Here is a 288358-nt window from a genome sequence, read left to right as displayed (position 1 = left end):
CTGTGGCCCTGGACAGGATTATGCCTTAGAGGATACATGATATAAAACAGGAAGGTGGGAGCATTTTTAACTCTTTACATATTTTATATTTTGGGGTGAATTTAAGGAGCATGATACTGAAGTGAAGATAAACCCTAATATAGATCCCAAATATGGGGATTCTTTTTTAATTTAAAGCTTTTTTATGAATAAAAATCAAGGATTTTGAAAAAAACTTATATATACTCTACCATTCAAAAAGTTTGAGGAAAAAAACAAGAAATACTTAACTTTCCGCACTATTTTAACTTTAGGTCACTAATCAAATAAGCACATTTGTAACATTGAACATTTCTTTCATTAAACCACACAAGTTTTTTTGGAACAAAACATTCTGAAAATTCCTGTTAATAACTTATATACTGATATTATTATCATTAATATATTAATTGTAACTAAACATGTAAAACATTTTAACTAAATATACAGACTATAGAAGAGGACAGTTTGTTTGAGTGAATATTTTACATGAAGTGACTCAATATATTTTTCTTCAAATGATTGTGGGATATTTGGATAAGCTATACAACCATGATCAGAACCAGAAATACGACTGTTTATATGTTCCCAAACCTTTAGATTGACTTTTAATAAACAGTATGGAAAGTATTCAGACCCCCTTAGATTTTTCAATCTGTTATATTGCAGCCATTTGCTAAAATCGTTTAAGTAAATTTTCTCATTAATGTGCACACAGCACCCCATATTGACAGAAAAACACAGAATTGTTTACATATTTGCAGATTTATTAAAAAAGAAAAACTGAAATATTACATGGTCCTAAGTTATCGGGGGAGAAGAGCCTTGGTGAGAGAGGTAAAGAAGAACACAAAGTTCCCTTTCAGTCGGTCACGTTCGACGTACGTCAGAACTGAACCGACGAATGGGATCTTACTTTAGAGACCAATCCTACTTCGAGCATCTAACAACGAGCCAATGAAATTTGGCATGCGATCACGCATTCCACGCTCCGCCCCGCAGCGCGGGTATAAAACAGGAAGTGGAATGATAGATCAGCGCTTTCTACTTCGGAGCCGAGCAGTGCTTACTGTTTCCTACGAAGAGTGTCTGACTACGAGTCAAAGAGTGTTGAGTGAGAGAGTCTGCCAGTGCGGGTGATATGGCGCGTCAGTGAGAGACCATCTGATCAGTGATCAAGCGATCTAAAGGAGCTTGTTGGTTCGCTGAGCGTTTTCCATACAAACTGTTGGTTCGCTGAGCGTTTCCCATACAAACTGTTGGTTCGCTGGGCGTTACACACACACAAATACACATCACTGAGAGCTCACACAGGCTTGCAGAACGAACTGTGTGGAGCCGCGGTCATCTCCCTGAGTGCTTCAGCACACTAAAAGAGCAGCTTTCCATTCACAAAAGAGCAACACGGTTTGACCCTGCGTCTTTTTCAAGATGTCATTCAAACCGTGTATTCCTGGTATGCAACTGTTTCCTGTCCTCTTTGACGGCCACGAGCGCATGTGAGATTGCGATCGTGGGTGATTCATGTTCTGGTAAAAGAACATGGTCACGTCGGCGCGTTGTTCGTCTCCCCCTTCTCATAAAGGGCTCGAGTGTTCAGCGCGCCGTGTGCCGTCGAGCGGCCGGCTGACAGCGGTGGTTGTCACAACAACCGGCGCGCGTCAGTCGGCGCTCTAGATGCGCGGTCGAGACTATGAAACCTCAGATGGGGTCGAGTCCCTTCGCCTATCCCCCGATCTAGTTCATTTCTAGTGTTACTGGAAAAGGGCTACTTTGGCTGATAAGCGCTGGTGGCCTGAGGATTACAGTGGGGATTCCCCGCCGGGTAAATCCCCTCGGGCCCCCACTCCTCTATCGCATCAAAAGCATGCTGAGACTCTGTTCGTGGGTGGTACGGATTCTCTCATGAGAACACGACCACGTCAGGGCATTGTTCGCCTTGCCTTCTTCATAGAGGCTTGAGCGCTCAGTGCGCTGTGTGCCGTTCTGACGGCCACGTTCACTGTCTCGCATGCCTGCTGGTAGTTGAAGGTGGAATCGCTGATCCTAAAGAGAAAAGGGCTTAGCGTTTCATTTTTGGCTCTGGCAGAGGACAGATGTCAATTGCTGCATCGGAGAGAGGGAAATATGGAGGGTCAAAAGGGCCAAAAATGAGACAAAAAAAAAAAAAAAAAAGTATCATTGTTTTCCCTCTCTCACTGCCCTCTGCCCTGCACGCACGAGGGTAGTCCCAGCCCAGGGGTTGTGCAGGAACTGCGTGCGGTGTTGGACCTCGCCCTATGGGCGACGGAAATCACTGCACGCTCCCTGGGTCAGGCGATGTCCACACTAGTGGTCCAGGAATAGGGGGCTAACCTGGCAGATATGCACAAGAAAAGCCTGTCTGATGGGCTGGCCTCCTCGGCGGCACCATCGAGAACTTTGCCCAGCAGTTCTTGGTGGCCCAAGAGCAGACGGAGGCGTTGCACCAGGGTGCCGACGACCAGCTGCTCGGTCGTCGGTCGCAGCGCCTCTGCCGGCTCGTCGCCGAGGGCATCCCCTCCTGCGTCCGCCTCCACCCTGCTAGAGCCGAGCAGCAGCCTCCTCTGGAGGAGCAGGGTGCCGGACGCGAGGGACGCCCAACCCGTCCAGGGCCCGCTAACCGGCAGGCAAGCGCAAGGGGACGCGGCCCTGAGACGGGCCGGCTAGGGAGAACAGGAGCTGCTCGGGGGAGACGATGTTCGCATCCCTCCCCCACCCCCCCGGTGGAGGACCGGGGGGCCCTGACTGGTTTCGGTTCTGCCACTGGCTCTCCGGAGTCCAGCGGTACCCACATTTTAAGAGCAGTTTCCTCTCTCTCTGGGCCCCAAGAGGGTCAGGTTGGCAGTGTGCGACGCCCACGGGCCTTGTCACTCCTTTCCTACCCTCCCGTCGCCAGGGGGCAGTTGTGTGGGCCTCGAGGACGCCCCCGGGCCTTCTCACCCACACACTTCCTCTCTCGTGAGCACTCAGTCAACACTCCGGGCCGCCCACGGGCCTCCCGGGTCGGGGCTGAGTACTTCACTTTCCTGCCTCCGGGCAGTGGGCAGCAGAGTGGGCTCCGAGGACGCCTCCGGGCCTTCTCACCCACTCTCTGTCCAAACCAGGAGTGCTCAGGCAACACTTCGGGCCGCCTCCGGGCCTCCCGAGTCGGGCCAGAGTACTCCGCTTCGCTGCCCCACCCCGGGCACGTCTGTGGTGCGGTTGGTCCCGCTTGCACGGTCTCTGGGGGCCTGGCTAGGTCTCCCCGGGCCGTCTTGCTGGCTCATCCGTACCATCAGACTCGGCTACGCGATTCAGTTCGCGCGCCGGCCGCCCAAGTACAGGGGCATCCTCTTCACCTCCGTGCGAAGCAGCGATGCTCAGGTCTTGAGGTCAGAGATCGAGGTCCTACTGGCGAAGGACGCGATCGAGCCGGTTCCTCCAGCCGATATGAAGACGGGGTTCTACAGCCCCTACTTCATTGTGCCCAAGAAGGGGGTGGGTTACGACCAGTCCTGGACCTGCGAGTTCTGAATCGGGCCCTGCACAAGCTCCCGTTCAGGATGTTGACGCAGAAACGCATTTTCCAATGCATCCGTCCCCAGGATTGGTTTGCAGCGATCGACCTGAAGGATGCGTACTTCCGTGTGTCTTTCTCCCTCAACACAGACCGTTCCTACGGTTGGCGTTCGAGGGGAAAGCATATCAGTACAAGGTCCTGCCCTTCGGGCTGTCCCTGTCGCCCCGCGTCTTTACGAAGGTCGCGGAGGCAGCCATTGTTCCGTTCTGAGAACGCGGCGTTCGGATTCTCAACTACCTCGACGATTGGCTGATCCTAGCCCAGTCGAAGGACCAGTTGTGCGAACACAGGGACTTGGTGCTCAGTCACCTCAGCCAGTTGGGCCTTCGGGTCAACCGAGAGAAGAGCAAACTCTGTCCTACACAGAGGATCTCTTATCTCGGTATGGAGCTGGACTCGGTCAACCGGACTGCGCGCCTCTCCGAGGAGCAAGTCCAGTCGGTGTTGAACTGCTTGAATATGTTCAAGAGCAGGACAGCGGTCCCACTGAAATTCTTTCAGAGGCTCCTGGGGCATATGGCATCTGCAGCCGCGGTCACGCCGCTCGGATTGCTTCATATGAGACCGCTTCAACGCTGGCTCAATGGCCGAGTCCCGAGGTGGGCGTGGCAGAGCGGTCAGTACCGGGTCCCAGTGACTCCTTACTGCCGCCAAACCTTCAGCCCGTGGTCCAGCACTTCGGTTCTCCGGGCCGGGGTGCCCCTAGAACAAGTGTCCAGGCATGCTGTGCTATTCACGGATGCCTCCACCACGGGCTGGGGGGCCACGTACAACGGGCATGCAGTTGCTGGTCTGTGGACGGGGCCGCAATTGCATTGGCATATCAATTGCCTCGAGTTACTGGCAGTACATCTGGCACTCCGCCGCCTCAAGGGGCCGCTGCGTGGCAAGCATGTACTGGTCCGTACGGACAGCACCACGGCCGTTGCGTACATCAACCGTCAGGGTGGTCTACGCTCCCGTCGTCTGCTCCAACTCGCCCGCCACCTCCTCCTGTGGAGTCAGAAGCAGCTGAGGTCGCTTCGGGCCATTCATGTCCCTGGTGTGCTGAACCAGACAGCCGACGAGCTCTCTCGTCAGCCGACACCTCCGGGAGAGTGGCGACTCCACCCCCAGGCGGTCCAGCTGATATGGGACCAGTTCGGAGCCGCACAGGTCGACCTGTTTGCCTCTCCGGACTCGACCCATTGCCAGTGGTACTATTCCCTGACCGGGGGTACCCTCGGCACAGATGCACTGGCGCACAGCTGGCCCCGGGACCTACGCAAGTATGCGTTTCTCCCAGTGAGCCTTCTTGCACAGAATCTGTGCAAGGTCAGGGAGGACGAGGAGCAGGTCTTGTTAGTTGCGCCGTATTGGCCCAACCGGACCTGGTTCCCAGAACTCACACTCCTCGCGACAGCCCCTCCTTGGCCGATTCCCCTGAGGAAGGACCTTCTTTCTCAGGGACGGGGCACACTATGGCACCCGCGTCCAGACCTCTGGAATCTTCATGTCTGGTCCCTGGACGGGACGCGGAGGTTCTAGATGGACTACCACAAGCTGTCGTAGATACCATCGCTTCAGCTAGAGCCCCCTCTACGAGGCGCCTCTATGCTCTGAAGTGGAACCTGTTCGTTGAGTGGTGCGCTTCCCGCCGGGAAGACCCCCGAAGGTGTTCGATCAGTGTCGTGCTTTCCTTCCTGCAAGATGGGTTGGAGAGAAGGCTGTCTCCCTCCACCCTCAAGGTATATGCTGCAGCAATAGCAGCGTACCATGATGTAGTAGAAGGTAAGTCCGTGGGGAAGCACGACCTAATCGTCAGGTTCCTCAGAGGTGCGAGGAGACTAAATCCTCCTCGTCCATCCTCGATACCCTCTTGGGACTTAGCTCTAGTGCTCCGAGCACTTCAGAGCCCTCCCTTCGAGCCTTTGGCGTCTTGTGAGCTGAAAATCTTGTCAATGAAGACAGTGCTCCTGACGGCATTGGCCTCGATCAAGAGGGTAGGGGACCTGCATGCACTTTCGGTCAACGAATCGTGCCTAGAGTTCGGGCCAGGTAACTCTCACGTTGTCCTGAGACCCCGGCCCGGATATGTGCCCAAGGTTCCTACCACTCCCTTCCGGGATCAGGTGGTGAACCTGCAAGCGCTGCCTTCGGAGGAGGCAGACCCAGCCCTGGCTTTGCTGTGTCCGGTCCACGCTCTTCGCGCTTACGTTGACCGGACCCAAAGCCTTCGGACCTCAGAGCAACTCTTCGTCTGTTACGGAGGCCAGCAGAAGGGAAAGGCTGTCTCCAATCAGAGGTTAGCCCACTGGATAGTGGATGCTATAGTCTTGGCTACCAGTCCCAAGACGTGCCTTGCCCGTTCGGTGTAAGAGCTCACTCCACTCGGAGTGTTGCTTCTTCCTGGGCGCTGGCTCAAGGCGCCTCGCTGACAGACATATGTAGAGCTGCGGGCTGGGCGACACCTAACACGTTTGCTAGATTCTATAGCTTACGTGTAGAGCCGGTATCTTCCCGCATCCTCGCCCCCAGTGGCCAGGAGCGCTAAGTGCCCGTTCTAAGTGTCGGCTTGCGAAACGCCACTCCCGCCCTCTGGGCCGGATATGTGCGTCCATTGTCTCCAGTTGTGTTCCCCGGGAAACCGGCTAACCCTGTCGAGCTCCTCCGTCACCCCTCCGGTGTCAGACGTTGCGGACCGTCTGACGCCAGGCCTGCACCCGTATGCTTGTGAAACGTGGCTGTAGGCTGGGTTCCATATGTAGCGGTTCCCTCACGGCAACCCCATATGTGTATTCTTCCACGGTATCAGCTACCCTTCGGGCTAGCCCCGTGTCTTTCCCTCGACAGAGCCCGCTCTGTCGTCTCTGGGCGTGTTCTTTCCCCCCTTCAATCAGGCTGGAACCACCCCAGAGACTGCCATATGTTGCACTACCCTGCCAGGTTAGTCCTTATGTGTATTCTGCCACCTCTCCTTCCCTGAAGGACGTGGCCCCGCAGCGTGCCCTCTCTCTCAGAACGAGGTAGGCACGCTTTCCCAGCGTTATCCAATAGTCATTCTGAGTGGGTCTTGCAGAAACAGCAGTGACTGTACTCCCTGCTTGGAGCCCTGACTTCCGTACCATACTAGACGGTGCAGTGCGCTCAAGCAGGACGCTGGAAGGGCCAGCATCCTGGCGTTTTCCATAGGGATCCCATTCGTCGGTTCAGTTCTGACGTACGTCGAACGTGACCGACTGAAAGGGAACGTCTCGGTTACGTATGTAACTCTCGTTCCCTGAAGGAGGGAACGGAGACGTACGTCCCGTCGCCAGATGCTGTGCTTCCGCTGGGAGTCCGGTCACCTCTCGGCTCCTCAGCAGGAAAAGCGCTGATCTATCATTCCACTTCCTGTTTTATACCCGCGCTGCGGGGCGGAGCGTGGAATGCGTGATCGCATGCCAAATTTCATTGGCTCGTTGTTAGATGCTCGAAGTAGGATTGGTCTCTAAAGTAAGATCCCATTCGTCGGTTCAGTTCTGACGTACGTCTCCGTTCCCTCCTTCAGGGAACGAGGGTTACATACGTAACCGAGACGATTACTGTGGCTGAGCTCCAGAGATGCAGTCAGGAGATGGGAGAAAGTTGTAGAAAGTCAACCATTACTGCAGCCCTCCACTAGTTGGGGCTTTATGGCTGAGTGGCCCGACGAAGCCTCTCCTCAGTGCAAACAACATGCAAGTTTGCTAAAAAAAAACACCTGAAGGACTCCAAGATGGTGAAAAATAAGATTCTCTGGTCTGATGAGACCAATAGAGTCCCAGCAGTGAAGCATGGTGGTGGCAGTATCATGCTGTGGGGTGTTTTTCAGCTGCAGGGACAAGACGACTGGTTGCAATCGAGGGAATGATGAATGCGGCCAAGTACAGGGATATCATGGACGAAAACATTCTCCAGAGTGCTCAAGACCTCAGACTGGGCTGAAGGTTCACCTTCCAACAAGACAATGACCCTAAGCACACAGCTAAAATAATAAATCAGTGGCTTTACAACAACTCAGTGAATGTTCTTGAATGGACCAGTTAGAGCCCTGACTTAAACCCAATTGAGCATCTCTGGAGAGACCTGAAAATGGCTGTCCACCAACATTTACCATCCAACCTGACACAACTGGAGAGGATCTGCAAGGAAGAATGGCAGAGGATCCCCAAATCCAGGTGTCAAAAACTTGTTGCATCTTTCCCAAAAACACTCATGGCTGTATTAGATCAAAAGGGTGCTTCTACTAAATACTGAGCAAAGGGTCTGAATACTTAGAACCATGTGATTTTTCAGGTTTTCTTTTTTAATACATTTTTTCTGTCAATATGGGGTGCTGTGTGTAAATTAATATAACAAAAAATAACTTAAATGATTTTAGCAAATGGCTTCAATATAACAAAGAGTGAAAAATTTAAGGGGGTCTGAATACTTTCCGTACCCACTGTATATAATATACAGTTTTCCATCCATCTGATGTCAAGGACTACATTGCCCATTTTCCATGGGTATACACTGAATGATAACGGTAGTGCTGAACAACAACAAAAAAAGGGTTTTGGTGAGGTACAAAAAAGGATGCTTATGACAATAAAGGTGGAAGCGGTGACATAAAATGTGACAGTGCTGGACACTGTGAGCCTGAACAAATAATACCATTAGCAAGTATAAAAAAATAACAATAAATAAGACACCAAAAAAAAGAAAAAAAGAAAAAGAGGCCATACTGTCACAGATGTGCAGTGCATTGCACAAGCGCAACTTAAAAGAGTGAGCCGATTCATCAAAGGTTTCCATGTAAAATCTCACAAAAAAGGTCGAAATACGGCATATGATCTCACATGCCCAGAAGAGAGACAGCTGTGCTAGAAACCAGCTCTTTCATCTTGAGATATGTGAACACTTTGAGTAACCAAACTGCTGTATTATGGGAACCAATTAGTCATTACATGAATTTTCTCATTCATCAGACATTCATGCCATGTAACAGAAATCTGGTCTTGTTTGTTTCTGCGGAACACAAAACAAACAGCTAATATGAATGTTTGGAGATAGCACTTCAAAGCTGACGGACCCCTTTGAAGAAGTGATGCAGTGCATGTAAAGCTGGGACACAGACCTTGGTGTGACACGAGGTCCATAGCTGTGCTGGGTGGTGCTGCTGACAGCCAGCCAATTCTGATTTCAATTATCACCATCATTAGGTCCGAATGAAACCCAGAAGCTCAAGGTGTGTGTCTGCAGCGATCAGATGAAAGTCAAATGTATGATAATGGGAGAAGACAGGGTAAAGTCCAGACATGCTGATTAAAGTCCAGGAATCCTTCCCACAGGGGAAGACAAATCAGAAGAGATCTCTTTAATATCGTAGAGGTTTCGCTTATAGCAGTGAGATGAAAATCAAGTCGAGACTTGCTTTTTCTTTTGATCAAGAGACCCTTGTAATCTCAAGTCTCCACAAGAGATATCAACAAGGTCACAAGCAGATTTACCAGAAGTGTCATTAGCTATGTTTCCATCCATCTATTCTTATGTGAATTTTGGGATATTGCATTAAAATATGTGGGCATACATTCTTAAAATTCACATAAAAAATATATGTACTCAATTGAGGAGGATTTTTTTTTTATCCGATTAGAAGACTTGAGCAAGAAGTACAATAGAAACACATTTACCAAATTAATCCCTTGATGTGCATCAAACGTGACCTTGCCTCAAAAGAGGATGTGATTGGAAAACTGGACTAAAACTTATGATGTTAAGAAAAAAGCCACAGTGTCTTCCCCGTTTGCAGCAATCTCCAGTGCCAATTTTCCATAACATTACATTCTCTTGAACACATGGGAAGACGACGGTGCTTTATTGGCTTATGTTTATGTAATGTTCCAATTTTGTGCACAAGTTAAATTTGTATCTTTGTATGGAAACATAGCTACTGACAAGTAAGAGTGGCCAAGATAAGGAAAAGGAAAACCGTGTTTTTGTTTCTTAGAAATGTAATTATGTTGGTTTCATATGGTTTTGAAAAATGTGGAGTAATCATCAAATTAAAAAGTAATAAAAGATTTCCTTACAACTTGAATTCATGCAAGTGTAAACATCTTATTTTTTATTTTTAAATATTTGTGACGTAAAACATTTTTTTGGACAAACATGAATAATTGAATTCATAAATATTGGTGGTTTTGAGGGGAGACACATCACATAAGATTTTACAACCTGAACTAACCTTACCTTGTCATAAGTCCAATTACCTTATATTTAAGGAGACTTTTTGACTTTGACACAAAGTCATGAGGGTCTGCAGGAGTCCTCTTAATGACATCATTTCCTGTTTTATTTCTGTATCTTGGTCGCACCACATGACTTTAATTTGTCAGAAAAGGTTGAACAGATTCACTGTACCAAACTGGTTTTAATTTTAAAAAATGTTTTTCATTTATATTATTATATTTTATTTTCATGTACAGTACTTCTTTTTTAACTTAACTAAAATATCAGGGTGGTCCTGATATCAATGACATCACTGACCCAAACACCAAAATCAGCATTCAGCTCAATATAAAATGGAAAATAAAACGTAACAATTCTCCCATGTCCATTTATTTATAAGCTATATACTTGCACTGTAGTTCATCACTCGTTGGTGTCGTTTGTGTCTACTTTTATAGTTCTCATTTCAAAGCCCACTCAGAAGAGTGTATAGACTGCCAGCTATTATACAGTTTTCGAAATTACAGTGCATGACAACAACAAAAACTCAATCTCATTGTGTGTATAAACATCCTTTTTTGCATATATCTGTCCTTTTTTCAAGAATTTGTTTGTCTATAAATGTGAGTGTAATCATATCACGTAAACAAAAATCTCTCAAGTATATGTGTGTATAGGCCTATACAGTGTGTGTGTGTGTGTATTCAAATATGCATAATACAGTGCATGCGGAAAGTATTCACAGCGCCTAATTTTTTCCACTTTTTATGCTATACCCTTATTCCAAAATGGTTTAAAATCATTATTTTTCCCTCAATTGTACAAACAATACCCCATAATGACAACGTGAAAGAAGTTTGATTTAAATCTTTGCAAATGTATTAAAAATAAGTATTCACAGCCTTTGCTCTGCACTTTGTTTAAGCAGCTTTGGCACCAATTACAGCCTCAAATCTTTTTGCTAGCTTGGGACACCTATTTTTGGAAAGTTACTCCCATTCTTCTTTGCAGGACCTCTTAAGCTCCATCAGGTTGGATGGGGAGCATCGGTTCACAGCCATTTTCAGATCTATCCAAAAATCAATCAGGTTCAAGTCTGGGCTCTGGCTGGGCTACTCAAGGACATTCACAGAGTTGTCCAGAAGCCACTCTTTTGTTATATTGGCTGTGTGCTTAGGGTTGTTGTCCTTTTGGACAATTAATCTCCACCCCAGTCTGAGTTCCAGAGCACTTTGGAGCAGGTTTTCATCAAGGATGTCTCTGTACATTGCTGCATTCATCTTTCCCTTGATCCTGACTAGTCTCCCAGTTCCTGCCGCTGAAAAACATCCCCACAGCATGATGCTGCCACCACCATGCTTCACTGTAGAGATGGTATTGGTCAGGTGATAAACGGTGTCTAATTTCGTCTATACATGATGCTTGCCATTCAGGCCAAAAAGTTCAATCTTGTTTCATCCGACCAGAGAATTTTGTTTCTCCATGTCTGAGAGTCCTTCAGGTGCCTTTCATTGTGGAGTGGGTTCCGTCTGGCCACTCTACCATACAGGCCTGGTTGGTGGAGTGCTGTAGAAATAGTTGTTCTTCTGGAAGTTTCTCCTCTCGCCACATAGAAAAACCTCCCTGATAAAGGCCCTTCTTCCCTAATCATGATCAGTGGAAACAGGATGAACCTGAGCTCAATTTTGAGTGTCATGGAAAAGGCTGTGAATACTTATGTGCATGCGGTTTTTATCGTTTTTTAGCTAAATTTGCAAAGATTTCAAACAAACTTCTTTCACATATTCAGTATGGGGCATTGTTTGTAGAATTGAGGGGGAAAAAATACATAGCAAAATGTGGGAAAAGTGAAGCGCTGTGAATACTTTCTGAATGCACTGTAATTATCCACAGTACACACACGTTAACATGTAAATATAATGTAAACACAAGCTTTTATTTTGTATGCAATTAATCTCTTACAGCCCTAATATATATATACACATACACACATTCATATATGTGTGTGTGTGTTTGTGTGAGTTCTGTGCACGTATAATGTTTAAAAGTCAGTGTTGTACAACAACCCAGTCTCAGTGTGAAAGAGCTAGTTTCCTTTCCCAGCATACTCCTGAAACCTCACCAACCTTCCCAATACACTGAACAATGGCGAGCGATCGTAAAACGGGTCCTCAGCCTTGATGGAGCTTCTGCAGAGCTCTCCCTCATCATCATCATCATCATCCTCCCCCTCCTCCTCAAAATCCGAGCATGGGTCATCCAATAAGAAATCATCGTCCAAGTCATCCAACTCTGTCCCCACCTTCTTGTCCACCCATGACAGGACCAGCTCAGTGAGTTCAGAGATTGATGTGGGCTCAGAGGGGGTGGGGGAGGAGTTAGGGTCGCTCGCTTGCTCACTAAGGCATGTGGAGAAAAGGGAGTTTCTGGTGTAGCCAAAGACACGGGAGCCCAGTTAGTATCAGGGGCCACCTGTCTATTTAATTGTTTCTGCTCGTAAGTGGGTAAGTAAAGACTTTTAATAGGCCAGCTTCACTTAGTAGCTGGGTAATGGACATATAAGACATAGAGAACCTAAAAAACATGTGAACAGCAGCCTCTGTAACAGGATTCTGTTAAGAATGTCCATTATTACACTACCTTTCAAAAGTTTGGGGTCAGTAAGATTTTTTTGTTTAAAGAAATTATTACTTTTTACTCTGCAAATTGATCAGAAGTGATAGTAAAGACATTGATAATGTTACAAAAAGATTTCTATTTCTAATACTGTTCTTATGAACTTTCTATTCATCAAAAAAATTATCACAATTTCCAAAAAATATTAAGCAGCATAACTGTTTTTAACATTGTTAATCATTCAAAATGTTTCTTGAGTCCCACATCAGCATATTACAATGATTTCTGAAGGATCATGTGACACTGAAGACTGGAATAATTGCTACTGAAAATTCAGCTTTGACGTCACAGAAATAAACTGCATTTTAGAATAGAAAATATGTATTTTACATTGTGAGAATATTTTACGATATTACTGTTTTTAATTATTGCCTTGGTGAGTATAAGAGACTTATTTCAAAAACATTTAAAAATAAAATCGTACCAACCCCAAACATTTGAATGCTAATGTACATTTTATAAACAAAGTTCACTCAAACATTTAAATTCTGTCATAACATAGTCATCATCATGTAGTTCCAAACCGGAAACACATTTTATTTTTGAAAAATATCAGATGGGGACTACTAATGACAAAAAGAACCATAGATTCCAAGTCTTCTGAGGTACAGTACAGTAGCAAAACCTCAACCAATACAGTTGTTACTTATTGTAATTGTGTGGAAAAGAGCTACCAGTATACAGTATATACATTTTAAAATCTCTCCTTCCATGTTCCACAGAAGAAAGAAGCTAAGATGGGTTTGGAACAACATAAGAATTAGTAAATGATGACATCATTTTGATTTTAGTGTGATCTTTTAAGATATAGTAAAGGCAAGATTAAGAGTAAGTCATACCGCTCAAAAGTAGACAGGGCAAGGGGAAGCGTGTGACCTAAATTGGAAGTGCTTTGAAAATCGATTTCATGCTCTTCTGAATAAAGCAGCATCAAAAACCTTGCACTCTTAAAAAGTGTGTGGGAAATAACTCTGGACTTATTCCTCAGAGGAATAAGCAATATTACATATATCCTGTTGAGATCAGCTTTTAACCACAGTTTTTATTACATTGTTTTGCCCTGCAATATACTCTACTATTACTATTTCCCTGTTCTGCATTACAGAAAAGAATTCACTTTCAATGGGCCATTCATATACTAGTGTAGTTTGATGAGAATAATTTGATAGGAATGTTGTTGATAATGTGGCCTTAAACTGATGGTAGTCAGAGAGAACAGAGGCATTCTGTACTAAACACTAGCAGATCTGTCAAGCCATACTCTGAGGTAACCATAAAACTCACCTGCCGACCAGACGGAACCAGGGAAAGCGGTCGTAGAATGGATCGCCTCCAGTCAGCACACTGTCACAGTCTTCAAGAGCATTGCTGGGCACCTCAGCAGCACGATCATACATCTCCCTCATCAGATCCAACCTCTGCCTGCAGGAGGCGACATTATACGTCATTTGTAATCCTGTAAAGGTGACTCAGTATAGTATAGGTTTCTTGCCTTTTATTGAAATTAACAGATTTTCTTTTTGTTGTTCTGAAACAACCTGCCTTTATTTATTTTTGCTACTTTTCAAATACTTTTTATCATCAGTGACTATTATGTACCATTCGCCTCAGCTCTAGATGACCCCACTCTGTGACTTTACGTGGTCTCCATGAAGGCTGCTGTTCCTAAAAATTTCCACTTTCCAATAATGTCTTATTGTTGACTGTGGAATATCTAGCAGGGATGAAACACTGAGCTCTTCAGAAGGACACTTTTTTTCCCCTTTTCACAAAAATGTTTGTAATGCAGACTGCATGGCTAGGTGCTTGATTTTATACCCTGTGGCAATAGATGAAAAAATTAAATTGAAAACAATCTGAAAAAATCTGAATTCAATAATTAAGAGATTTGTGCCAATACTTTGTCCATATAGTGTGATAATAACAGAAATTTGAGATGTTGTGGAAATTACCACTGTATGTCCACTGTTGGATATTGACAATACAAATTAAAGGGGGGGTGAAATGCTGTTTCATGCATACTGAGCTTTTTACACTGTTAAAGACTTGGATTCCCATCCTAAACATAGACAAAGTTTCAAAAACTAATGTTGGATGTTTGATGGAGTGTTTCTGTGTCAAAAATACTTCCGGTTTCTCACAAGTTTCGGAGAGTTTTTTTCGAGTATGGCTCGGCTTGACGTTAATAAGAGCGGAAGGTCCTTGTATGGGCCATACGGGCTCTTCTCCCGTTAGGGTGCGCGCGCGCGCGACTAGAGCGAGAGAGGAAATGCATGCCCATAAACCCTCCGCGCCGCGCTCCACTTTATTCCTATGGATGACATCAAGCGACTTCAACGCTTCAGCACAGCATTCCGGGAAGGCAGCGCTGCATTTGAACCGGTTTGAACGCAGAAATGACGGGAAGCTTCACAACATCGCTTCAGTCCCGGCGCAAAGTGGATTGCCACGGCCACTGCTGTCACAGGACTTCACCAAATCATACCAAAGAAGTGTGTTTTTGACAGAGCGGTCCCAGCGATAAAGGTTCGGTCCTGCTTTGGAAGCAGCCGTTGAGTAAAACTGCTTCAAATGTCTGTGCTGTCGGCTACCGTCGCATGAGTAAACATCAGTAAACGACACGATCGCGTGCTTCGTCATTCAAATGCGCTAACGGTTACTCCATTGTTGTTCTATGTATAACGTTACACTAGTCTGACGTGCAAAACCGTTTTGCTTGCTACTGCTAAGGTTTAGTCGCATACAATAGTCCATAAACCGAATCATGTCCTCATAAACTGCGAGTAAAGACACACAAATGTTGACAGGACACTAAATACAGTACATACCACAGAGACGGACGTCCTGCTGTTGCTGTTTCTCCTGTTCAATTTATTTCAGCCTCCGAATTTGATTCTGGATCATATATCTATTAGCTGAGATCGATAGCCATGGGGTTCCTCATCGCTTGAGGACGTCACCGCTTTGTGCGCACTCGTCATTCTTTAGCTCCGCCCACACAATACGCCTCCAGGCGCTCAGTTTTTTCCCGAAAGACTCAGTACAGCCCATATTTATTTTATAAATATAATAAAACTACAGGCTTTTCAGAGATATGAAAGATGCAATACTACTCTATAGGTACTCAAGATTGACATGAGATTGACTGAAACTGAGTGCCCCCCCCCCCCCCCCCCCCTTTAAACAAATTAGTGAGAGAGTGAAAAGTCTGCTTTAACCCTTAAGCATCCTTATGGATATTTTTGTCTTTTTTTTTAATGTTTTTTTGTTTATCATTTAGCCTGTAATGCTAACTACATACATTTTGGCAAGTGTGTATTTTTATTGGAATTGTAATATGTCACCCCCATTTCCTTTAAAAAATAAGATTTGCACTAGGTACACAAAATGCTTCCTCTCAGCACTTTTTGGACAAAAATGTCACCATAGAAACTCATTAAAGCCGCAATTTTTATTTCAAGGGCCATTTAACTATAAAATTATGCAATCTTTTTTAATAGGCTTTTGTTCTGCTGGCAAGGCTTCAGAATTTTTATTTTTATTTTACCAGATGGTGCTATTTTTTCAGGTTTGGCCTATAAATCAAATACTCACTTTATTCCTGTTTTCTGTTTATGCATATTATAAAACCAATTTGATAAATTATGCAGCTATATATGTGTGGGTGTGTTAGTATGGATGTCAGAGTGTGGTTTGTATATGTGTAATAAAAAAAAACCTACCTTAAGTCTGTGCTCCCAATATACATTTTTTATGACATGGACATTTTTGTCCTCTATGGTCCTATGTGTAACTTTTTTAAATTGCACAAGGGTTAAATGAGCTTATTCTCATAGGGCCATTTCCATTGTTGAAACAATATGCAAAAATTACCTAAGTTTCTCCAGGGTCCAGTAATGTGTGGCTCCATTTTTCTGATCTTGGACTTCTACGGCCACAATGGTGCGAGGGAACGGGCTCTTCTCCCTGTCTTTAGCTGCCTCAGGGGGTAACAGATCAGGCGGAAGTGGGGAGTAAAGTGTGTCCGTCAATAACACGAACTGAAACTGAACCTGTAAGCGACATGAGGCCTAATCAGTTATGATGTTGTCAGATTTTATAGGGTTAGCAGAGGGAATGCAGTTCATTCTGGGAGTGTATTTCCAAAGCTTTCACCTTCTTCTTTAGCTCGACACTAATGGCATTGGCCTCCTTGAGGAAGATGGCATTGCCCCAAAGCATGTCTCTAAGAGATGTGAACTGATAACATCTCCATTTACGGAAAGCCCACAATGCCAGTTCTGTCTCCCTCTCTGTCCATTGCACTATGGGTAAAAGAGATTGAATATAAGATAAGAATATATTTAAATTGGGTAATTTTGATTAGTTCAATCTGTTAAAAAAAAACAAGATAAACACTTTTCCCATCACAATCTAGTCACCTTCCTCCTCAGGTTCTTCATCTTCCTCTGCTACATCAGGGTAACAACGATCTACCTGTTTCTGCAGTGCTTCCAGCCTGCTCTCATAGTCCTGTAAAAGACATACAATGAAATATTTGAGTAAAGGAAACAAGCTGTAAAGCTCTTTATGTCACTTACTAATCTCTGTTGCTCTAATAGATTGTTGGCCTCTTCTCTCTCCTTGCGATACTGATCCTCAAGTTCCTGCAGTCTATACAAACAAAGAGCAGATGAGTCTAACAACACAAATGTCACATCTTGGAACTTTTTCTTGAATTTCCTCCACATTACTTTTACCTCTGGTCCATTTCCTGTTTCATATCAATGCCCTGTTTGTCCAGGAGTTCTCTCTGGGCAAAGGCCCAGTCTACAGGCTCCACTGGGGTCTCAGAGCAAGGGGTCCGCTCACGCTCCTGACGAGCCTGCTCGGGATGGTTGAAGCGGAACACATGGCTCTTGCCCAAAATGATTCGGTTCCCTACAAAAGTTCAATGAGATAGTAAATACAAAGAAATGTTAAAAAATGCATCCACACAGACAGGTTTAGATGTGCATAAAACAGGTGAGGAGAAAAAAAAGTCAAAACAAACCTGATTTGAGAACAGTGGGCTCTGTAACTCTCTTCCCATTAAGATATATTTCTGCTCCCTCACAGGGCTCGAGAATGACAGCTGTAAACAACAGGAGGAACGCCATCAGGACTTTGGCATATACATGTACAAGTACGTGTGTTTGTAGTTGCATCATTAACAAACCTTCTCCCATAGGTCCAGTGGTGCTGGTGAAAGTGCAGTGTTCATCTTTGATGAAGTGACCACTCAAAACAATGTCCTGTCTACTGTTGGCATCTTCTCTCCCCACCCTGAGCAAAGCAACACATCAAGATACCATCATTCCAATTCTACTGAATAGAAGAAAAGGAGAAGCTTGGATTGTCACTAACCTGGTAATTCCATCTTTGATGTAATATAGGAGACATTCAGACATCAAGGGATCTTCATTCAGGTTCACCAGGTGGGGTGTCTGAAATGAGGACCCAGACATACCTAAAATCAACTTTATAGGCTCAACTATATTTGAATTTCCAGAGGGAAAAGCCAGTGCTTGCAAGGCAGCGAATGACTAATCTTAAATTTTCAGGTAAATTTAGATTCTTGGCTTTGGTTCTGTGTGTAAATCCCACATCATAGTCGCTTCACTGCTGTCATTTTATCGAGAAGACGTCTTATTTTCTGTCAGCTGTGTACAAGAATTAATACATTTACTGTACAGTGTAAAATGTGGCATAAACTTTATTTCCCTATTGTGACATATCTGAGTCTTGTTTGTCTGACAAAGCAACGACCCATCGCTTCTCTATCTGTCATCGTGTTAAACCTGCCAATAGCTTGCCAGGTGGATAAGCCAGTCTGTGATTGGTTCCCGCTAAAAAGTAACAGAAGCAGTAGAAAAGAATACACAGGTTTCCAGACTGAGTTGCCAGGCGAAATTAAATTGCCAGCAGATCAGGCTGGATTTACCAAGTCTAGAGTCTTGTGACAGTTTGCTGGAGAGGACTGATCATTGTCCCACCCACAAATAATGATGTGCAAAGACAAATGATTTATAATAAACATTATAATATTTCATAAAGTATAGAAATAAAGGAAGAGTCCATTTTGATTTCATATTATATATATATATATATATATATATATATATATATATATATATATATATATATATATATATATGAAAAAAGATCACAATTAGTCAGATCACAATTTGTATCCAAGCATACGTAAGAAAAAAGACGAATTGCAATTCAGGAGACATATGTTTTTTTTCTTCAAATGCTGAATATGAAAAATGCTGAGTCAATGGGAGATTTTCAAACTTTGTAAAAAACTTAAAGTATGACTACTTTTAAGTATTAAAGTATGGCCTAAGAGAAGTACAAAAGGCTGAAATCATCTAAACAAAAAGTGCAAATGCAGTCATCTGCACTTAGTTTAACACAAATGATTTAATGCATAGTTTATTAATTGGAATCAATGGTTTAAACCCAAGTCAAAGTGCTGCGCAACGTAGCACTGCCTTGCAAGCACTTTCAAAATGTATTTATACAACCTTGGAAAGAGGAAAATAAGATTTCAATTTCGATATCCATCAAAATGCATGCAATTCGATTTAGATATCACAAAGGTGTAAGACTCCAGACATGAAAGCCTTTAAAAGCATCATAGGCCATGATGCTAGAGATCTGAAGTCTGATGTACATTCATACAGCAGTTGCTTTAAAGTTCACTATAAAGACTAGAAGGAATTGCAGCACATCGGCATTCATATCAGATATTAATGAGCAACAGATCCCTAAATAAAGATCACAGATGCGTTTAAAAGAGCTCTGAGGGGGAAAGAACACACAGAGTCTCACACACAGTCTGAGAGGATCGAGATGCAACCACACAGTATCCATGGCAACCAACCTCATTGGGAGAGAACAGCCCAACAGTGTCTATAAACACGGGCTGAGGTTTTCTCTGCGAGGGCTTCCAGAAGAAAAACGTGAAGACATTCACAGGCTTATTTAGTTATTTTGAACACAACATGTTAGCCTTATCATGTGGTCCACCTCCACCTGCATACAGTTAATAATCAGCCTTAATAATCACTTTACCTTCTTTGGTGAAAAGACTCCAAGCGTTCCTCCATCCTCACGCATGGCCACACCCATCTCGGCCAGAAGTGCTTCTCTGGGAAAACCAATTCAAACGTATTGTGTGCGTTTGCGACAATAGCATAACCTATACATGAATGTAAAATTGCTTATCAATCACATACAGCTTCATATCACAAACCTGTCCATTCTGATGGCTTCTGTACGGCGAAGCTTCTCTTCCCACGTTTCATTGAGCTCAGCAATGATTTTCTCTGTTTCCTAGTTGGCATTGCATACAAATTCAAGTTAAAATATTCAACTAAGTTTAGAATAGTTTTATAGATTTATTAATGTGAGATGTACATCAGCAAAGCATTTAGCTTTAGTTAATGAGGTGTAAAATATTTAGTTTTAAAAGTTTCATATCAGGGAAATTTTCTAATATACCGTATAACTTTAAGACCTCACAACTCCCTCCCCGGTCCAAAAAGACTATAGCTTAGTTTTATTTATGGATAAATAGCCTTACAAAAAGCTCATTCCTGCTAACTAAAACATTTAATCGTGATTAATCACATGATGAGTTAACTTGCGATTAATCGCAATTTAATCTTACATTTTATCAGTTGTAAATGTATCTTAAATTAAGTTTGAATTAAGTTTTAATACTCTAATCAACATGGGTATGGATAAATATGCATGCTTTATTATTAGTGAAACCATACTTATTCAATAATAATCAATAATACAGCATGAAGACTAGATACATATCAAAAGTCATAGATGTTTATTAAAGAACTTGTTCATGTCTCTTCAGGCTAGACTTAAAATTTAGAATAAGCAGTAATTTCTCTCATTTTAAGAATATAAATAAAGGGAGTTTTTACACTGGCAGTTTAGTTTTAGAACAGGGCACAGTTCGTATGAAAAACTGGTAATATGAAAGCTGTCATGCGGACCTGGGAGCACACCACACCATACCTGGTTATTAACGCGTTAACTGTGACAGCCCTACTGCTAACTATAGGCTACATAAATATTGCCATTGTTCGGAATCTGTCAATGTAGTGTCAGTTAGCCATGTTATGCCCTTTTACAAAGTCTTGATTTTGGGGTCTAGTAGAATAGGTTTTCATGCTTGAATGTAAAAAAAAAACATTCTTTATTCTTCATTCATGCTTTTTTACATTTTTACCACACCTCTTCCCAGCTTAAAATCAAACATACCTATACTTGTTTTAGTTCCCCTGTGAAAAATAAATAAATCCTAAGTCAATGTGTGCATGCCCTCGGTACCCTGTTAAAATATTCATGTATTGTCTTGTAGGAGGCAACAGCAAAACTGACAGTGGTGCAGAGAAGTGCCCTTGACAAGGACCAAAATGTATTTTCGATGCTTCAAGAGATTCTAATTAACTAACTGATGTCACAAATGGACTACTTTGATGATGTTTTTATTCCCTTTCTGGACATGGACAGTATAGTGTGCATACACTTCCATAATCTCTCTGACTAATTATAAAATATCTTAAACTGTGTTCTGAAGATGAACGGAGGTCTTATAGGTGTGGAACGACATTAGGGTGATTCATTAATGACATCAATTTCATTTTTGGGTGAATTAACCCTTTAAATAATATTACGATTTTAATTCATTTAAGCGTTATTTCAATTAACTAAAACTATTTTAATATATTTTGTTGGGGATTGGGGTGCTGAACAAAAACAATTATGAACTGATCCCTTTAATCTGGAGGTGATCCCTTAATATCTGGAGGCAGATTTTTGTCAAATTTAGATTTGGAGGATTTCCGGCAGTATTGTCAGGGTTTTATACTTTATGGCAGTCACCTTGAGTCTCTCGATGGCTTCCTCGCTCCCTGGGCTGAACATGATGCGGTCGTGCAGGCTGCTGATGGAACCAGCCCGGCTGGACAGGGCGGAGAGAGATGGAGAGGGGCTCATCCCCGTCATAGCATTGGTCACTGTGGAGAGATCACCTCTTTGATTGACAGCTTGGCCACTATTGTTATTGTTCTTGTGATCGGATATGTCTGTCGGGGAAGGGGGAGAGAGGTGCGGGGGGTGTTGGGACAGGCAGGGGTGACAGATACAGAGTTCAGAGAGAAGCAGACAGAAAAGGATGAGCAGAAGGAAGGAAAGGTAGAGAAAAGAAGAAGACAGAGAAAGACATGTAGCTTGAAATAAATTTGAATTCAGAAATCTGGAAATTTCACATGTGAGGAGAAACGCTCGAGATTCAAAGAAAGAACAGACGGTCACAGCCCAGTAAAGGAGACAAGCGGAAATAAAATAGGAGCTCTAGCGCAGGCACCCGGCAGCACAGAGACAGCCATATCAAGCGCAATGTAACACTGCGGGCTTCAGCTACAGCGTTACACGTCTACCATCCAATAAGAGCAACCTGAGAGCCACGTCTGAAATATTCAACAGGCATGCATCCATTGATCTGGGCTGATATTTGACACCCGTTTCTTATATTTGTTAGTGTACATTGAGCAAAAATAATGCTGTTAGTCCATTCAAGCAACTAAATGTCAATTCTTTCTTGGTCTTAAAAGATATCCCTGTTAAAAAAAAACAGTATATGCTGGTTAAGTATGTTTTGAAGCATGACAGCTGGTTTGAGCTGGGATAGCTCAGCTAAAAATGAAAATTCTGTTATTATTTACTCCGCAGTAAACTATAAGTATTTTATACAACAAGCCTTGGATTTAAACTTCATCAAATGATGACATAAACCTCAAAACGTATAGGTTCTTGCATATCATGAGACAAATATATCATGTTGAGATATATATATATATATATATATATTTATATGACAGCAAAAAAAGGCTTTAATCATGCAAGTGATCATGCCACCTCAAAACGATGTGAGCATGAGTAAATGGATAACAGAATTTTCATTTCTTGGTGAACTGGGGTTGCGTGGCTTTTATTTGCATAGATGTGAGGTTTTCTGTATGCTAATGAAGTCTAAAAAATTAAAACATTTTTCTTCCAGGAAAACGTACTTAGTTTGCACTACACATATTTTTGTCCAATTAAATGCTGTCTAGAAGAATTGCCCCCCCCCCCCCCCCCCCCCATTCAACCATTAAGTAAATCATGTTTCGTGGCTGCAATGCTCCATACTAATTAGCATTCACTTTATGCAAGCAAATATTGACTGTAGTACATCTGAACATTAGCAATGAGCTCATATTTCTACTAAAAGCCTGTGACTGTCGTTACTGTCATCAGCTGGCCAGAATGATCGTCATCGCTGACCACAGTAAAACCTCCATTACCAGTTCTATTATACTCTCATAAAATCCATTTGTCAATGAAATAACGTACAGCCTACTTCTCAGTTACAAAACAACATTAACAACTCACAGCCAGGAAATATCCTCCCACGCTGCTCTTACTTAGAGACACGGTCAGCATTTCACATGATAGCCACCTATCCAACCACTAAAAATCATATATTTCTAGCTGAAGAATTATGCTAATATCATGAAATGGTACACGGTATATAAGTGGCTAAATAAATGTATATTCTATAGAGAGTTTGTCTTTGTAATGTCTCTGTAACCTTCGGCACAATAACATCTCTCAGCTCTGACAGTGCTGCTATGGCAACAGAGTGCTTACTCGGTGCTACTACACTCCTAAGAGAGCTACGAGGCAAGTATCTTGGGTAAAACGTGAGAAGACGTGGCCCCTGGTGACAGATGACTAAACACCAAACTAAGATGGAGATGTGCTCTTCTACGCATAAAGCAGCTGATATAAGAGGATTGCATAATGCATATTGAAGAAAGGCACTTCAGCTAATAATAATTTCTGCTCAAAGCAGCGCTGTGTAACAATACGAGCAACCTTCCTTCATTGAGATTAACAAAGCCCTTTTCCCCGTCTCTACATCCATCCCAGTTTGAATGATGGCTGCATCACAAATGCGTTCAAATATGCACTAAAAGTATTTTTCATGATAAGCCAGTGCCAGATCTGAAAGCGCAAATAGCCATGTATTAATTATGGACAATTTATTCATAGTACAAAGAGAATATTATTTCAGTTCGCTCTTTGTTTGAACAGTGTCTATATCACTATTGGTACACTATTATGGATTAGATCAGGCAGAAAAGCAAAAATAGATACTCGATGTAACAATTGCAGGTTTTTCAGCGACATGTTTAGATGTAATCTATATCTTCTACAATTATCGCTTTAAAGTTAATATTAAGAAGCATGTTGTTAGGCCAATAATAAAGCTGCAGCTAGCAACAGGCAGCCATTGCATAAAGAGAACACAAGCTGTCACTCAAACACACATCTGCTGTAAACCCCCCCCCCCCCCCCCCCCCACTGCAAAATACAGGCAGATATCAATCCTTTGAATTTTAGTACATGTTAAACTAAACCTACCTTTTTTTTATGCATCTCTGCTTTTAAATTTATGGTGTGGTTTTGCATACTATGTCTCAAAAAGTATTCAGATGGAAGTCATAAAATTTTTAATTTCCTCATTAGCTTACAAAATATATTTACACCATTTATTTTAAAGAATAGTAGTATATATTCACCCAAAAATGAAATTGATGTCATTAATGACTCTCCCTAATTTCGTTTTACACCTGTAAGACCTCCGTTCATCTTTGGAACACAGTTTAAGATATTTTATATTTAGTCTGAGAATGTATGCAAGTGTATGCACACTATACTGTCCATGTCCAGAAAGGAAATAAAAACATAATCAAAGTAGTCCATATGTGACATCAGTTAGTTAGTTAGGATCTCTTGAAGCATCGAAAAAAACATTTTGGTCCAAAAATAACAAAAACTACGACTTTATTCAGCATTGTCTTCTTTTCCCTGTTTGTTTTTAATAAAGACCCAAACGGTTATGAATCATTGGATTGATTCATGATTGATTCAATACGCTGATTCATAACTGTTTTAATCTTTTTTTGAAGATTGAAAACAAACAGGGAAGAGAAGAAAATGCTGAATAAAGTCCTAGTTTTTGTTATTTTTGGACCAAAAAGTTTTTTCGATGCTTCAAGAGATTCTAATTAACTAACTGATGTCACATATGGACTACTTTGATTATGTTTTTTATTCCCTTTCTGGACATGGACAGTATAGTGTGCATACACTTCCATAATCTCTCAGACTAAATATAAAATATCTTAAACTGTGTTTCAAAGATGAACGGAGGTCTTACAGGTGTGGAATGACATTAGGGTCATTAATGACATAAATTTCATTTTTGGGTGAACTAACCCTTTAAGACACAATTCTTATGCATCTTTTTGTTCTTATTAAAAAAAAAGCATAGGAAATGTAGATAGTCTGAGGGCAGCTGAAGAACATTAACTAGTATGACAGATGAGTGGCTGAGTGAGATCAATTAGCTCATAAGTGTGACATAACATTTATCCCGCTCTGCAATGCAAGCCAAAAGAGAACGATAATAAAAAAGAGAGAGAGTGAGAAAGAGAGAGAGAGAGAGGTAGAGCACACAGCCCTGCAGCACCAGACTAGATAAAGCAGCTTTCAGCTCAAAAACCACACCAGCAACCAGGGTTGGAAAAAAAGCAACTGCCAAACGAATCCCAATATATCACCAAAATGCCATTTCAAAAATCATTTAGATTATTAGAAGACTACATTATGTTTGTCTATTACAAATGCAACTTATCCTAACTTTCCTAATCTATATTATTTATACACTGTAAAAAAACACAGTACACATTTATACACTGTTTTTTTGTTTTTGTTGTTAAAGTAACAAAAAAGTAAGTAACCTGCCTTAAAATTTAGAGTTTTTTTTAAATAAAAAATTTGAGTTGATACAATGAAGGAAATTTGTTTAATAAATAGAAACTCGAAATATTATTGTATCTGAACCAGATAAAAAATTTGATAAATCATGAAAATAGCACTATTTCACTGCGTCATCAGAAATAAAACACACACAATTACCCAATATGCTTACAAAATCTTTTAATAATATTTTAATAAAGGTTGTCGAATCTCAAAAAATGTTCATTGTATTTACTCAAAATTTTAATTTCAATGAACTCAAAATTGAAGGCAACCAAGTAACTTTTGTTCTAAATAATTTTTTACAGTGTAGGTATTAATATATTAGATACTAAATAAATAGCAAATATAGTAATGTCTTGCATTTATATAATAGTATTTCATAAATCAACAATTATAAAAGCTGGTTAAAATATTTACAACTAAACCTAAACAGAAATAGTTTGATAACTTAACAGACAAACATGTTTGGCTCTGATAAGATTTTGGTATGTTGAGAGACTATGAATTGTCTCTCAAACTCTGATGCTGCAGAGATCTGCTTTATCTATAAAAACTGCAAAAGCGTAGAAAAGAGAGTGAGATAGTGCCGAAGAAACACACATTTCAAACCAGCAAAATCTTCAACTGGCCCCCGAAATGCTGAGAGAATGACAAAGAAGAAACAAGAGTAAGAGGACTAATATAGAATATAGAACTAATTATATACAGAATAATACAGAGAAAAAGAGAGAGGAAAGTGAGACTCATTGTTTGACATAAAAAGACTTTAAGAGCTTATAGGAAATTCTGAGTCTAAACTAGACTTTTGAAAGTCACTTGACACTGAATTGTACCAAACCCAGAGGGCTGGACTCCAGGTCGTCTGTTCTAAGGCATTTCCCCGCTGGGATCACCATCAAGAGACGATAGGATGAGAAAAGAAACGAGTGATTAGAAGAAACAGAAATAGAGTTAGGAGTGCACAGGGAAGAATAGAGGACCCAGTGTGTGTGTATCTGTGTGTGGTCCTGGTATGCCCTACGTATCCCCCAAAAGGACAGTAATACCAGTATATTTTGACCTTGTGGGGAAAATGTTTTGGTCCCGTGAGGAAACAAGCTTATAAAGCATACAAAATGATATGTTTTTGAAAATCTAACGCTGGTTTCACACTGCACGCGCAAGCAGTGCGGTGGCAGTGCAGAAGCTGTGCGTAGAGAGCAGGAGCAGCTGAATCGCGGCGTATGTAGTGCAAATACAGACAAATATCGTCCATTCTTTCACCTTTTTCTGGTGTTCTCCTCCGACCTCTGTCTGTCTCATTTAATTTATGATGGTCAGCATAGGCTATCTGCTGCAAATGCGACCGTGTTGCCCTCTGTCCTAAACACATATGCATATAACATGCTGTATATAGGTAGTTTGCATGATGAAAGTAAATCCCGGAGCGATCATATATATATATATATATATATATATATATATATATATATATATATATATATATATATATATATATATTCCTCATTAGTGCCTGCGTGGATCGGTCGAATGAGGCCTCTTTGTGAATATATCTATGACCGCGCCGGGATTTTGACCTCCTTCGATGGAAGTAATGGGATTTTAATCATTTAGATGGGCCTTTGAAGGTTGGGCAAAAACTTTGGGCAGTTACGTGTTTTTTATGTATTTTATTTATTTTTTCACAGCGCTCAATGTCATATGGTGATTGTGAAACACACAGAACACTTCACTACATGATTCCATGGTGAAATGTGTTATTTTCAAGTAAATCAGGTCAATATTGATCAAGAACAGTGCACTCTGGCTTTAATTTAGCATGAGCAGCGCAGCAAAAAAAAAAGAATCGGCACCGAGGCAATCGCGGCCCTGCCGCTTCTGCTCTGCCGTGCCGCCTGTGTGCGTTGTGTAAATGTTCTAATCTTTTAACATGGGCGCCTAAAAAAATATGAGCTGCTTAAGCTCTGCTAACGCATGTAGTGTGAAACCGGCCTAAAATAGCAGAAAGTTTTCTGTGATGGGTAGGTTTACGGGTAGGGGGATAGAATATACAGTATACACAGTTTAAACACCATTACGTCTATGGAGAGTCCCCGTAAAACATGTTGGAAAGCCAATGTGTGTGTGTGTTTATTTTAATCATCCGTGTCTTATAAAGACATAAGCTCTGTTCCAAAACCTAGCAAGCTGCCTTCAGAACATCATGGAATCTCAAAATGTACAAATTTTGAACACTATCAAACATTTGAAATATGCCTAATTCCATACTATATAGTGGTTGAAAAACAATCACAGTATGACTGAATTAAGTGTTTGTATTAAATAGTAGGTGAAAAGTACCCGGATGACTTACTACTTCTGATGAGATTCTGAAGTGTGCATCTGATGGACACTTTACAATGAGGCCATAGGAGAGAATTTGTGAATGACAGTAAAGCGACTTAACTGTAGGTCAAATGATGTAGTACATCCAAATTTTGTACATACCGCATACATTCATACTATATAGAACTTACTTTTTTAATGGTGGTAAAGTAAGTTTAAAACCTTAAGTAGTACCTAATGTATTATTATATAGCAAGCGATTTCAGAAGCAGCTTATGTTGAGAGCATCTTAATAGAGGCGCACTGCACTCAAATGAAAAAAATCTTAGAAAACAGTCTACTTAAGTTATCTCTACAGCCTTTGCCATCTGTGGTGCCTTAAAATGCTGTTTTGCAAGCAGCTTACTAGGATTTGGAACAGAACCATACAAAATTTGCAGCAATACATGTTTCAGTACCAGAAGAAAAAAATAGTGGCCAATGTGTCCCTTTAATTGTTTGATGAAATACTTATAATGAAAAGAAGGTGACGTTAGAGCAGATAAAAACCAAATGGTCTTACTCTCAATGATGTCACCCAGGCCCTGGGCATAAAGGAGGTCCTTCAGACGTCCCACCTCTTCTTTCAGTTCACGCACTAGGCGGTTATTAGGATCTTCATTGATCACAGCGTTACAACGGATCTGTTTCGCCCTGTCTGCATACCTGCATAACACACAAAACTGTTAGTGAGTGACTGCACTTTAAATGGTAAAGAAGAATAAACAAGTGGTAATATAAACATGCATACTTTAACAATGCTGCTTTTCTACAAACCTTTCTACACTATATATATATATATATATATATATACACACACACACACACACACACACATACACATAAATACATACATACAGTATAATGAAAATAATAAATCAATGTTAAAGAGACATTCTACTCTATTGCACACGCACACACACATGTTGTGTTTTTGTGAATTGTGGGGACTTTCCATAGGCGTTATGGATTTTACACAGTACAAACTGTACATTCTATCCCCCAACACTGCCCCTACCCCTAAACATAGCCATTACAGGAAACATGCTGCATTTTTACATTTCATATGTTTATGAATCCATTTACTTTGTGGGGACCGCTGGCTGGTCCCCACAATGTAGGTGATCTCAGGTTTATATTACATGGCTGGGACATTTGGTCCTCACCATGTAATCATGTAATATAAACAAGTACACACACACACACACACACACACACACACACACACACACACACACACACACACGCACACGCACACGCACACGCACACACACACACACACATTTCAGGTAGGTGCCCAATTACTCTGTTCAGCAGTATTACTGCACAGCAGCATCTTTAAAGGGCGTTTCAAGTGGGATGCAGGAGTGTGGAGAGGGAACATTCTCATTATGTAACACACTGCTATACCTCTCAGCTCATTACCAACCTCAGACAAAGAGAAGAAATGATAAACCTGGTGTTTTACTGAGGCAGAATACCTGAGAGTGCTGAGGGTTTCATCGTAGTTGATGTCGGCTGGACTCAGAGCGGCCACCATTGCAGTGCGAGAGTTGCCACCTGTACGAGGTCAAAAGGTCAAGTGTTTCAAGAGTGAAAATACATTATCATCCTGTTATATGCGCCAAAACACCTTCGATACATACCAAGGTTCTCTCTCAGAAGCCAGGTCAGTACAGAATCCCTGTAAGGAATAAAACTTTCCACTTTCTTCTTCTTTTTGTTCTGTGTAGATAAGAAAAACAGATGTATCATATCATATTATAATTTAAAGTTTGTGGTTGGTAAGATTTATTTGTTAATTTTATTATTTATTTATTTTAATAACCAAGGATACATTTATTTGATCAATATAATGTAATATACAAACAATAATATTGTGGAATGTTATTACAATTTTAAATAACTTTTTTTTTGTTTATTATATATTCAAATAGAATTTATTCCTGTGATGGCAAAGCAAAATTTTCATTACTTCAGTACTTTCATTACTGCATTCTTGCATGGATATATAAATTATTCTAATATGCTGATCTGGTGCTGAAGAAACATTTATCATTAATGTTGAAAACGGTCATGCTGCTTAATATTTTTTCTAAAATTTGATTTTTTTTTTCAGCATTCTTTAAAAATAGAAAGTTCTAATGAACAGAAATATGTTATAACATAGTAAAATGACTTTTCTGTCACTTTTGTTCAATTAATTGTGCATCCTGAATAAAAGAATAAAAGATATAAAAGTCTTACTGACCCAAACTTTTAAATAGTAGTGTATATTAAATGACTGACAGACAGACAGAAATAGAGATGGAATTTGAACATGTGTTATACCTTGTTTAAGCCAGAATCCTGCAAAAAGAAGTGATAAAATAAATTGCTGGTGATTAAATTGAAACACATTGAACTTTTTATGTAGAAAATAATAAATCAAAAATCCTCAAGGCTCAAAGCAAAACAAAACACTTACCACCTCAGCCAGAGCTGAAATTACTTTTCCCAGGGTAGTGAGGGATTTATTGATGTTTGCCCCTTCCTGGGACGCAAAGAGGAAAGTAGAAAAAAGAATTATGAATGTGAGGAGAATTAAACGCACAAGGGCTTTTCACACTGTCATCCTTAACTCTGCTTTTAACCCCAGGGTAAAGGAACATTTCAAGGTTGTAATTTAGAAGTGGGGTTAGTCTGCTTTTTACCCAGGGTTATGAAACACTGATCTGGAGAATGGTTAGCACCTCTTTTGCTGTGTTAACCCAGCATTGCGGTGTCAAACTTGTACAGTCCAAAGCGAAGCAGTGTTTAATGATAAGGGCTTGACGCTTAGCAACCAACAGCCAATCGTTTGCCTCAAATTCACATGCTTTTGACATTTCGGCATTTGATGGTAAAAGTCAAATGGTGACCAAAATACATGTCAATTGGAGATACGTAGAATGCTTGTAGAAGTAGAAGTCCCGGGGCTAATATGTTTTCCAGTCGAGCTACCAAAATGTACCTTTTTAAAATATTTATTGCAAAATAAAAGTTATATAAATTGACAAACCAAGATGTATCTAGCGCACTTCCCATAATGTTTACGCATTAGGTCAGGAGGCAGTGATTAGGCGGTCTTTTGTGGCTGTTTGAATGCAGATGCGCGTCGACACTATGAAAGCAAACCGAATGCGTTTTTGACTACCCCTGGAAATGGTCGAAAGTGGACAAGCTCAAAACGTTTTAGGCCCTGTTTACACCTGCTTTAGCATCGTCCACTTGTGATCTGACATTTCCAGGAATAAACAGGGCCACAGAGATACTGAGAGAGTTAGATAGAGGGCATGAAAGAACAAAAGATAACAGGGCATGGAAAGTGAATTTGGACAGCAAAACAAAAACAAAAAAGCACTCACCTTGAGCCGTGTGCCTTTGGCTCCAGTGGAGTCTGCTCTTTCACTACCGGCTAAATCCACCAGACTGATTTTGCTGACCTATACCAGAGAGGTTTAGAAGAGGTCAATAATGAACAAGAAATGGACATATCACCTTTCACATCATCCATAGAGAAAAAAAACCTCTCAATGTCAAAAGTCATCCAATCCAGCCCTGGTGTGCAAAGATGGGAAACAAGCGGGCCAGCCTCACGCTCTAAATTGAGCCGTTTATTATGACTGACAGGGTCTGTGACATGCAAGGGCAGCACGTACCTTTTCTGAAGTGTTGTCTGTCTCCGAGTCATGCCGCTTCTGGGTGAAGATGATGTTGAAGACAGCGTGGGAACGGCTGCTGGTCTCATTCATGTTAGTGGCAGCTACTGTCCTGGATGACAGAATTTCACCATTCAGAAACTTCATTCAGTGCTCAGACTATAATTCATGTGAAGTATTACCTAGGATTTAGATTCCTCACAAGTCTACATATCATAATATCAAAGCAATTGCAGTAACTGCAGCCTTTCGGAATCATCTGGTCCTGAACTGAAATTTAATGTATTCAGATCCATTCTCTAATGTACAGTACGAACAAAAGTTTGTTGTCAGATTTAGATTGTTTTTTAAAACAAATGTATACTTATATTATGTATGAATGCATTTAATTGATCAAAACTGTCAGTAAAGACTACTGTCAAATACTACTGAAGAAATTACAATTTCCAAAAAAATATTAAACAGAACAATAGTTTTTTTACATTGATGATAACAATTAGAAATGGTTCTTGAGAACCAAATTAGAATATTTATTTCTGAAGTATCATGAGACACTGACATCAAGACTGCTGAAAATTCAGCTTTGCCTTTACAGGAATGAAATGCTTTTTGAAATATATAACAACAAAAATTTGTTATATTAAATTGTAATTTCACAATACTATATTTTTGACTCTATTTACTGTACTGCAGTTATTACTGTACTCTATTTAATGCATTTATTTCAACATTTAAAAATCTTACAGACACCTAACTTTTGAAATGGTAGTGCTTATTCATCAGCCAAAATTCAATTCTATTCAATTCTAGATCTCAGATGATGCAGCAACTTAAAATGTCGCACTGAAAAAGCCTCCTAGACCCGCTAATTATGTATTCCACTCAATTAGCTCCTGTCTGTTGTGCCAAACCATCAACTTACATAACAGGCTAAATGTATCACGTAGGAGGAAGGTGCAATGTATTGGCAGAGGTGTATCTCAACACCTTGATATTAGAGAACTGCTGAGTGACACTAAGCTCAGTAAACAGGAATGTACAAACATAATGCCTCCTGGAATTAAATGACACATTTGGTTCCATGGCATTATGATGATAAGAATGAATAATAAGCAAATATTTGTTTTCCTCTCAATATTTGTGGGCATGAAGACCTTGAAAAACAAATGTGACCAGGATTGTACTCAATAGTGAGATTGGACTGTACAGCAAAGAATATCACAGGTTATTTCTGGAAATGAATCGAATCGAATCGAGTAGAGTAGAGTAGAGTAGAGTAGAGTAGAGTAGAGTAGAGTAGAGTAGAGTAGAGTAGAGTAGAGTAGAGTAGAATAGAGTAGAGTAGAGTAGAGTAGAGTAGAGTAGAGTAGAATAGAATAGAATAGAATAGAATAGAATAGAATAGAATAGAATAGAATAGAATAGAATAGAATAGAATAGAATAGAATAGAGTACAGTAGAGTAGAGTAGAGTAGAGTAGAGTAGAATAGAATAGAATAGAATAGAATAGAATAGAATAGAATAGAATAGAATAGAATAGAATAGAATAGAATAGAATAGAATAGAATAGAATAGAATAGAATAGCTTTCACATTGTGTTAAAATGACTGTCATTATAAGAATCTGCGTTTCTACTTTGAGTTTTTCCATGTCCACAGACTCTGGAATTATTTGTTTCTATGGCAACACTCAAAATCCAAAAGCATGAACGGCTTTGTTTTAGATGACAGCAAATAATTTACTGACTACATTAATTCACTCTTGCAAAATGTTTAAAAACTTTAAAAAAAAAATGCTTCAGGCAACACTGTCTTTAATAAAATGGCTTCAAACTTAGAAATATGAGTTCAGGTTCCTGATTATCTTTAGTTACTAGTTTTTCATATTTTATTATTATTATTATTATTATTATTATTATTATTATTATTATTATTATTATTATTATTATTATTATTATTATTATTATTTAGTTTCATAATTATAATTCAGTGTTCGATAAATACAATACTATTCAAAAGTTTGAGGTCCGTAAGTTTTTTTAAATGTTTTTGAAAGATGTTGATATGCTGTTTTCTTTGGCGGTTTTCTATATATTTTTATTTTTTAATAATTTCAAATGTAATGTATTCCTGTGATGGCAAAGCTGGATTTTCAGCAGCTATTACTCCAGTCTTCAGTATATATATATTTTTTCAGGAATCTTTGAATTCAAAACAATATAATTTGTAACATTATAATAGTTTTGATCCATTTAAAGAATTACTACAGTTTTGAAAGTTTTACTAGTTGCAAAATTGTAATTACAGCAATACAGACACTCCAGAATGGAATGGAATGGAATAGAATAGAATAGAATAGAATAGAATAGAATAGAATAGAATAGAATAGAATAGAATAGAATAGAATAGAATAGAATAGAATAGAATAGAATAGAATAGAATAGAATACCTCGCCTTATTCCCTGAGTCCATCAGGTCTTGAATGTCATTATATGATGTGACAGCAAGTTTGGACAGATCTTCTACATATGGGCCCAGTAACGGGTGCTCTCGTACACGCAGATTTCCTTTGTTTTTGGGGTTTAGAAGATCTCGTACCCTCTCACAGTAAATCTCCATATAACTAACCTGGAAAGACAAAAATAAAAGCCTGTTTAAAAGCGCAAACACCATATAATTGAGAATTGAAACAAAAATCCAAACAGAACTTACAATAAAAAGGCTACAATAGGGATAGTTACATTCACTCATCATTTACTCATTCTAAAGTTGTTTCAAACCTGTATGAGTTTCTTTTTTTCTAATGAACACAAAAGAAGATATTTTAAAGAATGTTGGTAATCAAACAGTTGACGGGAGCCATTGACTTTCAGAGTATCTTTTTCTTATATTGTATATGAAAGACAATGTCTACTGCCAGCTGCTTGATTATCAACATTCTTTAAAATATCTTCTTTTTTGTTCATTAGAAGAAAAAAACTCATACAGGTTTGAAACAACTTGAGGGTTTGTAAGTGATAATTTTATAATTAATTTTAGAGTGAACGATCCCTTTAATGAGATGGCAAAGATTTGGAACCAAGCTGAAAAATAGAAACAGGGCATGACCAAATCTTACCTCCACAGAATAGGACATGTTGTTATCAGTATTTTTGCCATTAATCTTGGTGAAAAGGTCCTCACACAGCTGATGGTTAGGATGAAAGAGAAAAGGGGAAAGAGACAGACATAATAAATAGAGATTAGTTAGTGAATAATCATTTTCTTAGTATGTGTACTGGTCAGCTTGGTGTTTAACTTGTCGTTTAATTCTGTTTGAATTGATCTTGTTCACAATGCCCCTGAATGCATTATCATTCCCTGTTTATACAGCAGTGCCAGAGAGACAATATGTGCTTTAGATACACAAAAAGGCCACTCAAGTAACTAATAATTGTTTAAAGGTGCTGAAACTAATATTTGGAAATGATTCCTCTTTATATTTCCTTGTACATGCATCATTTTTTACCAGTGGAATGATCCCCTGCTGGTCCTTCTCCTGTCTGCCCATCATGGTATAAGATTTACCGGCACCGGTCTGGCCATATGCAAAAATACAGACATTGTAGCCCTCAAAGGCATGAAGTAACATCTCCTCTCCAATATCTCTGTACACCTGCTGCTGGGAGGCATAGTTGATATCTTCTGGCTGTGGATAGATGAAGAGAAATATACATGGTCTTTGACCTTCTGAACACTGACTTTAAAAGCATTTAATTGTACATTTCACTGCAATTAATACAACGTTTTTAACTAGTTCTGACTCACCGAGGTATGTGACCAGTAGGAGTAATCAAAATTGAAGCTTTTGTTTTCTTTGGGTGCTTTGGGGTTGATGATAGCTGAAAGACAAGGAAAAGATGGCAGAGAATAAGTAAGGTTAATAAAACATGCTAGAGATCCTGAGTGGACACCCAATACTCTGCTGTCAGCGACTAAATGGCCGCCACACAGAAGCAGTAAGTGCTGAGTCACTGTAGTTTTGCCTAAACGAGTCCACCCGGATGTGCCCTAAAACCCTGCTGCTCCCACCAGCAGTAACTGAAAATTACCACAAGTAGGCAAGAATCACAAATGAGTAATTATGTTCATTTAAGTATGGTAATGGATTTAAATAAAAACGACCTAAGTAGGCATCATCAAGTGAAAATTTGAGTCATTTGAACTTAAATAGTCAAAGTAAATGCTATGTAGGTGCATAAAGCACACACACTAAGAAGTCTCTTAAAATTACAGAGGGCCTTATCATACACCCGGTGCAATGAAATGCCATGCGTGACGCAAGTGTTTCTATTTTTTGTGTTATTAAAAGGGCGCGTTAGTAATACAGGGATGTGCAGAAATACTCAAACATTTTTAAATATTAAAAATATAAAGGATTCCTCTCTGGAGAAGCGTTCTGTGTTTCCGCTCGCAAGTTCCGCCATGTAAATAGTGAATCCGCCATGGCACGAGCGCAATTGGCATTTAAAGGGAATGGGAGATGAGTGAACTCTGATTGGTTTATTGCACATAATGCCCAAAATGCACCCATGACACATTAAGAGACTAGGTACAACCCTTTTGGAACATGCACCTGGTTCAATGACTGTTTTTTCCATCGTTAAACTAGCAAAAGTGGATTTGGACACGCCCTAAGTGCCATGCACTCTAAACCATGTGCTCAGATCACTAAAATATGGCCCAGAGGCTGCATTCATTTAATCAAAAATACGGCAAAAATAGTGCAGTAAAAAGGCCTTTTCACACCGAGTGTGATGCGACAATGTGAAGCGAATTGCAGTCGAACAGTGCTTTCACACCGAATACGAAATTATTTATTGCATTCTGCTAATTCACGCCTGTGCGATAGGTGCACAACAAAAGGGTGCACAACAAAAAACAGTAAATTAAGAAAAAATTTGGTACTACACCAAAAACACAATATATAATGCTCATAAATTTAACAAGATAAATATAAAAAATTTAATTACAACTTAAAATAACTTTTCTATTTTAAAGTTTTAGATCACCCAAAAATGAAATTGATGTCATTAATGACTCACCCTAATGTCGTTCCTCACCCGTAAAACCTCCGTTCATCATCGGAACACAGTTTAAGATATTTTATATCTTAGTCCCAGAGCATAATGCAGTCAATGCACACTTTACTGTCCATGTCCAGAAAGCTAATAAAAACATCGTCAAAGTAGTCCATATGTGACATCAGTTAGTTAGTTAGAATCTCTTGAAGCATCGAAAATACATTTTGGTCCAAAAATAACAAAAACTACGACTTTATTCAGGATTGTCTTCTCTTCTGCGTTTGTTTTCAAACCTCAAATAAAGATTCAAATGGTCATGAATCAGCTTATTGATTCATGATTCGGATCGCGTGTCAAACTGCCAAACTGCTGAAATCACGTGACATTGGCGATCCAAATCATGAATCAATATGCTGATTCATGACCGCTTGAATCTTTTTTTACGGTTTGAAAACAAACGCGGAAGAGAAGACAATGCTGATTAAAGTCATAGCTTTTGCTATTTTTGGACCAAAATGTATTTTCGATGCTTCAAGAGATCCTAACTAACTAACTGATGTCACATATGGACTACTTTGATGATGTTTTTATTCCCTTTCTGGACATGGACAGTATAGTGTGCATACACTTAGAAAGGCTGTCGAACTAAATATAAAATATCTTAAACTGTGTTCCGAAGATGAACAGAGGTCTTAAGGGTGAGGAACAACATTAGGGTGAGTCATTAATAACATCAATTTCATTTTTGGGTGAACTAACCCTCAATATATTTCTGTGATGGCAAATCTGAATTCAAGTTATAATTCCAGTCTTCAGTGTCACATGATCCATCAGAAGTTTCAGGCGCCCAAAACGCTTTTGTCATGTACTAAATGAAGGACCGAAACGCATCAAACAGCCCCTAATATGCTGCTCTAATATATACCACTAACATGCTTGGTGCTCAATAAACATTTATTATTTATTATTTATTATTATGAATATTGAAAAAACTTTTACTGCTTAATATTTTAGGTCAAAACCATGTTACTTAAAAAAATGATGAATAGAAATTTTATAAATGTTTATAAACAAAACATTATAAATGTATTTACTGTCACTTTTAATTTAAGTAAAATTGAAGTAAAATTAATAATAGATATTTAAGAAGATTACATGGTCTTGTTCAAATCAGAGCACAAATCGTGCTGGACAACATGATAATAACAAACTTCTGAAGCTCAAGTGCCACTGACTTTGGAAAAATAGGAAATAAAACTAATAATGCCTTAAAATTATATACAATTTAAATTCCACCATATATGGACTGATGTATGAACAGTTTGTGTGTAAGAAAGAGTGAAAGATCAAGAGAAAAACTTCTACAAAGTGTCTACAACCTAAAGTCATAAAGAGCTTACTGTGTTACCCAGCCATGAAAAAAGCATCCCGACTTCCTATTTCATATAATCCTTGAGTGAAACACAAGTAAAAACATGTTTAGTTTGCTGTCCTTAAAAGAGGTCTCAAGTTTAAGACTCAACTCAGGCTCTAATATTCCTCTGGACAACTCCATCAATAATGAATAGCACATTAAAGTGAATAAAATAAAGGTTGAGATGGGGTGGAGGACAAGAACGGCGAGAAGAGGCGAGCAACCCTTTAAATTTTTAAATACATGTTGTGATCGACAGGATTAAATGAACTTGCTGAACTCTCCTCCTGAACTCTCCTTCCGAAGCCCCTTTTGCCTAAAGAGAGGTGTCTTTACACAATACTTTCCAAAAAGTATAAGCATATGTAATAAACACAGATAAAATAAAGCCTTGCACTTGAGAAAAATAGCACTAAAGTTCCCACAAAAAATGTGTATAAAATGAATGCACAACCATATTACAAGAGAAGAGCATTGCCAGTGTGTATCTGCTTGTGTGGCAACATAAAGGATAACTGCAATTGCAATCACTTACAGAGCAAAATATAACTATCACTGAAATCATGTCCCTGCATTTAAACTGTCGTAGTAATCACTTCCTGCACGCTTATAAGTACCGCAGAACATCATCAACGGGACAGTTTTCCGTCAGTCTTACTCACAGCCCACACGTCATCACAGGCGATACAGTCAGGAGTCTGACAGGCAGCATGAGCAGAACATACTGTCTCTGTTCTAAAATACATCTCAGCTGCCATATGGTGCGATGTGCAAGACCAAAAGCAAAAACCGCATACAAACAGCCTTTTAAGTAAAATGTATTAAATATACTTAATCATCCATGAATCAATAACCATGAAAAGGCCATTTCAAGTACACATATTTTTAGTACATGGTTGAGCAACCATTACTGGACTGAGAAATTGAATTTAGTCAGTGATGAGGAAAGCTTTTCTGAACACACACATACACACACACACACACACACATGTACGTTTGTTTTTGTGAAATGTGGGGACATTCCATATGCGTAATGGTTTTTATGCTGTACAAACCTACACAAACCAATACCTGTGTCATACCCACTAATTACACATTTGTGTCCTGATATTTCACAAAAACAAGCACACTCACACACTCAGTGTTATTTTCTCATGCACAAAACTAACATAGTCAACAAAAAAGCAACAAGATAAATGTGATGAATTTAAGTTTCCATCAATCCTCACAATGTGTTCTGACCTCAAAAAAATGCGATTCAAGAATGACCTTCAGAGAGTCAATAGGTTTCTCTGCATTAAGCAAACTCTTATCTTGGTTCTCCAGGGATGCTGGAGAGATAACAAATAGGACGCATTTGAATACATTCTCTAGTTCATCATTGAAATGTAATGTTATTTTCTACACAATACAATATGACCAAGATAGGGACATTGTTTAAAGGGAACATAATTAAACTTCACAGGCCTCGTTTATAAAATGTTGCTTAGATTAGAAACCATCCTACATTTGATTTTACGATAATTTTTCAAAAGTGTGATTAAAAAAAAATCGCAAATCATCTTGCAATTTTGCACAGCTGAATGGTTACAGATCTCCACCTTGTAAACGCCCACTAATTAAAGGTGCACTATGCAACTTTCCATCCACTGGAGGGCGCCTATTCAAAACAAATACGTAGTTTGATGACGCAAAGTGTGAGCGCAGCATCTTGGGAGATGTGGTCTTCTCATCACAGCCGGTGGAAAATAGGACTCAGGCAGAAATCACGTTCATGTATGCGGTTGTTAACATTACTGTAGTCTAAAGCAGAGCAGGACCGAGTGTTATGGACCTGAGCACAGCTGCTGGAGCGATTGTTAAACAAATACCCGCCTCGCAAATACCGGGACTTTTATTATGAAGGGGCGGGAGACAGTCGCCGGGCGCCTGCACTGATCCGCTCTTCCGGTTATGATTTTGAGGTAATGGAGCTCTGTTTATCATATTAGATACATTTAAGTGTGTTTAAAACGATGTCATGACGTTACTCCGTGCGTTCACTTGATCACACTGCTAAGAGTAAAGCGCTCCTGCCAAATAAAAGCCGAAACCGAGGGTAGCGCAGATATTCGGTATGTCTTAGACCCAGACGTGGCGCTTAGCACTTTTCCACATCAAACACCGTTTTTATAGATTTGAAGAATGTTGGCATGGATTGTCATTTACCTACCCTTATGTCATTACAAAATAAAACACAATGCTGGGTAGATTACTTACAAATTGTAACTGGGTACTTAATCCAAATTACAAGACAAAAATGTTTTAGTTAGTAACATAACCCATTACATTACATATTTAAGGTAATATTACTACTTTTGGATTATTTTTAGATTACTATTAACCTAAATTGTTTATCACATTGATTTGAGTAGAATACTATTGTACCATATTGATACAAAAAAAAAAATACAAAGAGAAAGAAAATGTATTCCTTTCTTTGTTATCAACAACATAAAGTGCATTAACTATTATATTATGTCAGGGTTTCCCAGACTGGTGTTTGTGATGGAAATTAAAATGAAAACTGAAAATATAAAAATAAAAAGCAAACTGAAACCTTTAGTGAATAGTATAAAATAAATACAATTAAATGGGGTCTGGATTTTTCAAGCTCCATCATATCATATAAACCATAAACTGCCCGGCTGCAATGTGCTTTATTCCCAATTTGTAAATGAAAAGTTATTTTGAGAATGAACAGTTTCATCAAGCTCACAAATCCTGTCTAAATGATTCCTTCATGAATTGATCTGATCCGGTCACGGATCGAGACGCAGAATGGCCGAGGGGCATGATATATGTTCACAACAGAAGACAGCACAAGATTGGTGAAGCAGGACCACAGTCCAAGCTATAAGGTAGGGCACACAACAGAAGAACAGGCTGGTTGGGGATGAGGCATGCAAGGCAACTCCAAAAACTACCGCAAAGATGGAGACAAGGCAATGGCTCAAAGAACCAAAGGCCTAGCACTGGGAAATGTAACAGCTGAAGCACCAGACTGGCTGTCCGGTCAGGAGAGTCAGCGACCAGGGAGGAACAGGAAGCAGGACAGGGCAGAGACCAACACGACACACACACCAGCAGCGGCGCAAGGGGGGTCTTGGGGGGTCTCAAGACCCACCTAAAAAATGCCTTGACCCCCCACCCACCCTTTTCCTAATGGAAAAAAATTGGCTATATATATCCGGGATAAAGATTTAAAAATGTTTCTCTTCAAACTATGCAGAACAATAATAATTTAATATTTATTCAACATAAATGCGCGATTAAGACAGCGTGCATTTTCTTGTTCACACACACACACACACACACACACACACACATACACACACACGCACACACACACACACACACACACACACACACACAAGATAAGACTCGAGACAACAAGAGCTAAATAAAAACTGACAAGAACTATGACTAAAGAAAACAAAATAAAGGGACTAAAATATAGCTGGAGCTTCCAAAGATAAAGAAATGTAAATAAATAACTGGAACTGCAAACAAAGGAAATAAAAACAAGAATGCAACCTTGCAGGGAACTAGAAAAAAAAAATCTAGATGGCAACAAAATCAAAATCAAGAGAGAAAACAAAAAAAATAAGGCTTGGTAGAACTAGAGCAAAAAAATAAAGACTGGAACCTGACTTGAGTAAAAACACATGAACACAGAAAAACTAGAATTATCAAAAGGAAATAAATATAAGACTTTACCGGCAGGACAGAATGGAGTGGTGCCTAACAAGACTCATTGACACAGGAAAGCTAACATACACACAAGCAAAGTACACACTTAATGCATGCAACAAACCAGCAAAGACATGTGAGTAAATTTCAATATTTGAAAGCAATAAGCTCGTAATCATGACTTTATCAAATTTCCGATAGCACGTGAAGGCCGCACTAATTAATACATTTAATAATCAATTAAAAAAGAATTTGCCTGTATCAAATTAGGCTATAGCCACATTGGACCAGCGGTTTGGAAAATGGATGGAGGATTCAGCAGTGGGCGCCATCTTCTGGCAAGACATGGGAATTCATTTGACACAACCCTCACAGTGCATTATGGGAATTCTTTAGCCTTTGCGTGTACATCGGTTGTACACTCATTACTGCAGGGCATTATGAGATTGAATGGGTGCGAGCAATAACGTCCACTATGGTTTGGGACACCACTATAAATAGCTGTCCCCTCAAATAGTGCCCTGTTTATGGGTATAGGGGGCAATTTCGGGCACAACCAAGAACTAAACAAGGAGGTGTGGTAACAGGAAACGAGGAGACAAGAAGAGAACATGGCCAACACAAACACAGAAACAAAGCCATGTGCTCAAGCACAAGACAAACAAAGAAACATTAAACAAAGACAAAACAGACAATACTGTCAGAGGGGAGTCAATGCCAGTGACAGAAAACAAATATATATTGATTTATCATTAAAACAAATGGATTTATTGGCTCAAAAGTCAGCCAAGGTTGCAGAATATCATGTTGAGAAAAATGTGGTCAGTGCACTTTATCACTTTAATACTGACTCTTACAGCCAATCGGCCAGAAATAGCACAAGAAAACATTTCTGGACCTCATAGATGCAGCATCACAATTTCAGATACAACATAAAACATATTTATGACTTATTCTCTCTCTCTCTCTCTCTCTCTCTCTCTCTCTCTCTCTCTCTCTCTCTCTCTCTCTCTCTCTCTCTCTCTCTCTCACACACACACACACACACACACACACACACACACACACACACACACACACACACACACAGCTGCCAAGTAACAGAAGGACATGTCATTGCATAATCCCTCCTGTAAATCCCTGTTCTAGTTTTCAACTATATCACTCAAGCAAAGCTAATGCCTGAAAACAAATCAATTCCTCTTCTAACTAAAACACCCATTGGACAACTGAGCTCCAAAAAATTAGCAAATCTAATTCATACCCAAGAAAATATCCTCAAAAAAAAAAAAAAAACTGAAATATCCTAATTATACGGTTTTAGGTCCATATCATGAGCTTGTGAATCAACCTTGAACATCATTAAGCAACATCCCGCAGCCACGTTATTCAACACAGGAAGCTGTTTTTTAAAATGGCCGACCACACTTAAGGAGTTGGAGTGAAATAATTCATTCACTTGTGTCGGTAAAAGGGACAGACCCAGTCTATACATCTGTCTAACTGTCTCTAGGGAAGTGCAGTACCAGCTGTACAAGAGTATATGAGTTATAATAATAGCACCACATAGCCCAGGGGACATCATGCGTCATCTGTATAGAAGCACTGCCATGGTACATCTACTCCTGTATCCAGTATTCCAGTTGCAAAAATGTTTTTGCATGTGAGTGCCAAACAGTCAGGCAGCTGAAGGAGGGATGCTTTAAAAGGGGAATAAAATATTTATCTGCAGCTGTTTCATCTCAAAACAAATTATTTCATAATTATATAATTTTACCATTTTCAAGAAGTACCATTTTCTATAAATAATTTTTGTACTTCAATACATATGTATATGTAGACTTTTAAATGAGCCATGCATGAGACTTCCTACTTTTAATTTATTTGTTTAATTTAATTTATTTACATTATGAATGGTTGCCGATTTTAGCAATCAAAAAATAATAAATATATCAGTATATATATTATAATATATTCAGTTTCAGATGTGGACTATGAAATTAACTATGCACAACAATTTCTAAATTATTATAATTTTGTTTTTTATATTCCAGAAAAGTTTAAAGCTGCACTTTGTAACCTTTCCGTCTGCTAGAGGGCGCTATTCAAAATAAAGGCGTAGTTTGATGACGGCAAGTTTGCGTGCAAACTTGGGATGTGGTTTTCACCTCACAGCCGGTGGAAAAGAATCGGGATAGGACTCGGGTAGAAATCATGTTCATGGATGAGGTTATACGTTACTGTAGTATTAAGCAGAGCAGGACCGAGTGTTGTAGAGCTGAGCAAGGTGACTGGAGCGACTGTTACGAAATATACTGCTCGCGAACAGCGGGACTTTTATTATGACGGGACAGTCGCCGGCACCATTTACGCTTTTCCGGTCATGAGTATGAGGTAACGCAGCTCTGTTTATCATATAAGACACATTTAGGTGTGTTTAAAATGATGTTATGACATTATTCTGTACGTTCGCTCGGCGGCTGCTATGACACTTATTCACACTGCTAAGGGTAAAGCGTTTCTGCAAAATAAAACCGAGGGTAACACAGATATGACGCAATTGACAGAAAATTGACTCTTCAGACGTCACGGCTCCTTGGTTAAAATAGCAATTTTTGGACAATTTACAAATAGTTGGAAACATTTGGGATATCGTAAGAACTCAACTGAACAAAATATATAACACTGGCCTAGTGGTTTTTGGTTATTTTACTGCAAAAATCCTACACAGTGCACCTTTAACAGACATGAAGCTAAATAAATGGCTATTGGCTAAGAGAAGTCACAATGGTACCGCTGATTGTAAGTGTTCTGCTAACACATGCCTGTTGCTAGGAGGCAAGAAGGTCACCTTTTGGAAACTGTGCTGGGTTTGGAACCAATCAGTGCTAATGATACTAACCTTGAGATCCCACTGCTTGAATTATTCATAGCAGTCATGGAGTCTGATGTCATGCTCCTGATCTGTTGTATTCCAGCATGAAGTAGGTTGTTAAAACACTTACTATATAAAGAGGAAAATTGTCAATAATGGTCTTGTACTATGAATATCAAACCTCTTTCCTTTTTACTCTCATCATCTCTCCTTTGCTCTGCTCTCATTAATGACAATGATTCATGTCCACCCTTTTCGGTAGCTGTTACATCACAGTCATACTGACGCGCTAAATGCACAAGCCTAATAAGGAAGATGATTTTTAATCACTTTTATTACCCAGAAGAGGACGAGGAAACTGCTGACGTTTGTGTGTGTGCAGTGAGATGGACAATTTGGGTTCCAAGTTTCATTGAGTGGGAACATGTGTACACCTATTAAAGATCAAACAAAAGGTCACTGTGAATAGTAACCTTATAATAAACACCTTTTCCATTATAGCTAGTTGACTATATATAATTTTCCATTACACTGAGTTAAATATATATGATTTTTCATTATAGCCAGATGACTACGCTTCATTTTTCCATTTCAGGAAGGTTAAAACTACTTTACAGAGATTAACTAAAATATCGTTGTGAAAGGTATGGTCTGGTATCTACCACAATGTTGTTTAAGCAAGGTTCAGTTTTCAGGGATCTTAAAATTTCTTAAAATATTTCTCTTTTTGTAGGAAACTAAAATTCTTCATCAATTAGGCCACATTTACACTGCAGGTCTTAATGCACAATTCAGATTTGGTGACTATATCCAATTTTTTTGACGAACTGCTTACATCATTTTTTAAAAGCGACCCGTTTCCGATATTTGCATTTACACTGTGCACTGGTGGAACAGGCCAAGACTTTCTGACCCAGTAAAGGTAGTAAAACGGAGCAATATGCAATGGATGCAGACCAAATGACTATTCAATGATCTTTAAAGGGTCATGAAACCCCCTGCTGCAGCGGTGTTTTTTCACACCTTCGATTTGAAAAAGCTTGTTAAAAGGGGTCGACTGTGAAAAGGTGGGATGGTATTGTGTGGAAAGAGGGAATGTTTGCATAAATAGGGGAGTGTCAGTAGGTGCATTAAGATTAGCGATACCAACAGCAGCAGTTACAGCGGTTCTGAGACATGTTCTTGGTTCACGTTGGCATTGTTTACCACAGTGAGATTAAATGAGGGATGAGTACAGCGAATGAGAGAGCTATGAGTGGCGTGCAGCAGAGATCGCAAATCATTCAGCTCTTCAAAGTTCAAACCAGCATAATTCAGTGAGAAATGAAAATAAAGGTTATTCTGCATGACGAAATATTTTGCAAACGTGATAAAACTATATTTGTCCAAATATGCACGCTGTTTGGCAAGATGAACAACGCGCCGACGTGATAAGAGAACGTGAACCACCCAACATGCGATGTGACAGAGATGTGTAATTCTAGATCGGGGTAAAAGCGAAGGTGTTTGAGGCTAGTCTCGACCGCGCATCTGAAGCAGAGCGACCTGCGCTGGGTTGCCGTGACGATCCGCGCTGTCTATCACTCGGCAGCTAAATCTATATTTGTCCAAATATGCACACTGTTTCACTAAGAGCCCGAACACATGCGGTTTAGTGCATGGCTGTGACGACAAATAAAACGGAGAGGACGTGGCTTTTGTTCATTAGCCTACAGATTACAGATTGGTTATTTTGCACTCCTGACATAGATAGTCAACGCTTGGAGGTTCGGCGTGCGATTCCTCAGGTGAATTTTACTTTACCGAGCCTTTGTAGCAAAGGCTTCCACAGACGGCGCCGGTTACAGCTCGCTCGGCGCCCTTTACGTTACTTCGTATCAGCACAACGCCAAGCTTTCCTCCGTGACTTTTCCACACGCTGCTTCCAAAACTTCCCCACCATATCTCTACAATAATGATATAAGACGAGCCTGACAGAAGTACGTGACTGTCTCATGCATATTAACTAAATTATCTTGTATGCATACTACAGCGCAGGGATTGGACTGAATGAGCTTTATGTCATGAATATATATCGAGAATCGCTCGGAGCGGTCGACGTCAGCATGTGCCCAGCAGCCCATACTTGGGCCGAAAAGGCCGTGCCGACGTCAGCATTTGTGACGTTGCTCCGACTAAGCTTTTCAAACCGGAAGACAGAAATCGCTCTGAAAAATGCAAAAATAACTATTTTCACATATGGATACCATTAATGAGTACCCTTAGTGTTTTCAATGATGTGCAGCCTATACATATCTGTTTACATCTCAAAAAAAGTTTTGGGGTTTCATGATACTCTACTGCTTTTTCATATTAAACTATGTTATTCCCTTAACTAAGACGAGTTGATACATACCTCTCTCGTCTCACATCTCCCCCTCCCTCTCTCATTTCTGTCGATAGGGGGAGATGTGAGGGAGGATTTTTCAGGCGTGACTTTTTAGTGCTATTCCGCCATACATTTTAGTTATTCTTTTAAACCCGCTTAGAAAAGCGTCACGTTTTATTTTGTGTCACCATACTTGATCGTTCAACTATTCATGTAACTGTATTTAAGCTATCACCAGACCAAGCTCAATTTTAGTAGATCATAACAATAAACCTAAGCCTCTGATGGAGATCTGGCACTGTCCTAAATGTTACAGTCGTGCTGTGCGACTGCTCATGTGCAGTCAACGGAATGGGACCAATGCCTTGCCTGATTTGTGTATTGTAAAGTCAAAAATAAAAGATCACTGATGTCCCAAAGTGTACTACTATGGCTTTTACCCAAGAGCTCACTGGGGTATAATATCGCAAGAAACAACTGTAAAGGACCGTAAATATGGCATGGATTAATCAAAGTCATGGATTCTATGAAAGGCTGAAGACTCCATTGCCAAGCATATCATTCTCAATCAATAAAAGGGAAGGGAATTCTGGGAGTGATGTGATCAGGGGAGCATCATTTAGTGCTTTGATCAACATGGCAACAAAATGCTCTCAGCTAGGCCATTTCCATAATCATGATTTCATCAAATTCAAAATTCAGTATCTTTTCTCAATGGATTTCTACCATATATATACCACTGTATCACTGAGAACATCACACAGAATTTACAGCTGAGATCAATGAAATGTTTTTGCTGTTAGAAACCATTAGGCTGAATCTTACATTCGTTTTCTCACAGGGAACAGAGCTCAAATCTTCTGTGGTTCAGTAATGAGACAATTTCCTACGAAAAGGAAACCCCTTTATAAGAACTTAAAGGCCTGTGTGAGCGGCCCAATGGTGTCTCAGTGATAGCAGGGTGGCTTAATCCAGTCAGAGCTGTCAATCATTCAGCTCTCCACTATTCTACAGCTTTGTGGGAACTCGGCTATTGACCCATCTCAAGCTGGCAGCAGTGACAAAGCAGCCAGCACGGAGCACAAAAGACACTCTCTGGGCTCAGACTCCCACTAACAACCAGTTATTTACACCCTCAGATTGAGACTGGGACTGGCCGCTCTCCAAATTACTGCTGACTAGAAAGGCTCTTTCATGACATCATCGACCCTCTTACCGTACACTGACTATTCACTCGTGTTTGCGTGTGCTTTTATGCATATCTGAACTTTTTTTTAGGTTCTGCTTTTAAGGTGCCCTTAACCTACATAATGAATTGACAAAGACACATACAGATTTTGAATAGATCTCTTCCATTATGCCACTCTGTTGGACCTTTATACGTATTGGTTGAAGCAGCTTGACAATTGTGTTGAAGGCTTTGAAAGGATGCATCTGAGTGGACTCTGAATAGACACAGGCAAACCACATAGGATGTCTGTCTGTCTGAGCAGGTTATCTAGCATTACAAGTTAACGTTATGCTGTGTCATGGTTTACAACATTGCTGTCCTGAGACAAGAAGAGGCTGAGATGAGATTAAATGGCTGGTTTTATTGACAATCCAATTTTAAAAGCTAAGATTTTAATTGTGATTATTAGAAGAAGAAGATAAAAAACACTATGGAATTAACAACTTGAAGCAGATACTAAAGAATGATCCTCGCTTTTCTAAGGTTGGAAATGCACATGACATCCTCTGGCAAACTAGAATGTATACTCATTAAATAGTAGAACGTTATCAAGATCCTAATATTACACAAGATTTCTTATGTAATAATCAAAATAATCAGCCACTAGCAGCTGTGCATTTGAAAGCATCTCAAATGTTCAAAATAGCAATTTGTCAAGAAGATGTGCTAATGTTTTCAAGTACGTCAGTTTCTTTCTGACACTGATAAGTGCACTTAATGTCCTCAAATCAATAAAATGTTTGATAGACCAGCCTGGAATCATTATTATTGATAGATTTAATGGATATTTATGTTTACACACATATTTTGTATGTTTGGATATGCACTGAACAATGTGTGTGTGTGTGTGTATGTGTATATATAAATATATATAAATATACACATTCAGTGACAATAATTTTAAGTACAATATACTGTTATATAGATATTTTTCCATTACCGCTTGAATTGATGGCAGATGTGATTTTAAAATTATTGTCAGAGCAGTCATGTTCATCTCTAAATATTAGAAATATAACAGAAGGTTGACTACCACAATCCATTTACAATGACAGTAATTGTTTCTGCTGTTTGTGATGGCTCATTTCTCTTTTGTTCAAGTTTCACAGTCTACTCTGAGTCTGCATCCATTAAAAAAAAATAACTGGAGGCTGTTGCATTAGGCTTTTATCCTCACTCTTATCAATGTCACATTTACATTATGCCCCACTAGCTCAGCTCCCAAAAAACGCATAACAACGACAATAACTTCTGCAACATGGCTTACAGATTCGCCAGACCCAATGCACATCCTTCGTAAAAACCCTTGACCTGAGCTGTACAACAATACTGTGGTGTAATATTACATCCTCTATCATTAAGACCCCTTTGCATGTGTACAGTGTTTTTACAAATAGACAAAAGGAATAACAAATGGGTTGTGGCTTTTTACTGCAATTCTAATGTAAACATCAACATTATATCAAGAACTAACCACCTCAGGTGAGGCGATGATGGTGGACACATTGTTTTTCTCAAGCAACACAAGGTGGAAGGGAGGAAGCTAAATTAGGCCAAACCTTAAATATTTCACTAGCTCTCATCCATTATTGACCAATGGCTTCGCCCAACTGGCAGATTAGAAATCAAATCTCTCTCCAGTCGACGAACAGTTCCCTCAAATCCTCAGAGCACATTCAAACACTTAGAATCAAGAAATTCTGCTTTATGATGACATTATTGTAAAAATGTGTGATGTAAAAGTTTCAATTTACAAAAGAGTACAACAATATTCTAATCCCGATTTAAAATAATATTCATAATATATTTAACAGAATTCTATAACATTCTACAGCACAGAATAAAAAGACAAAAAAGGTAACACTTTAGAATGCGTACTGCCATTAATGCATAACTACACATAATCAAATGAGTAATGAAATATTAACATTCTAGTATCCACTATTAACAAGAAACTCTGATTAATAATAGCGTAATAGCGCTCAGTAATAGTGCTCAGTTGAATATGGTTAGCTAATCAATAACTACTATTTTTTCATACCTGCCAGAGAATTACTAAGAACTACTATATACAGGTTCATAACAAATGTGAATAATGCATAATGTATAATTACATTTTAAAGTAAAGATCATGTTAACCCACTAGTAATGACTCAAGTATCACCAAATCCTTCAGAATTACTAATTATTTTGGATCAGTATTCTAAAGTGAACATCTTAACCCACTAGTAATGACTCGAGTGTTACTACTTCTTTGTAAAGAAATGATTCATTATTTGGATCAGTATTCCAAAGCAAAGATCATGGTAACCCACTAGTAATGACTCGAGTGTTACCATTACCATGAATATCCATAACTTCAGTCATCAAATAGTTAGTATTTCCTTCTGAATTTTGAATTTGGTAATACAGTCATTGCTAGTGGGTTACCTTACCATGTTTGTCACTTTAAAAATGAATTATACATTATGCATTATTCACATTAATTATGAATCTGTATAGTAGTTCTTAGCAGTCCTCTGGGAACTATGAAAAAAACACTAGTTATTGATTAGCTAATAGTGAACTACCATATTGAACTGAGCACTATTACTTACTTATTCCTTAATTCGTTTTTACCACTAATTTTTCAGTTTGTGTCTTAAGTAAATCCTGACAGTAGTTTTTTAATGCCAAAAGAGGTTTGCGCTGGCACAAGCTGATAGTAAATCTGGCGCCAGGACTAATTTATCATCACTTTTTTCTTACAATGTTTCTTCAATTCTCTTTTCAGGGTGCATTTAATTTTTGTACCTTAAACTATTTGTAACAAAAAAGAAACGATTCCCACTGTTTTTGCCCGCCTTTTGCCAAACGCCACACATACACTATCGTTAAAAAATAGGGGTCAGTAAGATTTAGTTGATTTATACTTTAATTCAGCAAGGATGCGTTCAGTTGATAAATGGCTGATGTAAATTCAGCCTTGTCATTACAGGAGTATTACTAGGTGAGCATAAAAAAAGCCTATATTACAAATCCCAAACTAGAAACCTGCCACTGAGCAATTATCGAAATTAAACTCAACATCCAAAGATTGTTTTATGACTTAAAATGTAAAATTAATGGGACAACTTGCCCCAACCTGACAATTGCGAAAACAAAATCCTTTTTCCTGAATGAATGCATGATTTATTGTTTCTCACTTGTTTACTCAACAGCAAAATTTGGTCCCCTTGTGACCATACTTAATATGTTTAACTTGAGATCACACAAGCACACACAAATGTATCTTCTTCCTCATCTAAACCATTTAAGTTGTCTTGATTATGTGTTCCTTTGCTCCTCAATGACTTAGAAAATGACGTCTCCTCATTATTACTTTGAAAATGACCACTCTACAAGCTAAACAGGTGGTTGCTAAATGCATAAAAACTGTCAAAAACAGTAAACCAAAATCAATCACTAATAAATAAAGCTACAGAGGTCATTGCTGCTTGTAAGTTGTGATAGGTTCATACATCCCTTTATTTTTTTTCTCCAGTTTAATAACTCTCAGTTTCTGTAGCCACATTAGATTAATGGCCGACTATGAAATTAAATTCGGATCAGATTTACTGGAGAGTTTATTCGCCCCTGGTTCGCTGATCAGTTAGCTACTGTCCCACATCATCTCAAAATGGCTGCCCTTATGAAATCCTGCAGATGAGGTCAAACACCCAGAAACTCAGGCCCATAAACACACGACGCACGCAAGCGAAATCAACATTTAGAGACACAATTAAAGTGATGCTCTATAAATTTGAGTGTTTTGAGTATTCTTAGCGATTTAACTGCTGGATGTTCTACGTGGAAGCACTGGGGCTCAGATGCAGTTGGGTACTTACTGGTTGTGTTTCCTGACATCTGGATGATGCACTTGGACTCTTTACCGATTTCACGAGAGTTGAAGGGGCGAACTCTCACCGCCACCTTCACCGAGGCCCCTGCCATGGTGCCTCTGTGTGTGTGCTGAGAGCACTCCTTTTAAAGTACAGGTCAGTGCTCACACCTGCCAAGACAGAGTAATAGAGCATTGATGGAACACTGATGTCAACAAACAAAACTGGAAGATCTATTACCATATATATATATATATATATATATATATATATATATATATATATATGGTATATATATTGGGCAATATATTTTTATAGCATTTTAGCTTTGTAAATGCCAGTTAAAAATGTTCATGTTAGCTCACAGCGCATTAACTAATATTAACAGATACACATTTTACATTAGTAAATGTTGAGATTAACATTAACTAAGATGAATACATTCTGCAAATATAGGATCGGATGGGAGGTATGGATGGATGGATGTAATATATAGTGTAGTTCTAATGTATATATTTAGTATTATGATTAAATATACATTTAATAATTGAACCTGAATAGACTTACTAATTGATTGAGACATTTTGATTAATGCACAAAAAATAAGATGAGGTAAATGTACAGTAAAATCCATGTTTCTGCGCGTATGTGTATCATTTCTCAAAATAAAGGAAGGATATAACTCATTCTGTAGTTCCATTACTATATAGCAGAAGAGAAATATTGATTTAGACTCTTCTCCATTGGAAATTGAATTACCCATAGTTTCGGGAAAGGCTGTTAAACTGCCTATCACCATAGCAACTATGAGTATAATTTCTGTTGTATCTATAAAAATAATGGCATGAAGGGACGAAAAGCAAACGCATGATTTCAGTTGTGACTTACAGCAAGGTTACACAATAAATATATATATTTTTTCAATATTTCAATGTTCAGACAAAACAGGAAGGCCGTGTTTATATGACCACAGCTTAAAAGGATCATGCACTGTCAGCTACAGAGCTACAGAGATACTCGGCCCAGTAGCAACAAAAGAAGTGCCTGGCTGGCCAAATGTCAGTACGCGTCCTAGGATTACAATGGCCCAATAACAGAGCTGGATGCCACCAACTCCGAGTCCAGCTCAGCCTCTTAGTCGGACCAAAATGAAGGTGGAGTTAATGTGTCTGGGGAGATTTATGGTCTTCAAGCCTCAATCTTCTTTTCAGAGACTTATATTTCTGTTTATATATGTGTTTGCTTCAGTAACTAGGAGGTTTATTTGAATGCATTTAATTGAGCTCATACGGAGATGTCATGCAAGCAAAATTTGGACAGTTTCAATGAAATCACATCATGCTGAGTCACATTCTGGTGTGTCAGGGTGTGTTTAGAGTCTTGACTCATTGTCATGAACCTCAAAGAGAGCATTTCACTTTACAAAGGTGTTTAAAAGCGATGTTTTTAGCGTTATTTAGTTGAAAAAGGAGTGACATTGACTATGTATTACATGTATCGTGACCGGCATGTTGATTAATTAACCTATTCACATCCATTCTAAACAATCTGTGATTAACATAATTAGTAAAAAAAAAGAGAATTTAGGACCACAAAGGTAAAAGATTCAGCCATTTTGTTAGTCAAATATTCTAAAAATAAAGGTCATGTATTTTGTACATACAGTGCATCACAATTAAAACGGAATGTATGTTGCACTTCATCCACTGATGCACGTCCTCATTAAAGATAAGCAGAAAGATCAATTATACTGCAATTGTTTGTCATGTAACCTAATAAAATATGACAATTTCTTAATTAACTGATCTTATTCAAGTCAAAACTATTATTTAAGAAGCCTTACGACATTGTTACACCAATTAAAGAAATTTTAAAGGTCAGATCAAGTAGAAATGGTGCCTTAAGGTAATATTTTGCAGTGTAGATCATAAATGTATAAATTAATGTATCGTCTAACATTGTGTGCCTCAAGAAATCTACATGCATCATTATTTGTGCTGGACATCATTTGTATAGTGCTGCTAAAACACATTAGGACTCGCATACAATTCCATAAGCGTGATGGCAGAAGTCATAATATTTTACTAGTGCTGTTGCTGTTAAATTATTACATAGGGGAGGGAGAAAACAAGAAATGATTATCCTGTAAAAAAAAAAAAAAAGTATAAATGAGTATTTGTTTCTTTGTAAATTCTCAAATCGTGATTCATTAGCTCTATCCTGAAGACATTTCTGTGTGTCTGCCAGCTTGAGACAATGAATGACAGTGCATTTATCCTTCCCGCACTTAGAAATATGTACACAAGGACAGAGGGCCATTTATGACGTACAACATCTGTTCCAACACTCAATGAAAAAAAGCACTTCTCTGTCATAATAATAATGTCTGGATTTGTTGACAGCTCTGAACGGCCGCACCCCACAGCAGTCCCACCCTGGTGACCCAACACCAAATAAACAGACAGAGCCTCATTAATACTGCATTGTCCTCTAGAATACACCAACAATGGAAAAACTCTTACCTTTACAATGCCGATCCTCTGATGCTCTCGGATAGTGGCTCTAAAGATCAGCTCCCACTACTGTCTTTTGCGCTGGCTTCTCGAATTCTTTTTCTTGAGCTCTTCCTCCGATATGCCAAAAACGATCTGCTTTTCACTCTGTTTAACAAAGGGTCCCTTATTTGTTCCAGAGAGGTTTGTGTAGCTGGATGCCCAGTGAGGCCTGCTTGTAAGTAGGAAGGAGCAATCTTTGAGTGCCCTGTAATGTAGAAGCCAAAATGGCTCTGCTGGCTGCCTAGAGCTGTGATGCTGAGACTGACTGAACCAGTGACATCATCAGTGAGGAAGGCAGAAGCATCAATGCAGTAGAGAGGGAGAGAGGGGGGGGGGGGTGAGGGGGAGGAGAGAGGAGGGGGTGAGGGGATGGAGATTAGATTCCCCGCGGAGTACGGTATGCGCACACGCACACACACACACACAAACATGGCTCTTCATAACATGAGATTCAGTGGCTAGTGCTGGGCTGCATGTGTGTGATAGATCAAAAGAAACCAAGTAGGTAGTTTGATACCCAACTATGCAATATGATTTAAGACAAAATGATATTTCATATTTACATGAATTCAACTCTAATTCAATCTCTGTATTTGAATTAAAGAATAAAAGCAAAAGGACACCACTTATTACCATAATGAGATTGCTTTACTGATGTTATTATTGTATCTTTATAAAATGTGCATTAATTTTATTTGTAATTAGTTTCATTTACCAGCTACAGATTCTTAAATAATGAAGATAAAAATCTAAATTATTAAAAACAGCTGTCATTTTAATTTTTATGAAATTGGGTAATTGAAAGAAAATTGTATATAACAACAACAACAATAATAATAATAATAATAATAATAATAATAATAATAATAATAATAATAAAAAATATTAATTCATTTAAATTCAAATTAATTGTTTATCATTTCTATTAACATAAATTATTATTATAATAAATAATAAATGATAAAATAATAAATAATAAATTATAATAAAAATAAAAATAATAATAAAAATGTATTATTATTTTATTTTATTTTTTTACTTTGATGTTCAATGGTTATGCTAAAAACATATTTAGTTAATTCTCTGTATTTATACATTTTATTAAGAGTCAAAAATGTATATAAATACAAATTAATAAAAATAGATAAAATAAATTAAATGTAAAAATTATTCAAATCAAAAATGCTATAAATACAATTTTCAGAGATTATGGTTCAACAGTATTGCTTATTTAAAACATTCCACCTTTTCATTTAAAAAAAATTGAATTGCAAAGAAGTGTAAATAATATTTGGCCTCAATTTGGCCTTTCCTGTGAGCTATCTGTCAAGAAAAATCAGCTTTCTGGTGGGATTACTCGTTCACAAACTATTACAGCAAATTGGACTGTGCTCTCCCCACAAATCCAGTAAACCCATGTAAAGGAAGCTTTTCCCACTGACATTAATCCGCCTCTATTATTCTGACTCAACCCCTCTTTGCATTTTCTGAATTAGAGAGACTAAAAGGAAATGATACCAATAAAGAATTACATCTCATAATGGAATCAAGATTAAGTAATGCCATTACCATATATTTTGCATTTCTAAACAAAACAAGACTTATGTTGGGCTTCTAATAATTAAATAATTATTTAAGAGTATATTTAAACAATTAAAGTAACATTAGTGGAGTAATATATAAATATTGAAGAGTGAAATAGCTATATTTATGCAAAAGGGGGGGAAGGCATTGATAGCCATCTTTTAAAGAAAACAGAGGTTATTATGCGATTCAAAGTCAGAATGCTTTTTATTTAGCCTCTATGTGACTCTGCATATGTCACAAAGAAAAACAGGCCAGCACATCAGTCGCACTGAATGCTGTAATGATGATTCAGTGTTTATGAGCAGGTCAAAGCTATTGTTTGGCCGGTCCATGTACAATAGAGGGAAGAGGCACAGACCACCCATGGCACATCCAGAACATGGCAGTTGCCCTTTTGGTTTCACCCAAATCAGATTCAAATTAATTCAGTTGTTATGTTGAGCAAATAAACAAGTAATTTACTTTATCTGGGACTTATTTTCTTATTGTCTTTGTCTTCCTTTTCATTCTATTATCTTTTGCATGTTTTACTCTTCCTACCACCTCTTTATCTCACCCTATTTTGTTAACATGCCCCTTCCTCAAAAGTTTGACCATTTACGCAGAGAGATCATTCTTGATCACTCATAAATATCCAAGTCATTCATGACAATATGTGTGTGAGTTACAAAGATTTAGAAACATACATATATAACATCACCAATGCTGCACAGTAAAGAAATGTTTAACTGCAAATACACCAATCAGGCATGACATTATGACATGATTATTTCTTTATCACAGCACCTGTTACTGTTACTATTAGGCAGCAAGTTAACACTATGACCTCAAAGTTGATGTGTTAGAAGCAGGAAAAATGGGCAAGCATAAGGATTTAAGCGAGTTTGACAAGGGCCAAACTGTGATGGCTAGACGACTGGGTCAGAGCATCTCCAAAACTGCAGGTCTTGTGGGGTGTTTCCGGTCTGCAGTCGTCAGTATCTATCAAAAGTGGTCTAAAGGAAGGAACAGCGGTGAACTGGCGACAGGGTCATGGCTTATTGATGCAAGTGGGGAGTGAAGGCTGGCCCATGTGATGCGATCAAACAGACGAGCTACTGTAGCTCAAATTGCTCAAGAAGTTAATTCTGGTTCTGATCGAAAGGTGTCAGAATACACAGTGCATCGAAGTTTGTTGCGGAAGTGGCTGCGTAGCCACAGACCAGTCAAGGTGCCAATGCTGACCCCTGTCCACTGCCAAAAGTGCCAACACTGGGCACGTGAGCATCAGAACTGGACCACGGAGCAATGGAAGAAGCAGGCCTGGTCTGATTCTGCGTTTTCTTTTATATCACGTGGATGGCCAGGTACGTGTGCTCCGCTTACCTGGGGAACACATGGCACCAGGATTCACTATGGGAAGAAGGTAAGCCGGTGGAGGCAGTGTGATGCTTTTGGCCATCCATAAGCATCGTTGCAGACCATGTTCACCCTTTGATGGAAACAGTATTCCCTGGTGGCTGTGGCCTCTTTCAGCAGGATAATGTGTCCTGCCACAAAGCAAAAATTGTTCAGGAATGGTTTGAGGAGCACAACGAGTTTGAGATGTTGACTTGGCCTCCAAATTCCTCCAAGATCTCAATCCAATCGAGCATCTGTGGGATGTGCTGATCAAACAAGTCTGATCCATAGAGGAACACCTCGCAACTTGCAGGACTTAAAGGATCTGCTGCTAACATTTTGGTACCAGATACCACAGCACACCTTCAGGGGTCTAGTGGAGTCCACGCCTCGACGGGTCAGGGCTTTTGGCAACACAATATTGGATAATAATGTTATGCCTGATCGGTGTATATTTATTTATATTATAAATATTATACTGTAGTGGATATTATAGTTTATGCTGATTGAATTCTATTTGAAAAGAGTACTCAGACTGAATGATGTACATTATTGCATTTGTTATATTTTTGTTCTCTCTCTCTCTCTCTCTCTCTCTCTCTCTCTCTCTCTCTCTTTTTCTCTTCTTTTTTTTATTACTTGAATTAAAATGGGACATTTCTTTGATTTGCCCTGGGATATGGCCCAGGCAGGAAGACACATCAAGCACAGAGCAACCACAGCATTCAGTTAGACACAATGCCAGTCTGAGCAGTCCCTGGTGGCTGCTTTTCTCTTCTTGTGACTCTCTCTCCTTCCCAACCCTTCCTGTTCCTCTGTCTCAGCTCAGTAGAGCAATACCCTGAATAATTTATCCAGCTAAAGAAGCTCTGGTGTGGGCCTGACGCCTGATACAGTCTTAAAGAGACAAGCTTTTAGAAAGAATACTGCTAATAGAAACACAATGATACAGGATAGTACAACCTTAGGAGTCCACACCTGTCACACAAAAACCAACCTATTGCTACTACCACACAATTTGACTTCATTAACAATCTACTGAATATTTCAGCCTGGCTCGCCCTCCTATGTACTTCTGCTCAATTTTATTTTTTCTTCAGTACTACGTCTGTATGGAGGACTAACCCTGCACAAATAAAAAAATAATTAATTAATTAATTAATAAGTAAATAAATTAATAAATAAATAAATATACACGCATGGAAATTAATAAACACATAAATAGATAAATGTGATAATAGGAAAATAAATAACAGAATAAACGACTTGATAAAATAAATGATTCATTTTTAATCAAATAAAATATTGTATTATCTTTCCTTTATTATTTTCTGCTTTTATAAAAATATATTTTTTTAACTTTATTGATTTGTTAATTCATTTTAACATTTATTTTTATATTATTTAAGTTGTTTCTTCTGTTATTTATTTTCCTATTATCACATTTATTTATCTATTTGTGTGTTTATTAATTTACATGTGTGTATATGTATTTATTTATTCATTTATTTACTTATTCATTCATTCATTCATTCATTTATTTATTTTTAATTTGTGCAGGGTTGGTCCTTCATACGTCTGGGACTGCGGTGTATTCTTAGGTTTTCTAGGTAAATATACATTAATGAGCACATATATTTTCGAAAGAACTAAATGTTTTTACCTAAGAGTAAACTAAAAAAGTTACAGGGCCCTATTTTAACAATCTGAAACGCATGTGTCAAAGCGCGGAGCGCAAGTAACTTTGTGGGCGGGTCTCGGCGCTGTTGCTATTTTCCCGGCGGGATAAATGGCTCTTGCGCCCGGCGCAAATCTAAAATGGGTTGGTCTGAAGTAGCTTCATTATTCATAGGTGTGGTTTGGGCGTAACGGGAATAAACCAATCAGAGCGGCATCCAACATTCCCTTTAAAAGCAGGTGCGCAAGTTCCCTTATGGATTGCTATCATTATGGCATATTTACCAGGCGCACGCCAGGAGCGGTTCACAGCCGAGGAGACTGATGTTCTTGTAAGAGCAGCCCTTACGAAACAAAAATATATTGCAGTATATTGGAAAATTTCATGCAATACATTAGGAAATATATTAACATATATGGGAATTAATATTTATATCTTTCAATATATTGCAATATATTGAAAGCGGCAATCATTTGTATATTTTGCAATATATTACATGAATATATAATATATTTTATAATACCATCAATATATTATTCCATATATTTACAATATTTTAAAATATATTTCAACTAATATATTGGTAAATATATTTTCCTTCCGTAAGGGAGTGAAAGACAGAAGTTGTGTTGTATGGGGATGGGAGAAACCCACCGGAAATAGCATCGGTTAAACAGTTTTTTTATTTTTTCAGTCGATTTTTTTTTCCTGGTTCTGACGGACAAACCAATTTGTCAGATGTCCTTATATATATATATATATATATATATATATATATATATATATATATATATATATATATATATATATATATATATATATATATATATGTCTTGCCACTATTGGGCAAACAGGTCTGATCCTTAATTACTACAATAAGCCTGAATAATTTGTAAGCTAGACTTATGCCTATTTTTTCACATCTTCGTGGCACACCACAATATTGTTAATATTTTTTTTTTTAGTGTAACAATTTATGATTTGCAAAAATAACTGTTGCATCTGTGTAGATTACATGAGCAAAGTGTATGCGTGTTGTGCACGCTATACATTATGGTCAAGCATGCGCCCTTAAAATAGCATAATGAACAACGCGCCACGCGCCACTGACTTTAGACTAGGTTTTTTCTGGTCAGTGGCGCAAACTGTTTAATGGAACAGCAAAATAGCACCAGGGATTGTTTGCACCGGAACACGCCTCCTTTTTTGCGCTGAACCGCCCAGGGAGCGCAAGTTCATTCACTAGTTTAGCGATGTGCTTCTGTGGAGGGAAAAGCGCGCTTTGCGCAGGTGCAAAATAGGAATGACACATGCGTCGGTGTACAAAGTCAATTGTGCTGGGTGCAAGATAGGGCCCACACAGTGTAGTTTAAAGGTGGAGATCCACTTGTCCGTGCAATATTTCTGTTGTGCTGCGCTCCACTTTATTCCCATGGGTAATGTCCACAGACCGTAAAAAAAATATGGACAACTCCACATCATCCGTTTCCGCTTGCCAGATTTGAAGCTTTCAGGCGGCCTGCACGGCGCTAATATCTTGGGACCGAGTCTGCGCAGTAGAGATTTCGGGACCGGAGTTGCACAGTAGAGAGCAGGAAGAAGAGCAGGAAGTACAGTCACGATATCAAAAGCCCGCCCACACTCTCTTTGCCCCCTAACTTTGGGGCAAAAATTTTTGAAGTGTAATTTTATTGTTTAGTTTGCCTTGCGTCCATTAGAAAACACAGAGGGGAGGCTAAACTGGGACCGTTCACCAGGGGGGCGATTGAGGCCCAAAAGCTTCAGTATCTGAGAGGGATACTGCTAGCTTGGTGACGTCAAGCGACTTTAACACGCCCGCATAGCATTCCGAGAAGGCAGCGCTGCATTTTAACCGATTTAAACGCACAAATGGCAGGAAGCGTCACAACATCACGCTTCAGTCGTGTCGCAAAAGTGGATCTCGACAGTTAAAATGACATCGGCAATGACCGACAGCCAATGAGAGAGTGAGATACAGGGCAGAGGGAGGTTTAGGGAGGAGTTATAGACCAGAATATTATCAGTAGGGTGAGTATCAGTATTTTTTATAGATATATTTACAATACTATCAAACAGAAACAAAGCCCAAACAGTTGCACATCCAGCTGCAGCAGCAGTACATTGCAAAATTATTTATTTACCACAAACTCTCTTTGTAGAACACAATCCTTGTTCACTCTGTCTCTCCAACAATTTCCTCCACCATAATTTTTTTTCTTTTTCTCCACAAATCAGCGCACAGACAATTTGGAGCAAACTTTGTGCAGTTTATTATTTTTAATAACAATTCCAAGTGTCGCGTGACAACTCCGGTCTGACGCACGTGTGATCTCGTGTTGTTTACTTGTCACATCGCACGTGTAGTTGGGAAACTACGGGTGCATCTCAATCTCACCTCCCTAGTTCAGTAGTCAGGGCACTGATGAGTGAGCCCATTGACGTCCTGATCAGTGCCCTCACTAGAGGACTAGGGAGATGATTGAGACGAACCCGTAGTTTGCACCCTGTGAGAGAGTTGTCGGCGATTGTTCCTCTTGTACAGTCATGCAGTGTGAACCCCTCTGTCGCTGATCCATCGTGCAGTGTGAACACAGTGGTGACTGAATGCTACACCAGATAGTCATACAGTGTGAAAAGAGCAGTGACCCGACGAGTTTGAAAATCGTGCAGTCTTAAAGCTACACTGTGTAACTATTTAGTTTATTCTTAGCTAAAAACACTTAATTCTTACAAAAATATATGTGCTCATTAATGTATATTTACTTCTTTCAAGTAATAAAGTATTCTCGTAAGTTTATAATACGCCATTGAAAATACATACGGGTGAGGGGTTCGAATGCTGGTCGCCATGTTGCCCCTCCATCTTGAAAGTACATTAGCCAATGAGGGACATACCCATAAATTCAAGCTTCGCCTTTCGCGTTTTAACACTCGATGGCACTCATGGACGAGGTCGAACTGGAAGCCATGTTAATCTTGGACTAAATCGGCTACTGTGGGAGTTAATACGAAATTGAAATTGAGAGGATCAGAAACTAATATTCACTGGATGGTCATATACCTTTACACCGCTAGATGGGGGAAAATATCACACAGTGTAGCTTTACAACCAGGCTAGTAGGAACCAACACAGGTCAAAGAACTTTTATCTTTCTGCTGACATCCACATGAAGATCAATGAGGAAGGTACATTGACCCTAAAGTTAAAGTTTTTGTGAAAACTGAAAGCTGCCAAAACAGTGTAACACACTCATATAGGCTACATAAGATATTGCAGACATGGAACCAGGATCAACTGTCAGTGCTGTGCGGAGCCAGAGGGTTTTGTGTGGAGAAGAAATTCGGCCTGCAGTCATCTTAATAAAGGAAGGAAAGATTCATAGCATTCTGCCTGATTCAGAAGCTTCAGCGCACACAACTGGAAAGGTGAGCTGAAATATGAGAAAGAGTGTGACATACGCCACCTGCTGGACACTACAGGTGATGCAGTCTTCAGGTTTAACCCATAAGGACGTAAGATTCTGCATATTGGTTTCAAACACTTTGTCTAAAAACTTCTTAATTTACAATATATTTTATTTACACTTGAACAAGCTAATCTAAATATTTTTGATAGGTTTAAAAAAAGAAAGAACACAATAAAACTAATGACAGTAAGGTGAGGGAAGGTCAACTATAAAAGTTTATTTTAACCAAAGGTTGAACTATGTTCTAATAATAAGGATATTTTTTATAAAATGTGTCAGTTTGGGACACATTAAATGCATTATTTAAAAAAAAAAAATATATATATATATATAGAGTTTGGTCAGTACAATGGTTTATCATATTTATATATGTAACTTTTTACCTTTTTGCTGGTTAATGACTTTGTTTCAAAATTAAGTTAAAAGGTCATTGTATGCAGGTTATATTGCCCTAAATTTTGTACAAGTTAATGAATGAATGTGGCATTTATATAGCGCCTTCATATGTACTACTGTACACCAAAAGCGCTTTACACTCATGACAGGGGTCTCTCCTCAATCACTACCAGTGTGCAGCATCCACTTGGATGATAAATAATTCATAATAATTAGTTACATTTATATAGCACTTTTCTGGGTACTCAAAGTGCTTTACATATAGAAGGGGGAATCTCCTCAACCACCACCAATGTGCAACATGGACCTGGATGATGCGACGGCAGCCATATTGCACCAGAACGCCCTCAACACTCCAGCTTATGTTGGAGAGGAGACCAAGTGACTAAGCCAATCAGGAACAGGGGATGATTAGGATGCCATGATGGACAGCGTCCAATGGGCAAATTTGGCCAGGATGCCGGGGTTACACCCCTACTCTTTTTCGAAGGACATCCTGGGATTTTTAATGACCACAAAGAGTCAGGACCTTTCATCGGACGAGTGTGATGGCATCCACAGTACAACGGCTTCAGTGCGCTCACCACACACCAGCAATAAGTGGAGGAGAGAGGGTGATAGAGCCAATTCAGTGGATGACAAATTACTATAAATGTCCTAGTTTGTTCAGTGAATGGTATTTTCAACTCGGTATGCCTTATTTGGATATATTTACATCTCTACTATAAATGTCCTAGTTTGTTCAGTGAATGGTATTTTCAACTCGGTATGCCTTATTTGGATATATTTACATCTCTAACAAAACACCTAAACCTTAAATGTTTTTCAATTCCTGTACTAACTAGACATCCTCTTCATAACAGGTGTTGGATGTGGGGAACAGTCTAGTAATGCCAGGTATAGTGGACTGTCATGTTCACGTTAATGAGCCAGGCCGTTCCACCTGGGAAGGGTACTGGACCGCCACACGGGCAGCTGCTGCTGGAGGGGTGACCACTATTGTAGACATGCCCCTGTGAGTATAGACTTTTAAAATAAAAATTCAGTGAATGAACTGTCATTACTATTATAATGGATGGTAGATTTGGAAATCAAAAAAAAAAAAAGTCTCCCTCACTCCCTCCTAATGATTAAAATCATATAGCTGAACTCGTATAGAAAGCTGATAAAAGTTCCTTTTTAGGGGGTTGATAAACAACATAAACCTGACCAGTGTTGCCAGTAACTTAGTTACTTAGTAACACGTTACTCTAATCTAAACTTTTTTCCAGTAATGAGTAATCTAACGCATTACTATTTCCAAACCAGTAATCAGATTAAAGTAATTTATCCAAGTCACTGTAAGTTACTATTCTAGTCATTTTCCTTAGTAAAAAAAAATAAAAAATATATTATGGCAGGAATTTTTTCAGGAAATATTTTTTAATTTCAACTTAAAATGTCAGGAGATACATTGTTGACGTTACTGTTAAAAATGCACTTCCAATAAAGTGAGTGTTGGCAAAAACGGTTGTCATTTCTATGTTAAGACGGCAGGGGTGTTGTCAACAACAGCTGAATGTAACTTATAAAGTAACTTGTAATCTTACTTAGTTACTTTTAAAATCAAGTAATCTGTAAAGTTACTTTTTAAAGGAGTAATCAGTAATCATTTCTTTTTTAAAGTAACTGTGGCAACACTGAACCTGACCTAAATTATTCATTTTATGGTACATAGAAACAGCATTCCACCAACTACAACTCTTGGAAACTTTCATGAGAAGCTGCGTGCTGCAACAGGACAGTGTTTTGTAGACACAGCATTTTGGGGAGGAGTCATCCCTGACAACCAGGTGCATTATGGTTTTATATAATCTTGTAATATTTAAATATTATTATTCACGTAAAAGTGTCAACACAAAATTTAGTTTACCCTGTTATTTATGTCAATCTTCCAACAACAATACAATTTAGACACAAATTGCAAGAATAATTTTGAATTTACAGTACTGGAACAGTTCAACAAATAAGTAACTTACATTTTACACACAATACTGTCAGTTAGTTTGTGTATTGTTCATCCATCAAAGCAGAATCAGCTGCTGCATTTTTTAATGAACTGGTTGAGTAAATGATTCAACGATTCAATCTGCATGTTTCACACTTCATGCATACAAATCCATACTACACACATTCATACTATACAGAGACAGTTAACCCAAAAAATATCCCATAATTTACTCAACCTCAAGCCATCCTAGACATTCTTTTTAAAAATTCATATTAAAAATATCCTATCCTATAAAATACTTTTTTTTTTTTATCGCTTCACTTTAGAAGGCCTTTATTAACCCCCTGGAGCCATGTGGGGCATTTTTTATAATGGGTGGATGCACTTTTTTGGGCTTCAAATTTTGGGCTGCCTTTTGCCCATTATAAAGCTTGGATTAGCTAGAAATTGTATTTAAATAACTCTGATTGTATCCATCAATAAGAAGAATGTCATATGCACATATGATGGCTTGAGGGTGAGTAATACATGGGCTAATTAAACATTTTGGGTGAACTATCCCTTTAAAATTCGCAAAGTAAGTTTTTTTTTTTCTTCAAATTAATTACCTACTCAGAAATTATATGATTTTTGACTCCATCCACACAAAAGTTTAATGATATACTCCAAAAGATTTGACTGCATCCAAATATGCATACTTCACACTTCAGTCGTACTATTTCATTTGTGCACTTTCATATTATAGCACAAACCTTTTAACAGACGCAAAGTACATTCTTATTCAAAAGAAGAACCTATTCAGAGATGCTATTTTTGACTCAGCCATTAATTTTTATTTTTTAACGAGTCAGTTGATTAAATGATTCTCCCTAAAGGACTTTGCCTAGCCTGACAAGCCAGACCCACATCAAGATGTTTGGTCTGGAAACACACCATTGACAGGGCTTAATCCGATTGGATAGCGCTGCAACCAACCAGATTAACGAAGATGAAGCGGAGATAGTTGACAGATTAAACTTTGCAGTATCTGGTCAACAAAAGTCCGAACACATCTTCCCTTTTTAAGAATGACTTCAGTGCCGTTCTTTGTTCTTTTCTCAGAGAAAAGCTTAAAGTGTTAGTTCACCCAAAAATGAAAATTATTTCATTAATGACTCACTCTCATGTCATTGGACACCCGTAAGACCTTAGTTCATCTTCAGAACACAAATGAAGATATTTTTGTTGAAAGCTGATGGCTGAGAAAGGCTTCAGATAGGCCTCCATTGGCATTCAGTACATTCCCACTCACAAGACCCATAAAGGCATTAAACACATCGATACAAAGTCCATCTCACTACAGTGGCTGTACAATAATTTTACATTGCGACGAAAATAGTTATTGTTTGCGCAAAAATCTAAATAACGACTTTATCCGCCAAGTTATTGACGTGAACTCGAGGCATGCGCGAGAATATGACGTAGATCCGCCGTTCAGATACATGACCCAGAAGAGGAGGTGGGGCGCCGCTATCGCGTGAGTTCACGTCAGAGACCTACATGGAAGACAATAACTTGGCGGATAAAGTCATTATTTAGATTTTTTTTGGGCACAAAAACTATTCTTGTCACTTTGTAAAATTATTGTACAGCCACTTTAGTGAAATGGACTTTGTATCAATGTTTTTAATGCCTTTATGGGTCTTGTGAGTGGGAATGTACTGAATGCCAATGGAGGCCTATCTGAAGCCTTTCTCAGCCATCAGCTTTCAACAAAAATATCTTCATTTGTGTTCTGAAGATGAACTAAGTTCTTACGGGTCTCCAACAACATGAGGGTGAGTAATTAATGAAATAATTTTCATTTTTGGGTGAACTAACCCTTTAACTCCAAGTCTTCCAGAGTCGCAGTCAAAGCTGATTCAAAAGACTGCCGTTCACCAGCTTCTGTGTTTACTAGTAGCACAAGCGCGACTTGGCCGTCAATATGTTAAACCCCATCCACCGACTCTATACACGATGTGATTGGCCCAACCAGAGTTTGGTTTTCACAGCTCAGAAATGTATTGAGAGTGGCTAGACAATACTCACGGCAGATTAGATTTGCTGTCTCTAGGGTGCGTCTAGAGTTCTAGGCTAGACTTTGCTTGCATCCAAATATGCATACTAATTCATACACACATTCATACTATATGGAGTCGTATTTAAAAGAAGTACCTATGCGATTTCGAACACTTATTGGCCATACACTGGAGTAGTTCCTGAATAAATCAGCAATTTTTAACGAATCAGTTAAGTAAACTAGTCATTGATTCATTTATAAAGACAATCACTTGTCTCCATCTATTGGCATAACAATGTGTTGCCAGTATTACAATAAAGAAAAAAAATGTCTTTGTCTTTGTCTTTGTTTGTCTGCCTGCCCACCCATCTGTTTATCCATCTCAGCTAGAGCTAAGGTCGATGGTCCAGGCTGGTGTGGCTGGATTTAAGTGCTTTCTGATTCATAGTGGAGTGGATGAGTTTCCTCATGTGAGTGACGCTGATCTGCACGCAGCTATGAAACAGCTCTCGGGCACAGACAGTGTTTTGCTGGTGAGCCATCTCCTATTCTGCCTGCCCCAGTCATTTCAACCTGATATCGGATTTCATTAAACATTTCAGCCATGATGAGCTTCACATAATCACTGTGCCTATGGCAAAAGGGTGCAACATATTAAGTCACAACTGTTCAGATATAATTTAGTATGCAGCAGCAAATCTGAATTATGAAAAAAATTATGTTGCGTATGGAACTTAAAATTAGTTCTACAGTAATGATGCACCTATTTGGTATAGTTTCATGCAGAGCGAGATGTGCAGCATCCAGCGGCTGAGAAAGGGGGTATGAACTTGATCATTTAATGTTAATTAAATTAAAATCAAAACTACTGAAAATCACAAACGTATAATTTTTTTAATGGAAATTCCCGCTTTTCTCTTGTTCCTCAGATCCGCATGAATATTCCACCTTCCTGAGGTCTAGACCTGATATCATGGAGCTTGAGGCCATCCGTACCGTCACTCAGCTCTGCTTACAGTATCAGTATGTTATGATGAGACCTATGAGGAGGATAAAGTCCTCAACTTTTGATTATCTAATGACAGTTCTTCAGACTAGAGTAGCCAGTCAAGAAATGACAGGTCAGCTGTTCTGTTCTTATTATCAGAGTCCGATGCCACATTGTGCATCTGTCATCAGCCCAGCCTCTAGAGCTCATTAGAGCTGCAAGAAAGGCTGGAGCTCCGCTGACTGTGGAGACCACCCATCACTACCTCAACCTGACAGCAGAGAACATCCCAGCACGGGCCACTCAGTTCAAATGCTGCCCGCCAATACGAGACACAGCCAACCAGGTATCAGAAAAACGCATTTAAGCCAATGAAACATGTTGATCCAAAAAAAGTTGGTCAAGACATTTTACAGATTCTGTAAAATTCATATGACAACTTGTTAAAGTAATAGTTTACCTAAAAATGTATTATTAAACTGAAATTTTGAAGAATGCACAGTAACTTCCCCATGCAATTACAACTAATGAACACCAAAAAGGATGCAAATACTGCACCATAAAAAAATTCATGCACTATATTTCAAGTCTTCTGAAATCAAACAATAGCTTTGTTAGAGGAACAGACTGAAATTTGCATTGTGAACAACTGATAATCTTCCCCTCCACTGGGCTGTCACTCAAGAATAGGGATGGGTATCGTTAAGGTTTTAACGGTATTACTACTCTTACCGATACTGCTTATCGGTCCGGTACTTTAACGGTATTCTTATCGGTACTTTTTGAGATTTTATATATATATATATATATATATATATATATATATATATATATATATATATATATATATATATATATATATATATATATATACATACACATACACATACACATACACATACACATACACATACACACACACACACACAATTAACAAAAATACACAGCCTACACATGCAGTGCTTTCATTTCAGGAAGAATTCTACTAATCAAATGTAAAATAACACTGTTCATCATAAATAGCCAAATTAATGCTTATTAAAGCTTAAGTTATTCATGCAAGAGCTGTGAGGGATTTTCTCTTTGCATTTGGTTGTTTAATTCGCAGTAATTCGTCAGCTTGTTTATTTACACTGCTGCCTCTTTAAGACAGATGTGCAGCTCTATAGGCGACTGATAATAGGCAGATGCACTACACTTTCTCCCGACTATATCCATAATAACTACGTCCATTTTAGACACAAACTGTGTTGTGTTTAAGAGACTCTCCAAGCCGGTCATTTTGACATAGATATTTGAGTACATTTGATCGTTTAGACGCGAGTGTGAAACCGAAAGTGTAATGTGCTCGTCTCGTTGCGGCTGTTTCAGAGCGCGCGCGTCGACTTGGGAACAATCTCTTGCGCACATTTTTGTGCATTTAATCGCTCTTTTTATTATAAAACGCGTCCCACAATTTACCAACAGTAGCTAGACTGTATTTTACAACAATCCCTGATCGTGCTGATTCTGTCATTACGTTTTAGTTTTATGGAGAAATGACAGCGTACGTAGGCTACTGCTGCAAAGGGAATCAAGTTGGGCTAGACATAAATATTATTATTATAATATTTGGAAGACAAAATCTAAAATAAAAGCAGACTATCACAGATCTAAAGTGTAACCAGGCTATGTTTGAATGTTTGGTTCTGTCCTCGGCTGTCGTTTGCGGAGCTCTCTCTCTCTCTCTCTCTCTCTCTCTCTCTCTCTCTCTCTCTCTCTCTCTCTCTCTCGTCACGTGTATTTTCAAAAGTACCGACAGCAGAACCGATAACGTCAAAGCTTATCGATACAACGGTCTTTCAAAATTCAGCCCCGGGGCCCGTTTAATACCGGTTTTCGGTACCCATCCCTACTCAAGAACCAGATCAGTCCCATGCAAATTCGACAGGGTTTGAGAATTGAATCAAATGTTTCATTAAATAGAAAGCCAAAAATAAATTCCCACAAAGTTATCATGTTTTTAGAATACCTGTAATAAAGAGTACAAGCCACATGGACTTCATTTATTTAACACATTTACTATGGTACTTTTGCATCAGTTTCGAAGCTTGAAAGCTCCAGTCCCCATTACTTGAAATTGCATCGGAAATTGCATCGTTCTTCAAAATGTATGTTTTTGTTCCACAAAAGAAAGTCATACAGGTTTGGAACAACATGAGATTGACTAAATAATGAACTATTCCTGAACTATTTTCTGATAGTCCCATGAATTTCTACAAACCGTGATTAGTGGTGCATTATAACTACCCAGCAAGCAATAGCCTCTCGGTTAACTAGACCCGATTATAGTCCAGCTATGAGTAACCCACTTCTAACCAAAATAACCTTGAATTTAGTTATATGTTGTTCTTGCCTAAATAATTTGAGAGATGTATGATATTCCATCATGTAAGCAAAGTCAGCAGTGATTGCAAGGTGTTTGGTTTCATTTATTTGACATATTCCTCTTCTTGATGACTAGTCTGTTCTTTGGTTATGGTTAGATGTGTATTCAATTTTCACTGACAGCCCAAATTTTGCCTTGTTTTAGCCTAGACGTCAGGGTTGTTTGGATGGCTATTAGACATAATTCAAAATTGCTTGCTGGGTATAATCTGTTAGTAATGAATCTGTTTCTTTGCCAGGAGCTCTTGTGGTCTGCACTTAAAGCTGGTGAGATTGATATGGTCGTGTCAGATCATTCACCGTGCACACCTGACCTGAAGTGTTTGGACAGAGGCGATTTCATGCAGGCGTGGGGAGGGATCTCTTCTCTGCAGTTTGGTAGGCTGTCATTGTACCCAAAACGTTCATACACACACGCTGTATGTCTTATGATGGCCAAAGTCCTGTGTGAGGTAAACAGTGGTCCACCAACAGTTTACCAATCAGACTAATGATTAACTCTTAAGAAACTGACGTTCAGGAATCTAGCCCCGGATTTGATCCAACCTCCAAAAATCTACAGTCACAGGAATAAAGTATGGGATTAGTGCCGATTTTAGCATTAACTGGGAATTAAGTAATCAGATATTTATCATATCACAGCAATTGGCAATCAAGTCTGCAGAAACAAAACACAAACGTGGGTATTCCACAGTGATACTGACCAAATTTACTGGACACATGAAACCGAAGCTGTTTGCAAAAGACTGGAATAAGACAATAATAGGAAAGCAACACTGCAAGGCACACCAACATCAAAACCTCATCCCCAACATTGTTTGGAGCTGCTTTGCAGTTTTGATGTCCTGGACTGCTAGGAAAGCTCAAGCCCAAGTTTATAAGGACATTTTGTAGAGAAATTTGTCTTCCAATTGAAGTGCAAAATAAAGTTTTTGTGAGGGAAAGTGCAATGGGACAACGACTCAAAGACCAGTAGTAAATTAATGTCAGAAGTTCAGCAGAAGACAATATGCCTTCTGGAGTGACCCGGTCAGAGTCCTGACCTCCAACGCATAATTCTGAATTTATAATTCAATGTCTGATCTGCAATTACAGTTTGCTTTAGTAGGTTACTGCCAAAAAAGGGTCAAACAGTTACCCAGCTAACAAACAAAAAGTACTAATAACTTTTTACTAATGTTCATAATAAGTTATGAAAATGCTATTGCTGAGAATACAGTTTTTTAAATGTTGAAATTTTATTTTTGTTGGTTATGCGAACATTAAGGAAACGTTCCATTTAATCACTTAACAAACATTATTGAAATGTTACTATTGAATGTTCTCTTAAAGGGTTATTTCACTGAAAAATGAAAACTCTGTCATTAATTATGTACCCTCATGTTGTTCGAAACTCGTAAGTTCAACCTTTGTTCATCTCCGGAACACAAATGTAGATATTTTTGTTAAAATTCGATGGCTCAGAAAGGCCTTCATTGACATCAATGTCATTTCCTCTCTGAAGACCCATAAAATGCACTAAAGACGTCGTTACAAAGACCATCTCACTACAGTGGCTCTAAAATCATTTTATAAAGTGACGAAATGGTATTTGTAACGACATCTTTAGTGCCTTATATGGGTCTTGAGAGAGGAAATGACATTGGTGTCAATGGAGTCCTTTCTGAGCCATCAGATTTCAACAAAAATATCTTAATTTTGCGTTCCAAAGGTCTTACGGGTGTCGAACAACATGAGGGTGGGTAATTAATGACAGAATTTTCTTTTTTGGGTGAACTAACCCTTTAAGTAACATTTACATAAATGTTAGACGAATATACACTAAATGTTCCCTGATAGCTGGGTATCAACTTACTGGGTTCAGTTATTTTTTTTCCAGCTTGAACTATGAATTTTTGTCTGTTATTACAACTGGGATCAAATGTACTATCAATTTAATTTATGGAGAAATGTATAGTTTTGTAAGCTAAATAATCAAATGCAAAAGTGTTTCATAATACTACAAGTCAGCCAACACGCCCATTTCTTTCCAATTTCCATTCCTCTTGCTGTTTACCAACAGGTCTATCTTTGTTCTGGACATCAGCTTCTAAAAGAGGATTTTCGATTTCTGATGCAGTGAGACTCTTGTGTAAAGAACCTGCTCAACTCTGTCGCCTTGACAACCAAAAAGGGAGTCTCATTCCAGGTCACGATGCAGACTTAGTCATTTGGGATCCAGAAAAAGAGTTTACGGTGAGAAAGAGTGGGATTCACTCAAGGGGGTTGAGCTGAAATGCTCCAAATGACTGGCAGCAAGATAGAGCATGCTTGCTGCAATAATTCTGTGTTCATCTGTAAATACACTCAAAGCTTTTTGGAGCCTGCAAGTGAATGTGTTTCATGTAATTTCTTAGGTGAAAGAAAACAAGATACATCACAAAAACAAGGTAGGTCAAATACTACATAAACCAATATGATTTTTAATATAATTGTAGAATTGTTACCTTTTTAATTTTTCTCTCTTTTCAGTTGACTCCTTACCTTGGCCTTGCTCTGCGAGGGAAGGTGAAAGGCACTATAGTCCGAGGGAGGGTGGTTTACAGTCATGGCTCTTTCAGCTCTCAGCCTCTAGGGAAGCTTCTCTTTATTCAGCACAAGACACCGGCACCACTGTAAACAAAGCACATAAAGCACATTCAATACATATCTCGCTCGTTAGATCTTATGAAGCCCCGCCCATTTTCTGCGCTCTCTTCCTGTCTGTATTAATTATAGAGTAAATATTTTTTTAATTGACCATTCATTTGAACTGATTATTGTGATTGGTTGTTGTATATTCCAAAATGCTCTGGGTAACACTTCACACAAACATTGCAAACAAACATTATTTCATCCTTTATCATTTCATCATTCATCATTTCATCGTAAAGAGATAGTTCCCCGAAAAATTGCAATTCTGTCATTATTTACTCCCCCTCATGTTGTTCCAGCTCGACTTATGCTTCATCTGTGGAACATAAAATAAAATATTTTGAAGAATATTGGTAACCGAAAAGTTTCAATTCTCATTAAAAAAATTTTATACAATGAAAGTCAATGAAAGTTTTGCTTTCATTGAAAGTTTTGAACATTTGTCAAAATATCTTTTTAAGAAACATTTTTTACCGAATTTTAGAGCAGGTTATTAAGCCAAAATTTTGTTTAAAATTAAAACAAAATGTGAAAAAATAAACAGATTATTTTATAAATATTTTAAATCATTTTCTGTGTAAAGCACTTTGAATTACAAATGAGTATAAAATGTGCCAAATAAATAAACTTGACTTGCCTGACATAAATGTTAAATATATTTTTGATTTATTAAAATATATGCGTGGTCTCTTAGACCAGTGGTTCTTAATCCTGAGTACTTGAAATATGAATATGGTGATTTTTCTTCTTTTTTGTTGTTGTTAATTAATAATGAATATTGTTAATGTGCAAGGTTGTTAAAGCTCTATTTTTTGTTTCTTCAGGAAATGTAAATACATTTGATTACATCACCCCAAAGATAAGTAACTAATGTTTAACCCAGCTTCAGAGAAAAACTGGAACTTTTAAAGCTTGCTTTAGTGGTTTACATGTAAAAATACACTAATAAAGAATTTTGAACAAATATGTATCTGTGATATTAAACTGATATTTTGTGGCTAGTTGTTATTTTTTATGAGCAGACATTCTCAAGAGTATTTTACACACTGAATGTCCAACTACATTTGAAAGATGCAAGAATAAAAAAATCATTATTTTGCCCTGTTTTATTTTACAAATTTGCCTTTGTATTCAATTAATTTGTGTTTTAAATTAAAAATGATCATCTAAAACACGATTTAAGGTTTTAGGATTTCCGGGTAAGTGGTCTTAGATAACGTTTAAATAGAATCTAAAGTGAATGAAATGTCAATTAAACAGCTGCTGTCACTGCTCAGCTTCACTCTTATATGGCTGTACATATGTCAGGGCTCATAGTGAGACGATTGGCCAACAGGTGAAAGGTTTGCCCACAGTTTACATGAGTTAACCATTGCCTCAGACTGTCAGTGTACCGGCAGCATTATGTCCTCTCTGTCTGTTCTTCCACCGGAATGTCTGTCCCAGCCTTTCCATGTCCCCAAACGGCTTATGCTCGGACCAGGACCGTCCAATGTACCCGCACGGATCTCAGCAGCCGGAGCACAGCCCATGCTGGGCCACCTGCATGCAGAAACCATTGAGGTAATACAGTAAGTGTGCTCATTAAATGCATATAGGGACCATTTAGGCATTCACTTACACAATAAATGATGATTTATCATTTTTAATCATAGGGATATTTCACCAAAAATCGTCATAATCCTCATGTTGTTCAAAACCTGTATGACTTCTATTCTTCAGTGGAACCTACAGTAAAAGTCGTATATGATCGAAACAGTTTGGTTACCAACATTCTTCAAAATATCTTCCTTTCTGTTCCACTGAAGAAAGAAAGTAATATAAATTTGGTATGACATGAGGATGAATAAATGATGACACTGTTCATTTTTGAGTGAACTATATCCATTTAAACAACATAAGCAAGTAAAATGACTGGGATGTGGTTAGTAACATTGTACCTGTTGGAAAAAATAAATGGTAAAGTAGCTTGTTTATAAGAGATTTTTATATATATCCTCCTCTTATAATTATTAGCTATGAATGAAAATCAAATTCATTCAGTGTTTGCATTATCTTTCAGATAATGAATCAGATCAAGAGTGGCATTCAGTATGCGTTTCAGACCCAAAACCGGGTGACTCTGGCTGTGAGTGGGCCGGGACATGCTGCTATGGAGTGTGCCATCTTTAACTCACTGGAGCCCGGAGAGAGTGTCCTCATGGCTGTCAATGGCATATGGGGAGAAAGGGCTGCAGAGATTGCTGAAAGGATAGGTACTGATTCAGCTTTTAGTAGAAAGCCTGGAACTGAGGGTTATAAAATTGATTAAGAACATCCTCAATTCATATATCGAACACTCTTCAACAGGTGCCAAGGTGAACAAAGTCGTAACCACAGCTGGTGGGTACTTTACAAACGAGGAAATTGAGCAGGTAAAAATTGTTTTATTAACCACTTATGTATTAACTATATATGGTTATCAACGTTTGTTCTGTTTTGAAGGCGTTAGACAAATACAGGCCAGTGGTGTTCTTCCTCACACATGGAGAATCCTCCACAGGAGTGGTCCACCCCATAGATGGCATAGGTGACCTTTGCCACAAGTGAGACATCTCATCCTGAATAGAGCTTTGCTTTCTCAATATGCTTCAGATTAAGACTGAAATCATAATGAGTGTTTTTGGCTTTAGCATATTTTACTAACTTTGATGTCATCTTAAAATTAACCTTTAGCAGATGCAAAAAACTTTATTGAAAAATGATTGATGACCCGTTGCTCTACACAGATTTTTATCCAATTAAATGCTGTCTTGAATGAGAACAGGCACTTTTTTTATCAAAATCATGGTTGGTTGCTATGAAGTAGCTTTAAAAAAGTAAAAACTAAATAAAATAAAAAAGTTTCAAAAGGAAATATATAATTGGATGGATGGATGGTGACTGATGTGTTTGAATGGGATGGACGAAAGGAGGGATGAGGTGTTTGGATGAGATGGATATGGGTGTGTATGTGTGTGTATGTGTGTGTGTGTGTGTGTGTGTGTGTGTGTGTGTGTGTGTGTGTGTGTGTGTGTGTGTGTGTGTGTGTGTGTGTGTGTGTGTGTGTGTGTGTGTGTGTGTGTTAAACTTAGGTTTACTCGATTATCCATAGATTCTTTGTTTTTGGAAAATTAATGTTAAAATGTAAGAATCGATATGATACAATGGCCATCTGAGGAAAATGTATTTATGCTTCTTTATCACTCACACGGTGGCTCACAGCAAGAAGGTCCCCGGCTGAGCCAGGAGGCCTTTTTGTGTGGAGTTTGCATGTTCTCCCTGTATCAGTGTAGGTTTCCTTCGGGTGCTATGGTTTACCCCCACAGTCCACAGAAATGCAGGTTAGGTGGAATAGACATGCCAATTTGGCCATTGGTGTGAATGTGTGTGTGTGTGTGTGTGTGTGTGTGTGTGTGTGTGTGTGTGTGTGTGTGTGTGTGTGTGTGTGTGTGTGTGTGTGTGTGTGTGTGTGTGTGTGTGTGTGCGTGTGTTTCTTGTATGGCAATAATTGTGAGGGCACAAATGTTCTCACTTATATAGTAAAATATGAAAACAACTCACTAGTGAGGACATTTGACTGGTCCTCACTAGCTAAAAAGGCTTAATATAAATCAGCCAAAACGAGTTTTTATTTAAATCTATTGTTTTGCACATTTCTGTGATGGGTAGGTTTAGGGATAGGGGTTGGGTTACGGGATAGAAAGTAGCATTCATCTGATATAAAATCAATGGAAGTCTATTTAATGTCCTCACTAATATAGTGAAACAAAGCGTGTGTGTGTGTGTGTGTGTGTGTGTGTGTGTGTGTGTGTGTGTGTGTGTGTACAGATTATGTGTCAGAGGCTTTCAGATTGCTGGACTGAGTAAAAAAGCTCTAAGCAAATAGCCAGACATTGTTCTGTGTCAGCAGTCATAGGCAGTCTGCATGTTTGGAGAAGACGATGTCACCTTTATCCATGGCCTGTTGATTTCTGTGGTTGTGACTGTTTGCATTGTCTGTATTGTCAGGGTAAACACGAAAAGCTCTTTGTGAATAATTGGATGCTGTGTTGTTTTAATCAGTATTTGTCATTCTAAATAAAATAATTAAATGTGTTCAGGATTTCAACCTGAATGCACACTGACTCATGGGGACTCTTGTCACTGTGGGGACCTAAATTGAGGTACCCATGAGGAAACAAGCTTATAAATCATACAGATTTTTTTTTTTCTGTGATGGGTAGGTTTAGGGGTAGGGGTAGTGTAAGGGGATATAATATAAAGTTATAAAGATATAATGAAAAGTATAAAAACCATTATGTCTACGGGGAGTCCCCACAAAGATAGTGCATTCTGTTTTTTCTGTTAAGTAAATTTTGTTCTATCACTCAGGTACAACTGTTTATTTCTGGTTGATTCAGTAGCGGCATTGGGTGGTACTCCTATCTGCATGGATAAACAAGGTATCCCCACGTTACATGTTCTAGCACCACAATCACTGCCTGGGGTCCATGATTTAATATGTATATTTTGTATTTCTAGGTATTGACATAATGTATACTGGCTCGCAGAAGGTCTTGAATGCCCCTCCAGGAACTGCACCAATCTCCTTCAGTGAGAGAGCATGGTGAGACAAAACAGCTCAAAGCTATTTTTTTTTTACATTATTCTGTGGGGGAAACAAATCACTAAAATGATTCTCTTTTTTTGTCAAAACAGCCAGAAAATATTTAACAGAAGAACAAAACCAATCTCTTACTTCTTGGACATGAGCTGGTTGGCAAATTATTGGGGTTGTGATGGCAAGGCTGTACGCGCGTAAGGACCATTAAACATTAGATCATTAAACAGAGGCTGAAAATGTTATGATAAAACAGAGCAGTCTAAAACAATAATCAATATAGAAAGATGAAGTAAATTCTCTGTCAATAAACAATGAAAGAATATTGCGCATATTTGATAAAGTTGCTGTGACTATTGTTTTTGCAGTTATCACCACACTGGACCTATAACTTCTTTCTACGGTCTGCGAGAAAGCCTAGCCATCCTTGCAGAGACTGTAAGATCATATTCTGCCTTGCACTCACATTTTCATTTTTTCCTGACGTTAATATATTTTCATCTGAACGGAAGCGCAAACAACCAAAAACATGAATTTGTAAATCTGAGAAACATAAGTAATGCATACTATTAAGCTGTCAAAACCAAAAAACCTCTTTCTAATGTAAATGAACTTAGAGTAGTAATATTGTTAGGGGTTAACAGCTTATGACCCAGGACCAGTAGTGAAGAAATGAAGACAGAGTCAGGATTGCAATTAAATAAAAGAAAAAATTACTTAAGAATAGTTTGCAGTTTCAAAAGCAGAAGCCAGCTTCAAGTCTCACAAGGAGTTCGTAGGCCGCGCTCCCTCTCTCACCGTCTCGTTGCCTCGCCCTATCGTACATACAATTGTCCCAACAGTTATACCATTTTCAAGGTCTTATCCACGTCATTACTGCAATGTGGATGGTTCTGATTGGCTCAGAGACAATGCACAGTCATGATAATTTCCACTCGAGTCAGTTAATCTGATGCACGTTTCCACTGACGTGTCACTTGTTGATGCTCTCACCCAGAATTAGGCCTGTAGTGACCTTCCAGATCTGGAGCAGGCGCCAGCTTGCCCAGAACAACAAGTCCACCCATCTCTTAGGGTGCCCATTGTACACCATTCTGATCTGGAGCATAGAATATTTCGCACATACACAGACACACAGTCTCTCCAAGGTTGGAGCTGATTAAGCTCCAGTTCTAACCAGTTCTTACCAAAACATACTGATAACATGTGCTTTCCTTTAGTGAGAGGGACACACAATAGTGCAGGCAATATTCATCTTGAGTCTTTAGTGTTGCAGTAAAAGGAAATATAAAAGGAATAAAACATAATAAATTAAATGAAAGACAAATCCATATTTCATCTCTGGAAGCCGGGCTAAGTGAGCAAACGCTGTTACTGCACTCCTGACATGTTAGGGGTGTGTGATACCTCAAATCCAAACACACGACCTTGTTGCCAGTGTTTAGTGACACATCACACATCTCTAGGCCAGACCCTCAGTCACTCCTCAGAGACCAAATACACACTTTAGAAAACAAGAAACTAAAACAAAATCATAACTGGATAGAATCATTATAATAATATAGGATAAATATTGATTAAAGTTTTGATTATGAAGTTAATTAGGATATAAATATATACAGGTATATTGAAGCGGCAGTGGATTTCAAAATCCCCCCTTCATATATATATATATATATATATATATATATATATATATATATATATATATATATATATATATATATATATATATATATATATATATATATATAAAATTTGCACCGTATACTCAAATATGTTTGTGTTATGAATAAAATGTTATTTTATATTTCTCTGCTGAACACAAAAAATAACATATTTTGAAGAATATGGAAAAAGGTATGACGATGATTTTGATTTGTTTCCCACATACTTTTTATAGGGTCTTGAAAACTCATGGAAACGACACAAAGAGGTTGCAGAGTACTTCCATAAAGGCTTAGAAGAAATGGGCCTAAAATTGTTTGTGCAGGATAAGGTTGGTAGAAGAAAAGTAGCCAAAAAAAAGCACAAAAAAAAACACTCACATAGCATACATATCAAATTGGTGTAACTATAGTATTGCCTGTTCTAAAATGAACTTCTTGTGTCTTAAAGAAAGCAAGACTCCCAACAGTGACCACAATAGTAGCTCCCCCAGGATACGACTGGCGGGAAATCACAGGATACATTATGAAGACCTATAACATTGAAATCTCTGGGGGTCTGGGACCATCTGCCGGCATGGTGAGAAGCTATTGGATACGATTATACATAACTGACAGATGCCAGGACAACAAACCATTCCCAGTACATAGATGCAGGCCTGGTTTCACAGACAGGGCTTATATTAAGCCAGGAATAGGGCTTAGTTCAATTAGGACATTTAAGACGCTTTTATAAACGTGCTTTAGAAGAAAAAATCCTTTCTGCCTGGTGTGCATGTTGAGACAAAACAATGACACTGACATATTTTAGGTAAGATGTCAATGCAAGTTGTTTGAAATGGTTCAAGCATGCATTTTAGTCTGGGACTAGCTTAAATCTTGTCTGTGTGAAACTGGGGGATGGTGTGTTAAAGAGACGCATGGGTCACTAATTGTAAATGTACTGTAAATGTTTTGTCTCTCATGTTATTTTACAGGTTTTGCGTGTGGGACTGATGGGATGTAACAGCAGCAAGGCCAATGTGGACATGGTGTTGGAGGCCTTGGCTGATGCTCTTAAACACTGCCACAAGAGCAGAGTCTGACAGCTTGACTGCTCATCAATAAGTCCGGCTTTTTAACAGTATATCAGTGGGATTCAATCGTTTTTAGTGACAACACCCTCCTTAAAATAACTTGCATATTACTTTAGCTTATTACTGTACCTAAAAATGAGGAAAAACTAGCAAGGCCTACAATATTAGTAGTTATGTTTTGTTTGAAGAATTTAAGAACTGCTATAATACAACATCATCTTGTTATATTTTTCATCATTAAGGTTTTATTTTTCTGATGAATAAATGAAAGAACTGAACTCAGAAGCCATTGTTCTGTTATTTTCTGTGTATTTTCTTTTGTTTTGCAAAAACATCATTTAAATTTTATAATGTGGTTCTTGCCATATGCCATATAAAAAATACTACAGTGTATGCAATATGAAAGGAATAATTCAGCCAAAATAAAAGTATTTTCATTTACTCACCTCATGTGGCTCCAAACCTGTCTTGAAATTGTTCAGGTAGTTTTGCAAGATTTTGGGCTGTGCTGAACTCCTGAGGCTCATCAGCGAAAACTATTGCAACAAAACATGTTTTTCCTGGTAATGCAAATAAAACCAGCTAAACAAATGTTAGTTGAAATGTATATTTGACAGAGTGAAGAAACAAGCCATAGTTTTCTACAGACTCCATGTTCACAATCCAAGGCCTGGCTGCATCACGCACAGACTTCTCCCTTTGCCTTTTACAGTTCCACAACATTGGCTAAATATGGCCAACTTTTTTTCTTTTTTTTCCCCCATGGACTTTTTGTCTTCTAAATTAGTAAACCATTTTAAATAAAAATATATAATTAATCTAGTCCTAATATAGTAATGTTATTTGGAAGCACCCACTGATCTAAAGCTGAAACTTGCCCAGACGTGACGTGACACGCACGGGCAGATGAAATAGTATGCAAAATCTCACGAAAACAAATTTTTGTATATTTATAAAAGTGTATTTAGGTATGTTTGGAAGACACAATTTTGTTAATATGTAAAATTTTCATCAAACTAAGTTGCCTAAGAAATATTGGAACATACATTTCGTAAGCAAATGAATATATATAATATGTTGTTATATTATTATACTTGCTCATATCTTGTCCTCACTGACAACCGCTGACTGGGAGCCTATGCTTGGGAGCAGTGCTTGCGAGTTCCGCGATTCGTAATGAATCGCATTTGTCCCTTCAATGGCACTGTAGAACTGGGAGGACGATACTACTGTTTAGGGGGTGGTTTATTTATATTTTCAGAAAAGTACCGCGTAAAAAGAGATCACGGCCTAGGATTGATTTGCTAACCATTGTTAGTATTTCCTCCTTGCTGTTCGTGGTTCACCTTTTCACTTGTTTTCAAGAGCCATGTCTTGCAGAAGAGGAGCTTTGATTGTTCTGGAAGGAGTTGACAGAGCCGGGAAAACCACGCAATGCCAAAAACTTGTGCAGGCGCTACAGCAGAGCGGACGAGCGGCAGAAATTATGCGGTTTCCTGGTGAAAACCTATGTGGCTCTTTATCTAGAAAGATTCTGTAATAATAACGTGATAGTCAAGCATTCCCGCAATATTTGCGGCTCGTATATGTTTATTAAACGTGTGCAACGCTTGTGATATAAATAAACGCGTCTCAAAAACCCAGTCAGGGAGCTGCCTACCTAGACAACATAAGAAAATAAATTCACGTTAACGTTATAAAAAACAGCAGAAAACATAATTTACCTTTAACTAACTTAACGCATGGCAGCTCATAAGGGTTTGAGACCGCCTTATAAATGTTCAATTCTGTATTTCTTCTACTGATCAACTGTTTTCTATACAGACAGGTCCACTAAGATTGGGCAGCTCATCAGTTCGTATCTGGAGAAAAAGAGTAATCTGGAGGATCACACTGTTCACCTGCTGTTTTCTGCAAACCGATGGGAAATGGTGTATGTTAACCCGCAAGAGTTTTATTATTAATCCAGCGAAGTGCATGCACAGGAATGTTTAATCGATTTATCATCCATTGAGTAAATATATTGTCAACCAATACATTTCTGTTTTCTGACTTCAGGCCTCTGATGAAACGGAAGTTGGAAGAAGGTATTAATCTAGTGGTGGACCGTTATGCGTTTTCAGGAGTGGCTTTTACTAGTGCCAAGCCTGTAAGTGTTACGTTTTAATGTCCATAACTGCAGTCCGTAACTTTTGGTGCTCTAGCGCAGTTAATAAATAGAACTGCATGCGTCTTGCGGAAGAACATTGCAGCTGGAGCTCCTTCTCTCTGTTTACTGTGCTCCTCCGCAGCAGTTCCTGCCAAACCGGCATGAAATAGTCCCAATATAAATACTTATAAGTGTGCTATGATGATTCAGAGGAAGACAAAAACACGGTTTGGAAAATGGATTAATGTTGTACATTCTCATTATATATTTTTTGTAACTCTTGAACACAAAAAAAGCTACGAAGTCGAACAGCAGCTTTAACAAATACAGGGAGAATATTTTTTTTCTTTATTAATGTATAAATAATTTTATTAATGTACAAGTATGTTCATAATGTATCATACTGACCCCAAACGTTTGAATGGTACTGTATAATATATCACAATGTTTTACTGGATTTTAAAAAACATTAGTAACACTTTACTATATGGTTTCATTAGTTAACATGAATTAAGAATGAATACTTCTACATCATGTATTAATCTAAATTAATGTTAATTTACACATTTACTAATACATTATTAAAATCAAGCGTTTACACTGAACTAACATGAACAAACAATGAATTGCTGGATTTATATTAACTAACATTAAAAAAGATGAATACAAATGTTTTAATAGTTCATGTTAGTTAATACATCAACTAATGTAACCTTATTGTAAGTGTTAACAAAACATTTTTACAAACCCCAAACTTTTTATATATTTTTGAAATGGTGCATATTCTGAAAATGATTATTTTTAGTTTTTACAGTTAACATGATCTAAATCTGTGCATATGTAGAGACATTTAATTTAATTGATGTATATGTTCAGGGCTTCTCTCTGGAGTGGTGCATGAATCCAGATGTGGGCCTTCCGAAACCAGACATGGTGATGTTTCTGCAGCTTAATCCTAGTATGGCAGAAAACCGTGGCGAATATGGAATTGAACGGTATGAGACGAGCGCTTTCCAGCGCGCAGTTCAGCAAAGGTTTGAAGAGCTCATGCAAGATTCCTCAGTCAACTGGAAGGTGATTTATTTAGTGTTATCCTAATTATTGTACATTTACAGTAGGTAACTAGCTTTAAATTAGTTTATCTTTTGTCTTTCTTCATCTAGGTGATTGATGCTGCAAGGACCATAGAAGAGGTGCATAAAGATATTAAGCTTCTGAGTGAGGACATCATAAGTTTAGTCGAGAATCAACCAGTTGGAGAGCTGTGGAGGTGAACGGATCTCCACCTGCTCTGAAATGTTTTTTTTTTTTTTTTTAACTTTTTTTGTTTGTTTTCCTGTCACAGTTGAATAGTGGAAAAACCTAAGAAAATTTGTATCATAGAATTTTAATATTTTAATGATTAAATAAATATTCATAAAATAAACTTGTGTACAGAGATTTTAAACATGAAGACAAAATCATTCTCAAGCAATCCTACCCAGTCTGCAAATGTCCAACCTCCCTTGGTTGTCATTTACAATTTGATACAGGTCCAAAATTTCACTGACTTTCATTGGTTGAGAGTAAATGCTAAATCAAATCGATTTGCAGGTCTCCTAACCGAAACTATAAAATGTGTCATGGCAAACCTGTGTTAAAGTTAAGGGAGTAAAAAGGCACCATATCACTTAAAAATTAATCTATAGCGTTAAGACTCAATATGGATACACAAATGCAACAAAGTACATATACTGATGGTCCTGAGTGCCTGTGACCATGAAACCTGACCTCGGCTCACTCAGGGTGACAGAGAGCAGTCAGTATAGCTGTTTAAGAAGAAAGCTGTGTGTTTGACGCAGGTGACTATTCCACAGTGGCCATGGACGTCAATGGTACTCTTCTCTTTCCTCTGAGGAGGCTTTACCACAGAACTCCACAGAACAAAGTCTGTCAAATGCAATTGTTCTTCACAAAGACAGGATTTCAAATTCTTCATCCTCAGAATCAAAGAAGCGCTCGAGCCGGTCTGAATCCGAAAAGTCTGTAGAGGAAAAAGAACATATAGTGTGTATTTATAAACATAAATCTTAGAATTCTGAATCTATGAGCAAGCAGTATAAGAGATTACCTGGAGTAAGATTAAGTACATCGGTGCAAATTAGATGAGAAGGCTGACTGTCTACTAATTCAAACATCGGAAGACCTCTACAGTTGGAAACCTGTGCAAGGGGAAAACAAAAGTGAACCAGAGGAACAAACATGAACAAATGAATACAAAAATAATATATATATTAGTGCCTTGAGTACCTTACGAATCTGTGCACACCAGTCATCAAAATCATCCTCTGTTTGACAGAAGAAGCCCTGACGGACAAAATTGGACATTTTGTTATTCAAAGGAAATTAATTATTTGTTGGTACCTAAAAACAACTTTTATTTAGCAATTTAGTCCCAAAGTTTTCCAAGCTTAGTGAGCATGTGTTTTACTCTTAGTAAAACACTGAGTAAAATGGAATGATAACACAAGAATAAATACATATTTCTCTTTGGCCTAGTTTCACAGTCAGGCCTTAGATTAAACCAGGATTAGGTCCTAGTTTAATTAGGATATTTAAAGGTTCAGTGTGTAATATCTGAGGATCTATTCAATCAATCAACTTTATTTATATAGCGCTTTTACAATCACGATTGTGTCAAAGCAGATTCACAGTGTCAAACAGGATAATATTGCAACAAAATTAGATTTGACTGTACATTCGTTCTGGAGAAAACAGTGATGTTATCAGCTTATTTTAATTTATCATAGCGACAATGTTGGCAGATCAGTATTTTTAGTTTATAGAATTAAATAAAACCCCACCAATTTTTAATTGTTTAAGCAATGAACAAATAAAGGCTTTTTAACTTTCTCAATACACCCATCGAGTGCCTTGGACTACTTTTGCTTTTAAATAAAACCTAATTCATAAATTTTATTTGTATAATTAGTTGAATAACTTTGATCATAATTGATTGACAGAAATGCTATATATATATATATATATATATATATATATATATATATGTGTGTGTTTTTATTGGTGTATAAAGACCTTACATAATAAATTATGTTTTTATTACCTTAGAATGAGCCATTTCTATCTACATACAATGTGGGTCCCCTTACATTGAACTCGCCATTTGGCACCGTCATGTTTCTACAATAACTCTAAACAGACAAACTGCTCCATAGAGAGCTAGCTACTCTACTATCTCAGACTACGACATCTCTGTCCTGTGCCAGACACTGTAGCTTCTCTGTGTGCTTCAAAAGGGAGGGGTGGGTGGTGGACAGTTGCAATTCACAATGTACCTTTAAGTAGGTTTTATAAACGTGACAGAAAAAAAACATTACTGTTGTGCATCTTGAAATAAAACAACAGCACTTACAATAGTGACATTTTAAGATATTTCAGTGTAAATTGCTTTCAGTTAAAACAGCTTAAACATGCATTGTAGTCTAGGACTAGGCTTAAACCCTTGTCTGTGAAACCTGGGGTTAATTTAATAAATGTTACTTTAACAATACTACTACATATACATATACATCTGTATAATGGGATTACAGCCATTATTCTAATCTTTAATATCACATGATCCTTCAGAAATCATTCTAATATGCTGATTTGGTGCTCAAAATGAAATGGGTGTCAATCAGTTGAGTATAACTGGGTGGATGTACCCTGGATGCCAGCCGAACTTAGCTCTGCACACACATTTTTTAGGTCGGGCAGTTCGGTCTGGCCTTGCTCCATAGAGGAGTAATTATCTCCGAACAGAAACTGTTTGTTGGGACCAATGAAATCATCAGGGAGGGCTTTAGACGATGACGGACAGATGATCAACAGTAACGTAATCATGCACGTCATCAAAGGGGCTTGGATTATATTTGTTTGAATCCTAAACGAAGAGCTTGCTTGTGTATGCATTCACCATCACAATTTTTCTCTAAAATGATGATCATGTTGGGTAAGAACTCTGTGTATCATTACATTCTTTTATTTTTTTACAACACCGGCAAAGATCGTTTATTCCAGCCTGATACCAGCGCACGTGACAGGGTTGCCAAGTTTTTACAACAAAACCCGCCAACTACTAGCCCCGAACAATAGCTTCTCGGGGGGTTCTCCGGGGAAAAAATGGTGTATGGGGGGTAAAATGTGTTATTTTGGCAAGGTTGCCTGCTAAAATCGCACTCATGGGTCTATACAGGGGCGTGGGACTGGGGGGATAAAGGGTACTGAGTAACCAGGGCCCAAGGCAGGGAAGTCCGTTTTCTATACATACACATACATGGTACGGGGGCCCAGCAAGATGGTTTGTACCCAGGGCCCAAAATTTGGTGCTACGCCTCTGGGTCTATATATCCCATAATAATCGCTTCAACCCGCGGACATAGAAAACAATCCGAGGGAAAAAAACGCGGACTTGGCAACACAGTGCAGTTGAGCTCTGTTGACGTCGCTTTGTTGCTCTGATTGGTTGTAGGTTTATCCAATCGAGGTCTATCCTGGTTCGGTTGAAGCGCGCCCCATAATCACAGCCCAATGGAGCAGTTTCAGACTAGACTATATATTCTGACTAGAATTGAGTATGACCACATCAGGCTAGGGTGGATGTACTGAAATTAATAATTGGTTTCTTCTGCATCGAGCTCTACTTACAACAGCAATGGAGGGGTCAAGCTCACAGATGTGCATTCGGCAGGGAGGGTGCTGGCAGTGGTAGGAGTCATCTGGGAACTGAGAGCCTTCACTTGGGTCCACAGCCAGCTGAGTTGTATGGGGGTCTAGATAAATGAGCTCATCACCTGCAGGGCGCCATCAATAAGAAAAGATAATGATGCCATTTGAGACACAATATGCTGCCATTTGTTATTTAACAATTACATAATCTATAGTATACAGATAAACCTCCCAGAGTCCCAAACAGTAGTGCTTGCGTAATTTTAAACAAAAAAGTCATTAAAATAAAAGTATAAAAAAAGTATTCAAAGCATTAAGCACATTGTGATTGACAAACCATATTTAAATTAATGCATTCTGGGTTGTACATTCACACAGAGTAAGGCTTAGGTTTTAAAAATTTAGGACTACTACTAGCTAGCAAATAAGCCAGATGAAATAGTGGCAAAATGCTGTAGATATTGATTCGCACACAATTTCGTTCTGCCAATAACAAAGGGTAGGGGAAACATTTATTCATTGCTTTCCAAACTACTATAAATGATTAGTTGCTTCTTATTGTTTTTCCCTTTCATCTTAGATTCTTATCAGAAAGACTGGTAACCCATTTTGGGTCATCATGATCCACCAGTTGAGAACATACTTTTTATAAGTTTAACTTGAAGAACTTTGCTTACCTACAAAGCCAATGAAGTAGTGAGCGCTGTTGGGCTTTCCACCTATTACTCCTAAAGACTGAGGCATCATGAAGCATTGCTGTGGATAAGACATGAAAATAAAGGCCAACACTTAGCAAACCTGAATTTGCTAATAGTGCAGCTATATTAAATGAAAACTCTAGGTCTAATCAGACCTCGTTGTTGTAGATTTACCTTGAGTGGTTCAATATAAGCTTCATTGATATCACTGAGGCCCAGTCTTAGAGGAATCAGCAGAACAAGGGGTTTCCACAGAGCAGTATCCTCTACTGCCAGAGCACAAGCCCCCTCCAGATCACCATTCATCTCCCGAGGTTCTTCAGAAACCGCACATGCACCCCTGTCGAAGTCCAGCCACGGCATACACAGCCTCTCTACGGACAGCCAGTACAAACAACCATTATCAAATACCTTAGTCATTTATCGGCTAATTAGGGCATTTGTGAAATCAGACTTCTCAAGAATTAGTCAATATCCTCCTGATACACACATAATGGCACAGTCTTGTAAAAAGGTACAGTAGTACAACCTTGATAACAAAATACCACTTTTGCAATTTCGCAATTGTCCAAATTTCAAATATCTAAGACACTTTGACCAAGTTACAAAAGTCATCATTAGGTATGTTTACGTTTGCATTTTTGCAGCAAGTTATCTATGATATCTATGAACAAGAGTTCTATGGGACAACCATCTTCAAGCTATTGCACAAAAAGGAACTTTTGAGTAAACTGATAAAGAAGAAGCTGTTGTCTGTAAAAATGAAAGACATTAAATTAAGCCTTGTGGTTTTTGGTTAAAAATGTTGGTTCAAACACAAAGTTGTTTGTGTGGCGTACAATCCAACAACTCACACCAGGCAGGTAACACCATGCCCACAGTGAAATGTGCTGATGGTAGTGTTAATGTTATATTTCTGAGGTGCTGTTCAGCAGCAGACACTGGCAGTCTTTTTCAGATTGATGAATGCTGCAATACAAAATCCAAAAGATTTTGGATAAAAACTTACTCTCTTTTACCAGAAAGTATAATAAGGAAGTTTCAGTAGGGCAGCAACCCAAAGCACACAGCCAGAGTAACACTGACTGAAGAAAAAAAAAGAAAAAAGATGCCCTTGAGTTGCTTACTCAGTCTTACTTCAATCTCATCAAACATCTCTGAAAGAATGAACTGCTGCCCACTGCAAATCCTAAACTGACCTGGTACAGTTTGAGTGGTTTTGCGAAGAGGAATGAACTAATATTTGGCCAATAAAATCTTTTAGAGATTCTTAAGCATGTCTTAGTGAATCCTAAATAAAAAAAAGCCCAAGGGATGGAATGACCTAATTCTAGCACCTCTGCTCTCTGTGCTTTAGGTAATACCAACTGAAGATCTCCCTGCTTAGTCTGCTTATACAGAAGTTCATGTTTACAATGTATCCACTACATTGTATACAATTAAGAGGGACGTAAGGCTAAAGGCTAATTTCTCTGAAGCGGGTTTTACCAAGTGCTACAAGAAGGGAACAAATATTTATTATCTGACTAATTAACATTCAGTTTTTTAATTGACAATAATTATATTTATTTGTGGGTTGCAAAGTTGGAGAGGCAAGTGATTTACAAATAATAATAACATCTTTGGTTGTGGAAATCATTTGTGTTAAGAAGGGCATTGTATAGCAGACAAATTAATAAATTCAGCACCTAGAAAATACTACAGCTATTTATGAACTTGATGGAAACATGTTCTAGTGGGTCTGCTGTATACTAACCCTAATTAGCAATCAAAAACAAACAAACACACACAATCCACTAATCAGGCATCACAACTGCCAGAAGAGGGATGTCAAATTGTTACATATTATACATATTACATATTGTATATGTTACATTTTACATATTGTTACATATTACCTATTATATAATATACATGTATATATTGACTCAAAAATGCAAATTCTGTCATCTCTAGCTCTTTATTATTTTATGTTAGCCAGGACATACAGTCAAACAGGTTTAATACAACATTAGGTGAGTAAATAATGGCAGAATTTTCATTTTTGGGTGAACTAACCCTTTAAATACACTGGCTATTTATGTCATGCTTTCAGGTACTACTAAGAGTAAAGTATAGTCAGCTCAAATCTAATTGCCTTCAAAATTACTGCAAAAAAACAGCAGATTCCATTTGGGCACTATGAAAGAGAACTCACTGATTTCCTCTATGACCACAGTATTGTCCATAGCTACATGAACTGCCAGTCGGCTCCAGGAGTCAAAAACTGCCAGTTTCCTAGATGGGCATAAATGTTTAAATGAATACAGCAAAGCACAATATTTCATTTGAAGATTACTTAGCTTCAATAGTCTTTTTACAGTTACATTTCATATGACTAAAAATCATTAAAAAAAATAACTTGGCAACTTACTTGAGTACCTGGGCCACTGTATTTGGGCCATACCACTGGCCTATAGACTTGCCCTCACCTACACCCATCTGAGCTGAAAAAAGAACAAGCCATGTCATCTACAGTTATTTACCATCTAAAAGTTTAACTTTAACATAGGGCTGTCGCGCTGAAGGAATTTTCCTTGTGGAATATCGCCATTAAAAAAAAATGAAATGATATATTTATTTATTTATTTGCTATATGAATAAGTGTTACAATGTGGTCAAAGACGAAGGAGATTTAAAAACAAAACAGGCTTTATTAATAATCCAAACACTCTGAATGAACAAGAAGGAGAATAATGCAAACCACACAAAGCATAAATGAGAACTGACCAAAAACAACTGAAACGCTATATAAACATGGGTAGAACAAAGGAAAGTAAACTAGACATGTGAAACTAATACATAATTATTGAAACAAACAAGAACATAACCATTAACCAATGAAACCGAAACTAAAGGAAACAGAACAGAAAGTCAAAATAAGGGTCCACATAACAGAACATAAACCTGACAATAACCTCGATGGGGTATAACAGTTGTTTCCTATCCCCGAATCTGACTGGAGAGGCTTGCTCTGCTATTTCACCAATATCATGACTGTTCGTCTGAGTCGTCTCTGAGACAGGCTGTCAGTCAATGCATTTACATTGTTATGCCACTTGAGCCCCTTTCACACTGCACGTCGGACCCGCAATATTCCCGGAACATTGCCGGGTCGCCTTCTGTGTGAAAGCAACCACGTCCCGGGATTGATTACCGAATTCGATCCGGGTCGGGGACCTAGTAATATTGCGGTATTCGACCTGGGACGAGCGCTGTGTGAACAAAAGCCGAAACTAATGCCGCAACGTGTACGTAGTTATGTAGTTTTTTCAATAACACAACCCTGCAGTGCCAGAAGAGCTAGTCAGTGTTTTAAACGCAGAGAGTGTTCGTATACAAAAGAAACTAAAATTAAACAAGCAGAAATGTGCGCAAACTGGACACAAGTCGAGACCACGGAGCTCCTTACTATCCGCTCTGAAGCTGAGATCGCTCGCCATTATACGTCACATCAGGATGTCACGTGTCAACTCGATCCCGGGACCGTTACGGGTTGTGTGTGAAAAGTGCACATATTACGGTATTTCGCTGGCAGTGTGAATGGACCAAATCTAGCGACCCGGGAACAAATGCCGGGTCGCATTATCCGTGTATTTGTCGGAATCGCAGTGTGAAAGGGGCTTTGGTGGCAAGGGGCTGTCTTTGATTGGGTCATTAAACAGTTAATTCAACCCCTCACAGCCGTAACGCTGAAGCTGATTTGTCACCTTATAGCAAGCAGTAACCTGCCACGGTCTCTCTTGAAGCCAAAACGGAAGTTACTTAAACCTGTATCTGCCCCATGTTAAAATGCCCAAATTTACCGCAGAAAAAAATATGTTTGCAGCCTGGTACAAAAAGTGGTTTTGGTCCATATAGCTAATTTTGCCCATCATGACAACTGTGAGGGGGGTGAATTTTTTTTTTTTTACTCATCCATTTAAATTACATTAAGCCTTAAAGTTCTGCATAATTAAAGGCCTGTTGAAGTGCCTTGAAACGCGCCGCATTATTCAATGTGTTGATGTGATTTCCCCTGAAACAGCTCCAAATGTTAGCGGCTCCTCCCCTGTTTTTGAAACAGTAAATAGCGTTTCGTTAATTCACTAATTTTTACATTAATACAGTTTGACTAGAGCCTTTCTGTTTGGTAAAGCCAGTTTCCTCTAACCGTTTATCATCATAATCTCCTCCATATCGCTTTGAAATACAGCATTCTGTGAAGAATTCAAATGGGTCCGATGTGTTTGTTGTCTGTGCTGACTCACACATATGATCTGTGCTGCTCTCGTGTCTCTAAATTTGGTCAACGGCTCTGGTCTAGACTGTGTGTGTGCTGCTGCGGTGCTTGAAACTATCATGAAATCAGACTTCATTCACCTCAACTGAAAGCATTTTTGCACTAAATCGTCTCCGCATTTATAGTGTGCTATGTGCCTTTCACCATGTAGAAATTAGTAAATGTGTTAAAAACTGACTGATTTCAGCCGCAACTTCAACAGCGTAGGGGTCTTTAGATTCTAGAGAGCATTTGATTGGACAGAAGATTTGATGAGAAGGTGAAGTCTGCGATGATGTCATCAAAATCTGTAATTCGTTTTAGCGGAAGTGAGAGACTGTAAGTTTTAAAATGCTTATATCTCTTAAATGCGAATTTTGTCATTTGTTTTGGAACACACCAGCTTATTCACAACATTAAGGCTAGCATTGTCATACTAAAAGTGACAAAAAAAACTTAATTGTTTTTATTTCAGTGGTCCTTTAAGGGCGTGGAAACTTGAGTGAAAGGTGGACTGCCATTTGTATGCTGTAGTTTTGCCATTCTGTGACCTCATTTGTGACCCACATTTTCCGAGAGTGGCATGCGGAGACGAGCTGCCAAGATGACGACGTCCGGCTCCGCCCACTTTGGGCTTCAAAAGTGCAGAAATCTATGGGTGACGTGACGGACACTATGTCCATAGTTTTATACAGTCTATGCTTTATAGAGACCAGTGCTGACGCTATACATGGGAAATAAATTTAAACTTAAAAGCATGAAGTGTAAAACAAGAAGGGCATAGCCTTATTAAAAAGGAAAATGTAAACCGAGGTTGCGGCAGCTGCCTGCATTCCTCTGCGGTTGGTGTATCAGTATCGTGGTATCACAAAATTGTGATTATCGCAACAGCCCTACTTTAACACTCTAGTAGATGAGGAGTAGTACCTATCTGATGGATGGAATAATAGCTGTCCTTCTTGTCAATGAAGGCATTGAGGATACTGATATATTCTGCTCTCTGCCGCTGACCTGGACTCCATCTCCAGTCTGATAAAACATACAACACAAATGACATTTCAGATATCAGCAGACCTCATAACACACACATTTTCAAATGTGGTAGTCTTACCTCTACCCAAGTGCCTGCAAATCAAGGCTTCCCCAAGAATCATCTGCCCACATCGAAGCATGCAGCCCCAACCAGTGTCTGAAGTGGGCCCTGTGCCACCTGTAACATTACGTCCATTAACAAATCCGGATGAATAATTAAATGCAGTCCTTGGACGGCACGAACAGGATTGATGACTTTGACTCTCACCAATTGGCTGAAAGTTCTTTCTGTACGTGAACCACAAACGTGAGGTGACGTCTGCCAGAATCTCATCCTTTTCTGGGACAAAAAGACCATTGTGTTACAAACAAGAACCAAACACATCAGCACAAAACCTTTAATGTCTACCACTTTATTACCTGTCAGAGCACTGAACTGCTTTCCCAAAATCCAGACAGGCTCGGAGGTCTCTGGGAAATCTTCGATCTCGCCAAAGCGCAATGAGTCGTATGTGAGAGTAGCTGTTGAGGGGAAAAGAAAATGACCAACTGGAAGCTCAACAATTACACAGACCGACAAAAATATAAAATAAATTATTTGTAAAAACAACTCATTGCTTGGCACATTTTCAAGCCTCTTTAGTAGGCCTAACCATCTGATGCAAAAAATGTATTTATCTCAAAGTAAAACAATATCATAACATTTTACTTATATCAGCAGCAGACTGCCAATCTTTTCGTTTCAACAATGGTGTATTTTGGGGGAGTTTTTCTGTCCAATGGAATAAAATGGTTTAATGAACAAACATGCAATTGCAACAGATAACGCATTTATTAATAGAAGATAACTTCTGTTATTTTTTACATATACATTATAACAGTTTCAAGCTGTACAAATACAAATTAACAAAGAATTACTATATTGATAAATTAACATTAACTTCGATTAATCCATTAACTAACGTACATTTCCTTTTTTGTCTTCTTCACCAATTTCACTGCCTTTGTACCTCTGTGTACTGTTACTGTATGTGTAACTTTACTTTGTCTCTGAAGTTTCATGCAGTGTAAAACGGCTGTTAATTGTATGGGATGTTAAATACATGGCACAGTGAATAAAAAGTCCCTGTGATAAATGTTACTGGCGAACATATTAGAGTAGGCAGAAATTTGATAACAGACGACATGGACAACCTCCCAAAAGCAATTACATCTCAACGGTATCACTGGGGAGTCGGAACGTTCCTATGATGTTAAAAAACGCTGTCAATATTGCCAGCTGACTAGCCTCTGAAACAGCCAAAACTGCCCAACAGTTTTCACGGGTGGCCGTGGCATTTTGGTGCAGTGACATCTAGAAGACAAAGCAGTGTCCATCCCTTATCTGACAGCAGACTGTTCTGTTTTTACTGTCCAGTTGGCAGCAGTTGGGACATCTATGTACCATATTTAACGACAAAATCCCAAACTGTAGAGGCGGCCTCTCCAATATCAGGCGCGTACTTTGTTGTCGAGTGAAGAATTTTGCTTTTTAACAATTTCATGACATCTAGACAGATGACCGAAATATATATAAAAAAATGTTTTCCTGCGATTTTCTTACCTGCATCCATCCCGACAGTGATTCAGCCTATCTTGTTTGTTGAGTGTTCCTTTACACTACACTGACCAATACGAAATCACTTCCGCTTTGGTCAGAAAGCGTCATTTCTGTGGTAACCAATCAAATCGCTTCTATGGGGTTTTAAACCAATAGAATATATTTTAAGGCGGGACATGTTGTCCTCTCTGGGAAGCAGATATAAACAAGCTAGCCTGAGTAATAAAGGGTGCGTCTCAATCATCTCACTAGTTCAGTAGTCAGCAGGGCATAGATCAGGGAGTCAGCCCCCTATGGTCAGCCCATTGACTTATGTCCTAATCAGTGCCCTGACTAGTGGACTAGTGAGATGATTGAGACGCGCCCAAAGAGTCGTGGAATGTAGATACATAATCATTTTGGCATTACTCTTAGAAATGCTTAACGATGTAAACAGCCGTGATAGTGTATTCTTGGTTTAAATGTGCTATTTTTGACATGTCATGTGCAAAAGATAATTATGTAACTAAAGACATACGTTTTAAAATGTGAGCCCTGAGTCGTCCTATAGTAACTAAACAGCTTTTTATATATATTTTTTAAACTTAATCGTCCCAGACGTATGATGAAACACTAGTGTAAGTAAATTGAATACATTTGACAAACCCCCTTTTTGTCATTGATTTATTTAAATCAATTTTAAATGTAATCTGCAAGCTGCAGAGGAGGTGGACTTCATCACGCATATTCAGTTTTGTAGATCAAAGTCTGTCATTGGTAGTTATTTCTATAAATCAAGAACCACATCAGCTAAATTGCCTTATTGCTATGACCATACATTTGTCCTGTGTAACTTTAAATCATTGAGCGCATGCAGTTCCATTTACAGCCACTAGGTACCAGTGGGGTGTCGCAAATGCAGAAAGTTGGAAGGAAAAATAAATCATTACAGATAAAATGATCGGGATCGTATTACGAATAATTTGCTTTAACATTTATCTTAATGAACACAGACCATCATAGTCTTTTATTTCTCCCAATAGCTATTATAATATGTGTAAAACAGTCACTCTCATTAATATGCATTGTTTATGCTGCAGATCAGTAGGACCCTAATCCATGTCTGTTCTCAAAGTCTGGGTTATGGAAACCGCATGTTGAGAGTGATCACCATAGAAACACTATCACTAAACTATTCTATCTGATCTAAACTGCTTCTTCCCACTCGCTTTCCACCAATTACACTAATGTTGTGTAGAATTATCAGCCTAAAGGCTTTATTAGAAGGCTATGTTTTTTTTTCCAACCCCAGGAAAATCACAGCAATTAGATTTTGAAAAAAAGGAATATTTTTATTTAGCATACATTTAGTGTAGCTTATACACAAAACGATGTGTAGTTTTTCCACATAATTATGTGTTATACTGAACTATACAAGACAAGAGGACAAACAATGAAACAATTTTAAGACACCAAGTGATTAATATAATGATGGCTCCATGATATCTTATAAATTGTTCAAGGTGGCACCAACAACTCCACATGCAAGAAAATATTACACAAAAATAAATTACAAAAACAAAACAAAAAAACACTGTGACATACTAGTTGGCCGGTCCTGACTTGAAATATGGCATGAACTGAAATGTTATATCTTTTTAGTCAACCCAAATCTACAGCCATTTACATACAGTACTTTGAAAGTTTTGCCTTGGGAAATATTGATATAGATCTCAATTACATGCATTTTAACTCGTGGCCATATTTTTTACATTCCATTGTGGATCTCAGTTGGATTTTTGAATCTTGATGGTTAATAATCTGCATTTAGAGAGCATCAAAACCAGTAAAGACAGCGAAAAAAGTAATAAAAATCATGGAAAATTTCTGATAAGACAACGTTAGGTAAGGCAGCATTATTAACATTCTATGTCACTCACAAATACAAAGGTCACGATAACTTCCTCTCCCACTGGGCTTGGTATTCTGCATATCATTAGGTTCAATAAAAAAAATACGAGTAAAAAACAGTAACAGCAAGGAATGCCTAGAGTGCAAGAGGCCAGGTTAACAAATGAGACCTTATTATAAAGGGTTACCAAAGTGCAAACTTTGTGCAAGTGTAAACACATCATGAGCAGTGAAAGGCTTAAGCAGTGACTAGAAAACCCCTCTGAAGAGTTCAGCTGTCCGTCACTTGTTTATACTGCTCTTCATTTTTCTCTCAGCAGGTAGAAGACCACAGCCTTGAAATAGTGACCACAGGCACAGGCAGCTGCCACCAACCAATGAGAATGGAAACTGGGATCTGTATTGACTACACACTTAGTGATGTCCGCCTGTAAGAGAGGAAAGAAAATATTTAGATATAAATATGAAATATAACTTTTATATTTAGAGATAGTGTAAGATTGTTTGCGTGCGTGTGCGTGTGTGTGTGTGTGTGTGAGTTCTCTTTGAGTTCCTCTGGCAATAATAAAAGGAAAAGAAACTGCAGTTTGTACTCAAGTATGTGCCTTTTAGGCCAAAGCCAACATTCAGTAGTCTAAACACATTATATTTCACTGGGATGACCAAATCTTATATAGCTTAAAGGGATAGTTCACCCAAAAATTAAATTCCTGTCATTAATTGCTCACCCACCCTCATTTTTCATTCATATTCAGGAACATAAATGAAGATATTTTTTGATGAAATCTGAGAGCTTTCTGTACTCTCAATTTACAGCTATATGTTACTACCACTTTGACGCTTCAAAAATAGTTTTGTACTGAACAGATTTTATTTAGGCTTTAATTCACATACTAACATTGATTAGCATACATAAACAGAACCATAGCCGAAACCTGCTTGATGCAACAGAACAAACCTGAATGGTTCTTGTGGAAGCTCAAACGTGCTGTCTAACACATGAGACTGAATCTCATTGGTTCATATCTGTCTTAGGCGCTCTGTGGAAGATTCAGGGAGCGCTCAGATTTAATTAAAAAAAAATCTCCTAATTCGTGTTCTGAAGATGAACGAACAACATGAGCGTGAGTAATTAATGACAGAATTTTCATTTTTAACCCTAACCCTATAATACAAGTTCAGCGTATTTAAGATCAAAAGAAAGATAATATAATATTGCGTGCTTACTAAGGCTGCATTTATTTGATCAAAATAAAAAAACACAGTAAGATGAAGAGCACTATAACTGTTAAATAGTATTACAATTAAATATACTATTTGTTTTCTATTTTAATATATTTTAAATGTATTGAATGCTGAATTTTCAGGATAATTACTCCAGGCTTCAGTGTCAAATGATCCTTCAGAAACCATTCTAATATTCTGATTTGTTGCTCCAAAAACATTTCTTATAATATTCAATGTTGAAAACGGTTGTGCTGCTTTAATATTTTTTTGTGGAAACTGTGATACCTTTTATCAGGACTCTTTGATGAATTGAAAGTATGAAATAGAATGTTTTAAGATTATACCTTTAAACTTTTAATTTTTAAAATTATATATGACATTACGGTCACTTTGATCAATGTAATGCATTCTTGCATTAATTATTTCTATTTAAATTCATTCTTCTTACTGAGCCCAAACTTGTGAACTATTTTTAGGCGATAATAAAGGTACTGAGAGATGGGGACATCCTTTAATTAGGGATTTTGATTATAAAAGATCTTACTCAGTGGTGTTTTTGTGCATCTCTCTCTCTCTCTGTGTGTGTGTGTGTGTGTGTGTGTGTGTGTGTGTGTGTGTGTGTGTGTGTGTGTGTGTGTGTGTGTCCCTTCATTTAGCTCCCAGGCCAATCCTGCAGAGCAAAACACTCAACGTGGCACGTAGACACAAATGCCCACATATATCAACAACAATGGAAAATACGGTCTAGCAGGCTTCTGCTTTACACATACTTTCATTTAGTGCTCCTGATGATAAAGTCCTTGTTTTCAGGTTCAGTTCAGTCTGTAGGTGTGCCCATCTCTTACAAAAACAACAGTTGAAAAATCAGGGCACTCCCAAGAAGAACACCTTAAAAATGTTGAGAATGATTTCGCCTGAAGCAACCATTACACTCATCTAATTATTATTATCATGTTCTACATTCATCACACACCATGAAATCATTTTAAAGTAGATTTTTTTTTTTGAATGAGTGGTGAACAAAGGTCATCCTGTCATGTCCAAGCCAACATAAGGTCTACTGTGGCACAAGTCACACAAATGTGTCACAACACACAGTGCATCACACTCTGCTGCGTATGGGGCTGTTTAGCCGCAGACCAGAATGCCTATGATGGCCCCTGTCCACCGTCGAAAGCACCTACAATGGGCACGTGAGCATCAGAACTGGACCTTGCAGGAGTTAAAGAAGGTCGCCTGGTACGATGAGTCGTTTTCTTTTAATACGTGGACGGCCGTGTGTGTGCGCACCGTTTGCCTGGGGAAGTGATGGCACCGTATGCACTGTGGGACGACGACAACAAGATGGCGGGAGTGTGGGAAGCGTTCTGCTGGAAAACCCTTAGATCTAGCCATGCATGTGGACGTAAATCTGACATTTACCACCTTCCTAAACATTGTTGCAGACCAGGTACACACCTTCATGACAGTGGTGTTCTCTGAGGGAAGTGGCCTCTTTCAGCAGGATAATGCACACTGCCACACTGCACACATCGTTCAGGAATGGTTTGAGGAACATTGACAAGTTCAAGGTATTGCCCTGGCATCCGAATTCCCCAGATCTCAATCCAACTGAGCATCTATATCCAACAAGTTTGATCCACGTGGACCTACTGTCAGTGTAGGCAGCTTGTTATCAATCTGGCACAGTGCCATGTTGAATCTGCCTGAACAGAGACAGTCTAATGAGCACAGACACCACAGACATGCCCTGCCAAAACAGCCGCACATACCAGCACAGCTCCTCATTCAACAGGTTCGCTGAACTGTGCTGGTCTTCTGAGAGATTGATCAGATTTCCACCCAAAGCTGCATGAACACTGCACACTCTGTCTACACACACTGGACAAAGATGGAAAGACGGCAGTGTGTGTTCTTTCAGGGCCTTGGCTCAGTTATATAAACAGACAGCACAATGTTACTTTCATTAACTCTGAAAAGTGTGCCCAAAATGACAGTTCTATCATCATTTACTCACCCTCGTGTTGTTCCAAATCTGTATGACTTTTTGTGTTCTGCTGACTACAAGAAGATATTTTTTGACAAGTATTGGTAACCAAACAGTTTTGGAAACTATGGAGGAAGGGAAAAGGCACACAAACACACTTTTGTTTTTGTGAAATGTGGCGTAATAGTTTTTTAAACCGTAAAACGGATTTAATGTTTTAAATCATTAAAATGATTTTAATGATTTAAAACATAATGATTTGAAAAATGTGGACATGGGTAATTTCCTCATATTTCACCTTCTCCTTGTAATACCCATGTCATTATACACATTTGTGTCCTGATATTTAACAAAAACAAGCACACACAAACACACACGAGATGAGAAATGAGAGAGCGAGTCCAAGAGAAAAAGGCCAGTTTCATTTATGCAAAAAAGCGGTCTGATAAACATGAGCCGCATTTGATGGACGACAGCAAATATTAGGAAATTACCTGCTGAATGCCACAAATTAGTCAAGTATTGTGTATGGCGATTTATACACCTGGTATTAAGATGCATTTTCGTCGATTGGATCACAAGTGGACAATGCTAAATACCGGTATAAACAGGTTTTTTTTTAGCTTGTTTATTTTCGACCACTTCCAGAGTTAGCCGAAAACACATCCGACCGGATTGTTTACATACTGTAGACACTCATGGGGTCCAAAAGACCTACTGGCCTAATGCGTAAACACTTAATGGGAAGCAGGCTAGCCAGACGGGATTTAAACTTTGTCGACTGAAGACCCAAGATTGGTTTGAAGACGTAAGATGTCAGGACAGGAGTAAAAGGAAATGTCTCCCTTGTCCACTTGTAATTCGATCGACCAAAATGCCTATACCAGGTGTAAACAGGCCCTATGTTTTGCCCTGGAGGAGGCATGATTAAATGCATAAATACATTATTTTTCTAATTAAAGGAAGTGTATGTAAGATTCTGGCCAAAACTGGTACTGCAGGTGTCTCCCCTCTCCCCCTCCCCGCTGACTCGAGGTTGCCAGATAAGCTGCAGGATCCAGCAGGAACGTTTGTAGCCGCAGATGTGGTAACTAGAGCAGAGCTGGCAACCCGGATGACAAAACACTACTGACTTCGTGATTGGTAGATAGGTGGAGGGTGGAGCTTCAGGCCAAAACACAACATGTCAACATTAACATCAGTTGAGGGCTGCAACAACAACTTTTAAATGGCAATACCCCGGCCAGCTACTATTGTCAGTGATCTAAGTATTTGAAATGAACATGATTTCTTAAGGTCTAGTGACATATCAGGGCCATTTTATGATTAATTGAAATGCATTTCTTACATACAGTTCCTTTAACTGTACTAAATTAATGGATTTTTTGCTTACCCAGCCTCCTCTCCTCTTTAACCACGACACAAGGCTCTTACGAACAAACTCGCCCATGCAGTCAACAATGGTGTGCACCATTGCAGGACACCCGTGCCGAACACAGTCCACAGCTAGCGCTCCGGCCACTGCATACAGAGACACAATCTTCCCCCATGTTACACCTGTACATAGAGAAACAGAGATTGCCATGGATATAATCAAACTGAAAGTATTTCCACATACTTAACCTATTACCTATATTCGTATGTGGTATGAATAAGTCAAGACTATAGCTGCAAATCACTGATTACAAATGACAGCTTATATGTATTTGTGCTGGTGGAAGTGTGTTTGAAAATCAGGTCACGCTTTATATTAGGTGTCTAATTACTATGTACTTGCATAAAAAACATGAACTGTTATGTATACTATAATAATAGTGTTCATGTTGTATTGCAAAACACTTTGCTGCTGCTATTGAGGTGGGATGGGGTAAAGTAAGGGACAGGTTTGGTGGCATGGTTGTGTTTAAGGGTGGGTTCAAATGTAAGGGAAGAGTCAACAGTGTAATTCTAGATGTAATGACTGAAATTAATGGTACCACTTCAAAATACAGGTGCACTAATGAGCAATAATTCATTAATTTTGAGGCACATGCCTATTTACTAATTGTTAAGTAATTTGTAATTGTGCTTATGGGTTTTTAATTAATTTTGAATTAGTTAATAGTCATGTGCCTCAACAAGTCAAGTCATAACATTATGATACCTTTGCAAATTGTTAGCTAACGATTAATTAAACCAGAAAACTGGACATTGAAATGCATGGCTTTGACCCATTGTGGTTTATGACATGTTGATTTACATTATTAGTTAATATAATGTTATTAGGGAATTAATACAAAATGTCATATTTAATTAATAGCAATTCTTATATTTCTCAATCTGTTAATCATATAGAATGTTAATTAGTTGCTGATGCAGTAATCATCAATAAATGCTTTATTTATTCATGAGTCATACATTAACTCCTGATTATCTGTGCATTAATTATGCATTAATTAATGCATATTAGTGCATCTGTTTTTTTAAGTTTTACCAAATTAATTATTAATAAGTACAATGAAAAAAAGTTCATAAATAAGTGCATTGTACCAAATGATTCATTCAAATAAATGTAATTTAAATGATAAATAAAGGCACTTTATATAAAGTGGGACAGAAAATCATAACCAGCTTTCCTGTAGCTCAAACATAGTGTGGCACTAGCAGCGCCAAGGTCAAGGGTTCAATTCCCAGGGAAAGCAAGAACTGACAAAAAATTTAAATGTGTATCTTGAATGCAATGTAAGTCGCTTTGGATAAAAAAAGTGTAAATGTAAATAACCAAGTGAGTTATCAACATATAATTAATTTCCCTCATTTCTACAGAACATTACCATACTGTAAAATGGGGTGGAGTATTGTTGTATAACTGTATCGGCAGCCAGACAAGCTGTCAGCTGGTTTGTCAGAAGAGCTAATTCATCTGTTTCACTTGTGACTGTAACCTAATAACTATAATACCAACAAGCTCTAAAATGTGTGTGGCTGTAACACGTTAGCCTCATTTGTAAGCTTGATAAATTGTGTGTTTGTTTGTTTTTATTATACAGAGTCAGATTGGTCACTAGTCTGGAATTGAAAAAAACACTTTGTCTTTGTACTATTACTATTATATAACAATAGGCATCCTGATAGATAAATGGACTCCTGGATATACTACTTCAAATATTTCACCCTGGAATTAAACAAAACGCAATAAAGCTCCAAAATCCCATCTGGGAACATCAAATGGCCAGACATAAACATTTCCCAGGAACCTAATCTGAGTCTACCATGAAACACAAAGGCAAAGGGAAACCATTTTGAGGAATAAAAGAGATAAAAGCTGGTTTGAAGTTGAGGATAAACAGAAAACACCACAATTTCCTCCTGACTCTTGTAAGAATGTTAACATGTCAAGTTCACAATTCAGACAGCATTTTTCACATTTTACAACAAGCTGTTTCAAATCAAATAAAGACATTGAAATATTGTATGAACACTGAAATTCTAAATACTGGTCATTTCCCTTCCTTTCGCACAATAATACAACCATCTGTCTGTGTAGAAAGACTATCCCTGCCAAAAAAAACAACAACTGGATTTTCCTGTATTAAATTAAAAACTTGCATCCATGTTGTGACTATGTAACTATGGAATTCTGCAAATGTTGCAGATTCTAACAATCACCTCTTTGACCCCATTTAATAAAACTGAACATTTATTTGAAAGAACAAGTTAATGAAAGATTCCACTCTTGACAAATCTAGTCCTTAAGTTTGCACTTTCTAAACAGAGTTGGCTTTAATGATTTTGATTAATTTGAGGATAAAAGATGTCATTCTCCTGACAGAATCAGATATTTGGTCTTGTGTTTTATTTAGAATTATATTTTTTATTCAGTTAAGTAGATAGAACCAATCCAATTAGAATTTAAAATCTACTATATATGTATGATATATACCGTATATAACATATATATCATCATATGTTAACATCATATGTTTAATTAAAATATAATTTTGGAAATTGCACCATTATCAATATGATATAGTCTTAGAAAGTGTCTAAAGACTGAAAAATGGCCAAAGGTCACTCAAAGGGTTAAAAAAAACACCAATGACTACACAAGCTCAGCGGCATGCTTGAGGACAGGTATGTGTGCAAACAGGAGGTGCGAGGGTGTCACCGGGTATAGTACGTTGAGTTCAGTGAGGAATCTTTCTGTACTTGGGACTGATACAAACAATTATGCTTTAATAATTAAAGCACAAAGAATGTTTCCCTGAACAAACGAGGTGAACACGTTACAGCAGATCTTAAGAGCTGCCCTTGTTGAAAAAAGAAGACCATGATTTACTACACTCTAAATCTGGGAGGTCAAATAAGGGTTGTAGTCATTTAAACTAAACTGAATCCCATTAGTATTTTTGCACTTATGTGTGCGAAGTACAGTATGCAGAAAGGGAATGAGAACTTCAAAGGTGCCCAGACACTGTTTACTTTAAAGAAAATCCATAAAAAATTCCTGCTTCTCTTTATTATATATATATATATATATTAGTGCACACATATATATATACACACATAATTTATAAATAAAAACAATGTATATCCGTGTATACATCACTTAAAGAGATAGTTCACCCAAAAAATAAAATTTCTGTCATCATTTACTCACCCTCACGTTGTTGCAAACCTATACGATTTTCTTCTGTGGAGCATAAAAGAAGAAATGTCTCATTGTTTTTTTTGGGTGAACTATCCCTTTAAGGGTCTGAAGATAATGTGCATTATACCATTCTTTTATTTAAAGGGTTAGTTCACCAAAAACGAAAATTCTGTCATTATTTACTCACCCTCATGTTGTTCCAAACCCGTAAGACATTCATTCATCTTCAGAACACAAATGAAGATATTTTTTATTAATTCAGAGAGCTCTGACCTCCCCATAAACAGCAATGAAATTAAAGGTCCCATGGCATGGGTTGTTTTATTGTTTTATAATGTTTCCTGGGGTGTACTTATATTGTTAGTGTGGTTTTTACATCAAAAAATGTCATAATTTAGAAATAAAAGCCATTTTTCTATACTGATACTAGCCCCCTGTTTAGAATGCTCTGTTTCAAGAGGCGTGTCTGCTGTGAGGCCTCAGTGAAAACACCCACTGTTGGCTGACATCTTTGCATTTGAAATGAGATTACGTGCGGAGGGGGCGTGGTTTAGTCAGGCACGAGCTGGAGCAGCTGCAGCGCTGCCAGTGGAGAGAGAGACAGAGAGGGAGCTGGGGAAAGATTGCTGAGGAAGTGTTATTGTACCAACTTTTTGAGAGCGCAAGTTTATTTTGTTTGTATCTGAGAGCTCTGAATAAACACGAGTTAACTTTGCAACGTTATTTCTCTCACAAAATGCTTTCACCACAGCTACAAACACGACATCGACATGAATACAGTAAGAGCTTCTGTTGAGCATAATTACTAGAGCAGCGTCATTCAAACGGGTGATTGACCTATCCGAACATAAAAAAAAGATTTTTTTGAATGCTCTCTCTAGTTTAATCATTTAAATAACATATTTGTTTCATGCTACAAACAAAAATGACGTGAAGTTGATGGTTTTAGTCACTGGCTTGATTCACTGATGCATCAAGACGGCCAGCTGCAGGACTAAGTTTTAAACGACTTAGAAAAAAAGTCTGTGTGAACTTGAATGATTAGTTACACATCAGAACTCACTGATCCCAGATCAGGCATTAATGAACACTGTTACTCACTGTTTGTGGTGGTACTGTTGAATCCGTATGGTAAAGCCTGTGCTGCTGACATCCACTAATAAACTGACTCCTTTCTCTACTAATTCTCTGGGCGGGCAAAGGAGAGGAAGGGGCGGTAACCTTTCCTGGTATGACGTCATAACAGGAGAATTCAAGATCAGCTCGTCTGAGCTCTCATTTTCTCAAAGGCAGAGAAAGACAGCCAGAACTCGTTTTACACTGATCAAAATTTCTAGCGACTTGGGGACAACATTTAGGCTAGGGGAACTCATATTAATGTTGAAAAACCTCATAAAATAAAAATGTCATGCCATGGGACCTTTAACACTTTCAAGGCCCAGAGACAGACACAAATGTGAAGTAATTGCTGAAATTTTTTTTTATTTCTGTTTGTTTTTTGCGCACAAAAAGTATTCTCGACCCTTCACAACATTAAGATTGAACCACTGGAGTCACACGGACTTGATGTCTTTACTACCTTTTTGGACTTTGAAAGTGTTAATTACACTGCTGTCTATGGAGGGTCAGAGAGCTCTCGGATTTAATCAAAAAACTGTTAATTGGTGTTCTGAAGATGAATGAAAGCCTGATGGATTTGGAATGACATGAGGGTAATTAATGTCAGAATTTTCATTTTTGGGTAAATTAACACTTTAAGAAAAACAGAACATAATATATATATCATATAAACTTGGTTTTATTGGTTTTCAGATTAATTTATACTGGTTTTAAGTGTGAGTATTTGCTAATGCTTAACTGGCAGGATGGACAACATCTCTGGAACCAGATGCACCAATAAGTTTATCTACAGCCTATAAACTGTTTTCCATACTATATGTATATTAAAAAGCAAGGAAGACACTGACCAACCTGTAGAGAAGATTTCTGCAGCAACGGCCAAAAAGGCATCAGAGACTATACTCTCAGAGGCAATTGTGATGTTGAGCTGCCGCGCTACATTGCGGTAAACGTTGGGTCGCAAGTACTCCAGCTCGTCGCCTAGGAGACAGAGAGACAAATGTGTTTTCTTTCCTTTTCTCAAACTCGTCACAGGAAGAAGCAGTCTTGAGTCTTACAGAATAAAATCATTCATTCGGATAGGCTTGACACAATGACAATGCAAAAGAACTGCAATCTAACCGAAAACCTGCTATTAATACCATTATACTATCATCATTCTTTCACATTAGTAGCCTAATAGAGGAATGTAACATTGTTATACTGCAATGTCCTGGTGGTAAAATTGTCTGTTAAATAAGTCTTCAGCTATGTGCTAAGCTGCACTCTTAAAAAAAGGTTCTTTATTGACATTGATGGTTCCTTGAAGAACATTAAACATTCATGGAAACTTTCCATTTTACAAAAGGTTTTTCTATCACTAGGAAAACCCCCTCTGGCAAGTTTTATTTTTAAGAGTGTTATGACTCGCTCTCGTGAATCACCCGTCTTAATGCAAGCAATCGAGTTGGGTGAAAGGTGTATGCAAGTACAGGGCTTATCACAATTTGAAGGATTTTTTTCAGGACAATACAGGGTTAAGGTTAAGTGTGGGTGGGGAACCCTCAATATGCCTTGTGATAATGATCTGCATGTTTTCATGCTTTGTCCATAAAAAGCAGCCTCCCCATTTACACAGTTGTCTCAAATTAAAATTCTTCTTGTGCTTTACCCTTTTAGGAGGAAACGGGTTGTTACAAAACAGTGACTATTGAGAGTGTTACTCAGATGACAGTCATGGTATATGGTGCTTATAGTGTGTCTGATAAACATAATGATGTGAGATTAAATGTTATCGATAGGCTTTACATTCTATCTTGTGAAAGAGCTCAGAATGTCCAACGACATGAAAGGAGGAAACACATTCAGCATGGTACAAAAGGCAAAGTACTTTTCAAAGGGTGAGACAGACAAACCTTATAAGTGTGTTGTAAAATATTATGCAATTGTATGGTTTGGAGGAAGCTGCAGAAACACGTTTATTTTCATTTTTGAAAGTTCATAGAACATCTTTGGATGGGCCATTTATGGATATATTATATATATACATACATATATATATATATGTGTGTGTGTGTGTGTGTATGTATGTGTGTGTGTGTGTGTGTGTGTGTGTGTGTGTGTGTAAGTGACATATATATATATATATGTGTGTGTGTGTGTGTGTGTGTGTGTGAGATATATATATATATATATATATATATATATTGTTATAGGCCTATTTATATACATACATACACACACACACACACACACACACACACACACACACACACACACGACCAACACCATATAATATAAATACACAACTACTTCAGTATTATATAGCTAGTATCTAAATAGGCTACTATTCATCAGGCTATGCACTACACCACAGTAGGCTACATGTAACACCATGTCATGTTCAATAACATTACTCTACACGAGTAAAACGTCAGATGTCTTACCCAACCACAGCAGGACTGAAGACACCTCAGCCAGTGTTCCGGACCCGTGCTCTGGTTTAGACCATCCGATTCCAGCCCGGTGGAGCCTGGAGTGAATGTAATCCCTGCACAACACTTTAGACTGCGACACTAACTCCTTATCCGTGGGAGAGCGATCAAACACCTCCATGACTTCAGCCGCAAACACTGAGGAGCGGCGCAACATCTCCATGCCCTTCATGAGTGGAGATCAATTTACAATCAGCTGACAACCTCCACCTTTATCACCGTGTATGGAAGCGTTTCTTCTCCACCCTCCTCTCTTTCCAAAGTCTGATGGCTCCTTACACGGTCTGGATAAAAGATGAAAACTCGCGTTTTTCTATTTTAAAATAGACTCGCTCACCGTCTCTTGGAACGAACATGAACCTGAGAAAAGCGTCTAAAAGAGCAGATAATCAGAGATGGATCATCATCGCTGTTTCTTGTAAATCAATAAATCCTCAGAGAGTCTCAAATACCTTTAAAAAAACTGTTTTTTATAAAAGCTCGTGTGCTATTGTTCTCTCAGCAGATTGATAAGCAGCAGTCCGGGAAGGGAAGATTAAACTGCTGTCAGCGGTAGTGAGGCAGTGCTGTCTTCGGTCTGTTTGGATGGGCTGCACGCTTGAAGACTCCTTCTATGGAAAAGCACTCCGTTAAGGCGGAGATAACCGGCACTGTTGTGGTTTTGATGGTCCGCCCATCTAGATGAGCTAGTGTTCAGAGAGCTAGAAATTTGAACAAGATAATCAATAAATGTTGCATTCACAAAGTTTTTAGACTTTTTATTTTTATTTTTGCACATTTTATTTGATGCAGGCTTATGCATCTATCTATCTATCTATCTATCTATCTATCTATCTATCTATCTATCTATCTATCTATCTATCTATCTATCTATCTATCTATCTATCTATCTGTCTATCTGTCTGTCTGTCTGTCTGTCTGTCTGTCTGTCTGTCTGTCTGTCTGTCTGTCTGTCTGTCTCTGTCTATCCAGAAATTGTTCACAGCGCTTCACTTTGTCCACGTTATGTTTCTTCCTTATTCCAAAATTGATTCACTTCATTATTTCCCTAAAAATTCTGGCTACCCCATAATGACAATGTGAAAGAAGTTAGAATTGCCTTTATAAGTATTCACAGCCTTTGCCATGACACTCAAAATTGAACTCAGGTGCAACCTGTTTACACTGAACATCCTTGAGGTCCTGTCCCAAATGGCTACCTAAACCCTTGTGGCCTTCCTACGAGTCCACACTTTCATGAGTAACGCCGCTTTGACTGTCGGGAAGAAGTCAGTGCAGGCTCAGCAGAAGTGCGCATCAAGGGCGCATATCGACTTCAAAGGGGTGCTTGTGAGCGCCCTTCTGAGATCTAAAATGACAAATGGGACACACTAAGGTCTCGTGGACTTAATGGACATGCACACGCGGCAGCCATTGTAAGTCCACCGCATATAAATTGCATATAAAGTGTGCCATTTGGGACAGGGCCATGATTGGGGTTCACCTGTGGTAAATTCAGTTGATTAGACATGGTTTGCTTTGCACACATCTGTGAAAGGCACACACCTGTTTATATAAGGTCCCACAGTAAAAGGGTAAGTTCACCCAACAATGAAAATAATTTCATTAATTACTCGCCCTCATGTCGTTGGCGACCCGTAAGACCTTCGTTCATCTTCGGAACACAAATTAAGATATTTTTGTTGATAGCTGATGGCTGAGAAAGGCTTCAGATAGGCCTCCATGGCATTCAGTACATTCCCACTGACCCACTCACAAGACCCATAAAGGCACTAAACACATCAATACAAAGTCTATCTCACTACAGTGGTTGTACAATAATTTTACAATGCAAAGAAAATAGTTTTTGTGCACAAAAAACGAAACAAAATAATTACTTTATCCGTCTTTCTAGAGCTGGCCACCCGGACAAACTGAGAAATCAGGGGAGAAGGGCCTTAGTCAGGGTTGTGACCAAGAACCTGATGGTCACTCTGACAGAGCTGCAGTGTGGAGAGAGAAGAACTTTTCAGAAAAACAACCATCTCTGCAGCACTCCAGCAATCAGGCCTGTATGTAAGAGTGGCCAGATGGTAGCCACTCCTCAGTAAAAAGGAAAAAGTTTTGCCAAAAGGCCCCTGAAGGACTCTCAGACATGGTGAAACAAAATGATCTGATCTGATGAAACAAAGAAACTCTTTGGCATGTATGGCAAGTATATCTGGAGGAAACCAGGCACCGCTTATCACCTGGTCAAATACCATCCCTACAGTGAAGCATGGTGGTGGCAGCATCATGCTGTGGAGATGTTTTTCAGCAGCAGGTACTGGGAGACTATAGTCAGGATCGGGGAAAGATGAATGCAGCTGATGAATTTACAGAGACATCCTTGATGAAAACCTGCTCCAGAGTGCTTGTGGATCTCACCAACTGAACAACGACCCTAAACACACATGCAAGATAACAAAGAAGTGGCTACTGAACAACTCTGTAAATTTCCTTTAGTGGCCCAGCCAGAGCTCAGACTTAAATCCGATTAAATATCTCTGGAGAAATCTGAAAACGCTGTGCACCGACACTCCTGATGGAAAAGTCCAACCTGATGGAGCTTGAGAGGTCCTGCAAAGAAGAATGAGAGAAATTGCCCAAAAATATTTGTGCCAAGCTTGTAGTATCGTTTTTTTTTAAAATTACAATTGCAAAGATTTCAAACAAACTTCTTTCACATTGTCATTATGTGGTATTGTTTCTAGAATTGAGGAAAATAATTAATTTAACCCATTTTGAAATAAGACTGTAAGATACTGTAAAAGTGAAGCACTGTGAATACTTTCCGGATGCACTGTATTTATCTTTCATCACTCTGTCCATCCATCTGTCAGTCCCTCTGTCTGTCTTTCCGTACATCCATCTCTCTGTCTTTCTGTCCATCCATCTGTTCATCTCTCTGTCTGTCCATCCATCCATTCATCTCTCTGTCTGTCTCTGTCCATCCGTCCATCTCGACTGTCGTCTGTCTGTCCGTCTTTGTGTAGTTGATGCAAGATTTTTTAGTAAAATGTATGATTAAATGTATACAAATGTTTAGGGGCCTCAATTTCTTCACAAATGTTTTTCTTGTTTAATCATTTTTTTTTTTTGTCTTTACTAATTTATTTCAAATTGTTTTGCATTGTGACAAATGTAAAATGTTCCATGTAGTTTCTCAATACATATACAAGCCTTACAAAAAAACAAAAAACAACAACAACAAAAAACACCTTAAACCTGTCGCTGATTTACTGGTATTTAAATTGTCTCCCCAGCCTGGTCGGGCTGGTCTGTTGGCTGAATTTTCTTCTGACCACAATTCAGAGGAATTTGAACATTTTTCCATCAGCTAGACCAACTGCAGCTTGTCCACGTGAGCTAAGAAGACCAGCAAAACAACTTAAATGGTTTTGTGTCTATCTGTCTGGAACTTATATACCAGTAGGACTATTTCAGAATCTCATTTACATTCTTCCATATACTATGTCAGTGTCATATGGAATATATCGATCCTTATGCTTATTTATCATTAGCATGTGCTTTTTGTCAGCTACAATCTCAATGTACTCCCTTTTAATCTAACAAGTTTTGAGCATATAATGTTATTACATTTTTTGTTGAACAGTTGATGAACAAAAAATGGTCAAGTTAGCAAGTTAGGCCTACTAGTCCCTCCCACCATCGTTGCATAAAGTTGTTTTACAAGTCTTGACTGTTTTTGGCCTTAGCCTGTCAGTTTCGATTCATTAGAACCACCCACCCAGCTGAATCAATGGCTTTCCCAAAGAAACATGCACAAACTGATCTGTTTTGACATGTCTAGTAATTCCTTCTAAAAAGGAATATGCAAAACATATCCAGTTTCCTTCAAATGCTGAATATCTGATTTAATAATGGAGTACAATATAAAGCTTACTAAAGCAAATACAGTGAACTTCCTTTAAAAAACAAAATAAAACGGACAGAAAAGAACAAAAAGTAAAACAAGATCAACCAGGCAGTTCTGTTCCACACAGGAACATAGCTAATGAATAGAAAGTTTATCTCACTAGCAGACAATGATACAGTTCCTTTTTCTGACCACATTTGAGGTTTCCTGTATCCCAATTTAAAAACTAATCTTCACAAGTATTTTTTTAAATAGCTTTTTGACAGTTTATCGGATTAAAACAAATGAATACAGACAGATGTTGGCCACTGCTCCCATTTAACATTTGGGAGAAAAAAAATCACATCACTATAGTTTACAAGTTCCTGTGGAAAATGATACACTGTGGAGACTAGTAATCTTCAGAACACATCACACCTCTAAGGAATAGTCTAACCGTTTACAGCGGAACCCTACATGCCTCTGCATGCATGTCACATGACCTTACAACGTGCTTCTTCTTTTATAATCAAAACACTGATAGAATTATTGGTCTTCATAGATATAAATATAATCTTGTAAGTCTGCAAATCAATAATTACTCTGATCTATACATAATTATGTTTATTTTGGCCGTGGGACAATAGTTTTGTAAAATACTGCTCCCTATAGGGAAAAAGAGGAAACTACACATTAACTACTAAATCTTTTTCAATCATGAGCACAATTATTTTATTTTATTTATTTATTATATATATATATATTACAATATAGGCCTAATGCCAAATTGGTCAAATGGAAACAAAAACAGCCATAGCTTCTTGTGATTTGGAGAAATCTGACTAACAATAAATGAGCAGGAAAACAAAGACTCAGAGAGTCAGAGAAAATGATACTACTACTACTTTCCCCCCCCCCACCCAATTAGACTAAATTAGACTGAGGGTGCGGTTTAGGGGAAGTATAGAGTTAAAGCATAGAAAATAGCAATGGCTTGCTCATAAAGGTCTTCAGTATACGAATATGCCAATATGTTTGTCAAATGAATAAAATTACTTTGAATAAAAAAAAGTGAGGAAAGAAGCAAATTAATGTGCAACTGTTGTAGAATAAATAGGACATAAATACATAGAAGATTTACAAATGATAGCCACATACCTACATTTTGGTTATCTGTTTCATAACATCTATGTGTAGGCTACACACACAGCCGATTTTGCTAAGTAGAAATCTACAATATCAAGCAGGGTAAGTGAAAAACTACGATTCCCAGCAGTCTTTGAACTTGAAGGAGATTGTCACGCATGCGCAGGCCACGATTCCTCTTAGTCAAAGTAGTGGGGTTGCATGGGGAGTCTCTCCTGTGCAGAGCAAAAACCTCAAACATTCACACGAAAGACTTAGTGTCTGCGTTTATGGATGGACGAGAATACAGATTACAATCCATAGAAACCGTAGGCTACAGCGGGCCAGTCTGATATACTGGAATGATTTAGCGAGTCGTGTATTGGGAACAGGCTGTTCCTTTGGTGGGTGACTGTTCAAGGAGAGAAAGAGGAAAAATCTGTGAACCCCGAACTGGAGGGGCATCCAGTTGGACATGGCACACCTTCATAACATTCGGAACCAGGTAATCCAGAGAGATGAAGATGACACCTGAATACCTCCATGCATTTTATCATGCTGAGACATAACAATGGGTTACTGTTCTTTGTTGATGATGATTAAACTTTACATACAACGTCTTGTACTGTACTAGTAGGAAGCTTTTCCACTATTACACTAAACAATATAGCACACGTATTTGGTTAATTTTAGTCAGCATTTATGTAAATACATTACTGTTATGTAAAGTATGCCTAATGTGCACTAAATGTCATGTGTACGATGTTCCTCTTGAAAAAAAAAAATGGAAAAAAGAAAGAATAGTTTATTTCTAATAGTTGTTTAGCATACAAAATAAAATTTTGGCCAATATAACATAGCCATGGTCGAAAATCAATATGGCTATGAAGACCGGTTAGGCTAATCTATTTAAAACTACTCTCATATTTTTGATTTAACTTATTACCAAAAAACCCCCTTACTTATAATAGTATTTACTAATAATAGCTGCCCCCCATATTTTGCACACAACCTTGCTACCTCAGGAAATAAAATGTTTACATAAATTGCAGTGTGAACTAGCCTCTCAGCTCGGTTACTCTAATTATTGTAAAACAAAAATTATCAAAATTTTATTTTAAAGTTATGTAAAATATAGGTTTATAACTACAAACCCAAACCAACATTTTATCCTAAAATATCCTAAAATAAATATCCTAAAATATCCTGGTAACACTTTACAATGGTATTACTTTAGTTCATGGATTAGTTATCCTGAACTAACAATAAACAATTGATTAATAAATGCTATACATGTTAATTTCTACATATAAGAAATAAAACATTTTTAAAAATGTGAGTCATATTAATTAACATAAGTTCCTGTTTTATGAATACACGGTGACGTTCTGAAAAAAACAACATCATTTGGGCTAAGATTTGCAACCTTATTACCCGATTCACAGATTTTTCTATTTAATTTTGATGTTAATTTAATATTAATTAAAAGAAAATTACAAAATCAAAGCTGTATTACGGTGTCTTTCATGTGTTGGTAACAGGGCTGCTAAAATTGCAACAACTACAAAAATCCATTCAAAATGAACATCAAATTTCTGTCTGATGGTCAACATTTATGTATACTGTACATCCTTAATCACTTCTAATATATTGTATTGAGAATCTTCACATCACACTTTCTGACACCTCTATAATATAGATGAATAGAGGGAAAAAAGTGTAAACATATTAGACAATGTTGGTGTTTTGTACAGATTCAGTTGATAATAAATGGCATCAATTAATGATGTAGTTAACAGGTGTATCTATGTTTTGTTGTCAATGCGCATGCTTTGTAGGTCAATATGATAATTGCAGTGTATCATGTGTTCTGATTACGGTTAGAGACGAAAGTATCTTTGACGAAAGTGTGGCACATCCACAGATCACGCAGGTGTAGCTGGCAGAATAATTAACTCACGTTTCTGAGAATTTGTAGAAAGCATATCCTGTTGATCTCATTTTATAGGCCATTAGTGGGTGGTACTACCAAGAATAATAAAGGTTCATGTTTTGATTGCTCTGTGTTTTAAAAAGGTGTAATAAGAGAGTGATGAATAAGGAAATCAGATGTTGAGCTGATACCAAGAGGAGCACTTATCTCCTGAACTTTGAGTCTTGCCCTCGAAAGGGATTGTTGTGTTTTGATACAACTATGCCACTTCCAGATGGATTGTCAGTCTTTATCCTGTACTGAACAAGGAAGCAGAGGCTCAGAGTGTTTGACTGTGTATTAACAGCAGAAGATGAAAAAAGTGCTTAAAAAACTACATGTGATTTCTAGCGGTTCCCTCAATAGATTCTCATCATCTCCGGACCTTCAGCAGTGGAGCGATGACTGGGTAGATCTTCTTGCTTTTGTTGATCTGTTGCTTGATAAAAGGACAACTTCTGGAGTCTGTCACCTGTGTACAGAAAATACACAGTGTTGGATCTTAGATAGCCGGTAAGAATTTTTAAATCATTCTTGTTTTAAATTTAATTTTTTTCAGAGTCCGCGTTTAAATCCTGAGGAATACTTCACCAAATTGGAGCGAATTGGTAAAGGCTCTTTTGGAGAGGTCTACAAGGGCATAAACAACCGTACAAAAGAGGTGGTGGCCATTAAGATTATTGACTTAGAAGAGGCAGAGGATGAGATTGAAGACATCCAGCAGGAGATCACAGTACTCAGCCAGTGTGACAGCCCTTACGTCACCAAATACTACGGCTCCTATCTGACGGTTTGTGGACATTTCCTTCTTTCAGACACGGCTTTTAAAATATCACATCATATTTCCGTGTTTTTAATAGAAGAGTTCAGCAAACTTATGCTACACTTTGATAACATATGAGTTCCTGGTAACACTTTACGGTAGTATTACTTTAGTTCATGCATTAGGTATCATGAACTTACAATAAACAATACATTAAGATAGATGAATAAATGCTATAAATGTTAATTTCTACAAATTTTAAAACATTTTTAAGTCATATGAATTAACATTAGTTCCTGTTTTATGAATAAACAGTGTTCATTATTGGTAAATGATAACTTGTAGGTACAGTAGTGGCCAAAAGTTATGTCTGGCCTAGGAAAATCTTAACCATTTTTTCAAATATTATTAAGATTATAAATTACAAATATTATAAGTTATGAACACAAGAGAGAAACAATGAAATATTAATGACTAATTACATTGTAGTCAATGTCAATCAGGTTTTTGTTTTTCTATGCATTATTTTTTGCTAAATCATTTTTTCAGATTAATACAGAGCCCCAAAAGGGATCCATGTTCACTGATGGAATGTGAAAGTTTTGCGAGTGAACAAAAAAGTTTTGAACATATTTGTTCCTCCCATCTAAATTTTTTCCCCTACCACATGTCCCTTTAGGGGCCCTGTAGTTAAATGCCTCAACCATGTTTCGTTTTAAAACATTTAAAAATTGTAAAATATTTTACTTACAAATTGATGGTTTTATTTAAACCACTACTTAAAGTGTCATCAACATTCCTCCATGGAACACAAAACAAGGTATTTTGCAGAATGTCAAAGCTGCTCTTTTCCATACAACAAAAGTAGACAGCGACCAACCAGTGTGTCTTAAACCAGTTTTGTTATTGGTAACTAAAATGAAAACGAATAAAAGTAGTTTTCTGTAATTTAAATAAAGCTGAAATAAAATAAAATATAAATATTAGATGGACATATTAGAAATACTAACTGAAATAAGTTTACATTGAAGTACTAACTGAACTAAAAATGAATGAAAGTTATATATAAATATGAAGAAAAAAAACACGCATAACAAAATAAACTAAAATTTGAATAAAAACTGAAAATATAAAAACTATTATATTATATGAGTAATACTAAAATAACAGTCTCAAACTCCAAAAGGGGCAAGAGTGCACCATAAATGTTGTCAAGCTTTGATGATCTTTTGTTGTTGTTGAGATAATCAAAAATCTGTTGATTTTATCATACAAATCAATGGTAATTTAATTTTCTGCTTTGTTCTGTTTCTCAGGGCTCTAAACTATGGATCATCATGGAATATTTGGGAGGTGGATCGGCTCTGGACCTGGTGAGCTGGTCTTTTTTATGTTTGTATTTTGAACTGTCAAAGGCACAGGAAATGTCACTATATTTAACATCCTCTAATGTGTTTGTGAACAGCTGAGGCCGGGACCTTTAGAAGAGGCATATATCGCCACCATCCTCAGAGAAATACTGAAAGGACTTGACTACCTCCACTTAGAGAGGAAGATTCACAGAGATATCAAAGGTCAGTTTTTAAAACGTGCCTCGATTTGGTTGATTTTAGCCCTGTGAAGTGGCCCTAAATGGATAACCCCTACTTTTTGGCTACAGCGGCCAATGTGTTACTGTCTGAACACGGAGAAGTAAAACTGGCAGACTTTGGAGTGGCCGGCCAGTTAACGGACACCCAAATTAAGAGAAACACATTTGTAGGAACTCCATTTTGGATGGCACCAGAGGTTATCAAACAGTCTGCATATGACTTCAAGGTACAAGTACTTCCTTGTCTCCTTTGTCATTTAGCTAAACAGGTATCGTGTTCAAGTCCTCCACATGAACATCTGTTAACTAGTAAAGACTGCACAATGAAAATAAGCTCAATTAAATATTCAGAGACAGACAGATGGCACCAGTACTGACCCCCAAATTTCCATCCTTATTTTCTTCTCTATGTCTTAGGCTGACATCTGGTCATTGGGTATCACAGCCATCGAGATGGCTAAAGGAGAGCCACCAAACTCAGAACTTCACCCCATGAGGGTCCTGTTCCTCATCCCTAAAAGTAACCCGCCCACGCTGGAGGGGTCCTACAGCAGAGCCTTTAAGGACTTTGTTGAATCTTGTCTCAATAAAGAGCCACGATTTGTAAGACCTTTATAATAAAAACAATTCTATTTAGGGATGCATATTATATTAGTACCATATCGCTCATCAGCTAGTATTGTTTTTACATTTTGTTTTTATTTGACAAAAAATATATTAATATAAATTAAAAGTTTTAATTTAAAAGTATCTGATGACATTAAATATTTGATTATATATATATATATATATTATATATATATATATATATATATATACACAATATATCAGCGATATATAAACCAACCAACCAACCGTAATGCCGTATCGAACGGTTACACACAAGGTTAACATATATAAACACAGTTGGTTATGCCTAAAATTAAAGTAAAATTGTGTGTGTCACAAGTGTGATGCAAGCAGGTCGTGAACACTTGTCCTTAAAGGGACAGTTCACCTCTAAAATTATGTTAATAAAACAACAAAAGACAAAGAGAAAATCACTCACTGCTCTTGAATAGAATAAAATAATCTTTAATACAGAAGCTTTTAATCAATGTATATTTTATATTGAAGACTATGTAGTGTTTTAATTTTACATTCATTCATTCAATTTCATAGCCTACGTAAATGCTGCTGTACAGCTCTGAGCTTCCACTGTAAATCTTTATATATATTTGTTATATTATACAATACACTAGGAATGTGTACAAGGTTTTTTTAAAGTAAAGTTATAAGTTTAAGTAAGGTTTTTCAAGGCTTTTAAAGGGTTATTTTACCCAAAAATGACATTTATGTAATTAATGTCTCACCCTAATGTTGTTCCACACCCATAAGACCTCCGTTCCTCTTCAAAACACAGTTTAAGATATTTTATATTTAGTCCAACAGCATATCTAAGTGTATGCACACTATACTGTCCATGTCCAGAAAGGAAATAAAAACATAATCAAAGTAGTCCATATGTGACATCAGTTAGTTAGTTAGAATCTCTTGAAGCATCAAAAATACATTTTGGTCCAAAAATAACAAAAACTACGACTTTATTCAGCATTGTCTTCTCTTCCACGTTTGTTTTCAGACCTCAAAGAAAGATTCAAACGGTCATGAATCAGCTCATTGATTCATGATTTTGATCGCGTGTCAAACTGCTGAAATCACGTGACATTAGTGATCCGAATCATGAATCGATCAAAAAAATGATCCAAAAACTGTGGTATTGAACCGTGGACTAATTGTTGCAAATTAGCACTATTAAATGTTCTTAGCAATCTCAAATTAATTATGATATTTTTCACTTATAGTATTTACAAATATTTGGGGGCAAAATGTTATAGAATTTGAATACCTGCCATTTATTGGTTAATGCCATAACAAAAATAATAATCTACTTATTCGCCATACTGTATTATCGCTAATTGTTTTAATATTGGCAGGGATGCCTAACTTTAAAACCCGAGGAGAATTGTTTTGAATTTTTTGTGACGTGCTGTTTGCATCTGACAGAGACCAACAGCCAAAGAGTTGCTGAAACACAAGTTCATCACACGCTACACCAAGAAAACCTCATACCTGGCAGAGCTCATCGATCGATACCGCCGCTGGAAGTCAGAGGGCCACGGAGACGAGTCAAGCTCTGACGACTCTGACATGTACGTGTCTGCTCCACATTCCCGGATGAGCGATCTGCAATGCCTGTGACGTGTGTACAGTGTGTTTACTCTGTTTGTTTCCACTCAGGGATGGGGAGGGGGATGACAGGGATCAGTGTCCCATGTGGTCTTTCCCCACCGTGCGGCCCAGCACAATTAACAAGTTACAGAGAGGCCTCAATCATTTAGACAATAAGGTAAATATTTCAGATGTACTGCAAAGCCAACACAAAAGCTGCATCTATAGATGCCATGAAGAGGGTGTTACACAGACTTTTTTTGTGCCACAGAGGAAGGAATCACAATTGCAAAAAATGATAAATCAAACGGAACTAAATTTAGAGCTGCTTCTGATACTAGGAGTGAAATGGGACAGATCTAGCTATGTTAAATATTACTTTTATGTTACATTACATACCGGTATGTGCATAGAAGCAGCACAGAGCATGCTTTAAAAATGAAATTGTTTTCATTAAACAAATTTTAGGCAAATTAATGATTTGTAGTAAAATTGATAATAATAGTAGTCATATAGTTGCCTCATGGGGGCTGCTATGCTATGACCAGCTAAATACTATAGATTCCCTTTTTTTCAGTGGTGCTGATTCCGGAAACATTTTCCCGTAGAGAGAGGCTTTAAAATAGCCTTAATTATAAGCCATGAACCAAGCTAATCAGCTACAAGGTGAATACATAAACAACGGATTAACAATCTCGTAGCTCACAGTAGGTTTGCAAAGTAAATGAATGTATTTTTTTTACTTCCAAAACCCAACTGTAGTATCAAAAGTGCCCTGGTTCTGGTAGTATTTTGCCAATAGGGATTTAAAAAAGTGTCTTTGTTAAAGAGTTATAAATCATGAACTAAACCAACCAGCTACAACTTTAAATTCAAGAGAAAAATATATATGAAAATTGGAGAAAAAGTCAAAGGTACAAGACTGTCGTTCTTTCCCTCATTAAAGCCGTTAAGTACACAGGGTATATACAGGTACGGTATGTACAGGGTATTTTAAAGCCTCTCTCTACGGGAAAATGTTTCCGGAATCAGCTTGGTTAAATATTACTTTTATGTTACATTACATACCGGTATGTGCATAGAAGCAGCACAGAGCATGCTTTAAAAATGAAATTGTTTTCATTAAACAAATTTTAGGTATGCGTCGTCTTCCTCGACTGTATAAAGTTCACTTAAGTCATACAGACTATCTCTGCTAGGATACTTATCAAGATGGACATGTTGACATACTTTTGTGTGAGTTTGTCCGATCCAGCGTAAGACTTGAAAAATAATTAAATATTTGTGCACTTTCGGATGATGCACATAGACAAATACTCTCACTACGCACGCGAGTTCTCATTTGCGTCTTGTGGCACAACACCCAGTCACAACACCCAGGTGGTCATGGTGAAAATGACTGATCATATTCGAACCAGAGCCATTGAAAAACTCTGTTTGATTCTAACATACGGCAGCACTCGAAGGTTACTGCAGCCGTGAAGCTGAGCTATGTTGCACAGAGAAACAATTGTCTAAATGATGTTGCATATTATGTTGCATAAGTTACAACATAGTACATATTTTCCGAAATCATGGGCTGATATTGCGCTGGTGCAGACGATGCAACGCTGTCAGAGCCAACAGACTCGTGTCAGACTCAGTCATTTCAGTGTTAAATAATCAGGTTAAAAAACGATTTATTATACTGCAAATAGCCTACTAGTACCAAACTACCAAGTACTGCGCACAGTGCGTAGCTAATTAATTAAAGGATTTTTTTTTTCTAACGTCATTTTTAGTCGAAAATTAGCTTTCATTTTGTTGATTACAGTCTTAGATTGATAAGTTATTGTTCAAAATCAATTCCCCTATGGCTATGGAGAAAATAGAATGCTCTAGACCTTATGTAGCTCCGCCCCTTTTCAACGCCGCACTTGTGTTCTGTCTTCCGGTTTGTATTTCCACAGCATGAAGGCAAGATCTTACAGATTTATGAACGAACTGCTCGTTTTAAAATAGTTCAGATCTACTAACATTTATTATGAGATCTGCTTCAAACATTGCTCATTATAACTAGCTAATTTTACAATAAGTAAATCCATTTTAACATCTAATTACTCTTCAACAGCAATGCCATAGAAATATACAGAGCTACCGCAAAAACGGAAGATAAAACACAAATTTTTAAAGATGTCTACATGCTTGGTTCTCTGGCCTCTTTAGTCTGTTAAAATAGGATAATTAAACATTTTAAATAAAGTTCAATTGTACTAATTGCACAGTTATAATTACAACTAACATTTTGAAGTTCACTTTACCTATGTGCTTCAAAGAAAAAGTGATCCGTCGGATATCGCAGAACTCTTTCAGAATGTTTTTTTTCTTTTCCTAACAGACATCAGATGTTATGAAGAGGCAGCCGAAGTCACCGTCTCTGACAACGTTCATCTCACCGATCTTCAGAGAGGTAAAGAATTTAAAAAATGTAGGTTTCTTTCAGTGAGCCTCAATCACCGGGGCACCTGCTTCAACGCAGTCACGACACATGGATTAGCAGACAACATTAGGGTATGTTGTGTACACAGCTGAAGGAGAAACGGCGTGTCAGCGGGAACGGCGTACGCGCCCTGGAGGAGCTGGAAAACGCCTTCAGCCTCGCCGAGGAGTCCAGCCCTGGAATCTCTGACCGTTTACTCAATCATGTCATGGAGAGAGTCTGCAGGTAAACAGGCCTTACATTTAATATACAGTCTCATCCAGGTTTCTCTACACACAGGATCTAATTTTCTGATTATGCCAGTTTTTCAGGTCATGCAGATTCTATTCTATAAGACTTTGTACTGCACTGTGGCACTTGCATGCAGCACTGAATCTTCCGCAGGAGTGATCTTTGAGACTTCCTGTGTCTCAACCCCCGCAGGTTTACTCTCAACGGAAACAGCATGCCTTCAAAACGATGAGGTCCATCGGACTGCTGGCCAGCTCCACCTCCGCCCCACGGAAAGACTATCCTGATGGCCTCACGAGCCGGTTCTCTCTGCTCACCTGCTCCTTCTGCTGAAGACCACCAGTCTTTCCATTACATCTTGTATGAGATGTTTTTACGGTTTCCTTTATAGAATTTTGAAATGTCTAAATGAAATGACAAACCAAGTTTATGTGCATTCCATTAAATGACAACGTGCATAGAACTATAAATAAAATAGTGTAAGAAGAAAACCATGCTCATTTCATAAGTTGTCATTTAGAACCTAAATCACTGGGTGGAATGCAGGAAGTCTCAAAGAAATATTCACCCAAAAATGTAAAATGTATCATTACTTTTTTTTCTTCTCTCCAGTGAAACCTGAGATATTACTGACCCTCCAAAAAAAAAAAACACATAAACAGTATAAATATATTGTAAGATTATTCCATATAAATCAAGGGTTTTAATCCAAGTCGGTTTAAAACCATTTTATATTATGACCAGATTTAATTGAGGGTTTTATTTCACATAAAAACATTGATCAACGAGCATGCATAGAGCACATCATGCAAATACACTTGTTTGTAGACCATATTTGATGTGCTCTATGTATGTGATTCGAACAATGTTTAAATATGAAAAAAAGACACGAGTTCATCATATAAAACGATTGTCTCGACTTAGATTAAACAACTTGAAACCAAATTAAATATTCATCATAAAACATTTTACTATATTTTTTTATTTCATTGTATTTATTAATATTTTGGATTTGTCTTCACGTTTATTTTTATGTTTTTATGGTAAAAAAAAAAAGGGGACCAACACAATAATATAACGTTCTGCCTGATCAGTGCATTTGAATTAACAAAAAAACTAAATGTAGTAGTTTTACTAAATAATAAATGTTATAACCGTGATATAAAGCGATCATGTCTCATCAGAAGACTTGGAATAAGCCGCTTGGTTCACATGTATTAATTTTGTTTTTATTAACTTTTGTGGACGTTATGGTGTAATGTATTTTCAATGGAGGGAAATAAATATCTTGGGTTTCAGTAAAGCCATCTTCATTTGTGTTTTAGAGATTAACAAAAGTCTTCTCATACAGCTTAATAAGAATTTAAAATGTTCTTAAAATGTGACAAAATGAAGAGAAGGAAATGTTTACACTGTTCAGTTTTATTTTATATCCCTCAATGTCATAACATGGAACGTACTACATGCGGTGTGTACAGGAGCAACGCCTCAGCAACATGCTACACAAAATAAATAGTAAAGTCGGAGAGAAGCGATTTAATCAAAACTCAGTTTAGGGCCTCTCTGAGATGAGACAGGAAACTGAGGACTGAGTAAACTTTCTTTTCTCGTGCTTAGAAATCCAGGATGGATTGCTCTCTTGTTGCCAGATACAGAAAACGAGGAAGAAAATGATTCCAGTCCTTGAATAAAAATGTACAAATGGGTGGAGCCCACGAGCCCACACAGTGCATTATTGAGTTAAGAGGGATTTGAAACACATCGGAGTAGCTGAGCTCAAGTCGAGATGATAGCTGCTTACAGTATATTGTTGAGTACACAAAGCAAAACTGCTTACTGTGTGGCCAGCTAACTTTGGCCAACCTTTTCAGGCTTATGCAAGAATTTAAGGTCTTTGGTTGGACCCTGTACAGCATGTTGAATGGACAAAGCCAAAAGCCTTATAAATACAATCAATAATCCAAAAAGAAAAAAAAAAAGTCTCCCAAATCAATATCGTACAGATCTCTCTTCGTAAAGTAAAGCCGATAAGTAAACGTAACACTGTCAAGCATGCTGTGGATGTGCTTCATCTTGCTACCAAAATAACTCAACTGGCCTTCTAATTATATATATATATATATATATATATATATATATATATATATATATATATATATATATATATATATATATAAAGCGAGATATGCCTCGCAAAAAATATTTGTCGTGTAAAAAAAAGAAAAGAAAAGTTTGATTTCTGATCAATGGATCATAAGGAACGACCTTGTTAATTATTAATATACTTAAAAGAAAAAAATCACATATACAGTATAATAAAAAAAGGGCATTTTAGCATTTAGAGTCTGACCATAAACATCTTTATGGTCAGACTCTAAACTACCTTTACCAGAATCATTTTCTCTTCCCTGTGTTTAGATGGCAGAAACCGAAAGAAAAGTAATATTACACTGTGGATGACCCTCTTTTAGTCAGTTTAGAACTGATCCTACAATCCATCAAGTATCCAAAAACCAAAGCTAGTGACATTTGTGAATACATCATTTAAAACTTTACATTTAGTTTGGTTAGCAAAAGTTTTTTGGTCAGTCTTCACTTTAAAAACAAATATCTGATTAGTTTTCAGTTTTAAACAAAATCACTGCTGTGAGATCGAAACCAACGGATCAACACTTAAAATCCCCTAAATAGTAACAGTCACACATTGACGACCTTCGAGACATGCTTTGACCTATGCCGGGAGAGGACAAGCCAATACGCAATGCAATGATGTGGCTGCCTCGTCGTCAAAATAATATAGTCCTCTCCGATTCCTTCCTGTACCAACATCCCACCCCCAGCCATTCCAAAGGGTGGAAGCCCACGATCATACAGCCTTACGACAAACGTTACACTGTTTCTACATCAGCGAGACGCATTTTACAGCGCGAGCCCTCCATCTCACTTACTGCACCAGCTAGACTTAATCCAAACCCTCTGTTTGTCAACACTCCCCTCCATAGTATTCAGTCATGTTGTCCCAGGACAAATAATTGAAATGTTTCTGGTTCTGTGGGACAAGATTTCTACTGAATAACTGGCATAAGAGTCTGTTCGACAATTATATTAAATATCTTCCTAAATGACAGATTCATCTTATCAAAAACCTGAATACAGCAATAATAATTGTAACCATAGCAAGATCAATAATAAACATAACTTAATTCAGTCTAATGTGGTTCTAGAAGAGCAGGATGCCAACTTTATATTACATTAGAGAGAATATGAGAGGGAAAGAAAGGAAAACCTTGGAAGAGAACTCCTTTGCTCCAAGGTTTCAATAAGCTGCTCAAGCTCCCGGGATGCAGAGAGCAAACAGTCCAGAGTCAAGAATTAAGTTATTATTATGATGCTGCAGCTGCTTCTCTCAGAGCCACAATCAGAAAAGATCAAATGACGGATGTTGCGTTTGGTCCTGGCAGACAGTGGGCCCAGCCCTCAGCTCCAGGACATCGGTCTGACACTCAGCTCCCCCCGTTCATCTCTGCTGGGCCTTTGGGTACGAGCAGACTCATGCGTCCCGTGGAGCTCGCTGCACTTTTGATCACCTCCATCCATCTGCACACGTTTTAGCACATCAAACATTAGTTCAAAATCATGCTTCACTTTTATTAGAGAAAAAATAATAATAGAGCTGTTATTTAACATGATTAAAGGGATAGTTCACCCAAAAATAAAAATGACTCCATGATTTACTCACCCTCAAGCCATTCTAGGTGTCTATGACATTCTGCTTTCAGACTAATACAATCATCGAGTTATATTAAAAAAGTCCTGGCTAATCCAAGCTTTATAATGGCAAATGGCAGCCCAAAATTCTGAAGTCCATAAAAGTGCATCTATCCATCATATAACTGCTCCACACGTCTTTGGGGGGTTAATAAAGGCCTTCTGAAGCGAAGCGATGCATTCGTGTAAGAAAAATATCCACATGTAAAACTTTATAAAGTAAAATATCTAGCTTCCAGAGCACTGCCTTGCGTATTCAACTAACAAAGAAAATGTAACGCCTCTCGCAGTTCAAAATGCTTATGCTACGTCCGACATCATCGTGCCAGTAATGCTTTTTTCACTTCAGAAGGCCTTTATTAACCTTAAAAAAATGTCCTGACTTTTTAAAATTGAATATAACTGATTGTATTTGTCTGAAAGAAGAATGTCATATACACCTAGGATGGCTTTAGGGTGTGTAAATCATGGGCTTATTTTAATTTTTGGGGGGATTTAACCCTTTAATAACAATAAAATAAAGCCCCCCACTAATAAGTATTTTGCATAATGTGCATGTAATGTTAATAATTTACTTAATACTTTTCCTTGGTAAGCAGATTTCTTTCAAAAACCATCACAAAATATTCTGCCCAACCTCGAACATTTACATGATTACATTAATTCAACAAATGATCGAATCATTCAAATGATACACTGGAATCAATTGACACCCCTAAAATTGAGTAATTAATATGTAAACCAATAGTATGATCTTATGTTAAAACATATATTTAAATAACATTACCTTTCAAATGTATACTCGCTCTCTGCCCTGAAGAAGTAAACATGGGATTTGAACTGCAGCTTGAAGACGTACTCCTTATGGATGCTATCCGATTCCCCTGGGGTGCTGACTGTGTAACCTAGCAACGGCAGACTAGCCAGAGGGAAGTCATCCTGGGACAAAAACAAGAATTCATTATTAATGATCAATTATTCAGACTTCAAGACCTCCTACAGGAAGTTTACAGTGTATCCAGAGTATTCAAATCGCTTCACTCTAATTGGTGCCAAAGGGGCTTCAACAAATTGAGCATTATGTACATTTTCCCCCAGAATTTTTTTACTTTTTAATACATTACATAGGATATTGCTTGTAGAATTTTGAGGAAAATAATGAATTTAATCAATTTTGGAATAATGCTGTAACATAAAATGTGGAAAAAGCAAAGCGCTGTGAATGCTTTCTTTCAGTATGCACTGTAAGCTTTCAGAATGAACATTGCATACATTAAATCCATATATATCAATATACATATTTCAATACCTGATGTGTCTTATAAAAGAAGAGGCAGAAGTTGGTAAAGACGACCCAGAGTTTCTGCCAGCCGTTGCTGTTCTTGAACTTCCTTAGGAGGTAACCAGACAGCTGGTTCTGCAATGGAAGTTAAAAATGTAACTGCTACAACAGTGCAAACCCTCATTCACAAAGGACTAGCAGTAGTGTTTAATGAAATGTACACTGAGTGAACAAGCTAAGGGAAAGTGTACCAGTTCCAAAAATAGATTAAAAAAAATACAAAAATAGAGGAAGAACAATTCATAATAGAAAGTTTTAATTTCACCTGCAGAGCTTGTATACACAGATTGTTACGGGTTATGAGAGAAATACTGTCTAGAGGGGGTGGTAACTAACTTTGCAGCAAAAAAAGCAGTCATCCATTTTCAAAAAGAGTTGCAGATCTATTGTATCATGAGTGACAGAGAAAGTTGGTGAAGTGTCATCTTAATCATTATAGCTCTGGAATCTGGAAAATTAGCGTTTTTTCATTTTATTTTTGTTATGTATCTGTTTGAGTAAAATTAACATGTTTTCAGTAGTTTGTAGAATAAATAAAACATTTATTCCAAATAATACAGGTCCTTCTCAAAAAATAGCATATTGTGATAAAGTTCATTATTTTCCATAATGTAATGATAAAAATAAAAATGTCATATATTTTAGATTTATTGCACACCAACTGAAATATTTCAGGTCTTTTATTGTTTTTATACTGATGATTTTGGCATACAGCTCATGAAAACCCAAAATTCCTGTCTCAAAAAATTAGCATATCATGAAAAGGTTCTCTAAACGAGCTATTAACCTAATCATCTGAATCAACCAATTAACTTTAAACACCTGCAAAAGATTCCTGAGGCTTTTAAAAACTCCCAGCCTGGTTCATTACTCAAAACCGCAATCATGGGTAAGACTGCCGACCTGACTGCTGTCCAGAAGGCCATCATTGACACCCTCAAGCGAGAGGGTAAGACACAGAAAGAAATTTCTGAACAAATAGGCTGTTCCCAGAGTGCTGTATCAAGGCACCTCAGTGAGAAGTCTGTGGGAAGGAAAAAGTGTGGCAAAAAATGCTGCACAACGAGAAGAGGTGACCGGACCCTGAGGAAGATTGTGGAGAAGGACCGGTTCCAGACCTTGGGGGACCTGCAGAAGCAGTGGACTGAGTCTGGAGTAGAAACATCCAGAGCCTCCGTGCACAGACGTGTGCAGGAAATGGGCTACAGGTGCCGCACTCCCCAGGTCAAGACACTTTTGAACCAGAAACAGCGACAGAAGCGCCTGACCTGGGCTACAGAGAAGCAGCACTGGACTGTTGCTCAAATTTTGCATGTCATTTGGAAATCAAGGTGCCAGAGTCTGGAGGAAGACTGGGGAGAAGGAAATGCCAAAATGCCTGAAGTCCAGTGTCAAGTACCCACAGTCAGTGATGGTCTGGGGTGCCATGTCAGCTGCTGGTGTTGGTCCACTGTGTTTTACCAAGGGCAGGGTCAATGCAGCTAACTATCAGGAGATTTGAGCACTTCATGCTTCCATCTGCTGAAAAGCTTTATGGAGATGAAGATTTCGTTTTTCAGCACGACCTGGCACCTGCTCACAGTGTCAAAACCACTGGTAAATGGTTTACTGGCCATGGCATTACTGTGCTCAATTGGCCTGCCAACTCTCCTGACCTGAACCCCAGAGGATCTGTGGGATATTGTGAAGAGAAAGCTGAGAGACGCAAGACCCAACGCTCTGGATGAGCTTAAAGCGAGAACTCCGGTGAGAAATGAACCTAGGGGTAATTAACAGATGGTTACCGAGTAGATCGTTCTCTGGGATGCGTTTTCATGAAAATCGAATGTAAAGAGTTTTATCTTTAAAAACAGATTAGCTTATAACGCTTGTCCATGGGGCACAGGGTAGACACAGGGTGGTAAAATTAAATCGCTAGTTAATACCACTAACAAGGCTCAAAATAGCCTCACACTAACACAGTAGCATAATAAGGGTCCCTACATGCAAACCGAAGCATTGAGAACTTTGTAAGTGTACAAACAGTTTAATAAGAAGATACTTTATAAACATAGTGCATTACACGTTCACGGACAGGCACCCTCTTGGAAAACAGTCTCGGCGAATCAATCCACAAGCGCTGTTCTAAGTGAGCTGGTCAATAGGAATTAAGTTTGTGAAATGTAATAACATGGACATTTTTATTTTTATTTATTTTCTCTGTTGTGATCAGTGTTTTCTTCCGGAAACAACGGATCATATGAGATAGGGCTGTGTATTGCCAAGAATCTGGCGATACAATACGTATCACGATACAGGGGTTACGATACAATATATTGTAATATATTGCGATATTGTAAGAGAGGCAATATATTGCGATATTTCTTTTTTTTAATAATTTAAAAGAATAAAGAACACAACCATATGCCTAAAACACGAGACAAAGTATTTTATTTAATTAATACAGTATAATTTATATCACTAATCACTATTTTGTGCAATCTGAGTTAAGTAAAATGTAAAGTGACTGCAGGATTCTTTATGTGTATATGTTTTAAAGGTCCACAGTATAGCAGTGGCTATTTAACAACAGAAAGTGCAGTCCATTTCATGACTGAATGACCGTTTGTTATATATTTAATAACGTTAAGCTATTTTCTATAAAGCAGTCTATTGTATAAAGTGCTATTTCAAGTAACGTTACTGAACTGCAGAGCTGGTCATCATATCCGCTATGATCTTTCATTCTGCTGCCACCGCTGTCAGTTTTGGTGTGTGTTTATTTTGTTACTGAGAGGAAAACGTGCAGTACATTCAATCGAAACGCTTCTCAGCAGCGCGAGTGACGTCAGGATGTTAAGCGAGCTCCGTTTCAATGTGTTTCCATAGACAGTAAAAGAAATGGACCGAGCGATCCCATTGACGTCAACGGCGAAATAATGAAGTCAACCTAGGGGCACTCACTTCCTGATGGCTGAGCGAACTGCGCAGGCTCAGACTGAGCTTGACGACGTAGATGTGATGTGAGCCTCCTGTCTGACAGCTGTAGGTCTTCTAGTAGTTGTGGAAAGTGAAAGCTGAATCACGTTGTTTAAATATTTTCTCCCGTTGCTTTTGGCTCACTATGGGCTTCTCCTCATTCTTCCCCCTTGACTTTATCAGACTTTATGTCTCCACGTCCCCCCGACGGTCTCATAGACAGTAAACGATTGCCTGCGAGCGTCTCCTCAGGTCTATACAGTAATTTCTCAACTGTGCGACAGGGTCGCGTTGGTTATGACGCAATCGTTAGCCTATTTTTACAAAAACAGCTTCTGCGGGGCGATAGTGTAAGATACAAGGTAATGGAGCCTTTTATGCATTGTCGTGTTTCTTTAGAAATAAACAATGGACAAATGGAGTCTTTAAACGTCTCAGATGTAAAGTTATTCACTGTCAAAGTGACTCAAAAATGAATGGGAGTCAATGGGATGCTAACAGCAGGTGATGGCTTGGTTAGCAATGGCAGCCCCTAGGGGTGGAACGCTTTCCGAGCGCTAGATTACCCCCTTGTGTGTTTCCAGAGTATTCGATTTTAACTTGGCCTATTTTGCAAACAAAATGATTCTTGTCGATTTCCTTAGTGGCTTCTTTTTAGCTGAAGCCAACATGAGTCCACACTTCAGCTCTGTATACTGCAGGAGCGGAATAATGCTATCGTCTTGAGAGCTGGGTTTGCTAATGTATACACTAGTGATTCACGCGCTTCTCCAGCTCCGCGTCAGTTATACGTTCTGAGATAACACTGCCATCTAGCGGTTGGGTGTTATACAGTCTGTGGTTTAAACTGAACACAAAGCCACGAATCTTGGTAATAAATAAATATATAAATATCGATACAGTGTTTTTGAGAATCGATACAGTATCGCCAAACATAATATCGCGATATTCACGTGTATCGATATTTTCTTACACCCCTAATATGAGATTCCAAGTCACAGTTCATCACTTAGCAGAGCGCTCGTGGCTCGATGAGTCGAGACTGTTTTCCAAGATAGCACCTATCCGTGAACGCGTAATGCACTATGTTTATAAAGTATCTTCTTATTAAACTGTTTGTACTCTTACAAAGTTCTCAATGCTTCGGTTTGCATGTAGGGACCCTCATTATGCTGCTGTGTTAGTGTGAGGCTATTTTTAGCCTTGTTAGTGGTATTAACTAGCGATTTAATTTTACTACCCTGTGTCTACCCTGTGCCCCATAGGCAAGCGCTATAAGCTAATCTGTTTTTAAAGATAAAACTCTTTACATTCAATTTCCATGAAAACGCATCCCAAAGAACGATCTACTCTGTAACCATCTGTTAATTCCCCCTAGGTTCATTTCTCACTGGAGTTGTCCTTTAAGGCCGCTATCGAATCATCCTGGGCCTCCATAACACCTCAGCAGTGCCACAGGCTGATCGCCTCCATGCCACGCCGCATTGAAGCAGTCATTTCTGCAAAAGGATTCCCGACCAAGTATTGAGTGCATAACTGAACATAATTATTTGAAGGTTGACATTTTTTGTATTAAAAACACTTTTCTTTTATTGGTCGGATGAAAAATGCAAATTTTTTGAGATAGGAGTTTTGGGTTTTCATGAGCTGTATGCCAAAATCATCAGTATTAAAACAATAAAAGGTGTGCAATCAATCTAAAATATATGAAAGTTTAATTTTTATCATTACATTATGGAAAATAATTAACTATCACAATATGCTAATTTTTTAGAAGGACCTGTATTATCATTTAGAGAATTATTGAGCAGAAACTGACAACTGGTCAAAATAATGAAAAATATGTTGATATACATGTTCATCATATATAATATGATATATGTTGAAAATATGTTTTCAGAGCTCGAATAATGCAAAGAAAACAATTTTAAGCACCAAAAAACAATACTAATGTTTTAATCTAGGAAGAGTTCAGAAATCAATATTTGATGGCATAACCTTGATTTCCAATCACAGCTTTCATGCGTCTTGGCATGCTCCCTATGTCGGTCACATTGATATTGGGCGACTTTATACCACTCCTGGCAAAAACATTCAAGCAGTTTGGCTTTATTTAATGGCTGGTGACCCTCTTGCTTACATTCCAGAGGTATTTGAACGAATTAATAAAACATGAAGCATGATGTAAAAACCATGAAAAATGAGGCAAAATGGATTTTGATAATTGAGGATCACTGTATTTTTATTTGTGAATTGTTTATCTTCAGGTGAAGGTTGACCTCAAATGTTCCTTAAATCTCTAAGATGACTATTACTGGAGGGGTTTTAACCGCACTGGTACCTGGTTCATGCGCAGGTAGTCATTGAGAGAAAGGTTCTGGTTTCTGTACCAGCACACATGTGTGATGGTGTTGGGTCTCTGGCCCTGACCGAGCAGGTACCGAGGGGGGAGCTCTGGAGAGACGGCTGGAGAACTGAATACTGAGAGCAGGCAGGCAGGCAAACAGAGCACAGGCACAGGAATAGATGTAAACAGGAAGGAGGACAGATAATGTGGTGGAGAGAAAGTGGTGAAGACAAAAAGGGCAACAAGGAGCAAAAGAGAAGAAGAACAGAAGTGTGTTAGAATGTTAGCTTTCAATCCCTGAGTGGGAGAAAAATGACAGACCAAAAATTCTTAGAAAGGAAATTGTAGCAAAAATTAGCAGCCTTGAAAATGTTCATTAAATTAAGTCACTTTAATTTCAAAAAGCAGTTACTGTTAACACAGATGAGAGATGAACAAATAGAGAGGAAAAATGTTGCCAAATTAAAAACATGGAAGGGGGAGGTGGAGAAGCTACAGGACTTGGTGTAACTGGAAAATGGAGGTAAAGAAGGGAGAGACACACACACACACACACAAAAAAAGATCCAAGAGTCTTTGCCCCTCATCCACAAGCTTCAGTTGCAGTCCAGACCTTAACAGCCAGGCTCAGAGATGTGTATGTGTGTGCGTGTACTTGTATATGTGGTTTACGAGGACACAAATGTATACAATGCTATTGGTGTTAAAAGGACACTTATGAGGTCACATAAAATGGCTTTAAAAAAACTAAAGTGTTTTTTTTTTTTTTTATTATAAAAAAAATGGCAAAGGTTTTCTGTGATAGGCTGGTAGGAATACTGTAGAGGGATAGACTATACAGTTTTTACAGTATAAAAGTCATTGTGCTAATGGAGAGTCGCTGTAAACCATATATTCAAGTGTGTGCAAATTTGGTCTGCATGTGTGTGGGCATGTCTGTCTCTGTGAAGCTCTAAACGGGTGAATTCAATATCAAGATTCTCATTAGTTAAAATAATTAATTTAACATTTAAACAATTAATTTAAGCTATTTATGATTAACATAAAACATGATAGTATTTGTTGTACTAAATTAGCAAGAAATGAACTGAATATTGTGAGTGGAAATGTGCATAGCTGATATAATAATAATAATAATAATAATAATAATAATAATAAAATATGTACTGAACTTATTTATGATCAAATTGTAAAAAAAATTATAAACTAAAATAAAACCAAACAAATAAATAAATCTATTTAAACATGAAGCCATTATAGTATATTTGTTGAACTGCATTAGCAAAAAATTTTGTTTGGAGAGGAAGAATTTTTTGCATTAGAGTACCGACAATTCTAGGTAGAAATGTTCAATAGCTGACAAAAATACTAAAAATGTAATAGCATGACTGATAAACGAACAAACAAATTTGGTCTTAATGGTCCTAAAATGCGCTGCTTTTTCATCCAAAATATTTGGTTCTTATGATTTTGGGGTGAAATGATCCACACATTTCTTTGTAAGATCAACCCAAACACATGCTAGAGTCACGTTCCTTCATTTGTACATTGCAAATTATATTCCAAGACCTCCACAATCAGGCTTTGTGTGTGTGTGCTACCTCTACAGCTAGGCTGTGGTCAGACATAGAGACGCTGGTGTTGCGGTGCCAGCACACATGCATGGTGGTGTTGGCCCTGTGGTGGCTCTGCTTGTCCAGAGAGCAGCGGGAGGAGTTCATGTCATCCTCTGACTCCTGCTCCAGAGACATCTCATCTGATGATCCTTATGATTGTGCAGAGGGAGAGGAGGAAAGGAGCAGAGTGGGGAGAGAGGGGAGGGGCAATTGGAAGGGGTGGGGTTTACATCTACTTCAGGATCAGTGATAAGGAGGCTAAGGGATAAAAACACATCACGACCTACACACGTGTGGACATGGAGGTGTACGCCTCAGGCAGGATTGAGGGACTTACTGTTGGAGCGATCGCACAGGCTTGGGTCCAACAGAAGATCTGATTTTTCCTGACATTTCTTTGACATCTCAATAGCCATGTTCAGATCTTCGATCCATTTGTTCATCTCTACTTTGGAGCTGTGGAGGAGAGAAATAGACTTACTGAAATATAAACATAAGACATAATAAAGTAATATTATATGAAGTTTAAAAGTTTGCCGTCTTAGTAAAAAAAAAAAATGTTTTTATGTTTTTGAAATAAATCTATGCTCACCAAGGCTGCATTAAATTGTAATATCGTAAAATTACAATTATAACTACATACAAAATAACTCATTTGAAAATAATTTATCCGTGTATAAACCTGGATATTCAACAGCCATTACTTTAGTCTTCAGGTCACATGATGCTTCAGAAATCAAATATGTTGTATGATATGTTTTTTAAGGATTCTTTTCTGATCAGAAGAACAGAATTTCTAATAAAATAATATATAATATAGTTAATATACGTTTAATATACGTATATAATAATATATATAATAATATACGTTTCATAAAAAGATATTAGGGTTAAGTGTAGACTTAATATTAAAGATTGATTAAAAAACTGAACCTCTGCAATTATGCAAAATATGTATTAGAAACATCTTAAATTTGGCCAGTTTTTAATAATATAGAAATTAACTCACTGAAGCTCATTATTATTTAATGTTAACTAATGAAACCTTATTGTAAAGTGTTACCAATTTTTGTTACCAAGTATTAATTTAGGATATATAACAACAACCAGTTTCCTCCAAAGAATTGTATAAATATATAAATTAATTCATATGTAAAAAAATAAAAAAATAAAAAAACTAATTATGCAAATGTATTTGGCATTACTGTGAAATATAAACTTAATTCAACAGGCTGCTAAGGCTAGTGCATTTCCAAAAAATGTTAACGGAACTGTAAATAAAATAATTAAGGAATCAAAACCCAAATCATTACATTCATTATGATTCCCAAAAGCTCAGTTGAACGCATTGCGAAAGCTGTACTGAACTCTCCTTCACATGCTCTCTGTCTCACCTGGCTGCCACCACAATGGTCCGCTGAGCAGAATATATGGTGAAACAGTGAGGGACAGACCACTCATTCTCACTCTCCTCCACCTGCAAAACATTTAAACACACAGTCTAGAGACAGGCCTCCCAGTCAAACCAAAGGGATCTGCACAACAAGCAATCTATGGCATCATGTGACTAATCCCATAGCAATACATGTCAATAATCTACTACATGTTAACATCCTGACCACTAATAATCCTCATTTCTAATGATGCCGGGAAGGGATAGCAGAAAGAAGCGAGAGGGAAGTGCAAATGTTGTGGGCAGAGGTGTTGTTTGGGATTGGGGGATTTTCTTCATACTCACCGGAGCATCCAGCACAATGAGCTGCGGGCAGGAGCGAAGCACAGACAAGGCCATTGTAACAGTATGTATTGTAAATATGTTTCTCATTTGGTAATATATACTGCCGTTACAAAGGTTTGGCGTTAGTAAAACTTTATATTTTTAAGTCTCTTATGTCAAGGCTGCATTGATTAAAAAATACAGTACAAGCAGTATTATTGTGAAATATTACAATTTAAAATAACTATGGTAATATATTTTGAAATGAAATGTCAAAAATGTCAAATCTCATGTTGTGACAAAGCTGAATTTCAGCAGCCCTTACTCTAGTCTTCAGTGTCACACCATCCTTCAGAAATCATTTTAATATGCTGTTTTGGTGCTCAAGAAACATTTCTTTTTATTATCAATTTTAGAAAATAGTTGAGCTGCTTAATAAAAATTCCGTGGTCACATTTTTTAAAGATTCTTTTATGAATAGAAAGTTCAAAAGATCAGCATTTATTTGAATATGAATATTTTTTTAACATTAAAATTATCAAAAGTGACCGTAAAACATTTATAAATGTACCCTTGCTGAGAATCAGGTGGAAAATAACACCGAATACTCCCCTCCTCCAAATGAGAGCCCCTAACACTTGTAAAAAGACCTTGTAAATGACTTTATGAACATCTTGTCTTGTATGAATTGTGGGCCAGGACAGAGTTAGTTAACATTAGATAATGCAAATACGGCCTGAAAGATCACTACTCTACGAAAACAAAGCTAAGATTTGAGACAGTGCAGATGCATAGAGAAAAAGCCAGTGTAAACGTAATTTATCACCGTCTGCCTGTGTACTTTCATCAGAGAGAAACCCAGCTAGTCCCATTAATTATAACTTCGCTTTAAAGCACCATGTTACTGAGAGAGTCCTCTTCTCATGTTTAAAGATGGGCAAATCCTCTCAGCATAGCACTTGTGCAGACTGTTTGACAATGTCATTTATCAAAAGGGCTTTTCAGACAAGAGAGATGAGAGTTATTGATGTGATAAAGATTCAACTGAGTAAAACTAAGCTGAAATGTGTGTACTTTTTGCAGGGCATGTGGGTAAAAATAGTGTTACAGAAAAAACAGTCACATTGATCAGTCAAGTAATTATGATTGATTTAGCTGCCATCTCTTTAAAACAAGCATATTACAATTAGTTCTGTAATGTCATGAACTTTATCAGTTTAGTGAATGAGTTAAAAACTTAAACACTTACTAGTAACTAACTGTGTAATATGCACAGAAAGAGTCACCAAATGAATTACTGCTAAACTGAATCAAAAGATTTGAGTAACTGGGATGAATCAAATGAATAGACACTCAATGCATCTTATATTGCTTACTTCCCAACTACATGTGAAAAACTAGAATAGTATGCCCAAATGTACAGTATTTGAAAAAGGAACAAAAAAAAAAGACCAGGAAAAAAAAGCCCCTGGCTGACCTACTACTTCTGTTGGAAATGCACAGTCGATGAACACTTTACTATCCTATGAGGCCACAGGAAAGCTTTCACCAATGGCAGGTAAGCGATACAACTGAAGCAGCAGGTCAAAATCACAAAGGCAACAAGGATGTGGTATGCATACAAACACACACACACACACACACGCACGTCAAATGTATTACCTACTCAGACAGTATCCGATTTCGGACACATTCTTTGTCATGTAATCTTTAGTTGAGTTGATTCAACTTTTGAAGATGACTCGATTCTCAAGCCCTCTGAATCTGTTCTTTTTGGGATTGACTCCCAGCCCTAACTGAACGTCATTTGCAGAACTGAACATGACATGAGATTGTGTTACAATGTGTTGAATAGTATATAACTGTTGAAATGTGTATCACTGCATAATGCATACTTTTCCACAGTATATAAGTCTATTGTATACAGTATGCAGTTTGTGAGCATTCCATTCCAAATATAATTCCTGGGAATACTCACAATCATCCCATGCAGAGGAAGCTGTCCATGAACTTTGAACTGATTGGTTGCAGTCACCCCTTTACTTGTGTACAGCAGCATGTCTGAAAACTTGAATACAAATTTTTTGGTCAGCACAGATAAAAGTTACATCAAAAACCACCAAAACAGACAAAAAGTTCAATCTTACAAGAAAAAACATCCTCTGCTGCAGACCCTTCTTGGTGAGCTTGTAAAGACAACCTTCTCTGACAAATTCCTGGAGGAAAAGCAGGAAACAAATGTAATTGCCATTCACAGTACTTTGAGATTTTATTAAAACTAATTACTGTAATGAATTATTATGCAGAAAACTGCCACTCCAGTTTCCTTGATTCTCAGGAATTCTTCATTTTGTAAGATGCTTATTTGTGAGACTGAATCTATGATGTTTGCAGTATGGTTCAGAGTCCTAACCACTACATTACTATCATCCTGCCAGGGGTGTACCACAAATCTGAGGGACGAGCAATGAGACAATGCAGTGATTGATATGGGATGATTTTAGACTCAAAATGATTAATACATTCACGCACAGTTATCCATGAACGTTTTACTATACACAAACAAATGCCTTTCAACTTGTATGTGCAAAAAACAGACTTGCATGAATGTGCTGCAGTTTGTATAAATAGAGACATTTTTGTGAATGCAAATGTTTTATTTTGCATTTGTGTAATCATTTGTGTCATCATTTGCGCATGCAACAAAGAAGATGTGCTTTTGTGGATCATGTGACACGCGTGCATTAATTGGCGTCTTTTCTGCATTGATCTCATTTGATTCATTTGGATTTTGAGACTTTCATTTCGCGTTTTCAAGCATTTCACAACCCACACACAAACAACAACCAGTGAATATGCCTGGTGCTGAGTATTAATGTATGCACAAAAACCAAATGTGCATTTCTATATTTAAACTAATACTTTACCACTTGTGTGTGCAAAATCCAGATATATATGAATGTGCAGCATTTTGTACAAATAGAGACATAACTGTGAATACAAAAATTCTGTATTAATGTTGGCCAGAATTTGTGCGTGCAAGGAGTAAGATGTGCATGTGTGGATCCGGTGACGCGTGTGCATTCATGGACTCGTTTCCGAGTCGATCCTATTTGATTCATTTGGATTTTGAGACTTTCATTTCGCCAGTTTGGCCTTGCACGATCCACACACAGCTTGTCGAAGAAAACCTGCTACCACTAGATGGCGGTATCCTGCCAAAACAGACACCCGCACTGTAACGCTCATCTGCCTTTATAATGCTTAATGTTTCCAATCCTCGTTATGAAGACGAGGAATCGCTTAACAGTAGGCTAACATTAAAAAGGTATTAATAACGCATACTTTGTGTAGGCAGGCAGATTAAATCTGGTTATGAAGACAACATTTTTTATCACAATATTTTTATCCCATAGAAAACAATTATAAAATGCTTAATATGCAATATAGCGCATCTTCAATGAAGGCCTAAGTTTTAATATCATTGTCTTACTGCACTTTATTGATTATTTATTATTTGCACTTTATTGCACTTAATGTGGCTTAATTAGTCAGTGATATTAAAAGAACAATTTCTGTACATATATCACTAATAAAGAATAGGCTAGCTTTGTAGCATATATAACTACATAAAAACAGAGGAGCCCAGAATAAAGTTTTATGTTAAGCCTTTCCAAGAAACCCGCTATAAAGATAAGGCTCAACTTGGCGTAAGACAGTGCTATTAAAAGACCAAACTCCGTAAGCCTACATAGCCTACCTTATTAATAGCAGATAAAAAGAAGCCTAGAAATATGAGCAAAACTGGGGAGTTTCACGTTAAGTGTTTTCTTTCTGAGGGAGGAATTAAAATGCGTGAAACTTTGTGCATCGTATTCATATTCTAGGCTCTTATCTGTACAGTAGGCTAAGAGCCTATTATAAAAGAAAACGCTTAATGTGGCTTAATGCAGTAAAACAATATTAAAACAATCATATTCACTGGTTGTTGTTTGTGTGTGGGTTGTGAAGTGCTTGAAAACGCGAAATGAAAGTCAAAATCCAAATGAATCAAATGAGATCAATGCAGAAAAGACGCCAATTAATGCATGCGTGTCACATGATCCACAAATGCACATCTTCTTTGTTGCATGCGCAAATGATGACACACAAATGCAAAATAAAACATTTGCATTCACAAAAATGTCTCTATTTATACAAACTGCAGCACATTCATGCAAGTCTGTTTTTTGCACATACAAGTTGAAAGGCATTTGTTTGTGGATAGTAAAACGTTCATGGATAACTGTGCGTGAATGTATTAATCATTTTGAGTCTAAAATCATCCCATAGATTGAGCACAATGAGTGTTTGTATTGAGGGGACATAACTTTGACAGTGAATGGGCAACATAAATGCAGCATTTTGGGTAACCTAACCCTCTTACATACTTTGAAACATTATCTTCTAGCTTATAGATTTATCTTAAAGACTTTTACATTTACAAAGTTTAAGCCAAGCGCTGTATCTACATTTTAAAGGTCCCATGGCATGACATTTTAATTTTATGAGGTTTTTTAACATTCATATGAGTTCCCCTAGCCTGAATATTGTCCCCAAGAGGCTAGAAATATTGACCGGTGTAAACCGAGTTCTGGCTGTCTTTCTCTGCCTTTGAGAAAATGAGAGCCCAGACGAGCTGATCTTGAATTCTCCTGTTATGACATCATACCAGGAAAGGTTTACTCCCCTTCCTCTACCTTGCACGCCCAGAGAATTAGTAGAGAATGGATTCAGTTTATCAGTCACGATATCAGCAGCACAGGCTTTACCATTAAATTAATGTTTTATGCCTTCATTTGATTGCCAGAAAATTTAAATACACAACCCAGAATTTCTGAAGAAATTAATTAATAAATTTTTTTTTTTTAAAGAATTCAATTAATTAGACATGCCTTTTGATAATACAAGTTTAATTAAACCAGGGCTATTCAAATCTTACCCTGGAGGGCCAATGCGCTGCAGAGTTTAGCTCCAACCCTGATCAAACACACCCACCTGTGATTTTCTAATGATCCTGAAGACAATGATTAGCATGTTCAGGTGTGTTTGATTAGGGTTGGAGCTAAACTCTGCAGTGCATTGGCCCTCCAGGGTAAGATTTGAATAGCCCTGAATTAAACCATTAAAAACAAACAAACAAAAAAACTGGAATTTGGTAAAACAGAATTTTAAGGGAAAAAAACATTTCATAGGGCCTAAAACATACACTTTTCATAAATTTAAGTTGAATAGTCTAAGTTTCATGATTTCAATTAATTAGTAATGCTTTTTGATTATTACAATTTTATTTAACTATTAAGACGGTATCCCAAAAAATTAAACGGAAAACTGAATTTGGGGGGCTGAAATGGATTTCATAAGGCCCAATACTTAGTAAACATCTGACCATTACAATAGTGTAAATGGCTCATAACGAAGTTGCTTCTGCCTTGAAAGGGGATGTTCCGTACAACAATGCACCCACACCGCTTTGACAAAACACCACACCACACCACACCACACCACACCACACCACACCACACCACACCACACCACACCACACCACACCACACCACACCACACCACACCACACCACACAACACAACACGTCATGTACAAGGTAACTACTCACTCTTCCTGGAGCCGTAAGGTTCTCAATGCCAATCAGATCCCTTTGTAGTTCTGTCAGCTTCTGAAAGTTCTCCAGTCGAATAAGACTGCTCTGCAGCTGAGCAGCGATCTCTGCAACTTCTTTCAAGGCCTCTGCAGAAATTGATCATGTATGAGTTTATTATCATCCTCAGATTTTTTTTAAAAACAAAAAAACATTTGAGATTTATCTGGGAGCAGGCCCACCTTTGCAGTCATCGTAGTCTCTGTGCTGGGGGGCGTAATGCTTACACAGACGCTCTAGGATGAGTTTGTAGTGCATGAGTCTCTGGATGGGCTTCAGCAGGAAGGTGTTGAGAGGTAAGTAGCACACCTTCTGTAGCTCAAACTCCTTATACACAGTCTCCAATTTCTTCACACGCTTTGTGGCTTTCTCAAGCTCTGTTAACACCTCATCATGCTTCTGGAGGAAGCCTGTGAACTCCTGAGGATATGAAGGAAACAACCACAACATAAGTAAATACAATCTTACATTATGGATGATCTTTGAGTTTATCTTAGATTTTTTGTATAAACTCCCAAAGTTGTTCTTGTTTGTAGAACCAAATTATAACCTTACCTTCAGAGCACACATGTTGCGCAGCATTACATCTCCAATTCGTTGGTAATCTCCTTTTACATGGGCGTTAGAACGCCCCTCCCTGCAAACATGTGAAGATCATCAACATTTAAGGCAACAGGTTACATTGTGATAAAAATGAGAAGGACAAGTACCAGAAAGCCAGCCTTTGTTCAATTTCTTTGAGAAAGCCTCTGTGGAACTCATATATGGGGTCAATGTTGGAGAACAGGAGGGTCATGAGACCCTCAGGCATTGCGTTCTCTTTAATCACTGCACTGCGGAACCACTGAAGGGACACACACACACACACACACACACCAATGATTAGATAGTTCAAAGCCAGAACACAGCAAAAGAAAAAGATTCACAGCCCTCCTAATTGACAGAACATACAGTATACATTGTACAGACTCCACAGCACTCTTCTCCTGGCAAGCCCCACACACTAAACTTGTTATACTCATGAGTCACAGGCATAGACAGGTTTGCTCACCACTGTGATGACCTCCAGATCCTTTAGGTAAGTCCGCTCTGTTGTCAGAATCTCTTTAGCAATGAAGTAGGCTTTGTCAGTAGGATATCTCTAAAAAATTAAAGCATAATTTATAATTTAAATAATTAAAGCTCTATGATATAATATTAAAATGTAGAACTAGAACATTATTTTGTTCAAAGGTAATGTAGAACATGAAACCAATAACTTAACTTTAAAGTTAACATCTTAGACTTAGAACTTAAATTAATTCAGAACCTAGAAGTTAATGTAGAACCTAGAAGTTAATGTAGACCTCAAACTTAGAACTCAGAAGTTAACAGAAACTAATTTAGAATGTAACCTCAAACATATAAAACATTTATAAAATAGAACTTAGAACATAAACCCAGAAAGATGTCAGAAGTCAACCTCTAAGAAGAACCTAGAATTTTACTTAAATTAGCAAAGTTTAGAAATTAAAAAAGGTAATGCAAAACATAACGTATCAATGAAATTAATGTTAAAGTTAGCCCGAAACGGACTAGAAATGAACATAGCTTAGAACTTTAAGTTAATTTAAAACCTAAACATGTATCTTTGAAATAAATGTAGAACTTATTGGCCAGGTTTCACAAACAGGGCTTACATTAAACCAGGGTTAGGCCTTCGTTCAATTAGGACATTTAAGTAGCTTTTATAAACGTGCCTTAGAAAAAAAAAAAACAATACTGGTGTGCATCTTGAGACAAAACAATGACACTGATATGTTTTAAGATATATCAGTGCAAGTTGCTTTCAGTTAAAACAGCTCAAACATGGACTTAAGTCTTGGACTAGCTTAAGCCTTGTTTGTGAAACCAGGGTTCACATTTTAGAACATAGAAGTTAGTGTAGAACTTAGAACAAAGACCTTAACACAGAAATAAACATAGAAGTCAACCTTAAACACAGAACATAGAATTGTTATGAAATGAGAAGTTAGGACCAAGGCATTAACACAGAAACTAGAACTCATTTCAACTAAACTTCAATTAACTTGCCAATAATTCAAGTTAGTATTCAAGTTATATTTGAAGAGAAATTTTTTGAAGGCAGGGTATTTTAGGTTAGTTGTGCACACCTAGCAGAAAGCTGAAAAAGCTCCTTAATCACCCCACAAATCACAGGGTCGTTGTCATAACCTACAATCTATCATGTCCTATCAAAGACTATGCAAGCCAAATGGTTCTCTCACATTTCCTCAAACTTGTAAATCAAACCTAAGCATGCCCTGAGCTTTTTCAGCTCTTATTAAGGCCTGGACAGGTTGGCATGCGATCAGTGTACCTTCCTCCTGCCCTCTTCGTCTTCCTCTAGTCTGGCAGTGCCCACCTCATTCAAGATGGGACTCTGTAGGGGCGAGGGTGCCTGGCCGGGAAGACTGAGGGTGGACATCTGGAAGGAGGGCGACAGACACAGAGGACCCTTGGCATTGAAGGGAGACAGCTTTGGGCTGTCAATGGCTGTCAGTGAGTCTATGGGATGGAAAAAGAGAGGGAGATCAAACTGTTAAGACCACACGCATAATAAAAATAACGATAATAAAACAGCCAATAATATACGTTTGGGAGTTCATTGACTATTTAATAGTAATAAAAATAAAGATGTAAATAGTAACCACTTAGTTAACACCTATCAACCAAGGTAGTAACAATGTCTTCAATTTGGGAGAGAGTTCAAAGTAAAAAAAAAAAAAGATTGAGTAGAATAAGAGAATAAGAGTCGAGATTGAGTAGTTTGCATCACTGCATGTTACTGTGGGCCGTTAAACCTATCCAGCGTAATACAGTGGTCAAATATTAAATATTTTGCTACTTATATCTTACTTGTATACTTGTAACATATCTTACTAAAAACACATAGTATATTGTAAAAACTAAAAAATTTCCACTAGAATTCACACTTGTCTTCAATGTCAACATTAAGCCCCGCCTTCTTTGATCTGATTGGCCATCAATTTAACATTGAAGAGCGTTGTTAGACCGCTGTGCGTCTTGCCTCAATGCATATGGTGGTTATGCCCCTGCCCTTAACATGCTGGCAACCACTAGGAACAAGCTATAAACTGCAAATGCAATAAAAACAACACAGGGCATTCTTCATGCTCATTCAGTAAGCCTGTCAACTTGCCCTGAATCTGACAGATCAAACAGGCGATTTAAAGTGCTTTAATATAACATGGCAAATTTGAGGAAATATTTGGTCAACAACAGAGCCATATACTTTTGCTATTTGGACAAAGCAGAACATCAAATGATATAATATACCAGGACATATGGCCGTTCCCACACTTTCACACACTTAAAACACCTATGAGAGAAAAATCACATACATTTCCTTTACCACAGATTATTTAATAAAATTAGTTAAAAAAAAAATAAATAAATAAGATAAGAAACCTGAAAACAAAAGCTAGATAGCACTACGCCTATTTAAAGAGTGACAAATGCGAGAAGGGGGGAAATGGTTTCTTCCTCAAAGAGGAGCAGCTCACGGGGGAAAACAAGAATGTAGAGGCTGGGCATAAACAAGGAACTCCAGATAGAAAAAGGTGGCTTTACGACCCGGAAATAATTCCTGCAAGGGATTATCAGCAATACTGCTGGGCTGGTGAGCCGGCAGTGGTTTACAGTTTAACTGGAGTGTCCCAGCGGGGATGACATAGGAGAAGAGGGGAGGGATAGAGGGGGTCTGGAGCCGGGGTTTGGCAACCAGCCTAAGCAAACAGCGCTCTACACTAGATCGAGGCTGTGGAATGTAGCATAAGAAGTGTATCTGAGACTCTAAAACAACAGAAAGACTTGTGCTAGATTGTTTGTATTTTCCCATTTTGTATCAAATCCAAATGATAGTTCATTATGGTTATAAACTATAGATGAGAAACGTCTGTGTCAGAACTGTGTTAACTAGCAACTTAAAGTTACAGCAAAAACAACATCTGTCCTGAGCTATTGCATGAAGTGATCATAAACAATATTTTATATGCACTTTGTGTACACATTAATACAATCATTATCTGTTGCTCATAAATGTAAAAGAACATTTAAATATATAGACACAAAGAACAGAATTTAATTCACTCCCACTGTAAAACCTTTTAACCTATTTAGTAACTTATATGTAACTAAACAATGAGAGTGAAAAATTATTATCTGAACTTATATGTTAAGAATAATGTAGAGCAGTGTTGCTATTAAATAAAACCAACAAAAATCCTACCTATTCATCCATTAATATAATATAATATAATATAATATAATATAATATAATATAATATAATATAATATAATATAATATAATATAATATATACATAAAACATGAAAAACTTAAAATAGAAATCATAAGTATGGGTTGAAGTACTAAAAAAAGGAAAAAACTAAACAAAAACAATAACATTAAACTAAAAATGCCACTTAAAAATGACAAACTTTAAATAAAGTGAACATTGAAAATATAAAAAGTAATTAAATAAATTAAGTAATCCTATAATAGTTCTGAAATGCAACAATGTAAATGAACCACAGGGTCAACAAAGAATCAACACATGAAGGCAAATGGACATCTGATATAGTCTCAGCATTAGGCACTGTTTATGGATTTTGCTTATTTATGTCCGGCTGGCTGGTACAATATTTGCAACCACTTACTCTTAAGATTTGTACAAGCTTAAACAAATTAAGTTACTTGAATTAGTAATAAAAGACCAGGACATTATCCTACACAGAAGTTAGCTTTCAGTGCCATACCCATGATCTCGATTGATCATTTGCAACATCTAACATATAGGTAGAAGAATCAGAATGATGCCAGACATCGGGTCTCCTGCAGCCTCTGCCATTATGGTGCTATACATTAACTAAACATTGTGTTCCTACTTTCTTGCCCATCAGCTGTTTTTTCTCTAAGACTCTGTGTTCCACCATAAACTCTCAAAGATATTATGATGAATAGGTGGCTCAAGATGTCGTTGACAGTGGGCACTGGTCCATGCCATTAAGAATAGCTCCTTAAATATAAAACCAATCAAAATAAAACTACAAACCACAAATCCTGAAAAAACGATTAAGGTCAAATCCTCAACAAAAAAACCCCAGAAAAACATTTCAGCAGTTTAAGAAAACTAGATTTTAATGAACACCATTTCATGGTTAAAAAAAGGTTTGGTATGGACACAGGTCACAAGAGGGGATGATGTAGTTGATGTTTTTGCCACTGGTTTCACTTGAAATAATTTAAAAAAGGGGAGAAAAAAAGTCTGAAATCTTACCCAAAAGTATTTTTTTTTATTTCAAAAGGGAAATATATGAAACGTACACACACATATAAGTACACTATTTTCACATTAGTACATTAAGGACCTTTTATTTGCATTAATAGCTCTTAATGTCAAATTAAAATTTACAAAATTATGTATACCGAGGAAGCAAAAAGCAAAGCACAAGTCAGGAAAAGAAAGTTGAGGCAAATCTGGTCAGGTTCTCTCTTATTAAATCCCCTAAAGCACTTAGAATATATAACCTTAAAAAAACCCCACTAAAATATTGTTTCTGATGCAGTAATATGATTCATTATTACTTAATGTATAATAATAATATTACTATTTGAAATACTTTACATGTGTTTGTATGAAAAGCCAGATAAACGGTATGATTTACTTAAATAAATCAAGCTTCTTTAACTTCACTAATTAATTGGACCGAATCTGTTCAGGTCACTTGAACATCAGGACTGAATCTCATAAAAAAGGTTTGTAGTTTGTTATAAATACCAAAAACAAAATTGCATTTTAGATCTTTGTTACAATGGTTTTACAATACTACATTGTAAGAAATGTTCCCTACCAATAATGTTTATTTTGCATCTTTTACAAGGAACACACAAAAAAAAAAACCTACATTTATCTGCCAAGATTTAAAGTGTGCATATCAATCTAGGGAGATAAAAAATATGGTGTACTTCATTTCTTAAGGACTGAATCTTCCATCAAAAAGGAGTTAAGCATGCGTTTTAAAATGAAGTTCTAGCGTATAAATGGTTAATAACAATATAATAATCATGATCCATGATATGTAAAAAAGCTCTTCAGAGACAGTGTGAAGTTAAAACACTGATAGACCACGGACAGAGTGGCAGAACGGTCATGTAACGGGAACACATCCATGATTTGAGATGACGCATTTGATAGAAACAAGACCTGAGTTAAATAAAAAGTGTTTTCATAAAGATAAAAGAGGTCTTATAAAGTGGCTTTATGTGTTAAATGGACACTCAAATCTAAACTATAACAGCCCTCATAAAGCAAATACTGTGGATAAAATGAGAGAAGATCACACATCCTAAGAATACGGGAATCCATTAATTCTCGCTTTGTGATGTTTAAGTAAAAACAGGCCAAATTCCTGAATTGCAGTTATTTACTTTGTTAAATAATACGATGTTAAGTTTGACTTCACAGGTCACTTGATAAAGTAGTTTTGGCAACACAAAAAATAATAATAATAATAATGGTCAATACAAACAGAAAGTCAAAGTCATTGTGTCCATGAAGGGAGATCTGAGAACTCAGCTGATGTGAAGGAAGCACTGTTAGGTGGATGGCCAAATGGTACCTTGCCCAGAGTTTAAGAGCAGCCCAGGCCTGCCCTCGCTGGTGGGAGTAGAGAGAGGCTCCTGTGGTTTAAAATCGGATGCAAATAAAAACTAAACGGGCCATATTTCGCTTGCTCTCAAAATGACAATGAGAATGAATTCTTATAGTTAATACTAAATGTTGTTCTACAAAATCTGTATTACAAAATTGTTCACCTTAGTAGCAAATGAAAACCAAAAAAAACCTTCAATGGAATTTAGTTCAGTTTTGAGTGTCATTCAGGAGAGTCAGCGTATTGACAGGGGAATAACCTATACTGGGGTTGAGAAAGCGAATGTAACGCATTTGAATCATTAAATGGAACTGCCTAAAAAATGCAAAGGACAGAAAAGTCTGAATCACATAGTGAAGTTAAGCGGAGTATGGCAGGATAGTAAATGGGATTTCAAGAAAAGAGGAGGAAATGACATCAATATAAAGACACTGCCTGCGTTTCATCTTGAGCTCACAGAACTCAATGTACTCATGGCACTCAGACAGTGTTATTCACTCCAGACCCCAGAACAGAAACCCAAAGCATTTATGCGGTCTGGATGTCATTCAAAAACACAACTGCACAGAGCTGATGTTACCTATTAAGGCACTGTGTAATACTTATTATTAGGAGCGCCATTTATTTGAATGTATTAAGTGAGGCGTTATTAGGCAATTAAAGATCAAGTTAAATCAAAGGAGACACCCAAAGGTAATAAGCATAGACAAAAGATTCAGGAACACGTCCAAGTGCCTCGAAAGCAAATCAAAGTGCTCCAAAAGCAAACCTGCAGTAGAAATCATTGAGAGAATATAGCCAGAAAGACACAAAAAATACAGTAAAAAATAAAATAAAAAGTACTTCACTGATTTATAATACCTGAATCACCGAATCATGTTGCTGAAGCTATTTTATATAAAAAAAACAAGTTCACCAATTTTGTATAAAACAAAATAGTTCTTAAACTTAAAGTAAGAAATGTTCACTACATTCACAGAAATGTGTCAGAACTGCTCATACGGTTTATGATGATAACTTTTTACATGATCAGACCATTATTGTGATAGGGACAGCTTTGACTCTGGTTTTATAGTTCTACATGCTCCTATGTGCATACATACTGTGCGTGAGGTTAGGATAAGTTAAGAAGTTCTAGATTACATTCACTTTTTTAGCAGTGGTATTGACAGCACATTACAATACTCAACCACTTACATTCTTTAATGAAAGTAAAAATCAACATGATTGTCCAAAAGTTTGGGGTCAGTATGTTTTTTTTTGCAAAACATTTTTTTTGTAATTTTATTATTGCATCAAATTGATCAAAAGTGACAGTAAAAGACATCCATTACAAAATATTTTTATTTCAAATAACTATTAACTATCCATTCACTGAAGTATCCTGAAAAAAGCATTATGCTTTCTAAAAAAATATTCAGCAGCACGGTTTTCAGCACTGATGATATTAAGAAATGTTTCTTGAGCACCAAATCTGTAATGGTTCCTGAAAATTCAGCTTTGGCATCAAAGGAATAAATTACATTTTATAACAGAATAAAAAAAAAAAAGTTATATTTTAAATAATAAAACGTTACTGTTTTTATGGTATCTTTAAATCAAATAAATGCAGTCATTGTAAGCATAATAATGTGTCCTAACCAGATATGACAATTCCCTGACATGCATGTATTTTTTTTCCCCCGGATGTATATTTTTTATGTTAATCAGTTTGTCCTAACCAGCCATGACAGCTATACACAACAATTCTATTTTAGAAATGGTTTCTATTTCTCTGTGATTTTATGACTGGTACGACAACATACAAAGTATCATAATGATAAATCGCAGGATTTGTTTAAATGCTTTAATGTTAAAAGCATCTAATATACGTTTGAATATCATTTTGCACGACCTTTATAGTCATACAGAAAGCGACAAGGGATAATTCACCTTAGATCTTGAAAATAAATTAAAGGAAATAAGAACGTTGAAACTGTGAACTTAAGGTGAACAAACAAGTCTATTCTAATAAAAGATTGTTTCAGTTCCTCAGTATGATTTTTGAACTGTGTTAAAATGGTGTAAGAATTAAAAGTGCCGACCCACATGCTCATCGGATTGGCTGTGATTTTTGATCAATTTTGTCTAGTCGCACCGTGTCTGGTGTGGACAGATAAATTGCTTATTGCTGGAATCTTACTTAGGGGTAAGATTGGTTACGATGTAGAATTATTTAAAAAGCAGAGAAAAAAAAAAATCTTACTGACCCAAACTTTTGAACTTGTGCAAGCTCCTACATTTCTCTAAATGCAGAATGTGGGTTAATTGCTACAATATTCTACAACAAAAATATGGCATCATAGGCTTACACTGCAAAGCAGCATGCACAGATCGGAACTTACTCAAATGTTAAAAATATATAAAGTCAAAACACATTTTTTTTAAAAGTGAAATTTACAAATGGCTGGAACTGGATACCAAAAGAGTGCTTTTGACATTCCGTTTACACACATGCAACAAGGTCCAATCCGTGCCAGTGTTTGTCAGTGTAAAAGCAGTCATATAGTCAATAGGATAAGAGATGCATACATGTCTGAAATTTAAACAGCAGGGGGCAGAGTGGAGAGAACACACAAAAATAAGTTCGGCTCAAATTTGCTCTTGATAGCAATGGCTGTCAGCTCCACTGCTAATTAAATCACAGCCCTGAGTAGAGTGGCTCATTACTGGAATAGACTCAGTTATCCTGATGTAAAAGTACCTGTATGCATGTAAAGCTTATCTTAGTAATGTGTATTTTTTCCTTGCTCATATTCAATATTCATATTCAGCTTTCCTTTTCAGACAATTCGCTACAGTGGTGGAATGAATATTTTAACTTTTTCGGACCCCCTTTATGTCAAAACTTTTAAAAGGGACAAGAACTTCCCAAAAATAATTGCAAATGAACATATGATAAGCTTATCATTGAGTCAAAACTAAACCTAACCTTTGTTTAGATTTCCTTTTGATTTATTTATGTTTACAACGTAATACTTTGTATGCAATAGATTTGATGTTCACTTTGAGAAGTTGGAAAGTTCTTTACTCGGGGAGATGTGGTACGGATATCACGATTCTAGGTGATATATCCATTTAATTCTCCCCTTCAAAGGGTCACAGCAAAACTTATAGCTTGTAGCCATCCAGAATACCGAGATTAAATGTCAAGATAAACACAGATACAATGATTGAACTATATAATCCGAAAAATGTAAATGAATCACACGACCCTACAAGAACTTGCAGCACATGATTCAAAAACACAGAATGAATTAACACCAAAGAGAGAGTGAGAGAGGAAGTAAACTGGAAAGGCACGTGAGAAAGTGGTAGATTGAAGCGCTAACAGGAAGTGCCAAAACTATAAGTACTGATTATATAAGGATGAGGTGGAGAATTAAGTGCTTGGTTATGTTCTGCATTAAAAACCACCAATACTGTTGCCATTTAATGGAGGTCATGCTACATTTTAAGATGGGTGGGGCCTGGCGGGGGCTCCCCAATGCTTAGAGCCCTGAGATTTTGGCATTCCAGCAAGAAGCTGTCTAAATCTGCCTCACTCACTAATGGGTTGCTGAAGAAGAGGTTATGATCTGGAGGCAGACCTCCATCCGACCCCCAGTCGGAGTCGGAATCGGAGCTGCCGTCAGCCGAGCCCTCTGTGGCTGTGGGCGGATAGCTGAGCTGCTCCAGCTGCTCTACCAGATCATTAAACTGCATGGCCGAACTGTCTTCCGAACGCACCGAATACGCAGGGAAGTTAACCATCGAACTGGCTTCAGAGAGGTTCTCGGAACCAGGCAGACGCAAGGAGGATGAGGAGTCGGGTCCTCCAAAGCCGAGCGAGAGCGAGTCGCCGGCAGAACCTAGAGGAAGGTTATCCAGTGAGCTACACTCAGAGCGGTTATTAACCAGAGAACTGGTCTCGGATCGGCCGAAGGCACTCTCTGAGTACGTGTTAGCATTACCGTTAAGGTCCTCAAGACCGAGAGCATATGTAGCAGGCTGCACAGGGATTCTATCGTCGTATTCGAATCTGTCAGGACCTTCTTCGTCAAACCCATAAGAGTAGGCTTCTGCACCGCCGGCGTAAAATGAGATTTCAGCTGGATCATCATCTATATACTCTTCGCTAACATGCAGCTGCGTGCAGGCCATTGGAATCTGGTACGACATCTGTTGGACACGCATTAACTCTGCCTCAAACGCTTCAGGTGTGAGGAAACCCTTTTTCGCGCCAAAGCTTACACCACCCACCCCTATTCCCTCACTATCCTCATTGCCATTTTGGGAGGGCCGTGCACTAGAGGAACTACTCTCTACACACACAAACGAGGGGCCGCAGTCTCCTGCTGCCTGGATATAAGTGGCACCTGGGAAGGCGTAGGTGGATTGGGAGTTCTTGATGGTGTCCTGCTGCATTGGGCTGGGGGCTCTTGGAGGTTGCTGCATCTGTTGGAGATTCAGAGGCTGGTTCAGGGTCTCTGTCCGCATGGGAGGGCTGGGGGCATGAAGGGAGTGGAAGGAGGCGGTGACAGAAGGACACACGGGAGCCCTTAGACTGTCATTAAAAGACAGATTCTGAAACGGATGGGTAAGGTAAAGAGAGTGGAGGAAAACAAAGTGAGTTGTTTTTGTTTTTCATATTGATATTGGTTGTCGTAAGTTTGGTTGGTTGTGTCCCTGATCTTAGACTCTGCTCACCTGTTTGAAAACATCAGAAGCCAAAGACCGCGTCGACATGCGAATCTTACTGTTCCTCCTGTAGAAACAGCAAAATCAATGCAAAGACAAACAACATAGAGAGAGAAAAACACAACAAAAGGGCTTATGAAGAACAGTCCAATTAGGGTTGGGCGATGTCATCTAAATCGGCAGCTGACGATGTGTACAGTAAAACATCGCGATGGACGATGATATCGCCCCTGGGGGGGTAATAATTCAATTTTCGTTATTGTTAGTTATTATTTAATTATTATTCGTTATTTTACTTTATTTATTTTATTTTCCAACTAATGACTCATCCGGCCTTTCCAATAGGTTGCAAGTAAGGGGGAAAAGTAGCTTCCTTCAACTTAAGAAGAGCTGTGTATTTTAAGCAATTTTAATTTGAATATCTATTAACATAATTTTTTTTTTTCTATTTAAAGCAATAATTTCGTTATTTTACTAACTCAACTAATGACTCATCGCCCTTTACAAAAGTTTGCACGTAAGGGGGAAAATAGCTTCCTCCCAATTAAGAAGAGCTGTGCACTTTTAAGCACTTTTTATTTTAATATCTCTTAATATATTTAACATATTTTTATTTTAATATTTCTTAACATTAACATAAATATTTTTTTCTTAAAAACTATAATTTCGTCATCCGGGCTTATCAGGTTGCACGTGAGCGGAAAAAAAGTAGCGTGCTTCCACTTTGATACAATGGCGTTGGTATTGGTTGCTAAAAGGGGTACTACTTTGCCTATATGGCAATTTTTTGGATTTAGACCTGATGAGAGTGGGCAGCCAAGGGACCTGACTGAAGTTGTGTGCAAGATCTGTTCATGTGTGATCCGCGCAAAAGATGGACAGACGACCAATCTTCATGACCACCTGCATGTTCGCCACCCAGCAGAGTATGCCACCTTGCCTGCACGTGCTGGGCCTAGCAAAAACGCTAGCCAGGGTCAGCAGACGATAACTGGGGCTTTTGCAAAAAGCACTAAATATAAAACCGACAGTGACCGATGGAGGCAGTTGACAGATGCGGTAACTCGGTTCCTGGCCAAAGAGATGGTTTCGTTCAATACAGTGGAGAAGCCGTCATTCAAGGCCATGCTGCATACCTTTGATAAACAGTACGAGCTGCCAGGTCGAAAATATTTCTCAAAGACGGCTATCCCAAACCTTTTCAACAAGGTTAGAAGTAACATCACGAAAGAGCTGGGTGATGTAGAATATTTGGCCCTGACTACGGACATGTGGTCCAGCTGCAATATGATGCCCTACATGTCTGTGACAGTGCATTATGTAAATAAAGAGTGGAAACTGCAGTCCAAATGCTTACAAACTTGCTTCATGCCCGAAAGCCATACAGCAGATAATTTGGAAGAAGCACTGCGCGAGGCAATTAATGACTGGAAACTACAGGAGAAACAAATTGCCTGTATAACTACCGAACATGGGGCAAATATTGTTGCAGCCATCCGGCAGTTGAAATGGCCTTGGTTAAGTTGCTTTGGGCACAACTTGAACCTGGCCATAAACAACTCACTTGTGCAACAGAGGGCAACCACAGACCGAGCTTTCAGGGTTTGCCGGGCAGTCAACACTGCGTTTTCGCACAGCTGGCTAAGGCGACGTGAGCTGCAGAAAGCGCAAGTGGAAATGAAACTCCCTGAGCACTCACTGATCACGGTAAATGTTTTAAATTAACAACTAACGAATTAGGCTATTTAAAACACACACACACACACACACACACACACACACACACATACACACACACACACACACACACACACACACATATATAGTTTAAATTAGCTAGTTAATATGTAGGCCTATTTTATTATTTACTGTGTCTTTACTGACAGGACTGTGCAACACGATGGGGCTCAAAACAGCAAATGGTGGAGAGAATGCTGGAGCAGGAGCAAGCCATCAAACGTGTGTTTGCCCAAGACAAAAGCCGCCGCCCACTCCCCCAGCTGACATGGCAAGACATAAGCGTTCTGGAATCTGTGAACAACGCGCTAAAGCGAGTAGCGGACTTCACAGACATTCTCTCTGGAGAAAAGTACGTAACTGTGTCCTCACTGCTGCCCATCGTGGCCCATTTTGAAGGTGTGCTGGAGCAGTCAGAAGATGATTCCAAACTTACAGCCGACCTGAAACGCGTTATCCTGGAGCAGATGGAAGGCAGATATGGTGATGACACCATCCAGAGAACGATGCGTAAAGCAACACTGCTTGACCCAAGGTACCGTGGGGACCATATGAAACCTCCCGAACTTCAATCTACAAAATCGGAAATGATCGAGGAGATTGTGAGAGAGATTGCGCTGTCGCTGCCAATGCCAACACCAGGTCCCTCGCCGGCGTTGCCACCATGCCTAAGAAAAAAAAGTGGTCTTTGGGCAGCCTTCTTGCGAAGAGAGCAGCCACAGCACCTGACGCCACGCTCACGGATGAGCAAAAGGTCGAGTCAGAAATGACCAGGTACCTGCAGGAAATGGCCATCGATGGGGAAGAGGAACCACTGACTTGGTGGAAAACGAACGAAAAAAGATTTCCGTTCATGGCAAGATTAGCACGGAAATATTTGTGCATATGTGCTACCAGCACTCCATCAGAGCGGGTCTTCAGCACAGGATTGGGAATGTCGGATTGGGAATGCGGATTGGGAATGTCGTTACTCCAATCCGCAGCTTATTAAAACCAGACAAAGTGAACATGTTGGTATTTCTAGCCAGAAACATAGAAATTTATCGTCTAGGCCTATGTAAATCCCGCGTTCTGAGGTCTATGTATGTAAATCCCGCGGTCTGAGTGTTGTTCTCGTTTTCTTGTTCTTAATTCGTTATTCTTCTGTGTTTTAATAAATTTGTGTTATCAGAATCACCTTTCATTCTTGTCTTCATGTCATTGATTTGACATGTGACAAAGGTAGGCCTATTTATTAACCAGACAAAAGTTCTTTAACGTTCGCAGAATTCGGGGTTTATTTTAGGCCGAACTGTCGCTTCAGTGCAGAATAGTGCTTGTGGACGATGATATCGTCCATCGGCACAACCCTAAGTCCAATATACAGTTTAAAACTGGTTTCAGGTGACACTTTGAAAAAAATTATTTACCTCTGGTAAGGAGTTCTTCTCAATCCACTGTCCCTCACATACTCAACAAGCTGTTTCTGCGTCCTCCCACTATTACATACACACAATGCGTTTTAACAAACCAAGTGAAATACATTCTATTACCTACAAATAGAGGTAGGCATTAAAGTAATTTATAGTTCACAATATTCCCCAAACAATTGGTGATGTACACTACCGTTCAAAAGTTTGAGGTCAAGATGTTATGTTTATGAAAAATATTATTTGAAAAATACAGTAAAAACAGTAATGTGAAATGTTAAAATGTAACTTATTCCTGCGATGTCAAAACAAAATTTTCAGGAACATTTCTTATTATTACACCCAGTAGCACATGTGAGCACCTGTATCTGAAGGAGGATCCTCTGCTGAAGAAGATGGCTTTGGATTTGGGCTGAGGCTGGTCTAACAGACGGAAAAATGAGTGATGTTCCACACAGTTCTTCCAGAATATCTTACACTGATCTCGACTGCCCATTAAAAATTCCAGCGTATCCTGATGAGGACCCTGTGAAACGAAACGTTGATCAGTCACTGAGAAAAGAATGATCTTAAGAATTTCCATCTCAGATGAAAGGCAACACGAGGAAACATGTGGTCTTAATTCTTAGCAACCCATGAAAGTGATCCCAACAGAAAAACAAACGTCACTTGGATTCCATTTAAAATGCTTACATGGGGTATAAGATGGCCCCATCCAACTAAACTCTAGAGCCTGAAAACATTACGTCTACATCTTATTATGTGTCAGGTCTCCATTGATTCTGGATATCCTAGGAGTCATCAGACTTATTTCACATGTCTTCTAGTGGAGGTATGCATGTATTGGCGGCATCTTGTTGTCAAATTAGACTTGATTCTGTCTGTTTTGCTTTGAGGTAGTGTCTACATGTTTACAAATGTACATAATAATATTATATAACATTGTGTGTGTGTGTGTGTGTGTGTGTGTGTGTGTGTGTTTGAGATACCTACATGAACTTCTGGGTGCAGCTTAATTAGAAATCGTTTCCTCTTGAAGCTCAGCTTCCGAATCTTGGACCAGTTGAAAGTGTTAATTTTGGTATGGCCCTAAAAATTAGAAAAAGAAAAAAAGATATTTATTTACAGTGAAATAAACATATAACAAAATACTCAATATAATATTGAACCATTCGGCCGTCCAGTATGGGTCTTTATCATCGCTGAAGTGAGCCACAATACGATCGCAAATGTACAAACAAGTGAACATGACACACAAGCATATTCAACTAAAAGCCAGCATATGTTAGTTCTCGGCTAATGTCCGTTGTGTGTGTCGTGTGTTTTGAATAATGACTCGCACTGAGCCTCTCTTCTCACCATCAATAGTAGACACGCCCCATTACCTGCTGATTGGCTACAAGTTTGTTATTGCACTCAGCCAGAGTCCTTTTTCTAAAACGGTTTTTAAATAACACTTACCCCACCTTTAAAGGGACAGTTCACCTCTAATAGGATGTTAATTTAAAAAAAATCTAAAGACCTTTAATACAGTAGCTTAATACAGTAGTACCTTTAATACAGTTTATATATATATATATATATATATATATATATATATATATATATATATATATATATATATATATATATATATATAAACCTGTGACTACATATCAGCTGAATTCTATATTAATGTATTAAATAATAATGTACTAAAAATGCACCAATATTTGGGCTAAAATAATACACGAATAACACCTTTTTTGCAGCTATACAAAAGCAATTATATTTGCTTAAATAATAATGTTGTACATGTACCTGAAAGACCTGCAGGCCCATGTGTGCTACAGCCAGGTTGATCTTGGTGCCTTCTCGGTCCGCAGCGGGATGAAAGCGTACCCCATACATCTCCAATTTACGAGCAATCTCCAGGACCTGGAAATCGGATTCCGCTGGAGTCTGCCCCCTACAGGTGAGGAAGCAAAGACAAAAAAAGGTATAATACAGTGACATTGTGAAATATAATAATTTCAAATAACAGTTCTATTTTTAATACATTTCAAAATGTAATTCATTCCTGTATGATGCAAATGTGAATTTTTTACATATATTACTCCAGGCTTTAGTGTGTCACGATCCTTCAGAAATCATTCGATGCTCAAGAAACATTTCTTATTATCAATGTTGAAAATAGTTATGCTGTCTAATGTTTTTTGGAAAGAATGATAAATTTGATGGATAGAAAAATCAAAAGAAAAAATTATATCAAATAGAAATTTTTAAAAATGTTTTACTGTCACTTTTGATGCATCTTTGCTGAATAAAACAAATATTAATTATTATTTTTTATCTTACTGACTCAAAAGGCAGTGTATATACCCCATTACTTTATACCTTATATAAAAATCACAAAACCCATACCCGCCCATTTCTAAGTAAAGTGTGGGGGATGGGCAGACACATTGCAGTAATGTTGTGTAGTGTTCTGACTAATCGTGGGCAAATGTTAGAGCAGTGCCAGATCATTTTTTCTGCTCATCCTTTAAGCTGTTCAATCTGCTTAAGCCCCTCCCCTTCCCTTGTGGCCGTATGGCTAATAAAGAGCCTTGAGCCACTGGATTACAATCACAGCCTCACATAGCCGCTGACACGGTCGACCTGCAATACTTCTCTCACACCCAAAGCCTCAGATTAAACACAACGGAACTGCATCATTACAAAGAGCAAAAACAAAACAAAAAACAGGGCTCATTACCCTTCAGGTTTGGATTTCAGTATTTTCAAACTACTATTGTAACTAGATTTTAAAAATTTCTGAAGATCTGATTTAGAAAATCTAGTTGCTATGTGATTATGAGGTTGCATACAAGCCCAAGTGAGAAAGGGCCATCCCCTTTTTTCTCAACTCATTAGCAAATGTGGAAATCATAGGATACCTCTCGATACGATACCAATATTATCACGAAACAACAATTCTGCGATAATCAATATATTGCTAGACAATCCTATAATGATACCTCACGATATCTCTCCAACTATGAAAACAAAAAGTCTGTGAAAAAATTAAGTGCGGGTTTTCTAGACTTTGGACTTAAATATGCCTGGGGGATCTATTATTTTACCCACACTGGTGTCTGTCAGTGTTAAAAAACTATTTTTTCTTTGGTTAGTTAACTTATCTTCATGTTTCTCTCATTCACGTGTTAAGCGCCACCACGAGGAGCCATGAAGTAGCCCCGGTGGGAGAAGGGAAATCTATTTAAAGCGTATTATTTTATTAATTAAAATCTCGATATTTGGCGCCAGCATATCACACGGAGAAGAGCAACAATATATTGCCCTCTCGATATTTTGTCCCACCCCTACTCCTAAGATATTCTTACCCCTAGATATGACCTCATATCTCTTATTTGATGTACATTTCTGGAATTAAAAATTAAAAAAATTAAATAAGTCTGATTGCTTACAAAAGCGATGCCGCATAGTTAAGCATTTTCATGCCTGTGACACGAATGGTGCGAAATTAGTTACACCTTTTTTTAATAGGGGTTTTACTTTAGCACAAGCAACAAATGCATATCTAATTATAAAGATGCTGCTCTACATTTAAGTTTCTATCATCATTTCTGGCCTATATTATATTATGTCTATATTGTGTTTATAAGCTTTTAAAACAATATATTTCCAAAGTTTAGGCAGAGATAGAATCTGCAGTCAACCATTAACTGCCTCTAAATCTCTTAAACTGCCACACACAACAACACACTATCAGATCGCTTTTCACCAAATAAACTCAGTACCATATGGAAACAGTGTCATTCAAGATATCCAGGGGAGTATATATAAAGTTCAGTTAAATGTTCCACTTGAAACAAATGGCTTCTCATTCCACGCAAATGCTTCCAACTAAACTGGACATGTCAAAGATAAACTTACTTTTGTGCCATAAATTCTCTCAACTGATTCCCGGTGGTCAGCTCAGTGAATTTACAAAAGCAAAGCTTGACAGACTCAGATAAATTTAAGAGGAACAATGTGCAAGTCTTCACCTTGAGGCCAAAACAATAAATGTCTTACGTGTGTCTGCGGTGGAGCTCCATGATTTTTTCTTGCACACGTTCCTGATATGGCAGTAATTTATTCATCTTCAGAAACTCCCTGTCTGCCATATCATCATAGTCACCGATTTCAGCTGTGTGGGGGGAGAGAAAGGTTATAGTTAAAATACATTTAAAAAAAATAATCTAGTTCTTAAAAATACGTTAAAATTTATAAATTAGAAAACGTTTCTAAATACGGCTTCCACCATATAAAAAGTCAATTTTCACAAATAGGCCATCATGAAATTATACACTACAGTTCAAAAGTTTATGTTTATGTCTATGTCAGGAGTCCATTTTTTTTTTTTTTTTAAGGAAATTACTTTTATTCAGCAAAAATGCATTAAATGAAGCAAAAGTGACAGCAAAGACATTGTTACAAAAAATATATATTTCAAATAAATGCCATTTTGACCTTTCAAATCATTAAAAAAAATCCAGTAAAAACAGAAAAAAAAGAAATCACTGCTTCCACAAACCTATTAAGCAGCATATTAACACATGCTACTGCAGCAACAATCCACATGTGACAGTTGCTGTGTTTACATGGACCCTAATAATCGGATTGTAATTGGAATAAAAAAAAAAATGTAACCATGTCAATCGGAATGAATTAGCCAAATCCGAATTTTAAGGTTTGGTTTAAACCTTTTCTAATTAGATCGGGAGTACATGTAAACACTTTATCAGATCAAAAAAATTAAAAAAAGGAAAGTACTGTGCATGTGCAATGATGTAATAATGGCGTAATGAGGATGACATGACGTGTGGACTAAGATGCTGAATGAAGTGTCATAAATGACTGTGGTGTCATTCTAAAATGTTCCTTCCACTCATCTGTAAAGTGGAGCAGGACAGTCATTGTTTTGGACACTCATCCACAGATGCCTTGTTTTGGGCATGGGAATGGCCATTTTTACTGCTTGATAAATTTAAGCAACATGGCACAACGAATCATCCACGATTCCTGAAATACATAAATATTAAGGCCCAGATTGACTAAACTCATTAGCACAAGAAATTCCAAAAAAAAAAAAAGTGCAGATGTGAGTGTAAAGTTCTCCACATACTGAGGGAGTACAAATAAAAGAACACAAGCAAAGCCGGATCACTTCCATAATAACCAAAGCAATCTACCAGTTAGCGACTGGTTTAACCTGCTTTTTTGGTCGTTAAATAATGGCTCAAATACCAGTTAATTGACAAGAGCATCTGAAAAGGAAAATCCTGCAAATGCTAATATGGTCAGCCTCAAAAATATCTGTCCACACCTTTTCAGCACTAATTTTTCACTGTGCATAATCCTCTTTTGGTGTTTAGTAAAAACCTGTAATAATAACCTGTAATATTTTCTAATATTATTGTATTTTTGATTGCCAGTAAGACAGGAAGGCGCAGCGCCGAACTCTGGTCTCAGGGAGAAAGTGTTGCAGTGGCAGATACCACAGACATTAAAAGATGTGCAGCCAGAAGAAACGCGGTTCACCCGCGCTCAGTGTTCTGATTTACTTAATCATATTTACTGTTTGGTGGAGGCAATCTAAAATTATTGTTGGTGAAACTATAATCAAACCCCCAAACTGACGTGAAAAAAGCGTGAGGCACCGAAAAGCACGCTGTTTGCATCCCTGTTCAAAAGACTTATTTGACCTTGCAGACTACTGACCTTAATCTCTATGACAATTTCTGTTTTACGTTTTTCCCCTGCATGTTTTTGAATGGTGTTTTTTTTTTTTTCATTCATAAACACATATTCAAGTTACTGAATGTATTCATTCCATTTGAAATGCATTTTTGAATACATTAACAGGTTTGTGAAAAAAATCATGTCAGTGACCAACATTACAAAGCAGAGGCAAAACAGCATTAGTTTAAAGAACAGACAGACTATAGGGGACTTGGGTCACTGAACAAACTGATCTCAAATCACATACATTGCACCAAATGAGAGGCAAGCAGGGCGGCAGTGTTTTCCGTACAGTTCAGTCGACCATCTATCAGATCCCTCTTGATTTGCAGAGAAAACAAGTACCTGGAGAAAAAGAAGATAATTACAAGAACTGTTCACCTTGTCAGTATATAAAAGCATGGAGGGTGATTTCTAAACATCCTACCTAGTAAACTCCTCCTGAAGCTGACCAGGATCCGGAGGAAAGAACTTCACTGACAGCCGAAAGAGCGTGTTCATCGGCCCTGTGGATAATAAGTACAAACACACAGGTTCAAAGACCTCAAGATCCCCTGATCTCTAAACACAACACAAAACAGAAAGCATACTTACGTCTAACTTGTTTCATTATGAGCTTGGTGGGCTCCAGCCAAACCTAAAGAAATAAAACAGTCCAAAGTAATAACACTGGCATTTCAGCTTTTAACCACCTTATAAACTATAAGCAATAAATAATACAAATAATCTCTCACTCTTTCAAACTACATCTGTTTTTGGTCTTTGAAGCGAGCACTAAAACTGAAGAACATCATGGTCACAGAGGCCACAGATGAGATCTTGAGATGGTGACCACACCAAAAACATATTTCAGGGATTTTTAGAAAGTTATTATCGGCTCCAATTCAAATGCCCCGGGACATGCACTCTTTTAATTCAAACCTCTGTGCTTGCCTGTTTTGGGGTCTTGCATAGATGTGGATGATTGGTTTTAATTGTATGTGTCTGTAGAGTGTGTAGACACCCTGCTCCTCACAGCACATCTGGAGTTGATTGTGGTAAGAATGTACCTTTTCTCACTCCACCTCCAGCTTCTTCTACTCCACTGACCTCTCAACTTTTGTGGAATCATCACAACAACCCCATACAAACATTCCACACCTGATTCGACCCTCTCCAAATAAGCTAGCTTGGCAAACTCAAAAACAGATGGCCAACAGACTTTCTCCAGTGTTATATCAAAATTACTTATGAAATGTTTGTTGACAGTTTTTTTTATTGCGTCAAATAATAAAAGAAACCAAGATGAAAATGGATTTATAGTGATAATTAAACTGCCTTGCTAGAGGGTCTACACAGCATCAACAAAAGTCCTTTTTCGGCAGTCTCTGTATTTTTCCCATTTATTTTCTTCATAGCAATTTTCAAAATATATTTAAATAAACAGTTCTAAGCAATGAACCATTCCAAAAGAAACCAGCAAAAACTAAAACAAACAAACACGTAAAGGATTAGTCTACTCAAACTTGAAAATTATAGAATTTACTCACCCTCATATCATTCCAAACATTTCTTTCTACTGCTGAATACAAAAGATATTTTGAAGAATGTTGATAACCAAAACGGTTCAGTTCCGTTTGACTTTTATTGTATTTTATTGTTTCCATAATGGAAGTCAATTGGAGCCAAACCTGTTTAGTTGTCTACAATCCTCAAAATGTCTTCTTTTCAGGTTTGGAAGGGCATGAGTAAGGGGTTTAAAAGTGTTTTTTTTTTGTTGGGAGGACTATCCCTTAAAGCGTATTCATTATTAAAAGAAAGCTTTTCACTGACTTATCAAAATCACTCACAATTCCCTTGTAAAAGCACGCAACCGCAAATTATGAATATGTTCAGTATAAAATGAATTTTGGGGACTGCAACAGAATTTAAAAAAATAATTACTGTTTTTCAACTGGTTTCCTGAACACTCCTCTCTTCTGTCATTGGTCAAACAAAAAGAGAGTTCTATCCCTAAAGGCCCTGATATACTCACAATAGGGGTGGGCGATATCTCGATATTTAAAATATATCGAGATATTTTTTCAACTCGATATGGATTTGGACATATCGTATATATCGATATATTGTTTATATTTAATTCTGATTCCGCCACTTTGCTTGTTTGCCTTCCCTGTGCTGTGCTCGCTCCCGCTCGCGCGCCTCCCGCCTCATTGCTTTTGTTCCCCCTCCCCTCGCGTGTCGTCTCAGTGCACACGGCGGCGTCCGCAACCAGGTGAGGATTAGTTATCATGTTGACAAGCGCGCGCGTTGTTCAGGACTCAGTTAAGAGACCATGTTTTCCTTCTAACACAACTGCTTGCTGAAATTTATAAAGAAATATTAATGTTCATCATAGTTCAAATCGCACGTTTCACCCACAGTCAGGTGATTGACACTGGTGCGAGACGCACTCTCAGTCGCAATCATGCCAGTTTATGATTTGTGTCAACTGATCGCATGGTTTTCGGTTAAAATGTCAAAATGATCGCATATCATTTAAAAACATTTAAAAAGTATTGCAATATCATTACTATGATTATTTTGTCAGCTTTATCACGGGATTATGATGAATAGGTCTATTCACGTTTTAGCCAAGAGAGAAAAACGCGACATCCCGGGTGTCCTGAGACACGCGGTGCTCTCCTGTCAGTTGTACTGTATCATATAGCCTACCATCTGACATTCATATTTCGTTCTGTAACTGGAAAAGAAGTGAAATTCAGCTCATGTGTAGCCTACATGATCCGCATGATGAGTTTGAATTTTGTCAAACTCATGACAAACATCACTGTTTGAATTTTGATAAAAATTTAACAGGAAATGGTGTTATGACAAAATCAGTTTATTTATATCTCAGTCATGCCCCAATCTTTCTGCAAAATGCTTACTGTTTTACTGTTAAGTGTAAAAAAGGGAGTCTTTGATTCATCTGTTGAAAGCATGAAATAAATGAAAAGAAGGCAATATTATTTATTTTACAGTTAAATTATTATTATTTATGTAATCAGGGAGTTTTTTTTTTTTAAATGTCGCAAAAGCCCTTTGTTCCTTCATGAACTGGCTACCTCTTTGCACTTCAATAAAAAAAGAAAAGAATTTGTGGTATTTGGCATATTTGTTTTTGCTGTAGTTTTTAGGGGGTTATTTTTCCTGTAAAGATATCGAGATATATATCGTATATCGAGATATAGCAAAATATATCGAGATATATTTTTTGCTCCATATCGCCCAGCCCTAACTCACAACAAAGTTCTTTTTCGTTCTTCGCTTTGGGGTAAAAACAAAGTTAATTAAAGCTGCAAGCAGCATTTAGCGGGGTTCAAGCATTTAAGGCCTTTTAACCACATAGGCATTAAAGACATTAAGTTTTATTTAGCAAGATTTTAAACACTGAAATAATAGATGGAAAAGTCCATTTACAGCCAATATAGACAATTTACCATAAAAAATGCATGGTTTTTATAGCTTTTTAACAGTTATAGCGCCACCTATAGTCCGATCTCTTTAAAACTTTTCATGCTTCATCAGCATGTCATGCTACATATACCCAACAATTTTCGTGAATTTTTGAGCTTCCCTTTTGAGTTAGCGCCAACTAGTGGCCGATTTCTTTCAAAAATCTTACAGACCTCTAGGACCATGAGTCAAACATGCCCACCAAGTTTCGTTCCGATCGGCCTCTGTTAACCTTATCTAATAGGTGCTCAAATTTCATTGGCCGATGGCGGCCATGTTTTTTGAGATACACCAATGTCTGCATACCAATTTTCAGGTTAATTGGACTAGCGATCGCGTGGTTATAGCCCTTTTCATGTTTTTTTTCACATTATAGCGCCACCAAGTGGCCAATCGTTGCAATATTTTTATCGTGACCTCAAATTGAGCCGATATACATGTGTACCAAGTTTGGTGACGATATCTCATTTCCTTCTTGAGTTATAGCCTTTTTAGTAAAATAGGCTCCGCCCTGAATGTCCATTTTGAAGCCAATTAGCAAAAATGAATTGAAATTTCAACTTTTTTTCAATAACTATTGATAAACAGAGACCAGAGAACATTTTGACACTGGTTTGGTTCCGATCGGTCAAAAAACCAGGGACTAGTTTGCAAAAGTAGGTTTTTAACATAATTGTGAATATTTAATTAATGATTTGATTGACAGCAATGGTTCCAGAGGCAAATTTGTTCAGCATGAGGAGATCTATCATATGATATGCATATTTTGTGGATGCGTGAAAAAACACGTGATTTCAGAGCCATAAAACTCGTTAGCGCCAACTAGTGGCCGATTTCTTTCAAAATTCTTACAGACCTCTAGGACCATGAGTCAAACATGCCCATCAAGTTTCGTTCCGATCGGCCTCTGTTAACCCCATCTAATAGGTGCTCAAATTTCATTGGCCGATGGCGGCCATGTTTTTTGAGATACGCCAATGTCCTCATAGAAGTACATGGGGCCTTGGACCAAGACACTGCATACCAATTTTCAGGTCAATCGGACTAGCGGTCGCGTGGTTACAGCTCTTTTCATGTTTTTTTCGCATTATAGCGCCACCAAGTGGCCAATCATCGCGATTTTTTTATCGTGACCTCAAATTGAGCCGATATACATGTGTACCAAGTTTGGTGACGATATCTCATTTCCTTCTTGAGTTATAGCCTTTTTAGTAAAATAGGCTCCGCCCTGAACGTCCATTTTGAAGCCAATTAGCATAAATGAATCGAAATTTCAACTTTTTTTTGATAACTATTGATAAACAGAGACCAGAGAACATTTTGACACTGGTTTGGTTCCGATCGGTCAAAAAACCAGGGACTAGTTCGCAAAAGTAGGTTTTCAATAAAATTCAAAATGGCGGAAAAATTTGCATACTGGAAATAAAATCTGAGATATACATTTTGTTCGCCAAGGACTCAGCTTTCCAATGATATATGACACTTGAGTGTGGACCAAACGGTTTAGGAGTTATGAGCCTTTTCTCGCAATTGATTGCTATAGCGCCACCTATGGGCCAATTGGGGTCATAGCTTTTCAGGGTCTCCCCAACATGAGTACTACCATCTGACAAAGTTTCAAATTTCCAGCTCTTACGGTTTGGTCTGCACGATGCGTTTTAGCGGAGAATAATAATAATAATAATTAAAGCTGCAAGCAGCATTTAGCGGGGTTCAAGCCTTTAAGGCCTTTAAAGTACATAGGCATTAAAGACATTAAGTTTTATTTAGCAAGATTTTAAACACTAAAATAATAGATGGAAAAGTCCATTTACAGTCAATATAGGCAATTTAACATAGGAAATGCATGGTTCTTATAGCGTTTTAACAGTTATAGCGCCACCTATAGTCCAATCTCTTTAAAACTTTGCATGCTTCATCAGCATGTTATGCCACATATGCCCAACAATTTTCGTGAATTTTTGAGCTTCCCTTTTGAGTTAGCGCCAACTAGTGGCCGATTTCTTTCAAAATTCTTACAGACCTCTAGGACCATGAGTCAAACATGCCCACCGAGTTTCGTTCCGATCGACCTCTGTTAACCCCATCTAATAGGTGCTCAAACTTCATTGGCCGATGGCGGCCATGTTTTTTTAGATACACCAATGTCCTCATAGACATACATGGTGCCTTGGACCAAGACACTGCCTACCAATTTTCAAGTCAATCGGACTAGTGGTCACGTGGTTATAGCCCTTTTCATGTTTTTTTAACATTATAGCGCCACCAAGTGGTCAATCGTCGCGATTTTTTTATCGAGACCAAAGAATGAGCCCTTACACATGTCTACCAAGTTTGGTGAAGATATCTCATTTCCTTCTTGAGTTATAGCCTTTTTAGTAAAATAGGCTCCGCCCACAACATTCTTTTTCCACCCCTTAGCAACCGTGAATCGAAATTTCAACTTTTTCTCAATGAATATTGATATTCAGACTACAGAGAACATTTTGCCACTGGTTTGGTTTCGATCGGTCAAAAATCCAGGGACTAGTTCGCAAAAGTAGTTTTTCGACAAAATTCAAAATGGCGGAAAAATTTTCATGACGGAAATGAAATCGGAGATATACGTTTTGTTCGCCAAGGACTCAGCTTTCCAATGATATAAGACACTTGATTGTGGACCAAAGGGTTTAGGAGTTATGACCCTTTTTGCGCATTTGGTTGCTGTAGCGCCACCTATTGGCCAATCGGGGTCATACTTTCTGAGGTTCTCCCCAAATTGAGGACTACCATCTGACAAAGTTTCAAAGTTCCACGCTTTACGGTTTGGGCTGCACGATGCGTTTTAGCGGAGAATAATAATAATAATTAAAGCTGCAAGCAGCATTTAGCGGGGTTCAAGCCTTTAAGGTCTTTAAAGTACATAGGCATTAAAGACATTAAGTTTTATTTAGCAAGATTTTAAACACTAAAATAATAGATGGAAAAGTCCATTTACAGCCAATATAGGCAATTTACCATAGGAAATGCATGGTTTTTATAGCTTTTTAACAGTTATAGCGCCACCTATAGTCCGATCTCTTTAAAACTTTGCATGCTTCATCAGCTTGTCATGCTACATATACCCAACAATTTTTGTGAATTTTTGAGCTTCCCTTTTGAGTTAGCGCCAACTAGTGGCCGATTTCTTTCAAAATTCTTACAGACCTCTAGGACCATGAGTAAAACATGCCCACCGCGTTTCGTTCCGATCGACCTCTGTTAACCCCATCTAATAGGTGCTTAAAATTCATTGGCCGATGGCGGCCATGTTTTTTTAGATACGCCAATGTCCTCATAGAAATACATGGGGCCTTGGGCCAAGACACTGCATACTAATTTTCAGGTCAATCGGACTAGCGGTCGTGTGGTTATAGCTTTTTTCATGTTTTTTTCACATTATAGCGCCACCAAGTGGCCAATCGTCGCAATTTTTTTATCGTGACCTCAAATTGAGCCGATACACATGTGTACCAAGTTTGGTGACGATATCTCATTTCCTTCTTGAGTTATAGCCTTTTTAGCAAAATAGGCTCCGCCCTGAACGTCCATTTTGAAGCCAATTAGCAAAAATGAATCGAAATTTCAACTTTTTTTCGATAACTATTGATAATTAGCCACCAGAGAACATTTTGACACTGGTTTGGTTCCGATCGGTCTAAAAACCAGGGACTAGTTCTCAAAAATAGGTTTCAGACATACTCCAAAATGGCGGACATTTTAAGACGAAACAAAAAAATTCCCGCTTACAGTTTTTTCGTCTTGGCCCAAGGATTTCAAAAGTATAAATCATTTGAGTCTACGACCACCGGTTTATGAGAAAAGCTCACAAATGTAAAATTTTTTGGTTTTTTGCGCTATAGCGCCACCTATTGGCCGATTGGGCTCATATTTTGATAACCTCTCCTCGATTTTTGGACTACCTTCGGGTAAATTTTCAAGTCTCTAGCCCTTACGGTTTGGGCTGCACAACGCGTTTTATCGGAGAATAATAATAATAATAATAAAAATCAGTACAATTACAATAGGGTTTCAGCACTTCGTGCTTGAACCCCTAATAATTAAAGCTGCGAGCAGCATTTAGCGGGGTTCAAGCCATTTAAGGTCTTTAAGCATTTGACGCCTTTTGCATGAAAGGTTTTTAAGCACTGAATGAATTTGAGAGAAATCAGGTGAAATGAAGTGATAAACTGACAAAATGTGATTTTAAATATTATAATAGTGACTTTATAAAGTCTAAATATGAATTGATCAGGAGAGTGCAGAGAATCATACTGCTGTGGTTTGGTTCCGATCAGGCAAAAAACCTAGGACTAGTTTAGAGGCAAAGTTGTTCAGTATGAGAATATCTATCATAATATATGCATATTATGTGGCTGTTTTAACCCCACCTGATTACAGAGATGGAAAATACCATTTACAGGCAATTCACCATAGGGAATACATGGTTTTCAAAGCTTTTTAACACTTATAGCGCCCCCTATACTCCGATCTCCATAAAACATTGCATGTGTCTTCAACATGTTATGCCACATATACCCAACAATTTTCGTGAAGTTTTGAGTTTCCTCTTAGGATTTATAGGCTTTTGAGTGTATTTTGCCACGCCTCTTTTCTAAATGGCTCTGTTATAGCCATCCAAAGGCAAGAAATCAACTTTTTTTTGATAATTATTGATCTAGAGAGTCCAGAGAATTGTCCTAGACTGGTTTGGTTCTGATTGCGCAAAAAACCAGGGACTAGTTCGCAAAAGTAGGTTTTTAACATTTTTGCAAATATTTATTTAACAATTTGATTGACCGAAATGATTCTAGAGGCAAAGTTGTTCAACATGAGGAGATCTATCATATGATATGCATATTTTGCCGATGTGTGCAACACCACGTGATTGCAGAGCCATAAAACTCGTTAGCGCCAACTAGTGGCCGATTTCTTTCAAAATTCTTACAGACCTCTAGGACCATGAGTCAAACATGCCTACTGAGTTTCGTTCCGGTCGACCTCCGTTAACCCTGTCTAATAGGTGCTCAAATTTCATTGGCCGATGGCGGCCATGTTTTTTTAGATACGCCAATGTTCTCATAGACAGACATGGTACCTTGGGCCAAGACACTGCTTACCAATTTTCAAGTCAATCGGACTAGCGGTCGCGTGGTTATAGCCCTTTTTGTGTTTTTTCCATGTTATAGCGCCACCAAGTGGCCAATCGTCGCGATTTTTTTATCGTGACCAAAAACTGAGCCCATAAACATGTCTACCAAGTTTGGTGAAGATATCTCATTTCTTGCTGGAGTTATAGCCTCTTTAGTAAAATAGGCTCCGCCTTGAATGTACATTTCCACGCCCCTTTTCGTTCATGAGTCAAAATTTCAACTTTTTTTTTGATAATTATTGATATTCAGACTAGACAGAACATTTTGGCACTGGTTTGGTTCCGATATGTCAAAAAACCAGGGACTAGTTCGCAAAAGTAGGTTTTTGACAAAATTCAAAATGGCGGAAAAATTTTCATGACGGAAATGAAATCGGAGATATACGTTTTGTTCGCCAAGGTCTCAGCTTTCCAATGATATAAGACACTTGAGTGTGGACCAAACGGTTTAGGAGTTATGAGCCCTTTTGCGCAATTGATTGCTATAGCGCCACCTATTGGCCAATCTGGCTCATAATTTGATAACCTTTCCTCGATTTTTGGACTACCTATTGACAAAGTTTCAAGTCTCTAGCCCTTACAGTTTGGTCTGCACGATGAGTTTTACGGCAGAATAATAATAATAAATATAGCTGCGAGCAGCAATTAGCGGGGTTCAAGCGACTTAAGGCATTTAAGCATTTAAGGCGTATTGCATTTAAGGCTCTAAAGCAGTAAAATAATTAAATCTGGGAGCTCAGGTGAAATGAAGTGATACATTGACAAAATTCGATTGCAAATGTTAAAATAGTGACTTTATAAAGACTGAATTTGAGTTGTGCTTGCAATGGCAAAACTTGTGGCCCTGTTGCTACCCTACACTGCTGACATGTTTTTAGCAAAATGCTAACACGATTAGCATGTTTTTAACATACTGGTAACACAATTAGCATGCTGAAATAATCGATGGAAAATACCATTTACAGCCAATACAGGCAATTCACCATAGGAATACATGGTTTTCAAAGCTTTTTAACACTTATAGCGCCACCTATACTCCGATCTCCATGAAATGTTGCATCCTTCTTCACATTGTTATGCCACATATACCCATCAATTTTCGTGAAGTTTTGAGTTTTCGCTTAGGATTTATAGGCTTTTGAGTGTATTTTGCCACGCCTCTTTTCTAATTGGCCCTGTTATAGCCATCCAAATGCAAAAGTTCAACTTTTTTTTGATAATTATTGATCTAGAGAGTCCAGAGAATTGTCCTAGACTGGTTTGGTTTCGGTCGTGCAAAAAATCAGGGACTAGTTCGCAAAAGTAGGTTTTTAACATAATTGCGAATATTTAACTAACGATTTGATTGACAGCAATGGTTCCAGAGGCAAAGTTGTTCAGCACGAGGAGGTCTATCATATGATATGCATATTTTGGGGATGTTTGCAACACCACGTGATTGCAGAGCCATAAAGCTCGTTAGCGCCAACTAGTGGCCGATTTCTTTCAAAATTCTTACAGTCCTCTAGGACCATGAGTCAAACAGGCCCACCAAGTTTCGTTCCGATCGGCCTCCGTTAACCCCGTCTAATAGGTGCTCAAATTTCATTGGCCGATGGCGGCCATGTTTTTTGAGATACGCCAATGTCCTCATAGACATACATGGGGCCTTGGGCCAAGACACCGCATACCAATTTTCAAGTCAATCGGACTAGCGGTCGCGTGGTTATAGCCGTTTTAGTGTTTTTTTTCATGTTATAGCGCCACCAAGTGGCCAATCGTCGCGATTTTTTTATCGTGACCAAAGAATGAGCCCATAAACATGTGTACCAAGTTTGGTGAAGATAGCTCATTTCTTTCTGGAGTTATAGCCTTTTTAGTAAAATAGGCTCTGCCCTGAACGTCCATTTTGAATCCCCTTAGCAACCGTGAATCGAAATATCAACATTTTTTCGATAATTATTGATATTCAGCCTACAGAGAACATTTTGGCACTGGTTTGGTTCCGATCGGTCAAAAAACCAGGGACTAGTTCGCAAAAGTAGGTTTTCGACAAAATTCAAAATGGCGGAAAAATTTTCATGACGGAAATGAAATCGGAGATATACGTTTTGTTCGTCATGGTCTCAGCTTTCCAATGATATAAGACACTTGAGTGTGGAGTACACGGTTTAGGAGTTATGAGCCCTTTTGCGCTTTTGGTCGCTGTAGCGCCACCTATAGGCCAATCGGGGTCATAGCTTCTCAGGTTCTCCCCAAATTGAGGACTACCTATTGGCCAAGTTTGAAGTCTCTAGCACTTACGGTTTTGTCTGCACGTTCAGTTTTAGGGGAGAAGAAAAATAATAATAATAATAATAATTAAAGCTGCAAGCAGCATTTAGCGGGGTTCAAGCCTTTAAGGCCTTTTAAGCACATAGGCATTAAAGACATTAAGTTTTATTTAGCAAGATTTTAAACACTAAAATAATAGATGGAAAAGTCCATTTACAGCCAATATGGGCAATTTACCATAGGAAATGCATGGTTTTTAAAGCTTTTTAACACTTATAGCGCCACCTATACTCCGATCTTTGTAAAACGTTGCATGCTTCATCAGGATGTTATGCCACATATACCCAACAATTTTCCTGAAGTTTTGAGTTTTCCCTTAGGATTTATATGCTTTTGAGTATATTTTGCCACGCCTCTTTTCTAATTGGCCCCGTTATAGCCATCCAAATGCAAAAGTTCAACTTTTTTTCAATGAATATTTATCTAGAGAGTCTATAGAATTGTCCTAGACTGGGTTTGTTCCGGTCGGGCAAAAAACCAGGGACTAGTTCGCAAAAGTAGGTTTTTAACATAATTGCAAATATTTAATTAACGATTTGATTGACAGCAATGGTTCTAGAGGCAAAGTTGTTCACCATAAGGAGATCTATCAAATGATATGCATATTTTGCCGATGTGTGCAACACCACGTGATTACAGAGCCATAAAACTCGTTAGCGCCAACTAGTGGCCGATTTCTTTCAAAATTCTTATAGACCTCTAGGACCATGAGTCAAACATGCCCACCGAGTTTCGTTCCGATCGGCCTCCGATAACCTTGTCTAATAGGTGCTCAAACTTCATTGGCCGATGGCGGCCATGTTTTTTGAGAGACGCCAATATCCTCAGAGACATACATGCTACCTTGGGCCAAGACACTGCATACCAATTTTCAGGTAAATCGGAGTAGCAGTCGCATGGTTATAGCTATTTGCAGGTTTTTTTCACATTATAGCGCCACCAAGTGGCCAATCGTCGCGATTTCTTTATCGTGACCTCAAATTGAGCCCATACACATGTGTACCAAGTTTGGTGAAGATATCTCATTTCTTTATTGAGTTATAGTCTTTTTAGTAAAATAGGCTCCGCCCTGAGCGTCCGTTTTGAATCCCTTTATCTTCCGTGAATCGAAATTTCAACTTTTTTTCAATGAATATTGATATTCAGACTACAGAAAACATTTTGGCACTGGTTTGGTTCCGATCGGTCAAAAAACCAGGGACTAGTTTGCAAAAGTGTTTTTTCGACAAAATTCAAAATGGCGGAAAATTTTTCCAGACGGAAATAAAATCGGAGATATACGTTTTGTTCGCCATGGTCTCAGCTTTCCAATGATATAAGGCACTTGAGTGTGGACTAAACGGTTTAGGAGTTATGAGCCATTTCGCGCTTTTGATTGCTGTAGCGCCCCCTATTGGCCAATTGGGGTCATAATTTGATAAGCTCTCCTCGATTTTTGGGCTACCATGTGGCAAAGTGTCAAGTCTCTAGCATTTACGCTTTGGTCTGCACGATGCGTTTTAGGGGAGAATAATAATAATAATTAAAGCTGCAAGCAGCATTTAGCGGGGTTCAAGCCTTTAAGGCCTTTTAAGCACATAGGCATTAAAGACATTAAGTTTTATTTAGCAAGCTTTTAAACACTAAAATAATAGATGGAAAAGTCCATTTACAGCCAATATGGGCAATTTACCATAGGAAATGCATGGTTTTTAAAGCTTTTTAACACTTATAGCGCCACCTATACTCCGATCTTTGTAAAACGTTGCATGCTTCATTAGCATGGTATGCCACACATACCCAACAATTTTCGTGAAGTTTTGAGTATTCCCTTAGGATTTATAGGCTTTTGAGTATATTTTGCCACGCCTCTTTTCTAATTGGCCCTGTTATAGCCTTTCAAATGCAAAAGTTCAACTTTTTTTCAATGAATATTTATCTAGAGAGTCTATAGAATTGTACTAGACTGGTTTTGTTCCGGTCGGGCAAAAAACCAGGGACTAGTTTGCAAAAGTAGGTTTTTAACATAATTGCAAATATTTAATTAACGATTTGATTGACAGCACTGGTTCTAGAGGCAAAGTTGTTCAGCATGAGGAGATCTATCAAATGATATGCATATTTTGCCGATGTGTGCAACACCACGTGATTACAGAGCCATAAAACTCGTTAGCGCCAACTAGTGGCCGATTTCTTTCAAAATTCTTACAGACCTCTAGGACCATGAGTCAAACATGCCCACCGAGTTTCGTTCCGATCGGCCTCCGATAACCTTGTCTAATAGGTGCTCAAACTTCATTGGCCGATGGCGGCCATGTTTTTTGAGATACGCCAATATCCTCAGAGACATACATGCTACCTTGGGCCAAGACACTGCATACCAATTTTCAGGTAAATCGGAGTAGCAGTCGCATGGTTATAGCTATTTGCAGGTTTTTTTCACATTATTGCGCCACCAAGTGGCCAATCGTCGCGATTTTTTTATCGTGACCTCAAATTGACCCCATACACATGTGTACCAAGTTTGGTGAAGATATCTCATTTCATTATTGAGTTATAGTCTTTTTAGTAAAATAGGCTCCGCCCTGAGCGTCCATTTTGAATCCCCTTATCTTCCGTGAATCGAAATTTCAACTTTTTTTCAATGAATATTGATTTTCAGACTACAGAAAACATTTTGGCACTGGTTTGGTTCCGATTGGTCAAAAAACCAGGGACTAGTTCGCAAAAGTAGTTTTTCGACAAAATTCAAAATGGCGGAAAATTTTTCCAGACGGAAATAAAATCGGAGATATACGTTTTGTTCGCCATGGTCTCAGCTTTCCAATGATATAAGGCACTTGAGTGTGGACTAAACCGTTTAGGAGTTATGAGCCATTTCGCGCTTTTGATTGCTGTAGCGCCCCCTATTGGCCAATCGGGGTCATAATTTGATAAGCTCTCCTCGATTTTTGGGCTACCATGTGGCAAAGTGTCAAGTCTCTAGCCCTTACGGTTTGGTCTGCACGATGCGTTTTAGGGGAGAATAATAATAATAATAAAAACCCTAACAATTACAATAGTGTTTCAGCACTTCGTGCTTGAACCCCTAAAAATCTTTACAATTACAATAGGGTTTCAGCACTTCGTGCTTGAACCCCTAATAATTAAAGCTGCGAGCAGCATTTAGCGGGGTTCAAGCCATTTAAGGTCTTTAAGCATTTGACGCCTTTTGCATGAAAGGTTTTTAAGCACTGAATGAATTTGAGAGAAATCAGGTGAAATGAAGTGATAAACTGACAAAATGTGATTTTAAATATTATAATAATGACTTTATAAAGTCTAAATATGAATTGATCAGGAGAGTGCAGAGAATCATACTGCTGTGGTTTGGTTCCGATCAGGCAAAAAACCTAGGACTAGTTTAGAGGCAAAGTTGTTCAGTATGAGAATATCTATCATAATATATGCATATTATGTGGCTGTTTTAACCCCACCTGATTACAGAGATGGAAAATACCATTTACAGGCAATTCACCATAGGGAATACATGGTTTTCAAAGCTTTTTAACACTTATAGCGCCCCCTATACTCCGATCTCCATAAAACATTGCATGTGTCTTCAACATGTTATGCCACATATACCCAACAATTTTCGTGAAGTTTTGAGTTTCCTCTTAGGATTTATAGGCTTTTGAGTGTATTTTGCCACGCCTCTTTTCTAAATGGCTCTGTTATAGCCATCCAAAGGCAAGAAATCAACTTTTTTTTGATAATTATTGATCTAGAGAGTCCAGAGAATTGTCCTAGACTGGTTTGGTTCTGATTGCGCAAAAAACCAGGGACTAGTTCGCAAAAGTAGGTTTTTAACATAATTGTGAATATTTCATTAATGATTTGATTGACAGCAATGATACCAGAGGCAAATTTGTTCAGCATGAGGAGATCTATCATATGATATGCATATTTTGTGGATGCGTGAAAAAACACGTGATTTCAGAGCCATAAAACTCGTTAGCGCCAACTAGTGGCCGATTTCTTTCAAAATTCTTACAGACCTCTAGGACTATGAGTCAAACATGCCCACTGAGTTTTGTTCCGATCGACCTCCGTTAACCCTGTCTAATAGGTGCTCAAATTTCATTGGCCGATGGCGGCCATGTTTTTTGAGATACGCCAATGTTCTCATAGACAGACATGGTACCTTGGGCCAAGACACTGCTTACCAATTTTCAAGTCAATCGGACTAGCGGTCGCGTGGTTATAGCCCTTTTTGTGTTTTTTCCATGTTATAGCGCCACCAAGTGGCCAATCGTCGCGATTTTTTTATCGTGACCAAAGACTGAGCCCATAAACATGTGTACCAAGTTTGGTGAATATATCTCATTTCTTGCTGGAGTTATAGCCTCTTTAGTAAAATAGGCTCCGCCTTAAATGTACATTTCCACGCCCCTTTTCGTTCATGATTCAAAATTTCAACTTTTTTTTGATAATTATTGATATTCAGACTAGACAGAACATTTTGGCACTGGTTTGGTTTCGATATGTCAAAAAACCAGGGACTAGTTCGCAAAAGTATGTTTTTGACAAAATTCAAAATGGCGGAAAAATTTTCATGACGGAAATGAAATCGGAGATATACGTTTTGTTCGCCAAGGTCTCAGCTTTCCAATGATATAAGACACTTGAGTGTGGACCAAACGGTTTAGGAGTTATGAGCCCTTTTGCGCAATTGATTGCTATAGCGCCACCTATTGGCCAATCTGGCTCATAATTTGATAACCTTTCCTCGATTTTTGGACTACCTATTGACAAAGTTTCAAGTCTCTAGCCCTTACGGTTTGGTCTGCACGATGAGTTTTACGGCAGAATAATAATAATAATAATAATAATAATAAAAATCAGCACAAATACAATAGGTGTTCAGCACTTCGTGCTTGAACCCCTAATAATAATAATAATAATAATAATAATAATAATTAAAGCTGCGAGCAGCATTTAGCGGGGTTCAAGCCATTTAAGGTTTTTAAGCATTTGACACCTTTTGCATGAAAGGCTTTTAAGCACTGAATGAATTTGAGAGATATCAGGTGAAATGAAGTGATAAACTGACAAAATGTGATTTTAAATATTATAATAGTGACTTTATAAAGTCTAAATATGAATTGATCAGGAGAGTGCAGAGAATCATACTGCTGTGGTTTGGTTCCGATCAGGCAAAAAACCTAGGACTAGAGGTTTTTAACATAATTGTGAATATTTAAATAAAGATTTGATTGACAGTATTGGTTATAGAGGCAAAGTTGTTCAGTATGAGAAGATCTATCATAATATATGCATATTATGTGGCTGTTTTAACCCCACCTGATTACAGAGATTCACCATAGGGAATACATGGTTTTCAAAGCTTTTTAACACTTATAGCGCCCCCTATACTCCGATCTCCATAAAACGTTGCATGTGTCTTCAACATGTTATGTCACATATACCCAACAATTTTCGTGAAGTTTTGAGTTTCTCCTTAGGATTTATAGGCTTTTGAGTGTATTTTTGCCACACCTCTTTTCTAAATGGCCCTGTTATAGCCATACAAATGCAAAAAATCAACTTTTTTTGATAATTATTGATCTAGAGAGTCCAGAGAATTGTCCTAGACTAGTTTGGTTCTGATTGGGCAAAAAACCAGGGACTAGTTCGCAAAAGTAGGTTTTTAACATTATTGCAAATATTTATTTAACGATTTGATTAACAGAAATTGTTCTAGAGGCAAAGTTGTTCAACATGAGGAGATCTATCATATGATATGCATATTTTGCCGATGTGTGCAACACCACGTGATTGCAGAGCCATAAAACTCGTTAGCGCCAACTAGTGGCCGATTTCTTTCAAAATTCTTACAGACCTCTAGGACCATGAGTCAAACATGCCTACTGAGTTTCGTTCCGATCGAACTCCGTTAACCCTGTCTAATAGGTGCTCAAATTTCATTGGCCGATGGCGGCCATGTTTTTTGAGATACGCCAATGTTCTCATAGACAGACATGGTACCTTGGGCCAAGACACCACATACCAATTTTCAAGTCAATCGGACTAGCGGTCGCGTGGTTATAGCCCTTTTTGTGTTTTTTCCATGTTATAGCGCCACCAAGTGGCCAATCGTCGCGATTTTTTTATAGTGACCAAAGACTGAGCCCATACACATGTTTACCAAGTTTGGTGAAGATATCTCATTTCTTGCTGGAGTTATAGCCTCTTTAGTAAAATAGGCTCCGCCTTAAATGTACATTTCCACGCCCCTTTTCGTTCATGAGTCAAAATTTCAACTTTTTTTTGATAATTATTGATATTCAGACTAGAGAGAACATTTTGGCACTGGTTTGGTTCCGATATGTCAAAAAACCAGGGACTAGTTCGCAAAAGTAGGTTTTTGACAAAATTCAAAATGGCGGAAAAATTTGCATACCGGAAATGAAATCGGAGATATACGTTTTGTTCGTCATGGTCTCAGCTTTCCAATGATATAAGACACTTGACCCTTAGGGGGAACGGTATAAGAGTTATGAGCCATTTCGCGTTTTTGGTTGCTGTAGCGCCACCTATTGGCCAATCTGGCTCATAATTTGATAACCTCTCCTCGATTTTTGGACTACCTATTGACAAAGTTTGAAGTCTCTAGCATTTACGGTTTGGTCTGCACGATGAGTTTTACGGCAGAATAATAATAATAATAATAATAATAATAATAATAAATATAGCTGCGAGCAGCAATTAGCGGGGTTCAAGCGACTTAAGGCATTTAAGCATTTAAGGCGTATTGCATTTAAGGCTCTAAAGCAGTAAAATAATTAAATCTGGGAGCTCAGGTGAAATGAAGTGATACATTGACAAAATTCGATTGCAAATGTTAAAATAGTGACTTTATAAAGACTGAATTTGAGTTGTGCTTGCAATGGCAAAACTTGTGGCCCTGTTGCTACCCTACACTGCTGACATGTTTTTAGCAAAATGCTAACACGATTAGCATGTTTTTAACATACTGGTAACACAATTAGCATGCTGAAATAATCGATGGAAAATACCATTTACAGCCAATACAGGCAATTCACCATAGGAATACATGGTTTTCAAAGCTTTTTAACACTTATAGCGCCACCTATACTCCGATCTCCATGAAATGTTGCATCCTTCTTCACATTGTTATGCCACATATACCCATCAATTTTCGTGAAGTTTTGAGTTTTCGCTTAGGATTTATAGGCTTTTGAGTGTATTTTGCCACGCCTCTTTTCTAATTGGCCCTGTTATAGCCATCCAAATGCAAAAGTTCAACTTTTTTTTGATAATTATTGATCTAGAGAGTCCAGAGAATTGTCCTAGACTGGTTTGGTTTCGGTCGTGCAAAAAATCAGGGACTAGTTCGCAAAAGTAGGTTTTTAACATAATTGCAAATATTTAACTAACGATTTGATTGACAGCAATGGTTCCAGAGGCAAAGTTGTTCAGCACAAGGAGATCTATCATATGATATGCATATTTTGGGGATGTTTGCAACACCACGTGATTGCAGAGCCATAAAGCTCGTTAGCGCCAACTAGTGGCCGATTTCTTTCAAAATTCTTACAGACCTCTAGGACAATGAGTCAAACAGGCCCACCGAGTTTCGTTCCGATCGGCCTCCGTTAACCCTGTCTAATAGGTGCTCAAATTTCATTGGCCGATGGCGGCCATGTTTTTTGAGATACGCCAATTTCCTCATAGACATACATGGTACCTTGGGCCAAGACACTGCATACCAATTTTCAAGTCAATCGGACTAGCGGTCGCGTGGTTATAGCCGTTTTAGTATTTTTTTCATGTTATAGCGCCACCAAGTGGCCAATCGTCGCGATTTTTTTATCGTGACCAAAAAATGAGCCCATACACATGTGTACCAAGTTTGGTGAAGATAGCTCATTTCTTTCTGGAGTTATAGCCTTTTTAGTAAAATAGGCTCCGCCCTGAACGTCCATTTTGAATCCCCTTAGCAACCGTGAATCGAAATATCAACATTTTTTCGATAATTATTGATATTCAGCCTACAGAGAACATTTTGGCACTGGTTTGGTTCCGATCGGTCAAAAAACCAGGGACTAGTTCGCAAAAGTAGGTTTTCGACAAAATTCAAAATGGCGGAAAAATTTTCATGACGGAAATGAAATCGGAGATATACGTTTTGTTCGTCATGGTCTCAGCTTTCCAATGATATAAGACACTTGAGTGTGGAGTACACGGTTTAGGAGTTATGAGCCCTTTTGCGCTTTTGGTTGCTGTAGCGCCACCTATAGGCCAATCGGGGTCATAGCTTCTCAGGTTCTCCCCAAATTGAGGACTACCTATTGGCCAAGTTTGAAGTCTCTAGCACTTACGGTTTTGTCTGCACGTTCAGTTTTAGGGGAGAAGAAAAATAATAATAATAATAATAATAAAAATCTTTACAATTACAATAGGGTTTCAGCACTTCGTGCTTGAACCCCTAATAAAAATCTTTACAATTACAATAGGGTTTCAGCACTTCGTGCTTGAACCCCTAATAAAAATCTTTACAATTACAATAGGGTTTCAGCACTTCGTGCTTGAACCCCTAATAATAACGAGCAGCAATTAGCGGGGTTCAAGCGACTTAAGGCATTTAAGCATTTAAGGCGTATTGCATTTAAGGCTCTAAAGCAGTAAAATAATTAAATCTGGGAGCTCAGGTGAAATGAAGTGATACATTGACAAAATTCGATTGCAAATGTTAAAATAGTGACTTTATAAAGACTGAATTTGAGTTGTGCTTGCAATGGCAAAACTTGTGGCCCTGTTGCTACCCTACACTGCTGACATGTTTTTAGCAAAATGCTAACACGATTAGCATGTTTTTAACATACTGGTAACACAATTAGCATGCTGAAATAATCGATGGAAAATACCATTTACAGCCAATACAGGCAATTCACCATAGGGAATACATGGTTTTCAAAGCTTTTTAACACTTATAGCGCCACCTATACTCCGATCTCCATGAAATGTTGCATCCTTCTTCACATTGTTATGCCACATATACCCATCAATTTTCGTGAAGTTTTGAGTTTTCACTTAGGATTTATAGGCTTTTGAGTGTATTTTGCCACGCCTCTTTTCTAATTGGCCCTGTTATAGCCATCCAAATGCAAAAGTTCACCTTTTTTTTGATAATTATTGATCTAGAGAGTCCAGAGAATTGTCCTAGACTGGTTTGGTTTCGGTCGTGCAAAAAATCAGGGACTAGTTCGCAAAAGTAGGTTTTTAACATAATTTCGAATATTTAACTAACGATTTGATTGACAGCAATGGTTCCAGAGGCAAAGTTGTTCAGCACGAGGAGATCTATCATATGATATGCATATTTTGGGGATGTTTGCAACACCACGTGATTGCAGAGCCATAAAGCTCGTTAGCGCCAACTAGTGGCCGATTTCTTTCAAAATTCGTACAGTCCTCTAGGACCATGAGTCAAACAGGCCCACCAAGTTTCGTTCCGATCGGCCTCCGTTAACCTCGTCTAATAGGTGCTCAAATTTCATTGGCCGATGGCGGCCATGTTTTTTGAGATACGCCAATGTCCTCATAGACATACATGGGGCCTTGGGCCAAGACACCGCATACCAATTTTCAAGTCAATCGGACTAGCGGTCGCGTGGTTATAGCCGTTTTAGTGTTTTTTTCATGTTATAGCGCCACCAAGTGGCCAATCGTCGCGATTTTTTTATCGTGACCAAAGAATGAGCCCATAAACATGTGTACCAAGTTTGGTGAAGATAGCTCATTTCTTTCTGGAGTTATAGCCTTTTTAGTAAAATAGGCTCCGCCCTGAACGTCCATTTTGAATCCCCTTAGCAACCGTGAATCGAAATATCAACATTTTTTCGATAATTATTGATATTCAGCCTACAGAGAACATTTTGGCACTGGTTTGGTTCCGATCGGTCAAAAAACCAGGGACTAGTTCGCAAAAGTAGGTTTTCGACAAAATTCAAAATGGCGGAAAAATTTTCATGACGGAAATGAAATCGGAGATATACGTTTTGTTCGTCATGGTCTCAGCTTTCCAATGATATAAGACACTTGAGTGTGGAGTACACGGTTTAGGAGTTATGAGCCCTTTTGCGCTTTTGGTTGCTGTAGCGCCACCTATAGGCCAATCGGGGTCATAGCTTCTCAGGTTCTCCCCAAATTGAGGACTACCTATTGGCCAAGTTTGAAGTCTCTAGCACTTACGGTTTTGTCTGCACGTTCAGTTTTAGGGGAGAAGAAAAATAATAATAATAATAATAATAATTAAAGCTGCAAGCAGCATTTAGCGGGGTTCAAGCCTTTAAGGCCTTTTAAGCACATAGGCATTAAAGACATTAAGTTTTATTTAGCAAGATTTTAAACACTAAAATAATAGATGGAAAAGTCCATTTACAGCCAATATAGGCAATTTACCATAGGAAATGCATGGTTTTTAAAGCTTTTTAACACTTATAGCGCCACCTATACTCCGATCTTTGTAAAACGTTGCATGCTTCATTAGCATGGTATGCCACACATACCCAACAATTTTCGTGAAGTTTTGAGTTTTCCCTTAGGATTTATAGGCTTTTGAGTATATTTTGCCACGCCTCTTTTCTAATTGGCCCCTTTTATAGCCTTTCAAATACAAAAGTTCAACTTTTTTTCAATGAATATTTATCTAGAGAGTCTATAGAATTGTACTAGACTGGTTTTGTTCCGATCGGGCAAAAAACCAGGGACAAGTTCGCAAAAGTAGGTTTTTAACATAATTGCAAATATTTAATTAACGATTTGATTGACAGCAATGGTTCTAGAGGCAAAGTTGTTCAGCATGAGGAGATCTATCAAATGATATGCATATTTTGCCGATGTGTGCAACACCACGTGATTACAGAGCCATAAAACTCGTTAGCGCCAACTAGTGGCCGATTTCTTTCAAAATTCTTACAGACCTCTAGGACCATGAGTCAAACATGCCCACCGAGTTTCGTTCCAATCAGCCTCCGATAACCTTGTCTAATAGGTGCTCAAACTTCATTGGCCAATGGCGGCCATGTTTTTTGAGATACGCCAATATCCTCAGAGACATACATGGGGCCTTGGGCTAAGACACTGCATACCAATTTTCAGGTAAATCGGAGTAGCAGTCGCATGGTTATAGCTATTTGCAGGTTTTTTTCACATTATTGCGCCACCAAGTGGCCAATCGTCGCGATTTTTTTATAGTGACCTCAAATTGAGCCCATACACATGTGTACCAAGTTTGGTGAAGATATCTCATTTCATTATTGAGTTATAGTCTTTTTAGTAAAATAGGCTCCGCCCTGAGCGTCCATTTTGAATCCCCTTATCTTCCGTGAATCGAAATTTCAACTTTTTTTCAATGAATATTGATTTTTAGACTACAGAAAACATTTTGGCACTGGTTTGGTTCCGATTGGTCAAAAAAACAGGGACTAGTTTGCAAAAGTAGTTTTTCGACAAAATTCAAAATGGCGGAAAAATTTTCCTGACGGAAATAAAATCGGAGATATACGTTTTGTTCGCCATGGTCTCAGCTTTCCAATGATATAAGGCACTTGAGTATGGACTAAACGGTTTAGGAGTTATGAGCCATTTTGCGCTTTTGATTGCTGTAGCGCCCCCTATTGGCCAATCGGGGTCATAATTTGATAAGCTCTCCTCGATTTTTGGGCTACCATGTGGCAAAGTGTCAAGTCTCTAGCCCTTACGGTTTGGTCTGCACGATGCGTTTTAGGGGAGAATAATAATAATAATAAAAACCCTAACAATTACAATAGTGTTTCAGCACTTCGTGCTTGAACCCCTAATAATAAAAATCTTTACAATTACAATAGGGTTTCAGCACTTCGTGCTTGAACCCCTAATAAAAATCAGCACAAATACAATAGGTGTTCAGCACTTCGTGCTTGAACCCCTAAAAATCAGCACAAATACAATAGGTGTTCAGCACTTCGTGCTTGAACCCCTAATAATAAAAATCAGTACAATTACAATAGGGTTTCAGCACTTCGTGCTTGAACCCCTAATAATAATAAAAATCAGTACAATTACAATAGGGTTTCAGCACTTCGTGCTTGAACCCCTAAAAATGAAGTGGCCAGCGATATACATCCTGACCCTGTGCACCCACATGCTGAGAGTGACATGAATATTTCAATATGAGCTGCACACTTTTCTCTCAATATCAAAAAAAGCACACAGCAAAAATGAGAACAAAGCAAGCATTTTTTTTAAAAAGCAAAAGAAAAGCATCTGATCATAGCAATGTGGATATTGTTTGCACAAGCTCTGCAATTCAGCACTCTAGTAATGTCACGTCACAGTTATTTATTAAATAATACATACATAATTATACAAAAGATTGCTTAAAATTACTGTATTAAAGACTGTCACTATTTTCTACCATAAAGCGGCCCAAACTTCGAACTCCCAAAACAAAAGCCAAACGAACTTCGTTTTGGACTGATCTTGTTCGAAATGACATCACATCAGATCTATGATTTTCCTTGAAGTATATCGAGGCCTTAATTCACACCATTGGCTAAGCCAATTTCAATCAACCTACTGATGATGACTTATTTTCTCTCCTTATTAAGCAAGGGTGCATATTTTAAGATGGAAAAATTACATACTTTAGCTTTAACGTTTTGTTTCTATCCCAGCCGGGATAACAATCCCTTAAATATATCAAATTTTGTCTGGCACAGCAAACAGAACTGTTTAATCAACTGTAAAGTCTTCCAGTGTGTAGTAATTCTCTATAAAAGTATTATTTTAATGACACCCATTTGTAGGCATGTTATAAAATATAAAGCTTGTGTTCTTTAAGTTTGAGTGCCTGTATCAGGCAGGTTTAAAGGCAACAGCAAAGCACTGGGGCCCAGAGAAAGGCAGCACAAATAACATAATACAACTTTTAAGAGCTTAGCCGGGTTTTCAGAGGAGCGGGCCGTTCACAATCCTGTCTTTGTGTGAGCAGGAGGACTGTTTGTCAAGTGGCCACTTACCCAGTTCATCTGCAGGTTCTGAAACTCCAGACCAAAATAATCGTTCTCAATGAGATTGATCCGTCTGAACACCTCAGAGAAAAGAGTTTGCCCATCCGCTTTTGACTACAAGAAAAAGAGGGAAAAATACATTTTAATTAATACTTTTATTTAATAATAATTTTATATTTCCAAACATTATATATATGCATGCACAAGGAGCATGTATATCACAGACAGACTCGATGATGGTGAGATCAGATCTGTTTGGAACATACTGACGGTTGTCAGACTCCTTATGCATACAGAAACCTCACTGGATTATGACAAATAATGGCAAAAGAAATGTTTGGAAATATGGCAAAAGATATGGAAAAAGACAACTGGCTTAAAACTATTTTTTTAATAATGGCAGATTTACAGATTAACAAATTACTACAATTATTTATTTACTCAAGTTCAACACTTCAAACAGATCACATCACTTCACAACACGCTAGAATTGTTCAAACTTAGAATGACATATTAAAAAGTATTTTTTCTATTAAAGCCATGTTAATATATTTTGCATAAAAGACCCAAAAGACACAGATCCAATTATAATATTTTGCTAATATAATAGTCATTATTATTGTTCTGGGTAGCAGAATATTATGCATTAATAACATTTCAGAAAGGAGACATAAAATGCAGACCCAAAAAAAACTTTTTTATTTAAAAATTTTAAATAAAAAAAATTAAACTTAATTTTAAAAATCTTTTCTTCTTTTTTTATATGGGGTTGTGAGGGGTAAAACGTTTCTGTGGAAAAGCAGCTGTCTCTGCTATGAAGTCGCTGGATATTTGAGGCTAATGGGTGTCAGTGGGAAATATCTGTGGGCTATCCGAGTAATTCTCCACAGCATGCAGCCAGGCCTAAACCAGACACAAGGCCACAACACATTCAGTCTCTGAGATCAGCTGGACTGTCAGATGTAAATGTATAGCTGTGAAAGGCCAGGAGAACATCCGAGGACATTTCAGAGCACACAGGCGGTTAAACCTACTTAAAGGGAAAAGGGTTTTCCTTTAAACAGACTCAGGGGTTTGTCATTACAAAATGAAGGACTAATTACTATGTACCCAGAACACACTGCACTTGGGTTTTGCCATTCGAGCCTGTGACTTTTTGGGAAAATTATACAGCAGACAGCTGTTTGTAATGTGAAATGTATTTTTAAAGACCATAAAAACAGCTCGAATTGGGCTGGCCAGATTGTTACCCTTGAGTTCTTTGGTACATTCTAAACTTGATTGATTCTTTCTGCCTTTAATATGGTTTCTTAAGTAAAGAATGTACTCTCTGTGCCAAGCAGGGCAGGTAAGCACCTTCCAAATGGCTTCCTCTAAGTTCTGCCAAAACCAGCATCAACATGCACAACAGAGTCAGTGCAAAGAAGAGGAGACAGACCACTCAAAGGGAAATTAATAAGAGCTCATAACGCTTGATATGGAAGCTGCGAATGGACTGGAAGAAAAAAAATAAGCTTTTTTTTTTACTACTAACTAAACATTTTGTGTTAGAATGCACATATTAGCTGGAGTGGCCTGAAAAAAAAGCTTTTAATATTATTCATTTGATCTTATTAATAATATGGTTATTAGAATTTAATGAAATGCATTGAGGCTGGGTATTTTTCAGATTTGATTCTGATTCATACACTCAATTTGACTAAGATTTAGGACGAATTCTCAAATTCATTTGGGTATATTTTGGTTATAAAATGTCATTTATAATCAGTGTTGGGTAAGTTACTCTAAAAAAAAGTAATTAGTTACTACTAATTACATCTTCAATAGTGTAATTAGATTACTGTACAAATCACTCTCTCCAAAAAGTATTTAATTACTTATTACTTTCTAAATCCTATATCAACCTCGACTAGCTGGTTAAAGGACAGGCATGAAACAGCTCTTTTAATTCATTCTAATAAATAATATAAAACTACATAAATTATTCCCAGTAGCTGACCCAAGTATTACAAATGTGAGGACACATTAAAACACATAAAAACATTTTAAAGTTAGACTTTAAATTTTGATGTTAATTCCACTATTGTATTATAATTGTTTTACAATCTATACACAATATTAAATTAAATTACATAAGGAGTAACTATTTAAATTACAGAAAAAAATAACAGTAATCCCTTACTTTACTTTTTCAAGGGAAAAGTAATTACAGTAACTAATTACTTAGTAACTAGTTACACCCAACACGGTTCATAATCTTACATGCATATGTAAGCACCAACTACCAGTGCTATAAATTATAAAGGGCAATGTAAAAAAAAAAGAAGTTATTATTCTTTTACAACATAAGGGTCATTCATTTTGGGAATCAAGCTACACTGGTTGTGCTGTATTTTATTCACAGCTTTGGTAAAATAAGATGTTTTCTATCTTGGTGCAGAATTGATATCAGGTGTGGTCAATGAAAGATTTTAACTTGAAAAATCTATATTTTTACCCAGCCCTAAAATGTTATAATAAAATGCAATCAGCTGTTCCCATGGAAGTAGATGCATTAAACAAGGATGCAAGAAGTTTGCAACAGCATTTAAAATGTTATAAAGATATCTGTTCCTACATTTTCTATTTAAACAATCCTGAAAAAAGACTGAAAATAATAAGAAATGTATAGGAATGAAAGGATTCTTATACATCTGAAGGATCATGTGACATAAATTTAAATTAAAATACAAAAAATAAGTTATAAAATGTTATTAATATTACACTCTTCTGAATAGTAGTGTAAAGGCTTGTGCACACCGGGACGATTTACCTATAGCGGCTGATGAATCAGAAAAAGTTGTGTAGTTGCACAAAAAATGGATAAACTACAAAGAAAATAAAGCACAAACGGCAGTCAATTGATGGCCTTTGCATGGGTGTGCAATCCCTCACACTGCTATAAAACAATGAAAGGTCTGAATGCATCTTTGACGTTCCCACGTGTGAGGTGTGTCTTATGCTTGTTGGGAGTGAATGCTACAGACTGTCAGTTCACATACTTCAGCAATAATTGGATTAAGTCTCTTTTCTGCAGCTTTCTCAAGCACCCTAAACTAAAAGCCCATTAGAAGTACAGCATAACAAAACTATGGATAAGCTATGGATCAGCTCAGAGGTGTTGACTGCAACAAGGAAATACCACCCGTAGCATATTTTCCATGCATCACAGTGCAGTGCCAGCTGAACCCTCTAAGCGCATTGACGCTATCCAATAAGTAGGAGTTTCCCTGTTACAGTTGTAGTGTCAGTGGGGCGGGTTTATGGGTCAACAGTGGCTGGGATTACTAAGTAGCAGATGTTCACAGTCTGGGGAATCTTTCTCGTATTCACCAAGCCAACTTGTCAGACTACACTGGCAACTGCTGAATCCAAACTAACAATAATATGGCTTTTCATTTAGCCTGTCTGTGTACAGAATCTATGTGATCATGCGTTCGAGGGCTGACTGTGTTGGGACATGTTGAGATCTCAGCAGGAGGCATCTCTTTCTCACACACTAGGCAGGTAGCAGCTTTTGCTATGTTGCAATGATTTCAGCGAAGCATGACACCAAAGGATAAGAAACATTGTAAATCATTATGCATGGCAGTTACATGAATGAATTACAGTGTTTATTGTTGCATCGCTGCTGAATCTTCAGTACTAGGCCCACAGCAAAAAAACTCATATTGAATTAATAGAATGTGACAATAAAATGACTCAAAATACAGTATTTCTCAAAATACTGAAAATAGTGTGGTCAGTGTAGTCTGATATATAAACAAATTACTCTATTTTGGTTAATTATTATGAGTTGATGCACAAACATACAAAACAAACAGTTCTTTATGACAAGCAAGTAAATCTTCTCAATGGTTCTTTTGATGAACTGTTCAATCAGTCAGAGTGGTCAATGAAGCAACATCTGGCTCACAAAAGCAACAGATTTTTTAAATGTTTTATATTGTGACGTACATCCAAATGTAACGAGATATCAAAAAAGAAAACTGCGGGCTGGAACTATAGGGCTTGCACTGACTAGTCGGGTAGTCGACTATTTCAACTACTAGTCGGCACTGTCGGAAGCCATCGACTACTTGGGCAGGCAATAACAATAGTATACAAAGTTAATTTTTTCTTTGGCCAGTATCATGACAAACTTGGTTACCTTTATGCAAATCAGCGAGCCATGACCACGGCCAAAGAAAATATGCACATGAATTTTCTCTTACTCAAAAAAACAATTTAGTCCCTTCATAGATAAGACACATTTAAATTATGTTCACTTTACTCAAACTTATTTAATTTTTGACACAACTTAATTTAATATAATCAACCTAATATACATTTAATGCTGAAGTTTACTTAATGTGTTAAAACTACATGAAATATCTGTGTTGACATAACTAACTGGGCAGTGGATCTGTAGTTCTCCGCTTGCTTTGCAATGGACTCCATCAGGAGAGTAAATTTAGGGATTAAAATGCTATTTTATGTGTTTTTCTGTAAAGAGAAAGATGTTGTTAATGTTATTGTTTAATTTTCAGTTTTGTTGGACATTTAGAGTGTCTGCAATGCTTTTGAATTCTGTGGTTACCATTATGCTGAACAGTGGCGCCTGTGCTTAGGCTGTGGGCACTCAGTGATCTTTGCTAATGTCAGGAGTTACACCAGCCTTTTCTTATATTTTCATTATATACATTATGTATGATGATGATAAATTAAATTGCTTAAATTTTTGGGAAAATCAATTATATTTAAGGTATATATATATATATATATATATATATATATATATATATATATATATATATAAATATATATATATATATATATATATATATATATATATATATATATATATATATATATATATATATATATAAAGTATATAAATATAATTTAAACTGTAAAACCATAAACCATAATTTGGACCAACTCAATTACATTGTCCAAAATTGAGTTTAAATTACATTTCATTGCATGAATTCGTTTTTTATGAGTTGGGCTTACACATATATTTGTATGGAAAACATGTGGAAAACCTGCCCTTAATTAAATTGAGTTTGTCCAATGAGTTTTGTTTTTGTTTTGAGTGAGCTTTTATAAACCAGTTTTTGAACTAGTTGAATGCGGATATGTGATGCCAGTAGATATTAATTATCATCCATTAGACATAATTGTTGCATACAGTGATCTGTCAATTAACAAACACTTGTTGACACAAACAAATATTTTCTTTTGTTTGAATAATTGTAACATCAACCATAAGTACTCAAATAATTTGACAAGAAGAGAAATCAACAGTCGTTGTCACACACACACACACACACACACACACACACACACACACACACACACACACACACACACACACACACACACACACACAAAGCTGGAAGTCGATTATTGAGGGGCAGGATAATCTTTTTTAAAACGATCTATAACATGCATTTACAAAACCGATAGGGTGACATTTCTTTTTATGATGACTTTAATAATAACATTAATTTCACTGATATCCAACTTAAAATGAAGCAAGTTGTGTCCATTTAAAATTTGTGGAATGTTGATCATAAGAATCAACTCAAATCCCAAATCCAAAATGATGCAGCAACAGCCAAATGATTTTATGAATGTAACAGCCAACACATGACTGTATATATTAGATTACCTATTTAGTTCAATATTTAGCTCAATGAAGTAAGAGGTAAAGCTCTCAGGAATTTAGCTGCAGATGGCTACATTTTCCTGACTTTTCATCACTGTGGTTAAGAGTGTTAATGCCAAGAACAAAAAAGTAATTGTTGCTAACTCTACTCTCAAGTTCTTGACCATGGACTTGTTTAAGTGCAAAGATTAACACTCCCAGACTCAATACACTCTCTGTTGCAGGCATCAACTAAACGCTTCAGGAATCTGACCCTTAAAATAAACAGAGCCAGGCCATTTAATTCAAATAGTACACAAATTATACAATACGGAATCAAATTGATGCATTAAAATAACTGGCTCCAGCAAGAGACGTGTGACTGCCACCTGTGGCTAGCATTTCGGGTGGACAGCTGGACATAAAGAGTTTGTCAGCACTTAAAATGGCGGTTAATAAGGATCAGCGTAGGGTTTAAATGAACCTGGCATTACTGACCAACTGCTCCAGTGTGCTGCGTCACCCAGATGGTTAAACAGCTCGCTAAAGCCTACCTTATGAACCACACTCCCAGAGTGAAGTTCAACAGGAATAGTACACATTCAACATGCACAGCACAAAGCAACACATTATCTAGTTGTAGATGCAACGTGATTTAGTCAAATTTAATCAAATATCTCATGGGTAGACGAGTTCCTCTGAGTTGACAAGCTAAGCATTCTCCCTCTCTCTTTTTTACCAGTTTTTTGCTAGGGCAGCACTATTGGCCCATCGCTAAACCCCTACTTGATTTTCAGTAAAATGTTCTTGTAGGGGCCGGTTCACATACAATGCATTTTTCCATTCCACTGTGCCACTTTCCATTGTTTTTCAATGTAAACAAGTGTTAGACTGATGTATTTCGCTTCCGTTTTTGCAGCGTCTCGTGCATGACACAGTGTTCTAAAAATGCGGCGCAGTTAAAAATAAGTTTAACTTTATTTTACTACCACTTCACTGACCTACGTTTCATTCACACAAAAAAAATTTTTTTGTGAATGGCCACTAACATTGTAAAACTGATTGGACATTATTCTTACATGATAAATTGTGACCATTCAAAGCATCTTCCGGAGTTTAAATTACACACAATACATAGTATACCACTGTTTTGATGTGTTCAGATCACTCACACATGCCCTGGTGACCGCAAGTCTCATCAACACAATGCTCGTGGAATTGATTCTGAATCATCTCAGAATTCATCGAATTCATCTCGGTTGCATAGTTCCATTTAGAGTGACCATCGTTAAAATAAATCTAATATATAAATATATTAATTCTCTCTGAAAAAAAAGGCTCCGTAGTAAACTTGATCTGTGCTTGAGCAAATCCCCTGACTTGAGGTCAAAGCCGCCAACAGCCGCCAACAGGGCCAAACCAATGAAAAGCTTAATCTGTCACGCTTCAACACCCTTAAATTATATCAGAGTGAGAGATGGGAAAAGTTGTCATCTGAGTTGGGGGTGGCGAGGACTTGAAGCAATCAAGAGACGCTGGCCTCTAGGATTTTCTACATGGCCAGCTCTCTCAAAGAAGTCACTAATTTGTTCCACTAATTGCATCGTATGGTGGACTTAAGCAGGCCAAATGAGTGAGTATGTGCGAGGCTTCCTAGTGCGGACTGCACTGACATGGTAGATCGTACATCTTGTGACCTACTATTTGAAAGCTGTTGTCATTGTTGCTGTGCTGCACAAGATACCAAAGCAACTATAAATTTGTGATAATCAAAACCAACTGAGTATTTTGATATTATCATCATAACCCCCAACACAGATTAGCAGAAGCATTTAAAGTAAATGCTTGTTTAATTTCAGCATACATCTCAATCATTCTAATTAAAATGTATCCGCTTTCAAATAGGGTTTCCATAATACAAATAGTAGTCAATACCAGTAAAATTATACTGGTTTTTGTTGCCCCTACTATAGCTGCATTTATATAAGCAGCGACAAAGCAACACAATCCGATTCATGTCAATGGAGAGCAGTGATTTCTGGCTACACGAGCGACAGGGACCGTTGGCAACCGGATGGGGCATGTCCAATGACATAGTTGAGATTCGTTCAATTTTATGCAAATAAAAGCGACATTCAACAAGGAGTGAAGTCAGTGGAGCACACGCGATCCATTGCTCTTTAGTGCTGAAGCAAGATTAGTGAGAAGCTCATTTTAGTAGTCAGCAACTGTCCTATAATTTATGATATGTCTCCGTGTACACAAGGTGGTACTACAAGCCTGAATGGTTTCTGAGCCCAGATAGACTGCCATTTGCCTTTTTACTGCAGATAAATAGCCATGATGGAAAATAACACTCACTGTTTCTAGTACCAATTCAATATATATTTAGACTTTTCATTCCAAAATGTTTTTGTAGCCGCAAGAAAACTGAATTGTGGTCTACAAACATCTATGAATGTCATTGACAAATTGTACTAGGCAACCAACAGTGGGAATGCCTACCAGCGACCTCACCACTAGTCACTGGCGACATTCAGCGATAAAATCTCTGGTAGTGTGAAATGCAGCTTTAACTGATTTAATTTGAATGAAAAACAAAATATATAAATTGTGTGTAAAAACTTTCAATTACATCAAGTCAAGGTAATGATTTCAATTTGTGTGTAGATACTGAAAAGCAAGGTGGTGCTATACATTGAATATTAGCAATAATTTAGGACATTTTTATAATAAAAAATAATAATAAAAAAATCTCCATCTTCTGGTAATCTTTTCACTGGTGATGTTTGCCAATAATTTAGCCCACCTAAACCACATCTTTTTCGATAATTGAGAAAGTGGTTACTTCTTTTTAATCATGACTAACTTATATTGATTGTTTGAAGATACCAAAAGTAATCTAAATGTAAAGACAAATGAAATAAGCATACACAATGAAATAGCCAATAACCAATATGGCACTGATGTACATCCATAGTATTCTCTTCAATTAAGTTAATATTTTTAGTATTGGACTTCTGGCATCCCTAATAAATCACATGTATCTCAAATGATAAACCATCTAGTTATTGATATCACAGACTGCAAATAATTCCAAGAAACTAGAAAACATTAATTTGCAATTATTATTGATGATTCTAAATTTAAAGTTATTTGACACAAACAGACTCACAACAGTCCCTAAATAATAAAAGTCATCTATAGGTCTTTGAAGTTTAAAGACTTAGGCTGGACTAAGGTTGTACTACAATACTAGTCATACCACACCAACACAATCCGCCCAATACACACCTCCCTGCTCCCACTCACCCCATTCCTCCCACTCACCCCTCTTTACCATGTCAACCAAACTATTTACGAGCTTGTTTGCTCATGCTGGACTAGTCCTGCTCCACTCCCTCCTCCAAAATCCCATCAGCCAGCCCCTATATCTCCACTGTTCCGCATTCCCAATGATCGAAGCAGCCCCCTCACTCCACTGACCCCTCCACAAAGACTCATCTGTGACTCACACAAACAAAACACATTCATATATATTCATTAAAAACACACACACACAAATTTGTATCGCTCTGCAGGTCTCTTAAACACAAAGCAGGGAGTGAATGCCAGTGCTTTTTCCCCTCTGTTGTTATGAGCTGAATAAATAGGCCCAGTGTTCTTGAGCCTCCTGGTGCTGTGTGGGCGGAGCCCCGAGCCTACTGACCAATCCCATTCGACCCTCTCTTTGCAGAGCCGCCTGTTTACCTGGTGTCACTGCTGCTCCCTCAAAGTCAGTTGCAGTTGTTTTGGGTCTGAAAGCATATTCATAAATGGCTCCAACATTAACAAAGGAAAGAATCTTGGTACTACGTCTACATAAACACAGAGGGAATGTCTACTTTGGGCCCCAGCACAGTCTTACACAACACACATTGTTTGATTAAAAAGGAAAACACAGACATTATAAGCAAGGAATTTTGCCAATAAGGATTAACGTTGGCACACGGAGACAGCTCTTGGGCATGTTTTACCTTTTTGTTGTGCCATTAAAGTCATTGACGAACAGGAAATGTCTTTTAATATGATTGTTTCCAGGTCTGTGTAAGTTCAAAAAACGTTTCTGGCCACTGGACATTCTCAGCTTTTAAAGGACGGGCTGTTTTTTCAAGGCCTGATCCAGTTCAAACATCCAATGCAGCAATTAGTGTCTATTTTTACTTGAACATCAATGAAGAGCAAGCCCAAGATTGAATTACAAGTGTGTAAAGTCAGGACAGATGTGTTTCATGACCTGAATGACATGAATCATGCAGTAATGTTCGTCACAAGTTCTTGCAAATATTTATAAAGTAAACGGTAAAAGTATAAATGAAAAAGATATGTGCACAATAAAGAAAAGAAAAATCCTTTAAACTCTAGTTTAAAATGTGGCATATTCTTCATGTTGGTTTCGAAAAAAAAACTTTTGAACCAATTTTTTACTACCTAGTAGAGCTGCACAATACTTGATAAATTGAGTCATTTAAAAAAAAAAAATACAATGAAATTTTGTTATTATTATTATTCATTAATAAAAATAAAAAAACCTTCCACCTAGAATACATGTTTGTACACATTTTAATCACATTTTTATGGAGAGTTACACCATATTACATTTTGCAACCTGAACTAACCATTCCATGGTCCAATTAGGAGAAATTAAAGTTGTTTTTTTGGCTGTTGTTGTTTTTGACCATGACAGTTATCAGGGTCTTCACTATAGTCCACTCTATGGTGTCAGTTCCTGTTTTCACTTTTTTTATACTATTCTCAAAAGCAAACTGTTTTTATTAAACTTTCTGATATCAGGACAATAATACAGTTGACCTAATGCTCACCCACAAAATTGTATTAATTTAAAAATAATTTAAACGTCTATCATTCAAGATGTTTATTTAAAGTGGTGTACGCATAAATTGCATATTTTTTTGTTTGGATAAAATAATTTACAGATCTGGATAATTTTTTTTTTTTTTTTTGAATGGCATTGACCCAAAAGTCATTGTTGCAGCAGTTATAAATGTAACATTTGGATGCACCATTATTAAAATTCACAGCCCGGCGATAAATGTGTAAAGTTTGACAAAAAGTATTTGTTCAGACAAAGAGGACATTATTAAATGGCTGAGGTGTATTTATATCTGTTGCATAGTGTCATTGAGCAGATAAAGGGGACTATCTACTCTCCCCCCCCCTCTCCCCCTCTCTCCCTCTCCCTCTCCCCCTCTCTCCCTCTCCCTCTCCCCCTCTCTCTCTCCCTCTCCCCCTCTCTCTCTCACTCAGCAAGCAGCTGTGAACAGACCCTCATTGGAGAGTATTTGGCAAGTGTCCTGATCCTGGCACAGAGTCAGCTCAGTAAGAGAACTTGTGCTACGACACACACAACCTCTTTTGACTCTCCTCACGACTGAAAGCAGGGGATCTCCTAAAATCCAGCTTGCTCTGGCCCTGGGTTGTGCGAGAGGTCTCTGCAGTCTCCGTTTAATGTTGTCTATTTCTGCTGTTCCCCCTGCAGAGCCCCAGCTCTCCAGTAGATTCCTCAGAAGGTCACAGTAGGGCTTGAATGGCGTGCAGCGTGCGCTGGTCAAATTCCATGCAAATGTGCATGTTCTCTCTTTGTTTCACGCGCTGAGAAAACATATGGCGAACTAAATTATAAAAACCGATGTTCACGGAGCCCACACCATCACAGCTGCCGAAGTCATTGTTATGACTACAAATTTAGGTCAGTTTTGTATACACTCGAATGGCAATGTATTGAATAGATTTGACTCCTGTAGAAATAGTTAACTAAGACAACTTGTTACATAAAATGAAAGTTAACTGAATTAATTTATATATACACATTTCAGCTAGATGCAAAGCAACATTTCTTAATTGGTTTAAATGCATGTAATAAAATAAACTAAAATAAACATTATTAAATGATATTAAAAATAATAGTATCTAAATTATACTAAAATAACACTGTGTAGTAAAAATATGCACAAAAACTCTCTCCCCCTATCTCTCTCTCTCTCTCACACACACACACACACACACACACACACACACACACACACACACACACACACACACACACACACACACACACACACACACACACACACACACACACACACACACACACACACACCCGTGACTTTGACTGACAGCTTGGGGGATTAATTGGGAGAGTGAGCCGAGGCCTGTTGTCCCATGGGTGTGGATGGAACAGGAAGTTTGGGCTGTTGTAGCAGCTTCCTCATCACTTCCTATTGGCCTAGTGAACAAAAACTCACGGAGAGCCAGACGTCTGACAGTCAGAGTGTCTCGAGCCTGTTTATACTGGAAATGTCAAGGCAACAAATCATCTTAGAATATGCACCGACACAGACCACTCAGCTCTAAGCATGAAAATAGACTTCGGCAAAAACAGGAGACTGACTATCCCCTGCTTTCAAATTTGCACATCTCCCTAGTATGTACTGTAGTATGCAAAAACTTGTTAAATTAGTAGCATTTCAGAATATACACCATTCATGACACAGTAGGCAAACAATAGCCATAGATTCTGAAATGTGGAGCCAGTGGACAGTTTACTATGCAATGGGAGCTGAAGTGCCACGCAATTCGAAATGTAAAAAACTAAAAGAACAGAATGTAAACAGCTAGTTTCAAGTGCAAGCGCTATAATAAAGTTGTTCCTTGTGGTTATTAAACTTTAACAACAGCAAGTAAATTATTTTTGTTGCCGTATTAAATATGTCATAGATCAAAGAACACGTAGGTCAAAGGATAATGCCAAAATGGCAGATGAAGTATGTCCTGGAATGTAATTTACAACCCATACCTAAACAAGTTCTTCTTCGTATACTTTTGGACATCCATCATATAATAATTTACCATGACCCTTTTATTCCTACTAGAACTACATGCATCACCATTAAAAAGTTCTCTGTCGGTAAGACTTTTAAAAAGTCATACTTTTATTTAGCAAGGATGCATTAAATTGTTGAAAAGTGACAGTTAAAAACATTATACAAAATACTTCTATTTCAAATAAACTTTTTTTTTTAACATTTCTATTTATTAAATAATCCTTAAAGGTGTCATGAACTGGCTTTTTTATTTATTTTCTGTTGTCTGAGGTCAACTAGGTGACGTTTGTGTGGTTTTTACATTCAAAAACACCATAACAAGTACGTCTTTATCAAACAAACACAATGGTTTATTTCTCATCCACCCACGATTGGACTATTATTTTTGTATTACATAGCACGTACAATCATTCGATAGAAGCGCGAACCACGTGCAGACACATACACGTGCGTGAGTGTGCCCTTCAAATGTCACGTCAAGAGAGAGGGAGAGAATAGCAGAACAAGAAAGGAATATTACTAGATTCATCTGCCTGCCGACCGGCTTTGCTTCGTTTGGGCTTCGTTTCGTCAGTCGTTGACATCAAGATGTGAACACGATCCGTTTTCTGGACCTGGTGTCTATAAAAGCTTTTCTTTGACTAACAAGGATGTTTTCAGCCCTGAAACTTACAGGATATTCTTATACAGTGCCTTGCGAAAGTATTCGGCCTTTTGCCACATTTCAGGCTTCAAACATAAAGATATAAAACTATTTTTTTTTGTAAAGAATCAACAACAAGTGGGACACAATCCACAATTTGAGAGCTACTTTTTAAAAATGAAAGTCGCCAAGAGCTACTCATGTTCTACAATACTTAAAACTCTTAAATAATGCCCCGTAATTCTCATATTAACAACAATCCAAACTGTTTTAAACCTGAAAGTGTGTAGTAGAAGTTCCAGTAGTCGGTACCAGCACCATAAACATTTTACGGTAGTCAGTACCAATTTTGGTACTACAGCAAAACGTTTTTGTTTTTTTTGTTGTTTTTTTACCATTTAAAAAACATAAAATAAAAAAATCAATTAAATTTAAAACGTTTATTATTTACGATGATAATTATTATAAGTAAATCATACATAAAAACATTTAAAGGCTGTATTCTGTTTAAAAAGTAATCATTGTTTATACATAAAATATCAAGTGAAAAATAAGGAACCATCTAGGCATAATTATTATTATTAGTAGAGACGTATTATTATTACATAGAGATGTAGTTATACTGTATAGGCTGCAACAGTTGCCTAATATATTCTGTCAATTTCTCCACGTTAAACTTCACGTTAAACCAAACTTTTATTATGACGGGTTGCCATGAAGACCTTTGAGTGTCTGTGTTCATATGACAGCTTACTTAAATGAAACGTTAAATTCTCATTAAGTGACAGTTTATGGTTCCGTGTGTCCTCATAGTGGAACACGGCAGAGACACGCGCGTGTGTGTGTGTGTGTGCATGCTGCCGCGCCCTTGCATCTGCGCCTGTTATTCACACAGAGGCGCAGATTTGCAGGAGTAATATTTAAATAGTAATATGCAGTTTTATATTCACAGACACTAGTATATATATGGCTACAGTTTGGAGCCCTGTGCTTGGATTAACACAAAATCTGCGTGTACCGAATATAGCCTACTCGGGAGTTGGTAAAACTGGTAATACAGAAATGCTGGTATCGTCATTTTTTTAACATTTCACTACCAACATCGTACTAAAGTAGCCTACCTGTGCTTGTGACAACCCTACATTTGCATGTTTACATTTACATTTGTTCATAAATAAAAAATTCTAAGTCAGATAAAATTAGCTCACTCTGATTAGATGCAAAGTACGTCTTGGCGAGCTACCTCCAATCAGGCCATGAGCTACTGGTAGCTTGCGAGCGACGTGTTGGAGACCCCTGGTCTATACTAAGTATGTTTAAATTAAATGTAAAAAAATGTTTAAGAGCTGCATCTTTCCAGTAAAACACTGTAGTTAAAACAAATAGGGAAAATAAAAGTGTTTGAGTCAGATGTAGTTCAGCAGTGTCAAAAATAGAAATAATGTATTGTGAAAACTGTTGATGCATCACCACATGCCATACTTCTACTGTATATACATAAGACACTTCTACTGTAGCGTGCAGATGACGATGGGAGCAGTTTTGTTCTTTTAGTTCTTTTTGTCCTTTCACAGGGTTTCTTTACAAGATCAAAAACCCCAATAGGAGGGAAAGAGCGAGAGCAGTGTCAGCACTGGTGAGAAAATACAGTGCAATTTAAACAATATACAGAGTTTTCACTGATCAAATATCAATCAGTCTCGAATTTGTTTAATTCACGTCTGGGAAATAGGCCTAAATATTCACAAATTGGCTACAAATCCTCAAAAGAAAGCTAAAAGTAACATCCACAGAATCAGGCTAAGGGGTAAAAGTCCATAAATACATTTTCCCTGATTTCTAAGTTGGAGAAAATTATAACTCGGGCAGACGCTGTGGAGGAGAGAACAAACCCATATCCATAAATACATGCTGAGGCTGGGATTGCTGCAGGCCTTCAAGCGTTTAGATGGCAGCACAAATTACAAGTTGGCGATGCAGAGGAGCGGCTCACAGACGAGGAGAGCAGGTCAGTGGGTTTCCGGGTGAACTGGAAATGAGGTTAGAGTCAGAACAAACAGACTGGTGCCCAATATGCACAAGCATTCATTCCCTCATGACAAATCATTAAAGACTGTGTGGACCTGCCAGTTCCTAAAACTCAAACGGCTGTGAGTTTTATGCCACTTTACATTTAATTTAAAGGCAGGGTAGGTGCTTTGTTTCAGAAGCATTTTTTTGCTATGCTGGTTGAAAGTCATATGCTGAAGGCGTAGTAATATAAAATATTCGTCCAATATTCCAATAATACAAAATATTTGTCCAATATTTGTTCCGAATACAAAGGTACGACGTCCTGCCTGCCTGTCAATGTATGGATTTTCATACGCGTCTTCACCATTCAGAGTTCCTCCTGAACCAAAACAACAATCTTATGCTGCGTCCATGCCATAACTACTGTAATTCAGTAGAGATGGAAACCTGCTACGCTATACTTGGAGCGGTTTGTGACACAAATTTACACTTTTCAATGGCAATACTATCAACAGGTGAAATGAATCTGCAGCAGTCAGGTGGTACAAGTAAGAGCTCTTTAAGTTGTTTGTTCATTATGTTGTGTGTCTCTCATGATGCTTTTGTTTGTCTCCCTGATGTGCGTGTTCATGTGTTTTGGAGGAGGTGTGACTTCAGAGACACTCTGAAAGAAGAGTGCCTTGTTGTTGCTAGCTTCTCTGAAAATTAACCAACCTTTAAGGACGGATAAGAATGGACTAAGGCTGTTTTTACACTTGGCATTAACATGTGACCTGTATCCAGATGTTGTCCACATACATATTGAAAAGACAAGTGTAAATGCACTTCTGATTAGAACATTATCCTGGTCCAGAGGTAGTCGAGGACACAAGTGATCTCAGTGTAATATAAACGCAATGCAGCCACTGTATATACATTTAGAGGGCAATGTCATAAATCCCCGCCCAGTCTCTCCGTATGGCTGAAAATAATGGGCAAAGTTGACTAGAAATGTAACTTTTTTTTGACTTGGAGATTTAGAATTTTTCAATAAACATTGATCTTTAAAACTGTGTATTTAGACTTATACATGATACCTGGTGTAATTTTTAATTTTTGCAATATTATCTGAGTCGATCACCTGTACGAGACATGAGATTCAAATGAAGAGCTGCACACTGCTTTGCTACACGAATAAATCAGTTTTTTTTTTTATGTTTTAAATGTTGTATGTTTTTTTTCCAGCATGTTTATTAAAGGATTAATTCACTTTAAAATTCCCTGATAATTTAATCACCCCCATCTCATCCAAGATGCCTTTCTTTCTTTCTTTAGTCGAAAAGAAATTCTGTTTTTTTAGGCTTTAGAGGGCTCTGTACGATCCAAGCTGAGGTTAAAAAGTATATAAATGTTTTAATTTTTTTAGAAAATGACAGATGGTTTCACTAGATAAGACCCTATTCCTCGTCTGAGATTGCGCAGATTACATTGATTTGGACCTTCAAGCAGCGCATCATTGCGTCACTCCCAGATAACAGAAAATGGGCAAAAAGACGGGATGTGGGCAGAGCTGCGGTGACACGATGACTATCAGACAGCAGATAAATGGCTATCCACCTGTCACTCAAAGTGGCCATTCCCTTAATTATGCATAACTTTAAGGTTTTATATAATGTAAACGAATGAATTATAAAAAAAAAAAGTCCAAAACCACAATTTGTACCAGGCTATAAACATGTTTTTCTGCTGTAAAGTTAAGAATTTTAACATGGGGCTCAATGAGATTCTGCTCCCTTCTGGATTCTGTCCTTAGTGGCCAGTCGAGGAATTTCAGTTTAAACTGGGGAAGGCTGCCGCTTGGTTATAACCTTAAACCCGGATGGATGATTTGTTTAACATGGTCAACCCCTTTTATTTTTGTATGATCAAGTTTGAGAAATTGCTTCATTAAAACTTAATTTGGTCTAGTAAAGAAACAGCAGTTGTTTAATTTGTATCGTCTTTACTCTTAATCTGTTGTCATTCTGAATTGACTTCTTTGACGTCATCTTGCGTTTGAATTCTTTAAACTCATTTGAATGTTTTAACTGAAAGGACTTAAAAACACATGCAAATGATCAACTATGATGGTTAAGCTTCGCAATGAATACACAAATCACATGCATGAATCTTGGAGCCTGGTCCGTACGGATCACGATCAACTACAATCCCTACTTACTTGACCCTTCACATTTTGCGATGTGACTATCTTGGATGCGCAAATCGTGATGTCGATGCTGAAATGATAAATTGTGCAGCCCTAGAAACTGGGTCTCATTGCACCCATCACCAGGCAATGCATACTTTGTTTATGTTTAGACTAACATGAACAGTAGTTCAGCACATCTGTCTTTATTTCTTTGGTCTGGTTGTTTAATCCTGAGGGTCAATTTGGGATATTTTCCCACTGCTCTCACACTCGTTTACCTGAGTGTGCTCACGAACAGTCCCATCTTGGAAACAGATGTGGCAACATGACATCAGACCCACAATGCAGAGAGCACACAAGTGCACGTGTGCGCACACACACACTCCTGCTGAGAATAAACAAAACCCTTTCATGAGCAACACCAGACTGCGTTACCGCCGGTTTAGTGCATCATGGAACAGATCACAAAGCCATGTTGCCTTATGAATCATTAAACACAATCTGCCTAATAAAACATCCACATCATCTGACAACAGATCAATCAATACCGCAATTCATACGCACTTGGCAGTGCTAAATAAAGAGTAATGGAAAACAAGTCCCAATGCACTCCTGGTGAACACTAATAAATCTTTGAACCAGAGCTGACCCCATTGTTCTTCCATTATCTAGACATAATATGAACAGTCATTTACCTCCAGCAGGGTCTCTCTGCTTCAGTACAGCATGTTTGGTGGCACCACCGCATTCCACAGTCCTGTAGCCTAATAAAGCTGGATAATGACCATTTTCCACTCTCCCGTGTTTGATCTTTGTAACAGGGGAATTCAAAGCATACTGTTATCTGATCTAATTACGGGAAGTTCTCATCCTCCACTAAAACACTTAGACTGTCTTATAACACCACATATAACATAATTTAGATAATCTTCCATGTCAGCCCAGCAAAATATGAAGGAGAGGTTAAGATTGATTCAGGTGTTGCTACAGTAAAGCCAGTGAAATGTTCCCAAGTCACTGAGCAGCTGGCAAAAGTAAAAGTGTTTGAAAACCCACACTGCTAATCTCAACAGTGTACAAACAAGATCTTATATCTCGCCCCGTCCATGTAATTTTGCACTCAAATGCTGGTCATATTGTTGGAAACTCAAGCAATGCATTTCCACTAAAAACCTTTGATTTTTCAGATCATTTCACCCATTGTGATAAATAAACATGACATCAAGTGGGAAAACGCATTTGTCAGATGTGTAACTACACCCAGGCTAGCATTTAGAAAGTGACTTCAGGCCTTGGGTGTAAAACAGACTTAAAGACTCAGGATTTAAGAGCTAAAGCCATGCAGCTGTCACCCACCACAATCGGCACGCAAAAGCAAGACTGCCAGAGGTCTCCGGAGAGACGGTGGTTTACATTCTCCAGCACAGCCGCAAATAGACAAAACCAAACACAGTGTGTTTGCTACAGCGTGCTTGTCTTTAAATAAACGTTGGGTAGCTGTTGCAAACATAATAGCAAACGTACAATATTTGTGCAGTGGAATCAAACAAACAAAACAACCAGGCAAACAATTAACCAGAGAACTATGAAAGTATGATTATGGTGTAATGATACAATTGTCCAAAAATAACGCACTATTTACAGATAGGGATGCACCGATCCGATACTCAGTATCAGTTCCGATCCAACCTTATTTGCTGTATGGGGTATTGGTCAGAGGGGACCGATCCAAATCCGATGATGTGCGTATAATATTCTGTGTTATTGTTAAGCCTTAGTGCCCCACAAAAGGCACATTATAAAGCATCATCAATTATTCTTGCACTACATTATAAGTGTTCTGAATCCATTCCATAGTTTAATGTGAGGTACAGATGAATATTTAAGTCATTAAATTCAAGTTCACATCAATGCATGAATCCCTCTACTGGGGCTCAGTCACTCGCCATTTAGCTTTCAAACTGTGTGTCGCGTTCAGTTACGACAATCAACAAGATGACTCTCTCCAAGATGTTTCATTGTTCCTGTTATAATGCTTGATTTGAAGATCTTGCTGGCGTTTATTGCTTTATATCGGGTTACTTTCTACCAGGTGTCAGTTAGATCACAACACTTGACTAGATATTGTATTGTTCTTCGGACACAGTAACTAAAATTAAACTGTTAAAAGAAACGGCTTAATAAAATATTGCATAGATACACTACATGTCGATGTATCTTCCTTTAGGGTTAGGGTACCTAGGTACCTATACCTTCCCTTTTAGTGTTTTGAACTTCTCAATGTGGACGGAGTGCTGCGCGCTGTGACTCTGTTGCTTCAAGCGCATCATCCTGCACACAGAATGCGCATACGCGCTTTGTGCCGCTCTTTATTATAATACTTTAGCACTATGAATGATTATTAATAGCCTTTATTGTCCTGCCCTATCTATAATATATTGCTGCCTCATTAAAAATGTGCTATACATTTAAAATAAATGTAATTTCTTAGAATATAGGCCCTATTTCTATAAATAGATTTACTTGTTTTTCATGAATGTATTTTGTATAACATTTTACCAGATTTACAGCTACACTTATTTACTTTTATGGTTTCCTTAATTTTTCCCCCACTAAATGTTTAGATTGTATACAATTATTATGTACTCGTGATTTTGTAACTTTTGCTGCCGAATTATCCACTAATCTAATTTATTCAGCATCTATAGTAGCATTTTTTTAACCTTTTTTTTCTTCCAGATTGTGATATAGATATATATATATCTTATATATATATTTATTAGTTGTTTTTCTTTATAATGAAGTTGTCTGTATTTAGTTGATTGTGTTTAACTCACAAAAGAGGAATCATCAGTTCAACACACTGAGGTTTAGAAATTCTACATATAATTTTTAAACAAAACTGCATTGGTATCAGATTGGTATCGGTATTGACCGATACTCCGAATTTTTTATATCGGATCGAAAAAAAATGGTATCAGTGCATCTCTATTTACGGATATTATAACGAAGAACATTTCAGCAAATGAAAAATGCCATGTGAAAATGCAAAAACTTTGATTCAAAAGTATGATGTTAGTAAGCTCTTCTTTTTTTAATTAATACTCTTCAGCCAAGATTCATCAAATTGACCAAAAGTGACAAATAAATACTATACTACTGAAATATATTATATAATCCTGAAAATATGCATCATGGTTTCCATAAAAAACAAAATGAAGCACTGTTTTTAACATTAATAATGTTAAGAAATGTTTGATCACAAATCAGCAAATTTGAAGGATTTCTGAAAGATCATGTGACACTGTAAACATTCAAAACATTCAAAACATTGAATTTTATATCAAAAATTCAAGAAGACTCACCCAGGCCGATATGGAAATGAACAGCGCACAAACATGAAGAAATTGATGGGAAGTTACTCACCTCAAGCTCATAGAACTCCTGAGCATCATCCAGGCCCTGGACACGGATCTGAAGGCCCTTGTTGTGGCCTTTCCCTCCTGCTCCCATAGCCGAACTGAGGCTCTGCCCGGGCTCCAGGGTGCTGATGCCGGTGTTGCATTGAGCTCCGAGCCGTGTCCCTGCAGGGGTCTGTAAGGAGCGGTAGGTGCCCTCGATCTCACCCATAGCTGCTCCCAGTGCAGCCGACCCCCTCTCTCACGCACATACACACACCCCTGCCTGGAGAAAACAGAATAATCAAAGAAATGACTCTAATGAAATTAAATCTCACGCCAATTATACAGGAATTGATATCATGGCAAGATATAAAAGGACTACTCCAGGATTCAAATACGATACTTATGAAAACAGATTTACAAAGACAGAGTCCATCAATGAGCAGAAAGAAAGAGAGAAAGAAAGAAGACATTCAACTACAATTTTAAATTAAAATAATTTGTACAATTTCCACCTGGCAAATTCATCTTTGTTTTGGCTTGTTTCGAACAACTCAACAGAAAACAAACAAGTAAAAGACCAAAATGCTCTAAAGAACGCAAAAGACGAGCAGAAATGCGATCTACAGCTCTCTGTCAGTGACGAGCGTCAGGTAAATGAGTGAAACACACATTTTTATCAAATCATACGTCATTAATAGCGGTTCATTTCCACGATTTAGTACGATTGCGTTCACATCAGCAACGGACCAGAGTTCACATGAACCGAACCCCAGACCACCTTTTTAAGTGGACTCGAGGTACGGTTGGCGGGTGCTCACCCGAGCTCAGAAGACCACGTTCACATCAACCAAACGAACTGAACTCTGACGCCAATCAAACCCGGATGTGCAACAAAAGTGCTAGTGTGAAAGCACCCTTTAACAAAAAGACCAACTGTGCTGAGCTATATAACAATATATATAACAGCTATATAGCTATATAACAATAGTTTTTTTGTCAATAAATGCATCCAAACAGTTGCTCATCCGTCAAATAAAACATAATATATTAAATCGGAAATCAAGGGTAACCCAGGTATGATGTCATTGGTAGGCGACAGACGGAAATGGTCTGTGTCCTGGTTAAAAATGCTGATTTATCTGGATTTAAACATTGTTGGAAATATTTTGGATAATACAAGCACAAATGTCAACAAAACATATAACACTGTTCTAGTGCATTTTGGATATTTTAATCCAATAATCTTACGTACTGTGCCTTTAAAGGCAACTTTAAATTATAGGCATGGCAATCAGAGTTTATGCATTTATTGTCAGCCTAGATTGACAAACGGTCAAGTTTCAAGTCAAACATTCCTGACTGCTCTACACATTAAATATCTCACAAACACAATTCATTATGACCAGCTCCCTTTCTTTCACATGGCACTCCATACAGTTCCTGCCACAACAACAGTGTCATGAACACAAGACGCAAGCTCACACGAGTCCTTACAAAACACTTATGTACTGTCAAATTTAGCACAGTGGCTTGCATGAGGTCTGATTAACAATGGAAACATTACAGTATCACTGTAACAGGACCAGCTAAAATATCCTAAATAAACATGCTCCACTCTTTTGATCTCTAGCAACAGGAACAACTGGGAATCACATTCACTCGGCATTAAATCCAACAGCATTCTGCTCGTTTCTGGCTCTTAAATGCAACAGGTTGTTTTAAATAATTTGACTGGAATGCCTTCAAAGCAGCACAGGCTCACTTACAAGCTGTGATCCAAATTGACCCAAGTTATTTCCCCTCATAGGAATGAAGTGAACATATTCGAGACTGAATACTTTATCCAAGAATTAGAGAAATTCATACCCGCTGTTTAACCAATGACCAGCGACCATTTTTTTTGACCAAATTTTAGTCATGAAAATAATTTTCATTGCAGGCTGCGCTTTATAACGCAAGAATGTTTAAAAACTATGAAATGAAAAGTCTAAATAAATGATAGTTGTGTAACGTTAACTTAATGTAATGAGCTAACGTAAAGCTGCATGCACCCAATAACACCCAAGATAAAAATCTCTGCAATATCTTCACCTCTCACGAAAAACTCATTTTACTTATCGTTTGAGAGTATTTCACAAACACCGGCAGAAATATCCTCAACTGTAGCGAAAAATAAAAGCATACATTTCGCTGTTTGGCATTACAGAGATGAAACAAAGACTGAGAAAGTTTAGTCAAACCACACAAACATGCGAAGAGATCATAAAACTCTACCGTATCCTTCACTGAGACGCGTTTAAATAAACTATTGCCAATATTACTGGTTCGCATTTGCTTTAAAATCTCGATTTTGTGATAAATCGACATCATACCTTTTATTTTTCGCCTGGTATTTTCTTCAGCTCTATGTGTATGAGTTACACGTCCGACCGTCGTTGTAGGAGAGCTGCGGCCAAAGCTGCGTTCTGATTGGATGACTTCAGAGGGAGCTTGCTTTCTATTGGTTCAGTTTCGTACTGAAATCGTCGGCAGCTATTGGCTGAGAGGTGTACCTGGCGATTCATTTGATTGGTTTCGAAATGCCATGTCGTTTGTTGATGATATACTATAATAATAAGTATATGGAAACGTTTACATGGAACAGGCTAAATAAGAAAAGTCGAACAGCTGATTTGTGTTCAGTTGTTGTATAAATAATGTCTAATTGCGTCACAGAGACTAATTTTTGTTTTGTGACTTTTGTCTGTACATTATATCCAATTTCAAAGAATTGCAGGAATGCCAAATAGTGTCATACTGGCTAATCACATGCAAAATAAACAAGCTTCAAACTTTGTATTTAAGGTGACATTCAACAACATTCAATATGGGATTGATTATCGGTACAAAAAACATTTAAACAGAATGAAAGGGAACAGAACAGCTGTTAAACATGACTACACAGCACATTACATTGAAAAAGAAACAAAAACAGCAACATTTAGTGACAATGACAGTAGTGACAATATTATTTGTCATTAACCAGTAGCTTCAGTATTTCTAAAAACACATGTAAGGAACAAATATTCATTTAAATCAGTAAGTGAAAAAATTCAGTCAAAGGCTGAATCCAAAATCACCCCCTAAACCACCCTTCACTATTCCCTACATTAGTCCATTAATACAGTTCATTTGAAGGAGTAAATGAAAACGAGTGAGTGAATTCGGACAGCCATTGAGCGTACATCGCTTGTACACTCTATCACGGTGCAATGTGGGATAGTGCACTAGCTCAATAATGTCCACTATGGTCGGACACCACTACAAATGGCTGTCCCCTCAAATAATGACCTATTTGAAGGTAGAGGGGGCGATTTTGGATTCAGCCAAAGTCTCTAAATAGACCAATCCTGATCCTGAAGGGCCACATTCTTGCAAAGTTTAGCTCCAACCCCAATTAAACACACCTAAACCAGCTAATCATGAGCTGTGTCCCAAATGACGCACTATACAATATGCACTTACACTAATGTACTCAACCATTTAGTGTATGAAATTTATATAGTTATTTTGTCTTTTAACATCAGAATCTGCCTCCCCCTAGACTGGGTAAACCCAGCCTGATCTGCCGGCGATTTGATTTCGCCTGGCAACTCAGTCTGGAAACCTATACATTAATTTCTTCTGCTTCTGCTACACTTTTGCAGGAAAACAATCACAGACTGGCTTATCCACCTGGTGCACTATTGGCGGGTTTAACACAATGACGGATAGAGAAGCGATGGGTCGTTGCCTGTAGATCACCCGTCATGTGGTCTGATTGGTTGAAGGAATATCTAATTACGTACAGTACAGTCATTTGAATTATGCCCGTTGATCACGCCTCTTATGCAGTAGAAAATACAGAGAAGACTCTTTAGACCAATGTTCAATTTTAAATTGACCTTGGTCTGGTGATAACCAAACAATCCTCCCCCTCCTCTACGTAATTAAAGCTGCAACAGTTGAATGCATGAAGTGTCCAACATTCCTATTTTTTCCTTTAAATGGGTATTTTTAGGTATATTTAAATACATCTAGGTATTTAAAGTGCACTTTATCTTTTTGGTATTTTCAATGCGAACACACTATACTTAAAAACGTTATAGAATAGTGCACAAGTACGTGATTTGGGACACAGCTATGCTCTTAAGATAAAATTCTACATACTAAGATACTACAAACTTCTAGGGAGATGTGTTGAGGCAAGTTGGAGCTAAACTCAGCAGGCATGGCCCTCCAGGACTGAGTTTGGACAACTCTGGTCTAAACAGTCTTTCATTTAAAGCATGTTGTGGTTCGTTGTTCAAGGCCTCCATTGCGTTGTTTCAGCAGGCGTGTGGCTGTCTGTAGGACATGATACCGCTGACGAAGGTGACGTCTCTGCACATGTTCATTGGTGATCTCTACCACACATGCAGCTGAGAACCAGCCCCGCTGTCCATCCTGTACCCTACGGCCTTCCAGGAACCCTAAAAAAACCAGCAGAGTAGACTATGAGTATACAAGTTCTTCAAATTTTAGACTCATTTAGTTTGGAATATCATGGTTGTGTTGCAACTGTACCATCAGTAGTCTTCTGTATGATGTTGATCATATCTCCTGGCTGCAAACTAAGCTCCCCTCGTTGTTGTCCACTGTACACTTCAATACAACGCACCTGAGGACAGTCTAAGACACAGTGCCTTTTTGATTACAATTTGAACTTTTATTTATTTATTCACAAATGTTTTAAAATTCTAAAGAACATGTCTGTACTGCAGTTAATTGTCTACTCTGATTAAGAACAGATGTTTTCCATTTTATGGTGAAACAATGTTGAAGCCATTGACAATTTTGCCCCCTTGTGGCCAATGTGTAGTTGCACACGTTTTAGGAATATGAGTTGATCACTCAAAAATAAACACTTTTTTTGTGAACAGAACACAATGTATAAACCTATTATAATATAGGCTTCTGTATATTATTATATATTATTTATAGAGCTGCCAATGTTAAAATATTTCACTGGCATTGAATCTCTAAAATAACATATTCATTTAAAATAACATATATAAGTGAAAAAATACATAAAAATACAAAGATAAGTTTTATAATACCTTATAATATATCAAACATGGGAATAGCTTATAGACTTCTGTGGGTTAAATCATGAAATATTTACCTTGTGATCTCACTCAAACAAGCACGCCTGGACTAGTATTGCATTCAGTGATGCATTCTTACCCCACTCTTCATACACTGTGTCCTGTCCCTCTCTCTGCCCACCCAAAAGATCCATCCATAAGTCTTTCTCAGCTCTAAGAAAACAAACAAAGACATTACTTTGATTATTATATTAAGAGGAACATAATATTTAATGCTATAAAATGTTTTGATCTAGTTGCCATGCTTTAAATTATTGTGGTGGTATGTGGACAGTCATTGTAAGTACTGACTTTGAATTTGTTTGCAACAGAAGTTGAGAGGTGGTGCTCCGGTGATTATGCAAAAGGACCAGCCGAAATATCCGGTTTAGCTCACATCCCTCCAGCTCCTCCTCCAGGTCTTTCCCCTCGGTCACCTCTATCAGAGAACGGTGCCCGTAGTCCTGAACTACAAACCGGTCCAACCTAAACAGACAAAGAGAGTTAGTTGCATTGTGCATATTATATTATATTTTATATAATATAATACACAGCAAGATTTTGTAGCCGACAGGTCCATATTTAGCATGCCAAATATCTCACAGTCCTCGGCAACTCATCTGCAGTTCAGATCACGTCTTTTATAATTCATACTATGTGATTGTCGGGAATATTTAAAATGATATTCAGTATTGAGACACATTTTAACATCAGTGGATCCCTAGAAATCAGATTTAAAAATGATCACAGAGTAAACTCTTTAAAAAAAAAAAAGTTTGACTAATTGAATTGGCTCTCCTACCCTTTCCTGGTGCCCACCAGCAGCAGATCATTAAAGAGGAACAGAAATACATGACACAGTTTTCTCTGGCCAAACATGTTTTCCTTTGAAGAGATTTGAACCAGATCTCCCTGTTTCACAAGCCAACGGGAGGAAGACACAATAGCCAGGGCCTGAGAGATCAAGAGGGACCCAACAAACAGAAAAGACATCAAGGAATAGGCTATATTGAATTATTACACTACACGAAATGTGGGTGACAACCACCTGCAATACCTTGCATGCAAACTCAATCTTGTTAGCAATCTGCACTATTTCTTCCATCTGTTTCATTCTGCCCACCTGCCAGTTGCAAGCCTCTAGTAGCTGTAGGTGAAGACAACACAAATCATACCATACATAATGCAACAAACTGTGTTTATACGATAGCAGTCATTGACAAAATGCACTGAAAAAAAGGTGTGCTGGTAACACTTTACAATAAGGGTGCACTAATATGCATTAATTCATGCTTAAATAATGCAGATATTCATGAGTTAATGTATTACTATGGTGAACTAACCTATTTATTAATGATTACTGCATCAGCAACTAATGAAGATTCTACATGTTTAATAGATTAAGTAATCATTAAATAGTTTTTAGTTAAATGTGTCATAATGAATTAATTCCTTAATAACATATTATATTAACTAATAATGTAAATTAATGTGTCTGCTTTAATTAATCATTAGCTAATGGTTTATAAAGGTTTCATTATGTTATGACTTTACTTGATGGGGCACATGACTTATTAACTAATTCAGAATTAATTAAAAACTCATAACCACAATTACATATTACTTAATAAGTTATTTAATAGTCATGTGCCCCAACAAGTGCACCCTAATTGTAAAGTGTTACCAGTGTGTTGGATTTACATGATTTAATAATGTACATCGTTTCCACATGAATCAGTTAAGTTAAACATAATTTGTTCACATAACTTCAACATCACAGAATTAAGTCATTTTTTAGTGACTCAACTGAGTGGTCTCAAAATGATTTTAATATGGCTTCCTAACAATAGTGGTATAATTATTTTTGGACCAATATTTATTGTTGACGCTTCAAAAGAGTCTAACTAACCAACTGATGTCACATATGGACTATTGTAATGATGTTTTCATTAGCTTCTGGACATGGACAGCAAGTGGGGATACACTTAGGACAGAAAGGCCTCGGACTAAATCTAAAAAATCTTAAACTGCGATCCGAGGATGAACGGAGGTCTTACGGGTATGGAACGACTTTGGGGTGAGTCATTAATAACATAAATTTCATTTCTGGGTGAACTAACCCTTTAAGTTCAACAATTTGACTCTTCTCATCAAGTCCCAAGCAAAGCATGCTGGGAACTACAGTATCAGCAAAAATCATGTTCAAGTACTTGATTAGTTCACATTCACCCCAAATAATGTAATCTAGTAGATTGCACATTTTAGAGAATTACATTAATTGAAAGCAACAAAATCAAGTTTAGAAGAGAAACACAATTTTGTTGCGTATCGCAAATAATAAGATTAAGTAAATTAGACAATGTGTGTTTTCCTTTTTTTCAGTGTATGCTGAGCTGCTTGACATTCATACTCTGGAGATCTCCTTCAGAGCTTTCAGTGCGGTGGCCTCACAATCTGATCCTGGAACTGCCTTCTTCTGGATATTCTGCATCAAAATGTTTGACATATTGAATTATGATGTAACATTTAAAAACGATTAAAAATTCTCATGCTAATTACGCTAATGCTCTTCATCACTCACCTGCATTAGAATTTTAAGCCGTGTGATTCTCTGAAATGGCAGCGAAAGGAAAGATTTGAGGGGTAGTCGGTTGCATCGAGGGTCTTCCTGTAGTTTATGCAAGATCTCCACAATCTGAGGACTCTCTTTACTGAAAAATGACGTTAGTAAACAGCAGACACATTCATATCCTTGTCTCTAAAGAATATGTCTATAGAATACAGAGCCAGGTTTTATGCTAAGATCCATGATAAATAATTATTAAACACTGCTCTTTTACCCAAGGTTGTGCAATGTTTGCTCCTGATAGGGCATATTACGGATGTAATTCATATAAGCTCCAAAGGGTCCAAGAGCATATTGGTGAATAACATCACAGATTACATCACAGAACACACTTGAAGCCAGCTTCAACAGCATCGCATCCATGAAGCTAAGAAAAGAGTTTAAGTACATTCTTAAAAGGAAAATTCAAATTATTTAATTTATGCACTTTTTTAGAAATATACAATACCATTTAAAAGCTTGGGGTCTGTAAGAATTTTCAAAATGTTAAAATAAAAAAAAAGTATTTTATGCTCACTAAGGCTGCATTTATTTGATTCAATAAAACAATGATGTTGTAAAATATTATTACAGTTTAAAAAAAAACACTGTTGTACTTTCTTATACTTGGAAACTGATATATATTTTTCAGGAGTATTTATTAAATAGAACGTTTCGAGGAAAAAAAGTCTTTATCGTGCCATTTGTAGTTTTGCATTGCTGAATAATATTATTAATACCTTTTTTTTCCCTTTTCTTTTTTTAAAATCTCACAGGACCCAAACTTTGTTTGAACATTTTTGTGTGAACATTTTTGCTTTTGCTCAACAGACTACACGCTAGCCCTGGTTCTTACCTTTGACTGATCTCTTTGATATTTGCAATGCTAGAAAACAATGACTTCCTGTCTCTTGGTGCCAGAGCATCTTTCAGCACTGAAGATTCCTGAAAATGTTCCACAGCCACTGTCAAGCTCTGAAGATAGGTCTGCTCGGATGTGACAACCTCATACAGATGCTGGTGAAGGGGTGTGAAGATGGGCAAGAGCAAATAACGTTGGGAGAATATCAGCAAACAGAGTAGAGGCCTTAAAAAGAGGTAATGTAAAATGAAAAACAGGCATTACCATAGCCTTTATAAACTTAAAAGTACCTCTTGAAGCTTTAGCTGTTCTTTAGTGGTTCGGTTCAGAATTCCACTGTCTTTTACAATTTTTCGATCCTGCCATAAGTTCTCTAGTGACTTTTTCTTAGTATCAACACACATGCAATTGGTGTCTCCCTTAGAGGGGCTGTCTATCAGTTTGTCCACCAAACCAGGAAGAGGCAGCATTGTGGATGTTCTCAGAGAAGTTTCAAGCAAGCGTTTAGAGGGATTCTCCCCATCTGTTTTTTGGTATGTTATCACAGAAAGAACATCTGCTGGACTCTCTTCAAGGGAAACACCTGAGATAGATATATCTTCATGTAGTCTATCTACCTTAGAATTTTTGATACTAAAATGTCTCTCTTTAATTGCTCCTGAGAATATTTTGTGTAGCTCAGAAACCAAATTTTCCCGGACAGTGATGCTGACCGATCCAACTTCATTGTTGTGCTTAAAGGTTACTTTGTTTTTCTCCTGTATCTCAATAGCAGGAATTGATTTTGACAGAGAGAGTTGTGGAAGAAGTCTATCAATTGAGCCAGCGTCAGAACCTGGTGAAAACAGGAGAGTCACAGCAAGGTTACAATCAAAGATTAAATAGTACTAAACAGTGATAATAATGGTGGATTTCAAGTACCTGATTTTCTGTGGTGCAGTACTGGTGAGCTGAAGCATTCAGATTGGACTGGTGTTGTTGGTATATCCATATAAATACCCTCATCGACATCATTTTTAGATGCTTTCAACAAAAACGAATAACACAAGACCCTCCAGTCAGATTGCTGACAAACGTATTCTCATACAGTAAGAAACTTGAAAATGTATAGCCATTTCCGCATGTTTTAAACTCTCGCGTGGGGGATGGGAGATTGCCCGCACACTCACAGCACTCAGCTCGCAGCTGCAGCCTCTGGGATTCATGTTTAAACGGTGCGGCCAGCAGAGCAAAGTAAGTCTTTCAACTTCTCAAACTAATTCCTATAAAAGTTAAGCTTTCAAAGGCATGAACTGAAAACACCGCAGACTGAACATGCGCTGTGAATCTATGCCGCGGACGCGTTCATCATGAGCTTATCAATGACTGTCAATATATCTGACTCCTGCAGCGTTTTGGGCTGAGACTCCCTCAGTGGCTAAATCACATATTGAACAGACACGTTCAGTTTTTAATTGTAGTGTCTGTTCTCTAACTGAACTGATTTTATGACAATGAACGCGGTTGCAGTGGGAAAGTGATTAGTGATTCAGTAATCTAGTAGCGGTGGCTTTGGGAGTGGCCTCGTAGGGCAGCGAAGCATTCTGGGAATTGTTGTCTTTCATCCCCATGAGACAAAAATATGTTTTCTGTCTTTTCTCAGTCTAGAAAGCACTAAATTAAAAATAATTTCACATTTCTACTACATTAATGACCCAGTTTAAAGGGGGGGTGAAACACTCAGTTTCAGTCAGTGTCATGTCAATCTTGAGTACCTATAGAGTAGCATTGCATCCTGCATATCTCCGAAAAGTCTTTATTTTTTTAATAATTATATAAGAAAGATGCGCTGTTCCGAGTCTTTCCGGAAAAAGCCGAGCTGGTGGGGGCGTAACGTGTGAGCGGAGCTAAATAATGACGTGTGCTTGCTGCTGCTATTGTGTTGAGTCGAGTGCGTTGTAAAGCTGTGTCATCCCTAACAGCGGGAAAAAAACTTTATTCAAAATAAAAATATGGCTTTTAATCAGATACAGCCATACATCTATGATCCGGAATCAGACCCAGAGGCTGCAGTTGAACAGGAGCAGCAGCAAAAACGACTAGAGCAGGACGTCTCTATGTGGTACAAGTTATACACTAACTATATAATATGCTTAGCGACTTGTGTTATTTACATATTTATACTTGAATTATATCGTCGTATTTTTGTCTTTGAAGGTGTACATGTGAGAAGTGCAGTTGTGCACGTGTGTGTGTGTGTGTGTGTGTGTGTTTACGCGTGGTTTGTGTAGACAATTGTAACGTTATTAAGCGGACTGGTTTTGCACGGCAGGCTAAGTTAGTGTTTACATAGAAAGACACGGAATAGTAGCACATTTGAATGAAGAAGCGCGCTTATTTAGTTCAACATATTTCCCCACTCTTTGTGTATTGTTGTTTGGAGTGCTTTTACAATACACAAACATAAAGTTACACATATAGTGGCCAGCTAAACAAATGTACACGCACTACACATCGCATGCTCCATTGATCAATTTCTATATATAGTAATATATATAGTAACTATACGTGATCATGTTTTGGCTACTTGATGAGCATAGGCAAAAACACAGACATTTGAAGCAGTCTAACTCACCGCCCGCGGTTCTAACATTGGGACCTTTATCGTTGGGACTGCTCCATCATTCAGCATTAGGCGATTGGAAAATCCGGCGTCAAGCTGGGCCTTGTTTATGAAACAGTCGGCACCGAAATGCAGCGAACAGATATAAACATTCGCGCAACTCAGTTGCTGATCCGGAAAAGCAAATTCCATCCACTGTTGCCTTACCGCGGGGTTTTTGGGGAATCTGTGCAGGACTGTCTTGGTCTGGCAACCAAAAACGCACTTTTTGATGTCATTGTTAATTGTGCACATCACCTATGCAGCGCAGCCTACAAGCCAGCGCTTTGATGGGCGTAGCCTGTTACTTTCGTTTTCTCCCTCTTCCGGTAGAATTGTCCGTAAGGCCCATACAAGGAAATTCCGCCCCCATTAACGTCAAAGGGGACGCATGATCGCAAAAAACTTGCCGAAACTTATGACTAACCGGAAGTAGTATTTTTGACAAAGAAATACTCCCATCAAACGTCCACCTTAACTTTTGAAACTTTGTCCATGTTTAGTATTGGATTCCATGTCTTTAACAGTGTAAAAAGATCAGTATGCATGAAACAGCATTTCACCCCCCCTTTAAATACAGATTCATCTACCCAGTGCTGAAGTACTCCTTTAATGCAGAGATTGTCCTTGTGTGTTTGCAGTTTAAATATAATGATGCACTTAAAACTATGGCCAAACGTGTCATTACAAAAGTTCACAATGCTGCTGCAGGTGAAATATAATGTTGACAACACTGAATAAATATCTTTTCGTCAGGTTAAATACTGATAATTAAATCACTCAAACCTCTTTATCTAAACCTCTCTTCTTAACCGTCGGACTCGCAAATTCGTCATGTTTGTAGTTATTTAACACTTCGTATCTGCTTTTGTAGTTCTAATCGAATCCATGGTCCAACTCGCAATGGGTTGTGGGCAATATCAGCCGTTAGAGTGTGCATCAATCCGCACTTCGAATTCTGACTGGAAATAGTAAACCATCCAGGTATCTTTGGAATACTCTTTTCAACATACTACGATTTACGAATACTATTATAGTATGGATAGTATACGAATTGGGACGCAGAGTTTGTGTTTGGTTCTGTAAAGCTGGGTGAAACTTTAACCCTATTCACACAGAGCATTGATCCCAGAAAATTGCCATTGAATTGCTAGAGTGACTTTCTTTGTGAGGCAAAGACATCCTGGAATGGGGACCTAACATTGCTGGGACCAGTTCCAGAATGCAGCTGTGTGAACAAAAGACAGGACCAATGCCGTAAGGGGTGTGTCGTATTAATGGCGCTGAAGCATTCGCCAGCTTAAGCTGGGTGCACACAGTGCGATTTTGCACACGATTTTGCCATCTGAAACAAATTTTGCAAATCCTAAAAGATTCCTCTGATCCTAACATCTGAAGTCTTTGATTGGTAGTTTGACATGTTCACCGGCAGCCGATTAATGACCACTGCAATCAAATTTTACCTCAGACGAAATTCTGGCAGTGTCAGAAGATTTGCCACAAAATCCTGAAGTGTGACTTCTCCTATGACGACCTTCAAATATCTCGGTTTTTCAAGACAAACTATGACCAAAACGAGAGCTAGAGATTTCTTTGTAGCCACCATTTCAGCCACCGAACGCGTCATTCATTGATGATATAAAACTCCGGACGAGTTTACTTGTGTGCGTTTTTAGCACGCCTTGACGATTGTACAGTCTGACATTAATGACAACTGAGATCTTACAGTGTGACATGGCTTACATCTGGGATCATGTTTATACTGTCTGACAAGAAACATTCGCAAAGGATTTTGACAATAGCACTGTGTGCAGGACCCATTAGTGGAACAGTGTATGATGCTAAGTCAATATTTCGGAACAGTGTGTGATGTGCTATTTTATGATTGAATCAGAAAAAAAAAGGTGTTTCTCAAGAGATAAACCACAAATCATAAGCAAACTTAAGATTCTTAAGATTTTTCGTATTAAATTATGTTATTCCCTTAACTAAGATGAATTGATACATACCTCTCTCATCTCAGTGCATGCACTTATTCGCTCTGATGCATGGTGACGATCTGATAGCATTTAGCTTAGCCCACTAAGCCCAGTTCATTCATTAGGTACCAAACAGAAATCAAGTTAGAAGCGACCAAACACCTCCACTGTTTCCCTATTTAAATAAAGTTACACAAACTGCTGAACAACCATGTATGGTGACGTTTTATTTTGTGTCACCATACTTGGTCGTTCAACTATTCATGTAACTGTATTTAAATAGGGGAAACGTGGAGGTGTTTGGTACCATAGTGAATGAACTGGGCTTAGTGGGCTAAACTAAATGCAATCAAAATGTCACTGCGGATCAGAGAGATTAAGTGCACACACTGAGACAAGAAAGGTATGCATCAACTCGCCGTATTTAAGGGAATAACAGTTTAATATGAAAAAGCGGTAGAGTATCCCTTTAAGCTGGACCAGCATGGTTTGGTAAATGGATGGATGATTGATTCAGATGTGGGAGACTCCAGACACAGGAATTCATTCAGTGTGCGACTCTTAAAGCTACTCTATAAGCATACTTTTTAAAGTATGCTTATTTTTTGCCAAGGTGATCGGTGCTGTAAATTTTTAATTTTGTTTGCGATCAATTTTTATTTGTTTATGAAAAGTCATTAACCTGATTCTTAAGGGTTAAAAAAAAAGTCTGAGAATCTGAAAGATGTTGGATTTTTAGCTCTGGACATGCCTGTCAGTCACAAAGGTAATGAGAAATAAACAACAATCATTATGGCAAAGGTAAAATTATCACTTACACATCATTGAGATCAGTTGCTCTGGCTCTTTGGGAAGGGGTCTGGCAGGTACAGGTATGCTCGGAGGGACTCGTTTTGATTTATGTGAGGTCGTTTTTGGATGAATGTGCCAGTTTTCCAAATGGGTATCATTATTCTTTCCATCTGTGGGAACAGATTGGTGAATGTTTGCCAGTGGTTCACAGATTTACTCATCTGCGATTATGACAGTATAGGATGCAGTCCATGCAGGACTGGATCTTCTCATCTAGGAGTTGATTCATGAATTGAAATAAGCAATGTGGGAAGATTTAAACATTCTGTGTAGAGTACCTGAACAAGTTGGGTCTGATGGAGATGCAGCATAATCCCCATTGCTATTACTGACAGGCTGAGGATGGTCAGCACAGAACTGTGATTTCAGTAGACAAGGTTTTGGGATTAGTTTTATCCTTGGAGAAGTGACGAGACCTTGAGTAGCAATTCCATTGTGTGGGTTTTGTGTTACAGGGTTGGAGTGCTGGCTGGCCCAGCAGTGGTGGCCCTTCTCCTGGGCATCACTCTTCAAAATAAAGTCTGTTGCTCTGCGCCACTTCTCACCCTTAAGCGAAGGTTTCATTTTAGACGCAGGAAAGTTTTGGCAAGAACACAGTTCTTTGGATCCATCTGGCCCTGGCATGGCCTTCTGATGCCTGTAAGGAAGAGCAGATGGGAGCAGAACACTACTTTTAATTTGCCAGTCTGAATTTTGACAGATGACTCTAAAATGTCTATATAAGATGGAAATAATATATATTTCACATTTACTCGACAAAATCTTGAAAATAATATATAATATAGTTTTAAATATAACATGCTCATAAAACGTATTAATGAAATAAAAGTACTTCCCACATAAGTGTACTTACAGAAAGTAAAGTAGTTTCTTCTTAACACATTTAAGGAAAAAGAATAAATAACTTAAGCAGAACTTGCAGATTTTTATTTTTTTATACATACATTTTAATTGCTCTTGACTTGAAATATTTGATTAATTTCATACACAACTTAAAATTACTTATGTATCATGTAATCTCAATTTAAATATTTTTAGTAGTGGAAACGGCTAGCTTTAACTAGCCAATTCAATAAATGCTACCTTGCTAATTGATAACGCAATGCTTTGATAGCATTAGCATATCATACACTTGCTGAATGAGTACAGCAACATAAAACAGGTTTTATATAAACCATGCTGGGAAATAGAAACTACAGCCCAGTTTAAGACAAATTTCGGTTTTTCTAAATTAAAAGAAACAAGTTCATAAAACCCAAAGCAGGGAAACAATAAAGACTACTTAAAATGTGTCAGTTTTGTGAACTCAAAAGAAAAAGAAAGTTCTGAATACTCATAAAAAGTTAATTTGATTGAACTAATTTGTTTAATTTGCATTGGCATTACTCAAACCAATTAATTATTTTGAGTGTTAGGGTTTACAGTCAAAATAATGTAAAATTAAATGCTTTATGTTAAAGTACTCATGAAATCAAAATTGACCATATTTACTTTGTTAGCACATATTAAAGGTCTTAGGGTGAACAATTAATCCATGCAAGTTAATGCACAGAAGAAAGAAAAAAGAATAGTCACAGTAATCTTTAATCAAAATCTGAAAAGTAACTTCCAATCTGGAAACAGCGTTCCTTCTCAGATGACGGCAGTTTGACATCTTGAGTTTGAAAATGCTTCACCACTCCCCTCCAACCATCTGTCTGCTATGAGTGAGATATGAAGAGGAGGAGCGCTGAGGTAAAACCCTGCTCTCTATTCAATATTCCGTTTCAATTATGCCACAGCCCTGAAGAAAACTCACTTGCAACTTCCAGTTCACTGGGACTTTAAAGTTCTGCCCAGCCTGTGTTCCCCTGTCTTGTGTGAGGACTTTTGTTATTTTCTGTCTTGTGTCAAGTTTTGTTAGCCTGGCTCCGCCCTCCTACATATGTCCGCTCAATTAAAATTTTCCTTCAGTATTGGGATTGGGGTATATTTTCTGGTTTTCTCAGATCAAATTTTGACTGGTCCAATAAGCGAACAGAGGGATTGGCTAAGAACGATGACGTTGATGTTGTGCACTACAGTCTATGGTTTCAGATGACATGTGTCATGACCAAAGGCTAGTGATTGGTTATGGCACATCCAGAGTGGCTCTGGGCAGATCTAATAGTTTTAAACTTCAACAGAGTACCCACCTTCAAGAAAGTTAACGCTTGTCAATGAAGAGGAGCCAGACTCTCTGTACAAATGAAATGTATGAGCCTTGTAGGACCAGGCTAATGTCTTGTAGTTCTTTGTAGTCTTCATCAATGATTAGTTTTCCCAGGTGTCCCTCCCCCTTGTTACCATTAGTTACTCCCTTTTTTATCTTGTTAACCTGGTTTCTCTGTGTGTATATTTAGCTCAGTGCTTCTTGTTCTTTGCCATGTGTTACCTATACATTGTTGTATTGTGTGCACTTGTTGTAGTGTCATGTTCATGTGCCTTGGTTTATTTTGTTCCTCGTCTAGAGTTATTTCCATTTTGTCCTGTTTCAATAAATTCTTACTGCACTTGGATCCAGTGCCGTCTGCAGTAGGCCTACCACCGTTACAGAATGCAAGAACTAACAATGGATCCAGCGGTGAGATTAGCCCGCCAACGCCAAGGTAAACAATCCCTCGAGTACCACATCAAAGATTTTTTGGTAATTGCTTATTTAACCTACCAGATTGTGCCCTGATTGATTTCTTCTGCTTTGGACTATACAAACCACATGAAGATAAACTTGTCAGTGATGGTCCCCGGGGGTCATTTGTGAAATATTTGGATTATAGCCCTTCTGGAACCTTGCTGGTTCCCCTTTCACAGTAGTGGAGGTCGAGAAGGATGTTACCCCTAAACCTTTTTGGGAGCCTGTGTCTTTGGACAAGATGGACACCTGTCCCTGAGAGAGTAGTTCTTAACCTAAGCCTGTGTCTGTTCCTGTCAATGAAGCACTGACTATAATGGCAACAGCCCCTGACCAGTGTCCAGAGGGGACTCCAGCCCCTGACCAGAATCCAGTGTTGGCTCCAGCCCTTGCCCAAAGGGGTCTTCCCCTCCCGTCCGGAGTCCCGAGGGGTCTTCCCCTCTGTCCGGAGCCCAGAGGGGTCTACTCCTCCCATCCAGAGCCCAGCGGGGACTTCATTTCCCAAGATGGTTCCAGCCTTTGTCCAGAATCCCTAGTCTGCACTGCACTTGCTACCTCCTACTAAGCCTGCCTTGTCCTGGCCACCTGCCTCGCCCTGGCCACCGTCTCAATCTACTCCACCCAGACTTCCTGCTCTGCCTCAGTCTCCACTTCTTCCACAACACTTTCCTGGCCCTCCATCCCTCCAGATCTGCCTTCATTCCACCACCCTCCTGGACTGTTGTTTCATGAGGAGCATCTGGAATCCACTCCTTTAGTGGGGGGCTCTGTCATGATCCCAGCCTGTGTTCTCCTGTCTTGTGTGAGGACTTATTTCCTGTCTTGTCATGTTTTGTAGTTCTTTGTAGTCTTTATGGATGATTAGTTTTCTCAGGTGTTGCCTATTAGCCACTCCCCCTTGTTATCTTGTTAACCTTGTTTCCCTGTGTGTGTAAATACCTTAGTGCTTCTTTTGTTGTTTGGCTTGTTACTTATACATGGTTGTAACGTGTTTGTGTCATATTCATGTGCCTTGGATTTTGTGCCTTGTCTAGAGCCATTTCCCTTTTATCCTGTTTCAATAAATTCTTACTACACTTTGATCCAGAGCCTCTTGCCTGCAGCAGCACCGTTACAAGTACATTTTCATTATTAGGTTTCAATAATCTTATGTCATGCTTTAAACAGTACACTTAGTTTGACTAAAACATGTAAAGTACATTCATTTTAACTTTAAAATTAATTGTAAATAACATGCAATAAGTGCCCGAAAACATTACTGTACCAATTGGGGTGCACAGGAACAGGCTGAAGACTTTTGAAAATTTTAACTTTAATAATGGCATTCAGAACCAACAGAAAAGGCAGGGAAACAATCCACATAGTAGACTAATATAACAGTGCGCGTTTACATGCACACCAGTAAACTGATAACTCTAAATAAAAATAAAATAAAAAATCAGCTTATTGAAACGGACAATGCAAGTAACCCGCGTTAACATGACTTTATTAATAAACTGGGTTATTTCCATGTAGTGACGTCAAAAATAATGTCCGTATGTAGTTATTCAAATGTTACGTCATTTGCGCTTTTAAATAAAGCGTGCACTGTGTCAGCAGGAGATTTACGGCTCATATTATGTGAAGTTACAGATGCAGCGTTTTGACTGAACCTCTTTTACTTCTTTCTATTGCTTGAGAAGAGAATAACACATCTTTACAATTTTATGGGTCTTAAAAGAGTCTGCGTTTGTCCTTGTCCTTTCATGCAAATCGCTAGCTCGCTCTGTCTAGATGTTTTTAAATCTGCTCTAAGTTTGCGTTTTTTGTCACTTATCACACACGCGCACTTCAATAAGCCGACAGAAAGCAGGTTAATGCGTTTACACGCAGCACAAAAATCGAGGTAAGAGGCAAAAAAATAGCTGTCCAGACCGGTTTATGCTTACGCCGTTTATGACCTTACTCCGATAAAAGAAAACGGGTTACCGCATTTACATGACCATGTTCATTGTTGGCTTATTGGGCATAATCGGCTTAAGAACGTGCATGTAAACGCACCCAATGACTAGACAAAGACTCAGTGAGCAAGAGGAATTTAAATAGGAGACAGAAATTAGATAATGAACTAAACACAAGGAAACAGAAAAGTTGTGGGAAATTAAGACAAAAGGAACACTTGAGAATTAAAACAACTGAAAGATCAGACAGACGTGATAATTACATTCAGTTTGCAAAATGTATATTTAAGTACTTTTTTTTTTTTAAGGGAAGGTAACTGTATTCCACCAGGTCATGATTATTTGCCACCCCTTTGCCAGTCCAACTTTTTGTAAGCTTAAAAACAAAAAGATAATGCATCATTTGCAAAAATGTTTTATATTTTAGTAAGAACTTATTGATGACAAATTATTTCTGTGGGAATTTCTTTCTAATTGTTATGGCTTTTCTTTTGCGATTATTTGCATCTGGGGCATAGCTCAATGAGTTTAGTTTGATTATTATATGATGGCATCTGGATTTAGTTACTGATAAGATTTTATTGTAAGTAAATAGTCATTTGTAATGAAGTACATTGTAATTGGTTACTGCCACATATTGTGATCTGCATGTTATTGCTCGAGAGGAGCAATTCAATTGACTGATAGACAACTACTCTGTAAGTGTTTGTAACTTTTCTCATTTGATTGTTTGTTCATTTGTTGTTGGATAAGTGTGTCTGTGTAGTGCTGAGGTGTGTATTATTAGTTTTGGTATATTCTCTCGGTGTGTGTGGGAGTTAGCATTTGTTGAGTTAGCATTTGTTTGGTCATTGCCACGTTGGGAAGCGAGTTTGTTGGGGCGTGGCCAGCGAGGTATTAAAAGCCTTGTGTGTTTGAAACATTTTGGCTAGAGAGGAGCAATTCAATTGACTGATAGACAACTACTCTGTAAGTGTTTGTAACTTTTCTCATTTGATTGTTTGTTCATTTGTTGTTGGATAAGTGTGTCTGTGTAGTGCTGAGGTGTGTATTATTAGTTTTGGTATATTCTCTCGGTGTGTGTGGGAGTTAGCATTTGTTGAGTTAGCATTTGTTTGGTCATTGCCACGTTGGGAAGCGAGTTTGTTGGGGGCGTTCCCAGCTGCTTTCAATAACGATACTCAAGTGAGTATAAATAGCGTGATAGTCCGCGGCAGCGGAAGCGGCAGTGTGAAGCCCTCCTTGTGTGAAGACCGACGAGTGTAAAGACTTCAACTCTTCCCAGTGCAACTCCGCCCGAGCAAGGACCCCGGCAAGCAAGGCACTTGAGTATCATCTTCCTTTTCATTATTTGTGTTCGGCTCTAATTCCTATCTGGCCTTTTCACCATGTGCTTTCAAATCTCAACTATAACTACTAGCACTCGTAAATCACGCTCCGTACGCACGAGACGCCGTAATCCTAATAATTTGCGCTATATCCTAACATCCTCTGCTACTTTACTCTTTATTCCAATTGGTCTCTGGAATTGCCAGTCGGCTGTAAACAAAGCAGACTTTATTTCATCTATTGGGACTCATTCTCAGCTTAGCCTCATGGCCCTAACTGAGACCTGGATCAAACCAGAGGACACTGCCACTCCTGCAGCCCTCTCAAGCAATTATACTTTTTCACACACTCCTCGGCCTATTGGGAGGGGTGGGGGTACTGGTTTGCTTATCTCAAATGATTGGAAATTTGATCCATTACCGTCTCTACCGGCCAATTCATTTGAATCGCACTCAATCACTATTACTCACCCTGTTAAAATCCATGTGGTAGTGGTCTACTCCTCCACAAAGTTACCGAGGTGACCTGGAGGACGATACCTCCAGGTCACCTCGGTAACTTTGTGGAGGAGTTGGATGTGTTACTTTCTAGCTTCCCTGAGGATGGCACTCCACTGATTCTGCTTGGCGACTTCAACATCCATCTTGATAAACACCTAGCTGCAGACTTCAGCACTCTACTGACTTCATTTGACCTTAAGTTAGTATCTACTACGGCTACTCACAGATCAGGTAACCAATTAGACCTGGTCTACACACGCAACTGCTCCACAGACAACACTTTAGTTACTCCATTACACACCTCAGACCACTTTCTCATCACTCTTAACCTCATACTGACTCCTGATACAAAACGTACTCCTACACAGATTACCTTTCGGCGTAATCTACGCTCACTCTCTCCCTCTCGCCTATCCACTATGGTTTCATCTTCACTCCCTCCACCTGCTCAGTTCTCAGCACTGGACACTAACAGTGCTACCGACACTCTTTGCTCCACTCTAACATCCTCCTTAGACAGTTTTTGCCCCCTTTCATCCAGACCAGCCCGCCCCACCCCATCTGCCCCCTGGCTGTCTGAAGTTCTCCGTGAACATCGCTCTGGACTCAGGGCGGCAGAGAGGAAATGGCATAAATCTAAAAACAATACTGACCTTGCCTTTTATCAGTCTCTTCTCTCTTCTTTCTCTACAAATGTCTCCACTGCTAAAACAACATACTACCACAACAAAATCAACAATTGCGCTGACTCTCGCCAACTCTTTAAAACATTCTCCTCTCTCCTTTGTCCACCTCCTCCCCCTCCTTCATCAACTCTTACAGCTGATGACTTTGCATCATTTTTCACCAACAAAACAGCTCTCATTAGCAAACAGTTCTCCTCATCACTAACTGACATGCACATCTCAACAACTAACACGAACACGCTTCCATCCTTCTCTCCACTCTCCGAGGCAGATATTTCTAAACTCATCCTTTCCAATCACCCTACTACCTGTCCACTTGATCCTATTCCCACTCACCTCCTTCAGGCTATTTCTTCTTCAATCACCCCTGCACTCACTCACATTGTCAACACTTCTCTTCACACGGGCACCTTTCCCACAGCATTTAAGCAGGCTCGGGTAACCCCACTGCTTAAGAAACCCTCTCTGAATCCAGCACTTTTAGAAAACTACCGACCGGTATCCCTTCTGCCTTTCATTGCAAAGACCCTTGAGCGAGTTGTGTTCAATCAACTCTCTATGTTTCTTGAACGGGACAACCTCCTAGACAACAACCAATCCGGCTTCAAAAGCGGCCATTCGACTGAGACGGCCTTGCTCTCGGTAACTGAGGCACTGAGACTGGCAAAAGCAGCTTCCAAATCCTCAGTGCTCATTCTGCTGGATCTGTCTGCTGCTTTTGACACAGTTAACCACCAGATCCTCCTGTCAACACTTAAGAGGACGGGGATCTCAGGATCTGCTCTCCAGTGGTTCAGGTCTTACCTCTCTGGTAGGTCCTACAGGGTGTCATGGAGAGGTGAAGTGTCTAAGTCTCATAATCTAGCTACTGGGGTTCCACAGGGCTCAGTCCTTGGACCACTTCTCTTCTCCATCTACATGTCATCATTAGGTTCTGTCATTCAGAAACACTCCTATCACTGCTATGCGGATGACACTCAACTCTACTTCTCATTTCAACCAGATGATCCTACAGTCAGTGTTCGTATCGCTGCCTGTCTGACAGACATTTCTGACTGGATGAAAGAGCATCATCTTAAACTCAATCTTGCAAAGACAGAATTACTTGTTTTCTCAACCAACCCAGCACTTCATCAAAATTTCTCCATTCAGCTTGGTTCATCGACCATAACTCCATCAAGGACAGCAAGAAACCTTGGAGTTGTGATTGATGACCAGTTAAACTTCACTGACCACATTACTGCAACAGCCCGGTCCTGCAGATTTGCTTTATACAACATTAGAAAGATTAGACCCTTCCTATCAGAACAGGCTGCACAACTCCTGGTTCAAGCTCTTGTTCTCTCCAGACTGGATTATTGTAATGCTCTTCTGGCTGGGCTTCCAGCATGCACTATCAAACCCTTGCAGCTGATCCAGAATGCAGCGGCGAGAGTGGTCTTTAATGAGCCGAAGAGAGCGCATGTTACGCCTCTCTTCATCAAACTGCACTGGTTGCCAATGGCTGCTCGCATCAAATTCAAGGCACTAGTTATCGCCTACAAAACAACCTCTGGCTCTGCACCAATATACCTAAATTCACTTGCTCAGACTTACACACCCTCCAGAAGCTTGCGTTCTGCGAGCGAGCGGCGCCTCGTGGTTCCATCCCAAAGAGGCATGAAATCGCTCTCACGGACATTTTCCTGGACCGTTCCTACCTGGTGGAATGACCTGCCGATCTCAATTCGTGCTGCCGAGTCTGTAGCCATTCTTAAAAAACATCTTAAGACACATCTTTTCCATTTGCACTTGACCAATACAGAATAGCACTTACTGATCACCACAGCAACGACCAAAAGCGCACACTCCTGGATCATATCTACGTCTCTCATCCGGATTTGTGCCTTCAGGCGGGTATGTTACATAGTTATCATAACTATCAGAATCCAGTGTTCTGTATATTGCGTACGTGAGTTTTTGTTGTAGATGGCTATTGCTGCGCGTTTAGCTAGAATACAAAACCAACCCATTGGGCCACTGAATCTGCATTAACGACAACAGCTGGGGCAACAGCCTTAGTCCTAATGGGTTGTAGCTATCTTAGCTATCAAAATCCAGTGTTCGGCACTTTGTGGACGTGAGTTTTTGTTGTAGATGTCTGTCTTTAAAAAAAAAAAAAAAAATTGTTGTGTATTGTGCTAATTAATTGAGATTTCTTACAGCTCTTACAGGTTTTTGGCCTTGTCTGTTCCGTTGCTTCTATTACTCTCCCCTTTTTTGTAAGTCGCTTTGGATAAAAGCGTCTGCTAAATGATTAAATGTAAATGTAAATGTTATTGCTACATTACGTTTCTTATGTAAAGGTCCAGACTCCAGACAGTGTGTGATTTCATCTGACTGCAGATAAGAGCACAGACAAATCTGCCTTTTTGTGTGCTCTAGTCTGAAACGTAATGGTTCAGCCTTATGGATATTAAATGGGTTTTGATAGACTTTAAAAGATCTCATTTGATAATTAAAGAGAAGTATACCCGAGTTGTATGGTGAATGTGATTTCACCAAGTGCAACATGTTCCTTGATCAAAATCTTTCATAATCCTGGAACAACATTCCAATCAACCAATCATATTTGAGTTTAAGTCATACAGTTTATGTCCAGTTTAAGCTTACAGGTTTAGCTGACTCTACATCAGTGCTATTCACCTTTAATTTCCATCTGATTTTAGGTATAAGTTATGGGTAGGGTTAAGTTTAAGGAAAGGTACAGTGTAATGACTAAATGTTGTTCCAGGGGCCTATACCATGAAGCCGGTTTAGCTGGCTGGCCAGATATGTTTAAGCTAGTTTGTGTCAATCTTGGGTTTTAGGTACCGTGAAAGTGGCTTGGCTTTTAGCTGTTCGTCGCCATATAGTAGGCCTAACTTACGCTCCACGGCTAACGTGCTCCAGGGCAGGTTATGTTCTGGATAAGAGATCTCAAACTGAAATTGGACCAATCAGCTGTGAGCAAAGTGACTCTGATGATGCGTCCCAATTCGCCTACTTATACTAAGTCCTAAAAGTATGTACTCTTTTTGTGAAGAAAAGGTATATACTTTTGAGTGTGTAGCAGAAAAGTATGCAAGCTTCGGGACATACTACTTCGCCATCTTTAACGGACTCTGTCGCTTAGTTACGTGCATCCCGTCACCGTTTATCTGCCCTGTCAATCATCGTCAGATTCGTCACAGTTCAAATCCTCCACATTCAGTTTAATCTCCTAACGTATCGGAGAGAAATGTAGCCACTCGTTGATCTGCCATGTGTGGATCTTTGTGGGTCAGAGACTCTCCTCATATGTTTGCAGTTTAAATATAATGATGCATTTAAAAGTTCACAATGCTAATGCAGGTGAAATATAATGTGGACAACACTGAATAAATATTTTGTCAGGTTAAATATTGATAGTTGGTCACTAAAACCCCTTTATCTAAACTCCTCTACTTAACCGTCTGACTTGCACATCCGTCATGTTTGTATTTTTTTTTTAACACTTTTTATCCGCGTTTGTAGTTCTAATCGAATCTTCGTCCAACTCGCAATGGGTTGTGGGCAATATCAGCCGTTGGAGTGCCCATCGATCCATACTTCGAATTCGGACCAGAAATAGTAAATCATCCGGGAATCTTTGGAATACTCTTTTCAACATACTACGATTTGGGACATACTAATTCGATTTTCAAATACGATTTAGGATGGATAGTATGCGAATTGGGACGCAGGGTGATGCATCTCTGATGCAATAAAGCCACTCCCCCTTTTTCTACTCCACATTAAAGGTCAGGACATAGCAAATGTTTTTTTAAAGACCAAAGCATCTGGCTTTTAACAATGCTTATTTATAATAATAATAATAATAATTTTTAATGATTTAGATAAAACTTATATAATTTTTATATCCTTAATCAATTACACATTTATCACTTTAGTTAGCTATTCAATCATTAATATGCACTTTTTTAAACTTTATATAAATAGCCTATAATAAAATCATACAAAAGCTTTAAAATCAATAAATAAAGCTATTAAGAGAAGCTTACTGATCTTAAATGTTCAATTCTCTCTATATATTAACTAAACTAACTTAATGACTTACTTGCATTGACATATAATATTTTTTCTTTAATTTGCCCTCGTTAATAAACAGCTCTTTTCTTCTTGCTGTGTAAATTTGTTTAAATTCTTAAAATGTTTCAATCATTTATTATTCTGCAGAAGAGAGAAATTAATCTCAGTTCCAATAATCCACAGCATGCGATTGGCTGTTCACTACTGATGTCACATCACTGATCCACAGCATGTGATTGGCTCTTCACTACTGAGGTCACATCACTGATCCACAGCATGTGATTGGCTGTTCACTGCTGATGTCACATCACTGATCCACAGCATGTGATTGGCTGTTCACTGCTGATGTCACATCACTGATCCACAGCATGTGATTGCCTCTTCACTACTGATGTCACAGCTTTACTCCTGAACTCAGGATCAAAGCCTGAGTTGACAGAGAAAGCTGAAGATCAGCATCATGGTATTAAAGCCTGAATAGATTGGTTTGGTTTTGTCAACTCAAAACTAATCCTGTAACCCTGAGTTTGTTAAACTACCATCATGGTACAGGCCCCAGGTCAACAAAATATGTTGATCCAGGAACATGTCTTACTTGGCAACGTCATGGTGATTGTGGCCGGCATTGAGGGTCATAAGAGTGAGCGGTAAATGTATAGAGTGTAGCAGAATATGAGCTAATATACATCTAGTATCTCATATAAGTTCTCATTTAAACATTATGCACCAATAATAACATTGTGCACAAATAATATTCTTTAACTACTCAATGGTTACATTTTCTGAAAACCCACAACCCAGCTCACACAAACATAAACCCACCAACAATTTCCTTTTGTCGGAACAGCTGGATCATGCAGTACAAAGAGCCGTTTCCGGGATTTCCCACCTTGGTAAGTCTGATCACGCATGTCGCCGCTTGCTGTCAACTCAGCTAAATCATCTAAGACATTCCTACTAAATTCAAGGAGGTAATAATGTATCCTTGGGCTTTCTATTAAGTCACCATTGTAATGGAATTTGGAAGTTTTCCACTTTCCATAAATCTACGAATGACTGAAAAATGTTTTCATGGAAAGACAAGATGCGATGTGGGTTAAGTCAAGGCACCACCTGAATCAAAAACACTGCAAAAAATAAAATAAAAAATAAAATGGTAAAAAAAAAAAAAAAAAAATTAAGATAGCAGGACAACTGGCACACATTTGATTGCCTGTTCTCCCAATTAATCAGCATAAATTAGGTCCATTCGAAAACTTCAACACTACATTAATCTTGTTAAAACCGTTGTGAAATGTCCTTAATTTTTGTGATGTGATCATTTCAAATTTGTAACACAACTTAAATTAGACATATGGCTTTGATTTTCTAGCAATTCTAGAGTCCAAATTTTATATATTTTAATAAAACAAATGGTTAGTTTAGAACATTTGCTTGGTTAACTTAAATGTCTATAACTTGTTTAAGTAGTTTTCTTTAAAAAGGAAACGTATATCTGTATTCCAAAGACAACTGAGGTAAAAGCACCTTAAGGGGAAAACTTTAGTCCAGTTTCTCTTATTATGAAATGATCCTGAGAAAATAATGCAGTCAGAGTGTGCCCAAAGCCCATAGCAATCCAAGTCAAAAGTCTTTTTCAACAGTTTAAAGACACAACAGATGGAAGATAAGAGAGATGCATCTTGAATATGTGAACATGGGAATGAAGGGCCATATTATGTAAGCCTCCACACAAATACATGTTTCATTTTTATAAACAATACATCCCATTTACAGTACAGCCTTTTACTGTTAAAAATGTCTGAGAGACATTTGTATGACAAGTAAGTTCAGATACAGCAGATACTGTTCATATGATTTTTCAACTGTTCAGATAATTTTGAGTTTGTTTCATACTTGCACTTACAATAAGTTGATTTATAACAATAAACTATAATCTTATTTGCTGAAATTGAAGCTTAATTACATGCATTCTGTGTACAAGCTTTATTTGTTTGTGCTCTTACTGTGTATATACATAATACAAAATAAAAAAAGAAGAAAAGAATGAAAGAAAAAAAGCCTGGATTGAATTCCACGCAACCTTTTTTATCAGAGCAAATCAAAACAATGCACATCAAAGGACAAGTAAGCAAACAACTTCCCACTCACCTTAGTTTTTCCCCCGCTTTTAATTCTGGAATTTTGTCCACCTCTTGACAATTAGCAGAATATCCCCAGCCCACACTAACTGGTCCAAGAGCAGGGCTGCCAAGTGAATCCATCACACAACTCTCTCCCTATAATTGTTGAATTTAGTCTCAACTTCAAATGTACAGAGAGGGGAGGGGAAAAAAGAGGATTGGTCCTGACATGCCAGTGTAAAGTCAATCAGTTAAGAAGATCGGCATTCACATGCATCCTTAGTGGAACTTACACATTATTGGAGCAAAATACAGATTTTGTACGACTATATTTAATACAAAATAAAACAGTAAGGACATGTTCTTCTAAAACTGTATGACATCAACCCACATTCGCTTAGAATGCAGAAAAGTTTGTTGACGGCATTTTGTCACAAGCATGCCAGGCTCCACCCATTCTCGACACCGCACAGCATCTCCAGAGTAGGCCTACTGATCACCCACACCTGCAACTCATCATCACCTCATCACTGCCTGCACTTATGCTGCCTTCACGTGTCATCGGAAGTTTCCCACTTCCCACAGCTTGTTGTGTCCAGGTGCTTTGTTGTCGGAAATAATGGAAGACGCTATAGGTTCACTTTTGTGCGTCTTTGGAAAAGGTTATTTTAACACTATAGCCTAACCATTTCAGTCATTTCCCGGTCCCAGAAAATCATAGAACAAATGGCAAACATATCAGCACAACACGAAAGCATATAGTTTATAATCACATTCACAATAAAGCCATAATATAGACAATAAAGGCTGCTTAAAGGCTAAAATGGCAATAGTTTTCAGCCATACATTATCCTATTGTATAGCTACTTTTACCACACTATAGATAGTCAGCTTGCTCACTATTCTGGAATGATGGTCAACTACATGCGATTTTCCATGTGTTTAAAATACACAATATGATTCAAATGATTATTCATTTATGTAAATATGTATACATTAACGACAAGACAAGACAATGAAATTGTCGTGGAAAAAAAACCTAATAAAACACTTGCCACAGCAGAAATTCGTTTCCCATCTGCCATTTTTAACGGTTATGCCACGCCCACTCGGGATAGGTATCAAAATTATTTCCGAACTTCCCAGTGGTAAACAAGACATCACAGGGCGTTTATGTGCAATTTTTACCTCGAGAACTCATATTTACAATAATTCTGATAGCACGTGAAGGCAGCATTAAGCCACATGCACACTCTCAGTTACTGTCCGATTTTGTTAGGCCTATTGTGCATACTCACCTCAAGGACTCGCTATATTTACTTACCTGCTACCTCGATCTCCAGTGTGTCTCCTCCTCTGTCTCCTCACTGTAAAACATTTCAAGTCGGTTAAACTTAGAAACGAAAGTTCACCTGCTGCCTTAAAAACATGAGTCAACTTAACTTAAATACATTATTTGTTTCAACTCAAAATGTTATGTTTTACAAGTTATATAACTAATGAACATTTGTTGTTTCAACTCTATTATCTGAGTTAAAACAACTTACTTTGTTAAATTTATCCAGTGTTTATAGTTGTTTTAACTTGATTATCTGAGTTAAAACAACTTACATGATCAAAACTCACATCAGCTCATAATGAAACCACATAATCTGGTTTCTCATCTGCTCAAAAATATTAACATTTTATTGTAACAACTTCAGTGTTGCACAAACTTAAACATTGGTTTTATAATTCATGTTAGGAAAACAGGTTATAATAAGCCATTTTTAGAACAAAAGTGCCCATTTCATCAAAGTTTCTTCAATATTTTACTGGACTAGAAGAAAGATGAATGCTCTAAAAGAGGTATAGAAAAAGTAAGGGAGGGGAGAATAAAGACATGAATTGGGGAATTTGAGAGAGTGATGTAAGGACACTAAATAACTACTTGTCAATTACTTTAAAGACTACTCTGTAATACTTTACATATTTAACATATTACAGAGTACAGAGTGAGTAATAATATTCATGCTCATATTATTATAAGTTTCATTGTTACCTGGAATTTCACAACTCCCATTTAAACTTTCACATAAGCGTAAGTTTAATTTAAAAATGGCAACATTTTCAACAAAAAGCTGAGAAAATCACATTTTTATGAAAGACATCCAGTTTAGATTCAGAGCGATGATCAAACAAAGATGGAGTAGATCGAATCCATTAACACCCCTATGCTTGCACAGTCCTGTAGCTCATTCTGGGTCCACATTTATTCAGGAATATTAGATAGTTCTGATTTAAATGCTGTTTAATGATGATGATCACATTATTTTACATATGCATCTGCTTACATACGATCATTTGTTTTATTTGTTTCTATTTCTATTTGGAAAATACAGTGATCTATCACACCACGTTAAAGTGCCCTAAAATTGTTTATTTTTTGTATTTCATTATGAAATTTAAGAATTTAAAAGCTGAGAATGAAAGTAAAGCATTATGCTTATTGTGATTATTGGATGGAGGGTAATATACAAATAATATTTAGCTTTGTTCAAGTATCAAATGAAAACAGCAATAGGCTAAAAGATCTTGACTCATATAAATGAAAACTGATTAAAAATGAGAAATTGTCAGCAGCTCAAGCTGATATGTTTATCTCTTGTAGCTTATCTATGTTATGAACATGCCACTGGAGTAGCACTAATTAGGCTAAAAGCCATTGTTGGGTCACTGTATTATTATTTAATACATATTGATTAAGGCTGGATATCGATTCAGGTATCCAATTCAATTTTATACAATTTCAGCAAAAACAATTATGTGAACCATGCCCTGTTCTGAACTAAACCACAAGTGTAAAAACACCCATCATGTTGTTTTTAAAGTGATAGAAATCACTGCTTATTCTGGATTTTTAACATGATCCGTGTTTCATTGACTGAAATAATGTTACATTACAAACCTATTGAAATGCCAATATCTGTTATGTAGGCTAACTTTGACCATAATGACAATCACCAATCACAGTGGTGGTGACAGTCACATGATGAATCAAAGCTCATCACAAGCAGATAATATGGAAGGTGTCATTCACACAAACCTTAAACACCATCATGATACCACACATGAACAGTTGACCCTCCATCTTGAAAGTACATTAGACAAAGAGGGACATACCCATAAATTCAAGCTTCGCCTTTTGCGTTTTAACACTCGATGGCACCATGTCTAATGTGAAGAGCAGGATTGCCATGTTAATCTTGGACTACATCGGCAACCGTAGGAGTTAAAACAAAATCAGAATTGAGAGGAATAGAAACTATTATTCACTGGATGGTCATATACCTTTTCACCGCTAGATGGGAGAAAATATCACACAGTGTAGCTTTAAGTGATGTAACACAATTTGAATGAGGTAGAGTGATGTTAATGTTATGTCTTTAGTTGGTCTTATCCGTGATAGTGCACTATTATATGGCACTGTATGGTAGATGTTTGGCTTTTGATACTCTGAGAAAGCGGTTCTCATCCTCTTATCCCATTTGTGGCCAAAAAAAAAATTACAGTGTTTATCATCGGTTCAATGAGAAAGATCTGTCCCCATCTTGTGGACAACATTGTGGATAACATTGCACTAATGCAACTTGAACTTCTTCATCTTCACATTGTAAATATGCAACAAAATATTGACCTTAAATAACTCAAAAATCATGTGGCTGAAAGCATGACTACAATCTCATATGAATACCACAAATACAACAAAAGACCAAGGCCTGTTTGTACGTCTCAGAAATGCTCTTAAGCTTTGAATAGTTTAAGCTTTGACTTGTGTCAAAAAAAATTAGGAATATTATATATAAAAATTAGGGTTTAAGAGTAAGAGACTATATAGAGAAGCTAAAAGAAACATTTAGCAAAGTGTAAGATTCTTAAGTGCTGACTGAGGTGGTGAGAGTGGCTAGCTTTGAAAGCATTTCTCGTTGATAGCGTTGCCACTGAATTGCATAAATGTGAGTAACAAACCGCTCCAAGTATAATCTCATGGGTTTCCATCTCTTCCAAATGATAGTTATGAATGCATAGCTTGTTTTGGTTCAGGAGAAACTGTAAAAGCTGGCTATACTGTTTTGGTTACAGTGCTCGGTGACTGACAACTAACTCTAGCATTTTTTCCCCCTTGGTTGGTTTATTAATTTATACCTGAGTTTTGATTTATGTTTGTGGTCTTCCTGTTTAATGATGATGTTTAACTATGTTGCTCTTATTTTTTTGTTGTTGTTTTATTTGTTTTTATGCATTACGTATTTTCTTAATCTTGTTCTTCAGTAAAGCACTTTGGTCAGCCTAGGCTGTTGTCAATGTGCTATATAAATAAATTGAACGCGCTGATGATGTGTGGTGTCTGTTGCTGCGAGCAGATGCGTGCGTGGAGCTATGGAAATACATATGGTGAAAGGTAGGTAGGACACCATTGCATTCGGACTGAATGCAATAAAAAGTGCGAACATTTATTGGTCTTCAGTAATAATAGTCTTCCACAGTTGATAAATATAAATACTTCAGATCAGTGTTTTCCAACCTTTTTTCTGTCATGGCACCTGTAATGATGAGTCCACAGGTTGAGGATCCATATGCAGCTTTATTTAACAGGCAATAAAGGTAAACAAACAGGCAGAGGTCAATCACCAACAACAGAAATAAACAGGGAAAGGCAGAGGCGTAGTCACTGGACCGGCACAGAGTCAGGGCAGGCAGCAAACCAAGTCAATGGAATTTAGTAGAGCAAAGCACAGGTCAATAGGCAGGCAGCAAGGGATCAAAACCAGAAATTCAGTCCAGAGTCGAAGCAAGCTTTGAGTTCACAGAAGGCATTGGTAGCTGTCGTGGACCATAAAAGTCGACCTCCCCCCTTCTTAAGCATTGATGTCAGTGGAGCTGCAATGGTACTAAAGGTCCTAATAAAACGTCGTTAGAAATTGGCAAAGCCAAGGAAGCGCTAAAGCTCCTTTACTGTCACAGCTTGGGTCCAGTTAAGGACTGCTTGAACCTTGGAATCGTCCATGGCGACCCCTCCTGGGCTAATGCCATACCCTAAAAAGGAGATTGAAGTCTGATGGAATTCACATTTCTCTTCCTTGGCATAAAGTTGATGCTTGATTAATCATTGCAACACGGAAAGCACATGTTTGACATGCTCTTCAAGAGAGTTGGAGTATATTAGGATGTCATCTATGTATACGATAACCCAACGATTAAGCAGGTCTCGGAAGACATCGTTGATGAAGGCCTGAAACACAGAGGGGCTGTTGACCAGCCCGAATGGCATTACCAAGTATTCGTAGTGCCCCGTTGTAGTAGAGTACGCAGTCTTCCATTCGTCCCCCTCACGAATGCGGATCAGGTTGTAGGCGCTGTGTAAATCGAGCTTGGTAAAATACTTGGTTGTACGTAGCTGTTCCAAAGCTGCAGGGACCAGAGGCAATGGATAACAGAAATTGATGGTTACTTCATTGAGACCCCGATAGTCAATACAGGGACGTAAACCTCCATCCTTCTTTTTCACGAAGAAGAAACCTGCTGATGCTGGAGAAGTGGAAGGGCGGATGAACCCCTTGGTCAGTTCCTCCTCAATATAGGTTCTCATGGCTTCAGATTCAGGTTGGGATAGCAGGCAAAATTCTGCCTTTAGGGGGCGTTGCTCCTGGTAGTAGTTCTATGGCACAGTCACTAGGGCGATGCAGAGGTAGCTGAGTGGCCCTGACCTTGCTGAAAGCCTCTGACAAGTCACGATATTCTGGAGGAAGGTAAGTAATGGTAGCGGGCAGAGCGGCAGATGTGGGGTGAATAGCGGAGATGGGCAGCATGCATTTTTTTGTGACAGAAGTCAGACCAGTGAACGATTTGCCTCTCGGGCCATGAAATATGAGGGTTATGCTACTGCAGCCAGGGAAAAAATAACTGGATTCTGTGGTGATTTGATGAGAAGTAACCAAATAGTCTCAGTATGTAAAGCTCCAATCTGGAGAGAAATGTCACCTGTAGTGTGTCGGATCTGACTCGTTCCTAAAGGGCGTCCGTCTAGCGCTGCCACTGCCAACACAGAGTCACATGGGATTAGAGGGATGTTGTGGGATACAGCAAAATCAGCGTCAATCAGATTAGCAACGTGGTTATAGAGGTCTCATTCGTGGTTAACACTACTGGTACCTCGACTTTACCATGAATATGAGAAGGTAAACTCACCGCAGAGGAGTTAGTTCGGTCAGGGCGAGTGTGACATGAGGCCCTCATATGACCAGACAGACCACAATAGAGGCAGAGTCTCTGACAAATGCGGCGCTCCCTCTCCTCAGGTGAGAGATGAGTGGCCCCAGTATGCATAGGTTCGGGTTCAGGGGAGGTTGCGTAAGCAGATGGGAGTGTAGAGCCTTCCCAGGTTGGGCGTCTGCTGCGAATTAAATTATCGAGGTGACTGGTCAAATCAATAAACTGATAAACATGCCAGTTCAGATTGAAGCTCCTTATTCAAGCCCTTTTGGAAGAGCACCTTTAGTGTGTCATCCAACCAGCCAGTTTGTGCTGCGAGTGTGTGGAAGGTTAAAGAAAACTCTGCAGCCATTCTTCTACCCTGGCGGAGAGCTAAAAATTGTTCCCCAGCCTCCTTACCGCCCTCAGGATGTTGGAAAACCTCTCAAAATCTTTGCAGGAAACTATTAAAGGTTGAAAAGGTGGGTTGACCATCCCTCCAGACTGCTGAAGCACAATCCAAAGCCTTGCCCGTTAAGAGAGAACAGACGAATGATTTGCGGCTTTCTTCAGTGGGGTATAACATGGGCTGTTGTGATACAAACAGAGAGCACTGAAGTAAAAAGCCTTTACACTTAGCTGGAGATCCATCAAACTTATCTGGGAAAGCTAGGCGAGGGCTAGCAGTTGGGGTAGAGAGAGTGGTAGTTGTGGGCTCAGGATTAATTGGTGCTGGCCGTGCTTCAGGGGCGGAGAAGCGGAAGTCTTGACTAATTCCTCTGTTAGTGTAGTCAGACGAGCCAGTTGATGCTGATGGGCCTGCGCTGAAACTTCAGTAGACAACTGATAGAAAGCTGCTGGATCTGGCAAAGTTTTCTGTAATGATGAGTCCACAGGTTGACGATCCATATGCAGCTTTATTTAACAGACAATAAGGTAAATAAACAGGCAGAGGTCAATCACCAACAACAGGAATAAACAGGGAAAGGCAGAGGCGTAGTCACTGGACAGGCCACGGGGTCGAGGCAGGCAGCAAACCAGGTCAATGGAATCTAGTAGAGCAAAGCACAGGTCAATAGGCAGGCAGCAAGGGATAAAAACCAGAAATTCAGTCCAGAGTCGTACACGGGAGAAACCAGAAACAGGATACATGCTCAGAGTTGTCAGCAGGAGCAAAACAAAACTTCACAGTGAATGGCAGAGTGAACCTGGTTTAAAGGGATCCCCTGGTGTTGAGACTTGTATGGCTTAATATAACATGAATGATGTCTCTTACTGAATTATGTAGTGATTCGGTGATTCAGTCTCACGTTGCACCGCAATAACGAGTGTACAGCCGATTTACAACAGCTGTCCGACTTCACGCACCCAAACATACATGTGCACACAAACTCTCTCGCTCACACAGACTCACACACACCCCAACAGATCGGCGCGAACACACACACACACACACACACACCCCCCAACAGATCGGCGCGAACACACACGCACTGCGTGCGCGCATACATAACCCTCAATCACTATTCCCTGTGTTGATATCATAGATAGACTGTTGATATGCAGTAGATTAACTGTAATGCCTAATGTATCCAGCAGAGGGAAATATCTAGGTAGGATGATGGGATAAGTTAACGTGAGGAAGAGAGGCAGGATGTTTTGGTGATGATGCATGGGATTGGTTTGTGCATTTAAGTTTGAGCACAAGCTCAGTGAATTAACCTCAATCTTTAAACTTTCACTTTTAAGACACAAATTACTTTCGCTACTTTTGTTCACTAATACAAATTGAAGGAGTTAATGAAGACGATCGAGTGCGTGAAGTCGGACAGCTGTTGTGTGTAAATCGGCTGTACACTCGTTATTGCGGTGAACGTGAGACTGAATGACTGCACTCGAACATGTCCACTATGGTGTCGGACAACACTACAAATGGCCGTCCCTTCAAATAATGCCCTATTTCAGGGTATAGGGGGTCGATTTCGGATTCAGCCCCTGTCGTGGAGACTGAGCAGCCCAACATCTCGATTGAGACAGACCAGTCTGTCAGGTGTGTGTGCCCGCCCGCCGATCTGTTTGTGACTTGTGTAGGTGAGTTTGTTTGCACATGTATGTTTGAGTGTGTTTTAAGTACAATTACAAAGCAATTCATTGGTTTTGTTTAACTCTGAAACAATTTTCGAGTTGCGTTGTGGTAAAAATAGCTACGGGTAACGCCAGCTGATTGAGGAGTTCAACCACTCTACGTCATCAACCTAGAACGCAAACAAAATGGCGCCGTCCATGGTCCAAATATAAAATCGATTTTTTAAAATAACATAGATCTTTCATGGGTTTTCTACTACATAATTCAGTAAGAGACATCATTTATGTTATATTAAGCCATACAAGTCTCAACACCAGGGGATCCCTTTAATAGACTGAGGTGATGAGGCTAATGGTACACAGGTGTAAACAATGATGGCTGGTGAGTCAGGGCAAAGGATTGTGGGTAATGAAGTCCGGAGTGAGGATTAATATTCAGGTGAGGAGGCCCTCTGGTGGCGATCAGAGGGAGCCACAGAGGCTTAATTTATGACAGCACCCTTTGAAAAGTTTCTACATTTTGTGGCACCCCCTTGCATACGTTACGCTAGGGATGTAACGGTACAGATTACTCTCGGTTCGGTTTGTATCACAGTTTTAGGTTCACGGTTTCAGTACAGTTCAGTATTTGCTATGTTCAGGGAAAAAAGAACTTTAAGACCTAATGCACGGATATGCATCGTCTTTCTTGACTGTATAAAGTTCACTTAAGGCATATACAGACTATGTATTCTTGGATACTCATCAAGATGGCTATGTTGACTTACTTTTTGTGTGAGTTTGTCTGTTCAAGCGCAAGATTTGAAAGATAACAATATTTGCGCACTGTGAGACTTGTGCGCGCTTTAGGACAAATATTATCACAGCCTGCGCAAGTTCTCACTCGCGTCTTCTGCCTCTACACCCGGGTGATGATGGAGAAAATGAGTGGTCATATTCTAACATTCAAATTTAATTTGGTCATTATTACTCACCCTCATGTCGTTCCAAACCCTTCGGAACATTATTTTCAGATATTTACGGGTTGTGACAGAGATTTTTTTTTTTTTTACAAAAAGAGACCGTTTTGCCTAAATTTTTCTGTTATTATCGCTGTTGTTTTAGTGTATAACTCAGGAGCCAGCAAGTATATCCATCGACAGAAACACAGGCTACATAAAGCATTATTTTCAAGTTACAATCAAGCGGCAACCTCCCCGACTGGCCAATAGGGACAGGTTCCAGAAGGGAGCAGAATCTCATTGAGCCCCATGTTAAAATTCCCAACTTTACAGCAGACAAAAAAAAAAACATGTTTACAGCCTGGTACAAATTGTGGTCTTGGTCTATATACGGCTAATTTTTCTCTTCATGACAACTGTGAGGAGGGTGAATATTTTTATTACTCATACGTTTACATTATATAAAGCCTTAAAGTTCTGCATAATTGAGGGCGTGGTTACTTTGAGTGGCAGGTGGATAGCCATTTATCAGCCGTCTATAGTCATTGCGTAACCTAAGCTCCGCACAGATCCCGCCCTTTTGCCCATTCTGTTATCCGGGCCTGGCGTGCGATCTTGGTAAAGGCCAGCTCATCTCTACTTTACAAGGATGAGGTATGACACCAATCATTTAAAGATGCAGTGTTTAGTATTTATGAGGATCTACTGACAGAAATGCACCACCATGTTTCTACAGTAGCCTTAAACGGACAAATGTCTCTACAGAGTGCTACTCTCTGCTGTCTCAGACAGTGACATCTTTGTCCTGTGTCAGCCACCGTAGCTTCTCTATGTGCTTCGAAAGGGAGGGGTGAGCGTTGCAATTCACAACCTCACCGCTAGATTTACAAAAATATTTCACAGTGAACCTTTGATATAATTATAATAAAATAATTGTTATCAAGATAATGAAACATTAATATTTAAATGTACTTTTTTGTTTGTTTTTTTGTTTTTGTTTTTTGCATTGTCAGAATAATAATAAATTAGTATTGATGCTGTATGAATCCTTTTTTTTATATAGGCATATGTCTGATTTACAGTTGGAGCAATGATGCAAACATTATTTCCATCAATGGTTTTCAACAATCCAAAAACTCAGGGAAACTTCTCATAAAACTGTCTGGTTTCTGCTGCATGGTTTGGAGATAATTAAGAATGTCAATTAACTGCTGTACAGTAGTGACCAAAAGTGATGTCTGGCCTATAGGAAAAGGTACATGTTCACCCTTTATCAAAATATTATATAAAAAAGGTGTTAAAGATTTTATAAGCATATTGCACGTGCTTGGAGTCAATTGCTTAAAAAATAAAAATAAAGCATAAATTTATCATGAAGTGATAAAGCAATGAAACATTATGCTAGCAAAATTTGCTAACTGAGAAGGCACTTAAGTATTGCAAACAAACAACTGCAATGAGGTCAACCCAAAAATGGCCACCCTCAACATCTGAATCAGGCAATAGTTAGCCTGACCATATAATTTCATGTAATTATAATATATATTCTGTCAAGGAAAATGGACACCCTTCTCCTTTATTCAAATCTTAATACAAATGTTATGTCTTTAGTTGGTCTTATCCGTGATAGTCCAATATTATCATGATGTTTGGCTTTTGATACTCTGAGAAAGAGGTTCTCATACTCTGAGAAAGACGTTCTCATTTGTTAAAGATTTTGTAAGCATATAGTTATGCTTTGAGTCAACTGTTTTATTTGTCTGTAATACAAAGAAATTATGAACACATGTAAAAACGAGAGAGAACCAAAATGTTAATAACTGATTATTGTAGTCAATGTATGCTTTATCCAGCAATCTTTTTGTTTTTCTACATTTCTTTCTTTATTTTCTTTTCTTTATTTTATGTTGCTGTAGTTTACCTTTAATAATTATGTCAAATAAACACCTTAACCAAATTTAGTGTTTTGTTCTTCCCTCACATTTAACATATTTTATCTGTATGTTTGGTGTGGTTAGTGCCACAATAGTGCTATTTAAAGTGGTCATGAATTGAGAAATAAACTTTCCCTTGATATTTAAAAGATATATATAAAATATATGTCTTTGATATATAAAAGCTCATGATAAGAATATTCTGTATGTTTCAGAGCTAAAAAAAACTTACTTGTTAGTCAAAGAAAAGCTTTTATGGACACCCGGCCCAGCAAATAATTGATCTCAGAATATGCCACACCTTGACATCAGTGTGTGAAACACCGCCTCGAAAGAAGAACAATGCTTGATTCTATAGCCATGTCCACCGACTCGTGCCTGACTTGACATAGGCCTACATAGAGAGCTAAACCGGATTGAACTTCTAAGCAATAAACATACCGCATAAGCTTCACCTCATAAACTTAATTCGCAATCCAATATTATGAATGCACAGATGAACTTTATTTTCAATAAACATCCAGCTCACATGGGAAAAACATTGCACATTTGTTCCTCACCAAGGCAGGGCTGGCCCGCGGCATATAGGCGGAATATGGGGCTAAAATGTGTGTTTTTGTTTTGTTTTGTTTTTTTACCGTTTAATTGATACTATTCGAAATATTACTGAATAAAGCATCAACAACAACAAAAAAACTTCCCGGGTCCGCCGCATCAATCTTCCTGTGGCAGATTGCCGTTAGTGGCTCAGTGGTTCATGTAGGTTGTCTACAAACCGAAAGGTTGGTGGTTCAATCCCTGGGTTCCACCTGACCAAGTGTCCATGAGCAAGACACCTAACCCCAGCTGCTTGCGACGAGCTGGATGGTGCCTTACATGGCTGACATCGCCGTCGGTGTATGAATGGGTGAATGTGAGGCAAAATGTAAAGCGCTTTGGAGGGCCATAGGGTCTGTTAAAAGCGCTATATAAATGCAGTCCATTTACCATTCCTCCACCCAGACAACACTTGAAGTGCGTCAGAAATAGAAAGTGCAATCAGAATAAACCTTACCAGTGTTTCCACAACTTAGACTGATAACATGCAGGGCTAAACCTTGATACAAAGGACACCAAGTAAAATCTTGCCTAGGGCAGCCAATTGGTCAGGGCTGGCCTTGCTCCAAGGCAACAACTGACTTGTTTGTATTACGTTGCAAAGAGCTCAGTTATCTCAGCACCAGTAGAAAACAAAACCATATCCATACTGGCCACAGATGAAAGGTTAACAAACAAGGAGAACAAACAGTTTGGCCCGTAGGAAACTCCATAGCTCATATGTTTTTGAACTAAAAATCAGTGCCGCTTTCTTAAGTCCAAATACAACGCAAAACAATGTTGGAAGTGAGTAATTTGTTATACATTCTTGCGTCTGATTTCTAGCCTATGCATTTCATTGATGTTCATACTGGTTAAATATTACAGGACACCAATCAAAGGATGATGTGTAATGGTGTAGTAGTGGTGTCCCATTTCTTAGAGGAATATTTTCACCCCTATGCCTTGCAGCTCTCAAGGGGCAAGCGGAAGGGGTAGGCAAAGGGGTATAAAATTGAATTGGGATTGGAACTGAGTCTTAACTCTTAGGATTCAGAAACTTTATGAATTACTGTTGTTTTTAAAGATGTTCACTTAGTTCACTTGAAAATGAAAATTTCGTGATAATCTACTCACCCACATGCCATTCAAGATGTTCATGTCATTCTTTCTTCAGTGAAAAATAAAAAAAATATAAGGAACACATTTTAGGATTTTTCTCCATATAATGAACTTCAATGGCAACCAAAATGTTGAAGGTCCAAATCAATGCAGTTGCAAAGGGCTTTGAAGGCCTTCAAATGGCTCTATGGTCCCAGCTGAGGAATATTGTCTTATCTTAAGTACGCTTCTCTGTCTGCCAATTTGATGGAGTCTGGGTTTTGTGGTTGCCATGGAGAATGCTATTTGCTTGACTGCATTGTACCAAGTGTAAAGTTTGGTGGAGGGGGGGGGGGGGGGGGGTTGTGGTGTGGGGTTGTTTTTCAGGGGTTGCTTCAGCATACCAAGACATTTTATACAATTTCATGCTCCCAAATTTGGACATGCTGTCGAAGAGGCAGTGGTGCTGGAGCGAGGAAGGTGGGACAGAAAGCTCGCTGCCATGCCCCTGGGTCGAGATGGGGTGGCTGCCGTCCGAGAGGGAGCGGAGGAGTCGGCGCGCTTGCCGTGAGCCGGAGCCTGCTGCCGTCCGCCAGTTAGGGGAGGAGCAGGAAGCGCGGGGCTCGCTGCCGGGTCCCTCAGTAGGAGGAGTCACCGCCGGCCTCCAGGGTGCGGAGGAGGATCAAGCTGTCCACCAAGCGTCCAGTGCCATCGCACAGCACCGCGAGGAAGAGCCTCTTGTCGAGCGGAGGGCCGAACAGCAGTGTGAGCAGATTTTTTTTTTTCTTTCTTTTTCCCTTTCTCCCCTCTCTCGTTCTGTCGCTCCTTGTGCTACCGTCTCCATTTCTCTCACCTCTCTGTCCTTACCCCCAGGTGCCGCGGCCGCCGTGTTCGGGGGTTTAGAGCGCAGTCTCGGGAGTGCCCCCCGGCCTGCGAGGGGCGATGGAGGTATGTGGCAAGCAGCGGGGCGAGGGACCGTGAGAGTGGGCCGGTGATGAGTGGTAATGAGTACAAGCTGTGCGACACACCGGTCTCGTCTCGCGGCTGAGTGATGGGAGCATAAAAAGGAGGAGCGAAGGCAGAGAAAGACAAGAGAGTACCAGGCCTCGATTTTATGCTATGTTTTGTTTCCGTTCTGTTGTGTGTGTGCGGGCAGTCGTCCATGAGGGGCTGCCCGCGGTTTATTATGTGTGTGTGTGTGCGGGCAGTCGTCCTTGAGGGGCTGCCTGCGGTTTACTTTTGTTTTCTTTATTTATTTTGAAATTAAAAAGTTTGTTAAACGTTCGCCGGTTCTCGCCTCATACCTTCCCATCTACGAACTGTATTACAGCCATATTACGTTTTGATAAAATACAGTATTAGTTTATCTGACTTTAGTCAGTGATTATTGACAAATGATTCAATGACTGATTCATATAGTCTAATGCACTCACTTATTGCCACCGACTGCTGATGAAAGAATCGGAGACAAATCTTTTAATGTAATAATTCAAAGTTATTAAGACTTGAGTTACTATTAAAATCACAATTCATTTTAGTTGTGTATCTTGCAGATCAAGTATTTTTGATATTTGTGTACATACATTTGAATAAAAAAACAGTATGAGTTGTTTTGCCTTTCGCTCCGTGTTTATTAACTGATAAAGCAGAGTTAGTTCACCCAAAATGCTTTATTATGTCATTAATTACTCACCCTCATGTCTTTCCCAGGGTATTCTCACAAAAATGCGTATAAATAGTACGAGTGTGCAATGTCGTGGAATGTATACGCCAAAACTCATTTTGGCGTGTCTATGGCACGCTGTTTTTCGCGTGCATATGATACGCATTTTATGGCGTATTATACATACGAACCCCCCACCCCACCACCCTAAACCTACCCAAGAGCGTGTCATATATACGCCCCACTATCCTAAACCTACCCAAGCGCGTGTCATATACGCCATAAAGTGCGTATCATATGCACGCGAAAAACAGCGTATCATATGCACGCCAAAATGAGTTTTGGCGTATACATTCCACGACATTGCACACTCGTAGTATTTATATGCATTTATGTGTGATCGGGTTGGTCTTTCCAAACCCTTCATTCCTCTTCGGAACACAAATTAAGATATTTTTGATGAAATCTGAGAACTGACTCCTCAATTAATTAACACTTACAAGGCCTGGGAAGGTAGTAAAGACATTGATAAAATAGTACATGTGACTCCAATGGATGAATAAAAACAACTTTATTCAACATTTTTTTGTCATCAGATGCTGTTCACGTAGGCACAACAATGCATCCGTGCTGTAGAACCATGTAGAGCCTTTTACAATCTGTAGCCCTATTCGGATGGTAATTGTTTTTTCTGATGGCAATTGGGGTCATAATGTATTTTCATCATTGACAGGGACTAGTCAGTGATTTTGCCATCCAAATTCAGAATGTCAGAGTTTTTCTCCCACCACCCTCGTAGGCTAAATTACCTACTGTTTTTTGACCAACACCAAGCTTGTGTAGTAATTTAAATGCGGTCCGAATCCACATCTCTGGGTTTTCAAGAATACATCACTTCAAAATTCACTCGTTAAATACTTTTTGAAATGGTGTATTTACAAGAAGTATTTACAAGAGCAATATATTTCATCACCGCTCAAAAAATTAAAAGAAGGACGTAAACATTTGAAATGTTATTATGGCAGCATTTATATAGCCTATTAAAATAACCAGCAGCATTACGTTTACCTCATGTACGTAAATAAGAGGCTGTCTTAACTTATTTCAGCTAATTTCCATGCAGAATAAAATAACATCCTTTATTCTGAGATAAAATACAAGATAGAAAACCATTTTAACTATAATGTGAATCTAAGAGACTATTTTATCGATCTTTACTACTTTTCTGGGCCTTAAAGGGTTAGTTCTCCCAAAAATGAAATTTATGTCATTAATGACCCTAATGTTGTTCCACACCCGTAAGACCTCCGTTCATCTTCGGAACACAGTTTAAGATATTTTATAATTAGTCTGACAGCATATCTAAGTGTATGCACACTATACTGTCCATGTCCAGAAAGGGAATAAAAACATCATCAAAGTAGTCCATATGTGACATCAGTTAGTTAGTTAGGATCTCTTGAAGCATCGAAAATACATTTTGGTCCAAAAATAACAAAAACTACGACTTTATTCAGCATTGTCTTCTCTTCCGCATTTGTTTTTAAACCTCAAATAAAGATTCAAACGGTCATGAATCAGCTTATTGATTTAGATCGTGATTCGGATCGCGTGTCCAACTGCTAAACTACTGAAATCATGTGACATTGGCGATCCGAATCATGAATCAATAAGCTGATTCATGACCGTTTTAATCTTTATTTGAGGTATTTTGACAGTATAGTGTGCCTACACTTGCTGTGGGACTAAATATAAAATATCTTGAACTGTTTTCCGAAGAGGTCTTTCGGGTGTGGAACAACGTTAGGGTGTCATTAATTACATAGCCTAAATTTCATTTTTGGGTGAACTAAGCCTTTAAAGGAACACTCTTAGGGCTTATTCAAATAGGGCTTATTCAACTTCTTTCCTACATTTAGATATGTGGGCAAATGCATTTCTTCAGAGATATCACGCAACACATTGTGATCGCTCAACAACCAGAGAGGACGTGAGGATTAGCAGTAGGAGTAGCAGTGCTTCGCCTGTGCTTCCCCATATAGTCCTAAATCAGTATCTTTCTAGAGCCCCTTTCACACTGCACGTCGGACCCGAAATATTCCCGGAACATTGTCCGGTCGCCTTCTGTGTGAAAGCAACCACGTCCCGGGATTGATTACCGAATTGAACCCGGGTCGGGGACCTAGTAACATTGCGGGATTCGACCCGGGACGAGCGCTGTGTGAACAAAAGCCAAAACTAATGCCGCAATGTGTACGTAGTTATCGTGCGGCTCCTAGAGCTTGTTTTTTCAATAATACAACCCTGCAGTGCCAGAAGAGCTAGTCGGTGTTTTAAACGCAGAGAGTGTTCGTATACAAAAGAAACTAAAATTAAACAAGCAGAAATGTGCGCAAACTGGACACAAGTCGAGACCACGGAGCTCTTTACTATCCGCGCTGAAAGCGATCACTCGCCGTTATACGTCACATCCGGATGCCACATGTCAACTCGATCCGGGACCGTTACGGGTTGTGTGTGAAAAGTGCACATATTACGGTATTTTGCTGGCAGTGTGAATGGACCAAATCTAGCGGCCCGGGAACAAATGCCGGGTCACATTATCCGTGTATTTGCCGGAATCGCAGTGTGAAAGGGGCTTAGGAAATCACCTAGTCTTAATCTGCATTGCTATTTTCTTAGTGAATGCGCAGGCCACAAGAAGTAATTAGGATGTTTTTTTTTTTTTGGATCACTTTTACTCCAAATGGACATGCTAGCTGGCAACATAGGATTCCATTCATTATGCTAAGCTTAAGCTAGCGGCGACCCTGCCAAACTAAAACAATGCATGCACCGAGACAAAAATGCATTTGCCCACATATCGAAATGTAAATAAGTTGAATAAGCCCTATTTCTAAAAATGGTGGAGTGTTCCTTTAAAAGTGGTAATTATTGCATGGAGTGGTCAGACCCAGAGAGCTCTTGGAATTATCAAAAATATCTTACTTTGTATTCAGAAGATAAATGAAGGCCTTACGGGTTTGGAACGACATTAGGGTGAGCAATAAATTACAGAATTTTTGGGTGGACCAACCCTTTAACGAATTATTAATTTCAAGTAGCCTACTAATTAATAATGCAAAAAATACTGACTTATATTTTAGGGTGAATAACCCTTTAACGAATCATTAATTTCGGTACTGATTAATAATGCACAAAATACTGGCTTATAGCTACTTATATTGCTGATGAAACCTGCAGAAATAACGAACGAGTGAACGAATCTTTCTGATGAAAAAGATTCACACGATTCTTACTGAGATTAAGCCACTTGCCAAATCCCCACCACTGTGTTCGTCTCCAGAGAGAAATACATGAGCTGTACAGTGACGTGAAGGAATGTGATTGGAGGAGACTTGAGCTATATAACTCACAGGCTGCTGCTCCTCCCTTTCGCCAGTGGAGTTTCACTACAAGCTTCTGCACCACACAGGGCAGACGGGAACACAAACACAAGTAAGTCACCCTTCATTCCGCAAATCAGTGTGCATATGTTATACATCCGAACGCCTGCGTTGCCTCTTCTACACTTCTGATACACGTACATCGTTAGGAGAACGTTCTTCCGTGAAAATGTGCTCTGGCTTGACTCCATGTCAATTTCTCCCCACTGTTTCACCCTTTGCTCTAATGCCTACGTGGACTTTGTGTGGACAGCCACAAATGCCGATCTTGACTAAACAATCACACTCGGCCATCAGCAATGGTCATGTTTTCAGTGTATACTTGTTAGGCGTTGTCATTCTTTGAGTATTGGGTTATAAAGGATCAATACGAGTAAAGTTTTCCTAATCCAGTGTTAGCGCTTGCGCTAGCTGGTGTACGTGTCACTATCGCGCACGCGCAGCTCAAAGTTTACTGGAGTTGGTTCCTAGCCAGGACAAGTTTTTCATCTCCGCAAACCAAAAAAACTGGCGTATCTTACAACGACAGATATTAACAATTTCAATAAATGTGGCCACCAACCTCTCCCGGGTTTTAAATATGTCTAGGTGAGAATTGTTGAAAATGTAAGTGTTAAATTAGAAATCCGTCTTCCCTACTCCGTTAGCCGTTAGCATGGCGTGTCATGAGTTGACGTAGCGCGCATGTATACAGCGGTGTGAGGATTTTACATTCAAAAGTCGGTTTTTGTTATACACACAAAGCATTGTATTTATTAAACATGCGTTAAACAATTATATCAATCCCCCTTTTTGTGTCATTCTGAGAGAAAATGTAAATCCGCCATATTTAAATCTGACATACGCAGGAATGGCCACGTTAGCAAGACGCGAGAGGGCCATTTCAACACTTAAAAACGCCCATTTGTTTTTTGTTTAAAGTATGTATACATATGTTTTGGCGACTGTATATATGTGTGTGTGTGTGTATATATATATATATATATATATATATATATATATATATATATATATATATATATATATATATATATATATATCTATATCTATATCTATATCTATATCTATATCTATCTATATCGCCATGTATCTTTAATTATGGTTGATTTTTGAAACGGGTAGGTGATGGAACAGGACTAGTCAGTCTTAGTTCCTATTTCCAATGACTCTTTAATGAGTCACATTTACATGCATTTAAATAAATATGCAAGTTCAAATGAAATGCAAACAACTCATGCCACGTGTAACTAAGTTCTGGCAAACTAAAGTTTGTGTGCATCATCAGTGACAGTCAAATTTTTTTTCTTCTCCCTCTTTTCCTTTGATCTGTTTTATCTTAGGCAAAAGCTGGCAGGCTGACACGAACGGGCAGCTTTACAGGACGGATTATCTGGTAACTGACCATTTAGCTGGTAAGATTATTCACCACCGCCTTTGTTCCTACTAGATGAATTTGCTGACAGGTCTAAAGTTTGCTTTGAACTGCAAGAACCTTGTTTGTCTGGTTTTTTTGTAGCCATGGATCACAAGTTATTCGTTGTGATCATTAAGATCAAATCACATCTTATGAGTGGTCATGTGTTTTAAATGTCATTTGAGCATCTGAAGTCTTTAGTGTTCGGTTTGTGGATCAACTGCCGGTGAGTGCTTTTGATCTGCCTTGAGGAGCTGTATGAATGTGTTTAGCCTCTGGGTTCTAGTCTTTAGGAGGCCTGTAGAGGAAGAGGCCCTGGCAGGGGCATGCAGAGAAGCACATTAAAACAGCCTTGTACTGTGTGGAGAGGATTGCAATCTTGAGGGGCCAGTTTGTCAGAGTGAACTGGAAGGAATGTTGTATGACTTAATGCAAGAGTGATTAGCCAATTATCCCAAGGGTTACTCCATCTATAGATGATAGTCTTCCATTTTACTGTATCACTTCTGCACACCATTTTCACTACTCTTGCGAGTCTTTGACATTGGAATTTCTGCAGCGAATATAAGTAGTCTTTTCATGACTCAAGGCTGCATGGCTGTGTAACAGTAGCCTCAGCTTTTATGTTGTTGTCTTTTTAGTTTCCTCACAGTCCTGTGTGGGGAGTAGAAGAGCAGTCTGCCAAGTAGACGTTTCACTGAGGTGTGGCATGCATGTTTTCAATTAAATGTGAGCGTGCTTTGTGGAACTTTTATTTACGAAGTAGAACTTTTTTTTTTTTACTTCTCTGCATACTTGGGCATACAACAAATAAAGGTTAGTGGGGAAATCCTCTTAGCTTTAGAGCTCATTCATCTAACTCCATGGCTTAGAATTAGCCCTTGTCCAAGGTAACAGATGGGCAACTTTGACCTTCCACAAAATGGATCCTTAAAGTCCTTAGACAGTGTTTTAATTTTGCTCCTACAAACAGTTCACCCATTTTGCTCTGAATGAAACATTATTTTGTGAAGGCATGACATTGTTTCCAAACCTCAAAGGTCTTCTCTACAACCTGCCCAAATAAGTTCAGCTTAACTTGAAATTATAACAAGTTTATTATTATTATTGTAGTACAATAGAATGTTACTTCTAATAATAATACAATTTATTTGAACTTTTGTTCAAACACTTTTCATTTAACGGTCATTTTGACTGATAATAATTGACTGTTTAATACAGTGAAACTGATATTTGTATCGGTTATCAGATGGTCATCATGCTGTGAAAATCTAATGTCGTTACAACCATACAATCCTCAGTGCAATGTTTAGATAAATGTGCTGTGCTTTCCTCTCAATAACAAAAATGAAAACAACAAAACTGAGCGAGCATTTATAAAAAATAAAACATAAGAAAAGCATACACACAATAGATTGCGTAAAGGTGCGCTTCTACACAATTACTGTAATTGTGTCTCTGAGCAACACGCGCAGTTTACACTTACTGAATGAATCAGCTTTTTTGAAAAAATCAGTTAATGTGATGAAGTTCAGTGACAAAGATTCAGAGAGTCAAATGATTAGTTCCTGAATGAATCTGTTGTTTGAATCGGGGATGGGCATTTTCCCAAAATATTGTATTTGAATATTTGGGCTCATAAAAATTAAATATTTGAATATTAGATTTAGTGTTGTCAAAAGTACCGACCGCGATACCAAATCTGTACTGAAATGTTAAAAATATGACGCTTTGAGCGCTGTTGAGCGGAATCGTAAACGCCTCTGACTGGCCATTGTGCTCACGCGCTCATCAAATAGGTCTATGATTGGCTACTTTGATCAGCGCTTCACAAACATGTTGTAAAAATACATCAATGACGCTTTTCACGGAACGCTTGCACAGATACACACAGAGCGTTTGAATGTAGGTGTCTATCAGCCTACTGGTCCGCTGGTCGGCGCCTGCTTGTGCTTTCAAACGCTCCCGCTTTCAAAACACTTTTCAAACACTTCCGTGTTGTTTCAAACCGCTGCCGTGCGTTGATCATTGTAGCCATTCACAGGCACATCCGATGAGCGCGTTAGTACAATGACCAGTCAGAGGTGTTTACGATTACAGCTCAACAGCGCTCGAAGCGTCACATTTTTAACATTTCAGTACCGATTTGGTATCGCGGTCGGTACTTTAAACAACACTAATTAGATTATTTAAATTAGGCATTTTGAGAAAATTAGATGTTTTTTTTTGTCACAATTTCTGAACGTGGTTATGATAGGCAATGTACACAACACTCTTGCGTTAGATCTTAAGGTTTTTTAAAACATTAAACGGTGTGTAAAAAAAATATGCTTGCAGAACAAACGCATCAAGCTCAAGCAGAACAAGCAGAAAGAAACACTAATAAATCACCGCGTGTCAGTTATCGAGCAGAACACACACACTCCCAGGTCGTTATATGGTTGTCGTGTTTGTATTGTTTTCATGTTGAGAGAAACTATAATATTATTGGATTTTAATTTTAAGGCCCTGAAAATAACCTAAATATAAAACTGATTGTCTGATGTCCTGATTAAAATTTGAGGATGATTCTCTCAAATTTAGCTTCTGTAATCGTTTATGTCAAAAAAAGACTAGGCGTCCTTTCAAAAAAGGCCAATTATGTTTGAACATTTGTAATAGTAAAGAGAAGTTTTTAGTCAAATAAATCTGCAATAAACTGCTAATAATAATGCATTTGCACTCCCTGAAAACTAAAGCAACTATTTACAGAATTGACAAGTGTAAAAAAACTCATTTAGTTGATAAAACAGTCTGTCATTTAGTCTGCCTGTTGTGTGTTAAATATTTATGCTTACACTGCCAGGCCACGGTGGATACTATGGAGACGGTAAGCACAAGGTATTCATCAATGCTTCTTACGGCATATCTTAAAATAATGCGCAAAATGTCTTGATTCGTTACTACATCCATCGATCAAATCTATGCTGGCTATGCATTGGCTAGGCATTGACTGGCTTATCCAACTAAAAGCATGGGTGCATTTGACTGACAGCTTTAGCAGCCAGTAACGCGCTCCCTTCCTAAAGTGTCATCGGAGAGCCTGTGATTGAAGGAGAGAGACCTGGGAGGGTTTAATGTACAGTCCACAGTACAGGGGAGATTGTCAAAATAATGATTATAATTGCCATTTCATTGAAAATGGACATGATTGATTACTCTAACGCAAAACGCTCATGCAAACAATGGAGGACTTTGTTTTTCCCCCTTATTTTTTCATTGTTTTGGATTTAAAAAGTGGGATGCATTTTGAAGAGTGGACTCTTACACAGACATGTATGCTGTTGTTTCGTGGATTCGTCCGATCTGAACGTCAGGAGATGATCTTGAGTGTTTTAGCTTTCAAGTGATGCATAGTAGTTTGTGATAGTTGATTGAACATTTTGTATAAAACAAAAGTAATTATGTGGTTAAGTGATTTTGAGTGAAGCACTTTGTGTTTTCTGTTCTTAAACCCTCGACGAACTATAAAGAAAGCATTTGTCTCGAGATCATTTTGCTATCATACGTCTCGCTCTCTCGGGGTACAGATGTGCTTGCCTGCACTTTTGATGCAGGGATCGCTATCTTTCCTCATTCCCCTGGTGATTCTCGTTTGTGGTGGTGATATTATGATAACTCTGTTTCATCAAAAGTAACTCAATTTTGTAAGATCATTTTCAATTTTCATCTAAGTAATTCCAAACATCGCGAGGTAGACAACGACATTGTGATCAAATATATTGCGATGTAATACAAATACAACTTATTTACGCTCTCTACAACGCCACCCAGGGGATTTAGTTATAACTGCAATATTTAGAGGGATTTATCATAGATTCAGTGCATTTACAGACAGAAAAGTAATGCAGTAAAATTCGAATAGTATTTTTAGTTTTTGAATATTAATTACAGATCGAATATTTAACTATTTGAATATTGTTGCACACCCCTAGTTTGAATGAATCGGTTGAATCTCAATGACTCGCTAATTAAGTGACTTGCTGCTGCCTACTGGCATTTAAAGTATCTTTTCATGTTTTAAATTATTTCAAATATCAGTATCCAACATTGTTTAAAATATCAAAACATTATGCATAACTGCAGGCTATTTGTCACTTCTAAGCTCATTAAACAGTTTGTGTAAAAGCCACTTCAAATGCAGCTTCTGTTTCCTCTCCATTGCGAAGATGCATTTTGTTGATACTTGTTTAATTTGATTGATAACAGCCCTATCGTCTTATTAATATAATTGAATTTGATTAAATTCATGAAATTAACACAAATGATACATGCATATAATTTTCAGAACTGCCTTAATTCTACGTGACATTGATTCAACAAGGTGCTAAAAGCATTCTTTAGAAATGTTGGCCCATATCGATATGATAGCATCTTGCAGTTGATGGAGATTTGTGGGATGCACATCCGGGGCACGAAGCTCCCGTTCCACTACGTCCCAAAGATGGTCTATTGGGTTATGATCTGGTGACTGTGGGGGCCATTTTAATACAGTGAACTCATTATGTTCAAGCTTTTTTATTTATTTATTCGAACTTTGTGGCATGGTGCATTATCCTGCTGGAAGTAGCCATCAGAGGACGGGTACATGGTGGTCAAAAAGGGATGGACATGGTCAGAAATAATTCTCAGGTAGGCCGTGGCATTTAAACGATGCCCAATTGGCACTAAGGGGCCTAAAGTGTGCCAAGAAAACATCCCCCACACCATTACACCGCCACCACCAGCCTGCGCAGTGGAAACGAGGGATGATGGATCCATGTTCTCATTCTGTTTATGCCAAGTTCTGATTCTACCATCTGAATTAGGGCTGTCAAAAATGCCGTTCGAATATTCCCTCTAAAACAAACACAAATATTTGAACAATTTGAACGTCTGGGTGCGCATTTTGTCAATAACAGGACAAATTCATCAAAAGAGAAATAATGACTTCAGGGTATCAGCGGGGTCTTGAAAATTATTAATAGGTGATAAATCAGTTTTGGGAAAATTAAGACCCTTATTAAGTATTAAAAAGTCTTCTCGCGGCTTTATAAAGTCTTAAACTCTTTTGACAAAGTTTGAACAAAATACTTTCAAAATTTGAGTCCAAAAAGTATTTATGAATATATTTATTTTCATCCCCATAAGTATTAAAAAACAACGGGGCGCTCAGTCTGAGATCGGCTCGGAGCGCGCGTGCCAGGGATGGAAATTAGCACCGCCACCAGCCAAACGCGGCTGATTTTGAGTTGTGGAGGGTAAACTCGCTTCACCTACCGAGCTGTTTCACCTCTTTGTAAACTGTGTTCAGTGCATGCGAGTGCTGCCGTATGTGCACATATGACCAGTCGTTTTCTCCGTCATCACTCACGTGAAGACGTGCTGTGAGACTCGCGGAGCGAGTGGATCTGACGCTGTGCATCATCCGAGAGCACGCACTCGTCTCACAGCCCGCAAATATTAAGTTCTCTTTCAAGTCTTGCGCTTAAGCGGACCAACTCACACAAGAAGTATGTCAACATGTCCATCTTGATGAGTATCCTAGCAGACATAGTCTAAATATGCCCTTAAGTGAACTGTATAGTATGCACAGTCGAGAAAGACGAGCATATCCCTGCATCAGGTCTTAAAGGCGCAGTAGCCTTTACTGCTGCCTGAGTGATGTCCTTATATTTAGTTTGACATTAAACAATGCTCTTGATTGAATAGCTTTTGTAAGTTTAATCAGGATTAATCTTTCATTTAAGCAGTTAAATATGCAGTTATTTTACATTTGAATACTTAATTCATTTTCTGTACCTTATTGCAGGCCAGTAGGCATGTGCATTATTATTTAATGTACACATGAGTGAGGTCGAGTTAAACATTTTAGTTTGAAATTGATTTTTCGGTTTTTGGCTTTGGTTTCTTTTTTGGCTTCGGTCAAGAATTTTGATTTCGGTGCATCCCTACTGACATTGTTCTGCTCGGTATGTTGTCAACACGCTTCAAAGATGCCAGAACGAATAGTTTCATTGTTGGGACTAAAAACCATAAAACTGGAAGCCATTGTAGAGCTTGTAGTATTAAAGGTCCCATTCTTCGCGTGTTTTCGAAGCTTTGATTATGTTTACAGTGTGCAATATAACATGAGTTCATGTTTCGCGTGTAAAAAACCCCAGTATTTTTCACACAATTTACTTATCTGTATACCGGTGTTTCCTCTGTCCTAAAAACGGCCTGATGATTTCCTTGTTCTATGAAGTCCCTCCTTCAGAAACGCATAACGAGTTCTGATTGGGCCAGCGCTTCCCGCGCTGTGATTGGACAGCAGCTTAGCACGTTGCCCGGAAAGGTCCCGCCTCTTATCATAACGTGTAGATACGCTCGCTCAATGTTATTGCAAAAATGTCTATATTGCCTTATCAATTTGAGCCGGAATCAGACCTGGAGAATATCGAAGAGGATCGATTACAACCTGCTCAGGAAAGACTTTTGCTGGATGTTTCAGAATGGTAAGCTCTCTATTCAGTAGTTTAAACTGATCATTACAAACACCAACAATCGATGGTGTCTGAATGAATTACTACACTTTTATATGCTAAGTTTTTCGGATTAGTTTCAATTATCATCTAACGTTAGTTAACAAAGCTAAACAGCTTTGCACTTTGTGTCATGAATTACATAAACTGTTAAACGGACCAACTTAAATAATAAAATACACTTACCGGTTGTAGTCCATAAACAACGCCTTCTCCAGACAAAGAGGGAACTGCGTCATCTTTTTAAGGTTATAAAGAACCTTTAAAATGTGGGTTGGAACTAACAATTATTTTTTCCCAAACTATTAATCTATACATCTTTTCCCCTGGTTAATCTGTAAATAATGCTAAATAATACCAATAAATATGCAAAATGTACCAATAAATAATAAAAGCTACTAATCTATGCATGAATTTCTACCTAATGATATTAATCACAAAGGATAATGTTTATGCAGTGTGAGCCTAATTAGGAAAGGTGTTTACTATTGCTGCATCTGTAATTTTTAAGATTTACAGCAACTGCTTACAAGTGTAAATCCTGAATATTTTGTACATTCAGGAAATTACAGTAGCTGCTTGAATGTTCCTTCATCTGTATAATCAAACAGCTGAAGTCACAACAGCATTCTAACTAACCATAGCAGTTCCCATAGCGACAGTGTCAAACATGGTGGTGTCCATAAAACCATGAAGTTTACCACGATTGACATTGCATAATTAAATGTGTCCATTGGGGGCGGGAGTTCCATTAGATATTTTAAATAACTAACAATATAGTTAAATGCTTTGTAACCGGTTGCAGAGGGTATGTTTGAGCTGTGCATCTCACAGCCTTGCACCCACGGCAGGTCGTATGAACACAGCTGTATTAAGCACAAATTATGTGACCGACAAAAGACGCATTCTAGTGCTGTGTAAAACTTCACTGTAATTATCCAAATACTTGCACTGACATCTCATCATCTTGAGGTAATGGAGCCCTGGGATGTTTTCTTTAGATGCTCCTGCATAGTTGTGCTGCTGTGGTTGCCATTTCAGTTTTAAAGAGTGTGCCGAGCACCATTTTATTTGGTCTCTGTTAAAAAAAAATTCCCCACACCTTCGTAATGGCCTCATAACCAGTGTGACAAGTCGACACATTCCACTAATTTACACAATTGACATAATTACATGTATGGCAGGGTTGTGACGGTTCTACTTGTTACTTGAAAAGAGATGATGTCGAACGGCTACCTTTCGAATCTACTTTGGCCATGACTCTGGAAGACTTTGAGTTAAGTTTTTTTTTTTTTTGAGGAAAAACAGAACGGCACTGAAGTCATTCTTAAAGAAAGATGTGTTTTGAGTTTTGCTGACCGGATACGGCAAATGTTTAATCTGTCAGCTAGCTCCGCTTCACTTTCTTCGTTGCTCTGGTTGGTTGTAGCGCTATCTATTGTGTACAGTGGGACTTTGAAAGACAACCGTTCATCCCACCCCCTGGATTAAGCCCTTCCAACGATGTGTTCCCAGACCCAACTTCATCTTGATGTGGGTCTGGTTTGTCAGGCTACTGAACAGGAGAAATTAACCAGAAACGAGTTCCATGTGAAAGAAGGTGAAGCCTCAGCACACACCTACCCATTACATTGTCACGGACCAATGGTAGTGTAAAGGTTTACTGCCGTAGCAAACTTTTCTGGAAGGCTGTTTTGAAATTTGTTTTGGCCTGATTTTGATGTCATCAGTTCGTTCTTTGATTTATTTAAAATATATAAGGGCCTTAAGAAAAAGGCAGGGTTTAAGTGGAGTAAATGAGTGAAGTCCCACATATGTCACCGGAGAGAAGTCTGCCATTTTACTGGAAGATTGAGTTATGAAATCAAGAAATTGAGGTTAACATTGAAATGAAACCTGTATGGATGAATCCGTCACAAGATCATAACATGCGTTTACAAAATTAGATGTTGTGAACTTGCAGAACATGCAGACTTTAATCTTTTATCTTAAAAAAGGTCCTTGTTGATAAATGGTTCATATCTTAACTGTTTTATCTTGGTCATAACTTTGGCTAGGCATGGTTTCTTTTATGTAGTAATCACCTGAACTTTTCCTCTCTTAGTGGCACACTCGGACTCCGTGTAAACGTGGGATTTCGACCATGAGCTCAGTCGCTGTACTTACGCAAGAAAGCTTTAATGAGCATCGCAGTGGCCTTCTGCCAGAGCAGGTCAAAGGTAAGTGGTTTTGACTCTTTTGACTGATCTGTAACCATTCTTTGGCAGAGTGAAGGTTTAATGTTGCACCACTCTTCCCATTAGCTGCTGTGGCGGGCTCTAGCGGTGCTGAAGATGAGGAAAGCCTCCCCACCTACAAGGATGCCTTTCCCCCTCTGCCTGAAAAGCCTTTGCCAGAGGGGGTGCAGGAGACTGGAAATGCCTGGACTTCTAAACTCAAACCTCTCAAGTCCTCAATAATTACCCAGGTATGGTGATCAACTAATTACAGTCAACATGTGGCTCTTATCCGGACAATGTTTATTCATTGATTTGACCGGTTTCTGCTTTAATAAACACAGGTTTTCCATGTGCCTCTGGAAGAGCGCAAGTACAAGGACATAAACCAGTTTGGAGAAGGAGACCAGGCTAAAGTGTGTCTTGACATCATGCACAAGACTGGAGCCCACCTGGAACTCTCCATGGCTAAGGACCAAGGCCTCTCCATAATGGTCTCTGGGAAACATGACGCTGTCATGAAAGCCCGCAAAGAGATTGTGTCCCGACTGCAGACTCAGGTCATATAAAATTATTTTTATTCTGCTTGCAGCTTTAATTATTATTATTTTTAATCTTTCAATAGTTTTATGCTTACAACATGTTTTTTGCTATAGAATGGCACAAGATATATGGGGTTATATTGGTTGTTAGCCATTTATTTTTTGAGTTACTCTTACAATCATAAAATGATGGCTAAACTAGTTATGCAAGTCTCAAGAATATCCATTTCACTTGTAGAGTTCACTGAAAAATTGCCAAAAACGAAAATTTATTTTTTTAGATTAAACAGATCAGTTTTCTGTCATTTTCTTCATTAACTGAGTGTGCAGCCTTTTTTTATTTATTTAAATATTTGCACTTGTAGCGTTTAAACAGTTGCTTTTTATTTTTTTAATGTTTGAACATATATTTAGATATTAACATTGATTTTTAATATTGACAATGTATCGCTATTGATCATGAACTTTTTCTTGTCTCAATCTCCTAGAATTATAATAGTTGTATATCCCTATTAACTTCTGTAAATGCTTTACTTTGCAACAGGCTTCAGCTACTGTGGCCATCCCCAAAGAACATCATCGCTTTGTCATCGGCAAGAGTGGGGAGAAGCTGCAGGAGCTTGAGCTGAAGACTGCCACCAAGATCCAGATCCCTAGACCCGAAGACCCTAGTAACCTGATCAAGATCTCTGGAACCAAGGAGGGCTTGGAGAAGGCGAAGCACGAGATCCTGCTCATCTCTGCTGAGCAGGTCTGGAACTTATTCCACTCTTTCTGTAAAGGTCCCGTTTATTGCGTGTTTTCGAAGCTTTGATTATGTTTACAGTGTGCAATATAACAGGAGTTCATGTTTCTCATGTAAAAAAACACAGTATTTTTCACACAATTTACTTTATCTGTACACCGCAGTTTTCTCTGTCCTAAAAACGGCCTGTTGATTTCCTGTTCTATGAAGTCCCTCCTTCAGAAATGCGTAACGAGTTCTGATTGGGCCAGCACTTCCCGTGTTGTGATTGGACGTGGGTGGAGGGTTAGTCAACAAACGGTTCTAGTGACGTCATTTCATCCCTGCACTTCCTGCTGTAGTCCAAACCGGCCGTTCTCTGTAGGCTTTAAAAGGGAACTTCTGTTAAATAAAATATCTCGCTTGGCATTGAACTTTAAGTTTTTTAATTTTACAGGTATTAATTATGCTCTAACAGCAACATTTCACACTAACTAAAGTTTGAAAGATGGAATTGTGAAGAACGGGACCTTTAAAGAGCCCCTATTTATAGTGCCCCGACAAAACATTAGCATATTGTCTATCCACGTTGAACCTTGAACACTGCAGTATTACCTAAAACTGTCTATTAATGCAGATTATTTCTCACACTACTTGGGAGTAAGGATAAAGGATGGAGCAAGATTTGTTTTGCAAATGTTCATGTTTACATTAGCTGGGCTAATGTATGTACTGTTATTGCACTGCAATACATGACACACCGACACTGTTAAAACTGAGTGGCGTCACTGAGAAACCTCCTGCTCAAGGGTGGGGTTGAAAAATGTGTTCTTCTATTGTCTCTTAAACTATTCAGACTTGCAATGGGACTTGTGAAAAATCAACGTCATCGTTATTGTCTTTACAGTGTGTAAAATTGCTGAGCTTTAGGAAGCCTCCTGACGGAGCTGATGATCAGTTGTGCTAATGGGCATTTGTTTTCGGAATACAAGCTGTATGTGGTAGAGTTAAACCAATCACAACAGACTGGGCCAATCAGAGTAGGATCGCAGAAAGGCGGGATTTAGAAGGGCTGATTCTTCTATTGAGTCGTTTGCGAATCATTGAACACTGTGGTGCAATGTATTTTATCAGAAAATGAAGCCCTTTTTTTTAACCTTTGCATGTAAACCTCTCGTTGTAGCCCTCCAAAACGAAATTAGGAAACTTTAAAATAGCATAATAGTGACACTAAATCTGTTATGTATCAGATATTCAACCTAAGATGCTGATGATATTTTTAATAAATTGCAGGATAAGCGTGCTGTGGAGAGAATGAACATTGAAAAGGTCTACCACCCCTTCATCACTGGAGCTTATAACAAGCTGGTGGGGGAGTTGATGCAGGAGACGGGAGCCCGCATTAATGTCCCTCCGCCCAGTGTGAACAAAACGGAGATTGTCATCACTGGGGAAAAAGAGCAGGTGGCCCTGGCCATGGTCAAGATCAAGAAGATTTATGAGGAGAAGGTGAACAATGACAGAATAATTAATGGATGTTATTGACTCTTCCAAATCCACAGTATGCTTCTGAAACTCTATTGACCGCATATCAATGTGAAATGGGTAATAACAAACCTGAAAGCGACTGAGGAGACTGTTTAAAAGGTGTTTTTTTTGTGTGCATATTTCAGAAGAAGAATGCAACCACTATTGCAGTGGAGGTGAAGAAATCTCAGCACAAGTATGTGATTGGGCCTAAGGGTAACACCCTGCAAGAGATCCTGGAAAGGACCGGCGTCTCGGTCGAGATCCCACCCCTCGACAGCAGCTCAGAGACGGTAATCCTACGTGGGGAGCCAGACCGGCTGGGCCAGGCACTCACTGAAGTGTATGCCAAGGTAAACAAGGCTGTTTTCCTTCACCCTTCATGATTCAGTACAATAAATCTTTCCCTCACAGCTGTTTTTGTGCTCTTTTTTTTTTGTTTTGTTTTTAAGAAATGTTTTAAAAATGTAACCGTAGAAATGCTATCAATTGTAACCGTGTAACCTTTGACCCTTACTTTCTCTGTACAGGCCAACAGCTACACTGTGTCCTCAGTGTCTGCTCCCTCTTGGCTTCATCGTTTCATTATTGGCAAGAAAGGACAGAATCTGGCAAAGATCACGCAGCAAATGCCCAAGGCGAGTCAACTTTTCCCTTATCACATCAGAGTGCTTGGCCTGAATACACATTGTCTTGCTCAGTGTGAGGGGCATGTATAGATGTGACTCTGGTCAAAAACATCTGTTGAAAATGAGCTACATGTCAAAGTGACTGTTCAAAGGTTGCAGAAATTGCATCAGCCAGCACTTTAGAATGGCGTGGGGCTTGAGCAAAGAAGCAGGGTTTTATTCACATATAAACCTTGATCAATGCACAGAGCACCTCAAATGTCGAAAAAAGGAAACTCTACAATACTTGCTTGATGCCTAACTCTTTCCATGCCATGGTTAAAAAAAAAAAAAAACCCAGCCAGCCACCCAGCACCAGCATTTTTGATAATGTTCACACAACTTTCATTGCCCCCAGAATATTTTGTACGAATATCTTAACATACAATTGATAAAAAAAGCCTCTGCTTTTAGACAAACAGATGCATTTTTTTTTTTTATCAACACGGGTTAAATGTTTTTTTCCCGCTCTGCATAAGTTCTGAGCCACTTCCATATTTGGTTTTAAATCTGATGCATATCTGATATCTTGACATCTGATCTATGTCTAACACTGATATCCAATTCCCCTTGAAATTCCAAGCAACCACAAGGCGAGGGTGACAAGCTTGCCTCGAAGATACCGTTTTAATGACATTATATAGCAGACGTGCCTGTGTACACGCACAAACATTTTTATTTCTTTATTTTTTTTAATGCGGTTGAAACTTTTATAGTTAGGAAATTGGGCTCACATAGAAACATTCAGGAGCATAGAAAATTAAGTACAGTTTATAAAGGTTTAAAGGAAGTGTATGTAAGATTGTGGCCAAAACTTATACTGCAGGTGCCCCCACCCCACCCCCCATTACAGTTTTTGGTGAACTATTCCTTTAAGAACATTGGGTTTTATTTTGTCATTGGTGTTCAGAAGAAACATCTTATCTTATTAATTTTAAGCAGTGAGTTGTGAGTAAATGATGACATTGTATTGATTGGTATTCTGTCTAACAGGTGCACATTGAGTTCACTGAGGGAGAGGACAAGATTACGCTGGAGGGTCCCACCAAAGACGTACAGATAGTACAGGGCCAGATTGAAGAGATTGTTACGGATCTGGTAAGAAGGCGAATATTCCTATTACATGACACAAACACTTCCACCTGCTTTGTTGTATTTTAGCCTCAATGTGTCCTAAACCATTTGGTTGGTTTTCATGTATTTATAGGTTAGTCGAATGGACTATACTGAGATAAGCGTGGACCCCAAGTTCCACCGACACTTAATTGGGAAAGGCGGTGCAAACAGTGAGTATACACCTTTGGTGACGTTTAGAGCAGATATTAAAGCAGATATTAACACGTAACACTTTTCTCTCCACACCTAGTTAACCGCATAAAGGAACTGCACAAAGTGTCAGTCCGCATTCCACCTGACAATGAGAAGAGCAACCTTATCCGTATCGAGGGTGACCCCCAGGGCGTGCAGGAAGCCAAGAAGGAGCTGCTGGAGCTAGCGTCACGCATGGCAAGTTGGATGGATTTGTAATTGAATAAAGAAGGCTCTGTTTACTGTTCTCTTTTCAGTATTTTTTCAGTTGGGGTTTACCAATTGTTGTGCCTAACGGTTGTGTGTCTTAAAGGGTTTACTTTTATCACTTCTTTCTGCAGTAAATTTGTTTGCCTAATTCTTATAGTGGAGTCAAGTGCATGTGTGTGCTGGTTGGGGCAAAAAAACAAAAAAAACATCTGTAGGCTCTACAGAGTATAAAGTCCTCTGGGTTATTTGCAGGAGTTGCCTGGCAACTCTCGACTTGAAGTCTCTAAGAATGTCATGATTTCAACAGGAGAATGAGCGTACAAAGGACATGATCATTGAACATCGTTTTCATCGAGCCATCATCGGACAGAAAGGGGAGAAAATTAAAGAAGTTCGGGATAAGTTCCCAGAGGTAAATTTTTTAGGATACATGTATTTTTCCAGTTGCTTATTTTCATTTAAATATAATGAAGAAATAACTTTTCCCCCTTGCTTTTAGGTCATCATTAACTTCCCTGACCCAACGCAGAAAAGTGACATTGTACAACTGCGTGGGCCTCGCACTGAGGTGGAAAAATGCTCCAAGTTTATGCAGAAAGTGGTGGCTGAAATGGTAAACACATTTTTCCTGAACGCACACAATGGCAAGGGCTATGACCCACTTAACATCTGAACATTGATTCACACAACACAATCACCTGGTTTGGCATTAAAATGTGACTGCAACATCACTTTAAACAAAATGATATTGAGAAAGTTTATCTTCTGTGTGACTCAAAAGTCCTAGAAATCCAAGTGGGTGCACTTACTATTAAACAAAATGCAGTACTACTAATGCAATATTTATGGGAGCAGAGGTTTTAAATTAATTATGCAGGTGATTTTATACAGGTTTACTGGTATCTGCACCATTATTTACCACCCAAAAAAGCATGTCTTACACCAGATGCTAATTGCTAGATTGCATTGGTCATTATGGAAATGATCCGTCTGTGTGCTTTAATTTGCCTGACGTCAGTGGATTATGTGCAGAACTTTTCACTTCCCTCAGTGCTTTTTTGAAATTGCGCTCCAAGTTCTGTTGTCTGCTTATTTAAATGCTCAACCCCTTTAAAATTGGCTGTATATATTGATTGTGTTTTTATTTATTTATCTATTTTTTTATTTCTTTTTTTACTTATTACTCAGCTGGAGAAAGTTATTCTGAAAGCGTTCCCAACTATATTGTTATAGTTGTGGTGTTGTCTTCCCCGTTTAAAAAAAGAAAAGCAAAGTTAACTTTAGTTATGTTGCAAATGAGCCTTAAAGCCTGAAATATGCTTACGTTTTTATGCGTACACTAGGGCGTACATACACCGTGCAAAAGTTTTGGCAACAACAAATCACTCGAGACTGCAACAATAGACTCCTGCATTGATGAAACCTGTGTGACTGGATTAAGAGCTGCATTCAGCTTTTAAATGAATACAAATAAAATTGTAATAAAAAAAACATGAGGCAAGAATGAAACTTTGTAGTATCTATGTTGACCGCCTATGCTGCTGCACACTATAAAATGTAGTTTGAAAAGCTCTGTGTTTTGGGCATAATGGTCTGTGAAATGACACTCTTGTCTTTTTTTTTCTTTCTTAAACTTCCCTTCTTTTGTTCTTTTTCCAGGTTGAGAACAGCTTTTCTGTCTCTGTTCCCATTTTCAAGCAATTCCACAAAAACATAATTGGCAAAGGAGGAGCAAATATAAAGAAGGTGACTGGTTAATTTTTAGACTTGCATGTTCATCAATTCTCAGACTGTTTACTTACTGGCACTTTGTCTTTGTTAGATTCGTGAAGAAACTAACACTAAGATTGACCTGCCTGCGGAAAACAGCAACTCTGAAATGATTGTCATCACTGGGAAGAAGGCAAACTGCGAGGCAGCAAAAAACAGGATCCTTGCCATTCAAAAAGAACTGGTGATTTTTTTTTTCTTTCTTTTTTTCTTTTCTTTCTGAAATCAACTTTAATATGAGGTTAGAGGTCCATCTTGCTTGTTAAAGTGCCCCTATTGTTGTGTAATATAGCTATCTGTGAATGGAAAAGGTCTGCAAAGATTTAAAGATAAGGGTGCACAACAAATAGTTACGGTCTCCTAAAACAAAATCTGTTCTGAAATGCTGAAATGAGTCCTCAATAATTCCTGCTTGGGTTTGGAACACATTTGCATAATGACAGACTATGGACCACCGTACAGACAATCTTCATTGGCTATACGCAAACAACTTCTACTTTGACCTGCCCTTAACTGTAGTTGTAGCCGAGGTCTGAAAGTGTTAATTTGTTTTTGACATCGTGTTTTCTGACTTCAAAATGAGAAGGACTCTGGCATGACTAAGTGTGTGAACTTATGTCGTCGTTACTGTTCACATCATTGTGTATACAATCCTGAGGAAACCTCAGGACATGTGCAATCCTGAGGAAACCTCAGAAACAATTTTCAGACTTTAACGGCGCATTCACACGGGGCGTAGGCGTTAACGCTTCCCATTTACTTTGAATGGGTGACATCCTCCGTTGCCGAACTGAATTGTGGGTTCCGTCGCGTCGCTTCACTCGCGTTGCAAGCGGCAGAAGTTGAAGATTTCTCAACTTTTCAAGCGCCGTATGTTTAAATGTGATTGGCTGTTGTCACGATGACGATCGCGGCAGCACCAAGCTTCAGCCACGCCCTCCGTCAAACCCCTACGCCCCTTGTGAACACACCGTAAAGGTGCAGTGTGATTTTAAGCGGCACCTAGTGGTGAGGTTGTGAATTGCGCACCCCCATCCCTTTCGGTGCACAGAGAGAAGCTACCGTGGCTGACAGGACAAATGTCGTCGGAGATGGCAGAAAGTCACTATTGCTCTATAGAGCAGTTTGTCCGTTTAGGGCTACTGTAGAAACATGATTCCGCAAAACGGCGATTTCCCTTTTAGGGCACCTGTGGTGTATGTTGATAGAAATGGCTCATTCTAAGGTAATAAACATAATGGTTCATTATGTAAGGTCTTTGTACTCCACTGGAAACACAGTTATGTATATTACATTGCATTTCTGTCAATAGATCCTTATAAATACTACACACTGAACCTATAAAGGGGTGGTTGCATGCAATTTCACTTTTTTTAACTTTAGTTAATGTGTAATGTTGCTGCTTGAGCATAAACAGTATCTGCAAAGTTACAGCGCTGAAAGTTCAATGCAAACGGAGATATTGTCTTTTAAAGTTATGGCAGTTTATTGCCTACAAAAATGGCCGGTTTGGACTACAACAAGCTTCTACCTGGGTTAGTGACATCATTAACTGTTGCTAGTCACCGCAGATGTGACTTCTGCCTGTAATGATAAGGGGCGAGGCATTTCCGGGCAACCTGTGCTTGGCACTTCAGCTAATTAAAAATACATGAAACTACATTTGGCCATCTAATCAATCGAAGACCATTGCGTTTTTTGGATGGATGGGCTTCATAGTAGCAAGAAGCAAACGAGTCGTTCAAAGGACAGTTGAGACAGCGGTATGGAATAAAGGTAGCCTAGAAATCTAGACGCACCCTAGCGACAGCAAATCTAATCAGCCCAACGCCAAACTCTTGTTGAGCCAATCACATCGTGTATAGAGTCGGTGGGCAGGGCCATAATGATGATGGCCGAGTTGCATTTGCATGCTTCTAGTAAATACAGAAACTGACACAGTCTTTCGAATCAGCTTTGACCGCGACTGTGGAAGACTTGGAGTTAAGCTTTTCTCTGAGAAAAGAATGGCACTGAAGTCATTCTCACAAATGGAAGATGTGTTTTGCTGCCCGGACACGGCGAATGTTTAATCTATCAAGGAGCTCCGCTTCACGTCGCTCTGGTTGGTTGTAGCGCTATCCAATCGTGTGCAGAGGGAGTTTGAAAGACAACCTTTTATCCCGCCCCCTCGGATTGAGCCCTGTCAATGGAGAGTTTCCAGACCAAACATCTTGATGTGGGTCTGGCTTGTCAGGCTAGAATAAAGGTAAAATATAAGAACAATACAGCGTTAAAAAAAAGGAAGTATTAAGACATGTTATACTGCGCCCCATAATCACAACCAAGCCTAGAAAAAAAAAACACAGAACCACCCCTTTAAAAAAAGGTGCTGAACAATTTATATTAGAAGTATTGTGTATGTAAACCTATTGTAGGAGACCTCCAAAACAAGACTAGGAACATTTAAAGTGGCACAATAGGGGCATTTTAAAAATTTGAGGACTAAGAATTTTTAAAACATTGTAGTTTGTATTCCATTTTTGCTCATATAAATGCAAGAGACTTTTCAAAACATTACACACCCCAAACATTCGAATAGTATATGTATGTGGATGGTAGAAAATGTATTCATTGTTCTCAAATATCTGTGCAGGCGAATATTACAGAGGTAGAGGTGTCCATCCCCTCCAAACTGCACAATTCCCTTATTGGTTCTAAGGGGCGTTTTGTGCGTTCCATCATGGAGGAGTGTGGTGGTGTGCACATCCATTTCCCAACAGAGGGCTCTGGCATCGATGCAGTGACAATCAGAGGCCCGGCAGAGGAGGTAGAGAAAGCCAAGAAACAGCTGCTGTCCCTGGCAGAAGAGAAGGTATGTTTGAAGGGATTGCTTTCCTTGAACTTGAAACTTAAAGCCGATAATACTGATGCTATGCTTGGAATGTCATTTGGGCACAAGCTTTGTTAGTACAATATCCAAACTGTTTTTAACACAAAACCAGTTATTGTTGCTCTAAAAGCAGTTTAATTGACTACTTGTTTTTTAATAGCAAACTAAAAGCCACACAGTTGAGCTTCGTGCCAAACCCGAATACCACAAGTTCCTTATTGGAAAGGGAGGTGGAAATATCCGCAAGGTACGGGACAGCACTGGCGCCAGGATCATCTTCCCTACTGCTGATGATAAGGATCAGGAGCTGATCACCGTCATCGGTACAGAGGAAGCTGTTGCAGAAGCACAGAAGGAGCTGGAGGCACTCATTAAGAGCTTGGTTAGTCCCCATGTTTGTCTCTCTTAACCCCAACTCTTGGGATGCTCCAATAAGAATTGCTGCTGATACCAATTATTTATTTTCTGTCATGACCGATCCCTATCATTTCAAGCTTTATATAAGTATTAAGCTAGTCAATATTTTTTCCAGTTAATACCACAGATGTTATTTACAGTAATGCTTTATATTTTTCCAATTGAGAATTAGAGGAGCAGAGCAAATATTCATTTTGCACAACTTTGCAATAGGGCTTTTTAAAAAATGGCTTACACAATATACTCTACATATTAGGATTCTCTGGCTTATTAAAGCACCTACAAGACTCATGTCAAACTGAACATCATTACAACCTATAAAGTGTAGGAATATTATTCAGCAAGTGCTGAGTATTTGTCCTTTGTCTTATGTAAGGCAGGATTCTCTTTGAAAATTTTGGGGAGATGTATTGATCCTTTCATCCAGAACATATGCGGAATAGTCACCCACCATCAACACCTGAGTGCTAAACTTCAAGCACTAGAAATAGAAATACAACATAAATTGTATAAAATAATCAAATGTATAAAAACTGTGCATAATCTTCACAAAAGTGATTTATTTAAGAGCAAGCTGAGACTGCTTAACATGACCCAGCAGCCTTATTAGCCTCCTCTCAGTTTAACGCAGAATACACTTTAAGCTAATTTAAGACAAACTACTGTTTAGGATGCTTGTAAAGATGGGTATTTTGACACAAGTGTGTGTATTTGACCGTTCAAGCACCGTATAGATAATTACTCGCATAACTCCACACTGGCGTTATCAATTTGCGATAGGTTAGCGAGAAGCCTATTTTAGTGACTCGTGATGGAGTCATAGAATGTGATTTTCGGCCGATGCCGATCAATCGGAGCACCTATGATCAGTAAAATCTTCTAAAATGGTTTCTTTCTAAAATCTGTAAGTATCTTCTGAATGGTCTCCATTTGCTTTCATGTTTCTGATATCAGGATAACGTTGTAGAGGATTTCATGATCGTCGATCCCAAGCACCATCGTTTCTTTGTGGCACGTCGTGGCCAAGTCCTGAGGGACATCGCTGATGAGTATGGTGGCGTTATAGTCAGTTTCCCCCGAACTGGCTCACAGAGTGATAAAGTCACCCTAAAGGGAGCCAAAGATTGTGTGGAGGCTGCCAAGAAACGCATGCTGGAATTGATTGATGATTTGGTGAGTGGATGTTACAATCTGCAATAAATGAATGCAGTTTACATTTCTCGGACAACTGCAGTTATTGTGCCATTTTAAGGAGGTAATGGACTATGTAATTAAACTATAATATAACTATAATATTCCTCTAAATCTGCAGGATGCGCAAGTGATCATGGAGTGTGTGATCCCTCAGAAGTTCCACCGCTCCATAATGGGGCCGAAGGGCTCTCGCATACAGCAGATCACTAAAGACCACAATGTGCAGATCAAGTTTCCAGACAGAGAGGACCAGCAAGGTAAATACAGTACCTGTCAATAATTAAAAGGTCATATCATGGAAAATCAAATGTTTCTTGATCTTTTGAAATAAAGCCTCAACTCTCGCTCGTACAAGAGTATTCAAGCTGAAGCTCAACCACGAAGATGGCAAGATGAGCCATTTTTATGATGTCACATTAACATTTTCACATCAGTGATGGCAATTTGGAATAGCTAAATAAATAATAGTAAGATGTGGGGAAACATTTTTCCGGTATTTCTGCTCTAATTGACAACCAGCTGCTGGATTCAATAATGTATTGATTCATATTAGCATGGGTGATTTCATTGATTTAAATTAACCATGATTTGTTTTGTGAGGTATGTTCTGTATTCCAGAAATATTTGTTCTTCAAAAACAAATGTTTTAATCTTGATTTTTGTGTCTGGTTAAACATTTTAAGTTAGATTTTAATGTTAAATTCTTTATGGTGTCATGAACTCACATAATGATATAATGTAAGTGGACTTTAGAAAACATTTGTTATAAATATATCAAGATTTTTACTTAAAAAAAATCCTAATTTAGAAGTAATAAGCTATTTTCTACCCTGTTTTTGACCCTCTCTTTGAAACTCTCCGTTTTGATGGGCGTGCTGTATTCAGGACTGGGAAGTAAACGCCCACTGCTTTGATTGGGTAACAGTTTTACATATTAAAATATACAATGTCCCCACCATTACACGTTTAGAATAGTTTTGAAAACTTCCGTTGTTTTTAAATATTTCATTACTAAGGATGACTTATAGGATTTAAATGATAAACTCAATTATGGATGATTGTTCCGTTGTTTGTCGTTCTTATGGGCTATTCATCGGTGATCCTTTTTACTAAAGCAAAAAACATATACATTGTCAATTTGCAGTGTCGTGTGTTAAACAAAATGAAATTTGTCTTACTAATGAAGAAACCAAAGATGTCGCTCGCTAAATGTTTTATTCAGGATTACAGAAAATGGCTTGGAACTGCTGGGTTAATGCAGGGAATTCCCAAAGAAGAGGGTACAGAATATCTGTGGCACTACAGTATAAATACTCATTACATATCAAACGATCTTTATCAGACAAATCAATTAATGACACTTCTAAATCATGCTTGTGTGTTGCAACATGTCAGACACTGTCAGATCTAATACAGTAGTCAGTCAGGACTGCTTCTTTTATTTTCAGTCTCTCTTGAAAAGCCTGCGTCTTGTTTAAAAATGAACCTACAGTAAAATTAAGCTACCAAAAGCAGTGTCTCACTGGAATCGAAGTTCATTTAAGAAAGCATTTGAGGAACTATCTTTTAATGTTATGATCACAAGGATGGGAATGCAAAGACTTGTTTTTGAGACACTTCAGCAACCAAACTATAGAGATGCCTCTGAGACGTTTTGGAGTAATCATGTTTGTGCCTGTCTCACATTTACTGCTACGTGACGTGTGAATCGATGGCTTGGGCTGAAGAGACTGATGTAGACGTATGCTTTGATCTTCTCCTGCAGAGGTGGTCTTTCATCACACGGACAATAATGTGACCATCTGAAACGAGTTGTTTTCTGAGCTTGGTTTCAATAAAAGCTGTTTGTGGACATATACGGGAAATTGAGTTGTGACTTTATGTCAAAAGATCAAGAAAAATTTGAGGTCTCAGTGTATGAATCTTTTAGATATCTGCCCCTTGGAACATGCACATTAATGCATGCAGCCGACACTTATCAAAAGGTTTTTTTTTTTTTTTTTTTGTGGTCATGAACCACTAAATGGCTAGCAAAAAATTTATCAACATTTTTTCAAGTGTACTTCAAGGGGGAAAGCATTAGCCTTTAACTTTTTTTTTTCTTTTTTTTTTATAGCTTTGCTTTAATAGCTCTGCATAACATGCAAACAGAATCACATTCCTGATTTTAATTTCTGTGGCAAGCCTCTAAAAGTCAAACCTGTGGCCTTTTTTTATTCAGCTCCTCCAGCTGATACTCCAGTTCAGGAGAATGGGGAAGCCAATGGTGAGGTCAAAGAACCTGCTGATCCTTTGGCCCCAAAGAAGTGTGACGTCATTGTGCTCTCTGGCCGCAAAGAGAGGTGTGAAGCTGCTGTTGAGGCGCTAAAGGTATGACTGCCTACATGCAGTATGCTCTAGTTCTTATTTTTGTGTTTGCGGGCATTTATCGGTTGTGTAAACAATATTTGTCGTTTAGGCTTTGGTTCCTGTGACCATTGAGGTGGAAGTGCCTTTTGAGCTTCATCGCTACATCATTGGCCAAAAAGGAAGTGGAATTCGCAAGATGATGGATGAGTTTGAGGTTTGTCTCTTTACAGCTGATTTCAGTGGATTATAAACATGCATCACTGCAGGTTTTTACAGCATATTAGTTTTTATTGTGGTTGTCTTTTCATTCCTAACATTTTATATTTTCCTACAGGTTAATATTCAAGTGCCTGCTCATGATTTACAGTCTCACATTATCTCCATTACTGGCCTGTCCACCCACCTTGACCGCGCTAAAGAGGGTCTTCTTGAGCGTGTCAAAGAGCTACAGGCTGAACAGGAGGATCGAGTAAGTCTGAAGCAAAGAAAACATTGTTCAAATTATCGCCACTCTAGTTTTTTATTATTATATAATGATATATGATTAAATTCTATTTGTCTGCAGGCTCTCAGGAGCTTCAAGCTGACCATCACTGTGGATCCCAAGTATCACCCCAAGATTATTGGGCGCAAGGGCGCCATAATTACCCAAATCCGCAATGAGCATGAGGTTAACATTCAGTTTCCAGAGAAAAATGATGAGAACCAGGTAACAGGCTGGAGCCTAAATGGATAAAACAAAAACAGTTTTCTTTGAAAACATGGCAACTTTATTTTCTTGGTCTTTTAGGATCAGATTACCATTACTGGCTATGAGCAGAATGCTGTGGCGGCACGTGATGCTATTCAGGCTATAGTGGATGAACTGGAGGAAATGATTTCTGAAGACATCACCCTGGACAGCAGAGTCCACGCTCGCATCATAGGGGCACGTGGCAAGGGAATCCGTAAGATCATGGATGAGTTTAAGGTGAGCTGGTGGTGGTCCTAAAAAACAAAAACAAATTAATTGAGGCGACCAAGTATTTGACTTCTATTTAAGGTGTTTTTTTATTTTATATAAATGTTTGTTCATGTTCTGGATATTTTGTCTTTTCCAGGTTGATGTTCGGTTCCCTCAGAGTGGCGCTGCAGATCCAAATTTAGTGACTGTGACTGGCCGTCCAGAGCATGTCGATGAAGCCATTGATCACCTTCTGAATCTGGAGGAAGAATATGTAAGATTGCTATACTTTGGCTGGATACGATTTTATTTTGTTGTAATTTTAAAGTACTAAATTTACAAAACATGTTTTACCCTCAGATTGCTGACGTAGTTGAAAATGAAGCCAAAATGGCCTATATGAAGCCTTCTAGTTCTTCTGCATCCAGCATGGAAGAACCTCGTGGCCCATCCAAGGGCTTTGTTGTGCGGGAGGCTCCTTGGACCACTGGCAGTGAAAAGGTAAACCAATGTTATGTCTTTAGTAAGAATCTGCTGCAAAGTTAAACTTGAGGAAAATGGCATCCTAGATTTAAGAATAATTCTAATAGTGGAATTAAACTTGTCACCTGTGTTTTTGGCTTTAGGCTCCGGATATGAGCAGCTCCGAGGAATTCCCCAGTTTCGGCGCACCTGTGGCTACTGCAAGATCTTCTCCATGGGGACCCAAACGTTTTTAAAATGTGTGTTCTTCAGTGGTTACATTGCAATCTCCTGGTTCCCCTTTACTATTATCCCTCATTTGACCCATTTGGATGTGGACTGACCACTTCCTCTGACCCTCAGTATATCAGTTCCTCTGCTCAAATTACTTCTGCTAATAAGGGTCTTGATTATTGTTACCCTTAAAAACAAAACAGGTGGTAAACATTGTTCTCTTTATGAGAGGTGATCTCTACCAGGTTCACCTTATTTAGTATGAAATGAGACGGCCTGTTTCCATTTATAGAGCGAATTACAAATTGAAGGAAAACAAAAGTACTCCTGATCATGCTTCAGATCTGTAATCCAGGTTTAAGTGAATTTTGATATGACTTAATTACAAAAACATTATTTCATTACAAAGGTTATTTTTTTGGGTTTATCAAGCTGCTCTGTCTCATAGTTGCCTTTGCAATGGGGTTTGGGAAAAATATACTGTATACCTCTGAAAGATGTTGCTTCTGGTTGAAGTCAGATTCATGCATAGGAAATGGGTAACCAGCTGTACTTTTGCCTCGTTCCCTAGGGTAGCCATTTTGTTGCAGACATTTCACTTGTCTCTGTCCCCATCCCTGACTCTCCGTCTCTGGGAACGGCTTCCATGCAGCCTTTAAATCTCCGACTAAAAGAGGGACTTTCACTACAAAAGTATTTTCAAACTGCCATTTGCTTTGGAAGTCCCAGGGATGCAGTTGCTTGTGCAGTAGAAGTCCCAAGATTCCCAAAGTCTCTAAAACGTACACTAAACTGCTTATTCTTTTTCATTTCGTTTTTGATATTCAGAAGTCATGTTTGTTAAAGATTATAATATTTGGAAGGATGAAAAAAAGAGACCATTTTGTGCCAATGAAATGTCAAGTAATGTCATGTTTTACTCATTCTTGCTAATGGGTCAGTGTCCAGCCCCTTTTTTTGTCTTCCAGTTGCTATGCAGGTTTGTCTGAAACCATAGCAATGGCCCTCGTAATAGCCTTATAAGAATTATGCAAAAATGACAAAGGAAACGATTATGGATAACACTGGAAAATAAACTGTCCAAAAAGGAAAATAAAAATCGAAAATGTATCTGGACTTGTTGGGGTGAGACTGATTTCTTACACATGCACATTAACCAATGAAACCGTGTGAATGAGACGTTTGAATTGCCCATATGGCAGGATCACATCCAACCAACCCTCAATACATAAACTTTGTGGTCAATGTTGCTTAAAATAAAATTAAAAATTAAGCAAACCCAAAGAGAACCATTTTTCAAAAAACATTTATTATCTGTGTTGGTGCGCTTGCGTGCATGCATGTTTTTATTTAAAAGTACGTCAAGTCACTTTGTAAAAGGTTGGGGGTTAACAGCTATGGCCCAAGTCCTGTAGTGAAAAATGAAGATCAAGAGTCAGGAGTGCGACTAAATTCAAATTTTTTAGTGAAGAACAGAGGTAGACAAAGTACACAACTTAATTACTTTAATAAATGTAATACTAGTCAAATATAACTCCATTAAAAGTGAAAGTTGTAAAAAGGGATTTTTACTTAAGTAAAAGTGCAGAAGTGTTTGTTTTCAAAAGTATCAAAGTAAATTTCCTTATGTCAATGCATTTTTATAATTGTTGTAGAATTGCACACTACAGGTCCTTCTAAAAAATAGCATATTGTGATAGTTCATTATTTTCAATAATGTAATGATACAAATTAACTTTCATATATTTTAGATTAATTGAACACCAACTGAAATGTTTCAGGTCTTTTATTGTTTTCTTACTGATGATTTTGGCACACAGCTCATAAAAACCCAAAATTGCAAAACATTTGCATATCATGAAAAGGTTCTCTAAACGAGCTGTTAACCTAATCATCTAACTCTAAACACCTGCAAAAGATTCCTGAGGCTTTTAAAAACTCAGCCTGGTTCATTACTCAAAAACCGCAATCATGGGTAAGACTGCCGACCTGACTGCTGTCCAGAAGGCCATCAATTGACACCCTCAAGTGAGAGGGTAAGACATAGAAAGAAAGTTCTGAATGAATAGGCTGTTCCCAGAGTGCTGTATCAAGGCACCTCAGTGGGAAGGAAAAAGTATTGCAAAAAACACTGCACAACGAGAAGAGGTGACCGGACCCTGAGGAAGATTGTGGAGAAAGACCGATTCCAGACCTTGGGGGACCTGCAGAAGCAGTGGACTGAGTCTGGAGTAGAAACATCCAGAGCCACCGTGCACAGGCGTGTGCAGGAAATGGGCTACAGGTGCCGCATTCCCCAGGTCAAGCCACTTTGGGCTACAGAGAAGCAGCACTGGACTGTTGCTCAGTGGTCCAAAGTACTTTTTTTGGATGAAAGCATATTTTGCATGTCATTCGGAAATCAAGGTGCCAGAGTCTGGAGGAAGACTGGGGAGAAGGAAATGCCAAAATGCCTGTACCCAGTCCAGTGTCAAGTACCCACATTACATTATGGAAAATAATGAACTTTATCACAATATGCTAATTTTTTTAGAAGGACTTGTATAACATCATGGTTTAAGCCAGTCAGGGATGCTCCATCTGACATGCAAGCAAATGACTACCTTAAACTCATTTAAATTCTTGTATAAAAGTTACAAAGCTGCTGTCACTTAAGGCAGAACGCACTGATCTAATACAATGAAAAACATCTGATATTCTCCTGTTTGTGTTCACTTAATCAGCTTTGTTTATGTGAATACATCCATCTAATTCCATTTTGCTCTAAACTATAAATCAGTGTTCAAAAAATGCTGGGAAATCATTGAACTTCTTGTGACCCTATAAGTTATTCCTGATAGGCTTTATGCAAAAACTGAAACACTCTTTAAAGAAGAAGAAAAAATTATCCACTGACTTTCAAAGCTGCTACAGAAATGATGTTCGACTTTGAGGACATTAATATAAGTGTATTGGAGTAAAAAGTACGATATTTTTCTTTCAAATGTAGTGAAGTTAAAGTCATAAGTTTCCAGAAAGAATATAATTCAAGTAAAATACAGATATTCAAAAAGTGTACTTTAGGTAGAGTACTCAAGTAAATGTACTTAGTTACTGTCCACCTCTGCTGAAGAATAGTTTGCAGTTTCAACAGCAGAGAAGTCTCACAAGCAGTTTATAGGATGCGCTCCCTCTCTACCCGTCTTGTCGTCCCATACATACAATTGTTCCAACAGTTTTACTGTTTTCAAGGTCTATCACCGCATTACTGCAAGGTGGATGATTCTCTCCATGGCATGGTAAATTTCCACACATTGCCAGTTAATCAGATGCACTTGTCCATAGATCAAGTGTTGATGCTTTCACCCTGGAATTAGGCCCGTAGTGACCTTCCAGACCTGGAGCAGGCGCCAGCTTGCCCAGAACAACAAGTCCGCCCAGGACAAATAGTCCACCCATATCGTAAGATGCCCTTCATACACCACATCAACACTGATCTGTAACACAGAATATTGCCCACATACAAAGATGCACAGTCTCTCCAAGGTTGGAGCTGATTAAGCTCCAGTTCTAACTAGAATGTTCCCCAAAACATACTGATAACGTGCTTTCTATCATTGAGAGATACAGACAGCTGTACAGGCAATATTAATCGTGACTTTTTAATGTTTCAGTAAAAGGAAATATGAAAATATGTTATAATAAATTAAATGAAAAAAAAAAAGAATTCATATCTGGAACCCGGGCTAAGGGAGCAAACACTGCTTCTGCACTCCTGGCATGTTAGGGGTGTGTGATACCTCCAAAATCCAAACACACGACACCTTGTTGCTATTGAGTGTTTAGTGACACATCACACATCTCAAGGCAGTCACTCCTCAGAGACCAAATACACACTGTATAAAACAAGAAATAATTAGTGAGGGTGCTTTTAAACTGGAATGAATCATTAAATATCATGGATAAATATTAAGGATTTGATTATGAATTTAATTAGGATACAGTATAGGTATGAAACGATAGAATTGATACCTTTGGTATAGTTCAGACAATATCCCACCAGGTAAAAAAAATAAAATAGGGTTTGGGTCTGGGTCTGGGGACTGCTACTGTATGTGCATGGCAAAACCTTCATTCTGTGGTCGGTGAACAGTTCTGTTGTTCATTTTGAGATGTGCTTTGTCATTCAACCTCAGCTGATTTTAACCTAGTTGACATGGTCAGTCAGTTGTTTATTCAATATCAGTTGGCACTTGATAGAGTTTGATACTGTGTATGTTTCTGTCTACCAGCCCCACTGAAAGTTCCTGTAACGCCTGAGAGGTCTTTCTAAAAAAATTAGCATATTGTGATAAAGGTCATTATTTTCCATAATGTAATGATAAAAATTAAACTTTCAGATATTTTAGATTCATTGAACACCAACTGAAATATTTCAGGTCTTTTATTGTTTTAATACTGATGATTTTGGCATACAGCTCATGAAAACCCAAAATTCCTATCTCAAAAACTTAGCACATTTCATCCGACCAATAAAAGAAAAGAGTTTTTAATACAAAAAAAGTCAACCTTCAAATTATTATGTTCAGTTATGCACTCAATACTTGGTCAGGAATCCTTTTGCAGAAAGACTGCTGGCATGGAGGCGATCAGCCTGTGGCACTGCTGAGGAGTTATGGAGGCCCAGGATGCTTCGATAGCGGCCTTACGCCGCATTCACACGGGGCGTAGGTGTTAACGCTTGACGGAGGGCGTGGCTGAAGCTGGGTGCTGACGCGATCGTCATAGTGACAACAGCCAATCATATTAACTAGCTTGGACCAAAACACAACACAAAAAAAGCACCTTTTTATGACAGCTAGTCTGTGAGACGAAATGGATGCCGATTTGGTGTTATGTGTGAATGCGATTGCCCCTGTAGTTGTTGTCAGTGCACTGCACAGGTGCTCAAAGCTGTTGGCTAGCGTCTGCTGTAGGATATTTGCATACGGCGATCTGATTGGGTGACGCCTGCGCTGGCGCTTGAAAAGTTAAGAAATCTTCAACTTCTGCCGCTTGGAACGCGAGTGAAGCGCCGCGACGGAACCCACAATTCAGTTCGGCAACAGATGATGTCACCCATTCAAAGTACATGGGAAGTGTTAACGCCTACGCCCCGTGTGAATGCGGCGTAAAGCTCATCCAGAGTGTTGGGTCTTGCGTCTCTCAGCTTTCTCTTCACAATATCCCACAGATTCTCTATGGGGTTCAGGTCAGGAGAGTTGGCAGGCCAATTGAGCACAGTAATACCATGGTCAGTAAATCATTTACCAGTGGTTTTGACACTGTGAGCAGGTGCCAGGTCATGCTGAAAAACGAAATCTTCATCTCCATAAAGCTTTTCAGCAGATGGAAGCAGGAAGTGCTCCAAAATCTCCTGATAGCTAGCTGCATTGACCCTGCCCTTGATAAAACACAGTGGACCAACACCAGCAGCTGACATGGCACCCCAGACCATTACTGACTGTGGGTACTTGACACTGGACTTCAGGCATTTTGGCATTTCCTTCTCCCCAGTCTTCCTCCAGACTCTGGCACCTTGATTTCCGAATGACATGCAAAATTTGCTTTTATCCGAAAAAAGTGCTTTGTAGCCCAAAAGTGGCTTGACCTGGGGAATGCGGCACCTTGATACAGCACTCTGGGAACAGCCTATTCATTCAGAAATTTCTTTCTGTGTCTTACCCTCTCGCTTGAGGGTGTCAATGATGGCCTTCTGGACAGCAGTCAGGTCGGCAGTCTTACCCATGATTGCGGTTTTGAGTAATAAACCAGGCTGGGAGTTTTTAAAAGCCTCAGGAATCTTTTGCAGGTGTTTAGAGTTAATTCGTTGATTCAGATGATTATGTTAATAGCTCGTTTAGAGAACCTTTTCATGATATGCAATTTTTTTGGCTGTATGCCAAAATCATCAGTATTAAAACAATAAAAGACCTGAAATATTTCAGTTGGAGTGCAATGAATCTAAAATATATGAAAGTTAATTTTTATCATTACATTATGGAAAATAATTAACTTTATCACAATATGCTATTTTTTTAGAAGGACCTGTAGGTGCATGAGATTGCTGTTTGATGTCACCAAAGGCTTTTAAAGGGTTAGTTCACCCCAAAAAAAAATGAAAATTTTGACATTCATTGATTTTTTGGACCCCTCCATAGACTGCAATAACTACCACTTTCAAGGCCCGGAAAGGTAAGAGAGACATTGATAAAATAGTCCATGTGATTACAGTGGCTCAACCTTAATTTTTGCAACCTTCCCAAACAAGTAGTGGTTATATAGGTGAGGTCTGATCATAGTTTTGGAGACTTTCTGACTCCAAGACCCAACTTCTGACTTTAAGTTTGTTTGGCAATTTAAACCACCATCCTCAGTGTGTATGGGGCCAATATAGACCCCCATCCTCTTCAGGTAAACAGGTAAATTTGTCACCATCTCCAGATGGTTTTAACTTCTGTATTATGGCCAAGATATTAGAAAATTCCAACAACTAAACTATTGACATAGCCATTTTCTATTTTGTGCAGCTCAACAACCTTTTGTCATTCGCCAATACTATTCCTGAGTGATATATATATATATATATATATATATATATATATATATATATATATATATATATATATATATATATATATATATATATATATATATATATATATATATATATATATATATATATATATGACTAAATTGGTCTGTGGTTCACTTCATATTTAGAGCCCAGTGCATGGAACAGGAATTCATGGCATAATCTAAGTGTTCCTGATCACTAAAGTGAACTTACACATACATGGTCCGGGTTCACCGACAGGACTTAAACCTTATTTTAATTGGGGCATTTAAATAGCTTTTATAAACGTGCTCTAGAAAAAAAACATTACTGCTGTGCATCTTGAGACAAAATGTCATGGACATATTTTAGATATGTCGGTGCAAGTTTCGTTGCAGTTAAAAAACAGTTTGAACATGCATTTTAGTCTGGGACTAGACTCAAGCCTTGTCTGTGAAACTTGGGGCCAATAGCTGTAATAAAGCCACAGAAACAATGACACTGATATGTTTAGATATGTTTAAGATCTTTTAGACTTAAAAAAAGTAAAATTTTCACAGTCATATGTAACACGGCAGCACCTCACGTTATAATCGTTCTCTCATAATAGATTCTTGAATACGGTATGTGAAAAAATGAGCATTCTATGTGAAAAAATGATAGTTATGGCCAGTACGGGGATCGAACCCGCGACCTTGGCGTTATTAGCACCACGCTCTAACCAACTGAGCTAACCGGCCGTGATTGTTATTGAGAGAAAAGATTTCTATATACAGACCAGACAAGCACTTATGCCCTTATGTAATTATACGTTTTTTCTTTTTTAGCTAATTATACTGTTACAATGTTTTTAAATTGGACATCAAAATCTAATCAGATATTTCAGACACCCAGCACACAGATGATTCATAAACTCTTACAAAAGAAATCGCCTTATGGCTCGTTGGTCTAGGGGTATGATTCTCGCTTTGGGTGCGAGAGGTCCCGGGTTCAAATCCCGGACGAGCCCGTCACTTTTAAAGATTTTACGACGAAACTTTGAAAATAAAGCGTTAGTTCACCCAAAAATGAAAAATTAGATGTTTATCTGCTTACCCCCATTGCATCCAACATGTAGGTGTGTCTGTTTCTTCAGTCGAACACAAATGAAGATTTTAACTCCAACCGTTGCTGTGTGCCAGTCATATAATGGTGTAAATAGGTAACAATTCTATGAGAGGAAAACATACAAACAAAAATACATGCTTAGGCAACGTGCACAAAAACCTCGCTGCTCCTCACGACACATTGATTTGTTAACACACGAACTGATCGGTTTCTGTGAGAAACAACAGTATTTATGTTATTTTTTTACCCTAATATCCCGACGAGTCTCATCAAGTTTTCCCATCGGCAGTAACTTCCATCTGATGAGGTCAAGCTGGTGCGATCACCCTAGGGTAACTTCTCACTGCAGTTGTCCTTTCATTTTATTTCAATTTGCAGCTTTTTTTGTGCTTTTATATTTTTTAAAAAAAAAGACTTACATGACCGACGGCAGGTTGCAACATTTTTCGTGCGTTGGTGGTATAGTGGTTAGCATAGCTGCCTTCCAAGCAGTTGACCCGGGTTCGATTCCCGGCCAACGCAAGAATTCTTTTGAATTCTGGAAATACGCCACTTTTTATTTTATTTAATTTTAATTATGAATATGACGCAATCACACAAAAATGGTTAACCTTAACTTCCCATAACTTTTCCCATTCATTCTCTATGGTAGTTCTTAACACTACGGATGTAATATATTTTTGACCACAGGTAGATTTCATGGCGCGGTTGCGTCTTGTCCATGGCAAGGAATTTAAGAGGTGGTCAGGGTCCCATAGGCTGCTCTTTGTGTACATTTCCAAATAACATAAAATAACAGCCTCTCTTGCCTTATTTACATTTTTCTCCGTTTACCTCAAATAAACATGGAGTAAGCACCTTTGGCAAAAGGTAAGGTCCGCCTTATTTTGTTTACATCTAACATCAGCTCAGGCAGTTTGGCGTGACTTTGCCTGCCGGTTTTATGTTTCTTATGGGCCACTGAGGGTCTTTTTTCTCGTGTTGAAGAGAAATTGCGGCCATTTGCTAAAATCAAGACCAACCAGTGGAAGTCCCCACATTTATGATAAAATATGGAATATGCATATTTGGCACTTCTCTTGTGTGTGTACCACAATGAGATACGTTTTGATCAAATAATCAAAAGACATTAAAGCTATGTGGTAATTAATCTTTTTCTTCTATAATCAAATAACACTTAAAGGGTTAGTTCACCCAAAAATGAAATTGATGTCATTATGACTCACCCTAATGCTGTTCATCTTCAGAACACATTTTAAGATATTTTATATTTAGCCCGAGAGCGTATCCAAACACTATACTGTCCTGGTCCAGAAAGGGAATAAAAACATCATCAAAATAGTCCATACGTGAAATCAGTTAGTTAAAGCTACACTGTGTAACTTTTTTAGTTTATTCTTAGCTAAAAACACTTAGTTCTTTCAAAAATATATGTGCTCATTAATGCATATTTACTTCTTTCAAGTAATAAAGTATTCTCGTAAGTTTATAATATGCCGTTGAAAATACATACGGGTGAGGGGTTCGAATGCCGGTCGCCATGTTGCCCCTCCATCTTGAAAGTACATTAGCCAAAGAGGGACATACCCATAAATTCAAGCTTCGCCTTTCGCGTTTTAACACTCGATGGCACCGTGTCTAATGTGAAGAGGATTGTCATGTTAATCTTGGACTAAATCGGCCACGGTAGGAGTTAAAACAAAATCAGAATTGAGAGGAACAGAAACTATTATTCACTGAATGGTCATATACCTTTTCACCGCTAGATGGGGGGAAATATCACACAGTGTAGCTTTAATTAGAATCTCTTGAAGCATCGAAAATACATTTTGGTCCAAAAAAAAAAAAAAAAAAAACTCTTCAGACTGTTTCAATCTTTATTTGAGGATTGAACACAAACAAGGAAGAGAAGACAATGCTGAAGTCATAGTTTTTTTTATTTTTGGACCAAAATGTATTTGATGCTTCAAGAGATCCTAACTAACTAACTGATGTCACATATGGAGTACTTTGATGATGTTTTTATTCCCTTTCTGGACATCGACAGTAAAGTGTGCATACACTTAGATACGCTCTCGGACTAAATATAAAATATCTTAAACTGTGTTCCAAAGATGAACGGAGGTCTTACAGGTGTGGAACATTAGGTTAGTCATTAATAAAATAAATTTCATTTTTGGGTCAACTAACCCTTTAACTTTTCATCAGTGGGAGGCATTGAAGACGACGTGCTCATATTGTTTACTATAACATTTATCTACTAACATTTTTCTTCTGGAGCACTTGTGCTCTAATACATTTTTTAGGAGCAAATTCTGATCAATAACACGCATTCCAATTATAACTTTCCCATTACAGGATGATATTTGTCTCTTTAAATTAATGTCAGGGGCATTTTTACCATTATAAGAGCAATGTTTTCTAATCTTATTAAATAAACCTTACTCTAACAGTTAAAATAGAAAATTTGTTTTTAAAATGTTAATTTAAACAATAAATTCAGTAAGAACAATTAGACACAATCAGACTGTTCCCAATCAAATAAGATCATCATCAAAAGATCCGTCTTTGCACTGCCGAAGTGGCACAGAAGCTCTATCTGAAGTGGGATTTAGACACATATATATATAATGTGAGTGTTTAATGCAGCTCATGGGTAAATAATGTTGTATTAATGTTTTAAAGTTCAAGTTCAAGTTCAAGAGTTTTAT

At 38.2% G+C, this 288358-nt stretch overlaps 10 protein-coding genes, 1 long non-coding RNA gene and 3 other non-coding genes across 35 annotated transcripts in view; 8 read left to right on the top strand and 6 right to left on the bottom strand.

Moving 5' to 3' along the window:
* The window catches only part of kif1aa (kinesin family member 1Aa), a 79705-nt gene extending 24902 nt beyond the window's left edge, over positions 1 to 54803 (bottom strand). For 6 of the 16 annotated variants that reach the window (XM_067459579.1, XM_067459580.1, XM_067459584.1 and 3 more), the window contains exons 1-27: positions 54520 to 54803; positions 52004 to 52167; positions 35262 to 35335; positions 34963 to 35142; positions 34573 to 34641; positions 33904 to 34082; positions 31456 to 31567; positions 31162 to 31239; positions 30243 to 30308; positions 30107 to 30124; positions 29422 to 29500; positions 29257 to 29335; positions 28299 to 28441; positions 26012 to 26050; positions 21422 to 21624; positions 19770 to 19849; positions 19589 to 19664; positions 17873 to 17952; positions 17685 to 17791; positions 17520 to 17600; positions 17227 to 17407; positions 17068 to 17140; positions 16909 to 16999; positions 16643 to 16791; positions 16361 to 16539; positions 13772 to 13909; positions 11938 to 12237 (exon numbers count right to left, since the gene is read on the bottom strand). In XM_067459579.1, the coding sequence (XP_067315680.1) occupies positions 11938 to 12237; positions 13772 to 13909; positions 16361 to 16539; positions 16643 to 16791; positions 16909 to 16999; positions 17068 to 17140; positions 17227 to 17407; positions 17520 to 17600; positions 17685 to 17791; positions 17873 to 17952; positions 19589 to 19664; positions 19770 to 19849; positions 21422 to 21624; positions 26012 to 26050; positions 28299 to 28441; positions 29257 to 29335; positions 29422 to 29500; positions 30107 to 30124; positions 30243 to 30308; positions 31162 to 31239; positions 31456 to 31567; positions 33904 to 34082; positions 34573 to 34641; positions 34963 to 35142; positions 35262 to 35335; positions 52004 to 52109 (2960 nt within the window). In that variant the 5' untranslated portion in view covers positions 52110 to 52167; positions 54520 to 54803. The remainder of the gene's footprint in view (positions 1 to 11937; positions 12238 to 13771; positions 13910 to 16360; positions 16540 to 16642; positions 16792 to 16908; positions 17000 to 17067; positions 17141 to 17226; positions 17408 to 17519; positions 17601 to 17684; positions 17792 to 17872; positions 17953 to 19588; positions 19665 to 19769; positions 19850 to 21421; positions 21625 to 26011; positions 26051 to 28298; positions 28442 to 29256; positions 29336 to 29421; positions 29501 to 30106; positions 30125 to 30242; positions 30309 to 31161; positions 31240 to 31455; positions 31568 to 33903; positions 34083 to 34572; positions 34642 to 34962; positions 35143 to 35261; positions 35336 to 52003; positions 52168 to 54519) is intronic. The other 10 variants (XM_067459588.1, XM_067459590.1, XM_067459591.1 and 7 more) reach the window with 5 other exon arrangements.
* A 7597-nt stretch (positions 54804 to 62400) lies between these two features.
* Positions 62401 to 74164, top strand: zgc:103559 (Allantoinase, mitochondrial). Its single transcript, XM_067459577.1, has 11 exons — positions 62401 to 62644; positions 63945 to 64096; positions 64799 to 64913; positions 67499 to 67645; positions 67889 to 67934; positions 68042 to 68135; positions 68260 to 68446; positions 70767 to 70905; positions 72590 to 72762; positions 72924 to 72956; positions 73039 to 74164. The coding sequence occupies exons 1-11, from the start codon at positions 62498 to 62500 to the stop codon at positions 73183 to 73185; spliced, it is 1380 nt and encodes a 459-aa protein (XP_067315678.1). The 5' UTR covers positions 62401 to 62497; the 3' UTR covers positions 73186 to 74164.
* Positions 74165 to 74555: 391 nt separating this feature from the next.
* Positions 74556 to 81009, top strand: agxta (alanine--glyoxylate and serine--pyruvate aminotransferase a). Its single transcript, XM_067459578.1, has 11 exons — positions 74556 to 74763; positions 75263 to 75455; positions 75550 to 75614; positions 75685 to 75785; positions 77593 to 77663; positions 77743 to 77827; positions 77920 to 78018; positions 78190 to 78259; positions 79725 to 79820; positions 79940 to 80068; positions 80466 to 81009. Exons 1-11 carry the CDS (start codon positions 74605 to 74607, stop codon positions 80571 to 80573), a joined length of 1176 nt encoding a protein of 391 aa, XP_067315679.1. The 5' UTR covers positions 74556 to 74604; the 3' UTR covers positions 80574 to 81009.
* A 767-nt stretch (positions 81010 to 81776) lies between these two features.
* Positions 81777 to 84019, top strand: dtymk (deoxythymidylate kinase (thymidylate kinase)). The gene is made up of 5 exons (XM_067459576.1): positions 81777 to 82063; positions 82389 to 82497; positions 82623 to 82713; positions 83590 to 83787; positions 83877 to 84019. Exons 1-5 carry the CDS (start codon positions 81934 to 81936, stop codon positions 83985 to 83987), a joined length of 639 nt encoding a protein of 212 aa, XP_067315677.1. The 5' UTR covers positions 81777 to 81933; the 3' UTR covers positions 83988 to 84019.
* Positions 84020 to 84040: 21 nt separating this feature from the next.
* atg4b (autophagy related 4B, cysteine peptidase) lies at positions 84041 to 95154 on the bottom strand. Its single transcript, XM_067459574.1, has 13 exons — positions 95054 to 95154; positions 93871 to 93972; positions 93719 to 93790; positions 93530 to 93628; positions 93346 to 93447; positions 90532 to 90604; positions 90316 to 90395; positions 88293 to 88492; positions 88098 to 88176; positions 87400 to 87545; positions 85003 to 85059; positions 84824 to 84914; positions 84041 to 84736 (listed from the first exon to the last, which is right to left on the bottom strand). Exons 1-13 carry the CDS (start codon positions 95061 to 95063, stop codon positions 84663 to 84665), a joined length of 1185 nt encoding a protein of 394 aa, XP_067315675.1. The 5' UTR covers positions 95064 to 95154; the 3' UTR covers positions 84041 to 84662.
* Positions 95155 to 96381: 1227 nt separating this feature from the next.
* On the bottom strand, positions 96382 to 108960 carry boka (BCL2 family apoptosis regulator BOK a). Of its 2 annotated transcripts, XM_067459572.1 has the most exons (5): positions 108330 to 108960; positions 106756 to 106884; positions 104794 to 104826; positions 101548 to 101711; positions 96382 to 97368 (listed from the first exon to the last, which is right to left on the bottom strand). In XM_067459572.1, exons 1-5 carry the CDS (start codon positions 108547 to 108549, stop codon positions 97243 to 97245), a joined length of 672 nt encoding a protein of 223 aa, XP_067315673.1. In that variant the 5' UTR covers positions 108550 to 108960; the 3' UTR covers positions 96382 to 97242. The 2 variants fall into 2 exon arrangements, with proteins under 2 accessions (XP_067315673.1, XP_067315674.1); XM_067459573.1 differs by lacking the exon at positions 104794 to 104826 and having other exon boundaries at positions 108330 to 108953.
* LOC137094213 (uncharacterized) lies at positions 108667 to 109123 on the top strand. Its single transcript, XR_010908624.1, has 2 exons — positions 108667 to 108795; positions 108880 to 109123. It is a non-coding gene; the product is annotated as an uncharacterized lncRNA (long non-coding RNA).
* Positions 109124 to 113569: 4446 nt separating this feature from the next.
* On the top strand, positions 113570 to 124344 carry stk25a (serine/threonine kinase 25a). 2 transcript variants are annotated; one of them, XM_067459570.1, is made up of 11 exons: positions 113570 to 113884; positions 115911 to 116141; positions 117431 to 117487; positions 117580 to 117688; positions 117775 to 117932; positions 118123 to 118308; positions 119752 to 119897; positions 119986 to 120094; positions 122294 to 122365; positions 122484 to 122620; positions 122819 to 124344. In XM_067459570.1, exons 1-11 carry the CDS (start codon positions 113855 to 113857, stop codon positions 122856 to 122858), a joined length of 1275 nt encoding a protein of 424 aa, XP_067315671.1. In that variant the 5' UTR covers positions 113570 to 113854; the 3' UTR covers positions 122859 to 124344. The 2 variants fall into 2 exon arrangements, with proteins under 2 accessions (XP_067315671.1, XP_067315672.1); XM_067459571.1 differs by having other exon boundaries at positions 122699 to 122835.
* Positions 124345 to 124788: 444 nt separating this feature from the next.
* Positions 124789 to 209684, bottom strand: farp2 (FERM, RhoGEF and pleckstrin domain protein 2). Of its 4 annotated transcripts, none has more exons than XM_067459566.1 (27): positions 209570 to 209684; positions 207220 to 207477; positions 186425 to 186529; positions 163013 to 163055; positions 162846 to 162924; positions 162666 to 162763; positions 160709 to 160823; positions 158450 to 158597; positions 157643 to 157738; positions 157012 to 157175; positions 156650 to 156718; positions 153513 to 153570; positions 153182 to 153389; positions 144429 to 144616; positions 143121 to 143210; positions 142780 to 142913; positions 142625 to 142706; positions 142252 to 142489; positions 142028 to 142158; positions 138522 to 138590; positions 138353 to 138442; positions 136052 to 136134; positions 134995 to 135113; positions 134643 to 134806; positions 127704 to 127811; positions 127182 to 127333; positions 124789 to 126223 (listed from the first exon to the last, which is right to left on the bottom strand). In XM_067459566.1, exons 2-27 carry the CDS (start codon positions 207421 to 207423, stop codon positions 126130 to 126132), a joined length of 3129 nt encoding a protein of 1042 aa, XP_067315667.1. In that variant the 5' UTR covers positions 207424 to 207477; positions 209570 to 209684; the 3' UTR covers positions 124789 to 126129. The 4 variants fall into 4 exon arrangements, with proteins under 4 accessions (XP_067315667.1, XP_067315668.1, XP_067315669.1 ...); XM_067459567.1 differs by lacking the exon at positions 134643 to 134806 and adding an exon at positions 133036 to 133175; XM_067459568.1 differs by having other exon boundaries at positions 144474 to 144616.
* Positions 209685 to 210017: 333 nt separating this feature from the next.
* LOC137093578 (ephexin-1) lies at positions 210018 to 235059 on the bottom strand. 2 transcript variants are annotated; one of them, XM_067458403.1, is made up of 16 exons: positions 234989 to 235059; positions 234626 to 234778; positions 221559 to 221917; positions 221247 to 221390; positions 216730 to 216831; positions 216099 to 216643; positions 215803 to 215963; positions 215182 to 215334; positions 214923 to 215052; positions 214752 to 214826; positions 213399 to 213488; positions 213144 to 213295; positions 212654 to 212827; positions 212442 to 212515; positions 211782 to 211886; positions 210018 to 211687 (listed from the first exon to the last, which is right to left on the bottom strand). In XM_067458403.1, the coding sequence occupies exons 2-16, from the start codon at positions 234736 to 234738 to the stop codon at positions 211494 to 211496; spliced, it is 2571 nt and encodes an 856-aa protein (XP_067314504.1). In that variant the 5' UTR covers positions 234739 to 234778; positions 234989 to 235059; the 3' UTR covers positions 210018 to 211493. The 2 variants fall into 2 exon arrangements, with proteins under 2 accessions (XP_067314504.1, XP_067314503.1); XM_067458402.1 differs by having other exon boundaries at positions 234891 to 235029.
* Positions 235060 to 252542: 17483 nt separating this feature from the next.
* hdlbpa (high density lipoprotein binding protein a) lies at positions 252543 to 279082 on the top strand. Its single transcript, XM_067459565.1, has 28 exons — positions 252543 to 252626; positions 253915 to 253986; positions 262635 to 262749; positions 262834 to 262997; positions 263091 to 263306; positions 263833 to 264039; positions 265306 to 265521; positions 265686 to 265892; positions 266070 to 266177; positions 267201 to 267305; positions 267415 to 267493; positions 267574 to 267713; positions 268033 to 268137; positions 268225 to 268338; positions 269385 to 269471; positions 269548 to 269679; positions 272131 to 272349; positions 272528 to 272749; positions 273739 to 273957; positions 274097 to 274235; positions 276200 to 276348; positions 276437 to 276541; positions 276662 to 276796; positions 276893 to 277036; positions 277118 to 277297; positions 277428 to 277544; positions 277631 to 277771; positions 277897 to 279082. The coding sequence occupies exons 3-28, from the start codon at positions 262674 to 262676 to the stop codon at positions 277987 to 277989; spliced, it is 3819 nt and encodes a 1272-aa protein (XP_067315666.1). The 5' UTR covers positions 252543 to 252626; positions 253915 to 253986; positions 262635 to 262673; the 3' UTR covers positions 277990 to 279082.
* A 6124-nt stretch (positions 279083 to 285206) lies between these two features.
* Positions 285207 to 285280, bottom strand: trnai-aau (transfer RNA isoleucine (anticodon AAU)). The gene has a single exon. It is a non-coding gene; the product is annotated as a tRNA-Ile (tRNA).
* Positions 285281 to 285477: 197 nt separating this feature from the next.
* On the top strand, positions 285478 to 285549 carry trnap-ugg (transfer RNA proline (anticodon UGG)). The gene has a single exon. It is a non-coding gene; the product is annotated as a tRNA-Pro (tRNA).
* A 548-nt stretch (positions 285550 to 286097) lies between these two features.
* Positions 286098 to 286169, top strand: trnag-ucc (transfer RNA glycine (anticodon UCC)). The gene has a single exon. It is a non-coding gene; the product is annotated as a tRNA-Gly (tRNA).
* Positions 286170 to 288358: the final 2189 nt, after the last annotated feature.

Source organism: Pseudorasbora parva, chromosome 12, assembly GCF_024679245.1.
Source record: "Pseudorasbora parva isolate DD20220531a chromosome 12, ASM2467924v1, whole genome shotgun sequence".
Taxonomy (NCBI): Eukaryota; Metazoa; Chordata; class Actinopteri; order Cypriniformes; family Gobionidae; genus Pseudorasbora; species Pseudorasbora parva.
The sequence above is the reverse complement of the archived record's forward strand: the minus strand, read 5'-3'. Positions and strand labels throughout refer to the sequence as shown.

Coding starts and splice junctions, on each gene's coding strand:
- atg4b (XM_067459574.1), bottom strand. Junction 88,177..88,292: donor CTTATATTGAACCACTCAAG/GTAAATCTACAA, acceptor TCTTATCCACAG/CAATGCTTCATGATGCCTCA. Junction 84,737..84,823: donor TGTACTTAATCTTACTCCAG/GTAATCTCTTAT, acceptor TTTCCTCTACAG/ACTTTTCGGATTCAGACCGG.
- boka (XM_067459572.1), bottom strand. CDS start 108,549: ATGAAGGGCATGGAGATGTTGCGCCGCTCCTCAGTGTTTGCGGCTGAA. Junction 106,885..108,329: donor TTCAGTCCTGCTGTGGTTGG/GTAAGACATCTG, acceptor TCTGTCTCCTAG/GCGACGAGCTGGAGTACTTG. Junction 101,712..104,793: donor AGGTTTGCAACAACGTGAGG/GTGAGTAAATGA, acceptor CTCTATGTACAG/GTGTAACATGGGGGAAGATT.
- stk25a (XM_067459570.1), top strand. CDS start 113,855: ATGGCACACCTTCATAACATTCGGAACCAG. Junction 116,142..117,430: donor ACTACGGCTCCTATCTGACG/GTTTGTGGACAT, acceptor TCTGTTTCTCAG/GGCTCTAAACTATGGATCAT. Junction 122,621..122,818: donor GTCATGGAGAGAGTCTGCAG/GTAAACAGGCCT, acceptor CAACCCCCGCAG/GTTTACTCTCAACGGAAACA.
- LOC137093578 (XM_067458403.1), bottom strand. CDS start 234,738: ATGGATTCACTTGGCAGCCCTGCTCTTGGACCAGTTAGTGTGGGCTGG. Junction 215,335..215,802: donor ATCAAAGAGATCAGTCAAAG/GTAAGAACCAGG, acceptor CTCTTTTCTTAG/CTTCATGGATGCGATGCTGT. Junction 214,827..214,922: donor GGCTTAAAATTCTAATGCAG/GTGAGTGATGAA, acceptor ATTTTGATGCAG/AATATCCAGAAGAAGGCAGT.
- farp2 (XM_067459566.1), bottom strand. CDS start 207,423: ATGGGTGAGATCGAGGGCACCTACCGCTCCTTACAGACCCCTGCAGGG. Junction 162,925..163,012: donor CATAATGAAACAAGTTAGAC/GTAAGTATGCTT, acceptor TATTATCCACAG/GGCCGATGAACACGCTCTTT. Junction 138,443..138,521: donor AGCAGAGGATGTTTTTTCTT/GTAAGATTGAAC, acceptor TTTGTATTCAAG/TTTTCAGACATGCTGCTGTA.
- dtymk (XM_067459576.1), top strand. CDS start 81,934: ATGTCTTGCAGAAGAGGAGCTTTGATTGTTCTGGAAGGAGTTGACAGA. Junction 82,714..83,589: donor CTTTTACTAGTGCCAAGCCT/GTAAGTGTTACG, acceptor GTATATGTTCAG/GGCTTCTCTCTGGAGTGGTG. Junction 83,788..83,876: donor ATTCCTCAGTCAACTGGAAG/GTGATTTATTTA, acceptor TTCTTCATCTAG/GTGATTGATGCTGCAAGGAC.
- hdlbpa (XM_067459565.1), top strand. CDS start 262,674: ATGAGCTCAGTCGCTGTACTTACGCAAGAAAGCTTTAATGAGCATCGC. Junction 272,750..273,738: donor AGGCACTCATTAAGAGCTTG/GTTAGTCCCCAT, acceptor TTCTGATATCAG/GATAACGTTGTAGAGGATTT. Junction 276,349..276,436: donor CTGCTGTTGAGGCGCTAAAG/GTATGACTGCCT, acceptor TTTGTCGTTTAG/GCTTTGGTTCCTGTGACCAT.
- zgc:103559 (XM_067459577.1), top strand. CDS start 62,498: ATGGAACCAGGATCAACTGTCAGTGCTGTGCGGAGCCAGAGGGTTTTG. Junction 62,645..63,944: donor CAGCGCACACAACTGGAAAG/GTGAGCTGAAAT, acceptor TCTTCATAACAG/GTGTTGGATGTGGGGAACAG. Junction 67,935..68,041: donor TCCAGCGGCTGAGAAAGGGG/GTATGAACTTGA, acceptor CTTGTTCCTCAG/ATCCGCATGAATATTCCACC.
- agxta (XM_067459578.1), top strand. CDS start 74,605: ATGTCCTCTCTGTCTGTTCTTCCACCGGAATGTCTGTCCCAGCCTTTC. Junction 75,786..77,592: donor ATAGGTGACCTTTGCCACAA/GTGAGACATCTC, acceptor TCTATCACTCAG/GTACAACTGTTTATTTCTGG. Junction 78,019..78,189: donor GATGGCAAGGCTGTACGCGC/GTAAGGACCATT, acceptor TTGTTTTTGCAG/TTATCACCACACTGGACCTA.